We start from the raw sequence: 288,358 nt of genomic DNA on the forward strand, positions 1-288,358 counted from the left end.
AACAGCTTGTTCTATAAGATAAAACCTGTTTGGAGAAACAGTGGATGAAAGGCACTGTCTCTTTGACAGTATTCAAATACTTTGTTTCAGTTGCCTATTTCAAGTGTTTTCCTTTTCCTGATAAAATTATATATCTGTTTTTTGTGAGGAAAAGGCATATTAGAAATCTCTATACTCCTATTCATATGTTTGTGCTGAAATTTCTTCAGGAAATACCAGGAGGTAATGCTTTCTACTATTACCTGTCTTTACTTCTGGTAAATTTTCAGCAAATGTTTCTAATTGCTATTGTAATGTGTATGACTTTATTTAAGGGACACCTTTGTCCTTAAAATACATGGATAAGTTATATAATTATAGTTAGTGAAAATTTAGAAATAGGTCAGCAGTATACTACAAACTGGATCCTATTAGTAATGGCTTACCTATTGGCTATTTATCAGAGAATAACTTATTTTTGGTGTAAGTTGTATGGTGATTATTGCATATTTGATAATCAGGAGTAGTAACCAGACAAAATTTATGGATAAGCATGTGATTGTTTTTAATCCATCTAATTTTGTTTTAGGAAAAGGAAACCATTTAAAATTGGTGTATATGCACATGGATATTTCTTTTAGCCAATGACTAAGCTCTTTGTTACATAATTATAAAGCATGACCTGAATCATATTAGTGGTCATATTACCTTCATCATGCTTTTCATAATTTTCCCCATAATTACATGCATCATTTCTTTAATGGTATCTTGTTTGGTTATATAAACAAAAATAATTGAATTTCAATATAAAAACTAATGTAATATGATAAATTTGATTATAATATAGGCAAGTAATTTATATATAAAAGTCAGATACTTTACATGATATTCCTGCTGTTCTAACTTCATAGAGTTTGTGTCTCCTGGATTTGCAAATACAAACTCTCGTGGGTCAGAAAAGTAATATTTTAGCCTTTCGTATATAGAATAAGTTTCAAACTATGGGAAGCATGGGTACAACAGCTTAACATAGGGTTTCAAACAGGGTTGAACCAGCCAGCACCTCAGATTTTTATTTTATGAATTTAGACATAAATATGATAGCTAAAGCGGTTACTATGTAGGTGCCTCACATCACAGATTAAAGTAATATAACATTACATTACATTTCACAGCACTAGAAACCTCCATTATGCTCTGTATTTTATTTTCTGCATATATCTTAGTATATTGAATAACTGATACTTCTGTTTGAGATAGTGCTGTAGGTGGTAATGTAATTCTATTTTTGCAGCGTATATGAACAGATCCAATAGCAATCAACTGATTTTTGACCCAGCTTCCCAAATATGGCAGATGACTAACCCATGATTCCTGGCTGGTACCATACAAAATGAAATCCTAGGTGAGTTTGCAGTTTAAGCTGACTCTTAGGTTTGACAAAGCTTTCTCTTCTGAGGAATTTAGATTGGCATCCTTTCAGGGGGGAGAGAGGGAAAGTCCATGCTGAATTTTGTTCATTAGAAGCTTTTTGTTTTGGTTGCATGGGAATGGTGCTTTCATTTACAAATTAGCAAAGAAAAGGTAAGACTGTGTGTGTTGGTTTTATTAGTTCATGATCTGGAAATGTATCATAAAATCATAAGAATTTACTGTGATTTTTAAAATGTTCTTTCATACCAAAGCAAGAGCCTTTAAAAAAAAAAAGATGCTTTTTATTATGAATAAAATGATTGACTACATAGAATAGTATTTTCAGTAATGGTGAAATAGTTTGAAAGAAAATCCAGTGGGTTTAAGGATTTTAATTTAGAGTACAAGACTGGTTATGATAAGTGAGTAGTATCAAAATAAACATTTGCCTTCGAACTTTGGTATGGAGCTGGCAAATTAAAATATAATAGGCACATCAGTGATACCTTCCTTAAATATTTGAAATCAATATAACGGTTGTCATCGAGCTAATAACCGCAGATATTATTTGCCTAAAACATGATAGTAAGTAAGCATTTTAAACTGAAGCTGTAATTTCATCCTAATATGAATAGCTCTACTCTCTAGATAAGTGTTATGGATTATATATAGATTGTGAATTTAGTTAAAAATTTTTTAAGAGAACAAAGTATAAAGAAAAAGTTCTAGATAAAATACATCTTTTCCCAAAAGTGACTGTAAAATATTAACACTGAAATATTATCTGGTTCATATCCCCCCCAAAAAATTGTTCCTGTAAAACTAGCCATTCTAGAAATCACTGCAGAATCATCATCCGGGCTTTCATTGTTAAACTGATAATAGTTTACACGTTTGCTTGTTTTCTCTCTTACCTACTTAATATATAAATGGCCATTCTCTCTCTCTCTCTCTCTCTTTTTTTTTTTTTTTAATTTTTCCCAGACCTGCTAGTTGGTACATTCGGGAAAAAAAAAAAAAAAAAAAATGAAGAGTTGATTCCCCAAGTTTCAGGGCCTGAAAAAAGTTTTGGAAAAGTATAAAAGATAACGTGTAACTACTCCCCAAAGCTCGTAATTGGTAGCTGCTGTAGCAGGAGATGTGTGTTGACAGTGTCTCAGAGAACTTATTCTCACAGCTGTTTATTCAGATAGCATGGGGCGCGTTCATTTACATAATAAATTTTTTTTTAAGCAGCAAGGTTGAGTCAGACGGAGCAGGGCTCCTTTCAATTGTTGCATTTAAACCAATAAGGTTAGAACAAGAGAATAGCTGTGGTTTGCGTTGCAAAAACAAAAAAAGCCCCGAGGCTCCACGGGCAGACCTACAAGGCTGCGCAAACAAATCGAGGGATGAGATTCTGCTGTTTCTTTGTCTAGGGTTCTCAGATGCTATCTGCTGCTGCTGTTTGGTGGGGAAAGAGCGCAGGGCTCAAAGCGGTTCCTAAACAGAACGGTGGGAGCTGATGGCTCCGAGTTTGGGGCGAGGTAGAAACTCTCCAGTGCCACTTCCGACTTTAAGCCTTCCTGTTGCCGTCCACTGTGGCGGTTTGCTTTCTGGGGAACGCGTTTTCGCTCAGTCGCTCGGCAGCCCGAGCCTGCAGCAGCGGCCAGGCGGCTGTCCCCGCGGCCGGGCTTCCCCCTCCCGAGGCGCCCCGCTCCCAGCAGCGCCGGGCTCCGCTGGGAGCTCCTAAAAGCCCTCACGCGTCCTTACCCAGGAGCCAAACTGCATAAGGAATGGAGGTCTGCTAAACCAGAAAATTCGAAGGAGCCCATTAAACTGGTGGATGCAGCGGATGTAAGCGCTGTAAGTACGAGCTGACTGTTTGAAAAATTGTAGCGACTGACAACAGCTGTCCTGTGGGCAGAGCTCAAGATAACAGGAGCGCTTTTAGTATTGTTTGGATTTGTTTTAAATAAAAACATGAGGGCACGGGCACGGTTATGACACTTTGTACGTAGTGCTTGACCAGCCACAGGGTGCCATCATAAAAGTATAGTTCTTAACCCCCAAATTAGCTGAGCGATTAGCATCATTAAGAGATAATTACAAATTAATTGTTAGCAATTACTGTTGTTGTGATCGATATAAATATAACACAGGGCTATATTCTTGTAGGGAGATTACTTCATATCTCTCCTGGATTGCACAAACCTCCAATATTGTTGTGATATTGAATAAAGCAATAAAGGCGTGTAAATAATGTGCATTGCAACACAGATAACTTTTCCTCTGCACCTTTGGTTGATAGGAGAAAATGAGGAAGGAATTAACATTTTGAAAGGACAACAGGTAACAAAAATCAATTGATACCACTTTTTAAGGGAGGAAATCCTTTGGCTTCAATAAACAAATTTCCCAAACATTATATTAAACAGATTCATCTTCAAAAGGTGAAATAATAAACATTTGCTAAATTAATATGCTTTTCAATTATTGACACTTTATATGACTTGAATGGACCTGGAAATTTAAGAACAAGATTCTTAAACTTTTGAATGACCATTTAAAGTATTTGTCATTTAAAATCAGTATATTGCTAATGACTCATGGGTTTATGTTTCTTGGGAGGAGTTTTTGAACACATTTAAGTAGCTTTTGCAGGAATTCAATAAATTCAGACCTGTCATTGAATTTAGACAAGTGTTTTTATGTTGCATTTCTTAAAATGACAAGGGGAACAAAAAGTCAGCAGTTAAGCCCAAAGTGTAGTTTTATGGGGTTTGGGTGGGGTTTTTTTTGTTTGTTTTTTTGTTTTTTTAATGTGTCTTTGAGAGTAGGTCTTGTTTTAGGCTTCTGTGAGTTTTTTCACCCACCGTTTGGAGGTTGGAGGACATGTATTCATGAATAGTCATGCTTTTTTGCATTATCAAATATTTGATACTTGACTTTCTTGCTGCTTGAGTTCTCCTAAGGCCCAGAGTGTTCAGTAAATGAGCAAACAGCCATGGGTTTTCAATCCTGAAAATTCTTCGCGGTGACAGACAGAGAAGCCTAATTGAGCCACTGTTCAGTTTTAGAGTGCCAAAAGGAAGTCAACTGCTATGTGAGTTTCATAGACATGATAAATGATTTTCTCAAAAGAAAATTTCCATTTGAATGCGAAAATTCATATTAGAATACATTGGGAAAAGCAGAAACAATTGCAGCGAGAATAAAATCCCTTCCATTTAATCAGATAGCAAAAGTATTTCATTCAACATTTTGAACGAATGCTAATTTTGGATGAAAACAAATCTTTTAAAACTATAGTGGCACCAGTGTCGTTTAAATGCTTGTTTTTGTTTTCACGGGGACTCGATTTTTGTCATTTTCTTCAAACGAGAAAGTTTGAAATATAACATCTTACGTTGAAATCAGTAATAGTATTGGAGCATTCATTTTAGAGAGTCTTTGATAAAGAAGGAAATAAGTGTTAGCATTTAAAAGACATCTACCTCTTCCTAGAACTTCATTTCGATTTTAGGTTCAGGTTTTTATTACAGCATTGACACCATAGTAAGAAATACTGGTTGAGGAAAATTTTAGCAGGAATATATTCTAATTAAAAAGCAGATTTATGCCTAAGGCTCAGTCTTATAAAATACATTCTGATTAGAAAATTGCCATTGTCTTTCAAATTTGGGAGTCCTCAGGTTGATCTGTGGTTGGGCAAAACCAGCTTGCCTGCCAACTCTATTTATTTAGATAAGTTCAGTACTTTCACTTTGAAAATTTCTTTTTAGTTTTGGGGGAAAAAAGTTTTAAATTATAGTCATTTTATAAAAATTGCTTCTAGCAAGCAAAAAAGCCTATGGAAAACCCATAATTTAGACAAGTACCTACATTTTATTTGCTCTGTGCTGCTGAGATTTAGAATCTCTTTCCATTTACAGTTTACTTTTCACAGAACATTATTAACTTTTTGGCTTCATACATGATCTTCTGTCAGATGCTTTTGATTTGTAATTTAGCAAAGTATAATAAACAGTGCAAAAGTCATGAATTTTGCTCGGCATCCTGAGCTCTGTGGTAGGGAAAATGTGATAAAATGTGTACCTTAAGTCTTGTTTGATGATCTCTCAAAGCAAGTTTGCCTTCTGGAAATAATTTCTGGGGTTGAAGAGCATGGTATTAACAGATTTAATGTGGCTATTCAATGGATTGGCGAAGTACTATGTGAGGTTTAACAAAATGAGAGAGACAAATTGAACATCAACAAAAGTTCCATCTGTGAAGAATTAGAAATTTAATTAGAAAAAAGGCAAACTTAAAAGACCTCATTAACTAATCAGAAGTCAAAGTTACTAGTTTAGAATTCTTGAATTTAAATTCTACGAAGTTCTGCTATCTTTTTTTTTTTCTCTTTGTATTTTTGCAATTCTCAGTATGCTGCTGTGGGTATTCTATACAAAGAGTTTTAAAAAGCATTAAAATGAAGTGACTCCATTGTAATAGAAGATGACTATTTGTGATGTTATGGGAAATATTTTTGTACTCATAGGAACATTTGAATTAAAAATACCAGATTAGAAGAAGACAAGAAACATATTAAGTTTATGGATGTGAAGCAGAAAATGTGAGCTTAATGAATGTCTAATAGCATTTTTCTGAAAACCATGAAATAATTTTTTTTCTCTTTTTGAATGTGAATATGGCTAGCTAATGATTTTTGAAACACCTTTTGCTTTTAGACCTTTAAAACACAGAAACTTCCTAAGATAGTGTCAAACATAAGAGAAAATCAGCACCAATCAGAAATAGGTGTTCTTTTCAGATAAGTCATTATTAAGAGTATGTTTCCTTACTGGACTGTAATCTTGTACTACACATAAAAAACTAAAAGCATGTGAAGTGTAGCATTTTGTAAACTGTAACTAATTTTGCTCACATCTGTGTCTAATTGTTGTCTGCATTCGCATTCTTGAGAGTAGATTTATTTTTCCTGGACCACGATGTGGATTCAGCTGACCAGCCTAAGTGAGGATTAGTTGTTTTAAAGTTATTTTGATTAAAGAGTCATTTTTAAATACAGTAACACACAACACATGGTTTAAATAATCCTGGAGACACAAAAGAATATATCTGAAGTATACTTAATGAAATGAAGATCATGGATATGGGCTTTCAAAAATTGTAGTGTATGAAAGTACAGTAGAGATTGAGGTCAGCGTTAAAAAAAATGTTGTTGTGCAAATGCATTTTTTTCAGTGAGAAAACATGTTAGAATAATTCTTTTTTTTTTTAAGCTTTATTTTGAAGTTTGACCAAAGACCTTATTTTGAAGTTCATTTTTAAGTTTGACTTTGAGGTTTAATTAATGATAGGCTAAGCCACAAATATAAGTATAATCAAACTTTCAAAGTATACAATGAAACTAAAATTATATTTCCAACATTATACTATCTAGCCAATGTTAAAATAGGAATGCATTTTAACGTTTAACAGAAAGTGTGTTTTACATACTCCTTCCCATAATTGGGCCAAGAGAGTTCTTAAAACTGAGTTAGTTCTCACCTATAATTTATTCCAGGTGTATAAAAGCAGGAAAAGGGGGGGAAAAAGGAAATTTATCCTTGAGGTAGATTGCTGTAGTTTCTAAAGGAAAACGCTTAATCTTGCGTGAGAACATTAAGCAAAAACTGCGGACGCCTGCTATCACAAAATGACATATCTACAGGCATTAAAATTGCATTTTCACTTAATACTCAGGCGTCTCTTAATTATTTTTCGTCCTGCACATATTCTAGAAACACAGACCTAGAAATTTCACAGAGCCTTACACCAAGATATTTAGACTCTAACCATGTGCTGTTCTTGCCAGAAAGGTAGAATTTCTTAATTTCATAAATCATAATTAAAAATAACAGGACTCAATAGCAGATACTCGGTTGGATCACTTTAATGCCATTTGAGATGCTTCGGTTCTCATCTTTGTTCTGTAGCCCTAATTGATGTCAGTTCAGGTTGAATGAAAATGCACATCAAAGATTTGGAGTTCTGAGCCATTTTAAGCATTTTTCAGAATGCTCTTTCCTGGGAGACGTTAGCCTGAGCTTGCAAACCAGCAGCCCACCCTCACCTGAGCTTCTCACCTGCTGGTAGCTTGCGCTGCCTCTGGAGGAAGGGCAGGGACTAGCAAAACCTGCACTTTAACTTAGTTGATTCATCTGGAGACAAAAGGCACCAAAACGCTGGCTAACTGGGACATTGACTTGATGATTAAGCCATCCATTCTCTTTGTTGGTTTAAACGACAGAAAATTAAGCGGAAAGCTAACTGCTTTTTCTGTTTCAGCAGGCAGTGGCAAATAAGCATTCAATGATTTTTTTTTTCTCAAACTTGCATGAGTAAATGAGCACATCGCTCAATGATGTGATTTGGGGGTCTGAAAACTTGCCTTTGCCAATTTTGGTCAGTCCAGCATCACCCGAAAGTCGCCCAGAAGCCGTTTCAGTAAATGTTAAATGGCAAATAGTAAATATAGGAGAAAACCATCATGATAAGGATAAGAAACTGTCAGGAGTCAGAAGGGTGGGCGGGAACTCTGTTTCAGCTGGTGATAGCAGAAGATGAAAGATCTTCTGAGGATGCTGGAGGATTAATTCTTGAACTGCTGTGAAACACACTCATTTTGCTAATAGCTATATATTTTTTTTTCCCCCAAGCACCTTCCAAGCTGCCTGGGCAAGGCTGCTTTGCATGTTGATTGGGGGAGGGGTAATCCCGTTTGCAGCTGTCATAGGCCAGTGATGAATCACTATCCCGTCATTTGGCTGCCTTCCCCCCTGACAAGGGGAGGAGGAGGGTAGACCTGCAGGAGGAAACAACAGTGGAGACCTCAACTTAAAGACAATATGCCTTTCACTGCTGCAGTATCCTCCTTTTTCTCTTTTGGTTAAAAGAGAGCATTGTCGTTTTCAGCCATGTGCTCTGTATAATTAAGAGCTGACAGTGAAGCAGAGTTAACAACAGCTTCTAATTTCTTACCCCTGATCACAGGTGCAAACATCTCAAACCAGTTCAGATGTTGCTGTTTCCTCAAATTGCAGGTAAGGATATTTGACATTTTTGGAGATTACCTTTCTGTGACCCATATCTATTTTTGTCTAGTATTTCTTCATTATTTCTATTAATAGCAACAGCCTCTGTTGGAAATTACTTAACAATTTGTGTGTGTGTGCGCTTGTAAAAAATTTTAAGTATGTAGAAAGGGAATAGGAGCCTGGGTTTGAAAATGATTATGGGCTATAGTTTCTGGTGTTAGGTAAACTGTGAATGTGTAATGTGAATTAGGAGAGAAAAGTTGGATTGTAAGCCATTTCTAGTTTGGATTTAGAAGATTTGGGGAAGTAAAAACTCACTTTAGAAGTTACATGGTTCATATTAAGCTGGTTTAAAAACTATTTACAGTAAGTTGAAGTGCAGCCTTTACATTAAAATAACTAGCTTTTATTGATCTGGTTGGGCGGGCAGAAACAGTTTTCACGTCAGTGGAACATTAATACCACCCTTTTTTTTTTTTTTAAGAAAAACACAGAAGTTTAAAATAAAGCGAATGGGCCTTAGATTTGAAAAAAAAATTGCAGAAGGGTATCTAGGTGTGTTTTGAGTCACTTGAAATAAGCCCCCTCCTTTCTATTAATAGAATATTAAATATAAATGGCTAATCCTGCAACTGTGCCCATGAGGAGTGGTTTCTATACCATAATCTTATAGAATAAGTAACTACTGAGTCTGAGAACTTCGATGGGGGAGGATTTAACTGTTTTTATAAAACGGTAAGAATGCAAAATTGCAGCATTGAAGTAGAATTGTTGTTTCCCTGAATAAGTGACAGCTGAGGTATTCCAAGTGCTAATGCTCGCAGGGGCTCACTGTATGTTGGCCCTATCCCTTTTCAATTGGGCACGCTGAATGTAATCCACAAAGCAAACAAGTTAGCCGACATCATAATGTTTTAATGCTGCATTTGTTTCAAGGGAAACAGAGGAACAATTAAGCAGTTTGCCAGAGTAAACACATGCATCAGGACTATCTCTTTCCCTGTCACTACACTATAAGCTTCAAGTGTTTTATTTGGTTTGGAGACCCATTAAATTACAATTGGGTGGTAAATTGTTAAGAGAGAACCTAGTGCTAATTTATTAGATGGAACAGATTCCATAGAAAAGTGATTTTTTTTCCTATTATACCCGTTTACGTATTTATCTTTTACAAAAATAATGCTTTTTTTTAATAGAAAAAGAAAAGTATGACTGCATTTTTTTTCCTTTGAAAATTAAAATAGATGCAATTGTGTCATTGTGATTTAATGAGCTGGGTAAGAAAAAAAAAGATTTTCAAAGTGTCATGTGAATGTTTGGTTGGGTATGTAAGGCAAATGACACCTTTGAGCACCACATGTTATGAAAGCATGACTGAAGTTAAAATGTAAGATGAACTATCTGGAGTCTAAGAAAATAGATACAAAGGGACTTTTGTGTGCATGGGTTTCAGAGGTGTCAAGTCGTTAGCACATTAAATAGTAGTGTTATGAATTTGGTACATCTGTCACACGGAAGGCTTCTTGTCTTTAGGTCTATGGAAATGCAGGATCTAACCAGCCCGCATAGCCGTCTGAGTGGTAGTAGTGAACCCCCCAGTGGTCCCAAACTCGATAACTCTCATAGAAATAGTAATTCCATGACTCCCAATGGCACCGAAGGTGAGTGTCTGCCTTCTCCCTGTTTACCTTGCGCCTTGTTTCTTCGTCAGTATATGCTTTGTAATTAGGTGGTTATGATTTCAGTCGTCAAACCCATGAAGCTACCGTTCTAGTTCCCCTTTACGTAATTTGGCTTGTGAATCGGTATTCATCCTCAGGAGGTGCAGAGGACTAAATTATTATAACACAGGCTGGTTTTATTTGGCACAAGTGCATATGTATGTATTTATACATATGATATGCATGTGTGCACAACATTTCTAACCTTTGAGTGTTTTTTAGCTCCTTGTTGATCATTCTCCAGAGCACAGTATCAATTTGCATTGTTTTACTCTTTGAGCAATGAAAATTTGGAAATATTTCCTTTATTTTATTTTCCCTCTTGTTACTAAATACAGTAAAATTTGCTTAACTGTAACATTGGACTGGATTGTTTCTAAATACCAGTCAAATTGTGTGCCTGATGTTCTTGTGGCTGTGACCATTAAAATATAAATAAGTAAAAGAAAACAAACTTGTTTACAAATATACAGCCTCATTTAGGAGATACATGAAATTTATTTACTTAAAGATTAAATAGTACACATTAAACATAGTACTGTTACAATTATCTTGTATAATGATACATAAGAATATGTAAATTTTATGCAGATATCTATTTTAGTCCATATACTCCTAAGTCTAAACATGTAAGCAAGGCTATCCCTATGTATTGTTAGCTGTTATGCACATTTCTTTAGGTACTATGTGTAATATTAGAACTTCAGCATATGGAAAGATATGTTACATATTATATTGTATTTATTTCTAATTTAGCCTATTGAAAAATTTCTTCACAGATATTTGTGCTTACTCCTTACTAAGCCTCAGGGCATAAATTTCACTAGAAGTTCAAGGAATTATCCATGTTAGACTCCTATCCATAAAACCCTTAACCATCATTTTCCAATCACCATGGTGATCTTGTATCGCAGTTCTTAAAAAATAAACAAAACTCAATGCCATATAATTGTTTGCAATATTCCAATGTGTACTGGTGAGGCCTCTTGAAATTAATAATATTATGAAATAGTGGATAATAGGAAAAATATAAAGTAAGTTGTTTCTGATATTAGACATCTTCATTTTTATACTGACAGTGATTATTTTTAACATGTAAATAGTCTGTTTTTACTCTTTGAGTAACTACATTCATTACCAGTGTTTATGAAAAATGGTCACTGTCATTTTCTACCAAAGTAGAAACTTTGATCTAGCAAAAAGAAAAAAAAAAAATCTTTGGATAAGGTGGCTTCTCATATGAAACTCTTTCCATTTCGATAGGTGATCAAAAAGAAATTGGAATGGTTTTTAGGAAAGCAATTCTGGTATCTAAGTAGATTTTATAGAGCCAATAAAAAAAAATCAAGGAGTCCTTTATTCCCTCCTTTGGAATCTGGCTTCAGGTAGAAGCCTGGCTGCTGCCCTGTGTCGGGGGCGTGTGCAGTTCCCTGGCTGATGGGCCCTGTGCCAGTGTTCTCACGCAGGTAGCTGCTGACAGGAGGGTCGGAGGGGGCCATGGGTGCAAACCTTCTGTAGTCATTCTCCTCACTGAGAAGTCCAAAAAAGAAAATCATTTAAAGGAACTTAAAAATAAAGAAGACTGGTTAAGTCATTTTCGCACTAAGCATACATTTTGCATGGAACCGTAATATACAGGAGTAGCAGTAATTACAAAATAATAATAGTTGATTTATGTATGAAGAAATGAAATGGGGATAAGGCAGTTTCATTCTGTCATCATTTCCTGGCAAATCGTCTCCTACAGAGTAAGAACCACATAATATGGAAACAGACTATGTGTTGGGGATTGCCTCCTAGGAAGGCCTTGTGTGAATGATGTGTGGCTTGTTTTTTAAAGGCATGTGAAGTGGTTGGATTATTTCTAAAAGTTTACATTTAATGGCTTGTTGTCAGGTCCATATTCAAGAATATGTATCTTATATAATTTTTGCATAACCAAAATAGTTCAAAAGAATACAATATATTAGATAACTGTGGAATCTGCTCAGCCAGGCAATCTGGCAAATAGAAACTACTTACTTATCAAAAAAAAAATAATCTCAGGTCTTGGGAATGAATTTTTCAGACAAATGCAGTTACTCATCTCACTTTATTCGTAGCCATCATTCCTGGGTGTACTTTGCAAGGGTTATGGTAGAGAGGGAAGTTAGAAGATATCAATATAAATTATCAAAGGGTGAAGGGAAATTTGGTCAAGACGTTGGGTATACCCAGTTTCATTTTAGTACATAGTTTAGAAATATGGATCCAGATTTCCTTCATGATCCACATTACATGCCTTTTTAGATACAAATTATATAAGAAAGTTCTGGGTTATTATTAAGTTTGTGAATCAATTCATCATGCTGCTTACATGTTCCATAATGTGTTTATTTCACTGCCCTCAGTCACCACTAGAGGAGTGAAGCTTAAAATTAGTGAACTTACAGTGTCTGGCAAGCCTCCCTGGGATATAGTCATTATAGATTTTCCTCGTACTTCTTTGAAAATCTTATTGATTTCGAAACCAGCACTGTTCACCCATGAATTAGAATGCAAAACAAGAAATTCATTAAAATTTAAGAGTGTGTTTAAAATAGCCATCATCTCCCCAAACTCCATAACAAGTATCTCTATCTATATATGCCATGATTTATTTATTTTTTAAAAGATTTTATTTATTTATTTGACAGAGAGAGAGATCACAAGTAGGCAGGGAGGCAGGCAGAGAGAAAGAGGGAAAAGTAGGCCCCCCGCTGAGCGGAGAACCCAATGCAGGGCTCGATCCCAGGACCCTGAGATCATGACCTGAGCCAAAGGCAGAGGCTTAACCCACTGAGCCACCCAGGTGCCCCGCCATGATTTATATTTAGTTGACTCTACTTCAGCTTCGTTGAAATGAGCTTCCTTAACGAGGTCAACAAAACTTCCATTTAGTTTACACAGTTGTTGGCTTTGCCCGCGTTTCTATAGGTTCTCTTCTCTCTCTCAGCCATTTTTTTACTTCCTGCCACCACTTGTCCCTATAATGAGGCTAAGAAAACATGAAAATCTCCTGTATCAAAAACCATAACTTCATCTGAAGAACAAACAAGAAGGGAATGGAATGGAGAGGCAGAGAATATTAAGTTTCTTCTTAAGTCTGCTGCCAAATTATCATAAGACTCAATGTTTGTAGGTTCGGTATTCACAGACTAGTGCCTATTTTCATGGTTCATCTAAGGGATAAAGACAGAAAGACCCTGAGCTCCAGTCTCCAATACTGTGCTTTTTAATTTCCTAGATGAAATGTTCTTCAGTTAGAATAGCTGTTTGAATGTTTCATATTTCAAAAATTTCAGCCACTCGTGTTTTATATTCTAGTCCAACCTCTCTGAATCGTTATTGTAGTTAACTGTTGGTTTCACACACTATAAATTCTTTGAGATAGAAAGCATAGATAGGTAAAAATACAAAATAGTAGCATGCATGAATGTTTGCGTTGCAATGAAAAAGGCACTGGTAGAAGTGATATGTTTCCAAATGAATTAATAAATATTTTAGTTACTATTAAACACTTAAGGCTTGCTTTGGAGGAGACTAATGGGTAGTTATGAAAACAGCAATTGTGGCTTTCTTTTAACCGTTTTGCCTATTTTGAGGGGAGGTAGGTAGTCTTCCAAGACAGGATAGAATAGAAACTTCTTATTAGAGAGATTGTAAAATCATAATTTTTAAGACCTTCTTAAGCTTCTTGCTGGTGTTGCTTCCCTAGATCCATATTAAAGCGCCGAATCTGAGAGGATTTCTAATGTGTGGATTTATGTTCAAGCCTCTGTTCGGTCGAGTATGTGTGTTGATGTCTGTGTTGTGTAAGTGTGAGAAGTAGTTGGGAAACCTTCCTAGGAAGGACTCAGTGTTATAGCAGTGACAGGATTTTTATTTACGTACCTGATTAAGGCCTTGTTTGAAAAGCAGTGATTCTTTCCATCTTTGTTTTTTTCTGGTTGTCTTATGTCTATGGGAGCCTAAGATTGGTCAGTTCATATATTGCTGGTTTGAGTGTTTGTTTTTGGTTGTCTGGGGATAAGGAGTAGGGAAGGGCAAAAAAAGAGGTGTGGGCAAGTGGAACTAAGAGCTCTAATTCTACGTTTTCTCTATTATAAATTTAGATCCAAACTCAGAAAGAAGCTTAAACTTGTCTTACAGCAGATGAATTTGCATTTAAGTGACATAAAACCAGATGTAGTTGGAATCCTCACTACAAATAGGGTTTCAGGAATTCTGATGGTAATTCAAATAGTAATTTTGGATTGGTATATCAGATTTCCACGATGATAAGAGATACAATCTTGAATTAGGTGGCTAAATTTTCTGCATTTTAAAATTTATTTAATTTTGTATTGCATATTTTAAGATGATAGGTTAATTCAATTTTACAAATTTATATTATCAAGCTATTTTAAGGTTTTATCATTTCTACAAAGCTTAGGACACTAACAAATTATCTGAATTTGTTTTTCTCACTGTAATGTGAATTTAGTAAAATACAGCTATATCCAACTAGAGTATTTTTGAGAAAACCTTATTTACAAGAAATATGTAAACTGGAGTGAATGTGTATAAAATTATGGTTTGAGGCTGCTTTTTAAAGGCTATATTTGTATATTTGTGGTCAAATATTCTGTTGTCAATAGAAACATGATAATCTAATTTTATTATTGTTTACATTCTGCACATGATTTACTTTCTGGAAGATTAGGAGACATTGTGAGTAAAAGGATTTCTAACTGACATCTTTTAAGTTTGCCCGTAGCCACATAATTGGTCTCTTATAAATCGTTGTTAAGCAAAGGCCATGAAAGGATAAAGGAAATATTTTTCAGATTCGATGTTTGCCTATATATTGTGTATAAGAAGAGTTTCCACATGCCTGTTACTAATTAATAATAATAATGGCTAATGTTTATAAATAACTTATTGTTAGTCATAATGCTGACCATTCTCCATGATTTATTTCATTAATCGTCAGAAAATTCCTGACCTACCAGCATAACGGTTAAGAGGCTGGATCTGAATACCAGCTCCACTATTTATTAGCTGTGTTAGCTTCCGTTCGACTCAGTCTCCTCATCTGTAAAGTGAGGATAATAGCAGAACTTATCCCGGGCTGGCTGTGAGGAGGATAAATAAAACCAACAGCACACTTGGAATTTACTAAGTGCTCTGTATCTATCAACTCCTTTACCGTGGCTAGAAAATAGGCAGTTCAACAGTGCTATTGCTGTTTTTTACACACTGAAAATTGAGTCTTAGAAACTTCAATGCCAAGTTTAAAGGCACAGACTTTGTAATTGGCACCACTAATATCTGATTTAGTATTTGAGTCAAGTTCTGTCTGAGTACAGACCCTGGGTTTTAAAATCACCATATTCGGGGCACCTGGGTGGCTCAGTCGGTTAAGCGTTTGCCTTCAGCTCGGGTCATGATCCCAGGGTCCTGGGTTCGAGCCCCATGTCAGGCTTCCCACTCAGTGGGGGGTCTGCTTTTCCTTCTGTCCCTTTCCTCCCACTTGTGTTCTGTCTCTCTCAAATAAATAAAATCTTTAAAAAAAAAAAATCACCGTATTCGTCTTTGGAGAGAATATGTGATTCCCATCACCTATCTTTTCTGATACTTTTATACTAAACACTGGTGCCTTCACTGCCACATGGATGCCTTCGTAACTGGAGAACACCATTCCCTAGCAAACGCCAGAGCTGTAAAAGGACCTATGGCAGAGGTTTTGATGATGAAATGACTTCATTATGAGGACACGTCCCCAGGGCAGTTATACTCTGGTCTTTAAGTTCTCATGTGCGTGAGCGTATGAGATTTCTTCCTGGTGTCACCCGTGCATAACATATTGTATCAATAGGTTGAGTTTTAAGGGATTGTCTCTTACTAGTTTTCAAAGCCTTAGACTTAATTATAATTCCATCAGCTGTCTGTCTCTGTTAGGCTTCTCTGGGATCAAACAGAGATGGGAAGTCCTCTCTGCTTTTCATTATAATAGTCATTATTATATGCACATTTGGATTGGAGCAGTGTTACTGTGAAATTTAAAAAAGCAGTTCTAGTTTTGCTACTGCTCAGGGTCACAATTTTCTATGTCAGAAAGTATGGGTGGGTGGGTGATAAATTTGGTCACATTTCCCTTGACTTAGAGAACCAGGTTGTATTGCCCAAGTAGAACTCAGAGAAGCAGCTTCAGTAGCATTTTTGGGGGGCCCCACAGAAACAGCAGTTCCCGAAGCCAGGGTTTGGGAGCATGTGTGCTGTTGTCTAGGAGTGGCAAGTTGCTGTGCAGACAGTATGAGTGGAGGGAAACAAACAGGAGGTGTAGGAAGTGAATTCCGAGGATAAAGGGGTGGTGGGTATGCGTAGGGCCTTGCAGGTGGGCAGATATACTAGAATTTATTATAAATAGCTTTCATAGTAAGAATAGGAACTCCAGTGCTTATTGCCTGAAACTAGGCTCACAGTTTCTGGAGAGCCAGAGCCAGGCTTAGATAAACTCATGACTCTCTGGAAACCATCTACACCTAACTCCCAATGCCTACTAGTTCAGAGAATCCCATTTCTCTGACCTCCCTTCCCTAGCTGGACCAGAAGTTTGGTATGATCAGAAATCTCTATCTCCTTTAGAACGTCCTGTCTTCTGGGAAGCATTTCTGGTTCCCTCCAGGGAGATGTGTGAATCTTTAGTGAGTGCTAGTATTTGGCTAATTCTTAATCCTTCACTCACAGATTCTTTGCCTGAAGTAATTCCTAATTTGTTACGATGGCCAAGGGCACCCAGGAGTGAGCTGTATATAGATAAAGAGGTGTGTCTCTGTGTGTCCACTTTGCTGACTTGGAGTAAAGTCCAAGAGTGACTCATTTTCCGTTTTTGGCTCCAAATATACAATATAATAGGAAAAAATACATAATTACAAATTTTCCATTCTTACGTAGGCAAAGTTATCTGACGCATTGCTGTCTTCAGCGACTGCTAAATAATCAAGGATCTGTACTGAGAACTTAAGTTTTAGGACCCCTTTTACAAGTGAAATCTTGTTATGTTTACAGTAATTTGTTGGTTTGGCTGGCTTTTTAAATTTCACTTCGTGCCTACAATATCTCATTACACCAAAAAAAGGTAGATGAACTCTACCAAACACATCCCCAGGTGATATGTTTCTGTACGCCGCTTAAGGTAAATTGGAAACTTTTCTTTTACATACAATGCATCAAAATCTAAAATGCTTACCTATTTTATCATTGCCTCTGTTACTGTTCAGGGCAATTGTGAGTGGAAAGAATACTTATTAACAAGCTAAGGACTTTTGGAAATGAATCGACTAAGTTCTTACTGTTTATGGAGCACATCTTTCTACCCTCTGCATACCATATTTTATCCGCATTTTATGCACCTCATTTTAAAGAGTGTAAACAGCATAGTAACTGTTTTGGAGAAGAGATTCTCATGTGAGAATGATTTCAAAACCCACATTCTTTACACCCGAAACGTGGATTCCCCCATAGCCAAATAACTTGGTTCTTACTGACATAATTTATCTGCCTTAAATTTTTATGTTACCGTGTCTAAGCACATGCTTCAGTGAAGGAAGTGCAACATGTATTTGTATGTGTGTTTTGCTTAGCAGAGTCTCTAGGTTCCCTAAAGGCAAGGATAGACCTGTTCACTACTGTGTCCTCAGCGTCTAGCGGAAGTCTTGGCAGCGATTAAGCAGTCAACAAATATTTATTGAATGAATGCCCCAGATGACTAAGCAAATAATGCAGGCGAGTGATTACAAGAGAAGAGAACCATTCATTTTATTTAAAGGCACTAACAGATCCAGTGAGTATCTAAAGCCTGTTTTTAAAATTTTGAAAAGGATGATTTCACAGACCAATTTATATTATCGTTATATAGGTCATCCTTCCAGAGAACATCCACCGTCAACGTGGCTGCTGATTTTGAATTTGATCTATATAACTGATTTGCATTTGACCTGTACTAATTAATTAATTTACTCATGGAAACTGCTCCTATAGTATTTAGGAATAATGAAGCAACTTCCCCATAGTCCGAGAAATGACTGAATTATATAAAGATCAGGCGGTTAGTACACTTAGGTTTAGTATCCTTACAAGATGGTAAGGAGTCATGACTGGAGGTAAACATTCTAAAAGACAAAAAATTTCAAGAATAAGGATATGTACATACTATAGTGTAAAAGTCTGTATGTATGTATCTATAAAAATAGAACATAATATCACACTGTATATTCAGCATTGCACTGTTCATTCATTCAAGGAATATGTGGTGATTTGTGTCTAGAAATTTACCAGATATCAAATTGCCAAGGAGAAGTTTATAGTCTACTGTGATTTGCAGACCTATAATCAGATGACCACTATACTTTATAACAAGGGCTATATTATGCAGAGAGGTGGGGACCTAATTATGACTGGGGTGATCGAGGATGGTTTCTGCACACAGGTAATACTTAAATTGGGTCTTGAAAAAGAAGTGGAAAAACACTGGGTGTCAAGCCAGGAAGGAAGAAAGAACATGAATTGCAGAGCTGTGGCAAAGATAACCCTAATCTCGGGGGTATTGTGTGTGTGTGTGTGTGTGTGTGTGATGTTTGGAGAGGGACATGTGCAGAGTCAAAAACAACGGGGCTAAGACAGTGGCCCAAAGCAGATGAGGAAAGGCCTTATGTATGAGGTTCAGGAGTTTGGATTCAATCCCGTGGGAGCTGAACAACCTAGAGGTTCACAACCAGGAGAGTGAGATGGTAGAGTTTGTGTTTCAAAAATTGACTCCAGTGGTCCTCTGCAGCTGTATTCAAGGGATGGTGGGTGGTGAGAAAAGATTCCAGGTGAAAAGCTACGAGGACATTTTTGTCTGAAGTCATGTACTTAACTTACACGTTATTTGAGTACAAATTTACATCCGATGCTTGCCTTAAAGAAAGTGGAGAAGGCATAATATTAAAAATATAGAAAGGCAGTATTGCATGATGGGGAGAATGTGGATTTTGCAGTCAGGCTAACCCTGGCTAAAAAAAAATTGCTGGTTAGCTATTTACTAACAATGTAACATGTGGGTTTTGAGAGGGGCTCTGCCATACACCAGTTAGCTAGTGTGGTGCTGAATGATTACTTAACTCCTCTGCCTCTGCTTCCTGGTCTGTAAAATGAAGATAAAAACAGCACCTACCTGTAGGGTTGCAAGGATGGTTACATGAATTGGTATAAAGCACTTTGAAGACACTGTGACTCCTAGGAAGTGATTAATTATTATTATTATTACTGGGATCATCATCATCGATGATCTCTGAACCTTGTTTTTTCTCCATTATGAAATGGAGGTTGCAGTGTTATCGTGGTATTATGGCAATGTCTATTTAAGATCCTGAGCATCGTGGTGCTTGGGTGCTGCAGTCAGTGGAACGTCTGACTGTTGGTTTCAGCTCAGGTCGTGATCTGGGATAGAGCCCTGCGTTGAGCTCAGTGCTCCGCAGGGAGTCTGGCTGAAGATTCTCTTTTCTCCCTCCCTGTCCTTCTCCTCCTGCTCTTTTTCTCTCTCAAATAAGTCTTAAAGGAAATAAAATAAAATAAAATACTAAGCAAACTTCCTAGCATCTACTACACACTCAAAAAACAGAAGCTGTTATTAAGTAGTTTAGAAATATCATATTTTAAAAATCTACTGGGACTGGCTATTGTGTCTCCATGGATATTGGATATTTTCTCCTCCTCTGAGGTCCTTCACACTGTCTAACGGCTGTTACAGTTACCCTGAGTACCTGGGCTGCTCAGCAAGTACTTGCTCAGTTAATACATAATAAGGATAGGGTACTGGGTACTCCTGCAGATTGGTGAAGAATGGGAAAACATGGGGGAAAAGCATGATCTGAGATGTAAATTTGGTAGGTTGATTATGTTTTAGGCAAGTAAACCATTTTTCCAGATTGATATGATTGAGGTTCTGAGTCCGAGCCAGCTCATCTGCTTCCAATCTTCATACACTAGTTTATTTTACCATCCGCTAATTTGCAACATACACTGATACAGTTTTATTCAGTGCCCTGGTATTCTGGGACTTTTCCTATGGCTGTTCGGTTTGCTGATTGTTCAGATTTCCATCAGAGCAATGATTACGGATGATAAAGCCCTAGTTAAACAATATTTGAGTTTTCACTTTTTAAAGTTTTCATGGAAGATGGCAATCAAGAAAAAAAAAATTGAAACTAGCTATGTGACCTTAGGCTAGTTTTTAGATACCTTTAAGCTGCAGTTTCCTCATCTTTTAAAATGTGACTGTTGTAATAAATATTTCATAAATTCACCATGAGGAACAAAGGAACAACTGCTTATAAAATACTTAACACAATGCTCAACATTATAGTAGGTGCTCAGTAAACATAAACTTCTATTTAAATTATTCCTTTTCCATTCTAAAATTCTAGTTAAATATCACCTATGTCATAAATTGAGAATATTACTACCTTAATTTTTAATATTAGAGCAACCTTTTCATACCATTGTGTCATGCTTCCATTATTATAACAAACTAGTTACATCAAAATAGTTAGATCCCACTTTGAAATCGAAACTGTAGGTATCTGTTAAAAGTCATTACATGACACATTTAAAGTTTGTATATTGAGTTATGTATACATCTTAATTAACAGAAAGAAGAATCAGAAACACACATGAACTCTAGTTAAAGATGTAAATGGTGAAGTGTTGAGGGACTATATATTGTTTATGCAACTTATTTTGAAATGTGTAAAAAATAAGATGGTTTTGTAAGAAGTAGATAGGGAAAAGTAAATATGGTAATGTTAATTATGAGATTTAGGTGGTTGGTTTATGGCTATTCACCATATACTTATTTTTTTTAAGATTTTTCTTATTTATTTGATAGAGTGAGTGAGCAAGAGAACAAGAGCAGGGGGAGAGGGAGAAGCAGACTTCCTGCCCAGCAGGGAGCAGGAGGACATGGGGCTGGATCCTGGGATCCTGGGACAGATGCTTAGCTGACTAAGCCACCCAGGTACCCCTTAACTTTTCTATATGTATGAAAAATGTTATAATAAAATATTGGTGAAAAAAGTGAACCTACAATCCTTAACGTATCTTAGGAGGGAAACATTAACAAAAAACAATATTTATTGTTTTGTTTTGTTTTGTCTTATTTTTGTACAAAGAACTATTCCAGAATCTAGCAGTAATACAAAAAAGTATATGACACGACTGCTGCCTTAAGGAAGTCACAGTCTGGTTGGGGGAGACAAGACTTTTTGAAAACTGAGACCAAATTCAAAGCTCCCACTTAATGTCAGTTGAGTTATGAAGGTGGAATTTTCCATGTGTGGCTGAGAGATCCCTGGGAGCTGTAGAGCTGGTATTGAGTTCTGCAAATGCTTTTGTGTAAAAAGCTTTGTCTGTAGGATGAGGAAATTAACAGGCCACGTGTATGTTTAACTCTTTTTCACAGGGGGACATTCTGTTATCTTCATTAAAATACACGTTCTCATGTCTGAAAATTCACAGTAGGTTTTTTGTCATTATGCGCTTTCTCAATCAGCAGATTAAAAGTCTGTCATTCGTATTCCGAAATATTTCGGTGTTAGAAAGAGGGCTTCATTCTCAAGAAGGTTAGAAGCCACTGATCCAAACAAAAGCGCTCTCAGAGTTTGGAAAAAGAGCTCTTCAGCTTGCTGAGGTCTGGCCAGGCTTCAAGAAGAAGATGGAATCTGAGCTGAGTGTTGGGAAATGGGTAGAATTTGAATAGGTTGAGAAGAGGTGGAATGCATTGGAAATGAGGGACCAATCTGGACAAAGGTAGGATAGTTTGGGAGACTGTGAGGAGACTGGTTTAGCTAAAGAAGGAATTGATAGTAGATAAGGGTGGAAGGACCAGCTGGAGCCAAACTGTGGAGGACTCTGAATATTAGATTGAGGAATTTGGACTTCATCCTGGAGCCAGTAGAGAAGCCACGCAATACTTTGAGTAAGGGCTTGATAGGGTGAAAGTGTTTTAGGTATTAATCTGCAGCAATTTTAAGGAAAGCCTGGAATGGGGGAGAGGTGAACAGTCCTACAGAGGCTCATGTCGTCTGCCCAAATTTTATGGGTCAGGGATCTGAGCTTGAGTGGCAAGGAGGAGAGTCTCAGAAAAGGAAAGTGAAGTCTCAAGAGACCTTTCAAAGGAGCCGTCCGTCATCATTTACCATGCGGCATTTCTTTTACTAAAAAGGGTCAATTCTGCAGAAGCTATTGCACGGTGCTTCTCCAGTAGACTGCACAGGCTACACTTCTGTGAATAACAGGTTCTGAGATTGACTGACCGTTCTTACGGGCCTTGTATACACTCAGGTTCTAGTCTCTACATGTTGCTTGGTTTTTCATAGGGTTGTCTAAGGTGTGACATTTTGAAAAACTGATATTTTTCTACCCTCTTTTAGGCAAAAGAGCATGGGTGGCTCGAACTATAAAATTTTGGAGGGATAATAATCCTACACCAGGGCCAACATGCACTTATTAAGGAATGCCTCATTTTCCAAATGGGAACTACCCGAAGCAACACATTTCCTTCATGGACATACACATTTTTAGATAAGAAATGCTTAAGTGGCTGCTTACAATATTTATTAATTTAATACTATGTCTTTAAAAAGTGTCACATAAAATGTATAAATTTAGGAATATTGCTGTTTTCCACTTTCTTATTTCATGTAATCATTTTATTCATTCTTCATTTTATTCATTCTCTTCACGTAGGTGTTTGGTATCCCTTGATGCCACTTCCACCATTTGACACAATTTTCAAAAACCTACATTTGCACTTCTGCCTCAGGGTTTGAGAATGAGTACTCATTAAATCCATGAGTGATATTGTCATTGAATCCAAACAGTAACATAATATTATGGTGGTTATGCTTTTATTTTGTCCCACAAGTTTATATTTGTTATCTAAACAACATAGTCTTGTGCAGTGTAGCTTTTAAAAGTTCTTTTTAAGGTCTGCATATTAGCAGTAGCTAATATTTGCCTTTGAATGGTTATGCCCCATGCATTATTATTATTATTATTATTATTTTTAATGATTTTATTTATTTGACAGACAGAGATCACAAGTAGGCAGAGAGGCAGGCAGAGAGAGTGAGAGAAGGAAGCAGGCTCCCTGCTAAGCCGAGAGCCCGATGTGGGGCTCGATCCCAGGACCCTGGGATCATGACCTGAGCTGAAGGCAGAGGCTTTAACCCACTGAGTCACCCAGGTGCCCCCCCATGCATTATTATTATTATTTTTTAAAGATTTTATTTATTTATTTGACAGAGATAGAGAGCACAAGTAGGCAGAGCAGCAAGCAGAAGGAAAAGGAGAAGCAGGCTCTCCACTGAGCAAGGAGCCTGATCTGGGTCTTGATCCCAGGACCCTGGGATCATGACCTGAGCTGAAGCCAGCTGCCTAACCAACTGAGCCACCCCGGTGCCCTTCCCATGCATTATCATTAAAGCCATGTAATTTACCTCACTTTTGAAGGATCCAGCCCTGTTCCTCTTTTAACAAACAAATATTCCAATGGCAGACACTATTTTATGTTAATGTGTCTTCTCCATTATTTTGTTCAAAATAATGTAACAACATGTCTTAGGAGAGAGGCTTTACAAGAACCTGCACATAAATTGCTGATGATAATTTGGGAGGAATAAAATGTCATCTTACTTTTGAGAATATATAGTATTATTGTTAATTGCTCTGTGCAATGTGCCTAGCAGTATAAAGTCAGATGTAAGTCAGTTGTACATTTTTACCTTTACTTATTCTCTCAATGAATATTGAGTTTCAACTATGTGTCAGGTGTTTTGCTAAGTTCCGTAGGGATATAAAAATAAGTAGTTCCTACTGTAAAGAAATTTATAATGTATTAAAATGGATAAGACTGAAATGTAAAATGAGGTAGAATAGGATGTATTTTCTAAAGGAGGCACAAACTTAGATTTAGTACCTCAAGAAAAGGAAAATCAGTCCTGAGTAGTAGATCAAGCAAGACTTAGCAAAGCAGTTGCAACTTCGATTGAACCTTGAAGGAACTGTGGGATTTAGTCAGATGGAAATTTTGTTAAAGGGAAAGGCGTTAGCAAAACCATGGGTTTGGGGATGTATTAAGCATCTCAGTAGGCCAATTTGGTTTAAATATTGAATATATACAGTCATGTTTCATGATCTGCAAAATGGGATAATAGTTTCACAAAGAAAAGTTAGGACAATTAGATGTGACCGTGTATTTTGTAATACTTTTATGATCTTGTAAGTTACTAGTTATTATACAAATAGGAAGTAAAGCCAAAAAAAAACAAAAACAAAAACAAAAAAAAACCAACCAAACAAACATCTTGGTGTTAGAGTGTATAAGGGGGCTTAAAAACATGATCAAGGGATGTAACTTGATAGCTTAATTAAGGAGAACATGGAGAGCTGAAAACCTCAGAGCAACGAGTGACTCACTCAAATCTAAGCTATGGAGAGAGATCGGCATCTGCTTAAAGTAGAACGGCCAATTGCCAACTTTTACAAGAGAAGAGATATTAAGTAATTGGGATAGTGGCTGTGAAGTTAGAAAAAAGATGGTTGGGAAAGATTACAGTGGTAGAAGTTGTAGACCTGGCAGTAGGGTGGGGGGGAGGGGATCTGGGAGAACATGGGATGAAAAGGAAACTTTCCATCTAAGTGACATGACCATTACAGAGGAATGAAATGAAAATTTTATGTTTGAGTAGGTTGAGTTCCACGCTGATCGAGGCAAGAGCCTTGTGTAAGTGGGATGTGGGGATTGATTCCCGTGAAAAAGATGAGCTGGTCGCTAGAGATTTGGGAGTCCTCACGTGAAGATGATTTTTTAAACCTCTGGCAAGGAAAGACTAGAGAAACATTCAGACAGGTAAGAATAGCATAGAATTAAAAAACCACAGAATAAGCAGAGGGAAGAAAATCCAGAGAAGGAGATAGATCTAAGGGGGAGGGGGGAAATGTTGCCGTGTTGTATTGGTCAATGATAAGAGAATCAGAGGAAGGCCCATTCTGTAAAAGAATTAAGGAAAACCAGGACTGGGAAAAGTATGATGTGGGCAGTTAGGAAAGTCCTTTTAGTAAAATAGCAGCTATAAAGGGATGATGGAAAAGACTGAAGAGAGAATAGATGTTCTAGATTTCAAGGCAAATTTTTAGGAAACTCAGTGATGAAAGAAGGGAGAAAAGTATCATGGTTGAAGGAAGACTTAAAAATTTAGGGAAACCTGCTCTTTAAATTAGCATATCCATGACACAAAATGTTACAGTGAGTTTCAGGTGTACAACATAGTGATTTGACAAGTCTCCATGTTACGCTATGCTCACCACAGGTGTTGCTACCATCTGTCACAATACAGCATGATTATAATACCATTGACTGTATTCCCTGTGCTGGGCTTTTTATTCCTTTGACTCATTTATTCCACAACGGGAAGCCTTTATTACCTAATCACCTTCATTCGTTTTGTACATGCCCCTACCTCCCTCCCCTCTGGCAGCCATCAATTCGTTCTCTGCATTTACAGGTCTGTTTCAGCTTTTTGTTTGTTTGTTCCTTTGTTTTGTTTTTTAGATTCCACATATAAGTGAAATCGTATGGTATTTGCCTTTCTATGTCTGACTTATTTCACTTAGCATAATACTCCGAGTCCATCCGTGTCGTCGCAAATGGCAAGATCTCATCTTTTTTTTTTAATGGCTGAGTAATGTGTGTGTGTGTTGTCCCACAAGTTCGTATTATCTGTACAGCATAGTCTTATGCAGTATAGCTTTTAAAAGGGTTCTTTTAAGGCTTATCTATAGCAGTAGCTAATATTTACCTTAGAGCGGTTGTGCCCCTTGCATTATTATTCAAATCCATGTAATTTACCTCTCTTTTGAAGGCTCCAAGCAGGGTCCTCTTTTAATAAACAGAATTCCAATGGTAGACACTATTTTATGTTAATGTGTCTTCTCCAGAGACTACTTTGTTCAGAACAACGTACCACATGTGTCCTGTAAAAGAGAACAAGAACCTGCACGAGTAAATATGTGTATATGTTAGATATGTATATATGTACATATGTATACGTATGTCTGTATACACACATATCACATCTCCTGTATTCATCTATCCATGGACACTTGGGTTGCTTCCATATCTTGACTATTATAAATAATGCTGCACTAATCACAGGGGTACCATGTATCTTTTCAAATTAGTGTTTTTGTTTCCTTTGCATAAATACCCACATGTGGAATTATTGGACCATATGGTATTTCTATTTTTAACTTTTTGAGGAACACCCATACTGTTTTCCACAGTGGCTACACCAATTTACATCCCTACGAACACTGCATGAGGGTTCCCTTTTTCTCCATATCCTTGCCAACACTTGTTATTTGTCTTTGATTCTAGCCATTCTGAGAGGCACAAGGTGATACCTGAGACCTGTCTTTGTCAGTAGAAGGAAAGTAGCCTCTTGAGATGGGATTATTGAGGATTCTGGGAGATCAAATAATGAAGTTTTGTTGCAAAGGAGATATGTCAGTGGCACCAAGAATAAAGGTTTAAGAGGTCAAATCCTATTACAGGAAAGGAAACCTCCTTTGAGATTAACCAGTAGGAAACTGGGAGAGGTTGCAGGAAGATCATTGAAAGATTTAATGTAGCTTCAACATTCTTTATAAGATAGTTGGTTAGGGCATGCGCTAAAGAGAATGGGGAATGAGGTGAGGATTGGGGCTTGAGGAAAGTGGAAAAGACTCCATAGAAACTGTCTCAGGCACAAAAAATGGAAAAGGGAGATTGTCGAGTAACAAGATGACTCACAAGAACATGGAAAGCATAAATTTAACAAATTTGGTCAGCATGCATATTGTGGCCTCCTCTCCCATGCTCAACCATCCAGAATAGCAGTTGAAGAGTGAACAGCAAGGGCTTGCCAATGCTAGGATTAGAGCTGGCAACAGAGATGCTTGGAAAAACAAGATGACCTGGGACTCTAAGGTGGAAGCTCTGGGTTGCAGACAGGGCCAGTGAAGTTGGAAAGACACAATGTTCTGAGGAGCAACTCCAGTATAAGTGAGCGAATGAAAGAAGTAAAAGGTGGCGTTTCTTGGAGGTGATACAATTCTAGGCAGTGGTGTAGCTGAATCATTTAATAACCAAAAGGGAATGAAGGCAAATCTCCTTAAAATATAAGAGATGAAGGAATCAGAGGTTAGTAGAGGTGTAGTGAACTGGGTTTTTGATGCTCTTGATCATTATAATGGGAAACAAAATAGAAAGGAAGACCAAGTGCATGCCAAGCGAAGATAAGCTATGCTATTACAGTGTGAAAAAAAAAAAAAGTTACAAAATTAGCTTAGATATTGCTGGGGGAGGATCTGCTGCTCACCTGGGCTCATGTCTTCACTGTGTAATCCTGAGCAGATTCTTCATAACACAAAGGCTGCCTCCTACTCCAGCAGGCAAAGCTATCCTTTGGTAGTGAACTCCCCTTAACTGCTCTCTTAATTTATGGTAAAAAATTAACCAAATGGATTTAACATGTGACTCCTCTAATCAACCCATCGTCTTTCTGGAGACTATTTATATAGCCACAACATTCAAAGTATAACCAGAAGTTGCTTGACGAGCACAGAATCATGCTGTAATGGGTTCATTGGATGATCTTGATAGCAATGTCACCAAGCTCCAGTGGTCTGATAGATGTCTCCACTTAAATTCATGGTCAAGGAATACCAACTTATCTTTTCCGTGAGCCAGTTACAGTATATTCCCCCTAAACAGTACTAGAGAGAGAAGCCCATGTTTTCTTCTGGAAACCTTGATGTCCATTGCCATGTACATCATGATCCTCCTGCTAGTCTGTTTCTTCAGATACTGTCTACACAGATCATAGTGATGGAAGTACAGTAGTACTCCCTTATCTGCAGTTTTGCTTTCCTTGGTTCTACCAACCGTGGTCTAAAAGCAGACAATCCTTCTGACCTATCATCAGAAGGTCTCTAATGGCCTAACACTATGTCACATGCCTATGTCCTTTTCCTCACTTCACCTCATCCTGTAAGCATTTGATCATCTTGCATCATCAGAAGGAGGGTGAGTTCAGTAAAATAAAATATTTTGAGAGACCATATTCACATAACTTTTATTACAGTATATTAAATTTTAATATTTTATTGTTAATCTTACTGTGCCTAATTTATAAATTAAACTTTATCATGGGTTCATACATATAGGAAAAAGCATAGTATGTGTAAGATTTGGTGTTATCCATGCTTTTGGCATCCACTGGGGGACTTGGAACATAGCCTCCACAGAGGAAGGGGGATTTCCATGTAAGTTTTCTTATATAATCGCAATTAATTCTACGTACTTAAGTTACATTCAAGTTACCTTGATTTGATTTTGGCCATCCTGAGTAAAATGGCCTCATGTTGGATCTTAGGTGAGTCGCTTGACTTTATCTTTTAAATTTACTTTCCAAAGAATAAGCTTAACTTTAAAGTTTATAATAGATTTTATCCCATAAAACTTTGATTTCTCTTAATTGATGATACAATGACTATAAAAGTAGGGCCTTTGGACTGGGTTAATTATTTGTAAACCACTGGACAGTGCTCCATGATTTCTAAGCATTTCTCTTTTTCTTATCCTTGCATGAGTAGGTTAGCCCCATTTAACAGATGGGGAAGCTGAGACACACAGAAATTGAGTAACGTTTCCAGGTTTGTACTGTAAATAGCAAAGCTAGATTGAAACTCCGTTGATAATTCTGAAGCTGGTGCTTTTAACAATCTGTATTTGCTATTGCTCCCTGGTACTACTACCCAGGAGAAAGGCATTCAGTGTAGCAGAATCCTGCCACTACTAATGATGATGATAAATACAGTTTCCGCTCCTACTTTATGCCAGGTACTTTGTACACATTTTTATGAATCCTTCCTGTATTCCTGTAATCTAGCTATCATTTAAAAAACTTTGTAAGTGAGATAATTAAGGTTGGAGATCAAATAACTTTTATAAAGGCATATAGCAGATAACTGGAGTCTTTGACTCTGGAACCAAGGCTCCAAGGCATTGATGGATGGGAGTTTGTGGCACCTCTGGAGAGTGGCAGGTTACCCTGTATAGTGTGGGCCTACAGTACATGGCTGAGCAAAAGAGCTGGGGTGGGGGTTGTGGAGACTGAAAAGGCAAAGGAGAGTTTCTAAATATTTTTAGAGATGAGTAGGTGCTTAAAGTATCAGATGGAAGATTGAAGATTTGGAATGGTAAAGAGAGACTCTTGAGTGAGGACAGAAGAGAATAAAAGTTCTGTTTTCTAATAGACTGAAATCCTGCAATAAGAGAAAAAGTACAGTGGAGATAAAAGAATTGTGTACTTATTTATTTGTTTATTTTTAAAGATTTATTTACTTATTTTAGAACAAGCGAAAGAAAGAGCATGTGCACAAATGTTTGGAGGGTCAGAGGGAGAGGGAGAGAATCCTCAAGCAGACTCCCTGCTGAGTGTTAAGCCTGACTTGGGGCTTGATCCCAGGACTCTGAGATCATAACCTGAACTGAAACCAAGAGTCAGCTGCTTAACTGAGCCACCCAAGGACCCTGAGAAATGTATAGTTATTTAGAAGAGAATAGATGCTTCATAGATTTTCCTTTTCAGATAGGTGGCTTAGATGGGATCATTGTTCTCAGATTATAGCAGTACCTTAAATCTCTAAGACTGGGGAAAAAAAAAATTCAGGATGTGGTGCTTGAAACTCGAAGGCTTGGAGAGGTGCTCTATGACATCATCTATAGCATATTTATAAATGTGATAGTGCTTGGTAGGATTGGTAGTTTGGTGGCTGGAGATTAGTCTCGTCTTTTTAACTTTCTGGTGGGTGTATGCTTGGCAACAACAGCGGAAGTGGTCCCTTCTCCTCTGGCTTTGACTCAAACTATTTTACATCACAATAAATCTCCAGGCTCTTTAGCATCAGGTCCCTGGTGATCAAAGTATTCAATTCCAGTACCTGATAAAAATCATGAATATCCTGGTAGTTATTTTATGTGTATCCTCTTCAACAGAGCCTTTTAAAAAATTGGATTCATTAGGAAATGGAATCTTTATTCCTTAGAGAATAGATAGGTATATTTGAACAATGGCAAAAGGCAATGTACTTGGGGCCTAAAAGAAAAAGTATCCTCTTTCTTTCCTTCCTATTTTTAATGGAATTTCAAGTATAATTGAATATGTCTCCTGGGACTGGAAGCTATATTTGATCAAGCTAATAATATGGAGAATAGCTAGGGTAAGTCTTTGGAGTACAAGAGTAGGAGTGGTTTTGGCATAGTTAAGTTTTCACCAAGTAATTTTATAGTCCAATCTACGGAATCATAGATCTTAGATTTGGCAAAGACTTAGAAGTAACCTGGGCTAACATCTTGTACACTAGAAAATTTCTTCTTCACCATTTTCTCAGGCAAGTGGACGTGGAGCTTTTACCTGAGATCTTCCTTTGAGTGCACTAGCCTGGAAATGTTAACACTCTAGAGGAGGGTGTGTACTGCTGGGGTTTTACTTCCTTCTACATCCACAGCGTGTGGCACTGTGCCTCAGTTTCCTTGCTCTGCTGTAGAATAGTGCTCATTATTGGGCATGCTAAGTATTGTCATTTCTTCAAACCTTGGATTTGAAAACATCCAAAATCAATTTCTATTTCTGCCACTTGTGATGTTGGGCAATTTTCCTAATACCTTTGGTTTCCATTTTTGCATGTGAAACAAGAAGGCAATACCCAACCAGCTAAGGACTTTGTGGGCTGTGCTCTGAGACCTACTTGGAGAATTACTTAAAAGAATTAATGATAATGTTTGTAGTCTGATAATAGTAGGCACTTTGCATGACCTCTTCTCCTTGGGCCTGGTTCTCATCTTTGATCGGTATATGGTATTTGATTCTGAGTTCAGATCCCTGTGGTAATCTGACCAGTACAGAGTGTAAAATAGAGCTGTTGCCTTATAGGTACAGGGCACTGTGTGAGTTCTTTCAGGAAGGCTAGGTAGGATGTGGATAACTGGGTAGGATACTTTGGAGCTGTTCACCAGAGGACCTGCTTTCCACAATCTATGGCAGTGTAATGATTATGAAGAGCAAGATCATTAGATTGCCTGGAGGTGTGAAGAGAAAAGGGAAATACAGGCTTATGTCAGAATTTATTAGCATCAACTAAGACTTCTAACAACAGTTATACTATTGTTTGGTCTCCATTAAAACAATCAGTTGGAGTGATTCCCAGTAGGCTCACTGGCTTTATTTTTCAACTTTGTTTAGAAGCAGTCTAAATAATTAATTTTTTGGAAGTGACTATCTGCTGCAACTATTTATAATGTCTGTTTGAAAACTCATTATGCATTAGTAGAAGATTCACGGGTCAAGGAGGGTGAATGTTCTTTGCTTGATGTTTGTAAGAGATTGGCAATGTTGAGAGAAGGAAAAAGCTGCATTTTCTCCATCATTCTTTCCCATTTCAGAATGTACGTACTCATGAGAATCCACCCCAAATATTCTCTTGGTGTAGGACCTTGTTTTGGAAAACAGTTACTGATTTTTAAGTAGCCTCTGAGGTATGACTGCATTTTTTTCTGAAACCCCATTAGTGGGAATGTATAACATCTACAAAGTGGGCCACAAATTCCAATGATAGCACCTCACCAGTTGTTTCTAAGGAAAGCAATAAGGCTATCTCTTCATTAAAACAAAACAAAACTAAACTAAACTAAACTAAATCTAGGGAAAAAGGCAAATGTTCTGTGGTCTGGCTTATTTGCTTAATAGGGTCAATTATACCATCACTATATCAATGGGTTGGGTTGCTATCATGAACCTACAACATAAATCTAAATTTTTTATTGTATAGCCACAAAGGAATTTACTAAAGATCAAAATGTTTTCCACAAACTATCTGCTGTTTGTTTTATTTTGGAATAAAAAAGTTAATTTCTGCCTCATTTACACTTAGTGTGTTTTTATACTAAGCATACATCAGATATGGACATGTTGGCAGCCGGATATGGCTGAGTGGTAATAATTACCCATTAAACTGAGCACTCTGTTCTTTAGCCATATTGGATAACCAAGAGAGTGTGTGTTTGTGTGTGTGTATGGGTGTGTGGGTGTGTGCACACACACATGCATGTTTGTGCCTGTGCCTGTCCTTAAGCATGGTGGAAACCTACCAGCATTATTTCCTACTCTAAGTCTTTTTATTCTACCCTTTGGGCTCTGTTTGGCTAAATGGCTACATAACCAAGGAAACACTCTCACATCCTCATCATGTAAATTTTAAGAGATAAATTATTTGTAAATAAGCAATTCAATTAATATGTAAGGTAATGAGTTTAACTACTTTCAAAGTGTTTCTTTCAAAGGATAGCTTGTTATAATGGGTTGTTTCCTTAGGGATTAAATAGTTAATGTGTATGTTTTTAAAAAAATTCTATTATAAATATTAATCTGAATTACATTCAAATACTAAAAGACTGGTTTTTAAAATGATTTTCTTGTAATTATTTTGAATATAACTTCTCTACCATGCCTTTACAAATAACTATTAATTGGATATATCATATATGTTGTTTATTTTTGTAGTTAAAACAGAGCCAATGAGCAGCAGTGAAATAGTTTCAACAACAGCAGACGGGTCTTTAGACAATTTCTCAGGTTCAGGTAAGGAATAAATATTAGATTTTCACATTAATACAAAACATAGTTTTTCTTAGTTTATTTATATATGCAAGTATATCTCTATGTGTATATGTATGTGTGTATATGCATGTGTGTATGTAGTATAAAATTGTAAATAGCTTTACTCAGAGTCCTGTACCTGCACTTCTCTTGTTTTTATCCAATGTTACAAAGTATTTGCTGAAAATGTTGATATCCTATAAGGAGATAAATTCAAAAAGTGTTTTGTTTTTCATATTTCTTTCTACTAAATTATCTTTGTTAGGTTAATGACTCCTGCCCTTTTTCCCTCATTTGTATGATTTTTTCCAATTATGCAAGTTTAGGTAGGCAAAATTTGGCTTCTGCTAACTCTTTAAGCAGATTTAATCAAACCATCCTCCTAAGTAACTGTCATGTCAACTATAGATCTATATTAAACTTTATAAAGCAGCTTTAAGTTCATTTTTATCTTTTTCACATTAACAAAGTTTGCCTCCAACAAACAAAATATCCAAGTTTCGTGTCTTTGCTAATTAAATTACTGATAAGAAAGTCATTGTGGTAATAAAGTAATGGTGAGGTTGTGATTATATATTTGCCAAATTACCCAGCTTGGACTATTTCAATAAAAAAAAAATTTCTATCATATGTAATTCTTAAAATTTTTAACCTTTTTCTTATCCTCTGCTATGTTTACCAAACCTCTTGAGTGGAAATGCTTATACTTCACAAAAGTTTGTAATTGACTTACTCCAGCTCTCAGATTCTCTTATTTAATACACACCACAACTAAAAGGAATTATATATATTATATAACATGAAATACGAATGCCTAACTTTTATACTAATGATACCAGATGGAAACAAAAAAGGAAATAACAAAAGGGTGTTATACCCATGAGTTCTTTTATAAAACACTTACTAGAATTTGACTTATGCCAGAGAATGTGCTTGCTGCTATTACAAATGCATAGGTATATAGAATGGCCCTGGTTTGGGGCTTAGTAGGGTGAATAAATGACCAGACCATCATATTATGGTTTGCTCTTTCCAGAGGGAAGGCCAAGGATCCCCAAGAAGGGGTCCCCCAGGAAGGGACCCAACAGAGACTGGATTGGGATGGGAGATCAGGAAAGATTTCTTGGAGGAGATGCCTGCTCTCAGCATTAAAATATGAGTAGGAATAAAGCATACATAGACCTGGGGAAGGAGAAGTTGGACAGATAGAACATTCCATGGGAGGAGACCAGGATACAGAGGCATGGAATTTGGAATTGCCAATGGTTCAGCATTCCTGGTGTGCACAGCGTGAGTGGTGATGGCATGCCGGACAGGGTCAGGATAGAGTCTAAAGAGGCATTTGTGTCCCACATGATGTTTGCATTGTATCCTGAGTACAGTGGGAGGCATCAGAGGAAAGGAGTTGCATGATCATATTCACATACAGAATCCTGACTGTAGCAGGAGGGAGGGGGGCTGGAGAACAGAAGTAGAGGGATCAGGTACAGTATCTTCATGTTAGTTTGGGCAAGAAATCATGAAGACCTGAGATAAGGTGCTGGCAGTGTTATGGAAAGATGGTGGATTAAGGTGATTTTGCAAAGTCGAATTTATGGCATAGTAACCAATGAGTACAGGGGGTATGTGAGGCAGAGAGACAGGTTAAGGTGATGGAATGCAAGAGGAGCATGACTGAGAGGGAGAGGCATGTTGAATGGGAGGTAACATCCACCTGAAGATGTTGAAGCTCAGGAATGATCTGGAATGGAAATTTTGGAAGTGTGCGGGGAGTTGAAGGTAGTTGAAGACAGAATCCAGGAAAAATGAATATAGAGAGACAGGCAGGGCATAAAATTAAAACACAGGTTTTTAAGTGGAAAAGAAGGAGGAGAGTTGAGTTGGGAGTGAAGGCAGGAAGAGTTTCATGGAAACCTTGTCTGTAGGATAGATTGGTATACAGCTATTAAAAATAGCTTGGAAAAAATTAAATGGCATGAGCAAATGTTAACTATATGAGGTGAAAAGCAGGTTACAAAGAGTAATATGCTCAGTATAACCCATGGGTTTTCAAACATTTGTGTGTATGCATATGTGTCTTTGTGTATGTGTATAAAAATTAATGGTGGCTTTCTCTGGATGATGGAATATAATTTGAATTTTATTCCTTCTGCCTTTTTTCAAAAATGTTTCACAGTGTATTTGTGTAACAGTCTTATGTTTAAAAAGTAGTAATTTTGAAGTGCAAGTTTAAAGTCACATACTGAAAAGAGGTAAGTTTAAGTATCTCTAGATAATAGTACTGCTTCGCTATTTTTCCTGATACTGAAAACCTTTAGTAAAGGCATTCCTTGTTCTTACTAGTAATCGTAAAGGGACATCTCTTAGCTGCAGTTCCAAAAAGAGTGAACTATACATGGGTATGCATATACACATCTATAGGGAAAAAGAAAACAGAGAATAAAGCTAATATACTAAGATGTTAGCATTTAGAGGATTGTGGTTAAGGATATCTGGGAAGTTTTTCTGCTATCTTTGCAACTTTTCTGCAGTGGCAAGTTACATCAAAATAAAATCTAAATGAGAAACATCAGTGGATTTAGCCTACAGCAGTTGCAGTGGGTGGTACTTTACTCTCCCTCATGCCCACTTGCCCATATGCCCCGTTTCTGTTGTCTTCAATACATTTCCTAGCAGATACATGTGTTCATAAAGTGCAGTGAGTAAATGGATGATTTCACCAATAAGGGAGGAGAAAAATGTCTTTCAAGCACTTAAGTGGTAAAAGGAGAAGAGCAGGTAGTCCATTAGAAAGCGGGACCTAGGGTTGAGGATGACATTTAGAAGGTCAGGGTGGTTTTGGCTGCCAACACAAATTTTATAGAGGTAGGGGTTAAAGGTATAGAGAAAATGGTGATAATTGATGCAGGGAGGTCCCTGCTGGGACAGCAATGGCTTAAATTCAAAACAGAAGCAGATCGCCTTAGAAAAAGAATCACTTTCCCATGGAAACATCAGGAATGACAGGATGGGAATTAATGCAGATGAGTTTGAAGTGGAGGAGGAGTCAATATGTTCAGGGAATTCCTGCCTGATTCCTCTGTTCAAACTCTCCTGTAGCTCCCACATAGCTCTCATATCTGTGGGTAAATGCTAAGTCCTTGCAATAGCCACAAGCCCCATCGGACCTATTGCCTCCCTCCTGCTAGTCCTTCAACATCCCAGACACGTTCCCAGTCAGGACCTTTGCAGTGGCAGTCCTGCTGCCTGGAGCACCTCTCTGTATACCTGCCTGACTCCCTCTCCACCTTCCAGTTTGTGCTCTCATCTCCCCTTCTCTATGAAGCACCCTCAGCCCCCATCTCGACCACCCTACTCAGTGTTGCAAAACTCTCACTGTAGGCTTTCAGCCTCTCTGACTTGCTAAATACAACCTTGTCCCCCCGCCCCCAATAACACAGCCCTTTACAATCCATATCATTTTCTCGTGTATTAAGTTTATGGTTGGTGTTTCAGACTCACCAAAATGTAAGCTTGTGATGGTAGAGATTTGTCTTGTTCATTTGTATCCTTGACACCTGAAAGAGGTGCATATTAGGCACTTAGATATTTGCTATATGAATGAATGAATGAATGAATGAAGGCTTTTACTATTTCCTCTGAAACAACTCAAAGTGAGGATAGTGCTAGGCTTATGAGCTGGAAGAGATGGAGAAGATTGAAATAGATGTCATGAGGAGTTGGGAAGCCTGAGGTTGCTTGGAACGCGAAGGAAGGCTGGCAGTAGAGTCAGAGTCCACACAAGGGTAGAACTATGAATGTGGAGCCTTTATCATAGAGCAGTTTTTCTCTACAAGTGTTTTGCTACCCAGGTCAAAAGATATTTTTCTGCGTGTGTGTGTGTGTGTGTGTGTGTGTGTGTTATTTCTTTTTTTTTTTTTAATTTAATTTAATTTTTTTTCAGTGTTTCAAAATTCATTGTTTATGCACCACACCCAGGGCTCCATGCAATCCACGCCCTCCATAATGCCCACCACCAGGCTCACCCAGCCCCCCACCACCCTTCTTGATCCAGGGTTAAGGATTTTGCAGATCAGGCATGGAAGAATATGGAAGTAAGAGAATTGAGGGTATCGATAAGAGAAGAGTTTAAAATAATGATTCATATAACCTCCTGGGATAAGTATTTAAAAAAAAAAAGATAAGGGATAACAAATTGAGAGAAGATAAGGATGTCAGGGGTCCTGTATCTATGATAAGTTTGGAGAAAAGATTAGATGGAAATAAGGGAAAGAAAATTCTGGCAGAAGAGGATGTTCTTTCCTTAGTCTCAGAGCTCACTGAGGCCTCTACCCCATGCTTCTGTAGTTAGTCCTCCATACCTCCCTTCCTCAGCCTTCATCACTACTTTTAAAGTTTCTTTTCATTGTCTTTCCTCCTGCTAAACCATAGCACTATGAGAACAGAGATTTTGTTTGGCTTGTTCACACTTATCCCGGTGGCCATCGTGGAATTAAGCACGTGGACGCTTGGTTCAGTAAACAAATGAATTGGTTGATGCTGTTGTGGTACAAGACTGTCGAATGTAGCGGGGAAGAAAGGTCCACAATGTGGTCTTGAGCTTGATGGTTGGAGTAGAAGGCCAGAGTTGAGGCCTAGACAGAAGGAGAGAAGGGTTGGACCCATAACCCAGATAACATTGGGACTTGTTAGGGAACAGAGTTAAATATAAAGGTTTTGATAAATGCAAGGCAGTGTGTAGGAGGTGGGTCATTCACGAAATGTTAAAGAATTGTCATAGACCTTAGAGAAGGAAGGGTTTTATGGGAAAGGGGAAAAAAAACAACAACAACAATTTAGAAGCAGCAGCAATGGGGTTATGTTTTTCAGGTCTCCGTAGTATCTGGAATCTGAGAGCGTGAGTAGGCTCTGATTGAAAAAGACATGCAGGAGAAGCAGGTCCTTGGAAAAAGGCTTAGCTGAAGGTGAAAGGATCGTTTGGTGAAGAGACTGGAGCTATAGGGGATCTTGTTTTCCGTAGATTGATTCTCCGTGTTGCACAGTGGAGAGGGATAGAGTGAGCTGGGGAATTAGGTCCAGGTATAGGAAAAATAAAGCTTTTCTCATAATTTTTTTGTTCCTTCTTTCTTTCTGTCTTTCCTTGAGTTAAGATGCAAAAACTATGGCCAGGATTTAGGGTTTATAAGGGAACGAGAAACCAATCTCCAAGCATTTGATTCTGAAATGGTCTTCACTTCTGTAGTCACTACTGTTGCTTCTCCATGATGGCGTAAAAATTCATATCCCAACCATTCTGGGTGTCTCGAGGAAATAGGCAGCAAGAATGAAGAGGAAACAGAGCTGTTCTGACACTGGTAGTAGCTGTCTCCTCCTCTGTGGAATGTGAGGCTCTTAAAACATTAAGGAGGCAATGAGACTCCCTCTTTTCCAGGGAAATCACCAGGTATCCTGGTTTGGGGAGACTAGAGGAAAGCAGCTGATTTTCAAAGGCATGTTGCTGAACTGAAAATGGCAAGGTTGTTTATTATGTTTTTAAAATTTAATGTTCTGGGGGCGCCTGGGTGGCTCAGTGGGTTAAAGCCTCTGCCTTCGGCTCAGGTCATGATCCCAGGGTCCTGGGATTGAGCCCCGCATTGGGCTCTCTGCTCGGCAGGGAGCCTGCTTCTCCCTCTCTCTCTCTGCCTGCCTCTCTGCCTACTCGTGAAATAAATAAATAAAATCTTAAAAAAAAAAATTACAAACTTAAAAAAAAATTAATGTTCTGCCCACTTATTGTTTACCAATGAAAAGTAATATTTTAATGATCTAAATGTTAAGAATAATTGGGATTGAAAATAATGTGTTTAGCAATTGCAAACTGTCTTTGCCTTCTGTTTCTTCCATTTCCACAAAGCTTAAGTTTATTATTAATTTATTACAGGAAGTGCCAGTTGATAATATTGATCATACAATGTTGATGTCTGGGGGTATTTGAAAATTGAAATAGGGGGGCGCCTGGGTGGCTCAGTGGGTTAAAGCCTCTGCCTTTGGCTCAGGTCGTGATCCCAGGGTCGTGGGATCGAGCCCCACATTGGGCTCTCTGCTCAGCAGGGAGCCTGCTTCCCCCGTCTCTCCCTGTCTGCCTGTCTGCCGACTTGTGATCTCTCTCTCTCTCTCTCTCTCTCTCTGTGTGTGTCAAGTAAATAGACAAAATCTTTTAAAAAAAAGAGAGAGAAAAAAGAAAATTAGAAATAGGAACAGGAATGCTTCTAGAGGAGAAAAACAATATCGTGTCTGACGAATAAGGCTTCTGTCTTTTAATTGTTCCTAAAAAGATGTAACTTTGAGGTCTGACCCATTCAACAGTTCTGCATAGGGCACTTACTATATGTGAGTGAGGTAGTGTTCTAGGCAGTGGGAATAGAGCAGTGATGAAGAAGATGAAGTCCCTGCCTTCATGGAGCTTTCATTCTGTGGGAGAGACAGATAATAAAGAGGTAAGTGGTAGTGTAAGGAACTAGGCTATAAAAAAACCACAAAAAACAAAAAACCCAAAGCAGCTCAAATAATACAGTGAGAGTGGATGGGGGTCTCCTGTAGAGGGAAGACGACCTCTCTGAGGGGAAATCATATGAGCAGGGATCTTAGTGAAGTGAGGGAATAAGTTTGGGCTTATGTATGCAAGTGTTTTGTTTATTTTTAAGTTCGGGTTCATTTAAATGTAACAGAAGGATAATGGGGCTTGGAGTTGGAGGCAGTTGTGACATGATCTGTATTTCTTTTGAGAGATCATCACTTGTGTGGAAAATGCTTCATGGGAGAAGAGTAGAGAGGAGGGTATATAGAAATAAAAACAGACCGATGTTGCCCTGGCCCAGGAGAGAGAAGACTGTGTTAGCTCATGTCCTTCTTAGAAGAGCCACTGAGGCAGGCCCAAATGTGTTAGGATTCCACTAGGAGAAAGGAGTGGAGAAGAGTGGGAAGGAGAGCCAGGTTGGGGGGGTGTCCTGACTGCCATCCTCCGGTGGCCACCCCTGTGGCAACTGGAACAGAGGGGTAAAGGAGAGCAGTGAGGTATAGGACTGAAGGGAGAGCTGGCCGAATTTATGATAAAATGGAAAGAGAAGAGTCAAAATGTTTTTTTTTTTTTTTTTTAAGATTTTGTTTATTTATTCGACAGAGATCACAAGTAGGTAGAGAGGCAGGTAGAGAGAGAGGAAGGGAAGCGGGCTCCCCGCTGAGCAGAGAGCCCCATGCGGGGCTCGATCCCAGGACCCTGAGATCATGACCTGAGCCGAAGGCAGAGGCTTAACCCTCTGAGCCTCCCAGGTGCCCCAAGAGTCAAAACATTTAATCTTTGGACCTGCTTATCCAGCTGAGTGAGGTTGACATTCAGATGCGAGTAATAAACTGAAGACCTGCTAGTTTGGGGATTTCTATTGACTTTCTCAGGAGATCCTCAAGCTTGGGTCCCCCGCTCCCTCCCTACAACAAGATTTGGGGAACTTCTTTAGCTTCTATGCTAGAAGTAAGAGAAAGAATGGAACAATAGGAAACAAATGCGCTAAAACAGAGAGAAAGGTATTAGTTGCCCATGTGTTCCCAAAGCGTAATTTGGAATTTACTCTGCCAAAATGACCATCTTATTTACCTTGATGAATAACAAATGATCTGGGTTTATTCTGGTTATTCTGATCTCATGAAATGAAAATTAATCTGAATTCCTAAATTATTACTTAAAAAGTTAAAGGTGTGTTAGGCAATTAGGAGGAGAAGTACTTGAGGTATGAGATGGACGATTCTGACTCCAGAGCCTGTGCTGAGTTACCTCGCTCGCGGCCTCCCGGACACCATTCTTTAATGTGTACACACCTAAACTATGCGTTTGCTCTTAAGGCATCATGGAGCTCCCCTTACGCTCTGTAACAACTCCGATATGCACCATTCTGTTATTCTGTTTGTTTGTAAAAATAAATAAATAAATAAATAAATAAAATAATGCTGAGTATAACCTGTGAAGTTGAGTTGATGATGTTTTCATGGGTCCCAACCCACAATTTGGCAAACAAAACAAAACAAAAACAAAAACAAAACAAAAAAACAGGGATAGAGCTGGAAAAGCATGAAAGGGATTTCTGTGGCTTCCGTCATCGCGTTGCACTGGGTTTTTGTTCTGGTTTTATTTATTTTTTTAACTTATTTTTAACTGTGATTGTCCAGGGAAAGTATTAGTCCTCCCCGGCTACTCTGCTGGGTAAATCTCCTTTGCCCTTGGCCTCTTTCCAGGCTTAGCAAAGCAGAGCAGGAAAGGTTGTCATCGTGGATGACCTGGGCAAGTGGTAGCCCTTGTTGTCCAAGTATTCTCTCACTAATCCCTCCCTTCTATAAATTGCAATATTTAACTAATCCCCTCACGGCTGTTTGTGGGTCGACCTCCCCACATGGGACAGAGAGAACTTGTCTTTGCATGTTTGCGTCTGCGGCATCTTGCCTGGTGCCTGGTACAGAGCAGTGACTCAATGTGGGCCCACAGATTGGGGGGGGAGGGGCACCACCCGAGTTGGCCTGCCTTAGCTTTAATGCAGACCCTGGCTCTGCCAAACTGAGAGCCACATGGGGACGTCTGGCAGCTTGTGTGTAAGAGTTGAGCTCATCTTGAGCTACTTTGCTGTCCTGGGTTAGGCCTCCCTGCTTTACATGGAGAGAATTATTCATCGATTACAATTCTGGTCCAACTCTATCACTCTTCTCCCAAACACAAATGGAGTAGTAAATCTGAGAAATATAAATGTACTGATGTGACATCATGAAAAATGTATACAACTTTGAGTGCATGGAACCTTATGGAAGGATTTTAATATACAGTATAGTTACTGAATAATAGAGCCTGTGAACACCAGGATTATTAGTGGAAGAAAAGATAAACATATCTTACAATTGTACCCAAAGAATATGCTTCTCAGCTAGAGGTAGAGGATAGGAAGAGTCTGGGGTGGGGGGGATATATATATAGATATGGTATCTTTTTAATATATATTTTACATATATGTAATACATAGAAACACATACATATGTGTATATATAAATATATATACTGTGTGTATATATAAATATATTAAGTGTAAATGTGTGTAATATATATGCACATGAAAGAGATAGCTCCTATTTACAATAAATAAAACTGAGAACTACCATTTTAATGCCTTATGTTCACAAAAATGGATTTTTGCTCTAGTTCAGAATGGATGTAAAAGAATGTTTGATAGAGTTTAGTGCATTTTCTGAGACCTACTGAATAAAGTCCATGTGATTGTGAAGGGATGAACTTCTGCTTGAATGCTTGAATAACGTCTTTAAATTAAAAAAAAAAACTTTTTTATGGAATTAACTGAAATTGAGCACATTTAACTGAAAGACGCAGGAACACCGCCTCAGTGCAAGAAAAAACAGGCTTAGTTTGCAACCTGAGAAATTTAAGAGCACTATAGGAATGCATTTTTACTAAAAAATGTTGCTAAAGCAGTACAGGCAAATGAGGCTTGGCCCTATTTGTACTCACCTGAGAGCAGATTAGACGGGGCGGGGGGGGGGGGGGCCGCGGGGCAGTGTGTGTGTGGGGGGGTGTGTTGGGAGGTGTGTGGGGTGGTGCTCTGTAATCCATTCTCAGGTGTGTGTGTTCCAAGCACACACAATAGGCTAGCGACCTTTGGGTCCCGCCCAGCCCTGCAAACTCACCCTCCTCCCACCCCTTCGAGCAGGTCCTTCCGAACAGTAGCCAGGACACCTTGTTCTCCTAAACTGCCGCTGACGGGTATTTCAGATGACAGGGACTACTTTCTAAGAGTTAGTTTAACATTCGAACCCCTTAATCAGTTCTCATAGGTCGTTCAATATATTTTAACTTTCTCTTAGGTTGAGCATATGAAAGTGCCATTTTTTTTTTCCAGGCCAAATATCTGCAACTTCATATGGTCTCTACCTGTAGTTCAAAAATAGACCGATGCTTTAGACGTATTTTGTATTTTGCTGTGATTATCGTGCATTTCTTTTTTTTTTTTTTTTCAGCAATTGGGAGCAGTAGCTTCAGCCCAAGACCAACTCACCAGTTCTCCCCACCACAGATTTATCCTTCCAAGTAAGATGTATTTTCTCTTAATAAATGACTTTTTTGAGTAACCTTTACCTTATTTCAAGTCATGTTTTGTGCCTACATGTTACATCTTAAACTAAAGCTCATTTCCTAGAGACTTCAGTGTGTTTACTCAGATTTATTTGGAGCATCACCTAGAAGAGATACTGAAGCACCTCAGTACTTTGTATATTATATTCGGAAGTTGTACTTAAGGAGATAGTCTTTAACTGCAATTTGTAATATGGCTGTTAATCAGTTACCTTGCATGTTTCCATCTAATGCATGGGCTTTCTATTTTCTGTCATTTCTGACAAATAGCAGACCATACCCACATATTCTCCCTACCCCTTCCTCACAAACTATGGCTGCATATGGGCAAACACAGTTTACCACAGGAATGCAACAAGCGACAGCGTACGCCACCTACCCACAGCCGGGACAGCCATACGGAATTTCCTCATATGGTGAGTAATCCTGTTACCTCAGTAGCGGGATGGAATGGGCAGGCCTGTGTGTGTGCACGTTTCACAGGAGTGGTACCCAAAGACTGTCTGGGGCCACTTTAGAAAGTGTTACCACCTTTTGTGTCTGAATTCTTCATACACTTGTTTTGAATGAGCCTTGTAAGAAGTGGTGGCTACTTATCTTGAGGTCAGCGGTGGCAACTAGATTGCACGGGTCATAAGCCCTCTTGCTCTCATTTTTTTTTTCCATTTATAGCTCAACTTTTAATTTGCCACTTGAGCACTTGGTTCTGGAATCCAAAGTATTTTGGTGCATATTTGCGATAAAACTTCAGTGAATGGAGTCTTTGGGGGTAAAGATTCATTTCCTATTTCTCAGATGCCTACCTATGATTAGGGAAGTACAAACAGAATTCAACAAGCCCTTGCTCTGAACTGAAGGGTGGCAGTGCTTTCACATTTCAGCAGGATCAGCCATTAGGAAAAGTGATCTATATATCACAGCTTGGGCTGCACTTGAAAGAGGCAAAGCAGGGGACATGGAAAGCTCCATCCCTATTTGTTCCTTCCCACCTGGAGATTATCTTTATCTTGGTGTAATTTAACTCAGTTGTTAAGGATCAATACCTGTAAGTTAAAAATAAATCCAGTAAAACCCCAAAGTTTAATTTTAAGAAATTCTAGAATTTCATGATATCTTTTCTTCAATTGAATTACAATTACAATTTTAAGCAAATTGCACTTTGAATAGAAAAAATATGAATTACTAACATTCCCTTAAGGAAAAATAAAATCGAGTGATTAAGAAAAAGTACATGAGAGTTTGGGGGGAAGGACAGGTAGAATAAGTAATTCTGTGTTTATAGCAGTATATTGGAAAAAGTAAGCATTTAAACATTTCATTAATAATTGAAAGGCAAATTACTTTATTCCTTTTTATTCTCTAGCTCTATCCCAACCAATCAACTATATATAAATTTCTTAGAAAATATATGTAAATTAAAATATAAATTATATATGACTTCACTCTCGATAGTTTCACTTCAAAACTATCCAGAACAGAAAGTTCTCTAGGTAGGTATTTTTAAGCCAGTTTTTAGAAATAACCATAAAAAGGACTTGCTAGAATTCTTTTATTTCCATAACTTTTACTCAAGATTTTTGAAAATAATATCAGATACAGATCAAATTTATCTGTAGTTCACTTTTAAACAATTCTTGCCTTAAAAGAGGAAAAAGGATCTCTGATTTGAATTGCATACCTTCAACTCTATAATGTGAGTTGAGGCGGTCCCCAATTTATATTCTCAAAATGGACTGATAAGCTGATTATTTGAAGTGTAATTGTATCTTCCGGCCCAAACAGTACTAAACGACTGTAGCCTTACCAGTGCTGCCCCCGGGAAGCTGCCATTCATTCATGTCACTACCTGGGCTGTCATGCACACAGCTCCTCTCTTGTTCTTTCTTCTCCCCATGGAGTCATGGTAGGGCTCTTTGCCCCTTTCTTGCCTGTGGTCTAGGACTGTTCCCGTTCTGAACCATTAGTAGATGTCCTTGTTGTCTGCAATAAGTGTTCCAGGAGAGGAAGATGAGCAGAGGTTCTGAGATTCCCACCATAACTAGTAGAGGATGGGCATTTTAATGTGATAGGTCAGGAGATGGTTAAGAGCATGGCACTTTGGTCAAGCGCTCTGGCCTCAGGGCTGTCTGTGCTTACAAATCTGTCTGAGTCCTTAGTATTTTCCCCAATCACTTTCTTCTCTTTCTGGGCCTTGAGTACAGAGAGATGCTCCCAGGGCTTCTGGCCAGGCATTCTAGTTTCCTTGGGCCAGTGCTTTGAAAAATTTGACCACCTTCTCCCCTCTGCTTGCTTGTGAAGGAGGAACACATACATTCGGGTTTTTAACGGCTGGTAGTCAAGGTCCAGATGGTCTAAGAAGACTCTCTCCAAGCATTTGTGCCCCCTACTTTTTACTTAGACCCTGTAAGAAAAGATAAGCAAATCTTCTCATGGTGTGAACAATAGATCGGTGGGAAAGCAGAACCCTGCTATTCTCTGGATCTCTGTGGAGCTTAACAGTAAGATGAGTTCGCAGGCTCCTGAGTGGAAGCCTTCGGAAAGGGTGCCGATGAGGGTGTTTTCTGCCTCTTCTTGCTCTTCCTTATCTGTTTTTATCACAAAGATTGAACCTCCAGGCTAAATCCAAAGATGGTACCAGGGAAGACTAAAAGCAGATTAATAGAGTCTCAAATGGAAAGAGAGAAGGGGAAATCCCTGTTGGTGACAAGGAAAGGAAGGGAGTTTCTAGAGCCATCAAACCACCTGCCTTAGGCAGGTGTTTTTCCAGGGGCCATTTATAATAAGTATGGGTTATTCATTGGTTGGGATTGCCTGCACATGGAAAAAACAACAACAACAAAAAACCCACATTTTTTTTTTAAAAAATGTTAAGGTTATGTTAAGACTTAAATGTTAAGGTCATTATGAGGTTATTTAGAGATACTCCAGGAATTGTAATAGGCTCTCTCAGCCAAGAGTCAGATTCTTCCACCGCCTTAGGAAAGTTACCTAATTTCATTCTACTGATGAAATTCCCCTAAAATGGAAATAAACAGTGAGACTACTGTGTATTCTAGATCCCAAAGATACCATTTTTCTTAAGTGCAAAGTAAAATTATTCAAACATGTGAATTCGCTTGGCAGAAATTTTTCTCCCTTCCTTCTGTGGAAATTAAGGACAGTTGTGAACTTTCATGACTGTCTTTAATTATAATCCAGGGCTGAGCCCTACACAGCCCTACTGCCAACCCCAAGTCCTGAAAATCGGATGTCAGCCTGGTGCTTCGGGAATGAGTTGAGGGCCATAAACACATTATTTTTATATGATCATGATGAGAAAGAGAAGTGAACTTTAGGCTACAGTTAGAACAGTAAAATTGGAATAAATTCTTGAAACTACAAGGACAAAAAGGGATCTCCTGGTCAGCTTCCCTTGTTTTATAAAACACTGTGCAACTCTTCATGATTCGGTGTTTTAATATTCTCCTTTCTTTGTGCTTCCTTTCTGGTAGGATCTGGGTATTTGGGAGAAGGTTTTCCCCCTGGCTTGCTTACTTCTGGGCCCAGTATTGCTTCCTCTGACTTCAAAATGAGTCGTGTGCTAACATCAGCTTTGGGCAGAAAGAGTAAGGAAAAAACAGGGGGGAAAATGCTGCAAGGCAAGAGACTAATTAATCTCTTTTCAGAAAAGAGAATTTTGACACTAATCAACATAGTGACTTTTAGAATAATCTAGTTAAAGTTTAATTAAGGCCATCTCTTGACTATGAAAGATGCTCTTTTAATCTCTTATAAAACAAACTACATATAGACATGACAGCATGGAAGTTAAAATTTAAAGAAAATGTAAACCAGAAAAACAGGAAAGGACAATGTGAATAATCAGTCAAATCTGTAATACTCCTCTGTTTTTGTTTTTTTTTAATGGAAGTTCTGGTTTCGGGTATTCTAGTCTATGCCTGTACAGCCTTGATAACTGAGATGACATTGGGAAGCATTTGTGACTCAACAGCTGTGGGAGTGTTTTTGTGTATTGACCAGCTTTGGAGATGAACAGATAGATAAGCTATCACTAACTGATTTAGGTGCATTGTGGGCAGGCATCAAGACTGAAGGTGGATTGTCACAGTCTCAGTCGCCCGGACAGACAGGATTTCTCAGCTACGGCACAAGCTTCGGTACCCCTCAACCCGGACAGGCACCATACAGCTACCAGATGCAAGGTCTGTATACACGCTGACTCTTTTCAACAACCCTGGAGTCCGACAGTGACTTTCTAGACTAGAACCCAGTTGTTCGGTAGAAGTAGTAGATGGGGGCGGAAGGCGAACTGGCCTGAGAGACAAGATAACCTGGTTCTGGTTTGGCTCTTCACTTACTTATTCTCTGGGCCTCCGTTTCCATATTTATGAGATCAAGGGATTAGACCCAATCATCTCTGAAGTTCTTTTCAAAAAGCTCTGAAATGCTCTGTGAAGTTGAAGTTTTCTGCTTTGGCCTCTGTCCATTAAAAAAGGAATGACAAACCCAAAGTCAATGACATGAGAGGCTGGAGAGTGAGAAGTGCTCAAACTGTTGGCATTGGACAGCCTTTCAATAATGCTGTTGTCTTCAATGTAATTATTGTAGCTATACAAGTAGACTGTGTGATAGAAGTGAACTAAACGACCTACCAATGATGGAGAGATCAAATCGACAACCACTCCATGCATCTTGGAGGTACTACTTCTAAGAACCAGTTCCTGGGCTCTAATTTTTAAACTGTGGACAAAACATAATGTAAATGCAAGTCAGATAGAAGAAGAGTTGAATGTTGAACATTGTCAGTACTGTTTTCAGGAATACATAGGCATAAGTGTGATTAGCAGATCATTATCATGCAAATGTGCCTGAAAAATACCTGAAAGTGGGTCTCCTAATTTAAATAGTCTCCTAATTTACTGCAAATCCTTTCAATCACAATCTACCGCTTACTACTAGTGCCACTAATTGAATTAATTCCCTTATCACTGCTTTTTGACTGAAGGTGTTCTTTTTGTATTTTTATCTTTTTAATATCTTTAATCTTATTTTTCATTGTATTAAAATAGTTACTGCAGGTAAATTAGAAAACAGAATCAAAAATAATTAAAGATCTCCTATATTTATTATTACTTTGATATATGTTCTTCTAGATAGGCAGTATGGGACCGTATTGTATAATAGAGTATTGCAACCTGTTATTTTCAGTAACAATAGATTGTGAATACATTGTAAACATCTTTCCACATCAATAAATTCTATTCTACAGCATCATTTTAATGACTGTGCAGTTTCATAGATATATCTTATGTAACTACTCTCCCTTTTATTAGACATCTAGAGCAATACCATGAGTGTTTACATTCTTAATTACTTCCTTTGAATGAATTTAACTGTGAATTACTAAGTAAACTGTTTTAGACTCTTTTAAAGATTTGTTATATATTTACACAAGGAAGGGCTACATATTAGCATGAACACATTGGATAATATCTTTTTAAAAAGTGCCATTTTAGCAGGTACAAGATTTTATTGTTTTCATGTACATTTTTTAATTGAGAAGATAAATCATTTTTTCTTTTCATGGCAGTATTCATCTTTGTCTTATTTCATTTATTAAGATTCTTAAACTTTTGTAATATTTTATAGATAGATCTCCAGCTTATTTTTAAGTGTGCTTTTTTTTTTCCTGTTCAGTAAACTAAAATTTTATGGGACCAGATTCATTAATCTTTTCATATTTGGTTTTGCCTTTGGTATAAAAATACCTGAATTATACAGGCACCAGGGCGGCTCAGTTGGTTAGGTGCCCAGCTCTTGATTTCAGCTTGGGTCATGATCTCAGAGTGGTGAGATATGGAGCCCTGCATTGTGCTGTGTGCTAGGTGTGGAGCCCGCTTAAGATTTTCTCTCTCTCGCTCTCTGCCCCTCCCCCATCCCTCTCTTATACTCTCTCTTAAAGAAAACCTGAATTATAAAGTTTGATATATTTGGTGGCTACAAAATAAAAACCGTCTTACAACAGATAGTATGTGTTATTAGAGGGCTGTTACTGGATCTCTGATTCCAGAACTTTAAAGCTGCCTAGGAAAGAATTAGGTTTCTGCATGTACAACTCAACTAAATTATCAGTTGAATAAAGGAATAAAAGGAAAAGTGATGAAAAGACTTTATTACTGAATGTAATAGTCCTAAGCCTTGTAATGAAACAAATCATAAGACAAACAAGGTCTGTTTGCTGGTAGAGCTTTCATTTGTGAAGGACAGAGTCTCCTGAGCGCTATGAGAGAAGTACATAGGGCACCCTGGTAGGTCCTATTCTCTACTGAGCATCCAGGTCTCCTTGAGGAGAAGGTCCTTGGGTCCTGAAGGGGAGAAGGAAACAGGTGAAGCACTCGAGAGTGAGAGCTACCTCAGTGTGTGTGATTCCTGGGCCCACGCCCATCTTCAGCCTCTTGGCTACCCATCCACAATGCGAAAAGTACAAAATTTCAAGTTAAGTGTTTAGAAACTTATATAGTAGGTCAATAGTAAAACTCATGTTGGTTAAATCAAATAATAATTTCAAGAAATGGGACTTATACTCTCTTTTTTCATCTTCTTCTTTTGTAATACATTACTATTGTACTTTGCTGACTTGTCAGTCCTGGAAGGACTGGGGAAAAAACTGGTCTTGTATCTCAGAGACTTTGAGAAATAATGCCCTTGAAATTTATTTTTATTTTTTCTCTCCTCTCAGATTGAAAGCTTATGCAGCAGAAACAATTCCTAAGGGGACTAACCAGCTATCAGAGTATAAGCATAATGTTAGACTAGAAAGAAGTATGGAAATGGAGGAGAAAAGACAGACAGTTTGGAGAAGGAAAAGCTATTTATGTTAATGAAGTAAGGACACACACAGCATGAAATACAACATTGCTCCTCTACTCATAGATTTCATTGCATCTGGGCATATTGGATATTGCATTAAAACGTTTTTGTGTTTTTGTGCAGCCGTTGTTTAGATGGTCTTTCCAGTGGAATTTCAGAACCCATTTTCCATGCTTAAAATATTATTTTATATGGGTATTTCTATAATGGCACTTGACTCAATTTTAGATTATTAGATATAATACGACTTCCACAGATCAAGCCAGATAATTATATGCTATTAACTTGAAACATGCTTGTGTGATGATGGATAATGATACATAATATGCTATAAACTCCTTATGGCCAGATTTGGATAAATAACATCTGATTAATATGTATTTCACAAATATTAAGTGCATTATGAAAAATGCTTCACTATTATTAAATGATTTTTTATAGCCAGTTGTAGGAGTCCATTGGCCTTTGAGTATCTTCTCAATATATCTTGCTTTAATATAAAAATTTCTATAATGTCTTAAATTATTTTCAAAATTCTCCCAATTCTTTTATCCTTAATGAATAACAGTGATTTTTGTTTATGTCAATCTCATTTTAGAGCTATTAAAAATTCTTAGAATCCTGGAAGAAGCTATATATATTTTAGTGATTTGAGAGTGTTTTACCTAGCTTTTTCTCCCCAAGATCTTTTCACCTTTCAAATATAAGGTACAATAATTAGTTATTCTACTAGAGAAGATTAGCTACTAGAATTTCACAACACTAGAAGAAATAGTCTAGTAATCCAGATGACTCAGACTGAAATGTGGTATGCGTGCTCACTGTGTTATGCTGATTTAAAGAGAATGTACGGCGATCCCTTCTTTGATTCTGGCAGACATGGTAGATCTAGACTAAAACGGCCCGGTGAAATCTTGCTCTCTGGTTAACAGCATAGGTTCTAGAGTCAGACTGCCTGTTGAACAACCCCGCTGTTGCTGTCAGTGGGCCTTCAGCACAGCCCCTGACTTCACACCTGCATTTCCTCACCCTCAGGTGGGAATATTGTCTATTCCCATAGTGGTGGTGTGAGATATAATTGAAATTATCCAGGTAAATCACTCTGACCAACACAGTAAGGACTGCAATGATTGTTTTCATTGTTACCGCTCTCATTGTGGCGGTGATGTGGTTACTATTATTTATTACTGCAATTGTCCAGCTTTTTCAAGTAGTTCCAAATTAGGAAGCACTACCTAAATGTTCCTGTTCCCCAGGAGGAAACAAACATAATATATAAATTTAATATAGACGTAGTATACTAAAGATATGTATATGTGTATATATATACATACATACATATAATGTTATATAATTTATATATATATGTTTGTGTATATGTGTGTGTGTATATATATATGTGTGTGTGTGTGTGTATATATATATATATATATATATATCCAACAAAAAGAATTCCAAGAACCCAGTAACCAGGTAAGCATAGGAAAAAATAAAATCCGGATATAACTAATGTACTGGCAAAAAGAAAAGTCACTATCAGTAAAAGTCAGGCTGTTTGTACATGAGACAAAAACTAAGGGGAGAGACAGGAAGAAAAAGGAACATGAAGAAGAAACCCAGAAGAGAGAAGACACTGTGTTGAAAAGAGTGGGGACAGACATTGGAAAGTGAAAGCAGGGAGACACACAGAAGGGCTGCTGGCAAAATAGGAGCTCAGTTCTGCAGAGGTGGGAGGGAAGGAGGCATGAACCAACTGTTTATGTCTCAATAATCCCTCTATCATCTCTCACTTTGAGCAAGAAGATTAGCAAAAGAAGAGGCAGCAGCCGTAAACAGCGAATTTTTTATTCAGAAATCAAGGTTAAAGGGGCACTTGGGTGGCTCAGTCAGTTAAGTGTCTACCTTCGGCTTAGGTCATGATTCCAGGGTCCTGGGATCAAGGCCCACATCAGGCTCTCTGCTCAATGGGGGGGCCTGCTTCTCCCGCTGCCTCTACCTGCTGCTCCCCCTGCTTGTGCTCTCTCTCTCTGTCAAATAAGTAAATAAAATCTTAAAAAAAATCAAGCTTAAGGAAGAAGATAGGACCATGACAAACTATGCTACCCAGATGGAAAATTCTAGTTCCCATACATCAAAATAACAGTTAATATTTATTCATTATATATACATGTATATATAAATATATTTATATTATATATAATATATAACATTATTCAACAATGATTAATGCCAACGACTATTCTAATTATTTTACACTTGTTGTCTCAATCTTTCTGAAAACCCTGAACAATGACTTTAAAGGATAAAAATCTGAAAATGCCAAAGAATGCCTCAAAATGGAGAATGGTTTAGAACTGTCAGGCCCTCCTCTGTTGTAACGCATCAAAATTATAGTGCCAGTAGGGGAGCCTCTTAGAGAAAACTACAAAAAAAGAAAAAAACCAAAATGTAGTTGCTTACAGTATATACATTCTGAAGCACAGATTTGCTCTTTAACTAACCGAGACATTGCATTACACAACTAGGTATATAAATGTTCAAAAATAACATCTTTAGAAAAAAATTGTTCAGATAATTCATTTCTTTAAAGATTTTAATTACTTTTCAGAGACAGAGAGAGAGGGAGAAGGGTGAAGCAGCAGGAAGAGGGAGAAGCAGAAGACCTACTAAGCAAGGAGCCTGATGTGGGACTCGATCCCAGGACCTGGGATCATGACCTGAGCTGAAGGCAGACACTTAACCGACTGAGCCACCCAAACGTCCCTAGATAATTCATTTCTCAGCACTATTTGTACTTTAACACTTTCATGGTACTTACTGGACGGATTTATTTGGTAATATGTGGGTACGTGCTACTGCCAAGCCTTATGAACTATGTCATTCTTGCTTCCATGTTTGGTCTAGGTGATCTTTCTGGATCCTTCCAGCTTCAGCATTTAGCGCTTCTGTTATGGTAGGCTTCCATGGATCATGCACATACCAGATTGTAAACCAAACAAGGATTGAATTTTTGTTTTATATGCACTGATGCTAATGACCCATGATTTTTTTTTTTTTTTTTTTTTTGACCCATGATGTTAATAACCTCATGGATTGGGAAATTCGGTCGCCTTTGCTTTTGCTGCAGGATTGCTAGAAAATTCTGTTTATCTTTTCTATGTCACTCTTGTACCTCCAGTGGAAGATTAGAAACTTAAGTTTAGCTGAGGAAAGCAAAACGTTTCTGTTTGTAGACAACTGTAGAGTTCACCCTGAGGAAGCGAAAGCCTTGCTTTTAATTTGATACCTTCTTGCTCCCAGGATGAGCCTCAGTATTTCTGGAAGACACTTTGGAATTGTGTGAGGAGGTTTTCCACCACACACCATTGAAAAAGTCTGTGCAAATTAGCTTAATGGATGAGTATGAATGGACGTAGGGGGCCTGGAGACTTCGGGTCAATGATGCAGGTGGTGTAGGGAGTGTTTCCAATGCCGCTGGCCAGTCTGAGGGCACTGAGATGGTGAAACCGGGGTGTTGTGTGTGCCTGTGTGTGTTGGGGGGAGGGGAAGTATGTATGAGTAAGTATGTGTCCATGTAAAAATCCTCCCAGGAGAAACTGCTTCAACGTTTGGCTTACTGACCAATTTCCCAGAATATCTGCTCAGTTTGTCATAAACTAGTTTTATTCATCCTTTTATATACAAGAAGCAATTGACCTGAAACCAAACTGTTATGTTTTTTTAAATGCGTGTTCCAGAGTTGTTGCTCGTAATGCCCTTCCTTTACCCGTGCATTCCATACAGTATAGGCTCAGAGTTCTATCTAGCACAGAAAAGAAGAAACCGCATTCATAATTTGGAGGGTGAGTCACACACAGAAAATGACAGTTTATTTGGCAGTTTATTTAAGGTAAGGAAGTGTAAACATTTTCACACACACAAAAAACTAAAATCAGACTGGTTTAATGAACTGAACCTCAGCTTTGAGGAAAACCCAGTGTTCCATAATAACTTAGTCCTATTGATTCTTGATGGTTACAGGCAGTCATCATCTTTACTCATATTTTCATCTCTGGTATCAGTTATAGAATATGCAAATGTCTGTTAAAGGTGGAGAGGTCAATGCCACAAAGAAGGTTAGAGATTACGATTGAGAACCCTCGCTCTCTCCATTTGGAGAAGTGAATTTGGAATTTAGCATAATAACAATCTTGGTTAGTGTATGATCGTGGTTTGTTCAAAGCAGTCTTCCCCTGTGTTCATGCTCGTCGGAGGAGCTGGTTGGGGGCATCACGGAATGAGAGTGGGAGTATCCAGTGCTTTTCTGAGTGTTTTATTGCCCCCAGAATAGTCGTTGGGGTGCGGGGCATTCCTGTCATTCTGCACCAGGAAGGTGTCAGGATTGGCCGTGATAGATAGGAGGGGCTACCCAGATACACACGCCTGAAAACCGGAGGGCTCTGGAAACTTCGCTTTGTTTATTTTCCTTAGGCTTTATTGCTCTCACTTAGAGAAGAAAATAACACAAATTCTGACTGCCTCTTTGTATATTGTGTTGTTCATTCTGTTAAAGAGATCGGGGTTTAAACCCGTGAGAGAGAAATAAAGGAGGGCAGGGGTTTGTTAAAAGGTATGTGGCAGGGCTCACGATTGTGCAGCTTTCCACACTGCCTTATCTGGGGCTCATTATCCAGTGGAAATGATCTAATAATAACCTAATGAGGGAAACCATCCTTATTTCCTTTGTTCTGCCCGTCCAGGGCTTTTTAAACATATAGCTGAAGTGTTTCCGTGTACGAGTCATTTAGAAGCTCAAAATTGCTTAGTAAAATGTACTTTGAACGTTTTTCATTGCCCATAGAAATGGTATTTTTCGAAAAGAAAAAAATAGCAAACTCCAAACTGCATGGTTTTAAGGAACCTTTTTTCTTTTCTGCTATGATAAAAGCATTTGAGACTTATACTTTCTGACATGAAAGGACATGTTACAGTTAGAATTGCAGAATCACTCTTGCAGCTTGTGCTGGTGTTCAGAATTTCTCCTTAATTTCTTTGCCAGTCCACTCACATTGATATTTTAGTTCATGGCCTTTTTGCATTCTAGGACTTTTTTATGCTTAGGTTGATTTTTTAAAGTAATGTTCCATTTTAGCTCTTTTGGCATCTTGTGTTATTTCAACTAAGGGGTATTGAAAATTGTACCAAATTTTGTTGAAATCCAGCTGTCGCCATAAGTCATCAGTGATCAGTACCCAATTTGTTTTTTATAGGGATTGTTAAAGTATATAGAACTAGATCAAGAAAGGTAAATGCAAAGGCTTTCCAGTTCTTATTGCCTAAGTTAAAAACGCTCTTTGGAATATAAAAACTGTTACCGGGATAAAAAGGAAAGCTTGGTCGCTGAAAATCCTTCTTGTAAGAAAGGGGGAAAACTTTGGTGTTAAATAACCCATCTGGCTTTCAGAGGCTTGTCCCCGGGGAGTTGCGCTAACTTCTGCCACATAGATCGCGCCCGATGATGGACATAGCCCATGGCAAAGAGGCCAGGGAAGGAAAGCAAATGGACTTCTGTGAAAATACACGAGGGGCAAATAGCATCCTGCTTGCCGAGGAAGTGCTAGGAAACACTCTCAGACACGGGGAGTACAGACAGGCCCCAGCAGGTCCCAGCATTCTTAGGTTGGCTGGGATTCTGGTTTTTAATGTGAGTCCTTGTTCTCTGTGAAGTAGACCTTTGACCTACATGTTAGCCTTTTCTTTTCCTAAGCGTTTTGAAGTTCTAGTTGGGCAGTATTCTCCAGGTTAAATCACATACGAAACTTCGATATTTTAAATTATGGAGTGTGTCAATATCAACTATGTTCTTAATGTGCTAACTTTGTAGGGTTTTATTAATCAAGGTTCTGAGAGGTTGGCTTGTTTTTAAACTATAGTTGCTTAGTACCTATAGAATAATGGTGTGGCCCACACAGGGCCTTCTAGCAAGACTGTTTCGTGTTTGTTACGGTTGACGAGACTACCACCCTTCTCTGTAGGAACCCCTGACAGTGACAAGAGGAAAGCAAAATCTTTGTGATCCATGGTCTGTGGGCATCTTTATATAATGTGCTTTTCAAATTACTTGCTAGCCTACAGGAGAGTTATAAGGAAGAAGTCTTTTAGAAATGAGATGGTTTGATGGCAAATGTATTCATTAAATTTTTCAGGTGCCTTTGTCTCTACTGTCTGCGATGTTAGTGTAACCAGAAATTAAGACCACTTTTCAGAATATACAATTCACTTTCAATGTCACTGAATCAGAAAATCTGAACGGTGGGGTATGGCATGGTACAGTGACCTGAAAGTGGAGACAGTGGTCATTCCCTAACTGAGAGTCTTTGTGCACGAGAGAAGGTAGCTTCACCCTGCTTCTTGGCAAAGGAGAAGGATCCCTGCCTCAGCTACCTCACCATCTGATGGTGGAAATAACTAGAGAAAAAATGGGGTGGAAATACCAAAATATAAATGGACTGTAAAAACATAGAATATTATTACATTCTGAATATGAAATTTCTCATATGCAAGCAAGACTCTTAATTTCATTATATACCGACAGGATGCCAATATCTGAGCTAATAGTAGCCTCTTAGGAGGCCCATGTTTGTGTGGTAAGATCAGTGTTCTATTAGGACACCTGTGTGGTATTTATAGGGATGTGACATCCTTGTACCATCTCTGGGATCCAGTGGTACTAAACATCTAAAACCGGTGAGATTTTATGAGCTGTTCAAAATCCATGAAGTTTAATCAGTTTAAAATCTTGTTTGATCATTTAAAAAGCAAAACAAAACAGCACAAAACAGAGGGCACCTGGGTGGCTCAGTCCATTAAGCGGTTGCTTTGGCTCAGGTCATGATCCCAGGATCCTGGAATTGAGCCCCCACATCCGCCTCCCTGCTCAGCGGGGAGTCTGCTTCTTCCTCTACCCCTCCCCCCCAACTCATGCTCTCTCTAGTGCTCTCTCTCAAATAAATAAAACTTAAAAATAAATTTTAAAAATCTTACTTGATTTAAAACTCTAATAGAGTTTCTTTTTGGAGATTCAGAAATATTTTAAATCCTTCCAGAAGGGTGTTTATTCAAGCCTGAATTTAATTTTCTTTAATTTAAATCTAAAGTAGTGTCTGTAATCTAGTGTTTAAAGATAAGCCTTTATACACCATCTAGTTTAAGGAAAAAAAAACACTAAAGTGTGTGTTCTTTAGATAAAATCTGAGAAATAAGCTGTTATTAATTTGTTTCTCCTTTCCCTTTTTTTTTTTTCACTGCTGAACAAATAAGGAAGTTGAAACATGTTTTTCTCTTGTGATGTCTATTGGCTTTCAAGTTGCCCTTCCAAAGTGCCCATAATTACCACCATCATCACCAAAAAAAAAAAAGTGATTAAAAGTCTTCCTCCAGTCCATACACCTGATTTTTAGGACAGGTGTATTATTACTGGGCCCTTTTGTCACTTACCACACAGAACTAAAATTCTCAAGCACCGGTTCTCTCACTTGAGCCTGGATGAAACCCTTCAAAGGCATGAATCAGCCATGGCTTATCCGTCTCCATGTGAGGCAGGCAGGAGAAATACCACACAGAAATCTAAGGAACAAAGTATAGAAGCAAGACTAGCAAAGAGGCAAATTCCATGGCTTCTGTTAACAAGCTGGGACTCCCAGAAAGTGAAATCCGTGCAGAGATGAGTTGTCAGGGAAAGCTTATTGGAAAGCTAGGACTTGAACCAGGCCTTGAAGGATGATGAGAAACAGACTATTAAGAGGGAAGCATGAGAGGAGAGGAGCAGGAATGAGTCTGATGTGTTTCCAGGATCCCAGGGATCCCGTCCTGAATTAATATAGCGGACTGTGGATGAAGGAGCTTAGGCAGGACCCATCCCAAACTCTCCTCCCCAAACCCCATGTCCCTTCTCCAGGCCCAGTTATATGCACATACATGTCCTTACATGTGTGACAGCTTCCCCCCACCCCCTCTACCCTCTAATGTTTCCTGTGCCACAATATGTTCCTATTGGCATGTTCAATGTCCAGATTCGTGGGTTTTTCAGTTAAAGAATGCCATGTCTTTTCCTGAACTGTTAATCTTTTCTTAAACGATCAAGAAACTTCTTTCATCCACTTTTCGTCTCTCCCACTGCTTTTCTAAGAACGTTTCACTCTCTGATCTTCTCCTTTGGGCACTTTTCCCTCACTGCATGCCAGGAACCCACTACTTGTTTCTTGTATTTTTTGTTTGTTTGGTTTTTTGTTTGGTGAGTTGTATTTTCCTTCCCAAACTGACCTGGTGCTTTCATTCACTTGAGTAGCTTTGTGTCTTAGAGGTGTTCTGAAAGGAAAAATGATCTCAGTGTTCTTTTCTTTTCCCCTCTCTGCCAAAAAAAAGTATTGCTATGATTTTTCACAATAGTGAACTATTTAAGTAGATAAGATTTTTGTCTTAACAGCTGGGTAGGAAGTTTCCTCCACTGCCACCCCGCTTGGAGCGTAACTTAATTCCAAACTGTACCAAGAATTATACTGTGCATTATTGGACCTTCACTTGAACCTATCCCTGTCAAACTCCGTAATTAAGAAATAATGAGTTCTAAGCGGGAATTCTTTCTGCTTTGGCGAATTTTTGTAACGTTCCATTATATAAAATACACAGCATTTTATTATACAATATATTTGCTCTTTTATTTACCTGGAAGTGACTTTTCATGTAAAGTGGTTTGTCTCTAGGAAGGAGAATACTTTTATATTTTTTTGATAAAGAAATTCTGAATATTAAGCCTAGTTCTCTGACCTAAGGTAAAAGTGAAGACTCATGAATCAAACAGAAACTCGCAGTAGATGGATCCTCCAACAGACAAAGGGGGTCTGTTTTCCCTCGTCGCGTCGTGTCCTCTCTCCCCCTCTAGCATCCATGTTCAACCCCGGGGTAGGGCAGCCTTCTCCATGAACGTGCCTCTCCTGCCAGGGCTGCTCAGAATAGGAAGTGGGTTTTGCAGTGACACACTGAAACTTTCTCAGGAGCATTGCGGTGGTTCTGTTGCCGTTGCTTTGTGGCGCTCTGACCTGGTGAAATTCATCGGGTGGCATGGGCACCAGATCTGCGTGGGATCAGCTGTTGCCTTGGAACCCTCTCCTCCCTTTACGAGCTCTCGCATGGCTTAAGGACCCAAACTGCCCCCAAACAGTCTCTGTAAAGCTTCCACTCTAGAAATGCTTGGTCAGTGTGATTCCTTTCTTAGAGGAAAAAAGCAAGCCTGTACTGGTTATATGTTTCTGAAGTGACTACGAAAACACCCACTGAATTGGTATAAAACACAGTCGCAGGTACTTGAGGTGTTTGATAAAGCAGTGGATTTTTAGGTCAAACCCTCCCTCTTCTACTTCAGTGAGATGGTTGGTGATTCCTCTGTCTAATGCGGGGCGTAGATATGTGCCTTTTAACAGACACCTCCCGACAATTGCCTGGCATTTGACTGTAGGTTGGATATGCTAAAAAAAAATTTTTTTTCCAAGATCTTCTCCGACCCCTCTCCCCCACCACCACCCTGGTCCCAGTTGCTTTGAGAGGTAATCTACTGTGGAGATTAGGAACCTAGCCTCTGGGACCAGATGGCCCAGGATACTCTTCATAATCTTTGGTGGTTTGCCCATCTGTAAAGTGGGGTGTAAGTTCTCCTCTCACAGGGCAGTTGGGAGGGCCCAGGGAGCTGTAACGTGGAAACTACTGGCTCAGAGCCAGCACTCAGTAACCTTGAAGTGCTATTAGTTGTTCTTATGTACATCTGTTTTGCTTCTGATGTTTTTCTTAGTCCTGTAGAAAACGAGAGTGAATTTCAGGGCTTCTATAAAGCTATATAGAAAAGGTAAGAGGGTATGAGAGAGCATTGTGTAGACTCTGAAACCAGACGGAGCTGGGTTCAAATTTCACTTTTACCCCATTAAAGCTGTATGATCTTGACCTAACCCTCTGTTTCCTTATTTGCAAAGTGGGAATATTAATACTGCCTATAGTATCAAGCTGTTGGGTTTAGATAAAGTGGAACACACTCCTAGAACATAGTAAGTACTCAGGGATGTTGTCGATCTTTACTGTTACTCTATTTTGTATTCTGGTTATGTTTGTATGGGTTGACTGCAAACATCCAATCCTATAAGCTCTAAGATTTCTTTTTAGCCTGTTGAATAGGGAAGGGACTAATGAGTTAAGTGTAATTATTATTTGAGGCTGGCTCAGTCGGTTGTGTCCGACTCTTGATTTAGACTCAGATCATGATCTCAAGGCCCTGAGATCAAGCTCCGCATGGGCTCTGTGCTCAATGGAGAGTTTGCCTCTCCCATCCCTTCCCACTCTTCATGCAAGTGTGTTCTCTCATAAATTAAATAAAATCTTTTTAAAAAACATGATGAGTATTTAATTTGTATCAATTTTCTAATTAATACTAATTAGCTTAAAATACTGATGAGTAGTCCTAGATGTATATAAATATATATAAATTTGTGTGCCTATTATATAAATTTATACAACAAATTATACACAAACATACAAATGTAAATATATAAATATGTTATACATGTAAATTATATATAAATTTATATAATATAAATATATAATGTATCTAAGTATATATAAATTTATATAATACTATGTATACATTACGGAGGTAGATAGGTAGGTAGGTAGACAGATAGACAGGAGATTCAGTAATCCAAGCTTAGGAGGAAAGAGAAGAGGGGAGTTTGGGGAAGGTGTTTGAGAAGAAAGGTTTCTAGTCCATGCTGAGTTACGAAGTTGATGGGATATTAGTCAGGATACAGTGGGGAGGAAGTAAGAGGTGCAAAAAGCCTCCTTAAGAGAACCACACGTTGCTTCATTTGTGTGAAGTTAGGCTGGAATGTGTATCTGGCTGGGTTGGGTTGAGGTTCCTGGGACGAAACCGGAGAAGTCCGAAAGATAGACTGGAACCAGACCAGGGTCTAATAAATAAGCTCTGGGAAGGAGTTTGAATTTTATCCTGAGGGCAAGAGGAAGCCACTAACGGTTACGTTAAAAACAAAACAAAACAAAACAAGAACGGGAGTGAGAAGATCAGATATGCACATTAGAGAAAATATTCTACCTTTGTGGAAAATGAACTGGAGGGGGCCAGAAGATGGGCAGGAAACCAGGAAAGGAGGCTGTCGCAGAAAGCCAGTGCTGGTGGCCTAGACTGAAAGTTAGCCGCCCTCTTTGCTTAAGTCCTACATGAAGGCAGGTGGTGTGGCCCTACAGATCCAGTGCTGGTGGTGAAAAATGAGTATTGCCTGAGCCTGAGTCCCTAGTGTGTACCCCTCTCCCTGAAGTAACTTAGACCCTTTTGGAAGTTGCATTAAGTCTCCCAGGCCTCAGGAGTGCCATTAAAGCCTGCTGCAGTGTACTAAATGGAATGGAATCTCGGCCAGCCGTCAGCCAGTAAATGACTATAACTTATGTTGAATTCCAGCTAATGTACAGCCTTAGAAGTAGCATTAAGTCTGGAAAGTCACTTGGGTACCATTTCAAGTACTGAACTGTGATTTACTTGGTCGTACCTCAGTGGCCTGTATGTGCCAATATAGCTTCCGTGGCCTTTTCTACTTTGTTCCAGGGAATAACTTAAGGAATGAAAACACCCATTTTAAAAATATATTTTCTATATAGTACTCATTTTCTTGGTGGATAGGGATTGTTGAGGTCAGTATTTATTGTTCAAAAATGTGTAGTATAAATGAAAGTAGCAAGTCATAACCTAGAAATGTGCAGTTTTAAATGAAAATAACAAGTCATAACCCAACGTAATGTTTCCTATTAAATGTATATAGTAAAGTTTAAAAAAGTATTGATATTGCACTCTTATCCAAAAGAAATTTAAATTTTATTTTTACAAGGCATGTTTACGTTATTCAGTGTAAGTTTGCTTTATATATAAAATATCAATATTGATTAATTCACTGATAAATACAGAGTGAGTCACATGCCAATGAGGTCCAGTACTTAAAAAAAACAAAACCGATGTCATCCTGATAAGTCCTGTGAGGTCCCAAACTATGTCTCAGTCATTCTTTTATCCCCATGTAATTACCACCACAAGTCCAGCACTTAATATATCTTTAGAAGTTTGTGATTGTCCCATGCTAATGACAGTAATAGGGGAAGCTTGTCTGAAGCCCCAGTTTTCATGACAGAATAAATATTAATGCGAGAGCTCTTTGCTTATCTGTGATGGGTGTTATGGGAACTTTGAACACTTGGTATTCCTGAAAGTCACAAAGAAAGAAACCTCAAATATGAGGCTATGATAACCAAATTTGAAACTATCTTAGGAAATATTTTCCCTTAATAAAAATAACAAAGGCTTGGATCAGGTTTTCAAAGTTCAGAGATGTCTGATAAATAAGTAGAAAAAGGATTTTAGATATGCAAAGAGATTAAGTCCTATTTATCTAGTTTGGGAAAGTAAGGAGAGAGAAAAGATACAGAAATGCAATGGAGAATTTTAGAAATGTTTACTGAGATAAACAATAACAGCTTCTAAATTGGTGTGCTGTTGGAGATCCGGCACCATGCTTTCCAAAACATTACCTCATTTGATCTGTTGAAGAACCTTACGAAGTAGAGTTTTCACGGATGGGGAAGTTAGATCTTAGAGTGGTTGGGTGATTTGTCCAAAGTCCAAACAGCTTGTAAGTGATGACTGGAAACCCTGTTTTCTGACTCATGAAGTAGTACTTAACTGTTGAGTGGCAAATAAGTAATTGGCGTGGATTAACTCGTGCATCATACCTGAAAGCATCTGTGAAGAGCTAGTTCACACTGAAGACTTTCTCCTTGAACTGCCAACACGTTCATTGGCCATAAAATTTTAATTAAAAGGTTTTTCTGTTTATAGAAGCAACACAGCTTCTGGGTCACAAAGTCTGAAATGTGCCTTGGCTTCAAGAATATTATGTGACCAACGGCTATGCCCTTCCATAGATAATGTTTCTGAGATTTTTGTGCTTTTTAAAAACATTGTATGCTTTCAAAAATATTCCAGATGAAATCATCAAAACATTTTCCTTGTTTTCATTTTTACTCTAGCAAAATAATATGAAAAAATTTTCCATGTAATTAAACATCATTATGATACCATTTCAATGTCTTCATAATATCCCCTTTCCTGAATAACATGTATTAAGGATTTGGGAATGCTTCCTATGTTATTAAAAACAGCACGGAAGAACATCTTTGCTAATGATCTCTTTGTATAAATCCATGCATTTTTTTTCTCACAGCAAATGTCAGGCAATAAAATTGCTGGCTAAGTTATTTAATCATTGACCAAAGAGACCAGCCAGAAAGGTTGTGCGTAAATTCCTGCTTTGTAGCGTATGAATGCTGTGGTTTACACATTTGCCAATCCCTCATATTTTCAAAATCTTTGCTAATGTGATCATCAGAAATAGCATATTATTGGGACACCAGGATGGCTCAGTTGGCTAAGCGTCGGACTCTTGATTTCACCCTCGGTTTAAAATCTCAGGATCCTGGAATCGAGCCCCGCCTCAAGTTCAGCGCTGGGCATGGAACCTGCTAAATATTTCTCCCTGCCACTCACATGCACACACTCTCTCTCAAAAATAAAATGAAATGAAAGTGTTGCTTTGAATAGATTAACAATAAATAGATAAAACAAGAGAGGGGACAGAGATTTGCTTTTATGTTTGTATCCTGCCCAGTGACTACTGTTTATTGTTGAACACATGTAGACATTCAGCAAATAGAATTTACCTAGAGAGCACATGTAATACCTAAAACATTGATCGTGTTCCTCTTTGGTCCTTGTCTTATCAAATACTTTAAGGGCTGCCATTTATTCTTCCATGTAATGAAATAATCAGCTTTTTCAGTAGGCCATTATAGTGACAAGCACAAGTCTGAAAGTATTTGAAAGTAGTTATAGTTTTCGAGCCTGCCAGAACTTTAAAGATCCTTTGATCAGGTCCCATCATTTTTCATTAAGCATATTTAATGTAAAGCCTTGAAAAAATCCTGGTGTGTTTCACAAACCAAAATGGAAAACCCAGTGCCTAATATTTTTTTGGACAAATGTATAATTTTGCCCATAATTTTATATGAGTTACTCATGTCCTCAGAAATTTAAATCTCTCTACTCTTTAATGTTTTGCAATATGGTGGAACTAAAATTGTCAATGATTTTAAGAAAACACCATTTTTGTCGTGGCGGTGGATTCTGGTTTTGAAGAGAAACCAATGCATTTGCAATGAATTTCAACTCTGTGTTTTCTAAATAATGATTTCTTACAGGTACATTATTCTTGCATATTTTTTCAACCATATTTCTTTTCATTTTGTTTCAGGTAGCAGTTTTACAACATCATCAGGATTATATACAGGAAATAATTCACTCACAAATTCCTCTGGATTTAACAGCTCACAGCAGGTAATTTTAAAAGCCAGTTTAACTTGAGAAATTTTTTTTTTAATGCAAGATGATTTTCTTATATAAAGAAAGATCTGTTTATATTCTACTGTGAGTGACATTTTACCTAAGCCTTTTAAAATACATATATTTTTTTTCTTTTAAAATTCACTTTAAAGTCTTCCATGGTGAGCATTTGGTTTTTGGATTTATTTAATTTTACCTGGTCATGGACTAGAAGGCATAGGGAGAGTGTGTCTGATCTTACGTCAAATTTGTTTGCAAGTCTGGGCACTTCATCTGCGTGTACTTGTGTGCCCCTTTGTGAATTCAGAGAAGACCCAGAAACACAAACATAGTTATACTTTGCAAAGGGAGTGATAAGCAGCGACATCCTCTGATGGATTACTCTTGTGTGGTTTGATTTGGTAGGACTACCCATCTTATCCAAGCTTCGGCCAGGGTCAATACGCACAGTATTATAATAGCTCCCCGTATCCAGCCCATTATATGACGAGCAGCAACACCAGCCCGACCACACCGTCCACAAATGCCACTTACCAGCTCCAGGAGCCACCATCTGGCATCACCAGCCAAGCAGTTACAGATCCCGCAGCAGGTAACTATGTGCACTTTATTAATCCTGCAGGCTAGATTTCTGGTGGTTTAGTTGCATTTTTCGACAGTCCTATATTCATGCAGTGGTTTCACAGTTTTGGCAAGTTTTGGCACAGCCTACATGTAAGTCCAACAACAGGATTGTGGCATTAACTTTATTTATTTTTATTTGCTGAAAAATTTCAGTATAAATTATGTAACTTCAAAAGCCCTTGAAACTGAGATTTTAGTTAGTTGTAAATATACTCAATTTTCAAGAGAGACGGTGTTTTGGATACATAATTAGAAATATTGAGCTATAATTATTAACTATAATTATAAATATTTGCCCACGTATTGAATATGAAAATAAATATTACCTCAAATTCAGTGTTTATTATTATTAAATATTTAATGTTTCTCCAAAATAAAAAAAAATCAGAGTTAATAATGGAAAATCATGATTCCTCTGGCTCACCCTTCCCACTCAAGTCCTACTCTGAATTTCATAACTGGGCATGAGAATTTTCATACTTCTGCACAAACCTCTATAGGCCCTTTCCAGTGAAAATCTCTCCATCTCTGGAAATTTTCCTACCAAGTTTTTGACATTTCCTTCCCTCCTTTAGTTTTTTCTCTGAAACTCTTAATATCGTTGGCTTAATTTCCTGAACTGGTCTTTACCTATATTTCTTATATTTTCTCTTGTACGTCTCACCTTTGTCCTATTAAAAATGTAGTCTCTCCTTTCATGGATTATGAAGTGAGCTATTATCCTCAAACAATTGCAGAGTTTGCGACCTTTTGCCTTTTATTTTTAGAGCCAAAGCCTGCTCTTTGCTACAAGCCAGGTTAAAATGGTCTTCCGCTGAAATACACTTCTATCACAATGCGATCATAGTGTGTTAATTCTAGTTGGTTATTTTAAATCATGAAAACGAATTTTATGGAACAGGTGCTAATTTCAATCTTGACTATAGGTTTGTCTTGCAAATATTACCAGATGTCCCCCATAAGAAAAAAAAAATCTCCTTTCAGGTTTTAGTGTTTCACATTTTTTCTTAAATGTAGACGAACACTATTTTGTTCTACAGCAGGAAGTTACATCATTCTTAAACTTGTATTCCAGTGAACTATAAATACTATTTCTGCGCAGCTCAGCTCCAAACATTCTAATCTTTGATATTGTAATCTGTTCCCTTTATTTTTTAAAAACTAGCTTGATATATTTTTTACTCCGTTCACGTGTGTAAATACAGTATTCACAGAATCTAGTATACAAGTCCTTTAGATTTAACATCTATATAATTGCTGTCAAAAATTGGATTTATTATAGAAGCTGTTAGAGAGTTTTCCTCTCCACTTCCATTGATTTCATATAGTGTCATGAGGAAAGATAATGGCTTGTCCCAATCTCAGGGAGATTGTATTCATATGATTCAATAATATATTTATATATCAATAATATTCATATATCAATAATATGATTGTATTCATATGAGCCATCGGGGTCATCCCAACTTCTTGAGGACTAAAAGGAGCTTTGAATTAGAATAGCTATGTGAACAAGTGGAGAAACTCTTCAGGATTTGTGTAATAATAGAATGACAAAAGAAGACCGCAGAGTAATTTTACTTAATTCATCATGACATTTTGATTGGGAAGAGTACAGTACAAAACAAAGTAGTGAAAACTTAATTATTTTTTTTTAAATTAAGGTTGATAAGCTCTTTCTGAAAAATACCAATTTAGTCATATCAGAAAAGTTTGTCTCTGAAACATGCCATTATTTTAAGTGAATTTTATTTATCAAAGGGGTACCAAGTGAAAGAGTGGGGAGGGCTAAGCACAAAGCCATGTCATGTAGGAAACAATGCAAAAGTGATCTTTTCAAAACGTCTATATGATTTTTTTTAAAAGTTTTTTTATTTATTTAGTTGACAGAGAGACACAGCGAGAGAGGGAATGCAAGCTGGGGGAGTGGGAGAGGGAGAAGCAGGTTTCCTGCCAAGCAGGGAGCCCGATGTGGGACTCGATCCCAGGACGCTGGGATCATGACCTGAGCCGAAGGCAGATGCTTAACAACTGAGACACCCAGGCGCCCCTCAAAATGTCTATATGATTTTTAATATTAAATTATTTATTTTAGATTTTATTTGAATCAACGCTTAGTGTTTCAGGTATTCATTTCAATTTCAGTGTATGGCTATAGAACTGGGGAGAAAATAATATTTTTCAAGTTTCTTTTATTTACCACTTCCCACTAAAATAAATGTATGGATCACCCTTCCTTATGAATTAGAAGGTTCAGGGAGTTTCCACATTAAAAAGAAATATAGATTACTTGAGAAATTCAAGGAAGAGTTAGTCTGATTTTAGAGGTTTTGGTTCATTTGTTTATTTACATTTGTAGTATGACTGTGGATTCCGCCTAAGTCTTTTGGTGTTAATTTTCCTTTCTTACTAATTATGTAAGACTGTAGACTGGTCTTTGATGAAAAGGAAGTTTTGAATGATAGAATCCATAAAGTCATTGAAGAATTAGAAAGAATGAATGATTTATAGCATATAACCTAATGTTTTTGTCTTATGATATAAAAAATGGTTAAAATCATGTCTATTTTGTTGAAATAATTTCAGATGTTTTTTCTTTTAGTAGTCTATTAGGTTTAAGGCCATTATATCCTGCATTGGAAAATTAGACTCTAGTTATGATCTGGTCTTCTGTATAGCCAGGTTTCTGCCTTTCAGTTTCAAGGAATTATACAGTACAGAATGAATGCACTGTGTACATATGTGACTTCCTCCCATACTTTATAATATCTGTCCTTGTATTGTTCATGGAATTGTTAGGGCATAATGAATATATAAAGATAATCTTGCAAGGATTTTTCAGGCCATACATATAAGGACTCATTATTTAGTATTATGCATTTTTAAAATTATGAAGAACAGTTAGCTTTTAAGTCTATGGTATTAAGCAGTATCACTTCCAAACATGTATCTCCTCATGAATCTTAAGTTCAAAAATTATTTTAATGTGTTTAAATTAAATATTGAAAACTATAGTCTCCTTTGGGTAGATATGCATAATACATTCAAAATAATATAACTTGAACATGAAAGTTTAATCTTAAAATTTCAATTCATTTTAAAAACTAAAAACAGCAACTTTTTTTATTGAGATATAATTGACATTTAACATTAGATTAGTTTCAGGTGTCAACATGATAGGATATTTGTACGTATTGTGAAATGTTCACTGCAGTAAGTCCAGTTAACATCCACTAGCATATGTAGTTGCAGATTTTTTCCCTTGTAATGAGAACTTTTAAGATCTACTCTTGGCAATTTAAATCCTTTGCATTCATTTTTAAAAATGATGTTGGGGCACCTGGGTGGCTCAGTCAGTTAAGTGTCTGACTCTTGATTTCGGTTCAGGTCACAATCTCAGGGTCACGGGATTCAGCCCTGCATCAGGCTCTATGCTCAATGGGGAGTCTCCTTGAGATTCTCCTTCTCCCTTTGTCTCCCCCACCCCACCCCACCCCACCCCCCCACCACCTCTGCTGTCTCACATGTTCTCTTTCAAATACATAAATAAATCTTTATTTTAAAAAATGAGTTTGTTAGTCATGTTTTGACTATCTTAATAAAATAAAATTTACATCTTCTGGTGGAAATATGTAAGTATTCACTGACCTTGAGAAATACGGTGAGGTTTATCTGGTTATTTAGCAACATTGTAATTTACTTATTGGGCTCCAGGAAATCACACCTATCCTTCAACTAGCAATGCTAGCCTCCCCCTAACCCACTGAAAGCCATCTTGCTTCTAATTTTGGCAGTTATAAATAAAGCTACTATAAATATTTATGCTCAACTTGTTTTGTATAGACATAAGTTTTCAAATCACTTGGGTGGTAAATACCTAGCCGCATGATCACTGAATTGTATTGTAAGAATATGTTTAGTTTTATAAGGAATTGTCAGATTGTCCTCCAAAGTGTACACCATTTTGTGAACCAATAAGCAACGAATGAGAATCCTGTTGTTCACAACCTCGTCAGCATTTGGTGTCGTCAGTATTTCAGATTTTGGCCATTCTAATAGGTATGTAGCAGTATCTAGTTGTTTTAATTTGCATTCCCTTAATGAAATATTATGTTGTGTATGTTTTCATATGCTTGTTTGCTCCATATATCTTCTTTGGTAAGGTGCCTGTTCAAATCTTGTACCCAATTTTAATGAGCTTGTTTTCTTATTATTGAGTTTTAAGAGTTCTTGTATATTTTGGATACAAGTCCTTTATCAGATAAGTTCTTTCTCCTATTCTATGGCTTGTCTTTTTAATTTCCTAACGGTATCTTTCAAAGAGCTTAAGTTTTTAATTTGAATCAAGTCCATTTTAGGCGTTTTTCTCGTTCATGGAATATGCTTTTGGTTTTGTATCTAGAAACTCATTGCCTAGCCCAAGGTCACCTAGTTTTTTTCCTATGGAATCTAAAAGTTTCATAGTTTTGCTATTTCAGTTTAGGTCTCTGATCCTTTTTGAGTTAATTTTTGTGAAAAGTAGAAGTCAGTTTCTAGATTCCTTTTTACTTATTTATTTATTTTTGCATGTGAATGCCCAGTGTTTGTAGCACCATTTGTCGAGAAGCCTATCTTTTGCTCCATTTGCTTTATTACTTCTTTGTCAAAGATCAGTTGGCAAACTTTGTGTGGTTCTATTTCTGGGCTCTCTATTCTCTTTCATTGATCTGTCTATTCTTTTCCTATTACCACATTATCTTGATTATTGTAACTTTGAATAAGTCTTTTAGATGGGAAGTATCACTCTTCTGACTGTGTTCTTCAATATTGTATTGGCTATTCTGGGTCTTTTGCCTTTCCACATAAACTTTAGAGTCAGCTTGTCAGCATCCATCAAATAACTCACTTAGATTTGGTTTAGAATTGCATTGAATCTATAGATCAAGTTGGAAAGAACTGAAAATATTGAATCTTGACAATATTGAATCTTCCTACCCATGTACATGAAATATCTCTCCATTAATTTACTTTTTGATCAGAGTCCTATAGTTTTCCTCATATAGATTTTATACATATTTTTAGATTTATCTTTCTTTTTTGGTGCTAATTAAATCATATAATGTTTTTCATTCAAATTCCAATTGCTCATTGCAGGTATCTAGGAAAGCAATTGACTTTTGTATATTGTATCCTGAAACTTTGCTATGATCACTTACTAGTTCCAGAAGTTTTCATGTTGATTCCTTGGTATTTCTTTTTTTACATAAACAGTTATGTTGTTTTTGAATGAAGACAGATTTATGCCTTTCTTCCTATTCTGAATATCATTTGTTTTCCTTTTCTTATCTTATTGCATCAGCCAGGACTTTGAATACAGTGTTTGAACAGGAGTGGTGAGGAGACATCCTTGTCTTGTTCCCATGATCTTAGTGAGAAAACTTCTGGTTTCTTACCATTAAGTGTGTTGTTAGCTACATGTTCTTTGTAGATATTTTTTTTATCAGCTTGAGGACGTTTTCCTCTGCCCCTAGTTTACTGAGAGTTTGTATCATGAATATGTGTTGGATTGTGTCCAGTGCTTTTTCTGCACTGTTGATATGATCATATGATTTGTCTTCCTTAGCCTGTTGATATGATGAATTACATTATTTGATTTTCAAATGTGGAACCAGCTTTTCTTACCTGGAATAAATCCCACTTGGTTATGGTGTATAAATCTTTTATACATTGTTGGATTCAGTTTTGCTAATATTTTAAGAAACTTTGCATCTATGTTCATGAGATATATTGGCCTGGGGTTTTCATTTCTTATAATGTCTTTGTCTGGTTTTGGTATTAGGGTAAATAGTGACCTCATAGACTAAGTTAGGAAATGTTTTTTCTGCTTCTATTTTCTGGGACAGATTGTAAAAAATTAGTATCATTTATTTCCTAAATATTTGGTAGAATTCACCAGTGAACCCATCTAGGCCTAGTGCTTTCTGTTTTGAAAGGTTAATTATTGATTAAATTTCTTTAGTAGATATAAAACTATTCAGATTATCTATTTCTCTCTGTGTGAGTATATTGTCTTTCAGGGAATGGTTCTTACCATTATAATTGGTGGGCGTAGAATTATTTGTAATGCTTTTTTATTATCCATTTAATGTCTAAGGGATTGCCTGTGATGGCTTTTTCACTTCTGATATTAATGACTTGTGTCTTTTTTTTTTTTTTTTTGGTTAGCCTAGCTGGAGATTTATCAATTTTATTGATCTTTTCAGGAGCCAACTTTCCATTTCATTGATTTTTCTTTATCATTTTCCTATTTTCAATTTCATTGACTTCTCTGATTTTTTATTATTTCTTCTGCTTTATTTTGATTTAACTTGGTCTTCCTTTTCTAGTTTCCTAAAGCTTGAAGCTTAGATTGTTGGTTTTAAATCTTTCTTCCCTGCTAACACATGCAGTAAGTGCTATCAAGTTCCCTCTAAGTATTGTTTTTGTTGTATCCCACAAAATTTAATATTTCTATTTATTTAGGTCAAAATATTTTTATTTCCATTATCATCAAACTCCTCCCCTTTGAAGAGGTATATATTTATAAATGTTTTATTGGAGAAAAATACTAGAAACTTGATATCAGTACAGCATGTATTATTTGTGACAGCTGTCCAATTTTTCATATCTTTCCAATTAAATGGCTTTCTGTTGTTAGAAATGTATTTAGTTTCTGAGAAGAAGAGTATTTCATAGCAAATTCAAATTCCAGGATCTATAAGAGAAAATTTTTATCAGAATCAACTCTTTTTTTTTTTTTTATTCAATTCTAAGTCTTGTAAGACAGTATCACAGTTAAACCCATGGTTACATTAAATTTTAAATGATGGGTTTCATTTTAAATTTCTTTTAAATTTCTTTTTTGAAACAATTCTTTACAAAGTAAATGGTTTTCTTTTATGTTCAAAAACATATAGCAGTAAGGGAAAAAAGGCATTTTAGGATGTTTTCCTTTTTCGATAGTATCTGAATTCACATAGTATCATCTCTTAGCCACTGACATGTGATGAATGCTATTTTCTTATATTAAACTCTAAAAATTTTAAGGCATATTATTAGCAACATAACCAAATACATTTTTTCAAAAAGGTGACAAAAACTATTTAACTACCATTTGAGAATAATTGTCATGAAGGAGTTTTCTAAATTGGCTTTCTTAGAAAAGTACTTAAGCCATTCTTTAAAAATATTTTTTATTGTATGATTTCTCCTTATATGATCAAAATATGAACTTATTTATAATTCATTTACTTTGCTTAAACAATTTGGCTTGAACACATTTTTTGTCAAAAATCTTAGAACATTTCATAATAATTACGACAGCTATCGTAATAATAATACATAGTACAAATGTAGTTGATGTTTTTAGAACTTTACATTACATGTAATCTTACAACATAACCTTGAGGTATAGTACTATTTGTCCCCATTTTACAGATGAGGAAAACGAGGTAGCTCTTAAATGCTCAATAAACTATAAGTATTATTGAGTTAATTGAGAATTTTGAGGCCAAATTTTTGTGGAAGGACTAATCACCTATAACATTGTATTTTTGAAATACTACAAAGCCATCAGAAAGAAAAGAGTAAATAAATGGGAAATAAAATATTTTAGGCGAATGCAAAATAAAACTAGTTATTTGTTCATTAGGAATGAGTTTTGGTATGCATGCTATAGAAAAGTTAGGTTTTCAAAGGATTTGTTCATTTGAATTCTTACCAAAAAGGTAGACGGTTGAAATCTACCTTTTCATGCTCTGACTACATGCAGACGATTTACTGGTTAAGGTGATGTACGGGAATCTTGCCAATATTGAATTTCAAGTGACAGAGGAAAAATCAGTATAAGAGGGAATTCAATATGCATGGGAAACCATTTGTTCCCTCTGCTTCTTTGATCCTTGCCAAGGCACACGAAAGTAGAGCAAAGCGCCTGAAAACCGGGAACATTCTTGTGCAAAGTTGCAGGGGAACTCTGAGCTCTCACAGGAATTCAGTGTGACAGGATGAAAAACTAAACTGCCGGCCGTCTGCCTTATAAATGCAGGAAATTTGGGCCACATCTATATAACCGAACACGGCTACATCTGTCCACTGCAGAAATGATCCTGAGGTTTGCAACAACATGGGTCTTGATTCCTCCGTTTTGCCGAGTGAGCAGTTCTGAAAATCTTTAGGCCATACTTGCTCTTTTTCGCTGATGCCTTGTGGACTTTGGAGAAGTTTGCAATTTGTTCAGCTCAAAAATAAACTCTTTTACTGAAACAGTTTTAACTAACATTCTGGAAACATTTGTCGGCAAAACAAATATTTGTGTCTAAAATAGTCAGGCTATTAAGATGTGAGAAAACAAAACAGATGTTTGTTTGGGGTTGTTGGGTTTGTTTGTCTTGATGGCATTTGCTTTCTTGCTTGCTTGCTTGCTTTTTTTTTTTCCCCACCCCAGAGGAAACACAGTGTTAACCCTAATGAGATTATAAAATTCTTGAAAATAAAGTTCATTTTTTGTTTTATATTGTGAGGAAAGTCATAAAATTGCGTTGCTTTATCTTTGAGTTTTGGACTATGTTTCCAAAAAGTGAAAAATTCAGTGTTTTAGAATTTTCCCATTTTGTGCCTCATTATCTGGTTTGACTAATTTTTTCAGTTTGTTGTCTGGAAGTCAGGATGCTCTATGGAGTCAGTTTTAGTATGTGTGGATTCAAATATGTTATTCTTTCTTCTATTTATACTTAACATATGATTTGTGTATAAATACCCCAAATAAGAAAGCATGTATCATTGAGCTAGTTAAATTCGTTTACTATCCTTCCCGTTTATTACTTTATCTTCTTTGGTAGCTAATTGATTCGTTGTTTCTGTAAAGCATTAAGCATCCTGTGGGACCAACACAGATCAATGTAATAAGTTTCCTTGTTTAAGTCGGAGGACATCAGCATTTACTGATAAATTTTTTTTTCTTTGGAAACGGTTGAGAAAAGAACATACAAAGTTACCTGTGCCTCATTTAATTTGGATTGATTTGTTTAGTGGATAAGTTTTGGGTTGACTTTCATTTATTTTCTGGGGACGGTGTAATTTTATTTATGTATTTTTATTGAAATATTGTTAATACACAATGTTACATGAGTTTCGGGAGTACAACATAGTAAATTGACAGGTCTGTACATTTCGCTGTGCTCCCCACAAATGTAGCTACCATCTGTCACCATACACCACTATCAAAATACCATTGACTATATTCCCTGTGCTATACCTTTCATCTCCGTGATTTATTTGGATTAATTTATAAGTAAAGATTGAATTGATGGCTATCATTTTTAGTCTCAGTTTGATTGCCAAAAATTTAAGTTTAGTGAATTTTTAGTTTACTAAAGAACATATGAAAATGGGACAAAATTATAAAAGTATAGGAGGATTTACAGAGAAGAATAAAATTCCCTTAATCTTTTGTAGCCAGTTTTTTTCAGCTGAGTTCCTTGTATATTTTCCAGGGATACACGTTCCTTATATAAACATATACAAAGCACTTGCCCCGGATACTTTTTTTTTTCCCCACATTCGAGTATGTATACAGTTTCTGTTATTTTTCTTTTTCCTTAAAGAGAATAGAATACATACTGTTTTGTCCCTTACTTTTTTACTTAACAATATACAGAGAAAAATTAATAGGTATTTTTGATATGAATTTTATAAGCAAATATAATAATAGCTGGTTTTTTTGAGTACACACTATGTGCCGGGCATTTTTCTAAGCACTGTTCATGCGTGAACTTAGTTCATTCTCACCCAATTGCAAGAGAGAGGTAGTGTTATCACTATCCCCATTTTACAGATGGATAAGCTAAGGAGAGAGGTCCATGGCAGCATGAGGATTTAACCTCCAGAACTTGACTACAAACTTGAATTCTTAATTAGACAGGCAGGCTGGTTCCAGAAACCACTGTGTCTGAGGTTTCAAATAAGCAAAATAATGGAAATGTAAACAAAGAAGAGGCAGAAACGATCTGGTGTTCATTTTCTTAAATTATTCAAAGAACTCAGCAAAGGCATGTATTAGCAGATATTCAGTTAAATATGTGTTAAATAATTTGAATAGGCTCTATTTGCTTGCAAAATAGTATAGGTCTGAAATTACAGAGAAGTGGTATATAGTATATTTAAGGTATCTTGTAGTATTTCCTTTCCTTTTTTTTTTTTTTTAAAGATTTTACTTATTTATTTGACAGAGAAAGAGAGATCACAAGTAGGCAGAGAGGCAGGCAGAGAGAGAGGGGGAAGCAGTCTCCCTGCTGAGCAGAGAGCCCAATGCGGGGCTTGATTCCAGGACCCTGGGATCATGACCTGAGCCGAAGGCAGAGGCTTAACCCTCTGAGCCACCCAGGCGCCCCAGATTATTTCCTGAATTATAGGATCAGTTTGTAGATATCTTGAATAACCCAACAACCAAATGCATACTTTTCCTGAATGTGCACTCTCCCCACTCCCTCTTTATCCTATTTAATAGTTATCTGTCATGGACTTGCTTAGAGAACAATTTTTCACAACATCTCGACCGTCCCCTATCCTTCCCGGAGGATCTGGTTCTCTACATTTCCAAGTTCTTTTTTCTTTTCTTTTTTTCTTTTTCCACTTGCATCTCATGGTGATGAGCAGTAAGTGTAGCAGTAAGTGCTATTATTTTATCAAGGAAAAGGGAAGCCATCCATCTTAAAGTGTAAGTAGGCATCTTAATCTAGTACAGTAACCTTCTAACACTTTTGAAAATATTTATATGACCCCTCCAGAAACTTTATCAAGTATCTCTTCATAAAATTAAAACTACATTTTCTTCAGTACCAGTAGTTAGGACGGATTTTACTGTTGTTCCCTTTTATGTAAGTGCTGATATTTGAGTATAATTTTCTAATATTTTGCAGTGTGTATGTGCAGTATTCACCTGGGTTATTGATTGACTTGATAATCACGTTATTGATTGACATGATGGATTGATTTAGCAATCACGTCTGCCATTGTTTCTGTGGAGAATAGCTTCTGGGTTCCAAAAACCGATTTAAATATATGTAAAGCAGGGGAACCTGAAAGGCTCAGTTGGTTAAGCACCTGCTCTTGATTTCTGCTCAGGTCATGATCTCAGGGTGGTGGCATCGAGCCCCACCTTGGGCTCAACACTAGGGATAAAGTCTGCTTGGGATTCTTGCTTTCCCTCTGCCCCTCCCCATGTACAACCTGCTCTCAAGCACTCTCTCTTTCAAAACAACAACAACAACAACAAAAACAAAAAACGTAAAACATGGCTGATTTGTAAATTGACAATTCTCTTGTCTCTACAAATCCACCTGAGCAACTTTAGCATGAAGCCGTTGGGCAGTAGGGAATTTTAAAGTTAGAAGGGACCTTACAGGTTCTTTTGCTGAAGACCTTCACTTTCCTGCTTATGAATAAGGAATCTGGAAATAATGACATCTTTCCAAAGCGACATCACCCGTCATTGCTAGCGTCTCTTAATGGCACGCTGGAGTGGCAGCCTTGGAAGGCAGCATGATGTGGTGTGGCCTTTTCCCCACTGCTCTGGGCAGCACTGCTGTCTGCAAAAGATTGGAACAGAGAACCCTTAATGAGTTCGCAAGCAGGATTAGGGAGACAAGTTAGGGAGACAAATTGTTAGGTTTAAAACTATCAGGGTTTTCCTGTACTTGAGGTCTTTCCGGATCCTTTGGTACTAATACCCACCGAGAACTGCACATAATGGACATGCTTCCCAATCATACTAGTCTCGGAACCAGTCTCCACCTACCCCTACCCCCACAGGGGATACCTGTGAACTTGGGGACCACACCACTTCAAGGTATAATTAAGAAAAAGGAGTGGTGGCTAAGGATTTGGGGTTGGGCTAACCTGGATTTGAATTCTGGCTCTATTATTTACTCTGGGCAGGTCACTTAGCACTTCAGCATATCAGTTTTCATTAAATGAGGATAACACTGCTCATGCGTATGGGATGAATGTGAGGATGACGTTATGTAAATGGCCTGCAAAGTGACAGATGCCCACTGGACCCCCAAGTGTTCATTTGTTCCATATGTGCATTTAGCAAACATTTATAAAAGCTATGCCAGGCCTTGTGCCTGGCCCAGGGGATATAGAGGGGACAAAAAGGGCAAGATCCCTGGCAATAGGGAGTCAGTGTGTTTTCTTCCCTCTTGAAGGGAAGAAATGTGGCACATTGTGCATTGTAGTTGTTTCAGACGCTGAAGCCCCCGAAGTGTGGTTGACCAGTTTACTCCACATAGTATGACTTGGAGAGGTTGAAACCAGAGGTTGAAATGTGTGAGGACGGATGATAGAAGTTTCTATGAGGTTGTCCACAGAGTACTGGAGACAATGGCTGTATTCCAGGAGTAAGAAATCTCTCTTGATTTAGTTACTAGACCTTGACTGAAGAATTAATTTACCAGGGAGACCACAATCAGTGATGGTGTGAAAGGGAAGTAATGGTTGTAGAATACAGATAGAGAAGTCAGAACAGTTTTCTAACATTAGTTCAAATAATATTTATTAATCTCTGACTTCTGGTTAATCCTGTAACACTAGTCAACAAGTCCACTTGTGTTTAGTTTATTTTACCCAAGTTTCTATGGGAGAGTTCTATAGCTGGTAACTTAAAGTTGTTAAGATTCCTTTAAGTGTTCTCCTCTTTGATAAAGTAATATTTACTGAAAATATAATATAATATAATATAATATAATATAATATAATATAATGTAATTTATTCAAGACCTTGCTGAGATTTCTGGGGTTTGTTCATTTGTTTGTTTGTCCAAGACAGCAAAAACTCCCACTTAAAATATCTCCCAGTATAACATTGTCATGGTCACACTCTGTGGCATATAATTTTGAAGACTTGATAGCCTATTACTTGGTAGGTCTATAAGAATCCCAAGCAGCTTTTTGAGGACTATCGGTTGACTTTCCCTTCGGCTGTGGCCTTCCGCATGGGAATCTTCCCTGGTTAGGTCCCTTTATTTTCATAAGAGAATATTGTTTCTGTTCTCAACACAGGTAACTTAGTAAAACATACCCGTCCGCACGCAACTAAGCAACCAAGAGGAGCTCCACTTCAGGTGACTTGGAGTATAACATCTTACCTCATTGTTTCTTAACACTCAAGGAGATACTCGCTTCTGTCAGCTACCAGAAGGGCACATAAAGCTTCATTCTTCTAGATATTTTCAGTTTTACCCTTAAAATAAGCAAGGCCCCCCCCCCCTGCCCAGCTCTGCAATCTAAGTGCTGCATTAGCCCTATGAAGTCTGCTGTGGTTTGCCTGAGAAGTAAGAATCATATGAAACCTGTTGTTTCCCTTTACCATGAGGGTATGTTCCTTGCATCACACTAACATCCTCTCAGTAAGCAGTCTTGAGAGGCATTTCTGTCTTGTCTCTGTGCTAGAAATACCTAGGTTTCTATAGAAAAATTGACAGTCTCATTATCTGCATCCCTGAGTCTTAGAATTCTATGTGCCATTGACTGTGGACCTTAGGGCAAGCAGACATGTGCTGACCACTCTGTTTCCTGGTTTTATTTTACCTTTTCCCCTTCAGTATTTTTTTTCTAATGTAGTCATTCGTGTTTTTAAATTTCCACATAGTTATTGTGTACTTATTTCGTGCGTTATCTTAAACCCATTCTGGAGACCGGTAAGATATAAATTATCTGGAAAATACAGTTAAGAACTAAAATGTTTTATTCAATAAGAATAGGAGTGAGAAAATCAATTTACCCCATCTCCTCCATATTCAGGAAGCACTTAGTTTCTAAATTTTCCATTATCACCGTGTTTGTAAATGTCGCCATTTTGGTTAATATGTGCACAAAAACCCACTTCAAGATTCTCATAACTACAGCTTCACAAGAGCACACACCTGCTCATCTTTTCTTCTCTTTGCTCAAAGCCCCAAACTGCCGTGTCTAATAGGCTTGTTATATGTTTCAATCCAGCTAATTTATATAAAAAACACGTTGCCAATTGCAAAATGGCTCCCAAATGTAAGAATTCATTTTCTCTACCACTGACATTATTTTCAACTTGTGCAGTTTATTTTCTTTTCCATCCCTGATGACATTTTAAATGTTCTCCCTTTCAGTATTCTAAGAATGTTCTTTCTGTGGAGTCTCTTTGCTTTCCAGTTTCCCAGTTAATGTTTTCCCTAAAGCGTCTGTTTCAGTACATTTGTTCATCTAATTACATCCCCTGACTCACTTTTAATATTGATAACAGTTATCGAGGAAGCACATTTCTCTTGAGACTTATTCCTTAATCTTGCTATTAAATTTCATTACCCTGTTCCCTAATTGAAGGAAAGGCAGAAAACACAGTATCTTCTCCTTTCAAATATGAGTGAGGGCTTAAAGATGTTCCTCAACATTCCATTAGGTATTCATCGAGCAGCTCTCATTATAAAGTTGTCTTAGGTTCTGAAGGGATACAGAGCACAGGACGGTTCTTCCCTATCCTCAAGGAGCATTTATGTAAATAGCCAAACCTAACAAATGTTAGATTTTTTAAAAATGCCATGCTAGAAGCGGCAAAGTGCTCTGGAAGAATATAAGAACAGAGATTTCTTATATAAAGTATTTGGAAGGAAAAAACTAACGAAAGGAATGAAATTTATCCTCAGCACTGAACGATATAAATGGGTGAGGGACAGAGGGTAGAGATGGGCTGTTTATTCAAGGCTGGAGAAATAGATCCTTTTAAATGAGCTCGTCGGTGGTATCATTCAGATATCCATCAGAATAAACACACTATATATAAATTTCACCGAAGAATGAAATCCTTTTTTGAGCTGACAGATGACTTTGTGATCATCTTTATGAGTAAGATAACTGAGCCCAGAGAGACGACTTTGAACAATTTACTTCCCACCACAACACTAACATGTTGGATAATTCTATAAATGACAAGTTGCCAAGCCTGTTCAGATCAGGTTCTGTAATCCATGCTGCTAAGTCTCGGTTCCAGGCAGCTCCCTCTCTAACCCCAGACCTCCCCAGGCAGGGGCCCATCTGCGACTTTGCCGTCTCTTTGTCCTCACGGCTGCGAAGCAAGGGTTCTGGCTTGGGGAAGTGACATGCTCTCTGAGAAAAGTCAAGACTGGTTCAGTTAGGTGCGTGAAGCCAGAGAAGGCAGATGGAGTGAGAGAAATAATCTCAGAGCCTAGAGGAAGCTGTGTTCAATCCACCTGTCTACTTGTAACCCTAATGTGGCCTCTTCCGGTGAAGGGTAAGGTCTACTCCGAGTTCTGCACTGCATAAAATAAGTTGAATCCAGAAGATGGAATGAGGAACCAATGCGCCCAAGTTCCCCTCCTGTCAGCTCCTCCCAGTATGAGCATGAAGGCACAGGGATAAGTAGTTAACTGTGATACATTCTTTATGAGAATGGTGAAATAAGATTTGCATGAAGGATTATCCATGATCACGTGCAACTTGTGAACCAGGGATGTCCCACATGCTGGGTTGTTCGCTCATTCAACAATGGATGTTTATGGAGCCTCTGGTATATTCCAGGCACTGTTCTAGACACAGGGCACTCGGCAGCACACACAGACTACAAGTCAATGTAAAATGCCTCTGGTTGTCAGAAGTGCTTGGAAGGATGAAGTAGTTTGTAAAATAGATAGAGTTAGGGCAGACAAACTCTTTCAGAAGCATGGTCTGGCAGGGTGACATTTGAGCTGAGACCCGAAATTACTGAGTAGAGCGCCACCTCTGAGTCAGGGGGGTGGGGGGGGAGCGTGTTCTGGGAGAGGAAGCAGCAGTTCCCCAAGCCTGGAGGCAGGACTGTGCTTGGTTGGTGGAGCCGCAACAGGAAGGCCAGTGTCACTGGATCACTCTGGGGTGGAGAGTGGGAGGGGCCTGGGGTAGGGAGGTAAGAAGCTGGATCATAGAAGGCATGTGGGCACAGGGAAGACTTTGGACTTTTTGTTTGTTTTGAATGAGGTGAGAAGTGTTTAAACATAAAAGTGACATGGCGTCATTATATTTAAAATAGAATCTGTCTGCTTGTTGGCCTGAGAATAAGCAAGGGAAGAAGGGGCATGGTGGTCACACGGGAGATGGTTCCAGTGGCCCAAGAAGAGGGAGCTTGGGCAGGCTCAGATGAGAGGGGAGGAGGTGGTGAATGTGGTCAGATTTTAGAGAGATTGGAAAGTAGGGATTGGTGGATTTAATGTGAAAAGTAGTAAAAGAGGAATCATGACACCACAGTTTTGGGCCCAAAGAGCTAAAAAAGGGCATTTGCCACTTATTAATATGGTAGAAATGGCAGGAAGAGAAGGTATTGTTGGAGAAATCAGGATTTCTGTTGAGCACGTGTTAAGTTTGTGGTGCCCTGGCTGTTAGAAATCCAGGGGAAGATGGCAAGTAAGTTGTTCAGTGGATAAGTCTTTTGGATAGAAAAACTCAGGACCTAAATTTGTGACTCATCACAAATGCCATTTAAACCTTACATGTCTGCATGAGTTGACCAGGGCAGCGAGCATAAATGCAAAACACGAGAGGGCCAAGCATGAACATGAGAGGGCCAAGCATGGCGCCTGGCCTTGCAAACAAGAATGATTTGTTTCAAAGATTTTTTTTTTTTTTTTAATTTAAAGCTGTCTATAAAGACCTTTTCAAAGGTTTCCAACTTTGTTGCCCTCTTACTGGGAAATGAAAGTAGCTGAGCGAATGTGTGCATGCACACACATTTCGTTGTCTGTGGTATTGCCTTCTGACACAGAGGAATTCAAGCAGGAAGTTTAGGCCACCACTGGAATTTCTCTAGAGGCTTGACAATAGTAGGAATTTCAGTTTTCAGCTTTGAGGGGGTGTGAGTAGAGAGGCTGGTTCCAGGCAGCCTTCCCCCTGATGGCCTTACAGGAGAAGAGAATCCATTTTACAAAATGTCGTCGGAGGGCAGAGGCGAGTCTGTCGTCAGAGGGCTGGAGGTGAGCCTGAGAAGGAATGTTCTTCAGATTCAGTTATTAGAAGTCACTGTTAGTCCAGGACATCTAAGTGCTCAGTGTGAAAGGCCTACCTGCCCCTTTGCCATTGGATCTTTCACCTAAATTTCCTAATTTTCCTGTGTGGTGAACAGTATGACAATGGCTTGACAATGGCTGGGCATTTGAATTTTTCTTAGCAAGACGGCTTAGCTCATCGCCCAGTGATGAGCTTGCCTGCTGGGGTAACTTGTGATTGTGTCCTCCAGATTCTGTCAACTACAAAGAGCCCTGTAAGAAAGCATCCCCAAGGCCACACACCTAGAGCGGTGCCCAACCTACAGCAGTTTCTTTAGGCTTGGTGCCTGCCTAGAGCCATTCTGCTAGAGACGAGGACACAAAATCACTCCCAAGATATATGCATCCGGTGTTCCTACCAACCCAAGGAGACTCTGACCTATTTTGCATGCCAAGTTACTGTGTTCATGAGAAAAACAGAACCTTGTTTGCATATTCAAAGTGGATATGTATTGATATCATGGTCGCTGGGCTCACTTCCCACCTGGGATGGGGCCTTTAAAAAAGTACATATTAAATTCCTTTTCTATTTATTATCAATTCCAAAAAAATAAGCTCCTTGTTTTGGACCTTGTTCTCCAGTTAGTTTGGCAACATGCTTCACTTATTATTTGTATCATGCTGTTAACGTTTAAGGTTTGCAGCAATGTTGAAGAAGCAATATCACCCAGAGAAGTAAGGTAACAGTCACTTAAATCTCATAGTCATAACGGAGTCACTTACTGGAATCTCATATTAACACACTATTTCCCCAATGAATACAAATATATACTCCCACAAGCCAAATCTGTTTTATAAAGGTTTGTTGAAACACCACCATACTTGTTTATTTTTTAAATTCAATTTATATTTAATTAATTAAAAAAAAAGTATTACTAGTTTCAGAGGTAGAGTTCAGTGATTCATCGTTTGCATATAACACCCAGTGCTCATTACATCATGTGCCCTCTTTAATGCCCATCACCCAGTTATCCCACCTCCCCTCCAGCAACCCTCAGTTTGTTTCCTATGGTTAAGAGTCTCTTATGGTTTGTCTCCCTCTCTGTTTTCATCTTGTTTTATTTTTCCTTCCCTTCCTCTATTCTCTACTGTTTTGTTTCTTAAATTCCACATGAGTGAAATCATATAATTGTCTTTTTCTGACTTATTTCACTTAGATTAACACACTCTAGTTCCATCCACATTGTTGCGCATGGTAAGATTTCCTTTTTCTTTTCTTTTTTTTTTTTTGGTGGCTAAATAATATTCCATTGTATTTTTTATTCATCTGTCAACGGATGTCTGGGCTCTTTCCATAGTTTGGCTATTGTGGACATTGCTGCTATAAGCATTGGGGTGCATGTGCCCCTTCAGATCACTACATTTGTATCTTTAGGGTAAATACTCAGTAGTGTGATTGCTGGGTCGTAGGGTAGCTCTATTTTCAACTTTTTGAGGAACCTCTATGCTGTTTTCCAGAGTGGCTGCACCAGCTTGCATTCCCACCAACAGTGTAGAAGGGTTCCCCTCTCTCCGCGTCCTCGCCAGCATCTGTCATTTCCCGATTTGTTAATTTTAGCCATTCTGACTGGTGTGAGGTGATATCTTATTGTGGTTTTTATTTGTATTTCCCTGATGCTGAGTGATGTGGAGCAATTTCTCATGTGTCTGTTTACCATTTGTCTGTCTTCTTTGGAGAAATGTCTATTCATGTCCCCTGCCCATTTCTTGACTGGATTATTTGTCCTTTGGATGTTGACTTTGATAATTTCTTAATAGATTTTGGGTACTAACTAACCCTTTATCTGATAAAACATCTGCAATTATCTTCTCCCATTCTGTAGTCTGTGCTTTGGTTTTGTCCACTGTTTCCTATGCTGTGCAAAAAGCCTTTCGGCTTGATAAGTCCCAATAGCTCATTTTTGCCTTTGTTTCCCCTGCTTTTGGAGACACCACCACCCTGCTCCTTTATTAATATTTTGTCTGTGGTTGCTTTTCCACTATAATGGCAGAGTTAAGTTACACAAAGCCTAAGGTATTTACTATCTGACCATTAAAAAAAAATTGCTGTCTTTTTCATTAGAGTATAGAGAAGGAAAAAAAAAATATTGTGGGCAAGTCGGCTCCATGCCTCTCTCTGTGTACCTATGTGATCTGTACCTCGCTATCCCACTGGTGGGTTTCAGTGCCCTTTCACCTCACAGTGTAGCCATTTGAGAGAGGGTTTCTGGGAAACTTTCGGTATATGTGGTTTTCCTACTTTGCTCATTGATTACAGAACCCATCTTTGGAGTAAGATGCAATCCCATATTTACCTTAAAGTAATCAAACTCAGCTTTATAGAGTAGGTTTTTTTTTTTTTTTAAACCTCATAGGAAAACCAACTTTAAAAATTATAAACAGAAAGAAACCCAATGGTGGTTTAGGATTTGTTGGGTTGGAGGCATCAAACTTGATGCTTCTACCTCCCTATGGGAAATGTCAGGGTAATCAGAATAACCTTTCCTGATGGAATCAGAATTAATCTCTCTGCATTCTTTCTCTCAATCTTCCTGATTTTGGCTTGATTCATCCCTTTTGAGAGGATTTTTATATATACATATGTTGATTTTGAGAGTCTCAAAGTTTGGGGGTGCTACATGGTCAGTTGCTGACATCTTCACACTCAACCTGTGGAACTGTCTGTATACTTAAAATGTTGAGTCTGAAACATGACAGTACCTGCTTTTAGGAAAGTAAGACACCCTGTTCTTTTTGTCTGAGTCCCCTATAGCAGCAAATGGAGTACAACTAGTGATTGTCATGTATCAGGTTCATTCAATTTAGGTAATCTCTGTAAGGCTATCCCACAAAGCTCTGTACTTCCTCTTGTAATTGGTATTGTCTTAGCGTAGATTCAGGGTCTAGCCAGAGATAGTAGCTTTCCTGGCCTCAACCCAATTATCATTATATATGTGGCAAGAGCTTCCTGTCCACACAGAGTCTGGTTACTTGATTCTGCTTCAGAGGAGTAGTCTATCACCTCTGTTAAACTTAGAAACGAGGAAGGAGAGCTTCCATCCTCCCAAAGCAAAGAGAAGTGCACTTGCAGGAACCCTGTATTCTATTTCCTTTACAACTACCACTGGCATATATCGTCCCAGGAGTGTAAAGTTAGATCAAAAGTTCTCTGCTCCACTTAGAATAAATGTAAATTCTTATCCCTAAATCTTCAAGGAGTCAACCAGGCCAACAGGCTGTGAGTTATATAGTGCAGGACTACATAAAAATAAAAAAAACTTCTGTGAAGGAAAACACAATTTAGGGAAATACCAGCATCATTTGAAGATTTGAGGAGCTATCGAGTGGAAAAGTATCTACAAATATGAAAAAGAGGTTAAAACTTTTATATTTATTAGTAAAGGAGTATAAAGAATTACCAAGGATTTGGATAGTTCATAAAGGGAAGTATAATTTTCAAACCCATATTTGTAAGTATCTCCAATATGTCCTAATTAAAACCACTACTATTCTACACCGAATAAAATAGCAAGGACTTCTTTAAAACAATAATAACCATTATGTGTAATGCTGTGGTAAAATTGACACAATTTAAATTGATACAATCCTTTTGAAAACTATTTGGCAATGTGTATAAGAAAGTAGCTAACATGTCCAAGAATAGTATGAGAAATAAAACCAGATAAGGAATTTGTACTAGGTACGGTAAGCAGTAAACCCTGATGGATTCTGATGGTTGGTGTTGCCATGGTATTTTGTATAGATTAGTCTGAAGGTGACGTAAGAGGGAAAGAATAAAGACTAACAGCTAGAAAGATGTGGTAAATATTGTGTGTCACAGATAATAAAACTTCAAGGCTAAATCATCTAGGCTGTGTCCTCAATTTGACAGACCAGGAGGTTAAAAAACATGGAGGAAATGTCCCTAAGACTCAAGTAGGAGTTATGAACTCAGCTCAGAGAGAGCCAAGAGGAACTAAATGGAATCTTCTGAGTTCCAGTTCTGTTTTCCTTTGCAATATTGAAGGATTTATGGAACTCTTCAGTAATACTTACAAATGTAAGAATGTTAATGATCTTATGTAGATTCTAAAATTTTATGATTGAATATGTAAACATTAATGTTTAAATAAGCTTTAAAAACAAATTTCTCATTTTGAAATATTTTGACTAGCTAGTAGGTATAATTAGGTAATCTTCATAGACTTAATAGAGCAACAGCCAAACTTGAGAAACATTCATTCTTTTGGTCATCATTTTTTTTTTTTTAAATGTGTACTTGGCACTCTGGACTCTCACTGCATTCTCAGAATATAAAATGAACACCACCAGCTTCTCTCCTCTAAGAGCAGGAGTAATGGACATTTGCTCAAAATAACTCAAATTGTTATCCACTATGGACGTAAATGATGGCAAAAATTGTATAACCCTACAACAGAGATAAACATAACTGCAAAACAGGGACTCAGATTTAGATAGAAAATTCATGAAGAACATACGTGAACTTCAGGTGTTCATGGGAATTTCACAGACAGACCAGGGGAGGGGTAGTAAGTATAAAGAAAGAGCATTCTAAAAAAGTAGAATGGCATGTTCAATCTCGTGAAAGAGCATGACATATTCAGAGAACTCAGAAAATTAGGTGTGACTCTCTGAAGTGGAGAGTATGAAGGGGAGAGAGAAGGTGGACTTGGTGGGACTTCTCTTTGTTTCAAGGTAGCTAACATAGTAGAGTGCTAGTGTCATGCACCAGTTCTAACTACCTTTATATGTATATTGGTTTTACTTTTCTCATTTATCCTGATTTTACAGATGATGAAACTGCTCATAGAAAAGGTAATTAACTTATCCAAAGTCATACTTCTCATAAGCAGTGGGATTGTGATTTGAAACATAGCAGTTGAGTCCATAGCTCAGTGTCCTAAAATCCTAAAATCTAGACTGCCCTCCCTATTCTACCCTAGGAGTTTGGAGCATTGAAGAGTTTTAAAGTTTTCTGCCATGTTGGTGTAAATGGTAATTGAAAGGTTGTGGGTAGTAAGCTTGAAAGCCGCCTGTTGCAAGAATCAAGGCAGGGATAATGAGAGCCTGAACTTGGAATAAAAAGTATTCAAAAGGTAAAATCCACAAAACTGAATCTAGATGATGGAGCTAACAAGTAATTTCTGGCTTGAAAAACTGGGTAGATGTTGGTACCATTAAGCAGACTCATTAAGAGAGAAGGAGGCTCTTGCACCTGGAGACAGCTTTAGTTGTGGTGCCCATGGAGTATTCGGGTAGAGAGGGTTAGCAAACACTGAGGTGTTCAGGTCAACAGATCCAGAGGCTTTAGAATCATCAGCCTGGAAGTTATCATCGAAATCCCTCTTACAGATACTATAAACTGCTGAGAGCTTGTAGTGAGATAAGAGAGCCATAGAGAAAATTCTCCTGTACTGCTGCTCAAGATATACTCCACCAACTGGCCACCTATCCACTTTGTTTAGTAATAGTCCATGTAACATGAGGATTTGCTTCAGAATGTAATCAACAGCATCACTGAGCACACTGTGTACTTTAACTTCTGCTTTTAATCTTAGCAAGACTTTTGATGAAGGAAGCATAGCATTAATTAATATCCTGATACAAGCTTCTTATTTTGTTCCAGATCAGTTTGAGTATCACGAATACAGAAACACTAACATTTAAGCTTTGGGTAGAGGAAGAGATCTCTAAAGGGACGGAAGTAATAGTGTGAGTGGGAGGATGAGAAGCAAAAGTGGGAGGATGAGAAGTCAGTTACTCTAATGGAACCCAGTTTAGAAGAGCCAGTGGTCAGCACAGTCACAGCAAAGTGCAATAAGACTAAGAACTAAAATATAATTATTGAATTTGGCCATTATAGGGTCTTCAGTAACAATCCCTGTTTACTCTTCTACCTTCTGCTATCTCATTTTTCTCCTGCTAGTCCACCACCTGAATACTTCTCAATCTATACTTTTGCCATGTGTGCCAAAGACCTCATCAACTCTAAGTCTCCAAGTACTCTGGGATTCAGTCTTCACTTTAGCTTATCTTTTGGCTGATCAGAAGTTATTGATCACTCTCTCCTTCGGGACATACTCTTTCCTCTACAACACACTAACCTTCGTTTTCTTCCTCATGCCCCACCCATTTTTCTCTGCCTGTCCCTCTACATACCCTCCATGTCTTTAATTATACCCATTTCTTTAATTACATTATGTATGGCATCAATTTCCAAACCTAAACCCAGCCCACATTTCTTTCCTCAGCTTCAGAGCAGTCTAGCAGCCTACTGGACATCTTGAATACCACAGACTCTTCAAGTTTTCAGTACGTTCACAGTTGAATGTAAATTCTCATCTACACACCTCCCCATAATCCCTTTTTCCTAAATCCCATGCCTTGTGCCTTATACCTTCACCTTCCCTGTTGTTAAACCACTAACATCAGTGTCATCCTTGACTTCCTGCTTTCTCTTCCTTTCCCTCCCAATGACACTTGTATCTGTAGCTCTCCCTATCTCCACTACCTACATGGGCCACCAATCGCCCACTGAATTATCCTCCTGGCTGGTCTCTGCTTCTCACTCTTGACTTGCCTCCAGCATCTGCACCATTGTGGAGCTAGAACCATCTACCTAAGTTGGAAATTTGATTTCATCCCTCCATTCTTAAATTCTTTGCCTGCCAATCCAGCCTCATCTCTGTATTCTTCCTCTGTAGAATCAGGTCAGATTTTTTTTTTTTCAATTCTTTGACATTCTCTCTTCTCTCCTCTCCTCTTTCTCTCTCTCGTTTTCTCTTTCTCCACCGTCACACATGCTCATGTCCCTGCCTGGAGAACATTTATATTCCATTTTTTTACTGGTAAATTTGTTCTTCATCTTCAGGGCGCTTCTATAATCCTGTAAATCTAAGTTATGTGGACTTGCTCTATGGTCTCCCAGCACTCTACCTTTCTCATGTCATGACCCTTTCTCTATTGTTTTCTAATCTCTTATTTTTTGTTCATAAATCAGTGCCTTCCTCTGAATTTTTAAGCTCCAAAAAGACCATATCTGTATGGTACATCATCATACTTCAAGCTCTTGGTACAGTGCCTGAAATCGTATGGGCATGCAGTCATTGTTTGTTAAATGAAATAAATGCTCTTCTATTTTCACATTCATTATCTCAGTGGGGGTAAAGTTGAATAATTTGGAAAGGATTTTATTGAAACATGAGATTCCAGTGGATTAGAAGATTAAATTATTTGTTGAGTTGTTTTACACTAATAGAAGGAAGGAGAATAGAGTCAGGAAAACTGGTTAGGAGAGTAGAAGTGTTTATTCCCACCTCATAGAACAAGGAGGAAGAGATTTTTTAAAATCTAGCTTGCATCATTTAACTTTTATATTCCTTCTAATAAGTTGAGGCCTATAAGGTGTGTGTGTGTGTGTGTGTGCGCGTGTGTGTGTGTTTTAATATTTAGAGGTATCAGATTGTCCATATTTTAGGGCTTTTTTTCCACCTGGAAAAACTTTAGATAAGATAATTAAGAAGTCTACCTGTATACTTTGCTCATTGAACTTAGTTTCTTTGGGGATAGGTTTATAGAATTGAGTAATAAATTTAATTTTCATTTTTATTAAAAAAAAAAGATGGAATACATTTTTTTAAAGACTTAATTGGGTTTTAACACAGAGATAAAGAAATATACACCAAAAACTAAAGGAATGGGTAATCCATAGGAGAAATCTAGGGTAAGAAAACCTTGGTAAGATGAAACACGTGGAGAAAAAAATTCGCCCTAAACTAGCTGGAAGTCAAAGCAAAAGACATATTATGATAGGATACATTGCTTCACATCGTTTAGCTTCTTCTCAAATATGAACCTCAAAAGGTGGAGAACTCACAACTGAAGATGGACTTTGCAGTCAAATACTTGAAGTACGAGTCAAATTTAGATGCCAGCTATGCCAGTTGCAAAGTAAATGTTGTTTTGACACTGGTAAAGAAATTGGCATGTGTTCTGTCTCAGGTGGTGGCTAACCAGGTTTGTGCAGAGATGTAGTTGCAGAATTTTTAAAGAAGAAGGAGGTCAAGACTTTTTCTTCAAAACGCAACTTTGAATTCTCTGAGCTGCTTAAAAATATGTATTTCTTCAGAGGTCCTAATTCTCTATTAAACATGGAAGGCAGATGCTTGGCTTCGAACATTTTGAGAGGATGCCACAGTCCTCTGCTTCTGTAAGAAAAGGATCCCATGTGGATTTGGAGAATGTTAAACTTTGACCAGCCAGCACTGTGTTTTGATAGTTCTACAAGATGGGTTAGCTCAAAAATGCATCCCATGGAACTACATATGCTGACGTAGTGAAAAGTTGTTTTGGACTTTCTGGCCATAATTAAATAACAAGCTTGTACATTACGATGGTGGTTCCTGGGTACAAGGACCCCATGACTGGTGCATATGAAGAAGTTTGCTGTCTTGTTTTCTATGGCAGAAGACATGCAAAAGTCTCATCCAAAAGTGATAGGAATCTGTTTGGATTTTAAAGTTAAACAGAAGATATAGGGCGGTTCTATGTGGTTTAGAAGTGGAATTTACTCTCTTGAAGTCCATTCCTATCCACCCCACCTCCTAAGGTTTAAGCCTTAAACTTGGAAGTAAAACTGAGACCACATGGTTTGACACATGGCTGGCCTTCTGGATATAGTTAGGGATGATAGTATATTAACATAGGCTACCAGATATTCAGCCATTCTCACTACTTTTCTGTTTGGTGAAATGTAATATCAACATCTCAATAAGAATTATCATTCCTTATACCAACTTGGGAGATTCCAAACTGTATCTAGAAGAGAAATCTGGCAAAGCATTTGGAGAGGTAGAAATTGTCTAATGCATGGACTAGAGAAAAGAAGAAATTATAAGGGGTTTCTGTTCATTTTGGAAGCAGGGTAAGAGTGCCCCCACCCCAACTCTATAGTCACCACTACTCAGCTGTTCCTGTAGCTCGTTAGGGGTGGTTCTTTATTTTGTCGTTTCTGTATAACTGTTTCTGTGATTTCTCTAAGTTACCCAGGTGAGCAATTTTAATGTGCTCTCTGTTTGGGATTTTTGGTTCAGAGACTAAGATACAGTAAGAATCTGTGATGAATGCTCTCAAGGTATGGGTATTGCCCATATGTCTGTTCTTCCTTACCTTGCCACTCCTTTGTTCTCACATAAAATGAGGGTGAAAAGGAGATTTTGAAATTTTCAAAGAAACATCTGCCTTGGGATTTGGTTTTTTCCTGTCCCAGAGCTGATTTTTCTTTTCTTTCTGTGAAACAGAAGCCTTTCATAGGTGGGAGAGTGGCTGATAAGGCACCTGTGTGAACCTCTCTCTTGGTATGGCCAGGTCCTGCTTGTGGAATGAAAGAAAAACACATACGTGGAAATGGGGATGGGTGAGCTTTGTCTCATCATGGAGAACCACAAAGAAAAACTAGGCAGCTTCCTACAACCTCCAATCTTGCACTATCAATTTTTTTTTTCATTTCTGATCACACATTCTTTCAAAAGAATGGATTCTTGGTATTCAGTATCTCATAAATTATTTATCAATGGAGGTAAACGGTAACGAAAGGGAACAGAATGAAATGTGTTTTACTCTTCAAGCTTCTCCCCAAATTAAAACAAGGTTCATCTTGACACCATGGTAATAGAACCAAAAGATGAAAGGCCTTTCTGTATTTCTACAGAGTACAGTACAATCCACAGCCCATCAACACCCATTAAAGACTCAGATTCTGATCGATTGCGCCGAAGTTCAGATGGGAAGTCCCGTGGACGGGGCCGTAGAAACAATAATCCTTCACCTCCCCCGGATTCTGACCTCGAGGTACGTCATTGCCAGTGCCCTGGTAAATAACAAGGTATCTTGGTACTTAAAGGGTGGTTCTAGACATCTGTAATGTAAATGGCCGTCATCAAGATGTCCAAATGCTTTGTAACTGCTTTCTTCTCTGTATCCTAAGTAAAGCATTTTCTTTCTCTTTTCTTTTACTTATAGTTAAAAATAATCATTTCTGTTTTCTCTACCATTTTAATGACATGTAAAGCATCTGGTTATTTCTCTTTAATATAGTAAATTATATCCTTTTGCATGAGGAAAATTCTTTTATACTGTTCTATATTGTTGTCATTTTAATTAAGTGTCATACTAAAAAGACTTACTAAAATCCACTTTGAAAATTAAAGACACACTCATATATATTGAGAAAGGAAAACCTGGGATGTTCTAAACTGAAATGGTAGTCATCTTATGAGACCTGTTTTGGTGGAGTTCAAAAGAAGGAGGGATTAAATAAAACCTTGAAGGGTAGATTTCATAGCCTTGAATCCACTGCAATTAGTTTCTGCGTTTTGCCCAGTGAAATCTGATGGTGGAAAACATGATTATTTTGGCTGAAAAGATGGAAATTTCCCAGCAGAACCCATGTGTATGAGTATATATTGGTATGAGTAGAAAGGGGAAGAAGACAAGTAGGCTTGGGAGGCCTCTATGGTATCTCGAAGATGTTTTTGAAGTGAATTCCTTTAAATCTGATTCCAAATACCCTGAGTGTGTCAAGAGCCTATGTGATGTGTCTGCTTAAGTTGTTAACTGTCTGCAGTCCGAAGAAAACTGGGCAGGAGTCACACATAACCCATGCATGTAATAACAGTCCAAAGGTAACATAAGGTGAATAGTTGATGTGAAGTTTTAGGTTTTAGGTATAGTTTTTTAATACTTGGCTTGATGAAAACCGAACTTAAGATTCACTATTTTAATGCTTCTTAATAAGCAGAAGAGGTAAGAAAAACCTATGAGTTTTAATTCATTGGCCTCTCTCTGTCTCAAGAAGTTATAAACAGACTAATTTTAGCTCATTGTTCATTTTTTCAGAAGAGTAAACTAAGAATCTACTTCAGAAAGAAAGGACATATCTTATTATTTCTTGCCCATGTTTGTATCGATGTCACTAATATAATTATTCTCTTATATCTCACCTGATGCTATACTCTGGAGAAAAGCTAGGGGATGCTCTTTGGAACAGCTGTATTTGAAAAACAGTAAATTCAGGTTTTTCTTCTGTCTTCTATTTTAAGAGTGCTTATTTATGTTGAAGTTCACTGAATAACAGGTTTCTCAACCAAGGCAAAGACGTATTGATTTGGTTCTTCCTTTGTAGAGGGTGTTCATCTGGGACTTGGACGAGACAATCATCGTTTTCCATTCCTTGCTCACTGGGTCCTATGCCAACAGATATGGGAGGGTGAGTACCAAGAGACATCAGTTTTTAATTTCTTTAGAATAAATATGCCTGGAACTGAGTTTTTTGTCCAGATGGGAATGTGGTTTAACTTTAAATAAAAAATCTAAAGTATGAAAGGGGAACATCTTAATTTATTGATATAGTCCAATATATATGTAAGGCAAAAACACATAAATGAACAAAAGGAGTTTTTTTAGGTCCTTAAAAATGAGAAAAAGTTATGCAATTAAATTTATTCTGATTTCAGGCCCTAATGAATAAAAGTGTTTGGATACTGTTCTAGGATGAAATAATAAAATATATAGAGACATAGAACAATTTTTGGTATTTTTTATTTGCACCGTTCTTTTACTTTTATCATTCATAACATATTCAGTGAAGCAAATATTTTACATGTTCTTGTCTTCAGTGATTAGCAGTTTTAGTATTTTACTTTCAAAACACCCATTACGAATGTCTTTATAAATCCCTTTGTCATGAGGCTAAATTACGTGAATGGTATGTAAACTTGGGCCTCTGAATGGCAATTGGACAAATACTGTTGTTACAATACTTACCTTGGTGTGGTATATAAAAAAGAATGTTACAGGGGTGCCTGGGTGTCTCAGTTGTTAGGCATCTGCCTTCAGCTCAGGTCATGATCCCAGGGTCCTGGGACTGAGCCCTGCATCAGGCTCCCTGCTCAGAGGGAAGTCTGCTGCTCCCTCCCCCACTCTCCCTGCTTGTGTTTCTCTCTCACTGTCTCTCTCTCTCTCTCTCTCTCTCTCTGTTAGATGGATGGATGGATAGATAGATAAAAGAGAGGAAGGAAGGAAGGAGAAAGAAAGAAAGACAGAAAGACAGACAGACAGAAAGGATATTACAGACTACCTTCTATGAATAGAAGTTCAGCCTCCATGTTCTGCTTTTGGGCTTCTCAAAAACCCGAGAAATTCTTTTTGATAATTCCTTGGTGGTTTCATAAACTTTTCCTACATAAAAACTGTGTTGTTTAAAGTGGAAATAGGTAATTTCTGAAGTTAACCTGTGAATATGGTATTTTTCAGTTTTTTAATCTTTAAAGAAATCATTTTACAAGTCTAACATCATTGAAGCTATTGGTTCAGAGCCTTAGGAAGTGAATTCTGTCTCTTGGTGACTCCAGGTTTTTATCACAACTAAATGTTAAAATCGATACCCACAAAACGCATCCTCTCAATACAGATTTTATCCAGGCACCTGTTCTTTTGATACATACATATTGAGTGCTGCCATGTGGGTATAGTTTGGCAGTGAAAGTTAAGGAATTATCAGTTGAGCTTCATAATGCAGCTCCTTAACTTAACCCTGAAGCACAAAATGCCCCATCTTATTGTTCGATTTTCTATGAGAAAGAGACAGTGAACAAAAGTACAGTATGATTATTATTAAAAAAAAAATAAAGCCATAGAATCAATCATTCAAAGAAAGTCTCTACTCTGTGGCTAGCACATAATAAAGATTCGATAAATATTAGCTGTGGCATGTTTTGTCTTCCTCCTAATATGAATACGATTACTAGTATTTCTATGAATACTATTACTAGTATTTCCACAAGACTACTACTAAACAAACTAAGGATTAGTAGCTGAAATATCAATGTATCATTAGTAGGAAGAATCCTGAAGATCTTCTTAACTAAACCATTTTAATGTCCCTACAACTAACTCTTAAGGAAGAAAGCATTGAAATGAGCATGCATTTAGAACTCCAGCATTTGAAAACCATCCAGAAAGTGTCGAATCTTTGAAAGCTTTCTCATTAAGGGCCAGATTGATGCAAAGAGAGCTGTCTTGATCAGGGCTCTGTTCACCACTGAAAGGGGCCAACTTTGGGTGAGGTGGTGAGCATCCCCGTGACCTAATGACCTCGTGTCAATCCCAGGCCATAAATCATTGGTTTGTACATGGAATTCACACCTAACCTAGAAACCACTGGCAGCTTAGGGTTTTTCCTTCAGACCCTCAACAATATCTAAACAAAACATTACAAGTACCACAAATTTTATTTTTAAAAGTATCAGCCATCAGTATTTTGAGGTTTCATCAAATAGTATTTTGTTAGTTTGTTTAGTTTTCTCATCCTAGAGCATATGATAAAAAGTTTTATCTCCTATAATTTTCAAAACCAAATGTATATACTCTTTAGTATGGGTGATCTGAAATATTTAAATGTAAGTTAACCATTCATTTATAAGTTGGCAGGGTTTGGGAAGAAAGTAACCTTGGAAGGCATGTTTGGGGAAGGTCTTTTGAGTATGACTTTGAACCAGAGGTCAGAATAAAAGAGGCCGGTTGATAATGTGACCATCGGGGAAAGAGAGTTCTAAGCCGAGAAAGCAGTGAGCACAGAAGCAGGAAACGGTTTGATGTTAGAGGCAAGTGTGGCTGAGCTCAGTGATGAAGATGCAGAGTCAGGATGTGTGGGGGGATGAGGACAAGCACAAGGCATGTCAAGAGGGTTAATCTCATTGCACATCCCAGAAGAATTTACTGAAGGACTTCAAAGGAGGACATGACAAGATCTGATTTAGATTTTCAAATTACTTTGGCTGTGTGTGGAGAACAAGATGGAGAAAGAGGATTGGGGAACTGAAAGGAGGTATTAGGGGTGACCCGATGTACTAGCAGTAGAGATGGAGAGAACTCACTGGCTTCTGGATTCTATTGGAAGTAGAAAAATAGGATTTGTAAAGGACTTGGCTTGTACTGGTGGGCAGTAAGAGAGGGGAGTGAAAAAAACATTCCCAGGTTTTTGTCCTAAGCAGCTGGAAGGCTAGTTGTGTATTTGTTGAGATGAGGAAGACATCTCCTTGGACCAGGCAAAAAGGTGGTTGGAAGGTGAACCTGGGACATGTGGGAATGGACAGGTCTTCAGATGACAGGTTTAGCGTCAGCAGTACACAGCTCTGAATCGGAAGGCCTCAGATGCTCTTAGTATGATTTCATACTAAATGTTTGTGAACACCTCTTTTGCACTGAACACCTGTTGTCTCAATGCCATGAGGCATCCCTTCTAAAGACACATTGCTGAGGATGTTGCATTGTAGCCTGCAGCATGCAAGGAGGCTTGCTTGATGTTCTCTTTTTTAGAGAACTTTGGAGTCGGGAAGAATTTGCTCTCAAATCTGATAATCATGCCTTGTAAAAATAGGTGGTTCAACAAGGATTCTTCCAAACAATAATAATAGCCAGGCTGATCCAAACACCTTGCCTCCCTTTCATTCCTTTCACTAAGGAGAGAAGTCTTAAAGCAGTTGAAGGCCTTTTTTCTCAGAGCATAGTTTTGGTGGTGTCTCTGAGCATTGTTAAGGGAGCATGTGTTTGGGCCTTACTCTACAGGCATATAAAGAAATGAATGCCTGACAATGTGATAGCTGTTCTGTCTCTATGGGAACCAGATACTTGAGAAGTAGCTTAGTCACAGTAGCTTAGGCACCTCAATGAGTAGGCCATTCAGTAAGGGGATACAGGATCTGGTTGATATAATGCAAAATTAGGGCATGTTACAGCAATATGTACAAAAAAGTTTGAGAATGTCCCACCTTCCATGTAATCCTAGCTGTGGGAAGTAGGCATGTTGGGCATTATAAGGAAGTGTTTTATAACAAAGGTGATGGGAACAAAAAGGGTGCTAGGTACTTGACAGGTCTGGCTAGGGAAGAGAAAAGAAAGAACATATTAGCATGAAAATGAAGTCCATGGGTGTGTTACCATAAATTAGATTGTTGTTAATCATGTCTATCCTAGCTTTTTTTGTTTAATGCATTTTTAAAAGTTGCTTTCAAGCTAATCCATATCCCCCAGTTTTGCCGAAGAAAACAAATCTTGATCTTTTTTCCATTGAATGCCCTTGTTAAATTAGACAATATAATCCTGTTGTTAATATCAAATCGTATACTGCGAACTTATATTCCAAGTAAGTATTGGGCTGATGTCCCAAGCCTGGCTCCCTTCTTGTGGGAGGACTCCCCAAGATACCTATAGCCAATGGCTTCATTGTTTCAAGACCTTATTTTTATTGTTGTTTAACACCTATGTCTCATGGATTTGGGCTAGAAATGCTCCTAAAGATATTGAGCCTCACTCCTCATTTTACACAAAAACTTAAACATGAACACTTGAGATAACACAAAATGTAACATTTTTAACTGTAGGCCCTACTTATTAAGAATTTCCTGTGTGCCCAATACTCATTTGGTTCAACATTAGTGCTCTGAAATTGCTATTACCAAGCCCCTTCTACAGATAAGGAAACTCAAAGGGTTAGAGACCAAATGTCTGACATAAATTAAACATTAGTTTTGTTTTAGTGTGATTGAACCTTGGCTATAAAAAAAAACACAAAACAACCAACAAAACACAACCTTGAATCTGGGACATAGTGGCCAGGGAGTAATATGTCCTACGATCTTTAAGTTTATGAAGTACCAATGGGAGATCCACCTATCGTGAGATAGAAAGCATCAGAATTGAATTCATATAGATCTAGACTCAAACCCAAGCTCGGACTTTTCAGTTCTTTGACCCTGAGTAAATTGTTTATTCACACTGACGTCCAGTTTCTTCATCTATAAAATTGGCGACTTGACTTGCCAAATTGTTTTAAGAATTCAATTGTGTCAAATATATTTTGGTAAAGCCAGGAGAAGAAAGATCTAAGTTGTATCCTGAATCAAAAGAGCCCAGCACTATGTCTTACTAATAACAATAACCCTATAATGAAAACAGCATGTGTCACTGATTGATCATGTATCCGCTCTCTAAACATTTGTTTTATAATGCACCAGACTTCTAGAAGGTTGCTAGTCACCAGTGTGAATTTAAATCAACTAAGCCCTCCTTAGTGAGTGTTGACTAATCATTTAGGACATTGAGTAGAGAAAAAATTGACAGCAGTTGAGAGAGCCAATTTCATTCAAACACTCCTGTTAACCGGTATAGGTTGCTGTTCTTACCCTGTTTCAGAGAGAAACACTAAACTCCAACAAAATCTTTTGAGGGATGATCTTCTTCTGGGGTGGCTGGTATAGATGCCGAATTCTTGGCATAGCACCAAAGTAGCAGACACACAATGTCCTCCTTGGATTGTAGAGGATCTGGTTACTTAAACAGAATAATCCCTCTTTTAGGAAGCTCCGAACCGAGGCTGGGAAATATTTATTAGCTGACCCTTTACCAAAAATGAAGGTTTTATGGGCCATATGCCTTCATAACTGCTCACCTCTGCCCCAGGAGTGCAAAACAGCCACAGACAATAGGCAAATGAATAAATGTATCTGTATTCTGGTAAAAGTTTACTTGTAGTTCCTAAATTTGAGTTTCACATAAATTTCATCCATCATGAAGTATTTTTCCTCCATTGGGTTTTAAAAATCAAGACTAAGGGTCTAGACCAGGAATTGACAGACCATATTCCATAGGCCGGATCTGGTTTGTGGCTTGTTTTTGTTGGGCTTTCAAGCTATGAATGTTATTTAAATTTTTAAAGGATAGTGGAAAAGAGAGGAAGAAGAAAGAGAATATGTGTCAGAGACTTCCTATGAACTGCAAAGCTTCATATCTTTGTCTCTCCCTTTAGAGAAAAAACATGCCTGCCTCTACTCTAGATCATGCTCTGAACTTGCTGGTGCTTCATTTTACTCCTGCCCTTGGGACATCAGGACAGTTCAATGATACACACTGTGGCCAACTAGATTGTAAACTCAGTGCAGGTATCATGTGTCTGTGTCTGGGTCCCCACTGAAGCACAAGCCAGCACATGGATTTGTTAGGGTAGGTGCAGCGGCTGTAACAAATAGGCCCGATATGTCATGACAATAGAAATTTGTCTCTTTCTTAGTTAGTGGTCTTGAGTGGATCTTCCAGGCTGCTTGGTTTAGGTAAGGTTTGGTCACACAGATCATGATTGTGCCATCTCACCATCTAGCTCTTAGGATTCTGTGATCACTGTCATCAGCTTTCTAACCCACAGAGTGAAAAAGCAGGAGGAACTAGAACGGAAGGCTACACGAACCAGGCTTAGAAGGGGCACACACTTCTGCTTACATGGCCCAGGGCAAAGGAGGCTGGGAAAGCAGAAATGGCCCAGCTGTGTGTCGGGGAAAAAACAGAGAGTGAGTTTGGGTGGACAGGTGGCCATAGCAACCATGGTTCTCAGTGAAGAACTATTTGATAAATGAGTGAAGCCCAAAACACACTTTCCACCACAGCAGAGCAGCGCCCAAAGACAATGTGACGGGTGTGCAGCAGAGTAACGAGTGGCCAGTTCAATGCCAGAGCATGCTTTCCTGATTTTATTACTTTCTTCTTTGGATATCAATGCTGGGTTAGACCAAAATGAAGAAAAAATTCATGGTTCCAAGCAGAACTTTTAGATACTGTGGAATGACCCAGAATCCAAACTCTCCAAACAAAAAGCTTTTAGTTTTTTGTTTCAAAAAGATAGTGTTTTTGACTGTCAGAGGGCTGTCCAGCTGAAAGATCCTCCTCCATTCATTTCTTTGTCCTTATCTTGACACTTTTTCTCTCCCTTTCACTGCCAGCCCCTTCCTCCTAAGTGGAGGGCGTGAAGTGTATATTCCTGCTACCTTATTGAATGTGGCCTTATTTTCCTGCAGACCTGTGAAAGGGAACACAGTGAATGAGCACAGATCACAGCTTTCCACACACAACACTGGCCTGCCACCACCAGCCTTGGACTTCCCTCATTCTGTGGCCTTAGGATGGCCTCCTTGTTTCTCCGAGTCTCACTTGCTCTGTCTTAATCTCCCCATCTACAAAATGAAAGCAATCGCAGCACTGCTGGGAGAACAGTGTAAACCAACTAGAAAAATACTTAGAGGCATTCCATCAATAAGAGCTCTTGCTGCCTTGGGGATTCTGAGAGGGGAGTGGGCAATCGGAGAGGCAGTATTTTGTTGTTGCAGGTAGCAGAGAGGGAGAGGTGGAAGCAGAAGATAACCATTTAGGGAAGCCATAGGCCAAATGGCTGGAGATCGATCTGTAAAATACATGTAGAGGACCGGATCAGCAGAAGATGAGCAGCACACAATTTATTGAAATGGCAGTAAAAATACCATACCCTTGTTGAGCTTGTAGAGTTTACACACCTATCTCACATTTATTATCCAACTGGTTTCTTCTTTTTTTCCAGTGGGGAAACTGGGTCTCAGAAAAATTAAATGAACAGCTTCAGGGAGCACATCTATTAACTGACAACAGCAGGAACATAATCTAGTCTTGTGATGGGCCCATTGCCCCCAAAGGAGGACGGCAGGGAGCACTGAGTGCCAAGATTTTGTACCATAGGTATAGGGATGCCACCGACAGTGTAAAAACAGCGGAGGGACCTGGTGGAATTACACAATTTGGAAGACTAGCCTGATAGCAGAGTAGATCATCACAGTTCTCCTGGTAGGAAATAATAAAGGCCTAAGAAAATGGCTGTAACACGAGGAAAGAGGGAGATAGGAGAGTGGTTACAGATGAAATCTAGATAGGTCTTTTGATTGGATTAGCTCTTGAGGCTGTTGCTGGCTCTGTGTGGGTCCTTACGTGTCCAGGCCAATTTGGCTGGGTCTGCTCTGGTTTTCTTCTTCTTCCTCCCACTTTGTACCACTTCTTGGCAGTTGTCCTATGTTTGGGATTCACTGGGCTTTCTCCACAATCAAAATTAATCTTTGGAATGGTGAAGTTCTTTTTCTTACTTTCCACGTGGGTATTATTTTCACGATGTTGAAAGGGAGTCTCTTAAGGAGAAAATTAAAGCAGTTGGGTGTCACGTATCTAATCAGTAGAGATGACCTGATTAGCCCCACCACAAGTTTGGGTTTGGTTTTGTTTTGTTCTTTTTTAATCATTCAGTCAGTAGTTCAAGCATGGTTTATTTTTCACGTGTATACACTCTCTCATGATAATCCAGATTATTCCTTAATTGGCTTCAGAACTACACCCAGCTCCTAAAACATTTTATGGCATTTTATGCCAGCTGTTTAGTGATAGGAGCTTCTAAAATTGCAAGAAGTTAATATTCCATTGATGGTATTGATGACTTTAGACAGGTGAAAGAAAACAGTGGAAACTTTGGGTCTCACAGGTTATATAGACCACTTACATAACACTTTCAGTGATATTTTTTTAAAAGAAATAACATTTTTGCATAATTTTTTTCTCCTCTCAGATAAGGAAGTTAATTTTCCTAATCTTCTCTTTAATCCTTCCCTTGTGAGCAGCCAGCATGGGGCCAGGAAAATAGGTCCCTCCTGTACTTAGAGTGCCCATTCCTGTTTTTCAGCTTCTTTTCCCCCAAAACAAAAGATCCTGAATGAGAATTTATTTTAAATGACATCCAGGCCTTGTTTGTGGCTGCAAGCTTAGCATTCTAAATAAGGACTTGTTGACGGGGTCCCAAGCAGGTATTTTTGTGTTTATCTGGATGGTGCTTCCCAAAGCTGTGTTGTCAACTTGAGCGAACTTTACAAGATTTTCCCATTGACCAACAAATCCTCCTAAACCTGTCCACACTGTTATCATCACACCTCACTGGGCCACTACAACGGAGTGATTGCTTGCGAAGGGAGGCTTAGCTGCCCACATAGGATCAGGGCAGACATGGTTTAGGAACCCTATCCTTCGTTCTACAAATTCAAAATCCAAGTACCATATCCTGAAGAACTAGTTGTGCTTTTGAAATAGTTGAACCATCTTCTAGTAACTCTTTCTAGCCTAAGATTGATTCTTTAAACAGCATTTTCTTAAATATGATGTATTCTATTTTTGATCCAAAGCAGAATAGCAATTGCTAGGCGTTTGTGTAGATTTGATCTCATAGATGTAATGGGGCACACGTTCAAAAAAGAGAGGCACAAAAGACATTTAGCATATATTTAAAATGTGCTTATAAATTGAAAATAGAATAGAGAAAAATTTAAAAGTTATATAAATACATGTAAATACACATATATAACATATATATAATGTGTTTCTAACACATTATATATATATATATATATATATATTTTTTTTTTTACTTTCAAAAAAATAAATCCCCAACACCATAGGTACTTTGTAGAACCCAATTACTAATTCAGAATGCTGTGACTATCTAAAATTGGAACAATAGGGGTGCCTGGGTGGCTCGGTTGGTTAAGCATCAGACTCTTGGTTTCAGCTCCGTTCGTGATCTCAGGGTCCTGAGATCAAGCCCCGTAGTGGGCTTGAAGCTCGGTGTGGAGTCAGCTGGAGATTCTCTCCCTCCCTCCTCCCTACGCACTGCTCCTCCCCCTCCCAATAAATACACAAATAAAATCTTTAAAAAAAAATAATATTGGTGGGGCACCTGGGTAGCTCTGTTAAGCAACTGCCTTCGGCTCAGGTCATGATCCTGGAGTCCCAGATCGAGTCCCACATTGGGCTCCCTGCTTGACAGGGAGTCTGCTTCTCCCACTGACCTCTCTCCTCTCAAGCTCTCTCTCTCAAATAATAGATAAAGAAAATCTTTTAAAAAAGTTAAAAAATTGGAACAATGACTTGGGTATTAAAATATTTCTTAAAAGTTTCAACTTTAAAGAATTTAAATCGGACAAACATCTATTGCCTTTTGTGCTTGCTTGGTTTATCTTACCATTATTTTTTCTGCTTTTCAGTTTAGAAAAATAAGATAGTAAAAACGCAAATGTCCCAGGGTATGTCAGTAGGAACCAAAGTTACATTTAAAATAGTAACAGTTTTGGGCTTGGCAGGCTCAGTCAGTAGGGCATGTGATTCTTTTTTTTTTTTTTTTTTTAAGATTTAATTTATTTATTTGACACAGAGAGAGAAATCAGAAGCAGGCAGAGAGGCAGGCAGAGATAGAGGGGGAAGTAGGCTCCCTGCTGAGCAGAGAGCCCGATGCAGGGCTCAATCCCAGGACCCTGGGATCATGACTTGAGCTGAAGGCAGAGGCTTTAACCCACTGAGCCACCCAGGTGCCCCAGGGCATGTGATTCTTGATCTCAGGGTCATGAGTTCAAGCCCCACACTGGGTGCACAGCATACTTAAAAAAATTTTTTTTTAAATAAGAACAATTTTTTTCTGTTAATGCTTTACTGGTATATCTAAGCAAAAAAGAAAACTTGCATCCTTACTAATATTTGGCACTATTTTTTATTGTTCTTATAGTAAAACTGAAATGAGATTGTTATTCTCTTTGGACTATACATGATCTGATGTAATATTTGGCACTTGTGACATTTTTAAGCCAAAACTAAAAATCTAGGGAGGTATCTTTTAATATAATTACATAAAAGGAAGATATTTTTATGGTTAGTTGAATGGCTAGTTTTAAGATTTCTAGAGAAAGATGAAAGTTTTTTATTTTTACACTCAGAGAAACATTCTAGATCCTATTCTAAAAACCCAAGCAGAGATAAATAGGTTTTCCTTAAACTATCTGTTTTGAGGCTTGAAGGACCATGGACGCTCTGAGACACACAGAGAAGTAGAATTTTTGAGACAGTAAATGAAAATGGGTTAAGAAAATCATTTTAAATCAGGCTCAGTTCTGCCGGGGGGGGGTTGTGGGGGGTGATTCATGTTTGACATTAAAAATAGATTAAATTGCCATTTGAAGCTAGGGAGTGAGACTTGAGGATGAGTGCATATGACCCTTCAAATATTTTTTGCAGCACTTACTTAAAAGATAGTTAAGATCAAGTATCATGTACAGAGGCGCCTGGGTGGCTCAGTCAGTTGAGCATCCAAGTCTTGGTTTTGGCTCAGGTCACGATCTCAGGGTGTGAGATTAAACCCCGTATCAGGCTCTGTGCTCAGTAGGGAGACTGCTTAAGATTCTCTCTCCCTCTCCCTCTGCTGCTCCCCCTGTGCACGCACACATGCACTTTCTCAAGTAAATCTTAAAAAAAAAAAAAAAAAAAAAAAAAAAACCCAACCAAATATACAAATAATGGAATTAGCAATGCAGTTGCAACTACAATATTTCTCAACATAAATGGTCAAAAAAAAATCTGAGAAGCATGAACTTCCACCTGGTCACTGGAATAAAGCAAAAGTCATGTAAGAAATTACCCACTGCCTCCCACCAGCGGGAACCTAGAGGAATTCACCGTGACATCCCTATTGGCTAAGGTGCCCTGCTAATACCGTGTGGTCTCCATGCTGGGACTACCCCAAATTTAAGACTCTGTCAAAAGAATTTGTCATAATAGGACGCACTTAGTACCTTATCCTCCTGGCAGTAGTTTAGCTGTGGGTAATGATCACTGAAAACATCCATGAAATAATTCAGAAAATTGTACTAGCAAATGGCACCCTTCTCAAGTTGCACACACAAAATTTCCTATGTTACACAGGCTATAATACCTAAGACACACACCTGATTACCCACCCTTCTCCTGCCTGAGACACTATTTGTTTCCTGGCCTGACACTAACAAGTCATTCATCAGTCTTCCATAATTTCTTAAGCAAATATATTTATAGTATGTATTTGTATATATAATATATTGTATATATGTTATATAGTGTATATATATAGTGTATGTGTGTGTGTATATATATAGAACAAATGTGTATATATAGTATATATTTGTAATTAGTATATATTTGTATAGTATAGTGGTGCTAGCCACAATTCCTGCTTTCACAGAGCTTATAAATTAATAAAGGGGGCTGCTGGGAGAGAAGGGGTAACTCTTCAACAGTAGTCTTTCCCTGGGGCACGACTGTTCTGAAGGAATGCCGCTAGAAATCCACAAAGAGTGAAACCACAAGATCTCCAAAGGAATAACAATATTACAAAAGAAACAAGTCTCCTTGTGTTATTCATGACAGGCATTCTCCTCCAGTAGCGATAATCACTTAACTAGTTAGAAATAGCCAATAATAGGATGTCAGATGATAACACTAGTCTTGTGGATGAAAAAAAAAAAAATCAGGATCCACGGGAGCCGTACAACCAAAACATAAATGCCAGAGGCCCTAAATGAGATGCTTCTAGGGTTACCACTATTCTTAAATTACACTGGGAATTCTCCTTTGCAGCCGATCAGCATTGCAATGTGATACCGTCATTCCTCAGTGCATGAGACGGAGGTCCTGTGGCTTCAATTATAAATGTAGAAGAAGTTCCCCTGGTTTTCTGGAAGCGAACATCCCATGTGATAAAAATTAGGAGAGTTAATACAGGCAAAGCAGTGTCTGACATAGATTCTTGTGTATATTCTAAAGCTCACTTAAGCCTGGGTAAGGATTACCAAGCAAGGCCTAGTGCCTTCTTTTCAATAAACAGTGATAGGCTGAGAAACTCTGCCAGGCTTTTGTAATTTTGACTTTTAAAAGAATTTTTTGACGTTTTAAAATATGGCTTGAGTGTGCTGTAAGTTTTCAAATTAAATAGCCATAGTTTCATCACCAAAATGCAACCAGTCTTATCTTGGTGAGTATTTTTTCTATATTTAAAAAAAAATTATTATACTGACTTCTAAACATATAGAAAAGGAGATGGGATAGTATAATGAAACTCATTGTAACCTTTCTAAACTAACAATGTCAAATCCTAGTGAATCTTACTGTATCTGCCTCTCACCACATCCATCCCCTGCCCTGCTCTGTCCAAAGATTATTTTTGAAAGCAGATCCCAGATATATTATTTCATTTGTGTATATTTCTAGTATGTATTTAAGACTCCATTAAAAGAATTTTTTAGAATAGAGATAGTAGATGGTACCCAGTACTTTAGTTATCTAGCAAATTAATAGTAATTTCTTTGTTATTCAATGAATAATTAACAAGTACATTTCTTTAACTCTTACTCATTTTTATGTTTAGTTGTGATAAAGTACATACCATGTAAACTCTACCTTCTTAGTCATTTTTAAAGCATTTTTTAAAGATTTACTTATTTATTTTGGAGAAAGACAGAGAGGGAGGGGAGAGGGAGAAGAGGGAAAGACTCTCCAGCAGACTCCCTGTTGAGACCAAAGCCCAACTCGGGGCTCAGTGTCACAACCCCGAGATCATGACCTGAGGCAAAACCAAGAGTTAGATGCTTAACCGACTGAACCACCCAGGTGCCCCCTTCATCATTTTTAAGTGTATAGTTCGGTAGTAGTAGATCTGTTCACATTGTTGTACAAGCAGTCTCCATAACTCTTTTCACCTTGCAAAACGGAAAGTCTATACATTAAACACCTCCTCCTACTCTCCTGCCCCTAGCTCCTGGCAACCACCATTCTGCTTTCTGTCTCTATGATTTTAACTACTTCAAATACCCCATACATGTAAAACCATACAGAATTCATCTTTTTCTGAATGACTTATTTCACTTAGCATAATGTCTTCAAGGTTCATTCATGTTGTGTGCAGGTGTCAAAATTCCCTTCCTTTTTAAGGCTGAATAAAATATGCCGTTATAGGGGTATATCCCATTTTGGTTATCCATCTATCACTGGCACTTCTTGAGTTGCTTGTACATTTTAGCCATTGTGAATAAGTTGTATATGAGTGTACAAATAGCTTTTTCTTTTTTTGTATTTTTTTTAACCTGAAACTAATATGTCAACTATACTTCAATTAAAGGTTTTAAAATGCAAATATCTTTAAGACCCAGCTTTTAGTATATACCCAGAAGTAGAATTGCTAGATCACATAATAATTCTATGCCTAATTCTTTGAGAAACTACCATACTATTTTACATAGCTGCTGTACCATCTTATGTTCTCATGAACATTGTAAATATATTCCATTTTCTCCAAATGCTCATCAACACTTGTTATTTTCTGTTTTTTTTTTTTTTTCTCTTCCCCCCTGTTTTGACAGTAGCCATCCTAATGAGTGTGAAGTGGTATCTTACTGTGATTTTGATTCATGTTCCCCTAATTATTAGTGTTATTGAGCATCTTTTCATTTGCTTATTGACTATTCATATGTCTTCTTCGAAGGAATACCTGTTGAGGTCATTTGCCCATTTTTTAAATCAAATTATTTTGTTGTTGCTGAGTTGTAGGAGTTCTTTATATATCCTGAATATTAACCTCTTACCAGATACATGAATTATAAATACTTTCTCCCATCCCATAGGTTGCCTTTTTACTCTGCTAACTGGGTTCTTGGACCCACAGAAGTTTTCAGATATAGTCTAATTTATCTGTTTTTTCTATTATTGCTTCTGCTTTTGGTGTAATATTTAAGAAGTTACTGTCAAACCCAGTGTCATGAAGCTTTTCCTGCAAAAATATTATACTTTCACTCTTAAATTGAGGTCTTTGATCCACTTTGAGTTAATTTTTGTATATGGCATAAGGTAATAATCCATCTTTGTTCTTTTTGCATTTGGATATCCAGTTTCCCCAGTACCCAGTTTTGTTGAAAAGACTACATTTTCTCATTGAATGGTCTTGGTACCCCTGGTGAAAATCATTTGACCATATGCATAAGAGTTTATTTCTGGACCCTGTTATATTCCATTGGTCTGTATCTCTTTCTTTATGTCAGTACCACACTGTTTTGGTTACTGTGGTTTATAATAAGTTTTGAAGCCAGGAAGTATGAGACCCAACTTTGTTCTTTTTCAAGATTGTTTTGGCTATTCAGAGTCCTTGAGACTCCATATGAATTTTATAATGGATTTTTCTATTTTTGCAAAAAAAAAAAAAATTCCGTTGAGAATTTGATGGACATTGCATGAAATCTACATACCACTTTGGGTACTTTTTTTTTTTTTTTAAGATTTAATTTATTTGACAGAGATCACAAGTAGGCAGAGAGGCAGACAGAGAGAAAGAGAGAGGGAAGCAAGCTCCCCGCTGAGCAGAGAGCCCAATGCGGGGCTCGATCCCAGGACCCTAAGATCATGACCTGAGCCGAAGGCAGCAGCTTAACCCACTGAGCCACCTAGGCACCCACACTTCAGGTACTTTTAACATCTTTATATTAGGTCTTCCCATTGAATGTCTCTCCACTTATTTGTGCCTTCTCTGATTTCAGCAACATTTTGGTAGTTTTCAGTGCACAAGCTTTTTGCCTACTTGGCTATGTTTATTTCTAAGTTTAATTTCTTCGGTGCTATTGTAAATTGAATTATTTTCTTAATTTCTTTTCTGGATTATTCATTGTTAGTATATAGAAGTATATAGAAATGAAACAGATTTTTGTGTATGTGTGTGGAATCTTTAGAGTTTTCTACATATAAGATTGTGTCCTTTATAAACAGATAATTTTACTTCTTCCTTTCCCATTTGAATGGTTTTTTCTTTCTTTTTCTTTGTTATCTAACTGCATTGGCTAGGATTTCCAGTATTCCATGAAGCAGAAGTGCAAAAGTGGGGCATTCTTGTCTTTTTCTTGATCATAGAGGAAAAGCATTCAGGCTTTCACCATTGACTGTGCTGTTAACCTGTAGGCTCTCATATATGGTCCTTATTGTACTGAGATGGTTTTCTTCTATCTTCTTTTACTAGTTTGTAAAGTGTTTTCTCCAGTGGTTTTATAATTTTTAACAGTTTACCGTATGTCTCTCAAGTGTCTTTTAATCTATGGAGTCTCACTCAGTCTTTTTTTTTCCCCCTTATCTTGTGCAATTTTGTTGAAGTAACCAGACCATTGGTCCTGTACACTTCCTAGGAGTCTAGATTTTCTTCATTACATCCCCATTGTGTCCCTTTGTCACATATTTCTTGTCCCTTGTACTTCCTACAAATATAGGAGCTAGATCCTTTTATTTATTTATTTTGGGGGGGTAGGGAGGTGAAGACTTCATAGAAGGGTATATCTTTCTAGTAAGAGGTGTATAATGTCTGGTTGCTGTCATTTTTAAAACTTCAGCATTCTGGTTAGACAGCCCCTTTAGCAATCCATTATAGTACGTTCTTACTTATCCTGTATATCCCTTCTTCTTGGCTCAAAGACAGGTGATTAGGAAGGAAGAAACTCAAGAGTTGTGGGGGTGGTGGTTAAAATATAAGTTCATTAATTCAGCTAGTATATGCAGCTCTACTGTCAGAAATAAAATGATTAACAGTTCTTGTTGCAAATACCTAGATTGTAACTATTTCTGGTGAGGCAAAGTTTGGAGGTGAATCTAAACCACTTAATTTTGAGATTTTCTCAAATATCTCTTCTTGAATAGCGCTCCAGTATTACTGAAGATGCTTGATTAAATCTTCCTGGTCACTTCTAGTGAACAGAGAGGTAATCTCAGTGGCTCGTGTTGAGTAATCTGACAAGTGCCACATTTCTTTATTATCTTTTCAGTAGCATGGTGAATTTTAGTTTATCAAACATAGTTTCAAGCCAGTGAACGAATGTGATTAATCTGTAGATGTGTTTGATGTTTGGCAGCTAATTTTAAAGGTAAATCCTACTGTCCTCGAGAAGGCTTGAGTTTAGCCTTAGGCATTTTCTCTGCAGGTGGTTTCCTTGCTAATGGCAGTGTAAGAATAATATTTAACAGAGGTTTATGTATAATGTGTATACAATGTTATCTTGACTTGGAAGTAATTACCTATTTACATTAGGGAAAGAATGCCCGCATCATGGAGTTTTCCTTTTCCCAATAGTCAGTCAGATGATTGATTTCAATCAGAGTTACTATTTGTGGAAGAACTGATACTAGAAGACCCTACTTTTCTTTCTTACTATGGTAGCTAATAATGATATGTCATGTTGATATTCTTAAAGTGCTTCCACAATTTATCCTTTAACCCTACCACAAACAAGAACTCTCTAAGATATTATGTTATTCCTGAAATGCTGGAGTACAGCAGCATTTTGTGAGCACTGAACATTTTCAGGGACTATATACGTTGAAGGTACTACATTTGTAACACACCTCAGTAATTACTGATTATTGCCATACATCACCATAGCCACTTGGTTTTTTTTAACTTGGGCAGGGTCATGATTTTGCCAAGATGTGTTCTCCCAAGTCATTCACTAATTGGCTGTAAACGATGGATTTGGACTATGCTTACCTGCCTGTTCACAAAGTCTGACCTTTTAATAATTAATGGCATAGGCTAAGAGGTATTTGTGACTAACTCAAGATCACACTGCTTGGCTATGAAAGTGACTTTTTTTTTTTTTTTTTTTTTTTTTTTTAAAGAACACCTGTAATTTTCAACTTAATTGGTGTGGTGCCTTGATCCTATCTGAATGACACTACCTCCTACTCAACTTCTCAATCTTCAGTATATGAAACATAATTGCTGGTTTCCTAGGGTTGGGTCATCTCTCCTAGTGATAAGAACCGGCTTTGTACCAAACAGCTTGGTTGCTATTTTTGTGAGAATAAAATGCAGACACTCCTGGGAGTCATAACACGGAGTGTTAAAAGTTTAGCTTCTATGCAAATCAGCTTCACTGATGACTATGCTCTTAAAAACATGGCCATCTCAAAAATATTGGCATGGGGAATTTATGGTTACCCTTATCATTAAATAGCCTGAACTTCACATCCAATTTGAATTTAGAATGTTAATGATCTTTTTGTAGTGGAATGTGGAGTCCCATGTCTGGATTGACCTACAGCTATTGGTGTAGTAGTGATAGGAATGGTAGAAATAACACCACCACTACCAGGAATAGTAACACCAGCAGCAGCTTCCTGCTTGCCAGGCACTATGTTCAGAATTTTAAATTACCAAATTTAACCTTTGGTACTCACCAGTTTTATTCCCATTTTATTGAGGAAGGACCTAAGGTTCAGAGGTGAAGTAACTGACCTTGACCACCACGCAGCTAGTCAATGACAAAGTTCAGAATCCCAGTCTCAACTCTGTGACTGCAAAGCTTGTGGTATGACCATTATGCGAGTGCATTTCTGATGCTCTTCCGTACTTTTGTGCAAGAGTTTTTTGCCCACAGGTTATGAACACAATTATTTTAGAAGAAACTCCTTTAATTTCTGTGTCATGTCATGAAAGAGTTGCCCTGAGAATGCCTTGTGTTAGACCTAGTTAGTATTAGTCAGGAGGTGAGCTGGGTGACTACATCGTAAGCACTGTGGACAAGGCAATTTCAATACCAGCCATCCTAAGAGAGCTCCTTGACGGACACGTAGAAGCCAATGGAACAGCCTTGCAGGAGGAACAGTGTCTTCATCTGGCTGAATCTCAGTAACACCAAATTTCTAAATTGCGATGATTGCATATTTAATGGCCCTGGTAATTTATCAAATGCCATAGCTCATCTTTGAAAACAGGGTGACAAGAGGCCGTATCCTAGTCTTCTGAAATCCTAATACCCGCATGTATTTACAGACACTCTTTTCCTTTATTCAGAACAGATCATAGATTTTCAACAAGTGAATTCAAGACTAACAGAGACAAATCAATCTAGAGGCTGAATTTAATGGCATTTCAGCCTTTCTGCGTACTAATTTTGCCTAGAATTTCTTTTTTTCTCTTTGGAGCATTTACATGACATGAACATCTAGTATAACAGTGACCAAGCTGAAAAAAAAATCAAAAAACAGAAAAAAATGACAATGGGCCAGGGATGCTGCCGGCGATTTCAGCATAGGATGACAACAACTTGAGTTTCTGTGGGCATTGTGTGTCCCAGAAACAGGAGAAAAAGATCTTGAGGCAGTGAGGTAATTAAAGATCACTTGATAAAGGGTGAAAGCAAAACAGTTGTTTTAGGCCTGGGTCTGTCCTCAGCAGATTTCACTGTTATTTAATTTTTCAGCGAAATGCTGCTTTCTATTCAGTAGACATAATCATCTTTGACTTAACATGCAATAGCCAGGGGTAACCTCACATTGCAACGAGTTCCTTCACTTTCTCTTCATGACTTTAAGCAGACACTTGCAATTTAATATCCTATCAAAATAATTCAGGAGCAGAGTTAAACTTCAGTTTTCTGTGTGTATATGGGATGTTGGATGCTGTTTGTTTTGCTTTAGTAAGAACAACTTGAGAAGAAGGTCTCCGCTCATAGGATGTCCTGGGCATAAGAACTATAGTAAATTGACACTATTTCTTGGTAAACCAGGAAAAAAAGATAAAGGATCTCACTGTATTTTCTCTTTTTGAGCCTCTTCACTGTATTATTCAATTTTTACTAGGGAACTGAATTGCAGAGCACGTAAGAATGTATTTTGTAGAATGTTGTGATGCATACCAATACTGAATTTAAAAAATAAATAATTGCCGGCTGATCTTATGCTAATCTTATCTACCACATGAAGCAGATAAGAAAGGCTTTATAAGCCGCTGTTCTTAGAATGGGCTGCTCTTTCAGCAGGTTCTACAAATTAATCAGGCATTCCTAATATGTTTAATACTATATTATTTAGATAGAATCATTTTAGGACTCAGATGTCTGGGTTTTTGGTTTTCTTTTCCTAAGCTAGGTATCTAGGAATTTTCTTTACCAATATTGAATGCTAACAATGAACTAAAGAACAAATTTAATTTTTTTCATTGTAATTATTTGAAATACTCTATTTATTACTTTTCATTCATTTATTATTCTACCAAACTTTGGGAAATCTCTGTGCCAGGCATATTGTGCTAGATCCCAAGGATATAGAGATAAGGATGCAGAGATCTGGCCCTGCCCTCCTTAGACAAGAGCACATGGTACCCAGCTAAGGTACCCAATGCAGCCAGGCTGAGAAAAGTCAGGGATGAGACTCCTAACTGATGAAGGGGCGATGACCTCATCATACTAATGTGGGTAAACAATTGAAACCAATTGTTTGCCCTGATTTTTTTTAAGGGCTTTGGTAGGAATGTCCATTAGAGCTCCTCCTCTTTTTTTGTTTTTAAATTTCAATTCAATTTAATTAACATATAGTGTATTACTACTTTTAAGGAAAGAATTTAATGATTCATCAGTTGCAAATAATACCCAGTGCTCATTACTTCAAGTGCCCTCCATAATGCCCATCACCCAATTACCTCATCCCCCCCCTTCCCCTCCAGCAACCCTCAGTTTGTTCCTATAGTTAAGAGTCTCTTAGGTTTCCTCCATCTGTTTTCCTCTTATTTTATTTTCTCTTCCCTTTCCCTATGATCATATGTCTTGTTTCTTAAACTCCACATATGAATGAAATCATATGACATTTGTCTTTCTCTGACTGACTTATTTCACTTAACATAATACCCTCTAGTTCCATCCACATTATTGCAAATGATAAGATTTCATTCTTTTTAATGGCTGAGTAATATTCCACTGTGTGTGTGTGTGTGTGTGTGTGTGTGTGTGTGTGTGTGTGTACCACATTTTCTTTACCCATTCGTCAATGAACATCTAAAAGACCCTCCTCTTTCATATAAGGCCTCTGCCTAGTCAACTTTTGAAGAAAAGATTTCAAGAAGAATAGTTTGAAAAACTATAAATTGGTCACATGTTAGGGAGGTATGCAAGAGTCTGACATTTATGGGCCTTTAGTACTTGATGAAGTGTTTGGATGTTTTCTAAAATTGATGGGAGAGTGACATTGTCATGGTGAGAGCCTGAGCATAGAACCCAGGAAACGAGACTATTGCAGATATCCACAGAGGAGGCACATGGCTGGGGCGTGGGGAGGGGGAGTGTTGGAGAGTAGTGAGTACGAGGAACGCATGAATTCCGGATCCAAATGGCAAGATGTCATGATTGATTTGATGTGGGGTAAAGAGAGGCTCTTTAAAAGCATGCCAAGGTTTGGGGCTGGTAGGTTGCCATTCTCCTAAAGAAGGAAAACAGTAGGTTTCCAGAGAAACTATGATGAATCCAATGTGCAGCACACTGAGTTTCAGATCCTGTATGGGACATCCAGCTAGAAATGACCCACAGGTAACTGATATGAGTTGAGATCTAAGATTTAGTAGAAGGGAGCGGGGTGATTGTTGAAGCCATGAGTGTGTTGGGGTCTGTAAGGCAGATCCCAACAGTGAGAAATGGATAAAACAGTCCCAGGGGCCCATATCACTTAAGGAATTGATGATGGGTACTCAGATTCTAGAAAGATACTTCAAAAAATAGCGATGATGTTATAGGCACCTGGAAGGAGAAATGTCAAGAAGATATTGAACAATAGTGACAAGTGCCCCAGAGGGTCAAGTTCTGGGGAAAAAAAAAAAAAAAAAGGAAACATTTGGCCCCAAGGTTTACTTAAATGACATGCTTCTTTGAAGTGGAGGCAAAGTTCTAAATAATTTTTCAAAAGTGATATAACAAAAAAAGGGTTTTATAAAAGCATCCATTTTATAACTGCTGCTCTGGAATTTGTTATTGCAAAGCACAAGAAAAGTAAGATTAAGCCAAAGACGTGGTGATTTTAATGTCTCAGTTTTGGTCTAAAAAATGTGGGTTTTTTCTTCCTTTAAATATGCCAAAATAAGCCATCAAGCTATGACTAATTTATTAACTGTTCACTGTTGGCTTTTGTCACATTTGACTTGTATCAGATACAGTTGAAAAATCCGAAGGTATTAAAAGATTTTTATAAAATAAATTTCACCTCAATATGAGCTCTCCAGGGTAAGCAAACCTGTGAACGCGGTTATCTGTTTGCTCTTCTGCTAGTTTCCTCTTAGGTAAACCACTGCGGGTGAGGCGTCCCGTGCACTCTGCCAGCCAGTCAGCCCTGTAGCAGGAGCAGATCAGAACACTGCTACGACCCCATTTCCCTGTCTCTAAAATCACAAGGGGGTGTACTCCAGAGCTCTTCTTTTCCAACTGTGGGTCCTGATCCATTAGTGGGCCATGAAATGGAAAATTATCAGAGTGCACTCCACGCAGTGGGTCAAGTTTTGTTTTGACAGATTTTCATTTCGGCTCTTTTTTGTGGGAGAGACAGAGGGAGAGAGAAAGAAGGAGAGAGAGAATACTAGATCATCATGGAAAATGTATTTTTGACCATGGATTGTGGTTTTAAAATGTTTGAGAAACTGTATTCTCAACTAGAACCCCTTCCTATTCTAAAAATCCATTGTTCCAGTTCACTGTCAAACTGTTCTTTTGGTGTAGTAAATGGCTCATAACAATACAGAGGAGCGGCAGGTATAAAAATTGTGAAGGAAGGACAGCTAATAACAAAGGAGAAAAACATTAAAAGGTAAATAAGGCCCACATCTGTGTTGTATTTGACCACAAGTCTGAACAAGCCTTTAAAATTTATTAGTATTCCAACTAGCAAGTCATTACTATAATTTATGAAGTAAAGTTAAAGTATGCTATATATTAACAAACAATGGAGTAATTCTTTTGATGGCGGTATAAGTAAGCAACCTTATCAAGGAGAAATCATACTTTTTCCAAAGTAACAATACCATGGCACATAAATTCCAGAATTGGCAATTAAATAAATGTGGTGAGTCTCTTCCACCTGGCCACATAAAAAGATTCATTGACATGGTTATGAGACAAGTCAGTGTATTTTTATTGGCCTGAGCTAGAGGGAGTAAACACCTTAGTCAGGTGTTTTGTTTTAGAAACAGCTGTTTGAACTTCTACTGGTTAGTTCTGCTCTAGGGTATATTTGAGCAATTGCTTTTTCCAGCATACTTTACTGATTTGGAATCTGAGAGAGTGAGCAATTTCCTATAAAACTAAGATTCAGTGAAAGTTTTTCTTTACTCGTGAACTATTTTTAATTCTTCTGCAACCTACAAAATTGCATGGATTTTAAGGTGGTATTAAATAGGGATAATTTATTTTTTTTGAAGATTTTATTTATTTATTTGAGAGCGAAAGAGAGATCATAAGCAGGCAGAGAGGCAGACAAGAAAGAGGGGGTAAACAGGCTCACCGCTGAGAAGAGAGTCTGATGCAGGGCTAGATCCCAGGACCCTGAGATCATGACCTGAGTGAAAGACCGAGGCTTAACCCGCTGAGCCACCCAGGCACCCCAAATAGCAATAATTTAAAGAATACTAAAGAATATGACTCATCGGGGCGCCTGGGTAGCTCAGTGGGTTAAAGCCTCTGCCTTCAGCTCAGGTCATGATCCCAGGGTCCTGGGATCGAGCCCCCCATCTGGCTCTCTGCTCAGCGGGGAACCTGCTTCCTTCTCTCTCTCTGCCTGCCTCTCTGCCTACTTGTGATCTCTATCTGATAAATAAAATCTTAAAAAAAAAAAAAAGAGTATGACTCATCAAACAGGAAATCTGAGGACAGTGTTTTTATTTGTCCTTCCCTACCCAGCTCTTGAACATCAGTTTGCCTCTCCTTCTTTCCTCTCTGCCCTGTTATAAACCCTGGGGTGTTTTTCTTTGCCCCTTTGCCAATCTAACCCCTGACTTTTGGCAACACTGTGTGTAAGGGCCTATTTAGCCAGAGCAGCTCCACCTCGGTTGTTTATGCAGTAAAACTTAAACTGAGCCTGCCCCCCCGCCCCCCCCCCCAGGAACTTATTAGAAGCAAGTCCAGGAAACCAGTAAAATGTGGTTGACCAGTCCCTGATAACAGAGCCCAAATATAATATAAGGGCGGGTCAGGTCAGGTGGCGATAACAGAGCCGGAATGCAGGGATGAGTCGGGCCAGGTGGAGACATCCAGTCAATGGATACTGTCTCCCTAGCTACCAAGGAGTGTGGGCCCCGCCTTTTGGGCGCCAATTCTGACCAAGGTGATAGGCTAGTTCAAATAGCTACTATGGGGTGAATTATAATTCAATTAGCCACCCATGTGTGACCTAGCATGACTGTGCGGCTTTCTCTGTGTGTTGCAATCCCATTGGCCACCTGTGTGTGGCCAGGCTCAACCACATGGCCTTTGCTCTATAAAAGTTAGTCTGTGAGGCTGGGAGAGGTTGTAAGAGGCGGCCCTGAGCGGTGGGTTTGATTCTCCATGCTTGGCGCGAAATAAAGCTTTGCTTGACCTTCGTTTTGTATCAGTCTCACTCCTTTGACCACGGACCTATCACTGTGTTCCCTGCCTCCTCCTCACTATCAGTCAGTGGAAAGAGAAGGCCTAGGCAAGACAGGAATTGAGACCAGCAATGTCATCTTGCTCTATTTCCCCAAACGCTCAGCTGTCCCTCCTTTGGGACTCCTGAAAGATAGACCATTGACTTGGGGGCAGGGTGTGAGCCTTGCTGGTGAAGTGGGAGGTGCAGGGGCGGTGTTGACTCCTTCTCCCTGGCCAGCCGATTGGCCCTGATAGCCAGTAAGTCTCTGCCCCCATCCCTCCATCCCAGGCTCCTGCTCTCTCCAAGGTGTAGGAACAGGTATGGTTGTGCCCAATTAAGAGATGAGAAATTTTTTTTTAATTGCACATGAGAACAAAGTGCTTGTCAGTTAGCCATCTGACTTATTAGATGAGCAAACTAAGGATGAAGGAAGTGAGGACACCAAAGTGAGAGAGAAAAGGTCAAGCCTGGAGCCTAGGTCCTGAGCTCTTCTTCTAGCATGTCCTGCTCTTTCCCAAAGTCCATGAGGAGATGGTACTTGAGGTCAATACTCAAGGGCTTGATAGATTATAAATACGTGGGGAGTAGGGGGCAGGACACAGACAAGTCTTGAGTTTTGGAATGAAGACAGTGTGCTCAGAAGACAATACACAAAGCATACAAGGTTTATGTAGGACAGTGTAGATACACAAGAGAGTACACCAACAAGTAGGTGACATGTGAGGGCATAATTTATCCAGTTACAACTTTCCTAGTTCAACGATGATACAGGTGGATTCTATACTTATTCCAAAGGTCTGCTGAAATAATAAGATAGTATTCAGAAGTCATTGTTTGGAAATATTTAAAATGTCATACCTGTAAAAGCCAATATTGTTGTTAGGATGCTGGTAAAACCTTCAGAAACTCACATTACATCTTTGTGTACTTTACGGACGTTTTTTTCCTTCCTCACTAATTATGCAGGGTCTTCACCATGAACCATGTTGTTTCCTTGATTTGATACAATACCAATACAGTAACACCATAAAAACTGCAAATATTTCTATAGCCCCTGTGCTTATGTCAGTGCCAGTAAATGTCATCAGGATATGGGGTGGATGAGACAGACTGCTCATCACTAGTGTCCAAGGCTTGAAGTTTTGGATGGAAGCCATCGTACATTTCAGAATGCTGGTATTCCCCTTTTTGTATGGGACTGGCTGTTTGATAATGGGATAGTGTCACATGAATGTCAGGATCAGCTCCCCAGGCTGGGCATGGTGCCAGGTGGTCAGAGTGGCCATCACTTCCTACTATGAGTATACTCAAAATTGGCAGACGGTCTGAATAAATAAGAAATAATGATAATTATCATCTGAAATAGAAATAGTATTTATTACCCCTCTGAAATTAATCTACATTGTATCTGTTTTCTGGTATTTGTGGCAATGCTTTTAGATACTCTTAATGGATTGTGGCATAATGTAAACAACATCTTCTCCAGTCACTGAATTTCTTGCTCCTGAAACAGGCGCGTGAAACTAAATTTCCTCTACTTTATATGTCTACGTAACTCTAGGTGTTATATCTTTGTAATAGTTTAAGCAGGAGATTATTTCTTCATTAGGCAAAGTACCAACAGCATTTGGGTCACTTATTAAATAAGTCACTGAAGTTTGCATACTGAAGTTTGGATCACGTAGATCAAAAGCAGCTGGAGCCCCGATCTCCCGATGACTCTCTTACTCTCAGCCCTTCTTGGCACTGATTCCCTCTTACTGTGACCGTGTAGTCCATGAACCTGAAGGATATACTTGACCTGAAAAATTCTTTTTTTAGGATCCACCTACATCAGTTTCCCTTGGACTGCGAATGGAAGAAATGATTTTCAACTTGGCAGACACACATCTGTTTTTCAATGACTTAGAAGTAAGTTCTGATTATTTTATATACACACTTCATGGTGCATGTCTGAAAATTGATAAGTGGCCTTGAAATATCAATGAGATATTGTTTTGTGAATCTATAACTAGAACAATGAGATAAATTAATTATTGATTATATGGTAATATGTTTGCCTTCTTTATTTTGACTGTTGCCTTTCAAGGTTAGATTCCTCATGACCCTTGGTAAGGATTCAAATTTGATGTCAAGAATTTTAAATATTAAACCGTGTTGATATCAGAAGCTACCGATTCCTCAGCTTCATAATTACTGTTGAGATGGGTTCCCTTCTGAATCCCTTAAAGTTGTGATGGTGGCATCCACTGTCCGCATCACACTTTCATCCTATTGGATCCGCTGCTTGTCTTTCTGGCTGGCCTAGTTGTATATCATTTCAGCCAGGTTTCTGCTCTTGGACTTGCTGGGATTTCTTAGGTCAAACTGCTGATGATTTTATTTGCCCGTTACAGTTTTGGGGGGGAAACCTTTGTAAGATGGTTGATTAATTATGTCACGGGCACTGTCAAACATGATGATCTCAATTAGCAGCATTCTTAAGAATAACGAATATTGTTTCTCTTATCTCCATTATGAGAACACACGACTATCACTACGTTTCACTCTCTTCTTAATAGAGACAGTTGTTTATTTAAATCCTGCTGTTAAGCAAGCCTGTGGTAGACCTGCCAACAGGCATTAATCATCAAGTTGTTGTTTGGGTAGATTTTATAAATGTATGTTATTTCAGACAGCAAAAGAATCTGAAAGATTCAAATAGAACTTTTACTGATCAAAGTTAATTGGCGGCAATTGGCCTTTAAATATTTCCTGATGTTTCCCTTTTCAAAATCAAGCAAAACACACCTTATTTAATAGATGAGCCAAAATCATTTGAAAAATGCCAGTGTGTGACAGAACTTAAATGCGGTTTGTTCAACATCTGTCCTGTATTTTGATTTCTTTTCATCTGCAATGAAACTACTCATAGACGAATTGGCAACTTCCAGTGCAATAAAATTATTTAAATGTGCTTCATTTTTTCCCCATTCCTTAGTGAAATATTTATTTTTACACTTAGGGTAAAATACAATTTTTTTTTTTTTTTTTGCATTTTAAAGTGTTTGCTTTTCTTAAGGAAATTACATGTTAGGCATTACTGATTTTTAAGGTAGAAATATTCCAAGTGAGTGACAAGTTCAGAGTTGCCTTTAGGAGAGCTTAATAATCATTCTTATTTTCAAAAGCTGTTTCTGATTTATGGCTGTGATTCGCTTCATAACAACACAAAAAAATTCCATATTTTACTAGTATGTTAAAATTCCTTCCCCAAGTTTCCATTTGTTTCTAATGATTCAGACTAAGCTGATATTTTGTCTTGGGTACAACCTTGTTACTCTTATTGATGTTAATAGGTGTTAATAGCACCCATCAAGAAGAAATTAGCAGTAATTTGCTATTGCTTTTGAATTCTACCTTCTTAAAAATATCAAAGCTCCGTCTATGCAGTGCCAAAACTATGTGGTGAAAAGTGAGAAGTTGGGCAATGTAATAATTCGGCATAATATAGACCGAAAAACTTCCAAACTTGGTTTTGGTATAATATAGTTGGATTTTTATTTATTTAAGGACATTATTCACAGTGAACTATATACGGAGAGTGTCTGGAAATAGTGCTCAGACAAATACATGAAAAATACATATTGAAAGTTCTAGCTTAGGGATGTAGGGGATATAGTTTTTCCATAAGCCCAGATTAAAACAAAAAGAAAAGGAAGAAGTCCGGGGTTCTATGCAGTCATTAAAATATCTGATTCTGTTCTTGGCATAAGGACTCTTCTTTATGTAAAATAGAGAAGGGAATAAACCAAATACAAAAATCAATAGTAGAAACATTATTTAGGCTTACAACCTTACAAAAGTTGATTTTAAGTTACTTTACTCAATAATATAAAGGTATCGGCAAAATGAAATATCCATTTAGCCTCTGCCTTTGAAAATTGTTTACTTGCTCTAGGTTTGCACTATATTTTAAGAATAAATTGGTTCTTATGCTTCTTTCAATCTTTCATTTTATATTTTTCTGATTCAACAAACCTGGGACTGGTCATTGCAAATATTAGTTTCTTTCAAAATAAAAAGCAAAATTATTTCCTGGGAAAAATAAATGTATTGGCATTAGATTCCCAAGAAAACCAAAATTATCTCATCAGGCAGAAATGGTGTGGTAATGCTTGATTTCACACTCTAATAAGCAATGTGCTGCGGTGGGGGGCATGGATATTTTAATATATTTAAATTACATGTTTTTAGCTTTCTAAGATCTCTGATACAAGGAATTTCAAGGAGATTAATGATCTATTGGTTAGCTTGAAGTGTGATTTCTGAACTCCAATTGTTGACATTTGGCCTCATTTTCTTTTAAAATGTTAACTTTTTGCCAGCAACCCCTCTGTATAATTTGGTTAATTCACAGTTCTGGCTTGTAAGAGAGTCTGAATAATGAAGCGCACTATGTGAGAGACTTTCCGGAACACCTCTTGTATTGTCTTGTATTATATGCTTAAAATTGTTATTAGGATATTATTTAGGAAATTTAGGATATCTTTTTGAAATAATTTAGAAATACTGTAATTTTTTTTAAACAAAGTTAATCATTTTTGGTTCTAAAAGTTTTGTCACCTATCGTTTAGTAGTATTTTTTAATAAAAGCAATCACGATTTAAATTAGTTGTGCTGACACTCGGGAGGTAATAAAAAGAAATTTGGGTTTTTTTTGTATCATTAAAAATATTTGACATGTTCAGGAACATGAGTGACAGGGAGACATAATTATCAAAGGAAATAATATCTTCCCCCACCAGAGAAGGATTTAGACTTCAGTTCCATAGCGTACTTCTGCCTTTCCTATTTCTAAGTCTGACTAATGTCCTGCATATCATTTTACCAAAAGGTCTCCACGTGCAGTATGATGATGCTTATATGGAAGTCATTTTTTATGAATGACAGTATGGAACTAGAGGTGGTTTTTCTCCCCCTCAGCTTCTTTAGTAAAGTATGACTCTTTCCGAGTGAATGGAGAAAGGGTTCTTTTTATTGGATTTTTACTGAAAGGCAACTTGCAGAGTGAGGAAAGGCCTTTTTGTGTACGATAATGTTTCAGTTTAACTTGCTGTTGGTCAGTTCTCCTGCTAGATTTGTCCACAGTTATGGCAAATATTACATCAAGATGGAAAGAAGTAAATAAAAATAAGGTGCAAGCTTATGTGGAATTTTCTCTGTCTGTGTGGTGTCAGTATCTTTTCGCTGGCATGGGGGTTGCCATGCTAACTGGTGGTGTCTGCGTGGTTGGCCTCAAGAGGCTCTGCTCTCAGTCCACACTCCCCAGCTGCAGGGATCAGGGTTGGGAAGTGGCAGGAATACTCCCCACCCTTCCGTCTTCCTGTGCAGGTGTTGGACACATCACATTCACCTGGTTAAGTGTGAAGCTACGTTGGAGCATTCTCTTTCTCCTCGTGTGTTGTGGGGACGGTGGGGACAGACCAGAGGATTCCTTCATGTTAGGATTTACATAAATATTTCAGTCCTTTCTTCGGTCTTCAATGTATAGATTCCTGTCCCAGACCTGATTTTTAAGCACCTGCTATTGGTAGCCCCTTGTTTTCACCTTTTCTACTAAGAAAAAGCTTGGGATAGAAGGTTCTGGTGTCAGTAGAGGCTAGCCTGCGTTTGGTGAGTCAGAGGCCATGGAAGGGAGTTGGATAGTTGTCTAAATATTGCCATGGTTTGAAGGAAGGGAGCTGTAGTGATTTTTCTTTTTTCTTTCTTTCTTCTTTTTTCCCCCAAAGATTTTATTATTTAAGTTTTTTTAATTTAAGATTTTATTTATTTATAATCTATTATAATTTATAATTTATTAATTTATTTTATTTAAGATTTTTTTTATTTTATTTATTTATTAGAGAGAGGGAGAGAGAGAAAGAGCAGGGGCAGAGGGAGCGGGAGAAGCAGACTCCCCCACTGAGCAGGGAGCCTGACGTGGGGCTCAATCCCAGGACCCTGAGATCATGACTCGAGCCAAAAGCAGATGCTTAGATGCCCCTGTCATGATTTTCCTTATAAAGCAAAAAAATGTGTTTGCCTCTTGGCTTAATTCAGCCTTTAAAATTCTAGTAGTATTTTGTTACTCCAAACATTGGGTTATCATCTGTTAATTATTTTAATATATGTTGTTTGTAAATTTATTTTTAGCTAGGAAAGAAAAATCTGTCTTCAAAGTATCAGCCTTGCCAAGCTCGGTAGCTTCAATTTCAAGTGACGCGTTCTGCAGCGATCTAATGCTTACGTTTCCAAAAATGTAAAGATTTAAGCTAACTCAGAAGTTGATTTGAGTTGAAAAAATAAGGCACCTAGAAAGTGCCTCATTCGCTATACGTATGAAGAAACTCTCAGGCCCAGAGTCCAGCTTTTCTGCTGGGTGCTGGAAACTGGTTGTCTGCTGCCACAGAAAGGGTTTCGTGGGTGCTTGCAGAAGAGGACATTTCATGAAGGGCTTGAGCTGTTTTCTGTTTCCAGTCCCTTCCACAAGCCAAGAGCACCTATATGAAAATGTGTGCACACATCAATATTATATTCCAAACGTAAACGAACCCATGCACATATACACATACACAAATATGTCACTTGTTGTTTTCAGCTCTGTACATAGGCTTTTGTATACTTATTTTCTCCTTATGAATTAAGCAAACCAGTAGTATCACCTTTTTTAAACTCCTAGTAGCATCTTTCATAACACCCCAAATATTTCCTTCTACCTTTAGACCATTAAATGAATTAAAACGAATTCTTTCTTTTTTTTTTAAGATTTTATTTATTTATTTGTTAGAGAGAGAGAGCACAGGCAGAGTGGGAGGCAGAGGCAGAGGGAGAAGCAGGCTCCCTGCTGAGCAAGGAGCCCGATGTGGGACTCGATCCCAGGATGATGGGATCATGACCTGAGCTGAAGGCAGCTGCTTAACCAGCTGAGCCACCCAGGCATTCCTAGACCAAATTCTTAACCTGTAATCTCAGAATAGAATAGCAATTCCTACTTCCTTCCCCATGGAAGACAATAGAGTTGACTTGGCCTTCCTCTGTTTTAATGTAAGTTGTTTGGCCTTCTCCATTCCCTTAGTTGCCAAGAGTAACAGCAAAACTCTCAGTGTAGAGGGCAAACTACAGTTTTCAAATAACGAATGATTATTAGACATAATAAATGAATACTGAATTTGATGATGTAATTGGTGGCTGAAGAGAAGTAATGTCCATATTTTATTATTATTACTGATGAGTCATTTGAAGTATTCTTCCTGTTTCATCATTTCTTACAAGAAGATTCTGTCATCTTTTATCTAAAATAAGAAAGAGAAATAAAAAAAAATATAGTCAAGGGCTTCTTTAATTCTGAATTTCATCAGAAAGTTAGGAGTCAAACTATACGTAACTGTTTAACATAATAAAAGATACTAACCCTACCATGACAGCCAACATTGTACTTAGCAGTAAAATGAAAGAGGCACGTTGTCATTACAAAAGGAAAAAAATAAAAATGCCCTCTCTCAGCACTATTATTCAGCATTATTTTAGGAATTTGAGGCACAATAAGATGTGAGCTATAACTAATAAAATGAAAGTGATGGAAATGATTGTTTTTTGCAGAAAATTTGATATACATAGAGAACTGAAGGGAACCTACTGGATAGTCTTAGAATTTATAATGTACTTCAAAAAAGTGAACAATTATAAAATTAAATTTAAAAATCTGTAACTTTCTTCTATTATAGCCAGACATGCAAAACTTTTAATTGTAATTTTAAAGTAGCAGGAGTCACTGTAACACCAAAACAAAAAAATCAAAAAGAGGAAAAATAAGGAGTAACCTATGCAAGAAGTATTTGTAAGAAATATATGAATAAAACTTTGACATCTTACTGAGAGATCTAAAGGAAGATTTGAATAAAAGTGTCTTCCTTTCCTTTTCTTTTTTGTAACATGTTCTAATAATTTGTAAAATGGTCCCTAAAGTCCATTTGAAAGGATAAATAGGCAAAAAATAACCAGAAGTTTTTGACAAAAAGTAATAGCATCCCACTCAACCAAATATTAAATATTTTATAATTCTACAATGATATGAAGATTTGTGTTGGCCTAGAGTGGCATTGGACTATCTATGGGGAGAAAAGATCACACAGGCGTAGCCTCAACTTCTAGAAAACTTCTGTATGTTTTAAATTAATCCAAGCAAACTAATGGTGAAGGAATCGATTATTCAACTTGTATGCAGAATCGAGTCAATTAAAGAGTTAAAATGTAAAAGAATAAAAGAGAAAGTATAGATAGATCAAAGAAAGATCTCACATTGCTTACAGGAAGTAAATTTTTGGGTAGCTATTTGATGATAAGCCTCAAGAGCCTAAAAAATTGCACACATTTTATATCCAGACTTTTTACTTTTATCAGAGATAAAGGCAAATGTTTATAATAGTAAACATTTCTGAATTATGAAATTCTGATAATGTTTTGTTTCTTGACCCAGATGCTGGTTACATGAGTATTCCATTCGTGAAATTCATCAAGCTGTATATATATATTTTTCAAAAATGTTCATTTTTAAAAAGTACTGTTTTAAGGAATAGACCCACACATACAATTTGCTGTCAATTCTGTTAAAAAAAAATTATATGTCCTATGTATAATATATTCAACAGCTATTTTTCTAGCAGAGGATCTGACCCAATAGAAGGCACTCAGTAAATATATATTGAATGCAAAATAAATGGTAGAACAAAAAAATATATGGAAAGATACAGCCTAGAATTTTAACATTGATTATATCTGCGACTTGGGGGTTTATTATTTTTATTTGTGCTTCGCTGTATATTCCAAATTTCCTATAAAATATGCTTATTTCTTTTATAATCAGGGTAGGAAACAAATACTATTTTTGAAAACATTAAATAAAAGATAAACTTTTTAATTGATAAAATAAGGAATTAATATGTCAACTCAGTAAGAAAAACTAAGACAGAAATAGCTCAATAGAAGAAATGAGCAAAGAACATTGAGCAGATCATTCGCAAGAGAAAACATTCAAATCGTCCACACACAAAAAGGAAAAATGTTAAGTTTCACTTTTGGTAATTAGAAATGTCAGAGAGTAAGTGTTCAGCCTGTTGCCCATTATATCAGCAAAGATTTTAAATCAGTAAAATGGTCTGCGGTGCAGTAAGATAAAAACTTGTGTACATTACTGATAAGGATATAAATTGGTACAAGTTTTCAAAAAAGCAGTTTGATAATATGTATTCAGTAGCTTAATGTGATTTTTTCTTTTTTTTGGCTTGGTAATTGTACTTTTAGTTTGTATTCTAAGAAAGGAGAGTTGTAGACGGATAACTGATACAGTAGTGATAAGCATTCAATGACCACTTGTCCTAATGCTTTGCATACATTATTCCACTTCATACCCTGAGGTTTCTCTAATAAAAACACCAGAATTATCTCCATCTGATGGAGGAGCTTAGTGAAGCTTGGGGGATTAAACCAAAACTTGCCTAAGCTCATACAGCTACTGAGTGACAGATTCTAATGCAGGACTGGTGCTCTCTAGGAGTCTACTCACCCCACTCTGTATCTCCCCATGGTGGTTTTTTTCTACCTCTTACATACAGAAATGTTTTTAATATCCAAAAATAGATTAATAATGAAATAAATGATAATACCTCTGCATTGAAAATTGGTTTTTTTAAGACTACGTTAAATACAGAGAAAATATTCATGGTCCATTTCAAGTTTAAAAAGTAGGCTCTGTAATACAGTGTAAATGTAATGTTAAAATGTGCAGCGTTATTATCTGAAAAGGCTACATACCATATGATTCCAACCATAGGATATTTTAGAAGAGACAAAACTATGGAGACCGTAAAAAGATCAGTTGGTTGCCATGGATTGGAGGGAGGAAGGGATTAGTAGGTGGAGCTCAGACAATTTTTTAGGTAGCACAACTATTCTGTGTGATGCTACAGTGGTGGATATACAACATTATACATTTGTCAGAATCCATAGAATGTACACCACCAAGAGTAAGCTCTCCCATAAACAATGGACTATGGGCAGTGATGATGTGTCAGTGTAGGTTCATTGATTATTTCAGATGTAACACCCTGATGTAAGATGTCCATAGTAGGGGAAGTTACGCATGCATGCAGCCACGGTGCATATGGAAAATGACTGTCCATTTTGGGGGAAATCTATTACTTCTCTAAGAAATAAAAGTTTATTAATTTTTTTTAAATTATGGCATATTAAAAATACTGGAGGAAAAAAATATTTTTAAAAGCTACCATAATATAACTTCAAGCTGAAAAATGAGTCTGCAAAATAAATCATACTATATGATCCTATTTTAATGTATATGACATTGAAAGATAACCAGAGGTAAATATATTAAAAGTCGCCGGTCTGGACGATGGGATTACAAATGCATTTTCTCTCTGACGCTCCAAAACTGAAATGCTCACAGCATTTTGTAATCTCTTTTATACCTTGTTGCTTCTGTCCTTTATTCAATAGTTAATACATACCTGTCAAGCAACCATTAAGTGTCAGACACAGTTCTAGATGCTGAGAATGTAGTGATGATTGAGTCAAGGTTATTCTCGTGGAATTGCACTCTAGAGGGGAAGAAGGAGATAAAAACTATGTAAATGAAATCATTTCATGTAGAAATAAGTGCTATAAAGAAAAAGAGTAACTGGGTAAGAGTGGATCAGCTAAAGGGGGGCATCTTTAGCTGAGATGTTCAGGAAATGGTATCGCTGAGGAGAGGATATTTGTGAAGAAACCAGGAGGTTGGGAGGGAAGCAGGTGCAACTACAGAAAAACATTCTGGAAAGGGAATGGCAAGTGCAAAGGCCCTAAAGTGGAAGTGTGTTTCACTCCTTCAAGAAATGAACAAAATCTGTGTGGCTACAATAGAGGGAATGGGGGGACAGTGACAAAGTCCAGATCATGAAGGTTCTCATAGACTGTAGTGAAGAAGGTGGATTGTTTTCCTAATTTCAGCAGGAAGCCATTGGAGAATTTTAAACATGACCATGATAGATCAGTGTTCATAGTCTCAAAAGGTCAGTCTGATTATCATTTGAGGAATAAGGCAAGACTGAAACCAATGAAACCAATTAGGAGACTGCTGAACCAGCCAGGGAGCTTTGGGCTAAGACTGTAGCAGTCCTGGACATGGTTAGAAGTTGTAGGATGTACAGTATAACTTGGGGGAAACACTGGCAGGATTTGCAGAAGGGATCAGAAGTGGGAGGAGAAAGAAAGCTGAGTCAAGGATGACCACTTGGTTTTGACCTGAGCAACTAGATGGGGAGTGCATTATCTGAGATGAGAAAGAGTGGGTTTGAGGTGATGAGGGTGTGGAAGGAGTTGTACTCAAGTATCTGGATTGAGCATATTAAGTTTGAGATACATACTCAACATCCAAGTCAAGAGATTACACACACACACACACACACACACACACACACACGTATGTATATAGGTTTGGCTCTCAGAAGAGAGAAGCAAATTTGGAGATACGGTTTTAGAAGTCATAAAAGCATCTTATATGGGAAAGAGTGCCAATTGAGAAGAGGGCCTAAGATTGAGTATTAGACACTCTAATAAGCAGAAGTAAGACCAAGAAAGAAGAACTTTCAAGAGAGAGTGTTAAGGAATAGGTAGTGAAGTAGGTGGAAAAGTATGGGGTGCCACAGAAGTCTAGAGAATAGCATTTTAGGAACAAGGGAATGATGCACTGTGTCAAATCCACCAATGTTGAGTAAGTTGAGAACAGAGAAGTGACTGTTGGATTTGGCAAGAATCTTGGTGGTTAATGGGTCTGATAAGACCATTTCAATGAAGCAGGAAGACAGAAGCCCAATTAGAGTGGTTTGAGGAGAACATGAGGGTTGACAAAGTGAAGACAAGAAGGATTGAGAGTTTCCACAGGAATAGAATACAAAGAGATAGGGTGGTGTGTGTGGTGTGTGTGGTGTGTGGAGGGGATCAGAGGATGAAGGGAGACTGTGTAGTTTTTCAGTGTAAGACACTTAGGCATGTTGGATGTCAGTGGGAATGATTCAGTAGAAAGGAAAAGAAATATGGTATGACAAGGAGAGAGAATAGCGGCAAGAGTGAATTTCTTGGGTAGAAGAGAAGTTGGATGGCATGTGGAACATAAGACAAGAAGAAAGGGAGGGTTGACAGGTCCAGATGCTGCCTGGCAGCTGGGAGTTCGGCAGTGGTAAGAAGAGGCTGTTCTCACTACAACAACACTTAGCGCTCTATTATTACGATTTTCTGTCTACTGTTTTCTGTTCCCTACTAGATAGTCCCTTAAGGGCAGAGACAATGGCTTGGCCACTTGAATCCTAAGCTTCTAACCCAGGAGTTGGTACATAGAAGGCTCTTACTTGTTTCTTAAATGTTTTCCAAAATTTTCAAATTGATAGTCTATAATGAGCACTCCTGCATTTATATTTATTTATTTGAGAGAGAGCACTCATGTAAGCATGGGGTGGGTGGGTGGGGACTGGGGAGAGAGAGATACCCTGAGGTCATGACCTGAGCCACAATCAAGAGTCAGGTGCCTAATCAACCAAGCCACCCAGGTGCTCCAGCACCTCTCCTTTTATAATTTGCCCAAGTTATCTTTTTACAAGTAAATAGTTAATCACAGCCTTAAAAACAATTGAGAGTGTCCAAGATGTTACATTTTGATAGCCTTTTCTTAAAATCCTATTTTCAGAATTCTAATGCCAAAATACAATATACATGGAAGAAGTATGATATAAAATCACATACAGTATGGTTCCAGGTTAAGTTTTAACAAGAAGGGTATTTATGTGAAAAGAAAGATAAAAGATTTTCTATATTAAAAATGTTACGAAAATAATTTCTATAATAAAAAAGACTTATTTCTGAGCAGTGGTATAATCCTACCATGAATTGCCCAGCAAGTTTTATTTTTTATTTTCTTTAATTACTATTTCTTCTAATTAGCAAGTGATTGAATTGTAATCAATGACTCACCTATTCCAACTTGACTCAAAGTCCTGTATTTATGTGGTTTGTTATCTTATAGCGCTAAGGTACCAGCAGTTGAACTTGTGAATTCACTCATTCATGGAGGAATGAATGCCTCTGTACCTCAATTTCCTGTTTGTAAAATCAGATAATGATAGTATGTGGCTCATAGGTCCGTGAGAAGATTCAGTGCTTCTGTACTGCTAAGGGCATAGAACCAGCACTGGCCCACAGGAAGCACTGATGGCGTCTAAGCTGCTATTATCGCTTGTGGGTATCTTCTACATGTCGAGAACCCTGGACAGTAGAGCTACAGAGGAAGAAGAGGGGTGACTCGAGGGGTTAGGGAATGAGATCGTAGATGGGTTGCTGCCAAAATTCCCATGTAGAACTCCAAGAGTAATCCTACCAGAAGCAACAGCAACGTCTGCCAGTGTTTAATTTGCAAATGCAACTCGTTCCAGGCACATCACATCACACGGTACTTCGGCTCGTTCCTCATCCACATCCCCCCACCCACCCCATTCCATGACAGGAGATTCACTGTTAGCAGTTAAATAGCTACTGTATCTGGCTTCCATCACGCTGTGCTGCTCCTTCATAGAAAATGAGGATGCTGGCTTCGTGTCAAGAAGACACGTGTGTCTTTGCTTGTGTGGATAAGTTTTCCGTTCCTTGTCCAATTCCGGCCCTGTGTTCTGAAGGAGGACTCGTGGAGCTTGCTGGTAGCCCGGAGTGTGGAGCAGAGCCTTGCTGGGTGTGGAGTCTCCTGGCCACGCAGAGCAGCCCCTCCCTGGGGGAACCCCCTCACAACAGTGGGCCTGCACTGTTGGGCTCAGGCTGCTGATCCACCCCTGGTCGAGTAGACAGGAAGGCAGCAGGACTTAGGGAAACTCCTCCCATCCGTCAGAAAGCATTGACTTTGATGCTCTCTCAGCCCTGTGAACTCCATCTCAGCATCTCTGGCTTACCTGTGCGGGAAATTGAAGTGAAGTGATTTTTGCCCAGAGCCACTTTGGGAAAGCTGGGGTCGAAGCAGGGGTTTCCTGCCGCAGCTCTCCTTGCGCTAAACCTCGGTAGCTGTGTCTTACAAGCTGACACTTGCTCCTCAGCAACATAGAGGAGGTAGTAGCGTGAGGTCATACAGCAGAGCCCAATAATGGCATTTTCTCTGATGTAGCCTCTGAAAGCTTTGCTTCTCGCCATGTCTTCCAAACGGTAGCTACTCAAACAATCTAAAATCTGTTCTGAGCAAGTTGGGAGAGCAGTGGTAGGTAGATAAACAGAGAGGCAGGCAGTCAGCAGGTGGACAGATGTGTGGTTTTAAATCCCTGCTGTTGAATAGACAGAAATGTTGCTTTTGCAGCCCCTGTATTACAGAGAAAGAGAGCTGATGTGCCGTAAGCATACGCATGCTTCCTCCATTCTGGACAGTCTATGAGGTGTAGAGAAGAAGAGATGAAATATATTTGCAGCCCTCAAGGAGCCTGGGTGCTCTGTGAAGACAGAAAAGCGAAAGCACAGTTATATCACAGAATGTTCTCCCCAGGGATGGGGACACGTAAGGACATAATTAGTTAGAGTCCAAAGGCAAGATGGGTCACTCAGGTTGAGGGAGAGGTGGTGGCAAGGCTGTGAGTGTCAGAGAAATGGCTTCCCAAGAAGGAATCTTTGACATGAGAGGGCATGGCATTTAGCGATCCAGCTGAGTAGGTATGAAGCACAGAGCATGAGTGGCGGTTGTGAGGTCAGAGGGTAGAGAGGGGGACTGGAACCCAGTCATGAAAGGCTCTGTAGACTCTGCTGACACGAATGCCAACGATGAACAGTGATCGTTAAAGAATGTTTAGCAGGACCAAGGATGTGCTTTGCATCATGAGGTCAAAAGTGTCGGTAATCTAAATGAGAAATCTCCAGTTTCCCTGCAGAAACAGAGGACGGGGCCAGATGTGAAAGCTCAGAAACTAGTTTGGAAAAAGTGGGGAATGTATTCAACATAGGGGGTAGGGAAGCAAGAAGGTTACTTTCTGGCTTGAGTAATCAGGTATAAAACCACAGGACAGTTAGTTGGCTTGGGAAGGAAGGTGGCAAATTTGGTTTTGAGGTGTTGGACTTGAAGCGCGGGTTGGACAGACAGATGGAATCCGCACACAGTACCGTGTATGGGTCTGAGGCTTGGAAAAGAGAACTGAGCTGGAAGTCATCTCCCTTGAAAGTGGTTAAGATTTCCCAGGAAGGAAGGTACTGGATAAAAAAGAAAAGTTATCTCAGAGCAGGGGTCCCTCTGTGAAATGTTCGTTCGGAAACACAGGCTCCAAGCGTGTTAGAGATTCCTGATTCGGAAAAATGGAATGAATGACTCACGTAAGGCAAGAGGGGTCCCGCTAGCACCCTCCTGGTTAAGCTGCCCTTGAAACAAAGGGTTTTCCTGGTTTGGCCACGGTCTCTTTATTCTGAAGATGAAGCCACGGGGGGTGGGGGGGAGAGGGTCTGAGGAAAGAGGGGACACTTCAGGGATGGAGAGACTGGAGCTCCTCCCTTGCTTCTGACTCATGTGTGACCTTCACACAGTCAACCTGACCAGCCTCAGAGGTGGCACAGGGACACGGAGCAGTGAGGACCCCCTGGGGGGAGCACCGTCAATAAACAGGAGTACCATCCTTTCTTGAGTAGAAGTACCACTTCACCTTTCCCAGAGCTGGCTGGATGGCTGTCAGTTTATTTAAAAATCCTGTGAAACTGACCTGTTGGTGTCACATATGACAAGCTTTTCATTTAAAGTCTTGATTTTGACAGGTGCTCGCTAATCTTCAGTCTGGGAGTGAGTCACTATTTTGTAAAGTCAGATTTTACTCAGTTACCTTCATAGGAAGTTTCCTTAGTACAGAAAGGAATTTTTCTTTTCTTTTAGGTTGACTAGTTCGGGAGAAAACCTTGTGACTTCAACATCCCCAAAATGTGTCTAAGTTGCAGTCCCTGGAGACTTCTCCCATTTCAGTGCAGTTACAATAGAGCCTCTATGAGAACAGCATTTCTAAGGAAACGCTTTCTAAATCCTGGATTCTTCTCGCTCTTAATTGTGTGCTCTTCCTTTGTGGGACAGGTGGAGGGTCTGGAGCAGGGGAGAGGGTCCTGTTTTCATCCTCATTATTTTGCAAATTTGTTCGCCTCCTCAAAAATAATTGACTAAGATTTATCTCCTGGTATTGGCATTCTGGCATTCTGTCAGAAAGCTCAAGGGAGCTCTTATATCCAAGGTATCTCTTCAGCTAGTGGGAGTTGTTGGTCTTAAACAAATGTCTCCACCCTACTGGACTTGGGAGATAAGATAGCTGTGTCAAGCAAAAAAAAAATCAGTAGCTTGGAAAATTAGCAGTTGAAAGATAGTGTTTTGCAAGTACATAATAAGAACCTGCAGAGAGAGTTATGGTGAAATATGAATATTTTTTCAAGTAGGAATTATAACATTTACTTGTCTTAAAATGTAACAAAAATCACTTGAATTCTAAAGGGCAAAAATGAATATTTCTTTTTTTTAAGACTTTATTTATTTATTAGACAGAGATCACAAGTAGACAGAGAGGCAGGCAGAGAGAGAGGAAAGGAAGCAGGCTCCCTGCTGAGCAGGAGCCTGGGATCATGACCGGAGCCAAAGGCAGAGGCTTTAACCCACTGAGCCACCCAGGCCCCCCTGAATATTTCATTCTACTTATGATCACGTACCTATTAAAATGGTCGTAAGCAGAAGTCACTCCTCATTGGCCGAAGGCCTTACAGAGACTGACAAGAAGGGCTCTCCCCAAATCTAAGAGAATATTGGAAGACTTAATATTTAAGTTGAGGCAAGAAATGAATAGATTTTGTGGAACTATTTTTAGTGATAATGGCAAACAAGATGAAGGTAGTCCCATTCTCAAGGAGCTTAGCATTGTGGAAGACAGAGTCAGAGGGGCATGGAGCGTGGGTGTGCAGAAAGGTGAGGTTGACACTCAAACTACCATCGAAAGATTAACAGGGACCCACAGAGCTGCATGGGGGAGGGCTTTGGAGAAGAGTGGTCTAAGCAGAAGGTGTATCATGAACAACGCTCTGAGTCATAAAAGATATCAGTTGAGGAAAATATAATATTGCCTAAGAATATATATAAATGCCATAAACCCGTCAAAGCAGGTTCTTCACAGTGGCCACTAAAACACTTATTAAACAATGACTGTGCTATGCACCAAACATGATTTTAGATGCTTAAAATAGAACTATAAGGAGAGGGGCACCTGGGTGGCTCTGTCATTAAGCGTCTGCCTTCGGCTCAGGTCATGATCCCAGGGTCCTGGAATTGAGCCCCGCATCGGCCTCCCTGCTCAGCGGGAAGCCTGCCTCTCCCTCTCCCACTCCCCCTGCTTGTGTTCTCTCTCTCACTGTGTCTCTCTGTCTCTCTCCGTCAAAATAAATAAATAAAATCTTAAAAAAAAAAAAAAAAGAATTATAAGGAGAACTGATAGTTGTTGCCCTACAAACACAGACAGTCCAAAAAAAAGATATTGGAAATGATCAGCCATTGTTTGGTTAAAAGGAATATGAAACATATACAACATGGAATATTAGAATAATTTAAAAGACAACACAGATGATTAATATAAAAAGATCTTTATTCCATATTGCTGAATGGAGGAGACAGTAGCTATAACACATGTCTGGTTCGACCTGCTTTTTGGGTGTGTCTCCCCCTCTGACAATGCAAGTCTTGTGAAGACTGTGAGGAACTTTGGACAGTTAAGTCAGTAGAAGGAGGGCAGGAAGGATGAATTTAATGTTACTTCTGAAGGATGGGATTAAAGTTTCTTTCTTCTATACGCTTTTTTAGGTTTGCATGAATTTTCTACATGAGTATGTATTATGATCAGACAAAATAAATGTCTTCTCCTAAAACTGCTTTCTAACACTTCTGTGACCTAAGGCAGCAACATTATCACTTCCCTTCTGGCTTGGTCCTCAATTCTGTCATAACTCAATTCTGTCTGATGATCAGAAGGGTTTCATTCTGTACCATCTGTGTATTCGGTCTGCGTCAAGAGAGAAGTAGGGTCCTGTTTAGAAAATAAATAGGCAGAAAAAGACCCATGAGAAGTTCTCTCTTCCTTCAAAGAGTTTATTATCTACTGGGTTACTTACCTGTTTCAGTCTTCATTCCCAAAATCCAGCAAGTGTATTTTGGGGACGGTTGGAAATCACATGTAATATTGTGCCTAACACGCGGTAGGTTCTCAGTGTTTGTCATTACTGTTATTTCAGACAGGGGGTTACAGAGCATACATCAGGGGTTGGGGGGGAAAACAAAAGGCAACCAAAAGTTTAACAGAGGAATTTTCTTGACCAGGAGAGAAAGGAGAGGGAAGGTGGGCCGCCAGGAAATGAGACACAACTATCGTCTGGTGAACGGGAGCGTAGAAGGCTACGCTTACTGGGACTAGCCTGGCAGAAGCACACAGGGGCGCAGTGGGATGTGAGGGTACGCAGATGGACATGGCATTGGATAGGCAAGGTGAAGGGTCATCATGGAGGCCCTCAGATGCCCAGCTGCCTCAGAATATATTGGTTCCAGCTTGATTACTCTAAAGTACATATTAATCACTATCTAGTTAAAAAGCAGAGACAGAAAAGAAAGTGAAATGTATTGCCTGCTTCCAAGAAACTTACACTCCATGTCAGAAATTATATTTTTGAGTTGAGCAAAACCTACTTTGAGAACAATGTGTCTGAAGGTGAAGGTTGAAAGAAGGACTAGCAGCAGGATAAATTCAGTGTGGCACTCTCATAGCTTTATAAGACTTCTGGTTCCTTCCCTGAGAGAAAATTATAGTGACACTCACCTGCACCCTCTCTCTTTAACTCTGTCAGATTCATCAACCCTCCTGGTGATATCTGTATCTGATTTATTTTTTGTGGGCTTGGTGCCTGGTATATAAATAGGCAGTCGGTCATTAGTAGTTGAATGCATGACAAACTGAATAAAAGAATACAGAATTTGTGTCCTGTAGTTCCACAGTTAACATATAACATATGTAACATAAATCCTCTATTAGTGGTGTATAATGTAGTATTTTCCTAAATAATATAAACAACCAAATTTATAATTAACAACCAAATCTTGATTATCTGTCGTTTTAAATATTCATGGCAAAAGGGGTGGTTTGCTAGGGAATGAGAATGTGAGTAAGGAGGAAATTTTTCCCTAGTTTTCCTTTCAGGCACCCACTCCTTCTCCCCTACCCCCACTGACACCCACTGGTTTGGGGCACACCAGAGCTTCTCAGGGTGGAGGAAATCTATGGTAGAATAGTTCACACCAAAATAATAGAGCTTAAATAATTTACTTTTTTAAAAAATATTTTTATTTATTTATTCGACAGACAGAGATCACAAGTAGGCAGAGAGGCAGGTAGAGAGAGAGGAGGAAGCAGGCTCCCTGCTGAGCAGAGAGCCCAACATGAGGCTCCATCCCAGGACCCTGGGATCATGACCTGAGCCGAAGGCAGAGGCTTTAACCCACTGAGCCACCCAGGCGCCCCAATAATTTACTTTCATTTGAAGTCTTTGTCTTATGAAAGAAGACGCAAAGGGAATGATTTCGGGGTGCAGATTTCAGATGATAATACTTAGAAGAGAGAATTTTTTGAGTAAGAAAGTGCCCTTTCAGAAGTCCTCACTTCTTCATGAGGGGCTGACATGAAAGGGGACACGGAACCTTCCAGTAGCTCACAAAACCCTTTTTTTAAGTGCCTGTATCTGGTTCTGCATATTTCTAGAGTCAGGAATAACAGAAGAAATGAGCTTGCAGAATTTTCATCAACTTATTAACTAAGGATGTTATTCTGAGCTACACATTCTCTTATAGAAAACTGAGGATTTTTTACTATTATAAAATTATCTGGCTGTATGATAGAAGTTAAATTAATAAATTGAGCTCCTTTAAACTCAAGTTTCACTCCCCACCCTTGCAGAAAGGAGTCATCTAAAAAGAAAATGACGTTCAAATATCTCTTTTTTAAAAATTATATTGAGGTGTGGTTTGCAGTTAAATAAAGATGAACTGATAGGCATGGAATAGTGATAAACTAGAACTAATATTTCTTGCAGATATTTAATTTCAGATTAAAAATTTCTCCAGGGGGAAAAAACTCTCTTCAAACATCACCTATTTAATATCACAACTTTAGTTCCTTGTTTTATTTGTGATCACAACAGAAATATCCTGTGTAAATTAAAACTTCCAGTTAAATGCTTTGTGAATAAATTGGTATGGGATTCATTTTCCTCAAATGGCAGTGAGGGCTGTAAGAAAGTGATTGCAGAAAAGGATAAAAGGGCTCCTGGTTGGAATATTTTTCCATGTTTCTGGCAGCAAGTTTGCAGTAAAAAGCATGATTTTTATGAGAATGTGATTATTCACAGCACGATGAGAGTTGGTGTCAGTATGAAAAATTCTTCTTCAGTAGATGCTCTCAGCAGGAATAATAAATCTAAAAGAAAGGCCACAGGAGTCATACAGAACACTGTTGCCAGTGACAAATTATGTTTGCCAAACGATGAGCAAACCCATTGAACACTGAGAAATCAGTTCAGCAGTAAATCAAAGGCTTATTCTTAAAAGTAGTTCTGACTCACCATTCAAAAGGATGACATTTATATTACATGCTGTTTTTTTTTAAGTTTTGAAATATTTTGTATGTTAAGTCTGCCTTGAATCTTTTAAGACATGAAAAATCACATGGCACCATTATAATATTTTTAGGATAAAATTGTATAATGCAGTTTGACGTATTATCAACCACTAATGCTACTGCCCTATTTTGTCTTTGAAGGTCTGCAACATTTTCGCAGGGAACTACACAAATTTGTAAAATGCCATATCTTCCGACAGTAGTTGGATCATAAATGAAGCTATGTATTTGGGCTTATGCCTCTTGTGTATAATACCATGTAGGGGTATAGAATGCACTGAACATAACTTAAACAATAAGAGATGGATTTTATGGCCTTAGATAGAAGGTACTCCCTTAATTTTTTCAAAAGGAAAGAAACGGTGTGCTGATATCATTAGATCACATGTAGTATATGCCAAAATTACCAATTAAATTAACCCATTCATTCAGTGTTGAGCAATTTTAAATAAGTCCATTTTGTTTTTAAAAAGCTTATTTTATTTTCATTTCTTTCTTTTTCTCATCCTAATGTTGGGAGTGTGAATAAAGACAAATATATTTAATCTAATCATGTGGTAAAGAAGGTATTCATGGTGAGAAAGAAGGAACTCCAAGCGGAGTGAAGTTGACATATTTATTAACACTGTACTTACTCACTAAAAAGGAACTGTCTTCATGTAATTCCTTTGGGATTCTTGGAGCAGTGTGCTAAAGTGGTATTATGATGACATCTTATTTGTAAGATTTTAAAAGAAATTAATACGAAAATATGTAAAATTTCAAAACTTTTTTCTTTAGTAACAGTAAGCTTGAGCTTCCTGTAAATTTTTATGTAGTGATCTGATATAATAACTTTGTGTACAAATACATGACTTAGCGCTTCTGTTTATCTTTTGCTTTAATATGCCGTCTTCAGGTATTTTCAGTAAAGATTTTATTCTCTAAATATTTTACGAATATTCCTCTAAACAGAATCAGACTGAAATTGTTAATGTCTTCTTCAACCTTTGTTGAAGCTGTCGTAATTCAAATCTTGAGTTTCAAGTACGAGTACCTAGGTCTCCTAGCAAATGTAAACATGTTACTGGTAAAATCTCTCTCTCATTCTGATAACCTCAACAGGATCTTGTAAAATTACATATATTAAAATACTGTTTTTGTAAGTAAGACACAGGAATTAAAAGCCACGTATGTCTCTGCAAGTTGCACCTTATGACCAAATCTCAAAAACAGATGTTAGAATGCCTCTTACTGGTTTCTGATATTTGAAATTCTGACTTTTTTCCCCATTGGCTGCTACGGCTATGTCCTCTGCCTGTCAGAACAAATAGAGATATTTAGATACTGACTTACACTATACGTTGACGCCTATGTTGTGCTGAGTGGACAATCTAGAGTGAGAACTTAAAGATGAGTTTGTCCAGGTATGTTCTAATTCATTAACTTGCATTTCCCAAAATTGTCAAACAGAATGAGGCCAATTTCAAAAGATTCCTGTGCCTTAGCCATGCACCCTTTTCTTTTGCAAGAAGGTGTTGCAGTGGGAAAGCAAGGGAAACGGGAGGGTCGCAAGGCATGACGGGTCCTGGCCAGCCGTGCGTGGGGCTGTAGGGCTGCGAATGGCACACTCCGTTTGCACTTGGCCGTGCCGCAGGCTTGCATCCAGTCATCGATGGCAAACACAAGGGCACAGTAGCTCATAAGGTCTTCAGCGTGTCTGTTTGAAAGTGCAGTGAGGGCTTTGAGACACCTTTAGAAAACACATTGCGATCATATTATTCCACATCAGTGAGTAGAAAAACATAATACATTGACTGGACGGTCTCCCTGTTACAGAAAGAAATGTACGTAAAAACCTGGCTTTTGCAAAATGACTAACTCGTGGACAAAATTTCTTAACTACAGAGACTGACAAACTCATTCTAATTGTCCGTGAATTAGAAGCAGCATTCTTCACATCTCTGCCATCAGGTCGGTTTGTTTCTGGACCACCTCTTCCCCCTCAACTTCTGAATCGCAGAGGATCTCTAGGATGATCCATTTAACCTTATTTTCCCAGAGAAATTATAAAAATATAGAGGAAGTCAGGAGTTCTGTCTCCAAAAGCCACTCTGAAAATCACTCCCTTATACCTCTGTCCCTCAAATACTGGTCACCCTGTAATGCCATCTGTATAATTTAGACTTTCTGTGAGAGGAAGGATAATGTGGGAAGACCCACAGGGGGCTGTCTCATCCCTCCCCCAACCTTTTTCTTTTTAAAGCACTGCTGATCACTTGTCAAAGCATTCAGACAACTTGTGTGTTTGTCTCTAAAGTACTGGGCATACTTATGTACTCCGTATATAAATATTTTCGTGTAGGGAAATACGAGGAAAACTACTTTCTAGTCACTTGTGGATGTCTAAGGTATTGAGCGAGTATCTATATTGTTCAGTGGGGAGGTGGGCACAGTAGACGTAATTGCTTCATGACAGGAGGGGACGGAGGACCCCCGATCATTTCCTCTGCTTCAGCCAGCTCCAGCTGGTCTCCGTGGGCACACTGATATACAGACAAAATGAAAATAGCTCATTCTCTAGTGACTCTCTTTTTCCTTTCATTTTTACTTTGTAGAGGAAGGTATTGAAACAATTAGTTGGCGGTACGGTGTTAGTTTCCTCATGGTAAATTTGGAAAATGGAGGGAATGGAGCCTCGGTCGGCAGAATTTGGGCTTGTGTAACTCAACTTCTCCAAAGATGTGTTTGTAACATTTTTATATTGTTCCCTTTCATAACAGGCAGTCTACCTCAAAGTCTTCTTAGAGTCTCTGTTTATTCAAAGACTTTAGGTATACTTGGAGTTTATGTTTCTAGTGTCGTGTTCAGAGGTATAGTTCCTGAACGGGCTGGCGATTACATCACTGCTTGGCATAGATAATAAGCCCCATTGTAACTGTCTTAATTCTTTTTATTAATTTTCCTAAACTAACTTGAATGGTATGGGTTTTTTTACATAATTATGGCACAAGTGAAAGGCTTGGAGGAAAAGTACAACCACTACGGTATCAAAGCAGAATAAATATTTGCAGAAAAATTCTGCCATAACTTAATATTTTGCATATGAGCCCCCGTACAAAATCGGAGTTATTCCTGGGGCTTGGTCCAAAAGAACATGTCTGTGGCCCGGCCCTGGAAGGCCAGAGATGATGATGGATCAGAAAAAGGTCAGCTTGAGTTGCAGTGCCAAAAATAATGACAGAAAGGACCAAAAAGGCAGAATAACAGTGCAGCCAGAGTTCTGAGAGGGAATGTGCCTTTGCCACATGGCTATGAGATCGTACCCCATGTGGCTTTCTTCATACTCCCAACACCAGGGCTGGTATTCAGCTGCTCCATGTGTTGGCAATTTTCCCCAGCCATCCATGTGAGCCTTTGAGATCCAGCCTGTAAGCGCTTAGATGTCTACGAGCGGAGGGCCAGTAGTAACTAAAGCTGGCTAATTTTATTTATTTTACTCCTCTGCAAAGCACAGGCCTTGGAACATAAAGGGAAGCCGGGCGAAAGTAAAACTCTGGTCATTTGGTTTGTGGTGTTTATCGGTGAGATGATCATAGAATCCTGTCGTGTAGAAGAGAGGTTCTACACAGGTCTTGCACCTGTGGGCTCAACACTGCGCCTCTGATTGTTGCCATCTGCCTGGCCAGATCCTTCTTCCTGGGCCTCCGGCCTCCTCCTTAGGACGCGCTATGTCAAAGTCATTCTAACACCTGTCCTCTCACCACCCACAGTCATGCTCTGTACCCTCCACCCCTGGCAAAGCCCCAGTGACCACAGTGGCTCTCCTTCCAGGAAGATTTCCCTCTGAAGGGCCAGGCATTGGAAGGCCCACTGTGAGATGCAGGGCTGGGGCCTGTCCTGGAGGACGGAGGACTCCCATCTGAGCTCCAGGCTGGGAGAGAGGGCTGTGGTGACAGACGGTGGGCACAGCAGGAGTGGGGCAGGCAAAGGGGAGGATGTGTTTTGCACCTGAAGTCTCCTGGGCTCCAAACGACTCACAAACCACAGAGGATCTAGATGGCGGCAGCTGTGGGCGTCGTGTGAAATGGGTGAGGGAAGAGACCATGAGTTAGGGGTCAAAGGCAAAGTGTCTTGGCACTTAACCATCTTCATGTTTTGTATCTGTGAAATGGGTTATACCAGTATATACTGATCCACTTTGACCATAAATTGGTGACCCTAATTCAGCTCAACAAGAAGGAGGAATGTCTGTGAGGGAGAGAAACTGTGTGCCTGCCTCCACAAGATCTCCACAGAAGTGTAAGAAATGACTTATTGAGTAGTTTGCCTCCCCTTTGGGGAGGGAGGAATATACTCTTCAAGGGATACCAAGTGTCAAAATAGGACATTTAATCAAGTGCCGTCAATACCTCTTGTATCCCTGGTGCTTTAGGATTTCCGAAAAGGGAGAGGCCAACCTCCAGTTGCTTTAGCAGTAATCTAAATTTGGAAATTAATTGTAAAATTCTCCTCATGAAGGATAATCACAACTTGGCCTAGCACTGGCCCTGACTCTTTCTGAGAATTTGTGTTATGTGAGTGTATATGCAAAATGATGAAATAAACATGTTAATTATATATTTCTCCATCACTGACTTGATACAGAGCCTGTATGCAAAAGTGTTGCTGATTTTGACCTCCCTTTGAAAAGCCATTATCAAAAAATAACTCTTTTTCCCGCCTCTTGATCCCTTGCCAGCTGCCGTAGCAAATTTCAAAACTGTAACTGAGAGGGTAACAAAAACCAGCCCATAAGGGAAGGGGACCTGCTTCCTAACTCCATAGAGTTCCCTGCATGTCTGCAAAAGAAGTCTGGGCTATTTCCTAGAGAGAAAGAGGCTTGCCCAACAACTGCCACCTTCCCCCACCACCTCCTCACCACCACCATAAGTCGCGGTCTGGCGTCCACAGTCTGGGATCAAAAAGCTGTTTTGTTTCAGTTACCACAACTTCACTGACTATGAACCATCTCCAGTCAGAGTCTGCCGTTGATCTCTTGATTGCTTTCATCACAAAAGCACCGAGGATAAACGGTGGGCGGTGCTGTCCCTCCCCAATCTAGCAAAACACAATTGAAGTTTTTCAGACCTGGAAGCTCTTTTAGACTAAATAGAATTCAGCCATTCAGCAGGAGGATGTTCCTTTGAATGCTCCTCAAGGCGGTTGGGAGCATCTACTCCCATTGTAATTCATCACACGTGGAGTTAATTAACTTCTCTGTCTTTCTGACTAAACTGTATGTGCCTTGAGGGCAGGGGCTGAAAACTGGATGCTGCATCCTAAGCCACCACCTTGCGGTCACCTGCGAGCCCTTATAACTCTTCCCGCCTGATGGCTGATCTCCTCCTAGTGCCTCACTCCTGCTTCATCCTCCAGCACACAGAGTTCTCCTGCCTCAGGACCCTTGAACCTGCTCGATCCTTGGCCTGCAGAGAGCCATTCCCCAGACCTCACACAGCATTGCATCATTCCCTTGCCTGCTCCGTTTTTTCTCCTTAGCAGTTATCAGCATCTAACATATTACACATTTTGCATATTTTCTTGTTTGGCCCAACTAGAATGTTAATTCCAAGATGGGAAGGATTTTTGTCTGTTAAATGTTGCATCGTTAGCATCCAGAACATAGTAGCCCCTTAATAAATAAGAGGACACGTGAATGAATAAATGACCTCTTTTCTAAGCTAAGGCACCCGTTAGCCAGCTCAGTTGTGTGTTGAGTGTGGAATCTACCAGGCATCCTGAGAAGCAGTACTCCTCCCCAGATGAGGACCCCAGCCAGATCCCCAGACACAGCAGGGCTACCTGGGGCATCTCCAACCTCAACAGGGCATATTAATGCATAAAACCTGCTAGACCTGGCCGTGGTGGGCCTGAGACATGGGAATGCTAGCCAAAGACTTGGCCTCAGTAATGACTTCAGTGCCTTAAAACCCTGTCGTGGACTTTTTGGTGATTTATTTCAAAAGTACATCTTCAGCATATTCAGTCTTTTTGGAAGAAAAACTTCCTTTCCCATGCCATTCTACACGTTCCGCACTTGTGTATTAAGCAGCAAAATAGGGTTTTTAGGACTATGTCTTGGGGCCTAGAAATATGGGAAGCTTTCATTCTTGTTTTCTGTGTCTGTAGATTCATTCAGTGGGCTTTAAATTTTGTCATGTTGTTTCAGTGAGTCCAGAACTCCTGCTCCCCTCCTTCAATTATCTGATTTTCTGAGTTTAAAACAGATTGAGAAACTAAAACAACAAAGTCCGGAAAGCAAACATGAAAACCTAAAATTAGGCTCTTAAGAAGACAAGCGAAAGATAGTTTCTGAAGAAAAGTGGGGAAGGAGAATGGAGGGAGAATTTCAGATGTCAGGATGCGGGGAACCGCAGTTTCTAATTTGAGAATAGATGCACTTAGAAAGGTTTACACATTCCACATGTATCGAGATACTTCTATATTTTCGTATTCTCCGTTCTTTGAGGAATTAAAAATGTTAATAGGTAAACATCAAGATAGTAATGTAGTTTCTCATCAAAATAAAACCTATTTCCTGAGACATTTTTACCAAGATGTAGAAGCTCACACTAAGACTCAGTGAATAGGCCTTTAGTATGTATCTTATCTACCCAAAGTTTGTGCAGCATAATAGTTTTCTGTCATTAAATGACAGGGACAGTTCTGAAAACATATTGTACTTGGACATTTTCATGGTTTCTAAACTTTCTATTCCTGGGGTGCTAATTAGGCCCTTTAAAAAATGCTCCTGATGGTTGCATCTCTTTTCCTGAAAATCATTCTACAAAACAACTCTCCTGATGAAGAATGACGATTTCTTTGTTGCCAACACACCAGAGTTGATCAGATCTCTGAGAAGTGAGTGGGGTCTGCAGGTAGAAGCTGGAAGTTGTTGACACTCAATTAGAGCTAACCGAGATCCTGAACCGTCCTTCAAAGGCGGGCCTCAGCCCTGGGAACAAAAAGACTTGGATAAAGCTCTGGGAGAAAACAAATACAGGATGTGAGAAGACAATAGCAACAATGGAGTCATTAACAACACTGGAAGATAACTGGCTTCTCTGTTAGTCATGGAGATTTACAACTGCATTCATTGAAGAAAAGCCTCTTAACACCCTGCCTTCCCAAGGAATTCTCCCCACCCCTAGAGTTAACTGAGTAACTTGTAAGTCAGCTTTGGTGTGATTCATCGAATTAAACCCTTTCTTAACAGAGCTTTTCTTCTTGGACTTCCTCACCGTCCACCTCCTGTTTCTCCCCAAAGAGAGAAAATTTCCACTGCGGCGCTCCGGCTTTTTGAGTTTTTCTGGTTTTGTTTTTGTCTTTGGGGGTGGTGGTTTGCAGTACACTTTTTTGGTTTGTCTTGGTTTTCTCATCTGTTTTGTACACTCACCATGCCCCCCCCCCCCAAAGAGTTGTTTACCAACAACATGAAAAATGTATTTCTGACTAGATAAGTGCCAGAAATGTCTACACTCATGATTGAGTCACTCTTTAAACCCGGGATAAGTACCTTGTTGAGGAAACACAACTATCATTCATCTTCTGAAGTATGAGTAAATTAATAACTCTGAGAAGTCCTCCAACATGTTTTCCAGGAATGACCTGTTTTTTAAAACGTTAAATTCATAGTCCACATGTGCGGCCTCCTAGACTTGCTTTCCCTCTTTCTTATCTGAGGTTATGGACCTCAGGAGAGCAGGGGAGGGTTACAAGGTCAAAGTCTTTTCCTCCTTGGAACTTGCTGCTTGCTGGGAGGCGGTTGCCTGGAAAGTAGATGCTTTAGGGAAGAGGTTGGGGGGTCACGATTTTAATTCTGTTAAGCAACAGCTGGTTTGAGTTTCTTTCCCCTTCTATCTCCTGCTCCCTTCCTCACAAATCCGTGGAGAGAAAAAAATTTGTTCAGAAGGAACCCGCAACATAAAAATACACCTTGTATTACTGTGGTGCTTTATGTCTGTTGTCTCTTTTACAAATTGTATGTTGAACACTAGACAAATAGACTAGATTTTACAAAATTATACAGGAAATATAACCAGCGCTTTAGTCAAGAGAAACTTTTAAAATACAGGGTACATACCTGGAAATCTTTTAATAATATTTTTAAACTCAAACTTTAAACCAAAATAAGTACGATGAAGGGCTCTGAGGTGTTCGGAGCCTGTCTGCAGAGAATCATGACTGTAATATTAAAGCACACCAGGTATGCGTGCCTTGTCTATTGGTGGGAGACCTAGTTGTGTGTCTCCAGATTAGTATGCTGTCATTCGTTCAACAAATACCTGTCTGCTCCTTACACAGCTGTGCTCGGGCCTGGGGATATCGCTGCCGTGGGATTTTGGGGCGCTCATATGCAAACAGGTGCATAATCATCAGCTCAGTCTCGCAGAGCTGTATTCCAAAATCACAGCTTCCCATTCTGAACAGTTTACACGTGGTTTGGGGATTTAAAAATCAGGTCTGTTCCCACAACCTCATTCTATAATAAATCCATAAATCCAACACTTAAAAGGAATATATAATAGTGAAACAGTTAAAGAAAAAAAAAGTAAAAAACACCCCATGGTTTGATTGTTTTTATTTGGGTTTTGAAGCCTCCCATGCTTTCTTCCTCCTACACACACACACGCACACACACACACACGCACACACACACACACATAAAGAATAAAACTCACATCTCTCAAATCAATGGCAAACCAGTAACAGATTTTTTCGTCTGGGCTCCTCAGCCCACTGGCCTCAGGCTCTGTTGGTGTGTGGCTCAACAGCAATCAGAGGTCATAATTTCATTGGCAGTTAGCATCAGGTTTAATTTTTCTAGCATGTTACATTTACTGAAATGTCTGGTTTCAGTTATGCCTGGGCACTGACTGAATCCGCTTTGAGCAGCATGATGTCTTCAGGTACCTGAGGTTTATGGAACACATATGCTAATTTTTTTCAATCACTTTCCTTTCTGAACACAAAAATGTGTTCTCTGAAGCTGAATAACGGTAGTCCTAAATGACATTGCTCATTTTTTATGTTAAAAGAGGGATTGGAGTAGGTAAAAATATCAACTTCACAAGACTGACCCCTACTGATTGACATTGTGGAAAAATAGTCCAATTAAAGTTGGGGCTTTTTTAAACAGTTGTGTGTGATTGTTCAAAAAACAACAGCGACAAACAAAAAAAAGAAGATGCTCCTCGAGAATGAACCTGTCTCATTTTAATTGCATTTTAGGAATGTGACCAAGTTCATATAGATGATGTGTCTTCAGATGATAATGGGCAAGACCTAAGGTGAGCATGTTGAAATGTGAAGTGATTTTCTCCAATTTATAGTTTAATGGCTCAGCTAATGAAGATGAACTTTCTGTTTGGTTAACATTGGGCTTTTCTTGCATCTAAATAGCACATATAACTTTGGAACAGATGGCTTTCCTGCTGCAGCCACCAGTGCTAATTTATGCTTGGCAACCGGCGTGCGGGGTGGTGTAGACTGGATGAGAAAATTGGCTTTCCGCTACAGACGGGTAAAAGAGATCTACAATACCTACAAAAATAACGTTGGAGGCAAGTAACTACCCCCAGTATCTTACCAGGTTATTGAAATAGTCTAGGAAAAATTCTCCAAGTACCATACACACTTACACATCATGCTTTTTTTTTTTTTTTTTTAATGTCATAGCTTTTTTAAGAATGGTTTCATCTGACCTGTGATTATTCGGTTGTGATTTAGTGACAGGAATATTGAACTTGAACCAGCCACCCTGGCTAGCCTAATCTAGTCCTGACTCCATTACTTTGTAGTGTGTGGGACCCAGAGTCAGTTTCTTGACCTTTCTGATAGCCATTTGTCCTTCCAAGGAGATGTGAGATTAACCACCTTTGGCTAAAACACTTGAGATGGACTGTAAAGTTCATTCAACTGTGTTTCAAAATGGCTTTAGCTTACAAGGGAATATGTTGTCTTAATAATGAAAAGTTTGGGGGTGTCTTGGTTTCCAGCATGACTAAATCCACATGCTTAAAAAGATGACATCCAGAATCTCCTGCCTAGGCTTTCCTTTGGGTAGGAGTTATTTCGGATCAGTCCCTCCCGTAAGATGTCATAGGTGCCCGACCATTGACAGATCCAAGTTTATATTCTGTGAGTTTAGCACCTTGACTGGGTAGAAAAATACCTTTCCTACAGTACTAAATAAATATGTGTCAAATGGATGCTAATTTGTGAAAAATTATCTGATATGCTATAAAGCTTGAGGATGATATTGGGAGTAGTATTAAATGTTTATTATTTATAAAGTTGGCTAGACACATTGGTAACGAAGGAATTCATGTGCTTTTAAATTCACAGGCCTGCTTGGTCCAGCCAAAAGGGAAGCCTGGCTACAGCTAAGGGCCGAGATTGAAGCCCTGACGGACTCTTGGTTGACACTGGCCCTGAAAGCACTCACGCTCATTCACTCCCGGTAGGCTGTCGCCAGTCCCTCCATGGTGCTTTTGCTGGAAAACAGCCTTTGCTCATATTTGTTCATTTTGGAGATTCATTTTTCATCAGTTTTCTTTTTTCTTTTTTTTTTCTTTTTGGTTCTCACAGGACGAATTGTGTGAATATTTTAGTCACAACTACTCAACTTATCCCAGCGTTGGCGAAAGTCCTGTTATATGGATTAGGGATTGTATTTCCAATAGAAAATATTTACAGTGCAACAAAAATAGGTGAGCTGCTTTCGTTTTGTTTTGTACCTGACACTTTCTCTTCGGGCTAGTAGAAGTGAATGTGTAAAAGAAAATGGGACTTTTTTCATTATACTAGGTGTCAGAAAACTAGAGGGACAATCTAATTTTGTTGTTGGAATTGGCTTTAAACATCAAAAGAAATATAAATCATAGGCCATGCAGCTTAATTCAAAAAATATTACTCTACTGGTTAACATTAAGACCTATGCATTTTAGGGCGCCTAGGTGGCTCCGTTGGTTAAGCAACTGCCTTCAGCTCAGGTCATGACCCTGGAGTCCTGGGACTGGGTCCCACATTGGGCTCCCTGCTCTGCAAGGAGTCTGCTTCTCCCTCCAACCTCTCTCCTCTCATGTTTTCTCTCTCTCAAATAAATAAATAAAACCTTTAAAAAAAATTTAAAAAAAGGCCTATGCATTTTAGCCACTGTCACTTGAGCATCAGTTCTGGATTATTACCTTATTTGTGTTTTAGATAACATCACCAAAAATATCCAATAAGCTAAAACAAATAGTAACATGGAGATTTACAAAGTATAAATGAAACAATTCTAATAGCTTTCTTTAAATTATCATCACCGGAACCGTCTTTTTTTTTTTTTTTTTTTTTGCTTTATTTTAATTCAACATGTATAAACAATCAAGTTCTCATTTTTGTTATAGGGATACCAAAAAAAAATTAAATGTTTGAAAGAAGTAATCATAGTTGGAGAAAGATGACTAATGGGAAATTTGATTCACCATTTAGTGGGGGAAGCAGACATCTAAATAACTGTAATATGACAAGTATGCAAATGAGCAGTTATCACATATTTAGCAGATGTCCAGAACTATATACTAAGCATTTTACATACTAAAATCAATCTTCATAACCTTTCCATTTTACAAATGAGAACACTAAATCTCAGAGACTTAATTGTCCAAGTTAACAGCTGGTAAAGGTAAGGGTCAAGCTAGGTCTGATTCCAGGGTCCAGACTCCTTTCTGTAACCTAGGCAGCTCTCTACCACTAAATGCCTGAATGTGCTCTTGAACGAGGAAACATTCATTCCCACCCAGGAGGAGGCAGAAAGCATAAAGTGAACACTAAAAGGAAGAAATGGCATTTGAGCTGGGTATAGAGGTACACATAAGAGTTAATAGGCAGTTGGGCTAGTGAGAGCAAAGGGACTGAAAGACATCCTGGATCATCGAAGCTGAAGCTGGGAAGGTAGAGACTTAGGTTTAGACATATGTGGCCTTGTTCATCACCCTAATGAGATATTATTTTAGTGAGTCCTGGGGAAGGGGGATGAGGATCCTAGTAGGTGGGAAGAAGATTGTTTCTGGCTGCTCAATCCTGTGTAAAGAAAAAAGGGCAAAAGTAGAATTCTAGTCTCCATCTAACTACACTTGTATACTTTCAATACTTTTTTTTAAAAGCATTTACTAAGTATTTGCTAAAGAATTACTTTTAAAATTATTTGTTCATAGTCTGACTTTCCTATCAGACTGTCATATCCTTGATAACTGAGTCTTTCTGTGTCGCTCATCATTGTGGCTATAGTGCCCAGCACATACTAGGTGCTCAGTAAATGTCTGTTAAATAAAATGGATGAGTAAATGGTTGTTTATTCTGAAGAAGATTGACACAGAGGTTTTTCTTAAATACTGGGTCAGTACTGCCACTTTTAACTGATGGGGAAAATCAGGTGTGATGGGAAAGATAAGAGTTAGATTTTATCAGTATTGAGTGTGAAGGGCCTCTGATATTCACCTAACCCTGTCAAGTTGGAAATAGCTGGAGTTGGAGAATGACTGATGCCTCCTGAGAAGCACTAAGAACAGAATGCTAGAAAATATTTAGAAAGGAATGGGACACCTGGGTGGCTCAGCCAGTTAAGCGTTTGCCTTATTTTTTGGCTCAGGTCATGATCCTAGAGTCCTGGGATAGAGTCCTGCTGAATGGGAGTCAGCTTCTCCCTCTGATCCTCCCCCACACCTCTCTCTTTCTCTCTCTCTCTCTCTCTCTCTCTCAAATAAATAAATAAAATTTTTAAAAAAGAAAAGAAAAGAGACTAAGAGAAAAGAATGTTCCAAATAGAATTCCTGGTAGCCCAATATAACCAGATTTTATATGTTCTCATGTCCGTAAAAATAACTGTTTACATTAAGTCAGATAATTATGTTATCCATAACAATAAAGAGGAATCATACTGTGTTTTATAAACAGGAGTCCATGGTAAACATTTATCAGCACATGAAGAACAATTTCCAAAAAAGTTTATGGAATGGAAGGGATAATGCTTAGCTCCCCAGAAGAAAAGAACAAGTAGTGTATTACATGTCATGAGCATTGAACTTTAATCCCAAAAAATTTAAATAATTTGAAAACATTAGGGTAATAGAAAATTATAACAATTAAGTGTATAATAGGTATTGTTAATGGGTATTTTATGATACTGAACTTTAATTTTTATCAATACAGAATTAAAAATGAGGATTAAAAAAGGTGGTAGAAATTACCTCAAAACCAGAGGTAGAACCACTTTTCTATGGTATTTTTATTTTTATTTTTATTTTTTTTAAAGATTTTATTTATTTATTTGTCAGAGAGAGTGAGCACAGGCAGACAGAGAGGCAGGCAGAGGCAGAGGGAGAGGCAGGCTCCCTGCTGAGCAAGGAGCCCGATGTGGGACTCGATCCCAGGACCCTGGGATCATGACCTGAGCCGAAGGCAGCCGCTTAACCAACTGAGCCACCCAGGCGTCCCTCTATGGTATTTTTAATAAGAAAAGTAAGTGGGGCACCTTGGTGGTGGCCCAATCAGTTAAGTGTCCAACTCAATTTTGGCTCAGGTCATGACCCCAGTGTCCCAGGATCAAGCCCCATATTGGGCTCTGGGCCAGGCATGGAGCCTGTTTAAGATTCTCTCTTTCCCTCTTCTTCTCCTTTGTCTGCCCCCGCCTTGTACTCTCTTGCTCTCAAAAAATAAAAAATAAGAAAAGTACAGATTGAAACTCCTATAGTTTTGCCAATTTTGCCATCAAATGAGATATAATTTGTGAATAGATGCAGAAAACCCAGGAACTTTCCTTTTAGGCAAGTGGCAGTAATTGAAGGAGATAACTGGTATCTCGTTTTTAGCAGGGCTATGATGTTCTTCCAGATAAAATGAATTCATCAAAATGAAAATTTCATGTAGGATCTCTCATTAGCTTCTAAAAGTCAGCTTCAGTTTCTCAGTCTTTATTATGGAAGAATCTATGTGACCCAGACTTTACAGTGAAGCCTATAGAAGATAGGATATAGGTGAGAAATTTTTTTGTCCACCACAGCCTCACCTTTAAATAACATTGAGTTTACCTTCCTTTTCCCATGAAAGGGAAACTTGGCAAAAACACATAAACTTTTCCCTCTAAGGAGGAAAAAACTTTCATGACATCTGAATTTTTGATTGTATATTTTTGCAGTGGAAACTACCCTTTGTATTTGTTTCTTAAAGTGATTTAATATTTCACAGTTTAGTGGGCAACTAAAGAAGCATTGAAATTACATCCTTTGAATAAGGCTGGCCAGATTTCACTCTGTCAGATGCAAACCAGAGATTTTAGTGCAAAATACAAATATAAAGCAGACATTTGTTTAAGCAAACAAGCAATTTGTTCGTGAGTATATCTGATCCTTATTTGAAAGAGATGCTGCCTGCTCATTCATTTACATTTGAAAACTATAAACTATCCCATTGTCCGTTAAAATGGTCCTGTTGGCAGCCCAGGACTTGGAACAGCAGTCTCTTCTCTAAAGGAGCAACAGTGGCTGTGTTAAATGTAGGGATGGGCCCCCAGAGAGCCCAAACCAAGTCTTGACTTGGGAAAGATTAGATAAAGGTATTCTGTTACCTTTATCCCGTTTTTCCTCTAGGAAGGTGCTTTTTTGGACATTAGATGCCTGGGTAGGGCAGGTATGATCTTTCTGGAGTGCCCCAAATTACCTGACATTTATTTCAGAAACAGTTTTACCAGAAGATTCCAAGAAAACACATTAGGTTTGGCGGGGGCTGGGGGCAGTGGTGTTTCATTCAGATAGACTCCCAACTGGAAAACGAACTAATAAAGGGATTCCACTGTTTGATTTCTCCTGCTATAACAAAACCAATTAGTTTCTTTCATTCTTCCCAATAGACTTGGGATCAGATATTACTTTCAGAGTTTGGTATATCGTGAAACATTTTTTAAATAAAGTTCAAAGAGGTTGCCAGAATTGCATGCCTTCATTAAGTCTCAGCTGGTAGGAAAAAAAAGTACTGCTGCAAAACATTACTTTTTTCCCAAATGCTGTACTATAATCGACTAGATCCTGCTTTTTAATAAATGAGCCCTTGAGAAAAGAATATTAAAATTGACAATTTCTCGGTGGCTCAGTTGGTTAAGCCTCTGCCTTCAGCTCAGGTCATGATCCCAGGGTCCTGGGATGGAGCCCCAAATCAGACTCTGCTCAGCAGGAAGCCTGCTTCTCCCTCTGCCCCCCTACCTCCCCACCCCCCTGCTCATGCTCACGTACGCATGCTTTCTCTCTCTCCCTTGCAAAAATAAATTTAAAAAAAATCTTTAAAAAATAAAATTGACAATTTCCAAGGGACAGGTCACCACATGGATAATTTACAATTTGTAATTTACCTTGTTGTTCCAAATTCTACCCAAATGGCATCTATAAGCACTCTTCTCCAGTTTGTACAAGTAGAATAGAGTTGAATCAGAAGCATAAAGGAAGTATTTTGTATAAAAAGTTCAAGCGCTATATAGCACTGAGTTACCCAAACTTTACACTTTTATAATTTACTTTTATGTATTAGGAAAGGAAAGCTGTTTTGAGAGGATAATTCAAAGGTTTGGAAGAAAAGTGGTGTACGTCGTTATAGGAGATGGTGTGGAAGAAGAACAAGGAGCAAAAAAGGTCAGTGTTCCTGGATAGCGCATCTCGTACCATTTAATTTTTTGTCTTCAGAATGCTCATTGCTGGATCATTTAAACAAGTTCCATTTCTCTGAAATAAATTAGAAATGTGTTCAGAACTGTAAGCAATGAAAAAGGACAGTACAATTAAATAAATATGGTCTTTTTGAAGAGTACCGTATGCAAACTCAAACGTCATGGATGGCTGGTCTTCACAGAATGTAGACTTTTGAGCAGAGAGGAAGGTCTCGTGCTGTGGCCGTCATCCAGAACAGAGATAACACATTTGCTGTGCTCATGTGAACATGTCCTATTCTGCCCCATGGCAGACATTGCCAAGTGATTAAAACCTACCTGAGCCTGAATTCAGCCTAAGAACCTTCTAAATATCACCTCAGAAAGACTCTACCAGTTGGTCAGGGCTGGTTTGCCAAACTGTTTGCCGTCGTAGAGTGGAGTGCCTTCTTTGTATCACAAGGTCGACCTCTAGCCTCCCTTGGGAGATTTGGAAAAGAAGCAGGAGGCAGAGCCAACGGCGAGTCCCTTGACTCCCAGTTTGCCCATTAAACACCCTCTCTTTCTTCTGCATCCCTGCAAGTGTCCTTCTGCCATTTCCCTCAGCAAAAGCTTGCTCATTAGTGTATTTTATTGCATTTCAAAAGAGGGGAGGAGAAAGGGACCACATTTCTTCCCTCCGGAACAATTCAGGGTCTTCACAGTCTAGATAGACACAGCCTACCTGGACCATCTTTCTCACCCCAGCATTTGGCATTGCCATCTCTCCAGCCATGCCCAGCAACCCCTCCCAGCCGTCACCTCTGCTTAGTATGTTCTTTTCCCTAATGCGCTACTGTCAGTGTCTTACTTATTTTTCAAAATCCATGCCTACACCACCTCTTCTATTTCCCTTGTTTGTAAGAGTTTAATTATAGTACCCACTCACACTTTAATTGGAGAAGTTGTAAATAGCTTGACTGAGCAGACAGCCCAGGTTTGAATTATAGCTCCACTGCTTACCAGTTCTGTGACTTTGAACAAGCTATAGATCCCTCCTCTTTCTCTTTCCTTATCTATAAATAGCAGTAATAACAGCATCTAGCTCATTGGGCTGTTTTAAGAATTACATTTGTTTAAGATGTAAAACACATAACACTGAGCCTGGTACTTATAAAGTGTGCAAAGAGTGATAGAACTCTCATTAATTATTTGTGGATATGCCTGTTTCAGCAGTAAAAGATGAGCTCAAGAGGTAGGGATCTTATTTTGCTTAGTTTGTCATTTGAGACTTTGTTTTCATTTTTTTTTGTTTTGTTGCTTTGTTTGTTTGTTTGTTTTTTACAACTCCCTAAATCTTAGCACGGTCGTACTCTCTAAATATCTTTTAAATTGAAGAGCATTAAGTATTTTATAAGGTTACCCAATAGAATTATTTTCCCTTCCTTTCCCCACACACTGACTCATAGAAACCACTGTAGATTTCCATGAAGGATGCAACAATTCAGCTCTTCTGGAGTATTCTAGTATATAACAGAAGTGACCCATAAAGTCACCAGAACATAGATTCAGCATTCAGCACGACACGTGACCAGCCTTCTTAGAGAGCCTAAAGATGATTTAATTCACTTTCAGGGTCTCTGAATTCTAATAAAAGCAGAGAAACAGACCCTAATTTTATAAATAATATATTATATTATATTATATTATATATAAATAATACATTATAATATATATAAATAACATATTATGTCACTTATACGCGTTGATACACAATGCTTCCCCAAGTGGGATCGGTGTGGTCGGAAACCCACACACGCTTCAGATCCAATAGAGGTTGATGCAAAGCTGCATTTGCTACATACAACCCCTAGTTCTGACATTCCAACTTTACCAGAGGGCAACCACCATGATCATTAAGTACATCCGTCAGCCCTTTGGCCTATTTCCATAAAGTGAAATTTTCCCCAGACTAAATTAGAATACCTAAAACTCAGCCCCAGTGAGTTAAAGAGGATGTTTAATGGGAATCCAGACTCAAGTCTTCTTCCTGGGAAAAGCCTCTAGAATCCTCCATGCCTTTCCTAGACAGGACCTCCTACTGGCTAGTGGGGTAGACGTGCACACTTTGAACAGATAGAAATGAAGAGTCACATCTCATGCCCCTGCAGCCCAGGGGCAAAGATGTGACTCTGCCCACTCAGCTGGTCATCCTCCCCCTAGTAGTCACCAAAAAGTTGAGCTTCAGGAGAAGGTTGCCAAAATGTGGCTTTCCAGCTTGTGGTAGGCAGAAGGATGCCAGGAATCCTTTGGACCCTAGCAAGGCTTCCGTATGGGTAAGTCACTTCCTAAACCTTTCAGAGAAGCAGGTTTCTTAGATGTTCATCATGAGTGAACATAACATGGAAAAAGTAAAGGAATTCTTGGTTTGATATTAGAACTGGAAGTGGTAATGGTTTAGAGTATTTGTTCTCTTGGCAGAATGGTGAATTTTTTGACTGGAATGAGTATTCTTAGCTTCAGCTCTCTGGTTTGATGTTATGGGTTGAGTATATGTCATAAGGATCCAGTAGTATGTGTTACAAACTCTGCACCTTGAGACTTACTGGTGTGGGGACTCTGACAAAAATGTGAGCAGGAGTTATAAGACTGTTTATGTGTGTGTGTGCAAGGTACAGATTTTTCAGAAAGTTCAGATTCCTGATAATCTCACATAAAATTCAGATGTCATCAATCTGTCATCCACAGTGACCAATTGACCATTCCTTTCTTATATTCTGTCTAACCTTGTTAGGTCAGCTAGTATTTAAATAGCAGTATTCTGTGCATGAGTTAAACAACAGGGATCTAATAATTCACAATAGAAGAGTCTCTTTCTAAGTGGTCTTCTGCAGAGAGATAAGAGAATATTTAACTTAGGGAAAATGCTTAATTTAGGGGGGAAAGAATACTACTTAGCGATATCCCATTTTAAAAACTATATAAAAATTCAAGCTAAAGAAATAAATTAAGAGATGGTTATCCATGCTGTCAAAAGATTAATAATCATAATGGTGAGAAAGAAGAATTATTATCAATGATAAACCCCTTATTATGTTCCACACTCTCTTTTAGGCACCTCGTAGCCATTATCTCATTAAATCTTTATCGTAATTCTATGAGGAATGAGTTCTTCGACCCACTTTATATATGAGAAAACCAAGGTGCAGGAAGGTGAATAATTTGGCCAAGACCACATAACTTAGAAGTAGCCAAACTAGGATTTGAAGCTAATTATATCCATGAGATGGAGCACAAAGTTCCTTTAAATTATAAATTTGATTTACATACCCTAAATATTATTTGATTAAAAAAAAAATTTCACGCTTTTTAAAAAAATTATTAGAATGAAGTGTACAATATTTGCTTCTTTCCTTTTGGGAGGCAGATAGAACTATTTAAGTATTCTCTTCTAAGTTTACATTCATGATTAAAATTTTGAAAAATAAATAATTGCTTCTAATACCATTTGTGAGCATTTTTGATTATTGAATAGTGAACCAGTCAAGTTCTGCAAGTTTGAGCACTAAAATGCTTTGCAAAATCAAAACATTTTGCAGTTTTTCTAAGTCAATTTTAACCATTTAGCTTGTCTCTCCTAGTTTCCTAAGTCCTTTAAAAATCTAATAGAACATTCTTTCTTTTTCCCTGTAGAGATGTCTTTCATCTCTCTAAATAATGTTCTTTTGCTTGAGGTAGTTACTTTTTTCAAGCTCAGAAATGAAACCAGTAAGTATTCTGCCAGTCGTCTGTTTCGTTATGGTCAATTGAAGTCTGTTCTGTCATCTTTGTTCTCTTTGCCAGTATAGTCCTGGGGCTTTCAGTAATTTTATCTAATTCTATAATTCGTATCATTAAAACATAGCCCATCAAAGAGAAAAAGTTGAAAATACCTTTGTTTATTTAAAAGAACAACTTTCTTCCAAAAAGGTTGCATGAAAGAGTTTTCTGCAAGCACCTCTTTGTTCCTAGAAAGACTGCAGAGAATGTGAGACGAGCCATATGGATAACTTTCTCTGACCTGGGTCTTCTGTTGTCAAGATCTGCCAGGCTTTCTTTTTTAGCATAGGATTTCATGTTTCCCTAATACAGCATCCTTTGCGTGACAATGATAGGCATATATATGATTTTTAAAAAGTCAAAATGTAAGTAATAGTCTTCTGCGTACCAGTAGCAGTTTTGGATTCTAGAATAAAAGTGCCCTTGTTTTAGAACTCCACAACTAAACTAAACTTACTTGAAATAGGTTGCTGGTGAACACCAGGGAGAAAGTGGCAGGCATCCATTATTCTGTATAATGGCAAAGGCTTCATCAATAAATGCCCATTTTATGCATGTATGTATGTATGTGTGTGTATTTTTAAATATAGCTGACACACACAGTTACATTAGGTTCGGATGTACAACACAGTTATTCTACAGCTCTATACTGTGCTCCTTACAAGGGTAGCTACCATCTGTCACCATACAACGCTATTACAATACCACTGATTATATCCCCTTGCTGTGCTTTTGATCACCATGACTTACTCATTCCATAACTGGAAGCCAGGACCTACCACTCGCTTCACCTATTCTGCCCATCCCCCCACCCTTATCACCTCTGGCAACCAGTATATTCTCTGAATTTAGGGGCTGTTTCAGCTTTTTTGTTTGTTCGTTTATAGGTTTTGTTTTTTAGATTCTACACAGAAGTGAAATCATACGGCATTTGTCTACTCTGACTTATTGCACTTATACCCTTTAGGTCTGTCCATGTTGCCACAAATGGTAAGATCTCACTTTTTCTGTGGCTGAATTAATATTCATATATATATATAATTATATATAATAATATATAAATTATATATAATTTATATATTATAATATATAATTTTATATATATATGAATATTAATTCAGCCACAGAAAAAGTGAGATCTTACCATATAATTTTATATATATATATATATATATATATATATATATATATATATCACATCTTCTTTATCCATTCAGCTATCAGTGGACACTTAGGTTGCTTCCATATCCTGGCTATTGGAAATAATGCTGCAATAAACTTAAGGATGCAGATACCTTTTGAATTAGTATTTTTATTTTCTTTGGGTATATAGTAGTGGAATTACTGAATCATATGGCATTTTGTATTTTTAATTTTTTTTAAGGAACCTCCATACTGTTTTCCACAGTGGTTGCAGCAATTTACATTCCCACCAACAGTGCATCAGGGTTTCTTCTTCTCTACATTCTCACCAACACTTATTGCTTGTCTTTTTGATACTAGCCATTCTAATTGTTATAAGGTAAGAGATCACTGTGGTTTTCATTTGCATTTCCCTGATGATTAGTGATCTGCTGAGCATCTTTTGCTGTGTCTAATTGTCATCTGTAGGTCCTCTTTGGAAAAATGTATATACAGGTCCTCTGCCTACTTTTTAATCAGATTGTTTGTTTTTCTGGTGTTGGCTTATGTAAGTTCTTTATGTATTTTGGATAGCACCGCCCCTTATCAGATATGTCATTTGCAAATACCTTCTCTCATTCAGGTGGTTCCCTTTTCATTTTGTTGATGGTTCCCTTTGTTATGCAAAAAGCTTTTTTATTTTGGGGTGGTCCAAATAGTTTTTGCTTTTGTGTCCTTTGCCTTAGGAGATATCATCTAGCAAAATGTTGCTAAAGCCCATGTCAGAGAGATTACGGCCTGTTTTTTTCCAGGACTGTGATGGTTTCAGGTCTCACATTCAAGTCGTGCATCTATTTTGAGTTTATTGTTTTATCCGGTGTAAGAAAGCGGTATAGTTTTATTCTTTTATATATAATGGTCCAATCTCCCCACTACCGTTTATTGAAGAGACTGCCTTTTCCCTACTGTATATTCTTGACTCCTTTGTTGTAGATTAATTGACCATATGCATATGGGCTTATTTCTGGGCTATTTTGTTCCATTTATCTGTGTGTGTGTGTTTTTGTGCCAGCACCATATTATTTTGATTACTACAGCTTTTATAGTATACCTTGAAATCTAAGATTGTGATACCTCCAGCTTTGTTTTTCTTTCTCAAGATTGCTTTGGCTGGTCAGGGTCTTTTGTGGCTTCATACAAAGTTTAGTAAGTTTTGTTCTAGTTCTTTTTTGTTTGTTTGAGATTTTATTTATTTATTTATTAGAGAGAGAGTGCATGAGAGAGAGAGAGTAGAGGGAGAGGGAGAAGCAGACTCCCCGCTGATCAGGGAGCCCTGTGTGGGACTCTATCCCAGTACCCTGGGATCATGACCTGAGCTGAAGGCAGATGCTTAACTGACTGAACCACCCAGGCGTCCCCATTTGTTCTTGTTCTGTGAAAAAACACTCTTGGTATTTCAATATTGGTTGCACTGAATCTGTAGATCGCTTGGGGTAGTATAGGAATTTTAACGGTATTGATTCTTTGAATCCATGAGCATAGAATATCTTTTTATTTGTGTCATCTTTAATTTCTTTCATCAATGTTTTACAGTTTTCAGGTATAGTTCACTCATCATCTTGATTAAGTTTACTCCTAGGTATTTTATCCTTTTTGGTGCAATTATAAATAGAATTGTCTTCTTGATTTCTTTTTGCTATCTCATTATGAGTTCTAATACTTTTTTGCATGGGTCTTTAAGGTTTCCTATATATAGTATCATGTCATCTGTAAATAGTGACAGTTTACTTTTTCTTTACCAGTTGGATGGCTTTTATTTCTTATCTCATTGCTACAGCTAGGACTTCTATTTTAGTCTATTTATCTTTTATTTCTAATTTTTTTACATTGAATAAGAGAGAGAAGAATGGATATCTTGTCTTGGTCCTGATCTTAGAGGAAAAGCTCCCAGTCTTTTGTAATGTAGTGTGATGTTTGCTATGGGTTTATCATATATGGCCTTTGTTATATGGAGGTATATTCCCCTGAATCCACTTTGTTGAGTTTTTATCATGAAAGTATGATGCATTTTGTCAGATGCTTTTTCTGCTTCTATTGAGATTGCAAATTGAGATAATTTTTATCCTTGATTTTATTAAGGTGGTGTATCATTTGATTTCCAGAAATTGAAGCATTTTTGCATCCATAGAATAAATCATACTTGATCATGGCGAAAGATCCTTTTAATGTATTGTTGAATGTGATTTGCTAATTTTTACTGAGGATATTTGCATTTGTGTTCATCAGGGATATTGGCCTGTAGTTGTTTTTTTTTATTTTGTTTTGTTTTTCTTTTTCTTTTTGTTTTTAAGTAGTGTCTTTGCCTGGTTTTGGTAACAGGGTAGTGCTTGCTGGTCCTATAGAATGTATTTGGAAATTTTTCTTCCTCTATTGCTAGAAGTACTTTAAGAAGAACAGGTATTAACTCTTCTTTAAATGTTTGATAGTCTACTCACTGTAGCAGCACATAAACTAAAACTGGAACAATAAATGTTTAACAGAATTCACCTATAAATCCGTCTGATCCTGAACATTTATTTGTTGGAAATTTTTGACTCTATTACTGACTCTATTTCATTACTAGTAACTGGTCTGTTTAGATTTTCTGTTTCTTCCTGATTCTTTTTAGATCATACATTTCTAGGAATTCATCCCTTTCTTCTTCATTGTCCAATTTGTTGGCATATGATTTTTCATTGTAGCCTCTAATAATACCTTGTATTTATGGTGTATGTTGTTAGTTTTCTCCTTTCATTTCTGATTTTATGGAAGTCCTCTTTTTTTCCTTGATGAGTCTGACTGAAGGTTTATCAATTTTGTTTAACTTTTCCAAGATCCAGCTCTTGATTTCATTGATCTTTTCTATTTTTTTAAGTCTATTTTACTTATTTCCACTCTGAACTTTATTATTTCCTTCCATCCACACACTGTGTTTTGTAATTCTTCAAGTGTAAGGTTGGATTATTTATTTGAGATTTTCCTTATTTCTTGAAGTAGGCCTGGATCACTATAAATTTCCCTCTTGAAACTGCTTTCACTGGGTCCTAAAGATTTTGGACCTTTGTGTTTTTATTTTCAGTTATCTGTATGTATTTTTTATTTCCTCTTTAATTTCTTTGTTGACCCATTAGCCTCCACATCGTGTTTTTTCCAGTTTTTTTAAATTGATTTTAGTTTTATACCATTGTGGTCTGAAATGATACTTGAAATGATTTTGATATTCTTAAATTTATTTTTTTATTTTTATTTTTTTAAAGATTTTATTTATTTATTTGGCAGAGAAGTCACAAGTAGGCAGAGAGGCAGACAGAGGGGGAGGGGAAAGCAGGATCCCTGTCGAGCAGAGAGCCTGATGCGGGGCTCGATGCCAGGACCCTGAGACCATGACCTGAGCCGATGGCAGAGGCTTAATCCACTGAGCCACCCAGGTGCCCTGATCTTCTAAAATTTATTGAGACTTGTTTTGTGGCCCAGCTTGTGAACTATTCAGGAGAACATATCAAGTACACTTGAAAAGAATTTATATTCTGTGGTTTAACTCCATCTATTAACTCCCATCTATTAACTCCATTGAGTCTAATGTGTCATTCAGAGCCCTGCTGATTTTCTGTCTGGATGATCTACCCATTCATGTAAAGGGGTTGTTAAAGCCCTTTATACTTACTGTATTTCTGTCATTTTTTTCCTTTTCTGTCTGTTAATAGTTGTGTTATGTATTTAGGACTCTAATGTTGGATGCATAGATATTTACAATTATTATATCCTCTTGTTGGATTGATTTCTTTATCACTATGTAATGTCCTTCTTTCTTTTACAGTCTTTGTTTTAAAGTCTATTTTTGTCTGATATAAGCATTGCTACCCCAGCTTTTTTATCTCTGTCCATTTGCATGGAATATCTTTTTCCATCCCTTTACTTTCAACCTGTATGTGTCTTTAGATCTGAAGTGAGTCTCTTGTAGACAACATATAGATGGGTCTTGTTTTTTAATCCATTCCTTCACCCTGTGTCTTTTAATTGGAGCATTTAGACCATTTAAAATAATTATTGATAGGGATGTACTTATTGCTATCTTGTTCATTGATTTCTGGTTGTGTTTGTAGTTCTCTGTTCCTGTGTTCTTCTCTTGCTCTCTTTCTTTGTGATTGATGGATTATTTAATGTTACCTTTGGCTCTCTTTCTCTTTTTTTTCTTATGTATCTCTTACTGGGTTTGGTTTGTCGTTGCCATGAGGTTTATATATACTATCCTAAGCATATAGCAGCCTATATTACATTGATAGTCACTTGAAATCAAACACATAGTAAAAGAACTTCATTTTTACTTCTCTGTTTTAGGTGCATGTTGTCATAGTTTACATCGTTTTATTTTGTGAGTTCCCTTAACTAATTTTATATGTATACTTGGTTTTATTACCTTTGTCTTTAACCTTCATATTAGATTTATAAAGGGCTTTTCTACTACCTTTACTGTATGTTTACTTTTACTTGTGAAATTTTGTCCTTTCATAATTTTCTTCTAATTATAGCCTTTTGCTTCCACTTAAAGATTCTAACATTTCTTACAAGACCAGTCTTGTGGCAATGAATTCCTTTAACTTTTGTTTGTCTGGGAAAGTCTATCTGTCCTTCAACTCTGAGTGATAATCTTGCCCAGTATTCTTGGTTGTAGGTTTTTTTCCTTTTAGCTCTTTGAATAGATCATGCCACTTTCTTCTAGCCTGCCAAGTTTCTGCTTAAAAATTAGCCAATAGCTTTATGGGGTTTCCCTTATATATAACTAATTGCTTCTCTCTTGCTGCTTTTAAAAACTTCTCTTTATCTTTAAACTTTGTCATTTTAATTATTATGTGTCATGGTATAGACTTCATTGGGTTCATTTGTGTGGAATTCTCTGCACCTCTTTAACCTAGATGTCTCTTTCCCCAGATTAGGAAAGTTTTCTGCTGCTTTCTCTCACTCTTTTCTTTCTGGGACCTGCAAATGTTTGTTTGCTTAATGTAGTCTAAGAGATCCTTTAGCCTGTCCTTATTATTTTTTTTTTTTAATTCTTTTTGCTATACAGCTTGGGTGCTTTCCATTACCCTGTCTTCCAGATCACTGATGTCTTCTTCTGCATCCTCTAATCTGCTGCCAATTCCCTCTAGTCTATTTTTCATTTCAGTTATTATATTCTCCAACTTTGATTCTTTGTTATATTTTCTTTTTGTTGAAATTCTCACTGAGTTCATACACTCTTCAGTCCAGTGAGCATCTTTATGACCATTACTTTGAACTCTTTATCAGATAGTTTCCTTATCTCTGTTTCAGTTAGTTTGTGTTCTGAGGTTTTAGCTTGTTCTTTCTTTTGGAACGTAATCCTGTCTCCTCATTTTGCTTGACTTTCTGTGTTTGCTTATATGAATTAAGCACAACAGCAATTTCTCCTAAACTTGAAGGAATGGTCTTGTGTATGGTCATCCTCTATGTAGACTGTGTATGCCTGGTGACTTTGGCTGAGATGCTGGAGCTATGGCTGGCATGGTCTTGGCTACTCAGTGCTGGGGTTGCCCTGGTGCTCTTCGTGCAGAGAGCACCATGGCAGGATAGCTGAAGTGGATGTAAGCCAGTGTATCTCAGAATATTTTATGTAGAAGTGCCATGGCAGGGTGGCTGCAGCCAAGGTAGGCATGGGCCATGGCTTCTCAGGGTGCCCTGGAAAGTCATCTACAACAAAAGTGGTATGGGCCTGGAGTGTTTTGGTTTGCTTTGCACTTGTGTCACCTTGGCAAGATGACTGGAGCTATAGAGAACATGGGTTATTGCCATCAGGTCACCTTTGTGGGACAGTTGGGACTCCAGTGGGCTATGGGCTCACTGAGGGAGTGGGTCAGTTCTACTGCCCAGCCCCTGCTTCTGTCCAGGCTATCAAGGTAGAAAGGAAATATAAAGCATGGCAGTTGCCCACCCCTCCACTGCAGAGAGATTTTTCAGCAGCATTCTCACTGGTAGAGTTCTAGAGCTAGATCCTTTATATCCTAATTGCCCTTTAACCTGCAGCTTTTGTGCCCCAGGACAGACAAATACGTTCAGGGTTTCTTGGTACTATCCCACCCTGCTATGATTCACAGCATTGGAAGTGAGGGTTCATGTCTCTGTTTCTTTTGCCATTCTCTATGTAGTCTGTCTTTGGTTGTGAAGAAGCTGTTCAGTCAGCTTGCAATTCTTCAGAAGCTATTACTAAATAAGTGCCTACTTAGTGTTTTCATGGAGGAGGTGGGTTCAGGGTCTTCCTGCATTGCCATCCATACTAGACAAACAAAAAATGTCCATTTTAAATGTGAACTCCAAAATTTGCTGAAATCCAAGATGAAATGGAGAACCTGATTAATAATGCTCAATTCCAAGCTTATTGAGAAAAATGAAAGCTGCTTTTGTAAAAAAAATAAATAATAATATCTTTAATGAATTTTTTTCTTATAGATTTTGAGATAAGGGGATTACTAACACCAAGTACAGAGAATTTTATTATTCTAAAGCCATTTCACTTAGTTCTTAATGAGAACATTATATATGCCAGCTCTTGAATTGGATTTCATCTTTGTTCTTAAAGAATTCACTTCGGTCTAGAGTAGGACCAGATATGCAAATAATAAAAGAGCAATGCTGTGCAATAAATTTCATGCTGAAGTTTTAGAATAATCTGTCTTCCAAGATCTTTTTACTTATAATTTGGGAAGTATTTGTACATCCATATGCAAATTTTCCTGACATAATATGAAAGCAAAGCTATGTTCGTTTTTCCCCATAGAAATTGTAACTATAAACTTTTTTCTGTACCTGTTTTTTTGTTTGTTTGTTTTTACAATATATTCCGGCAGTCATTCCATATCAGTGCATGGAGTTCTGTATCTCTAATTCTTTTAAATGGCAGCACTGGCATTCTATTACTTGGATGTGCTACACTTCAATGAGTCCCTTGGGGTGAATATTTAGGTGGTTTCCCATATTTACTATTACAAACAGTTCTGTAGTGAATGGTCTTCATGTGATTCATGCATGGGCAAGTGTGTCTGTGGTATAAATTCCTAGAAGTACACTACCTGAGCCAAAGGTTATATCCTTTTGTGGTTTTTAACATTTTATTAATATATTCTTCAGCAAAATTCAGTTTACATGTGAGTGTTCATGCACCCAGCTTTTTTTATGTTAGTAATTTTATGTATATCTAGAAAGAATAAATGCAAAATACTAGATGAGGAGGAAAATTAGAGGGATTTGGAAAGTTGCACATGTGGACAAGAGGAGCAAGAAGGATGTGTCATTTTCCCATTAGGGAATATTTTGGTTCTAATAACCCAAAAATGTGTGCTACTTTCCAAGATATTGGCCTTAGTATCTATTTCTCTCAATATATGCCTAATCTTGATAAACTAATAATATACTCATCAGTTTCAGCTATCTTTTCTGTTTATATTTGTGGTTAGCTCTGTTTTTAGTCCCATGGCTCTCGTTACCTGATGGAGTATCTCCATTTAGGCATCCTAAGTCATCCCATCTGAATGTCAGCTAATAAAGTAACTCAGCTCACCCCTTAAATTTGCCTGGTATTCTCCTCCTCCAACCCATCACCAAGACATATGTTATTGTTTCTTCATGTGGCTCCTATCCATTGTACACATTCCATTTCCACTATCCCTTGGCATAATCTCTCTACTACTGGTCAGCCACACCTCCAGTCCATCCCTCCTGGGTAGATATTCCAAATGCTTCTACCTGGAAAAAGCTCCTTCCTTACTAGTCTTTATTTTGAACATACCGTCCCAGCCCCATCGTGTCACACTAAATGCTCTGTTCATCCCACCTATCAGCCTTATTATATATGATCTCCTGACTTGGAGTCCCATTTCTTCCCATCTAGCTAACCAGCTTTGCCCATTCTTCAAATTCAGTGCAGGCCCAACTTACCCTCTCCAGCTTATAACTGAGCTCTCCTCACTCTGAATGCATCCATTGATTTTTTGTTTTATTGAGATATAATTGGTAGACATCACTATATAAATTTGAGAAGGTGTACAGCATAACAATTTTGGTTACATATATTGTGAAGTGATTACCACAATAAGTAATAGGTTTACTTAACAACTATCATCATAGCTACAAAAAAAAAATGTTTTTTAAAAATGTTTTTCCTTACACTGAGCAGTCTTAGAATCTACTCCTAAATTTCAAACATACTATAAAGCAGTGTTATTTTTCTTACAACTGGTACTTTATATCTTTCATTTACCTTCATCTAATTCCCCCACTCCCTGTGTCTGGTAACCACAAATCTGATCTTTTTTTTTTTTTTTTTTTCCTGTGAGTTTGGGATTTGGGTTTTGGGTTTTTTTTTTAAGATTCTACCTATAAGTGAGATCATACAGTATTTATCTTTCCCTGACTTGTTTTACTTGGTGTAAGGTCTATCAGTGTTGTGAATGTTAAGATTTTCTATCTTATGGTTGAATAATAGTCCATCGTATATAGATGCCACAAATCTTTTATCCATTCATTCATCAATGGACACTTAGGTTGTCTCCATGTCTTGGCTATTATGAATAGTGCTGTAATGAACATAAGGGTACAGATATCTCTTCAACAATGTTTTCGTTTCCTTTAGATATATACCCAGAAGTGGCATTGCTGGATCATAGGGAAGTTCTTTTTTTTTTTTTTTTTTTACATTCCCACCAGCAATATGCAAGGGTTCCCTTTTCTCCACAATCTCACCAGCACTTTACTTCTTGTCCTTTTGATAATGGTTGTTCTCACAGACATGAGATTGTGGTTTTGCAATTCCCAGATTAGTGATGTTGAACATCTTTTCATGTATCTTTTGGCTGTCCATATATCTTCTTTGGAGAAATGTTTATTTAGGTTCCCTGCCCATTTTTAATCAGGTTATTTGTTGTTTCACTACTGATTTGTATCGGTTTGTTATATTTTTTGGATATTAATTCCTTTTCCAATGTATGGTTTGTGAATATTATTTTTCCCCATTCTTTAGATTTCATTCTTTAGTCTTTCCATTTTGTTGACCATTTCTTTTGCTATGCAGAAGTATATTTTCAATGCAATCCACTTGTTTTTTTGCTTGTGCTTTAGGTGTCGTGTCCCAAAAAAAGTCATTATCAAGATCCATGTCAAGGAATTTTTTAATGTTTTCTTCTAGGAGTTTTCTCATTTCTGGTCTTACATTTAAGTCTTTAAATGTTTGCAGCCGATTTTCTCAGGACCATTTATTGAAGAGACTGCCTTTTCTCCACTGAGTATTCTTGGCTCCATTGTCAAATATTATGTGACCATATACATGTGTTTTATTTCTGGGTGGTTGATTCTGTTCCATTGATCTATATGTCTGTTTTTATGCTAGTAATATACTGTTTTTATTACCATAGCTTTATAATATACCTTGATATCAGGAAATGTGATGTTTCCCACTTTCTTTCTCAGGATTGCTCTGTCCATTTGGGGTTATTTGCAATTCCATATAAATTTTACATTTGTTTTTTCTACGTCTCTAAAAAATGCACTGAAATCATGGTAGGGATTGCACTGAATCTGTGGGTGGCTTTGGGTATCATGGACATTTAAGCAGTATTAATTCTTCTAATCCATGAACATGAGATACCTTTCCTTTTGTTATATACTCAGTTTCTTTCATTCATGTCTTATGTTTTTTAGTGTAGCTATTTTCCTTGGTTAAATTAATTCCTAACATTTTTTACAGGTCATTTGGTATTAGTGCATAGAAACACTAGTATAAAAAATACTATTTTTATATGTTAATTTTGTATCCTGCAACTTTACTGAATTTGTTGGTTAGCTACCACTTCTTTTGTATGGAGTCTTTAGGGTTTTCTATATAAAATCATGTCATCTGCAAATAGTTTTTGTCCTTTTTCAATTCTAATGCCTCTTTTTTCTTGCCTGCTGGTTCTTGTCAGTGGGGGCATAGGTCATGCAGATTATTTTATACATCTGTAGTAGATACAATATTCAAGTCAAAGACTTTATTAAACCTAGAAGCAACCTTAAGTCATTTCCCCTAAACCTTCATGTTACAGATAAATAAATTGGGACTCCAGGAAAACTGTCATAATTCAAAATCCTATAACTAATGTCAGAGTTGAGAGTATAACCCGGTTCTTATCCTGGCACCTGCTTTTCTTTTGCCACCTTATCTCTCTGACTTCATATAAGAAATATCTGTTCCAGGTTTAATACTGACATGGAAGAAAATTGTTTTCTTGCACCCAGTTGTGCTGGGAAGCTCTTGTACATTCATGAACTCTTTGCACCAGTATGTGGTGAATTAGGGAAAGTATTTTGTAATATTAGTTCTAATTATTTGTGAACATGAGTTTGAGTTTCTTCTCCCCTGGATTCAGTCTTCTTATAATGACTCACTTAATATTAAATATGCTTTTCTTAAAGTAGAAGCCCAGTAAGTTTTGTGAGACTAGAACTACTGATTCTAACAGAGATCATTAGCCTTCATGTTACAAAATAGTGCTAAAGATGGAGTTGATGTCCTTGTATAGGGATGTTCCCAGAGACTACCTCTTCCCTTTCATATACACCTATGGTTTGCCAGTATTACTGTGGAGCTTTTTGCACTTTGGCTCAAATGAATGACCCCATCATCACTGTCTTGTAGTGAGTTGTGTCTGTAATATACCACAGGCATATTTCATCACTTGAATTTGTTTCAGGGTGCTACTTGATCAGTGGTTCTTAATAATACTCTATAGGAGGAAGAAGCTATTACTGTTTCGGTAAACAAGCCACTCCAGGGCTCTTTGGGAATAACCTCGCCTTTCCAGCTTGTTTTGAGGATGGTTTAAAACAGTTTCTATTACCTGTGCTCTAGGCTGGAATCAACTCCCAGAACTGTAAAGATAAGACACATAACCATTGCAGGACTTTGTTTACTATGGAATTAAATCCCTAATTTTTATCTTAACCATGTACCCAAGAAATTAGTTGGATCCTTTTCAGTTCCCTTTCCAATTTCTCTGCCATTCTACAATACATATGGCTGAGTACACCAATGGCTCTCAAATGTGTTTTGTTATCAATGGGAAACATATCTAACTTCAGATAATCAACATGCAAAAGACTTTGGCTGAACTTACTTTGTAAAAAAAAAAAAAAAAAAGCATCCACTTCTTACAAGTGATATATATTGATATATATTTATGAAGGTAGCTGTCCTGTAAGTTTCTAGATAGCTATCTGAAGAGCCTTAAGCATTCTCTGCCACATCCTCAAATAACAGAGCAATAGAACGACTCTACAGCAACCTTTGTTCAGTTGTTCATGAGAAGCAGCTTTGGGGAAGGACAACAAATCTCTGACACATTAGAGAAAATAAAGCAAATAAGAAAAATACACAAGTTAATTAAAAATAAAAGGATATTAAAATAGATGGTTAAATATACAAGAATGCTGTGTGTGTGTGTGTGTGTATATATATATATATATATAGCATATATATACACATATAGTTGAACACTTGAAAACTTAAAATAGTGAACGATTTTCCTTAAAAATGATGTGTCAAACATGGACTTGAAATTTAATAAAAATGAGCAGGTTGCTAAATGGTGCATACTATTTATATACACAATTTCAAATATGAGCATGCACACATAAAAGATATAGAAAAAGGTTGTCTGGATAGTAGGATTAAAAATGATTTGCTTTTCCCTGTAAAACTGAAGTTCTACAGTACACAGATTTTTATTCTAATAACAGAAAAAAAAGCTTTCTGTGTTAACATTTTTCAGATCTGACCTATAATTTTTCAGTGTCCCTCACTCAATAGAACGTAGGAGGGAGTGTTTGTGTTTCAAGCTATATACTATAGTGCTGATAATTTATACTGCTGGATTAAAAGCCTATTGAGAAGAGTTAGGAGGCATTACAGCCTCTGGGCTTAAGCTTCAGACCTGACCTGATGTGAATCAAGTGTTCACTCCATACCAGCTGTTATTTAAACCTCTCCGCTCCTCCTCCAAGACTCAGTTTTTACATCGGTGACACCATGATGGTAATACATATCGTTCCCTGAAATTATAGAGAGGCTTGAATCTGAGACTCTATATAAAGTGCTTAGGACAGTGCCTGAAAAATACTCCCTAAATTACCGCTATCATTATCATCGATGGCCTGCTTATAGGCCCTGCTCCACGTGGCTCCTGCAGCCAATCATGTCTTTCTCACAGATACAGCCAGTATCTTAACAATGGAATTCTGCTTCCTTCTCTGCCCCCTCACACACGCAGCCTTCAGGTGCTTTTCTGAGTGGTCATCCTTTCATAACATAGCTTAACTGTTACCTCTTCTTACCAGGAATTTCCCCCAGCTTCCCCGGCCAAAGGAACTGGCTCCTACTAGTCCTTTCATAACATGCAGATAAAGGTTCGTGACTGTTGTGCATTTCCACGTCTCACCCACAGACTGCACCATCCCTGCAGATGCGGGAAAGGAGTGAATGAATGCAAAGCAGTCCAGTCTGTTTTTCTAGTCAAAAGTTGACAAGTAGATCATCCTAAAACTTTGGAAAGAGGTCTTCTGGGACTCAATGCTGGACTATTGTTATTGAAAGATAGGGAGTCCAGAAAGGTCAACATTTGATACTGGACTATGCGATATGCTTTTAGTAGATTGCTTGAGACAAAGGCATTGTTAATAACTTAATAGTTTGCATTCTCAGAATACAACAGTTCTGTGATCTACATCAAAAGAGTTACTTGCATCCACTTTTAGGTACAGATAAGCCCCAACCCCCAAAACTCTTACGTTCCTCTGTTTGCTTCCTTGACAAATTCTTCTTTTCGTCTGATTGTAATTCCTTTTGCGCCGTAATTGCAAAGTATAGTCAGGCCCTCACACTATTTCTTTTGTTGCTGTTTTAAAAAGCAGTTTTTCTATGGGCTAAGGAGATTGTTGTCTTCTGAAAAACGAGGATTACCTTTCCTTTATTTGAAAAAAGATTTTGCTGATGTGTAAGTACTTACTATAGAGCTTTGAGCAGTAAGAGTTTATAATCATGTTTTCATCCTTCAGGGATGAGGTAATCTCTCTTCTTTTCCTGTTTTTCTTATCGCTGGCTGATTCAGGTGTTTTACAAAGAGTCTCATCACTTAAACTAGATTTTTAGGCTGATTTTTTTAAACAACTACCAGAAAAACCGTTCGATCGTCATTTAAAGTTTTCCCATATGGTAAAGCCATTATAAGGTCAATGTGAAGAATGCCTAATGGAAGTAAATGAAAAAAAGCTGCTTCTTCCATGAGCAAAATTAAGTTTTGAAAAATGTAAAATGCTACCATCTAAGGAAAACTGCTTAAACTTTTAGCATTATAAATCCACTGGTTCCATATTTTGAAAGGCAACCGTGTTTGACAAAGTTTCCTTCATAGCTATTGTGTTTTATGTACAGTTTGGAATTGGCATTCAAGTCACAGTACAGATCAACTTCAGAGATATCCATCACTTTCTTAAAAGAAGCAGACTCCAGATTATATTTTAAAATGCAGTCCAGTAGTCTTCGGGGAGGATTAAGTTTGAATTTTTGTTTTAAACAGATGTGATGTTAAGCTCTTCCCTGGCAGTTCTCACAATGCTGAGAAAAAGGGATGAGCGTTGTAGCGAATTTCAAAAGCAGGGTTAGGGCTTCGTGCTGGGAGCATGGCCTGTCCTCACCACGTGTCTGCCCCTTTCACAGCACGCCATGCCCTTCTGGAGGATCTCCAGTCACTCGGACCTCATGGCCCTCCATCATGCCTTGGAACTGGAGTACCTGTAACAGCCACCTAGCACTTTGGAACCGCACAACTGCCCTGTGACCAGGAACAAATCCAGCAGGCCTGAGGCCTGTGTCAGCGCTGGAGTACCCAATGTCGCCATTTCACCATGTGGACGCACAGCTGCCGGCGGTCTTCACCTCTGCCCTTGTGGTAAATGAAGGGCCACGCCGACCTCTTCAGACCAGCTGTTGACTCTAGTACTGTGAATCCCATGAGAAGAAGCCATGAGAATGTTCTAGTACAGTGTGATGTGTCTTTGCCACAGTAACTACATGGTTCAAACCTGTGAAGAAAGGACCTGCAGACGCTTCCATTGTTCACATCTTCAATGTGACATAAACGTTAGCTTCTCCAATACAGCAAACTTGATTGCACAACCAAGACTGAAATGTGTTTCCCGAATACCAGTGAGGGGCTCTTCTTGGAAAGAAAGTTTACTTTTTTGGTGTCTCATACCCAGGGTAATCTGTACATCTCTACTTATTTATGAACAGACTTTTTAAAAACAGCTTTAATTGAGGTATGATTCCAGCACCATACAATTCACTCAACCAGACTTTTTTGACATCCAGTAACTGAAGAGACAGTAGCAGCATCATAATAAGCGATTAAAGGCCTTTGCCTCACGACACAGCAAGTACTTTGAATCTTAGCACATTGCAAAGTAGTTGAAAGTATGTCTAATTTAAACGTATAATATGTACATCACTGAGACAATCATGTACAGAGAATTTGGGGTGTAAATTTGTAATAATGGATGATTCTTTTACATATTGTTTAGAAAATGATATTGAAAGGTAGCGATGCCTTGATAGTGAAGTATGAGGCCATGTGTGCAGAAAGTCCTGTGCAGTGCCTTATCGAAGTACTGGGTATAAATATGTAGATAATGGAGTTTTTTTTTATTGTTGTTTTAGATAATGTTGTCAAGACCAAAAGCATGGATGTTAATAGAAATTTGTTTTCCAAATTATTTTTCCCATCAGTTTTTTCTTCTTTTTTTTAATGCTGTTAGGAGGACCTTGGTAAAATACAGCAGTGTCTTAAATAATCTGAAAAAAAAAAAAAAAAAAAAAAAGTCCTCTTACAACCTCACTTTTTCAGTTTCAACACTAATGTATTATATGTAACTACTTGAAAAAAAATGATTATGCAAATGCTTCTTCCCACAGAAAGAATGTAGATGATTCTTAGATATATTTTATTAATAAAATGATTCATGAATTGGAGACTAGCCAAGTTTTGTGTACTCAGATTATAGGGTCTGCATTTTCTTGCTTAGATAAAGGAAGACATTATCACCTAACTGGAAATGAGTGAAACTTTTTGATCGTTCCTTCTGTTTTCCTCCACACCTTTCCCTCAATCCCACCCTCCCTGGAAAGTTCATTGCAGGCAGTGGACATGGCCCAATAATCATCATCAAGGTTATTCCTCACCTGCATTATCTATAAAGCATAAATCTGGGAAATAAAAATTGTCACCTTTGTTATGCCATAAGACAGTCTCTCCAAAAGTGATGCGTTTGGGCACTAGTTTTCATCTAAAACCTTCCATTGTTATGAAATTACTTTTTGGATGAATTTTCTTTAATATTACATTGAGGGGGAAAAAAAACAAAACAAAACACCAGCTTGAACCCAAAGTAGCTAAAGAGCTGCTCTTATCTTTTCCTGAAGTTTCATGTTGCTGCTAAAATTAGTTGTGAGTTTTCCAAATTGCTTAAAAATCAAATTTGGGTACTTTTTTCTTTTTTTGCTTGAAGCAAACAGAAGACAACTTTTTAGCCTTTTCATTTTATGTTTTTGTACTCTGCAGATTGGAAAGCAAAGTTTATCCTGGCTTTACTGTATAAAGGTGTGTTGTGTCCACAATTGTGTACAGAATTTTTCTTCATTAATTTTGTGTTTAAATTAATAAAATTGATTTGTGAAGTACTGTAATCTCCTTGAATACGTTCTCTTATCTCTCATTTATGAGAAATAGGATATTGGTTGCATTAGCATGCTTCTGGTCCAACAAAAGGAGGTGGTATGAAGTAATTGTAGTAATAATGGCTTTATCATTCCTTGAGGAGACTAAACCAGAAGGGTAACATCTGTTTCTTTGATCACTGTAAGAACAGATGAACAGAAGGGCTCTACACTTCCTCTAAAACTATATAAACTGGACCCTCACTCGAATTTACCATAGAACAGAATTCAGCATCAAGGATCTTGGATGACAGAGCATCAATTTAGCCACTCAAATACCATAGGGATAGCAAAATAAAGCAGTTCTATCTAAAAAGAACATCCACAACACTTACCTCTAAAATTTGGCCAGATTAGTCACTGACAGGGAGCTATAAAACAGTACAACTTGCTTCCTCTTGGGATTCAACCTTAGAAACACAACATTCATACACACCAACACATGAAAAATCAAACATGCAGTCGTAGGCCTCATTTATCAGGACCACGATGTTCATTTTTCACAGGTACACACCCAGGCAAGTGGCTTGAGTGATGAAGTGCGTGAGCATGTTTTGACAGCCTGAGAATAAAAAAAATTTGGATAAAGTCTTCAGAGACAGGCAAGGATGGGGAGTGGAAGGATTTTTAAGTCTCAGGTAAAGAAAATAAGGAAAATGGGCAAAATGGAGGTCATATCCTCAAAAGATAATTTTTTAAAGCAACACTTCTAACATGATACTTCCTAATATATGTAAAGGGTTTCCCTTTGACCACTGATTAGAGCCCAAATTTTTCTACTTGGCATTCCCAAGTTTCCAACTATAGTATCTACTTTCTTCCCAACCATAATCTCTCATTACCACTATGAACAAACCTTCAGTGCACATTAACTGGACTCTTTCATGGACCAAACCACCTATAAGCATCCCTGCCTCACCTGTTTTCAGAGCCTTCCCATCAATGACATCCTCCACTCTCAGCGCGGGATTCTTCTTTAGAGCTTCTTTCCCATCATGGCGCACAGCATTAGCCCCCTCTCCTGACCTTCTCCCACTCAATGTCTATAGTCTCATTGGAGTTCATATTGTTCCCTTCCATAAAGATTCTCTGGGCCCCCACTATGGGAGGCATTGTCCTAGGTGCTAAGGAAGGTCCCTGCCCCTGAGGATGGGGTTTTACACTAAAATAGGTAGGAATAGACAAGACATGAAAGAATGAATGAAATACTCAAAACACTCTTGCTGGAAAATTGGGACAGGGAATATAAGTGACAGGGCATATGTGTCCTTGGAAAGGATGGACAGAACCATCATGTATGAACTGAAATCAACTGCAGAGAAATAAGCAACATCCGAAGATCAGGGGCACAGAACACAGGCAAAGGTCCTCGGAGAAGAAGGCTTCTATTTATTGTGTTCTAGGAGTGAAAATCATGCCCATGGGTCCAAGAAGAGATGACTTTGGAAAAGGAGGGAGACCTTGAAGCCTTGAAGTGTTGGCAAGGGATTTGAATATTATTCTAAATGGAATGGGAGACCATTGAGGATTTAAACAAATCTGACACACTCTGACGTAATGACCCTGGCTGCTGGGTGGAGAATGGGATGTCAAAGAGCAAGAAAAGAGGTAGGAAAACAAGTTACTAGCTTAATAGGGCAGAACCAGGTCCTTGACTGCACCAACCATTTATCAAGACACTGCCCGATTCTGGTTTAGTAAAAAAAAAAAAAAAAAACAAGGTAAAAAGAACAGTCCTGCCCCTGACCTCAAGCATTCAGATGGTAATTTGAAGAGGGATGTTACAATGATAAAACAGGCTTCCATGAGCAGTAGGGATGGATGTGAAGTGGGGCTGGCATAGGCAGCATGGGCAGGTAGGGGAACGCTTCCCTCCAGGAACTGACCTCTAAACCAGGGTCTGAAGGCTAGGGTTGGTCTGAGGAGAGGGGAGAGAAGGTGAATATGAAAGAAGCCTTGATTGGACAGAATGTAGCAAGGGAAGGAGAGAAGAAAAGGAAAGCCATGGACTATGGGACTGCTCACCACTGAGTGAGGGTAGACGTGACCAGAAGAGGAGAGGGGCACAGGCTTTACCTGTCCTTCATCTCAGAGTAAACTTCAGGCTTAGTGCGATAGGGACAGAAATTTCGCTCAGGCTCCTGCATTAACATACACAGCCTGGAAACTTTCACTGTGGCCGTGATTCTCTAGGAGACTTAAAATGTTCGGTCTAAGTATTGTTTAGTTGAGCCCCTTTTAATTTACAGATTACAAAACTTGGGTTAAATGCTTTGCCAGGGGTCACAGCCAAATAAGGCAGAGTCACGACCCCAACCAACTCTTGGATACAACACAGAATCATGGAAAGATCAAGAGCTCCAGGGGCAGCAAACATTGGCTTTGCCTCCCTGCTCTATCACTGCATACCAGGGTGAACTTAGAGAGCCCCTCTCAGTTTTCAAGGCATATTCAGTGTCCTGCCCACCCAGTTAGTACAATTTCCTAATGATGTCTTTTTTAAAAAACCTTAGCAAGCACCCTCAATCCCATGTCATCTTTTCAGAGGTTGACTTAAAATTTATCTTCTAATCAGTGTTTGCAAATGTCAATTTTTAGCAATAACTTGCAAAATTTGTATTTAAAAAAGTACTTGAATCTGACATGGGTGTTTCCCAATTCAAATGAATGTAAAGGAGGTCATTTGCTTAACAGAACGTGGAAATGATGCCACAGACATTGTGTGTTCATTTAAGACCTGTGAGAAATTTCCTTGCAGACACTGGAACTTACTCACACAACGTGAAGCTCTGAAAGATTCCACTGGGATGGTCCTGTCCATCCCGTTCAGGAGAGTTTTTTGACAACCCGAAGGGATAGAGTTGGTAAAAGCACTTCTCTCAGTGTCTCAGAATGTTTCCATTTCTCTCTATTCTGTGCAATTATACAAACTGACAGGATAACTTGTGGCAGAAGAAATGAAAGGGTTTGTAATTTAGGAAACCTTTGGCCCCACTGACTGAAAGCAGGTTGTTTGTAAAAAGGAAATCCTGACCTCAGCTAACTGGCAAACTCTGTCAGAAGCAATAGAAGGAAGCGAAGGAGAAAGAACAGCGCCGGGGGTTTTTATTGGCAACAGAAGAAAAACGGATGCCCTGCCAGAGGAAAGCCCTTCGAAGAGAACTCTCCAGTGGGGGAACAAGACATGCCCAGAGTTACTGAGTGTGGGACTGCACAATTGCATGGTGGTTCTGTTCTGGTTTTGTGGGCTGGTTTGACTGGGGGAGTTTTCTGCATGGGGATGATGGCTAGGCTGACAACCCTGAAAGTGGATTTCCTCCAGGCAGCTCAAGTTCGGAGTCCCACTTCTGTTACAAGCACTCCAAGGCCTGTCCCATCTTCTGTCTTGGCTTGACATAAAGCTCCAAGGACCACAGACAATGGAGTGTGTACAAGGTGTAAAAGGAGATAAACTACCTGATGTTTTCCATGTTAGTGCTGTCCATCGACTCACCCCCACTAACTTCCTCCCTCTACGTGCTGTGTGGCAGGACTCATCAGGGACCCCTTGGTAACTCCACAAAAGAAAGGAGTTCTCTGCAAGCTCTAATTTCTTTATGCCAGTAATTTTCAATCAGCTGCCCCTTGAAATCACCTAGGTGCTTTGGCAAATACTAATGTTTGAACCCCACCTCAGAGACTCTGATTTGTCTCGAATAGGGCTTATGGAATAGCCAAGGTAAGAAGTCACTGTTTCGTGACAATCAGGTGTATGTAAGAGTGACCTCCACTGTACTCACCTCCTGGCAGATCCAGGCAATTTGGGAAGTGCATTTTCCAGTTCTTGGTTTTTCCTTTCCAATCCATTCTGATTCCCAGCTGGCCTTGCCTATATTTCTGAACTCCTTACGGCTCCAATTCAATACCTGGGGAGTTCTTACTATGACTAAAAATTCTGCTGGATTTCCGGGGTATCCCCAGAGGGCTGGCCATGTAGTGAGGACACAAGAGATATATGATAAAAAGGCAGACTGTGATGAGAACCTCACTAGATTGTAGAACGCTTGCAATCGGGGTTGGGGGATGGGGAGCGAGGGGAGAGGGGCAAAGGTTGCAAATAATTTTAATTTACGATGGAAGCCCAGAGGGTATACCATGGATGTTGGCTGAGGAGACAGGAGAAGTCACACTGAAGAGCTGATATTTTTGTCGGCCTAAATGGAAAAAAGAAAAGATGCTGATAGGCTCCTAAACTCAGGCCTTCCCTCGATTAATAAGAGAAATATAGTAACCACAGGCTGAAAGACAGTGGGGGGTGACTGCAATAGTCCAGGTGAAATGTAATGAGGGTCTGTCCCATGCCAGCCCTGAAGACAGAAATATGGAACCAATGTAGTAGATGTCCCAGAGGCAGAGCTAGTCATGAGTGGATAAGGTGGGCTTCCACAATCCTTTGACTAACCCCCTCCATTTGGTACCCAACACCAGAAAGGGTCTGGTTGAGAAGGGGTTGGTTCATTCTAAATCTTCTAACTCAGAACTAGGAGGCTTTTCTCTTTGGAACCATCTTTCCACAGATCTTCCTTGACTTATGACATGCTTACACTCCAATAAGCCCATCCTAGGTTGAAATTATTATAAATCTAAAATGCATTTAATAAATGAAATCTGAACATCATAGCTTACTGTTCAGAACACTTATATTAGCTGACAATTGGGCAAAATCATCTAACACAAGCCTATTTTATAATGAAGTATTGAATATCTCAAGTAATTTACTGAACGATATACTGAAGATAAAACACAGAATGGTTATATGCATACAGAATGGTCATAAACATACCAGTTGTTAACCCTCATGATGCATGGCTGACTGAGAGCTGCAGTTTGCCACCATTGCCCAGCATCGTGAGGGAGTATCACACTGTATATCTCTCGCCCAGGAAAAGGTCCAAATTCAAAACTCGAAATACAGTTTCTACTGAATGCATACTGCTTTTGCACCATCACAAAGTTGAAAAATAGTAATTTGAAACATTGTAAATCAGGGACTGTCTGTATGTAGCTGAGTGTGTGTGTGTGTGTGTGTGTGTGTTATAGAACTGTTGAGGGTGTGTGTGTGTGTGTGTTGTAGAACTGTTGAGGGTGTGTGTGTGTGTGTGTGTGTGTGTGTATTATAGAACTGTTGAGGGCAAACAGAACAACCTGGTTTCCCTGATGGATCCAGAAAGTGTAGTAATCAGGCTGAAGCCCTTTGCATGTAATTGAGAAAATATCACTTTTCCATTGCAGATAGGAGAAAGGTATCTGTCTGACTAAAGGAGATTACAAGGAAGTTAAACCCTCCCTATGAAGTCCCTTATTATCCACTTTCTAAAAACATGATCTGGAGGGGGGCGGGGAGGGGATACCCAGGCCAAGTTCAGCAGTACCTGCATGGCTTTTGTAGCATCTCCAGGAGGACATGGGTCCCCACAAATGCTCACCCCTCACACCTCCTATTAAGGGATGCTGCACCCTTTGAGATGAACCAAGCACCCAGGGGCTGTCCCAAGATTCCTAACAGAAAATTCCTTTGACTATGTCCCTTGCACTTTCTTGTTTATAAGCACAGAGGCCGCCCACCTCAGACAAACAGCAAAATGTTGAAGAGAAGGAAATGAAAAGAAATAAAGAGAAGAAACACTGAGACTAAGAATGTGGACAAAATAAGTGAGAAGGTTGGTTGTGTCAACGTGGACAATGAAAAAGACTAAACCACTGAACAGATTCCCCCTGAACTTGCTCTAGCCCTGAAGTGCAGGAGGCCTGGCCAGAAGCCACCCGCTGTCACAGGGATCAAAGTCCCCATGAACTTAAGTCCAGACAACCCCCGGGAAGGAAGAGGAAGGAGGAGGGGGTCGAGCAGGAGGAGGCAATGCTCCCACCACTGGCTCTTCAGAAAGGGCCTCTTTCACCACCTCCCCATGTTCCTGTCTGTACGAACCTCTCACTGAGAAATCACCACAGGCCCCATCACCTAGCCTACTTAGCGGTTCAAAAATACAAAAGGTTTTGCAGAATTTCCATTCTTCCCAAAGTAGTTAAAATGCAAGCAGGGGGGAGAAGGAGTTGATGGAGGAAGCACACGCCCTTACTGGAACAGTCTTGTTTTGAAAAACTTCTGCCCTCTGGGGTTGAAAGCATTTCTTGGCCCAGTGGAATCAAGAGGTGCCATGATAGCTCCAGAAATGCTTCCAGCCCTTGACCTTGATATTTATTTGCAAAGCCTTACAGGAAATCAGTTCTATGTGTTCCATGAAAAACAAAGGAAAATGCAGGAATCAGGAAAAACAACAGACTGCTCCAAACAGCCTTACATGAACAGACTTTAAAGAAAATTAGATGCTCAAAAAAGAGTTCCCTTTGACATGTAATCTCTCAAATTGTACTGAAGACCCACTGTGTGCTCAGGCCTCTGCTAGGTGCTGACAGGTTCTGTGCCTTGAGAGGTGCTGAGGGGATAAAGGTGGTGAGTGGGTGATTTCAGCTTTACCACTGAGGAGCGGGAGGAGCTGAAGGCTTCAGACACAGAGGGAAGAGGGACGTACTGTGGAAAGACTTCTAGCAAAATGTAACATTTAATTTGTATGTGAACAACAGGTAGGAGTTTTACGGATTACAGAAAGAAGGTAGCTGGGAAGAAAGCAAATAGTGTCTAAAACAGTTTCAGAAATTGAGCCTGAAAATTACAATAAAAATTAAGCATGACTTTGGAAGACCTGATAGTCACTTACAACCATTTATGGCATTTTTTTCTACATGTCGTGAGAAATTCACAAAACAGCAAGGGAGATGTGCCATGCACATAAATGCCTAGGATTAAGTTCACCAAGAATTGTAAACTCAAATGATAACAGGGGACAGAAAGCAATATAAATGAGTAATTGATGTAGACCTAGTATAGGGATCCTCTTTTGGTAGTGACAAGATCTCAGAAAAATATTTCTACACTGTAAGAAAAACATCAGAACAAGCAAAAGGCATTCATCCTCAGAGGGGAGGAAGCAGTAGGAAGTGGTAGAGATTGTGTCAGAGGAAAAGTGCATGGCCCTAGAAAGAGGACAGCTGCTTCTCAACTCTGAACAGTTGTTGCCACCTAGGAATGCTGGCTCAGGGTGTCAGGTTTTCCAGTTTTCAACAGAAGCCAGAACCCTGATATTGGGAAAAGTTGGTTGTGGGAATTTTAAACTTTATGAATTATGGATCAAAATTAAATATTGTGTAGGCAGATCAAAACAAGACCATGGCACAGTTTAAAACATTCCAATAATGGGAAATATTTGTCTGGAATGTCTAGGAAGACTTCATGGAGGAATTGTTGATGAAGCTGAGCCTTAGGGAAAGTTATTGGTAGAACTGACAACCTCAGAGAGAAGGCTGAAAGGCAAAAGCGCTCAAGTGACAGAATAACTCATACTTTTGAAAGTCACATAATTCACAGGTCCCAAACTTGGCTATATACCAAAATGAACTTGGAAATTTTTGTTATTGTTTAATGCATACAGAATTTCTGTTTGGACGATGAAAAGTACCTAGAGATGGACAGTGGTGACGGTTGCACAATATCTTAAATGCACTTATTGCCACTGAATTATATACTTAAGAAACTTTAACATAGTAAAAAAAGAAGAGTTTATGTAACCCAAGTCATGTCTTCTTATTATAAACATTAGTCACAGAGTATAGAAAAAGTCATTTTAATAAAGGATTTTTGTTTTCAACCTGTTGTCAAATGAATTTGCAATGAACCAACCAATTCTTCTCATCACTCCCCTCAAACTATTAGGAATTCATCACACTGGGCTCCTACATTTCAACATTGGATATTTCACAGGCAACAACCCCAACTATTTCCATTAGAACGATCCTGGGCTTCAAATGCTTTAATTCTGATTCATTGATCATTTATAGGATTTGGGGGAAGAGCAGCTGAGTTTTGGGTTCCCAGAAAATAAAGTCATGTGAATACCTTTATTTGTGTGTATGTTTGTGTGTAATGTGTGTGTGCATAAATATGTTTAACCATATTGGCTTATTTTACTTAATTTTCTGCTTCTTGATTTTTAAAAATGTTAACTAACTTAGATACCTTCCCACTTCAGTACTTACAGATTTAATTCTTCACTTTCAACAGCTGTCTAGTGCTCTACTACATGCCTCTTCCACTGATAGAAACTGGGGGAGTTTGCTATATTTTTTCCTCTACAAACTATGCTATAATAAATATTCCTTTATATGTATTTATAAATTTGCACAAATATTTCATATAAATTTCTAGATATATATAGTTGCAAGGTCAATAGATGTTACTATTTAAATGCAATAAAATTTGCCCAATTCTGCAAAAAGAAAGATTGCACCAATTTTTATACTTCCACCAAAAGTGTTGTGGAAGCTAAAAGGCTTTTTAGACTCCAAGAACGCTACTTCCAGAAATCCTGATGCAGTAGTTCTGTGGTAGAGTCTAGAAATCAATATTATTCAAAAACTCTATAGGTAACTCTAGTATTTGCCAACTTTTAAACCATTGATCTAAGTACAATATGAACATCAAATTGTATATTAACTAATTGTAACTAAAATGTAAGAACCAAGAAACATTGTTGACAGAAATTGAAGAAGTCCTAAATAAATAGGAGGGTATAATATGTTCATGAATTAGAATACTGGATATTGCAAGGATATCAATTCTCGAATTGATCTGTGTATTAAACATAACCACAATCAAAGAACAAGAAGAGAAAGAGAACACAAGCTGATTTCTTAAAATAGAGCAGGAAGACATACTAGCAGGTGTCAAAACCAATCACAGAGATACAGAAACTAGACAGTATTGTATTGGCACTAGACTAGACCAAAAAAAAAAAAAAAACGTATAAGGAATAGAATATATGCTATCACGGGTGTCAAGGATAAGAGTACAGTACAGCAGAGGAAGAATGGCCTTTTTTTTTTTTTTTTTTTTAAAGAATGACCTTTTTGATAAATGGTGCTGATCAATTGTATTACCTTTTAGGAAAAGAATGACTCTTGGCTCCCTACTTGTCACCATACACAAAAATAAAATCCTAAAAGATTGGAGCTCAGACGTAAAGTAATAAAGATATTAGAAAAATACGTATTAAAAATACATTAGAAAAATACATCTTGATGACCCCCAGGAAAACAGAGGTTTTGTAAGAGGACACAAAAAGCAATAACCATTTCTAAAATAACAAATTGGACTATATTAAGATTGAGATGTTCTGCTCATCAAAACACACCATTAAGAGAATAATAGGGCAAGCCAGAGTGAGAAAAATATTTATAGTATAGATATCTGGCAAAATACTCATAAAGACAATTTATTTTTTTTAACTCCTGTAAATCAATATGGAAAAGATAATAAATCCCAATATAAGAAAATGTGCAAAAGATTTGAACAGACACTTCATATGAAGAGGACATCCAACTGACTGATAAACATAGGAAAAGTTGCTCAACTTCACTGGCTGTCAAAGAAATGCAAATTAATAATGACTGAAGTTTAAAAAAAAAAAAAAGATAATACCAGTATATAGTGCTAGTGGAAGTATAAATAAGTACAGGTTTTTTGTAAAACTGGTTGACACTATCTACTAAATTGAATCATGCCTCACTACTCTGAATTATGGAGGAATATAATCTTGATGCCATTTATTTAGTATTACCTATTGCCTTGAAAAACAATGGTCGGTTTTCACATATATATTTCTTAACCCTCTACGCAGCATTTTAAAGCTTCCTGGAGCAGGAATAATGCCTCATTTCTTATACCACTAGAGTATCTAGTCCATCATACAGTAAATATAAAGAATGATAGGTTGAAGGTGGCACTGATTAACACTGTTGATCAATAAGTCCTTTTATATGTTGCCAAAAAACAGATTCATTTTTCTTTAATATCTTCTACATGTTAAACATGCTAGTGTCTTAGATCTCAATTTTTAAGATCTGCTCTAATTCCATTTCTGGGAACTTACTCAGAAGAATATTGTTCATTATTTATCCACCAGAAGCTGTGCTAATCACTGAGGACAAAACAGGAGCAAAAATAAATACCTGGCTGAAATAATCATGACCAGACCATAAAAATGACTGCTTGGGTTCTGGTGTAAGATGATGATATAAGAGGATACTGAACTCCTTTCCATGGATACACTGAATCTATAGCTATGTATGGAACAACTCCCTCTAACAAAACCTGAAAACTAAGTGAATCCTATGTATCAGGTGAGAGAGAGGGCCCACACTGAAGCAGGTAGGAGAGATGGGCACAATTCTTACCATTAACCTCATCCCTGATATGGCAGCCCACAACTGGGAGAACTCAAAACCCACAACTTTTCCCTCAGCAGCAAATGCTTTAAATCTCACAGCAGGCGCTCCCAACTTTTAACTGCACCCATGGCCCATGGCCATGAGAACCACAGGCCACAACAATCTGAGAAATGGCTTTTCAAGCACTTTTATGTGGACTCACCAGCCCCAGCACTTACTGCAAAGGTGGGGGATCAAGAGGTAGCCAGACTTTCTGTGAAAAAGGCTCATTGGCACATTGGCTACCCCTTAAGTGGCAGGCATCTAATTTAACACAATTCTAGAGGTTTAATGGCTCGCAGGCACTAACTTCATATTCCAGTGACATATTTGACTATCTACTTGCTGTGCTCCATCAGAGGACACCTCTGCATCACATGGCTCTGGTGGCCAGTGAGGCTTACACTTGTGGGGCCCACAGAACTGTAACCAATGGAAAAAGAACTCTTAAATGGCTACCATTCTTAGGGCACACCAAGAAGCAAAAAACCTGGGACCTTGGTCTGTATGTAAAAGAGGACTATTAGGTTATCAGCATAGCTTCAGCTCCAGGTGCAGGCTTCCAACTAAACACAGCTAAGAGCTGACTGGAATCCCTTCCAGAGACCTGAAAGTGTCTATCTTTGCTGTCTTCATAGTCCCTCTCTGCCATGATCCAGAGTGCCAGTATCTCCCAGAGCGGAGCTTTTATATACATCTAGTACCCTGGTTTTTATATCTGGTGCCCCAGTTTTTGTACTGCCCTTTAATTGCCTGGCTTTGGTGGCAAGGGGGAGCTGGTGCTCCTGAGTCCCATGGGACCATGATAGACAGGTCTTGGCTGCCACCCCCAGGGCACTGCACAGAGAGCAGACTAAAAATACCCCTGGTCTTTCTGTGAAAAAGGTCTATCTGCTTGTCCTAGAGCTTTGGCCTGAAGGATGAGCTTCAGATTTGGCACATATCTGGGGGCCAACAGAAGAGCTCTCAAGAAACAGGCTGATGGATGCCATCTTTATACTCTCCCGCTGCCTCACTACAGTTCATTGGTGTCCCCAGAGAGGAGTTTATGCATTCATCGGGAGCCCCACTTTTTGCATCTGCTGCTTAGGGGACACCTCCAGATCACCTGGCTCTGGTGGCCAGAAGAGCATACAGTTGTGGTTCCAAATGACTGTATTATTTGAAAACTTTTAAAGCTGCTGCCTGAGGGTCTGGCTCCAATTGGTCTGAATCTAGGTGCTGACTAAGATCCTCCCCCTTGGGAAACTGATAGGTCTTGGAACACCTTCAACCACTACACTATTTTTTCTTTAATTACTTTAATATAAAAGACAGCAATGTTCCTTATTTCACATAATATTTTTTAAAAGTTTTAAAGTATTTAATAAATATGGGGCACCTTATTGGCTCAGTCAGTTAAGCATCTGCCTTTGGCTTGGGTCATGATCTCAGGGTCCTGGGATCAAGCCCTGCTTCAGGGTCCCTGCTAAGTGGGGAGCTCCCTCTGTCTGCCACTCCCTGCTTGTGCTCTCTCTGTCAAATAAGTAAATAAAATCTTTTAAGAAAGTATTTAATACTTAACGAAAATAAATGTATCGAAGGGTAGAAATGACTACAAAACTAATACTACCAAACACTACCGAGTCAGACAAAGAAAGGAAAATATCATATGATGTTATGTATATGTAGAATTTAAAAAACAAAACAAATAAACAACTGAAAAAGCAGAAACAAACCCATAAATACAAGAGAACAAACTGATTGTTGCCAGAGGAGGGGATGATGGGCAAAATAGGATGAAGGGACATGGCAGGTACAGGCTTCCAGTTATGGAATGAATAAGTTTTGGAAATAAAAACTACAGCATAGTTATGGAATGAATAAGTTTTGGAAATAAAAAGCACAGCATAAAAAGTACAGTCAGTGGTATTATAATAGTGTTGCACAATGAACGATGGTAGCTACACTGTGGCAAGCATAGCATAACATATGCTATGTTATGGCAAGTCATAATGGCAAGTCACCATTATGTACACGTGATACTAATGTAACATTGTGTTTGAGCTATTCCTCAATAAAATAAAAGAGAAAAACACTAGGATTCTTGGACAATTGTAGAGCTTTGAGAGAAACCAAAAGCTAGTACAGGGTTAAATGATGAGGCATAACTCCTACATGAGGCCCCTACTTCATCTGACATAAATAGCTCTTTTATCTAATGCACAAATCCAACAGAAATTGTCAAGGAAAATGAAGAAGCAGAGGAATATGTTTTAAATGAAGGAAGAAGATAAGACCTCAGGGAAAAAAATCTTGAAAGAAATGGACATAAATAATTTACTTGATAAAGAGTACAAAATAATAGTCATAAAGATGCACATCAAATTCAGGAGAAGAATAGATGAACATAGTGAAAACTTTGACAAAGAGCTAGGAAATAAAAGTACCAAATAGAAGTCATAAAACTGAAGAATACAAAAACTGCACTGAAAAACACACTAGAGGGGTTAAGTAGCAGACTAAAGGGAGCAGAAAAAAAGAATTAGTAAACTTGAAGAGAGGGCAATGAACCTCATTACCAGAGAAGCAAAAAATGTTTTAAAAATGAAAAAAGTGAAAGTAGCATAAGGGACTTACAGGACAGCATCAAATAGATTAACATTCACATTATGGGGGTCCCAGAAGAGGAAGAGAGAGATAGAGAAATGGGCAGGAAACATTTGAAGAAGTAATGGTGGAAATTTTCCAAACCTGGGAAAGGAAACAGACATCCAAATGTAGAGAGCCCAGAAATTCCACAGAAGATAAACTCAAAGAAAGCTACACCAAGAAACCTTATACTTAAAATGTCAAAAATTAAGGGAGAGAATTGTGGCACCTGGGTGGTGCAGTCAGTCGAGTGTCTGACTCTTGGTTTCAGCTTAGGTCGTGATCTCAAGGTCGTGGGATCAAGCCCTGCATCAGACTCCACGCTCAGCATGGAATCTGCTTGGGATCCTCAAGACCCTCTCCCTTTCCCCCTCATGCTCTCTCTCTCTCTCTCTGAAGTAAATAAACGAGGCTTTAAAAAAAATAAAGGAAAGAATCTGAAAAGCAGCAAGAGAAAACTTGTTACATACAAGGGGAAACCCCATACAACTACCAGAATTTTCAGCAGAAAATTTGTAGTCCAGAAGAGAGTAGCACCATATATTCAAAGCACTGAAAGAATAAAACTTCCAACCAATAATATTCTACCTCTCAAAGTTATTCAGAACTGAAGGAGAGATAGTTTTCTAGACAAGCAAAAGCTAAATGTATTCATCACAAATAAACCAGGCTTACAAGAAATGTTAAGAAAGTTCTTTACACTGAAAAGAAAGGGTGCTAATAAGCAACAACAACAACAACAAAAACCTATGGAAGTATAGCTCTTGCTGGTAATGGTAAATATATAGTAAAAACAGCACATTAATTACTTCAAAAGCTAGCATAAAGTTTAAAAGACAGAAGTTGAAAAAAAACCTATAATTACAATAATTCATTCAGGGATACACAAGATAAAAATAGGTAAAATGTGACATCAAAAACATACAATGTGGTGGCGGAAAGTAAAAGCAGAGCTTTAGAATGTGTTTATACTTAAGTTACTATCAATTTAATACAGAATGTTATCAGTATAAGTTGTTATATGTAAGAATCATGGTAAGCACAAAACAAAAACTTATATAAGATACACAAAAGAGAAAGAGAATGGAATCTAGACATAGCACTAAAGAAAGTCATCAAACCACAAAGGAAGACAGCAACAGAAGAAATGGACAGAAGAATTACAAAAGAGCCAGAAAACAGTTAACAAACCAAGATGTCAATGAAGACTCTGAACTCACCTCCTCCATGGACACACCGACTCTATACCTATTTATAAAGCAGTTCTTCCTGAAGAAGGACTATAGGGCTGACTAAACAGCTTCTGCACAAGGAACAATAGAGAGACCAGAGAGAAAATGGCAAGAGAAATAGGGACATAGTTATGAAGGGACCCCCCCCCCCACCACTGAAGCTGCCAACTACAGTGGGGAGGGATAATACTGAGAAACTACAAAAAGATTCATCTGCCCTAGGGCACAGACAAAAGCTGTGGTCTAAATGGTCAACTAGAATATAAAGAAACAAGTCCTAGAACCCTCCAAAATGGCAGGGGAGGTGCTAAAACTCTCCATGGGTTGGAGGGGCATGCAAAGTCCACAGTTTATGTTCCCCCTCCACATTGACAGCCCACATGGGAGCAGTGTCTACAAGCTATAGCTAGCATGCTGCCTTGGAGAGCACTGGACCCCTAGCCCACACCAGCCTTGAACATACTAGTATACAGGGAAAAAATAAAACGTTCAATAGAGCAATTAGAATATAAAGGATCCAGTCCTAGAACTCCAGAAAATGGTAGGGGTGCTGCTCAAGCACTTTCTAGGTAAGAGGAGATGAGAAGCACCTTGGTCCACATTCCCCTCCACCTTGATAACTCAGATAGGAAAAGGGTCCAGGTGCCATAGCTGACATGACACCTTGACAAGCCCTGGATCCCTAGCCCATTCCAGCCCCAGACACTCTGGGGCACAGAAAAAAAAATAAAGCTGTGGTTTAAAAGAGTACCTATAATATAAAGGATCCAGCCCTAGAACTACACCAAACAGTGAAGGAGCTGCTGAAACTCACACTGGCTCAGTATGGCTGACAAGCACCATAACTTACATTCCTCCTCAGACTTGATAGCAGGCAGGATTGGGTGCCAGGCACCATAGCTGACCTACTGTCCCAGCGAGCCCAGGGACCCTAGCATATACCAGCCCGGTAATCCCACCGATGTGGCCTCAACATGATAGACACTGGAGCGCCACTTGTGAACACTCATTATAGCTCCAGCTATTTCACTAAAGTAACAAAGGTGCAAAACACCTCAGAACACTCCAGGAAAACATTATCTTCACTCCAGATGACTTGTCAGGGCACCACTGGCACAGAGCGCTTTGACTCTGGTTGCCCTGCCAGGGTGCTCTATGCACAGAATACCCCAAACCACCTGGCCTGTGCTTAACTCAACTCCAAAAGCATGGCCATGGTGCCCTCTCCATTAAATGCCACACGACATACCAGTTTACACACACTTCAGATTTAGCTGTCCTGCCAGAGTGCCCTCTGCATGGAGACCCCTAAGCCTCCCTGGTTTACACTCATTTCACCTGAGATGTAATCTCAGGATGCCTTCCTTTCAGGTAGTACTGGGACCTGGCTAGTTCCCACCTCAGTTTCAGCTGTCCTGCTAGAGAAACTTCTATACAGAGAGCACCAGGATACCCAGCTTTTACACACTTCAACTTCAGCTGTCCTCCAAGGGAACCCCTTGCATGGAGAGCCCTGGGACCACCCCAACCCACACTTGCTTCAGCTTAGACCATACCACCAAGGCAATCACAGCACTGAGTGTTCTGGGACTCACAGCCATGCTAGTCACAACTCCATTTAGCCAGCCCAAGTTAGCAGGGACACACAGTCAACACAGGGGATGACCACACACAATACCATTCCTTTAAGATTAGGAGAAATAGCTGTTCCACTCAATTCATAGAAATAAACATAGAGTCAAGCAAAGTGAGGAAACAGAGGATATGTTCAAAAGGAAATAAGACAAAACCTCAGAAAAAGATCTAAACGGAACGGAGATGACCAATCTACCTGACAAAGAGTGCAATGTAATGGTCATAAAGATGCCAACCAGACTGGAGGGAGAAGTGAATGAACTCAGTGAGAATTTCAACAGAGATAGAAAATATAATAGAACCGATCAGAGTTGAAGAATACAATAAATAAAATGAAATATATATCAAAAGAGCATCCACACTGAACAGCAAAAGAAAAAAGAATTATTAAAAAAAAGAAGAAGAAGAAGATAGGTTAAAGACTTAAAGGATTTCCAGGATAATATCATTTGCATGATAGGGCTCTCAAAAGGAGAAGAAAGACAGACAGGGGCACAAAACTTACTTGAATAAATAATAACTAAAACTTTCCTAATCTGGGGAAGGAAACAGACATCCAGATTCAAGGAGCACAGAGTTCTAAACAGGATAAACCCCATGAGGTCCATAATATGGCAAATAAAAATTAAGATGTCAAAGATTAAAGAAAAAGAATCCTAGAAGAAGCAAGACAAAAGCACCTACTTATATACAAGAGAAACCCCATAAGATTATCAGCTGATTTTTCAGCAGAATTTTGCAGGCCATAAGAAAGTGACATGATATACACAAAGTGCTGAAAGAAAACAAAACAAAACACAGCAAACAAAAACAAAACTACAACTAAGAATATTCTGTGGCGGGGCGCCTGGGTGGCTCAGTGTGTTAAGCCTCTGCTTTCGGCCCAGGTCATGATCTCAGGGTCCTGGGATCAAGCCCCGCATTGGGCTCTCTGCTCAGTGGGGAGCCTGCTTCCCCCTCTCTCTCTGCCTGCCTCTCTGCCTACTTGTCATCTCTCTCTCTCAAATAAATAAATAAAATTAAAAAAAAAAAAGAATATTCTGTGGCACAATATTATCATTCAGAATTAAAGGAGAGAGCGTTTCCCAGACAAACAAAAGTTAAAGGAGTTCACCAGCACTAAACCAACCTTACAAGAAATGTTGAAAGGAATTCATTAAGGGGGGGTGGGGTGAGGGAAGACCACAATTAGAAGTACAAAAATTATGAAAGGACAAAATTTCACAAGCAAGAGTAAACATAAACATAGTAGAGCAATCACTTATAAAATTAGTATGAAGGTTAAAGACAAAAGTAGTAAAATCAACTATAAAAAAATAAGTTAAGGGGACTCACAAAATAAAAATATGTAAACTATGACAACATGTACGTAAAACATAGGAAAATAAATATGAAGGTTTATTTAGTATGTGCTCAGTTTTAAGTGACCATCAACTTAAAAGACAGTTATGTAATTAGGATGTTATATATGAAACTCTTAGTAATTATAAAACAAAACCTGTAATAGATAAACAAAAAGAGAAACAACGCAACAGAAAACACTGAAGAAAGTCCCAAATCACAAAGAAAGAGAGCAAGAGAAAGAGGAACAAAGAACTATAAAAACAATCGGAAATCAATGAACAAAATGTCACTAAATACCTATCAATAACTGCTTAACAATGAATGGTCTAACTACTCCAATCAAGACATAGGTGAAGGAATGGATTAAAAACAAAAAAGCAAACAAACAAACAAAAACAAAAAACAAACAACCAAGACCCATCTATATGCTGCTCACAAGATACTCACTGCAGCCCTAAAGACACACACAAATGGAAAGTAAAGGGATGGAAAAAGATATTCCATGCAAATGAAAACAAAAATGTTGGGGGTAATACTTACATCGGACAAAATAGACTTTAAAACAAAGACTGTAACAAAAGGCAAAAAAGGGCATCACATATTAATAAAAATACCAATTCAACAAGAAGATATAATAATTGTAAATATCTATGCACCCAACACTGGAGCACTTAAATACATAAGCAAATATTAACAGATATAAAGAGAGAAATAGACAGCAATCCAATAATAGTAGGACACGTTAACATCAAACTTATATATATCAATGGATAAGATCATCCAGACAGAAAATCAATGAGGAAATACTGGCTTTGAATGACATATTAGACCAGATGGATTTAACAGATATATGCAGAAGATTCCATCCAAAAACAATAGGATATATATTTCTTTCAAGTGCATGAAACATTCCCCTGGATACATCATGAGTTAGGCTACAAAACAAGACTCTATAAATTTAAGAGGATTGAAATCATATCAAGCATCTTTTCCAACCACAATAGTATGACACTAGAAATCCATTATAATGGGAAAAACACAAACACATGGAGGCTAAACAACATGTCACTAAACAATAAATGGGTCAAGAAAGAAATTAAAATTTAAAATACATGGAAATGAATGAAAATGAAAACACAAATGTCCGAAATCCTGGGACACAGCAAAAGTAGTTTTAAGATGAACGTTAATACAATACAGGCATACCTCAGGGAACAAGAAAAGTCTCGAACAATCTTACCTTACATCAAAAAGAACTAGAAAAAGAACAAAATCCAAAGTTAGGATAAGGAAGAGAAAAATAAAAATCAGAGTGGAAATAAATTAATAGAAAAGTCAATGAAACCAAGAACTGGTCTTTTGAAAAGATAAACAAAGTTGATAAACCTTTAGTTATTCTCACCAAGAATAAAAGAGAGAGGACCCAAACAAATAAAATCAGAAATAAAAAGTGAAGTAACCAGACATTGCAGAAACACAAAGGATTACTAGACACTACTATGAAAAATGATATGCCAACAAGTTGGACAACCTAGAAGAAATGGATAAACTTCTAGAAACATGCAATCTTCCAAAACTGAATCAGGTATAGAAAATCTGAACAGATGGATTATTAGTAACAAAACTGAATTGGTAATCGAGAATCTCCCCAAAAATATCTAGGACAGGATGGATTCACAGGCGATTTCTACCAAACATTTCAAGGTCAGTTAATACCTATTCTCCTCAAACTATTCTAAACAATAGAAGATGGAAATACATTTTATGAGGCTAGCATTACCCTGAGACCAAAATCAAATAAAGACATTGCAAGCAAACACACACACATACACACACACACACTACAAGGCAATATTCCTGATAAACATAGATGCAAAAGTCCTCAACAAAATATTATAAAACAACATTCACTAATACATTAAAAAGGATCATTCACCACAATCCAGTGGAATTTATACAAGGGATGCAAGGATGGCCCAATATCAGCAAACCCATCGATATGATATACCACATTAACAAAATAAAGGAAAAACCATAGAATTATTTCAATAGATATAGAAAAAGCATTTATGATAAAAATTCTCAACAAAGTAGGTTTATAGGAAACATACTTCAACTTCATAAAAGTTATATTATAGCTATAAACCAACAGCTAACATCATACTTAATGGTGAAAGACTGAAAGCTTTTTTTCTAAGATCAGGGACAAGGCAAGGATGTCCACTTCCACCAGTTTTTTTCAACATAGTATTAGAAGTCCTAACCATAGCAATCAGCAAGAAAAATAAATAAAAGGCCTCCAAATTGGTAAGGAAGAAGTAAAATAGCCACTATTTGCAAATGACATGTATTAAATACAGAAAACCCTAAAGACTCACCAAAAAAACCTCTTAAAAGTAATATATGAATTCAGTAAAGTCACAGGACACAAAATTAACACAAAGAAATCTCTTGCATTTCAATACACTAATAATGAAGTAGCAGAAAGAGAAATTAAGGTAAAAAAATTACTCACAATTGTACTACAGAGAATAAAATACCTAGAAATAAACTTAACCAAGAAGGTGAAAGACTTGTACTCTAAAAACAATAAAACACTGATGAAATAAATTGTGAGTTGCACAAACAAGTGAAAAGATATCCTATGCACATGGATTGGAAGAATTAATATTGTTAAAATGTCCACACTACCCAAAGACATCTACAGATTCGTTGCCATCAATAATAAAATATCAATAGAATTTTTCACATCACAGATTCAATGCAATTGCTATCAAAATACCAATAGCATTTTGCACAGAACTAGAACAAATAATACAGAATTTGTATGGAACCACAAAAGACCATGAAAAGCCAAAGTAATCTATAGAAATAGGAACAAACCTGGAAACAGCATGCTCCTTGATTTCAACTGAGTTACAAAATTACAGTAATCAAAACAGTATGGTATCAGAATAAAAATAAACTCATAGATCAATAAGACAGAATTGAAACCTCACACATAAACCTATGCATATATGATCAATTAGTTTATGACAAAGGAGCCAAGAGTATGCAATGAGGAAAGGATACTCCCTTCAATAAATGTTAGGACAACTGGACCGCTACATGCAAAGAATGAAACTGGATCACTACTTTAAATCATACACAAAAATTAACTCAAAATTGACTAAAGATCTGCATATAAGATCTAAAACCATGAAATTCCTAGAAAAAAAAAAAAAGATTGTAAGCTTCTTGACACCACTCTTGAGGATTTTTTAGATTTGACACCAAAAACAAAGGCAACAAAATAAGAAACATGCAGGACTTCATCAAACTAAAGTGCTTCTGCCCAAAGGAAATCATCAACAGAATGAAAAGACAACTTACTGAATGAAAGACAATAAATGAAATCACATCCGATAAAAGAGCTGCTATCAAAAGTTTATAAAGAATTCATACAACTCAATAACAAAAAGCAAACAATCAGGTTTAAAAATGAGTAGAGGTTTTTCCAAAAAAGGTATACAGATTGCTAATAGATACATTAGAAGGTGCTCAACATCACCAATCATTACAGATATATAAATCAAAACCCTATTACCTCATACCTGTTAGAATGGCTAGTATCACAAAGACAAGTAACAGACTTCCTGGGAAGATAATGGAATAGGAGGATCCTAAGCTCACCTCAGTCCATGGACACATCTAATTAACACCCACAACACATAAATCATCCAGAAACAGCCTGAAAACTGGCAGAACATACTCTCCACAGCTGATTGTAGAGAAGAGCCCACATTGAAAATGATAGGAAGGATAGAGACATCGTCAGGAACAAAACAGATATTTGAAACAGACTGTGGGAGTGAGGGACATGGCAACCACACAGAAGGGATAGGAGAAGAACCCACCCAGGCACGCCAGGCACAGGGGCCCCTCACTGAAGAGACAGAACCCCATAGCATTTGGCTTTGAAAACCAGAGGGGCTTAACTACATGAGTTCTTACAATCAGTGGGGCCCAACACCTGGAACTTTAAAAATCAGCACATTCAGCTCTGGGAAAGCCAGGAGGGCAATAGGAAACTGAACCCCCAGCCTCAAAGAGTCAACAAAACAAACAACTTCACAAAGGTACAACATAGAAGTAGCAGTCTGAAAAATGCCTGGAGTATATGGGAAGGAGATTTATTTATTAAACTTGGAACATGAACTGGAGGGAGAGGCAGGAATCTTTGGGAAACTTCTCCAAGAAGAAAAGAATTGGTGGGATCTACTTCCCTTCCCCAACCTCTAGCCTGGATATACACATTCTTGCAGGAATGAGCATGAACACTGCACCCAGCTTGCTAACAATGCACCCTGTCCCGTGCTCTCCTACACTCCAGTCTTCTCTTATGAACCCTTGGCAGGAATTCTCCATAGCTGCTCCAATTCCCCTTCCACAGTGGAGTAGTGCAAACCTTACGAACAGTGCACCCCACCTCCACATTCTCCTGTGGACCCACCCTCAACAGTTCTTCAGAAGGGCTCTAGGTCCCTTCCGGTAGTAAGCCAGCACAAACCTTGCTGACAATGCATGACCCAGGCCTGTGTTCTCCTGTGGATGCACCCACCAAAGCACCCTCAACAGAAGTCCATCCAAAGCAACACCACAAGCATGGTATTGGGCAAACACTCCTAACAGGGGCTGGTACCACTTCAAAGTGACCCATGCCTGGGGAAAGGGGAAGATAACCTTATACACCAGTTCAAATGCAGGATCAGCAGTGTGCTAAAAGAAGACATTTGGTCTGACTGTGGGCCCTGCCCATCAATAAAACCCTTTCACGGGACAACACAGAGAGAGCAACTGCAGTTCAGTGCAATGGCAACTCTAGAAGACCCCAGCTCTGACCCAACTCAACCCCTGGGGAGCCCAAGACAGGCCCATTAACAACATAAAGACTGAACCCTGCCAATGAATGGCAAAGAGAGCCATTGCAGATGACTGGACTAAGAGAAAATGTGGCTCAGGCACAACAGTAGGGTACATGCAACACACATAGGAGACAGCCCTGAAGCACCAGGAATAGGGGAGATTGTACTACATGGCAATACAAGACCTCTTCTTGTATTGTATACTACTTTCAAGAGCAGGAGATATAGCTGACTTTCCTAATACATAAAAACAGATACAGAATTAGACATAATGAGGAGACAGAGGAATATGTCCTGAATGAAAGAACAGAAAAAAAACAATAGCAAGAGAGCTAAACAAAACAGAGATAAGTAATATCCCTGATAGAGAATTTAAAGTAATGGTCATAAAGATACTTACTGGACTTGAGAAAAGAGTGGAGGATCTCAGCAAGATCCTCAACAAAGACATAGAAAACATAAAATAGAACCAATCAGAGATTTAAAAAAAAACTCAACCACTGAAATAAAAAATGAAATTAGAGGGAATAAATAGTACCCTAGAGGAAGTAGAAGAACAGATCAGTAACTTGCAGAACAGAGAAATGGAAAGCAATCAAGCTGAACAGAAGAAAGAAAAAGAACTTAAAAATGAGAACAGATTAAGAGAATTCAGCAACACCATCAAGCATAAAAATATTTGCATAATAGGGATCCCAAAAGGGGAAGAGAGGGAAAGAGGGCAGAAAAATTACTTGAAGAAATAATAGATGAAAACTTCCTTAATTTAAAGGACACAGAAATCCAGATCCAGAGGCACAGAGAGCCCCCAAGAAAATTAACCCAAGGAGTTCCATAACAAGACACACAGTAATTAAAATGACAAAGAATAATAATAAAGAGATAATTTTAAAAGCAGAAAGAGAAAAGAGAACAGTTATATACAAGGGAAACCCCATAAGGTTATCAGCTGATTTTTCAGCAAAAACTGTGAAGCCAGAAGGGAGTGGTATGATATATTCAAAGTGCTAAAAGGAAAAAAATCTACAGCCAAGAATACTCTCTCCAGCAAGGCTATTATTCAAAATTGAAAGAGAGATAGTTTCCCAAAGAAAAATTAAAAGAATTCATGACCGCTAGACTAGCCTTACCAAGAATGTTAAAAGGGACTCTGTGAGTGGAAAGAACATAACAAGGAGTAAGAAAAGTAAGAAGCACAAAAGCAGTAAAATTAAGTATGTCTATTAAAAAAATCAGGTGGGTGGGGGGTATGTTAAATAAGTGTTGGGGATTAAGGAGGCACTTGTCCTGATGAGCACTGGCTGATGTATGGAAGTGTTGAATCACTACATTGTACACCTAAAACTAAAATAACACTGTTTATTAACTAACTGGAACTAAAATTAAAACTTTAAAAAAAGAAAATATATTATACATGTACAATAGAGTATTATTTAGCCATAAAGAATAAAATCTTGGGGTGCCTGGGTGGCTCAGTGGGTTAAAGCCTATGCCTTCAGCTCAGGTCATGATCTCAGGGTCCTGGGATCGAGCCCCACATCGGGCTCTCTGCTCAGCAGGGAGCCTGTTTCCTCCTCTCTCTCTGACGGCCTCTCTGCCTACTTGTGATTTCTGTCTGTCAAATAAATAAATAAAATCTTAAAAAAAAAAAAAAGAATAAAATCTTGCCATCGCAACAAAATGGCTGGACCTTGAGCACATTATGCTAAGTGAAATAAATCAGACAGAGAAAGAAATACCATATGATCTCACTTATCTATGGAATCTAAAAACAGAACAAAACAAACAACCTGAGCTCATAAATACAGAGAATAGGTTGACAGTTGGTGGTTGTCACAGTCAGGGGATAAGGAGGAGGCAAAATGGGTGAAGGGGTCAAAAGGTATAAATTTCCAGTTATAAAATAATTAAGTCATGGGGACTACAGTTAACAATACTGCATTGAACATTTGAAAGTTGCAAAAAGAAGAGTTCTTACAAGTTCTCACCACAAGAGAAACAATTTTTTAACCCCATATGGCATCAATGTTAATCAGATCTATTGTGATGATCATTTGCAATCTACATAAATATGAAATCATGTTGTGCACCTGGAACTAAAATAATGTTACGTGGGATGTATACCTCAATAAAAAAACAAATGTTTGATGACAAATATAAAGGTACTATAAATTATACTTCAATGTGCCAATAAGCAGGGGACATTGTGCCTTTGTGTTCCAGGAAAATCTTCAACCTCCCCCACATCACATTTAGCATACTTTGCATTAGTTAATTGCCTCAAGCTCCCTCTAGCTCCTTAGTTCTATGAGGATTGGAATCATGTGTTTTGTCCATCCCATCTCTAATAGAGAGCACATGTGAGAATTAAGTTTAAAAAATAAATAAATAAATAAAGTGCATCTATTTAGTGAAATAATGTGCAGCCCTTAAAGAAATGATGTAGCGCTATAGTTTAGTGACAGAAAGCTGCCCACAATATATTATTTAGTCCAAGGGAAAAAAAAAATCAAGGCACAGATTGGATGAATATATACCAGTGTATGCAGTGATAATCTATGAATGGTGGAATTTTGAAGGATTTTAACTTCTTGATTATGTCTTTATTTCCTTAAGCTACCAATGAGGAAATGGTATATCTGAATGAAAGCTGGTGCAGCCACTCTGGAAAACTGCATGGAGGCTCCTCTGAAAGTTGAAAATAGAGCTACCCTATGTCCCAGCAATTGCACTACTGGATATTTAACTTAAGATACAAATGTAGTGATATGAAGGGGGCACATGCACCCCAATGTTTATAGCAGCAATGTCCACAATAGCCAAACTATGGAAAGAACCTAGATGTCCATCAACAGATGAATGGATAAAGAAGATGCGGTATATATACATACAATGGAATACTATGCAGCCATCAAAGAAAATGAAATCTTGCCATTTGCAATGACATGAATGGAACTAGAGGGTATTATGCTAAGCGAAATAAGTCAATCAGAGAAAGACAATTATCATATGATCTCTCTGATATGAGGAATTTGAGAGGCAGGGCGAGAAGTCATGGGCGGTAGGAAGGGAAAAAAATGAAACGAGGGGACTGCAGAGGGAGACAAAGCATAAGAGACTCAATCACAGGAAACAAACTGAGGGTTGCTGGGGGTTGGCGGGGAGGGATAGGGTGGCTGGGTTATGGACATTGGGGAGGGTATGTGCTATGGTGAGTGCTGTGAATTGTGTAAGACTGATGTTTCATAGACCTGTACCCTTGAGGCAAATAACACATTATATGTAAATAAATTTAAAAAAAATAAATTAAATAACTTAAAAGCTATTTTAATTTTTTAAATAAATTTTCCTTATTTTTCTAATCACTATGTTTAGCAAGATTTAGCTCAAACACCATGTCTTCAGCAAAGAGGTGATTTCTTCTCTGAAGCTAGGCATTTTGAGAGCCATGCCCTGTTCAAGAGGTGAAGCTTTCCATGATCTCTGCTTTCTCATACATCGTTCCAGTCTGTGGGGTGGAAAAGCACTGGGTCACCCAGGCAAGCCAGTCCCCTGCAACCACAGCCTTGGCTTGAAACCTCTTTGTATCACCAACACCATTTACTTTTCACCATGTAGTCAGTGCATCTCTATTCATGTTGTAGGCCCTGAATAACTATGCTAGATCCTGAACTAGACAAAAGGAATGCATGGAGGAGTGGCTGGCACAGAGTCCAAGCCCTCAAGGAGATCACGAAATCCTTGGAAGATACAAACACACACCCCAACACAACAGTAGGATTATCCACATCCCATCTCCTTGAGGCCACGGTCTTGGCACTGGTGATTGCTAGCTATACCTGGAAGCCAGCATACCAATGACAGTGGACAACATTGACTACTGTTTGGCTTTCCAGCTTATTTAACTGCATTTTAATATTATCCATTAGAAAAAGTACTGGTGGTAGTTTTGAGAAGTACACAAAAATATAAAGAAACAATAAACTTCTGCATGATTTTTCTATATAAGGCATGAGCCCTGTTAATATTTTAACTCGTTTCTTTTTAACCCTTTTATTCTTTCTTCTTACACAGTTGAGATCAAACTGCATATTCAACTTTTTTAAAAAGATCTTATTTACTTGTCAGAGAGAATGAGAGAGAGAGAGAGAGAGCATGCACAATAGGGGGAGTTGCAGGCAGAGGGAGAATCAGGCTCCTCCCTGAGTAAGGAGCCATTTGCAGGACTTGATCCCAGGACCTGCAATCATGACCATGAGCCAAAGGCAGGTGCTTAATCAACTGAGCCACCCAGGCATCCCACATTTTCAACTTTTTATCTCTTTTTTCCTGACAGTTTAGGATTAGTATTTACCCATGTCATTAAACACACTTCCTAAACACCCTTGTTTAGGGGGGCATGATAATTCATTATGAGAGCACATAGTATTTGCCAGATGCTGTACCAAGCACTATAGAAGCTGTAGGAACTAACATTAGGGACTGCTAACCACTTTTCTAAGAGCTGGGTAAGGGGATTGTTTCATTTCATCCTTACAACTTTAGGAGATAACATTCAGAATAAAAAAGAAAAAGGTCCTCAGTTATAAAAATGTAATGCACTTAATCAAAGTCACAGAAGTGGTAAAGGGCAGAACTAGGATAGGAACCTAGAAAATCTGACTCCAAAACCTACCTACCGAACTATTATGTTACTCCCTGCCCTCATCCCCTGAATGGATAGTAATGGCTCATAGTAAGCTGTATGCCAGGCTCTGGTATAAGTTCTTGAGGTCCATGAATTTAATTAATTCCCACTATCATTCTCTTACTGTCCTCTTTTTACAGATGAGAAAGCAGACACTTAGAAAGGATAGATGGTGGGCTTAAGATCACACAGGCAGGGTGTGATGGTCTTGAGTTTGAATCCAGGTCTCTGACTCAGCCCCCAACTTGACTGTTCTTCTCTATGAGGACATAAAACATAGTCTCATTGCCAGGTCCAACGTCATGAAGCTGTTCCCTCCTATAAGTTTTCTGCTGAGAGTTTTATAGTTTTTGCCTTAACATTTAAGTTTTTTTTCTATTTTGAGTTAATTTTTGTATATGGTGTCAGGTAAGGGTCCAGCATCATTCTTTTGCAATGTGGATATCCGTTTTCCCTAGCACCATTTGTTAAAAAAAGACTACTTTCTCCATTGAAAGGTCTCGGAACTCTCCTGAAAGTCACTGGACATGTGAGGGTTTATTTGGGCTCTCTATTCTATTGCATTGGTCACGATTTCTGTCTTCATATTTTGATTATGTTAGCTTTGTATTGAGTTTTGAAATAAGGAAGTGTAAGACTTCCAATTTTGTTCTTTTTTTCCCCCAAGGTTTTGTTTGCTTGTTTATTTTGCAATTTGGGACCCCTTGAGATTCCACATGGATTTTAGGATGGATTTCTCTATTTCTGTAAAAACAACAACAACAACAAATGTTGCTGGGATTTTGAAAGAGTCCACAATAACAACATGCAAATCAATAATTACAACAAAATGCTGTGTTGGGAGCCACTAATCTTCCCCACTAAACTTTAAGGATTCCAAAGGTAATCATTTCATATTTGTAATCCCCTCAGAATGTAGTTTGAATCACGTGCTGGATAGAATTCGATTAATGCCTCTGAATGAATTGGGATTACAGAGCATCGAATACTTCCTCATCTGGTAAGAACCAAGATATTTTAAGAACTGAACAAGACTGAAAAGAAACAGTGTCTTCTTTATGATCAGACTTCTAATTTCTCAGTAAAGTAAGACAAAGTTGAGGCCTGGCTGGTACAAACACATCATAATTTCCATGGTTATATAAGAACTTGGACAGATGCAAAATAAAGTGTGGGGTTTTTTTCCCTACAGTTTAAAACAAGTAGAACCTCTTCCCAATGTCCCCCAGCCCCCAGCCCAGCCAGCTGTAGCTTAATAAAATCTAAAGGTGATACACACACACACACACACACACACACACACGTGTGTGTGCCTATCAGAGGTAAGTGGTTTATTATTTCAGGGGCTGTATTACCGACTGCATGCTTATTGTAAGTGCTCAGAATTGGACATGGTTTATTCCATTTATAGCATTAGTACTATTTTTTAAGTTTAAATAAACTAAACAGATTGAAGAATCGAAGTTCGCATAGTAATGTTGTTATATAATATAAAAGGTATGAAACATAAACCTCTTCCTTCCTTCTGCAGAGTCTAATGAAACTGCCAGTTGTTTATTTTAGCACAAGAAACTCTTGGCCCGCAGAGCACAGGAAAGACAGAAGAAACGCTTGCTTTGATTCTTCTAGAATTAACCCAAGAGGCCTTGTAAACCAAGATAGCAAAAGTGCCCTTATACTGCCAGCCCAAGCACCGTCTCCTTTGCGGCCCCTTCTCTTGGCAAACAAAACTCCTAGAGCTCACAAAGGAATAGTCCAGCATCCAGTGGTGGTGGTGTGCAGGAAGAGAATTCACTTTCATCTAGGCCAGGAAGCCTCAACCTTTTATGGGATATAGACCCCTTTGAAATCTGAAGAAATATGTGAACTCTGACCCCCAACCCCAACTCAAATGCAAACGTACCTGCAAACTTTCACATATGATTTCAGGGGGTTCACAGACTAAACTTCTGATCCATTGCATGTCAGCTTTGTGCTACGTACTGTTTCAGGTGAATTAATCCAATGTTATATACTTTTATCTGCAAGTGATGTTGTTTGGATTAAGGGATATAGGGAGGTATTATAGCATGACACATTTGCTAGTTTATTTTAATGGATTTGCCAGGAAAAGAGCCCCACAGGTATACGACCTGGGGACAGCAAAGAGACTTGCTAAACCACCATACAGTAAAGAATTTGGCCTTGTACCTTTCAAACCACCTGTTCTTAGCAGGATGCAAGGGCTGGGCCGAGGGTAGGATCAGGTAGGATAGCCTCTGGGAGAGATGGAATGCTGGGCCAGATGAACAGAGGTAAAGCAGAGGTCTTTATGGATGTGTGAAATGTTTCCCGTGTTTTGCTTTGATCTCTTGGCCCCACCAAGGCAAGGGGACCAGCATGGGATTCTTCTGTACTCTCACTGCTACCTAAAAAGAAGATAGGTTTTCTGGATTTGTACTAGTGAAAACACAATTTAAAAATTTTGTCCCTGATGTGCACCTGGAGGAGTTACAGGCTTTGAAACTGAAGTCTTATCCCCATTTAAAAGAATAGAGAATAAACGTGCCCTCTTTATCTCCTTATCAGGAGCCTTCCCTTTTCACACAGAGTCAAAGGACTCTCGTTATAGAGCACTAGGGAGAATTCTGGAAAATACTGAAGACATCAGTGGGACCTCACCTCCAGGCTCTAGAGCTCATTGCGCAATTTCTGGGATTCTGCCACTCTTTGCTCTGAAATAATTCAGAAAAAGCTACAAATGTAAATAACAAACATAAATAACAAACATAAATATTGAGTGCAGTACAAGCTGAACTCTGATCTGAAATTCTACCAAGGTGCATGAGGAATAAAACGGTAAGGCAGAAAGGAAGAGACCTGGAGGAAGTAAATCCAACCTCAACAGGAAGAATGAGTTGGCTAGGAGAAAGAGGGAAGCAATGTAGAGACAGATTTGGATCCTGAGAGAACATTGTTTCCTCTCATGACCTGTGGGTCCTCTTCAGCCTCGGTTTTTTTGTCCTTAAAAGGTGATAAAAGTATTTACTTCAGGACAGACTATTCTGGATTAAGAGATATAACAACCAAACAATCATATGTGACCTTATTTGGATCCTGAGGTGAACAAACCAACTGAAAAAGGGACTTCTGAAATAATAAGAAAAATGAAGATGGCTGAATATTAGAGGATACCAAAGGATTATTATGTTAATGCTTTGAAGAAATGTCCCTTTTTTTTTTTTTTTTTTTTTTTTTTTTTAGATATGCATTGACATAGAGGTAATACCATCTGAGTCCTGGAATTTGCTTTACAATCTTAACAACCAGGAAGGGAGGGCAGGAGGGAAGGTGCAAATAGGAGTTCTGATTTCCAAAGGCTTCTTTTTGGCTCCATCCAGCTGTAAAGAGCCAACTCATCCAAACCCTCCCTCTCTAAAACATATTGCCACATTGAAAAACCCAAACATTCTTTTTTTTTTTTTAAGATTTTATTGATTTATTTGACAGAGAGGGAGAGAGAGATCACAAGTAGGCAGAGAGACAGGCAGAGAGAGGGGGAAAGCAGGGTCCCCACTGAGCAGGGAGCCTGATGTGGGGCTCCATGTGGCCCTCCATGTGGGGCTCGATCCCAGGACTCTGAGATCATGACCTGATCCAAAGGCAGAGGCTTTAACCCACTGAGCCACCCAGGTGCCCCAAACCCAAATATTCTTAAAACATCCTTCTATATGAGCCACACAAGATGCTGGCTGCTAGTGGGGGCTACCTATAGGTATTACATATTCTCAAATCAATTGCTTGACATTTTTACGGCATCACAAAATCTACACCTTTGCTCCAGCCTAAATCAACAACAAAAGCATCAGCCAAGACTGCATAGATTACAGGATTCTTGTAAATCAGCAGTTGCTTTTGGGCTCGAGGGGCCTCCAAATTTGACCAGCTGTTCAAAACAGTAAAATCTCATTAGTTCAATGTCCAGCTACTCAACAGTAAGGCTGACTTCAAAGTCACACTCTGCAACCAAAAGAGAATAACCAGGAAACTTTTGTATTTATAAGGTGATTAATAAGCTGGAAACCCGATTTCTTGTCAATAAGGAAAAAAAGAGATAGTATGCTATTTAAAGAAGGTTTTTTTCCCCCTCCTTTTAATTATTCTTCCCCTTCCCTTGTATGAGGAGACACTTTTTTTTTCTAATGGAGAAGAACTGGTAGGACTTTGCTCCCCTACGATTAAGATGGGAAATTAGATGTTAAAAGCCATTAACACAAGCTTGATGTTGACTGTTCTGATGCACTGAAAACTTTCACTTAGTGATTACATTGACTTGGGCTACAGGCTGTGAAAATCTGGCATTGACTTTTATCTCTGTTGACCAGTGTTATGGAACAGTGGGTGCTATTCATTGGTATTTTAGTAAAACCCATTATATACCAGAGATTCTTTCTTAAACACATGCTAGCACTGACATGGTTGGTTGGTAAGTACATTGGATACCAAATCTGGCCCAATATCTAGCACATGGTGAAAAAAGAGGGAAAATCTGTGAGCATGTGTGGGTATATTTATTAATTTGGGGGCATGGTGATGGGGATGCTGAGGGAAGCTAATTACAAAGCTAATTATTCTGATCACTGGCAAGCTAAAGCAAAATAGAGCACTCATGCTGATATTCAACACCAGATGTTTTCACCTTTGTTAATGGTCTACATATACTTAGAGAGTTTGAGAAGTCTTTATGTTCTTATTTGATGTAGGGTCCCTGGGGAACATAATGGTAATCAAGGGCACTGAGAGAAGGCAAGAGGTAGAAGGTGGAGCACTTGACTTTGAACCCTCTACTTCTTCCCAGTGATAAGCTTTTGCGTGGAGCAGGTGTGTCAGTATAACAAAGTCCACTGAATGGGTAAAAAACTCTTGGAGCCAAGATTTGGTGAGAGGGGTCCAGCTGGTACATTAAGGAATGGAAGTCCACACCTGGCTAGACCAATAAATCCTTCCTTAAAAGTGTGCTTGCTGTCATGCGAGCACATGCACAAACCCACTCTTCACATCTTGTCTCTTGAACATGTTGTTTTTATCATCATGTTGCATTCTACCTCTTCCAGAAGCTATTCTGGAAAAGCTCAGCTTTAAAATTAAAGAGGATAAAAGAAATGCCAGTAACCATGTCACTGTCATAATTTCTTTTTAAAGAACCACATTACTCTAGAGCATTTTCATGGTGGGTTTTGAAAAGGAAGCTTAGTGACAATAACAGATTTCTATTCAAAAGGGCACTGCTTCGATAGCCCAGGATTTCACTAAAAAAAGCTTCATGACAGCTAACTTCCATATCAGTGTAAGAATAGGGGTGTTACATAGGAGATGTTCAACAGATGTTAGCTGAATGAATAAATGAAATTAGTCTATTTTACCTGTTGTTTGGTAGCAAGGGAAAGGTATCACCCATGAGATTCACAAGGTTATCTGAGAATGAACTTCACTAAGACTTTACTTTAATCATTTTTATCATGTTTCTCTTGCACCATAAACTCCCATGTTTGCTAAAAATGCTACTCATTTGTCACATGGATGCCAAACACATTTGTCAAAGAGGAGGAAGTCAGAATCCTGCTGGCGTGTTTTGTATTCTTTAAAAACAACACCAAACCAATCACAGAAGGCCACTAAGTATTAAATGGACTATTCCTGTTGAACAATCAGCCCTTGCTGGCGAGTTTTCCAAATTGCCAGAACGGTTTTAGAAACCAGACCAGAGACAATGTTAACGTACAAAACTCTGCCAGATTCTCACACAAGTTTTTAACATCACCCTTCATAGTTTGGTACAGATGAAAGGGTAACTGGAAGTCTGCGGAAAATATGAGTAGTGGGGTCACAGATTTTTCTTTGCTTCTCACGTATCCCTCCATATTCTAGAAGGGAAGGAAATGACTTACGCAATGTTATGATAGTATTAAGTGACCATTGTTTCGATGTTCATGCTAACCACCTAAGGCAGGTCAGGGTGTGGATTCTGGCTTTCCAGTGGAGGGGACCACAAAAGTCATGAGTGTATTTCAGTTCTTTTCTCTTGTGGTATCCAAACTCAATCGAGCAGCAAGCACAAAACACAAAGACTTCCAAAAATCTGAGGCTCTTCTCCTCTAGCCCTATGATGTACTTAACAGGAAAAAGGAAATGAAATTAAATAAAAACAGGTTCCCAAAGACTTTGTAGTTACCAGCCAAATCAAAGTCCAAAAAAAATGTTAACAGCCCACGATTATATCCTTGGTAAAGGATGATCCAAAACATGATCCATCAGGAAAAAGACAGTTTAGTCCAAGATATTCCTTGAAAGGGAATCCCAGTAGTATATGAAGTAGCTTCAACCTTCCTCACAGCAGCAAAGAGCAGCCCCTCTCTCTTACCCGATCTGGTATCGAGTCCACCATGCCAAAAACCTATTACAAAGCCGGCTCCCTGGCCCAGTAAGAGGAGAAGGGCCAGCAGAGTAGGCGGCAACAGCTTTATGTTCCAAATGTGTGCCTGGATCCATGTAAGGAAAATCAAACATTCGGTGACAAAGCTTCATGCAGGCATGCTCCCAGACTGGTGAGGAGCTCCAGAGAAATGAACGGACAGTCTCTCTAGCATGCTTCCTCTACTGTAGCTAATGTCGTATCTTCGCCTGCACACTTAGGCAGAGATATTTATTTGTCCACCTGGATCCTGCTGGTTATTCCCAGCAATCAGCATCTTTGTTTATACTTATTTCTATATGCATGCCTCAGCTTTGCTGCTTCATATGTATAACCTTGTGATGTCCACTGTTCCTCGTGTCTTTTCACCTATTATACACGAATGTTCCTCCATAGCTACATAGATCCAGGTGGACTCATGTAGCACAAAGATTTGCCAATAGGAAGTAGTCCCAGCCCACTTTCCAGATGCTCATTTAGAGCCAGGGAGAATATTTGGAATAAGTTTTTATTTTTTTCAGTTTGTCAAATTAGCAAGAGAACGATAGAAATCTCGCACACACATGCATGCGCACATGCGTGCACACACACACACACAGAGTTTATCTTTGAAGGATTTAGGAATCCCAGGACTGTTGTTCAATTTATTTACTGAAATGAACTAGAAGAACAAAAATCCATTTTAAACAGTTGTACTGTTGGCCCTTGAACAACATGGGCTTGAACACTGGTCCATTTAATTTTTTTTAATAAATACAGTCCAATATGGTGAATTTCCTCTTCCTTATGATTTTAACTTTCTTTTCTCTAGCTTACCTTATTGTAAGAATATAGTATAATACATGTAATATACAAAATATGTGCTCATTGACTGTTTGTTTCAGTAAGGCTTCTGGTCAACAGTAGGTTATTAGGAGGGAAGCTTTTGAGGAGTCAAAAGTTGTACATGGAGTTTTGACTGTATGAGGGTCGGTGCTCCAACTCCCTGCATTGTTTAAGGGTCACCTATACTGACTTATTTAACATTCTCATTAATATAGTTAAGAACTGCCTTCAGATGCTCAGATCCTACATACTTAGCCTTCCTTCCTTTCCTCCTTCCTTCCTCTTCCCTCCCTCCCTTTCCATACTTGACTAGCAACTACTGATATTTATGGAACAAAAATTTTAAGTGCTCTGTTGTAAAGCAGAGTAGCTCTTAGGTTATTGGCCAAGTTTTAACTTGTTCATTCTTTATTCACTCATGCAACTAACACTTATTAAATGCCTATCTGTGCTAGGTGCTTGGCATATGAACCTAAGTCAGAAACTTTACACTCAAGAGACTTAGACCTTACGAAGGAAAATAATGGATATGCATAACCATAAAGCAAGGTAAGAAGAGAAAAGCCCAAGGGAAGTACAGATATAATGCCTGGGCAATTCAGAGGAGTAATTTTAGGCACAGAAAGATCCAGGGAAGCTTCCCAAAAGAAGTCATTTAAGTTGAAGAATGAGCTCACAAAGAAACATATGCAAAGTGTGTATGTATGTATTACCTCAATATTTTAATAATTTGTCTATTTCTCTCAGTTATTACACAGCAAGTTCCTTGAGGGCACGGGGAACTATTTTGTCCACATTTATGGGTTTTTTCCTAATACCTAAGTCAGTACCTGGAATGTGTTCAGTAAATGTTTATTGAATGAACAACTTTATTAATAATTAATTTGGTCATGGGGAGAATTCCAGACAGAGGCCGCAGAGAGCAGCTGATTATAGACAGATTCTTTTGATTCCACTGTTTGGCAAATAGAGACTCTTTCAGCTATGAAAAATAAAGCAATATGTTTCTTGTTCCATTTGAAAGTTTATTTTGATTTGAAACAAACTTCCTTGTCTTCTCCCCAAGTCCTGCTCCATGAATTTGCCGGGTGTGCCCGTATGTGCTGAGAGACAACAGAACTCAGGGTAGACATTTCCTTTTCTCACCCAGGTTCCTAAGCAGCTTCCTGGCTGAGTGGGGGCTTCACTCACAGCCCCTCCAGAATGTGGGAATGTTTCACCATGGCTATACTGAGGATTAACCAAACTCAGGCAAGTGTTTGGAGAGACTTAGATGAAGGTCCCCATAGACCCACAAGGTATTAATGGGATGGAATGTTTAGAAACTCTTGCAGCTTGGCTCGATTTTTCAAACTTGTGGGGCTCTGTGTTGGAGTTATTGCTCTGTTCCCATTTCCAACAGATCAGAGCCCATTACCAGCCATAGCATGGGAAAAGATTGAGGGAAGGGAGAAAGAGAAATAAAGTCTGAAGCCTATATCACTTCCATATCTGTGTGTGAGCCTGTGTGTATGTAAGGGGAGGGTCTTGGAGTGCGCTGGGAAAGGAGCATGGTAAATAACGAAATGAAGAATGTGATCCAAAAATGTTCCAAGTAGAAAGTAGAAAGGCAATCCTTCCCCCCACCATTTCATGGAATACCTGGAGAGGACCAAGTCTTTCTCAGCTCCCTACTCTCCGTGTTGTTTCCTAGAAGTTAAATGATAGAGAAGACCCTTTTATTTTAAAAAGGTACTTACGAGTAAATTCATTTGATTATGTTTGAGAGGTGATTAGAACAGGACGAACCTTGTGATCTCCAAGTCACTCTATTTGAAGATCCTCATTTTGCTTTGCTTGGAACGAAGGACGTTCCCCCGGGAAAGATGTTTGCTTGACCACAGCCCTTAACAAAGGCACAGAATAAGAGCACCTTTACACTCCACCACTTGCATTCCACCTTTGCAATTTAGTGTGTTCATATTTATGACTTACTGGATCTTAACATAAGTCAGACATGTTTGGCCCCATTTCACAAAGAAACAGATTCAAGTTAAAAAGGCTTGTTTCCACGGACCTGCTAATTAATAATAGAGGCACTTTGTAAATATCTCTTCATTTGATTCCTACACCAGCCCTGCAGGAGAAGTGCTCTCCTACCTTATTAGAGATAAAGATTTCTTCGAATTGGAGAAATTAGGTGCTTTCCAAAATATCACAGAATTGGTAAAATGGTGATTCCACTAGGTTACCATGATCACGACAGCACCAACACTATTCTTTAATCACACCTCTATTTATTTGACAGCCAGTGCTTTGAGTGCCTACTATGTGTCAAAAGCTCTTCTAGTCACCTTAGCCAGATCAGCATCTTGTGATGTTGGCACATTCAAAATGGAGGTAAGTGAATGACCTCACTATTCTGTGTTTGTGTACTTGTGTGCACACGTGCATATTCCTACTGAGGCTCTCCTAAGAGTAGCTTGAATGATTTGGAGTGAATTTACCAGAACTTAATTTTACAAGTGGAAACAGCTTCTGTGTTTTCAGTCCTTCAAGCACAGCTCAAGTAGTTGCAGGAGCCACGGCATGGTTTCCCTGCACGGTTTCGCCCGAATCTAATGACTAGATCTTGAAAGACCCACCCCCAGGGCCTTAGAGGCTAAATGTAATTTCTCAACCCACGGTCTTAGTCTCAGACCCTACTGTCAGAGAGAGGATAAATCAATAGCAAGGCAAAAGGTATTCATATTAAATAATACCTATTTATGTCTTGCCCATGGGCCAAAGAATCTGGTGCTCCTGATACAAATTTGAAAATAAAATCGTTAAGAGTAAGTTGTATTGTATAGAAGTGACTAGTTATAAAGTTTTATGCAATTCAATCATCAGCTATCTCTTAGGGAATTTGGAGAGTGTTGTGCTACCATTCAAATATTTCTTTCTCTCAGCCCTGACTTTTTAAATGTTAATTGATTTGCTCCATGAAATGCCCTGTAAAGCAGCCAGATGTTGTAAGAGAATCTTGATAGTATGGGAATTCAGCAGGAGACTTCAGCAGCATAAAATGATCCTCAAATTTCCCCAGCTCTCAACTTAGCAAAAACAAAGGCTCCCACTTTAAGTGGGATTATAAAGAATCTCCTGGATTTCACTGGCAATGTCTAAAGAAAAGAAAAATTGCCCACTACCCAGATCACCAAACACACCAAGAAGGATTTTGTAAACACAGAGGATATTATCCTGAACTAGTAGACAGGAGACCTTGGTTAATTCTTGACTCTGCCATTGCATAGCTATGTGACCCTGAACAAATCATACATTCTCTGGGTTTCACATTCTCAGTTATTAAAATGAATGTTGAACATAAGTGTTTTCCATGAGGAACAAACAGGGTACCATGCAGAGGGGTGCCTCTCTGGCTCAGTGGGAACAAAGTGCTGGGGGAATTACAAGAGCCAGTAACTCTCCCAGGAGAAGTCAGGGAAGGCTTCCCAGAGGAGGTGATATCTGGTCTAGTCTTTGAAAAGTAAGTGGAGTTTGCCGGCTGAAAAGCCAGGGACAGGAATGGGAGGATAGGAGAGGATGGGGTGGCTGTACAGTCCTAAGAGCTATTTGCAGAGACGATCACGAAAGCAGATGGTGTGACAGTGTCTTCAGGGATCAGGGGAAAGCAGTGAGTAACTGTACCAAGGTACACAGGTAAGGCTGTGAGATCAGTTCCATTCAGATTGTAGGCCCTATGCCCTTCACTCAGTTTAGATTTTATCCAGAAGGCAACGAACAGCCAGTGGGAATTTTTACGTGTTTGATTACTTTTGTTTTGCAGCAGGACAAGATTTTTAACAGGAAGAGAACTCTGTTGGCTGTATGCAGGACAATTACATGGGAGAGTAAAGGATGATAAGAGATACCAATGAGGAAGTTACATCAGACATAAGGGTTTGCATTTAATACCTGGAAGATTTTAATGCAGAAGAAATATCTGAATTTAAAGCCCGGCAGAAGAAATTTCTTCAGGAGAATTGGCAAGGCTTCATGACTGGGGAAGAAAAACAAAGACCCATGAACCAAGAGAACTATGGAGTTTCTAATTGGGGAGGATCTACGGTGCCTCCATGGAGATAGGAGTTCTGAAACATGAGCAAACCTCAGAATCATCCAGTTTACTGAAACACAAGATTTCTGGGCCCCATCCGCCAAAGTTTCTGTTCAGTAGCTGTGAGTGGGACTCAAGAGTTGGCATTTCTAACAAGTTCACAGAAGACACTGTGGCCATTCTGAAGAACATGCTTTGAGAACCACGGATGAAGGATTTGAGGAGGTGGAAAGTTAGTTCTTCAGTTAGAGGAAGTAAACTGAGGGGTTATTTTTAAGCATGCATCAATGGAAGAGCCTGTAGGGCATGTCCTATGTTTCTCCATGATTAATCACCCCATCAGATACAAACTCTAAGAGAGCAAGGGTACTGGTTGCTTCATATCTGTACCACCAGTGCCTAGTATGATGCCAAGAACATAGCTGCTGCTCCATAAGGACTTGCTAAATGAACAAAAGAATATTAAATTAATTCAGGTAGGGATTACCGAGAGGCCGTTGGAAACACAGGTCCATGAACTTCGGAGAAGTCTTGGCTCTTCATATGGATTACTCTACACAGACGGGAGGAGGATGATTAGAAATAAGGAGTTCGAATCATTAGAACTGACATTTTTTTCAAATCCTTAAGAAGTCTAGCACAATTATAAGGAATTAATAATACTTGTTATAATACTTACAAGAAATTCTACTGAGTTCATAAACTTTGCAGGTAAGTGAAGATGTGTCCGTGCTTAGACTCTCTCCCAGTTTGAGCAGCAAGTACACACAACCTGCAAGCTTGAAAACTACTTGATCCTAAAATTATGGAAACAATATTGAAGGGGCATGCATGTGGAATATTGAAGGAAGAATTTCGGTACTTAGAGGGAAGCGGGACTAGATGAGCTCTCAGTTCCCTTCTAACCCTAATACATGTCATAATTCTATGAAGTAGGGAATAGGGAACAACAGTGGATACATGTAAAATTGAAACGAGGACTGTGGTACTTGGATGCAGCAGTAGAGCCCAGCAAAATTTATTTCAGAGTGGAACAGACAAGCATAATAAAAATATAAGAAAGAGCTGAGATACTCTAAGGAGAAGAAACACATGTGAGTCAGGGCACTCGTGAAGTGCCGGCCATGACCCCACCCCAACTTGCTAGAAAGAATGGAAGCACCATTTCCGCTCCTAGCCAAGAGCACGCGGCACACAGCATAACAAGCCTATACACTAGGCAACTACTCTTTCTGTCTTCCTTGCCTCATTATTCAGACGTTAACAGATCATTATGAGAAAATAAAGCTCTTGTTTATCAGAAAGTCCTAGACAGTTCTTGTGCTGAGAAGTCACGATTCTAGTTTCAGAGGCATCAAGAAAAGACACATATATTCTAGCCCTGGCACTTACATCTCACGAAGGATTATTTTTAGAAAGAAGGCATATAAATCAGGCAACATTTTGCTGAGAAGTAAATTCTTTTTATCAGTAAAGGAAATTTGTGGCCTGACAGTGACAGAACATGGCCCTCTCAACTTAGAGTATGCTTTTACCTCTGCTACTGGTTTAGAAATACTTTAGAAATACACAAAGGATTAAAAAAAAAAAATGGGAGTGCAGTGCCTTGGGGAGTACCGCTAGTTTAAATAACACATGAAAAGTATTTATGAGCCCTTTTTTATGAGGTGGTCAAAGAAAAGACCATCCAGCATGTAACATAAGACTGGCTGAAGAAGAAAGCATTTCCAAACCACACTGGAGAGTTAAGTATGAATGGAATTTTATTTTAGTCTCTATTGCTTATTTAAATGAATGGTGTTTTCAGATGGGGCCTAAATGATAATGCAGATCAAGGTGAGACTTGCCAGGGAGAAAATATACTAGTCTATTATTCAAAGAATGTTGCTAGGTAATACTGGAATAATCTGAAATATACAGGTTTAGCAAAAGGGGGCTTCTGGAAGGCATCTGTGGTTGTAACATGCCGGACTCCACTCTGAATTCTGTGGGTTGAGCCTTCGCTGCAGTCAGTGCTTTGGAATGACTCCATGTTCAGCAGACTGTGGCTAGGTTGTCCATCGCCACCCATGCCAGGACACTGTACACACAGGACTGCGCCATGTTCTAGCACTCGGTCCCGTCGGCTACAAAATGTACTGTTCTTCCTTTGCTCAACTGTTGAAACTGACCTCTCTAGAGAGTGCATGCCATTCACTTTACTTCACCTAAATGGCCACGGCTCTGAGCTAATCTCCCCACGATCTCCTTTCTGGATCTCTGTGTGACAAAGAGCATGCCCGAGTGTGTGACAGCTGGCAAAGGTTATGGGTTGTGGATGCAGCCATGGAACAGAACAAAAATAACTGGACCCTAGAGGCATTAAACGGAGATCCTTGCCCTCATTAATTTTCTGTCTTATAATGAGCATCTGCCTCGTGAGTTGTATCAGTAACAAATTGTAATGGTAAAGTGTTCCCTCAGGCCACCAGTTGATTGAGTTCCATAGCTGTGTCAGGAGTATTGATGTGTTCAGTCCTCAAATGAATGCTAAATGCTCCTGGCTATTCACTCATTCATTCTAAAAACATTGATTGAGCGCCAACTATATTCCAAGCACCGTGCTAGGCTATAACCTAACTTATGTGATTTTTTTCCACCAAACTCCTTTGGATACTACAAATATAACACAGTGTATTACATCTGAAGTTAGTATTTCGGGATCAGACAAGAAAACCTGCGGTATGGGTCAGGGGGCCCTGGCTGGTTCAGTCAGTACAGCATATGACTCTTGATCTCAGGGTCATGAGATCAAGCCCCACATTGGGCATGGGGCCTACTTAAAAAGAGAAGATCCATTCTTTGTTTAATAATTTGAAAGAGAATCCACTGGATCATTAACATAGCATTCCTCCTCAAAAAGCCCCCGTTTCAAGTTCAGAAACATCAAACATGGTATATATTTTATAAATTTCACATTTTGTAGAGGTATTGTTGAATTAAACTTGGAAAAGGAAATACAGTCTTGGACAGTTTGTCATTTGTGTATCCACCAGATAGCTTCAAAACATTATGAAGGGAAAAGGAAATTAGGTGATAGGAAGTTAGGTTTTCAGGAAATTCAGAAACATCATTAAAGTATGTTTTAGTCCCTTCTTACAGAATCAAATCAGTGTTGTTTACAAATGTTCCTTGAAACATTCACTTTTTTCACTCCTTGCTCATCTACCTTCCTGACACCCCAACTTGGGGTTTGCAGACTAATACAGAGGTGGGCTCCTGATTCTGCCCATTTAGAAGGGATGACATCAGCTAGTGCACAGTGCAGCTTGGCACACACATAACCCCTCCCCTTGGTGCCCATCCTCCACCTCCCTTTCTTTCCCTCTAACCTTTTTGCCAGATGGAAGAGTGGTTTACCAGCAGGAGGGAACTCCATCCTGTGACTGCCTCTACGTGAGACCACTGGAGAGAGAACCAAAAGGTGTCTACCCATCAGCAGCTGTCAAGGCCAACCCGAGGTAAATGATCATGTCTTCATCTGGTGGTGGGGGCTCCTCTCCAGGAGGTAAAGGTAAAGCTTACTTAGCTTCTATTAAGAGTTAATCCACAATACCTCACTTTTCACTCTGGTAAAATTATTTTTTAAATATATCTTGCCAGACCAAATGCAGAGTAAATAAAAACAGGATGTCACCCCCATTTTTTTTCTCCTGCTGTCTTTGACACACCTGGCGGAGGCTGGAGACTTGGTATTTTGTGCAGCAACTCGCTCCCAGTTTACCAGCGCAGGGCCATGTGGTGGAAAGGGCTCTCAACATGATTATGGATTTCCAGCCATATTTGAAAGGCAAGAACTTAGGATTCTTTCTCTCAAATAATCTGTCTTACAGTTCAGCAAACAACAACTGCTGCAAGCGCCTAGTTGTCTGATTTTTTTTTCTCTAAAATAAACAGTGCAATTCCTCAACTATACCTGATTAATTGAAGGTCACTCTATTCGACTTTATGCTCAAATTCTTCTTCTTTTGCCTCCCCAGAGGCAGGAATACTTTTAGTTTTAACGTGAAAAGATACAACAGCTGAATCCAATGCAGCCCCAGTTTCTTCAAGAATATTCTGCATTATCTAATGGTAACTCACTTTATTTAGATTGTTCCAGCAGCTTAGAAGTCATGAGCATGAAATCCTTCCAGTGTTTTCCCAAGAAGCCACTTCAGTACATCCTCTTGGGGAGGTGCTAGGAAATTCTTCACAAAACGATGCTGCCAGCAGTATCAACTGGGTGATCATTGCAACTATGAAGACCACATACTATTGAACTTGGCTCCCTCAACAATGCAGTCTAAAAAATACTTTAACTGATTTATTGAACTCTGTATCTTTTCTTTTTTTCTTTTTTAGTGAAGTACAGTTAACACACAAGGTTACATTAGTTTTAGGTGTACAACATAGTGATTCGGCAAGTCTGTACATTAGGCTATGCTCCCCACAAGCGTAGCTACTGTTCGTCGCCATAGAATACCATTCCAATACCACTGACTACATTCCCTATGCCGTTCCTTTCAGCCCTGTAAATTACTCATTCCCTAATCGGAAGCCTGTCCTTCCCATTCCCCTTCACCCATGTCCCTCCTCTCCATCACCCATCAGTTTTAAAACAATATTTTTAGTAGTTTTTCATCTTGAGGATATCCCACAACCAAGAGTGAATTCCAGTCCACACTCATAGCTGTTGGTCAGCCATGTTCCACTCCTGCCCCATCCTCTGCGTGTTCAATGTAAGGACCATGCCAGGTGCTGGTATATTTTGGCTGCATGGACGGCATGCACTGCAGCACCCAGGGTCCTCTGAAAACAGAACCACCTCTGTTTGCTACCAACAGGAGATTAATCAAGATTCTCCTCTGCCTTGGGCTTCACATCTGCCAGTGTATAAAATGCTACAGTAGCCTGTGGACTTTACTGTAAGAAATTTTAGACAAGAGCCACGAAGTCCTTAATCCAACACGGAGTATCAACTTTGGATCTGGTACTGTTCTAGCTTCTAGAGCCATTCCTCTTACAGAAGCTGCATTCCACAGCCTTACATTTATAAACATTTCATCGAGATCATTTCACACAGACTGAACAGAGGTTGGCATATCTGAAAAGACGTTCGCTTGTCTGGAGCCAGCCACTGCCATCATATACTGGGCTCTATTAGTGATACCTGTTGACTTACGTGGGATCAGGAGAAATCACGTAGGAAGCCATCCCTCGGTTTCAGAGACATGTGGAAGTAACATATCCATTGGCCGGGGCTGGGTTGTACTGGAAATAAGAAACCTGAAGTTTGAGTCAAGTCACGCAGAACACTGGAGAGTTTCCTTCTGAACGAGGCACAGAACTGCATAATGCAATCTCTCCACATGGCCTCTCTATACTTCCATCTACACACACACACCCTCCCCCCAAGACATCTGCCCTAGCGTGGACACACAGGCTAGGGAGTGGGGATTAGCATGATAGTTACATTTACATGTATCCCTTAAATGACAGGAGCTTGGAACTGATGGGAAATGATTTTAGCTAAATTTCATCTCCCATTCTGGGGAAATGAAGAATAATATGAGAAACCCTAATTTATAAAGAGACTCTCAGTCCCATTGGCCTGAGTTCAAATTCCCCCCCCCTTTTTTTTAAAGAATTTATTTATTTTTCTGACAGAGGAAGAGAACAAGCAGGGGTAGCAGCAGGCAGAGGGAGAGGCAGGCTTCCCGCTGAGCAGGGAGCCTGATGCAGAGCTCGATCTCAGGACCCTGGGATCATGACCTGAGCCGAAGACAGATGCTTAATGACTGAGCCACCCAGGCACCCCCTGAGTTCTAATTCTAACTACAGTGCTTATCACCTGACTGTCCTCAGCAAGCTCCTTAATGGGAGTCTCAGTTCTTCCACCCATGACGTGAAGGTTCTGCTGCCTGTGCCCTCGTGGTCTTTGGAGGGTGAAGATAAAGTGCCCATCAGAGTGCCCAATACAAAATAGAGACCAAACAGTGCTAGAAATCTGCTTCTTTCTCCCTTGATATAGCATACATTTCTGCCTTCATTTATGATTGGGAAGAAACACAGCAGATCCAGATCAGAGTTCTGTGGTTTTACGGCAATATGAAAATCTCTATATAATCATTCAACCCATTTGCTTATGCTACTATCTCTTGGTAATGTTCCATGTGAAAGACACTGTCTCAAGAAGGACAACAGTCATCAAGATCTTTAATATTGCCTCATGCTTAATCTGAAATCTGTAGTTTTTAAGTGAAGCCTAGAGTCAATTGCCTACCAAGAACACTTGAAGAAAAAAATTTTTTTGCCCTTCCTAAGTATGTCCAATTTTTTTTTAAAAGGCAGGATTCCAATCTCACAGTCAGAAAATGTGGTGTTTAGGGTGGCAGTTATAATACTGTGACTATATTTCTCAAACCATAAATTGACATGTGGTCTGACAAGCATAAAGTGTACTTCTGGAGACAGTGGGATAGAATATTTGAAATCAGAACTGGAAAATTTGGGACATATGAAGGCTATAAATAGTGGGCAGAGACTGGGCTGGTTCCAAAGGAGACCTGATTCCTACTAAGAACCACATAATTAGCCAGCCCCCATTTGTTATACATATAAATACCCATCCATAAGAAAGGCAATTTAAACCAGAATGGTAAACAAGACAAGCCTGTGCCAGACGGCTGCCTGGCACACACAGTCTCTGTTCCCAGAGCTCTGCACAGGATAAGGCTGCCCAGAGAAACAGACTCTATAGCTGGGAAAGAAAAGTGTAAGACCCAAACCTACACAAAGCAGTGTATTCGTTGACTTGAAATGGTCATCTTCTGTTGTCCTCCAGGAGGCAGGTAGAATGATTTTGCACAGGAAGTTTTAACCCGTCCATGCCTTTTCCCAGGGGGAGGAGCCACTTTGGGCTCAGACCCATTAGGCAGTTACTCCCCCTAGGTAGGCTGACCAAACAATGCTGGGGTTGGAGAAAGACACAGGAGACCTGGGGCAGAGTAAAAGCAGGGAGCATGCACTGCACAGAGCTATCAGAGGGAAGTTACGCTTCTTTATGACTTTTACACTGTACTTTAGGAGACGGACAGAGCCCCTCTCTGCAAAATATAATAAGGACCTCAATAGGAGACTAACTGCTCCAACACAAAGTGGCCATGGACAAGATGTGTGGGGCATAAGTTCATCAGAATCATGACAGATATGGTCTATGATGATGAGAGTGACTCATGACTGGTACATACCGGACACGCTGCTAAGAGCCTTTGCAGAGATCCTCTTTTCATCTCAACAACCCCAATTATCATCTCACCTTTTACAAGTAAGGACATTGGGGCTGAAAACTGGCAGAGAAAACTGCCCGGGTTCACACAACCTCTAATAAATTGTACTGTCTAAATACATAATTCCCAACAACACATCATAGCAAGAGAAACATATTTCAGGAAGGAGCATAACAGAGACTATTCTCCTAGACTTCTGATTCCTCATAGCAAAAGTTCAGAATCACAGAGGAACACTTTGAAAATTATAGGTGCTTGGGCCCCAACATACAATTTCTGATTCAGAGGGCTTGGACCTCTGTATTTGGAAGAAGATTCCTGCCCTGCCCTGGTGATTCTTATACACACTTCCTTTTTTGAAGATTTATTTATTTTAGAGAGAAAGAGAGTTCAAGCAGGAGGGTCAGAAGGAGAGAGAGAGAAGATCTCAAGCAGACTCCACACTGAGCACAGAGCCTACCATTGGTCTCGAGCTCATGACCCTGAGATCACACCTGAGCCAAAAACAAGAGTTGGACACTCAACCGACTGTGCCACCCAGATGGGGCCATGCACACTTCCTATTAAGAACTTCTTGACAAACCCTGTTGTATCTGGTTGAGTTTCTACTTATTGCTTAGTGAGGAGGGATTCAAAAATCAGCATTTAATATTACCAATAAGCATTTGCTGTCTACCCAATATAAATCCACCACAGATGAACATGAAGTAATGGCTAAATAGCTCTAGGTCCAGGGTGGTGGTTCAGGCATTCTCTAACCACCTCTCAGGATTTTGTAGTCATTGATGTCTACTCTGGGTGACACATTCTTAACTACTGCAAGAAGCCAAAGTCGGATTAAGCCAAATCCATGTTCAAGAGATGGCCAAGTTATGAAAACCTGGAGGGAGAGGCAACAGCAAGAGGTGTAGGTGTAGCAATGCAAGCTCGACTCAAGTGGCTTTTGATAAATGGAATGTGTCGATTTTAAAGTATGGAAGACATATTGGACTATAAGTAAAAAATCCCCAAAAGATCAATCCTTACAAAATGCTCAAAATAGGAGGGCAGAAAGGATGAAGAAAATAGACCAGTCCATTTCTGAAATCTTTGAAAATTTTTCAGTGCTGCCATCATGGAGTTGTGTACAAAAAAGAAATGGGACCAAAATATCCAGGTTCATATTTCTGTATAAGCCAAGTCTCAGAGGTTATCCATTGTTTATCGTCTTAAATGTGCAATAGAACAATGGAATTAAACATGTTACACTGCACTCTCGGCTTGATGATAGAAAAGAACAGGATGCCAAGGGCAATTTATTTTCCCAACTGGTCTCTACTACTCAGTGACTTAGGCAAAAGATTTAACTCCCCTGCCTTGATTTCTCAATCTGAAAATTTGGGTAGAGAGGAAGAAGGGAAATATTGGTAGAAGAGAGACACCACATTTGTACTATACTTACGCTCTAATTGCAAACTACCCACAGTTATGTACATTCTGTTTTATGTGCTTTATAAGAGTCAGATGTGGAATTCCCTGTGGTGGTGGTTGTTTTAACTCTCTAGAAACTTGAAGAGAAGTTAGAACTAAAAAGAAACTAAAGAAATAGGACTTAAGAATTAAATGTTTTGAATATTTTCCTTCCTAATTTGCTTTGCAGAAAAATGGAACACAGACTATCATCAGTGGGGGGCTTTCAAGTGAATCACAATCACATGCGTGTGCAAAACCATCGGTGAAGTCTATATGTGCAATTAAATGCCTAATTATGCTTAAAGAGCCCCTGCATTCTTTAGTCCCTGGCTATACCCTCAGGAAAACACACTGCGGCCTTCTGTCTTGAGTACGAGCTCTTTAAAGTGTTTAAATGCCATGAAAGTGCAACTGTGTGCCCAATTAGGGGTGCAATTGCTGGGTCAAAGCATGAAACTCAGCCTATCCTTTGCCACACTGGGTTAAGTCTCCAGATTCTAGTTACCAACCCAAAGGGCAGTATTAATCAGATTCCTCTGTCATCCTGGGGCTGGGTGAGAAGTATTGGATGCTCTATCCTTTGCCAGTTTTAGAGACGGTACAAGGGGAAAGAAAAGTCAAACTTTGGTGCTTCTTTTGTTTACTTCCTCAACTAAGTGATTGAAAATTATCCTTGGACACTGCTCTGCTGCTTGGCGTCAGGTACTGTGGGAAATGAGGAGAAAGGATAGGAACTCCTTAATTCGATCTTAGTACTAATCCTGATCATGCCCTTTTTCAGTCCACTGAAGACAAATTGTGGATTACCAAGATGGACTTGCTACTAGGGAACTATAGCGTGTGTCCTGAGAAGGTCTTAATAAGGATTTAAAATATTCTTTAATTCGGAAGTCACAGATAAATCTCGTTCATCAAAAGATCTTATATTGGTTGGATATCCGCCTCCCTAGTTCCAACTGTCTTCCACAGATTTTCAAGTAATTGCCAAATCAGGTCATGGCCAGTGTGGAGATGGGCTAGATGAGAAAGCCCAGAGCCAGGGATTAGATAGCCACACTCTATAGGGTGGCTAAGAAGAGCGGGTCTCACTGGCAGAGAAAATATGCTGGGTAGACATGTGTGGAGGGGTATGGAGAGCAGGCAGGTGGAGGATAACCTGTGTCAAGCTACATATAATAGCCATAGGAGAGAGATTTCACAGGCAGAACTTCAAGTCCAAAGGAAGCCATTGGAATAACGGGATTTGAGTCAGAGGAAGAAGAAATATAAGGAATCAAAGAAAAGAAAGAAACCAGAGAACTCAATGCTGGATCAAAATATGAGGACAGGGTCTGGTCAAGAGAAACAAGACAAGAGGCCAGGTACTGAAACTTTTCACTTAGAAACCTTTGACTAAACACAGTATGTGTCATGTGGTGATTATAGCAGTCAGAATTGACAATACAACAGTAAACCAGTTGATAAAAGTAACGGTCTGGAGGACATCTGGCAAGGGGCTTGGGATACTGAACACATAGCTTTGGACTCAGGAATCCTTTAGCTACCTTTACAGATCCCAAAGTCTGGGATAATACGGAATGGTTTCAGCTAGAGGCATCCAAGTGCCACTGAATCAGGGCTCCAGCAAGATCCTGATTTTTTGGTATATGTTTATTGTTTCTTTTTATTTATCCAGGCTGCTGCTGTTCTACATTCCCAGTCTTGTTTTTAAAAAGAAAAAGAAAAAAAAAACTGTCTTAGCATGCCTTACCTCCTTCCTAGTTGGCTTAAGAGCAAAAATTCCAGCTGTTGGTATTTCATGCCTCATCATGAAATAGAACCTGACCTCTCACTGGCAAAGTTGTCCCTCGTTGTATGTGGGCACACAGAGCTCTCCCGGCCTGTCCCACAATCCTCCCCCTTGCTTATGCCTAAAGAGCTCTGTGTGACTGAGCCATGAGCAAAACAGTTGAAGTGGTGGGAGGCCAGACCCAGTCTCAAAGAGAAATGCAGTGGCTATGCCTCAACATAAATAACACAGATGCAGTGATAAGGGAAAACTAAATAATTATTTAGAATTTATTCTTTTCATCAAAAATAAGCAATATTGATAGATATTAGTAATAATATGGCAGGGATCAAAGATACTGTCTCCCCTCTGATACTTGGAATTGTGCATGACAAATAGTCCATCTAAGGGGCAGGCTAGATAGTAGCTTGGGTGGAAATCAGTGAAGTGCTAGGGTAAACCTTTTTTGGCAGAGATCCTCTTGGTCATAATTTTGATGTATTAGTGGCTCTAACATATCCATATGATTTTCCCCAACTATAAGCAATGAGTCATGATCATTATGTGGCTTCCACTACCCTGGAGAAAACCCAGAGCTGGCAGAACCCCATACAGCTGAAGCTTCATTAGCCTAGCGGGAAATCTGTCCCATGATATATACAAGCTTCTGGACTTATCTTTGGTCACTAATAGGCAGCCAACAGCATTGATGCTGCCCCCAACATGTCAGCGGCCTTACACCAGGCACCATTCCTTCAGGTTCTCATTCTTTCTCCCTTGTATTACTCAGAGGTTTTCTGCTGATCTCCCAACTTGCAGTATCTCCTCTTCCTCATAGACACATGAGCTAGAGTAATATTCTAAAAAACAGACTCTGTTCATGCTACCCACTTGTCTGACAACCTCAAGGACTCATCCTTACCAAATATAACATATAACAATATAACATTTGGTGGCATAGGTAAGCGTCTGACTCTTGGTTTCGGCTCAGGTCATGATCTCAGGGTCTTGAGATGGAGCCCTGTGTTAGGTGCTTAGCATGAAGTCTACTTAAGAGTCTCCCTTTCTCCCTCCCTCTGCCCTTCCCCCCGACTCTCTCTCTCTCTCTCTCTCTCTCAAATAAATAAATAAATAAATCTTTAAAAAGAAAAAAAAAACAATTATAGCTGCCACTTACTGACTACTGGGTTTCAGTACTTCGTCTTGATTATTGTCATTCTCACAATAATATCAGGTGGGGTTGCCCCCCTTCAGTCATTCAATAAATAAACATGAACGAATCCTCACTGAAGTAATCAATGAGAAAACCGAAGATCGAGAGTTTGAGCAATCTTTCCCAAGTGACTCATAAGAGGTCATCTTAGTATTCACATGCAGATTTATCCAGTTTGAATTCTGGGGGTCTCTCTACTCTCCCAGGCTGCCCCATTAAAAAAAAAAAATGAAAACTCTAATTGGCATTCAAGCCCTTCCAGAATTGGGACAAGACAGATGTCTCCAATTGGATCTCTCCTACCCATCCTTTGTTTTGGTCAAAACAAATTCCATGCAGGTCCTTGGAAATACCCAGCCCCATCCTATGTTTGAGATTTCTGTTCTGGGCCTATGTCTTGGGATGCTTCTCTCCCACGTAAATTCCACCCACTAATCCCAGGCTTCCTCAAAAGCACAGCTGTACCACTAGCAAACCAGCTAGAGGTGACTTCTCCTTCCTCTGAACCCCCAAACAGCTTTGGGACTCCCTCTTGTGGATTTTGTCATGGAATGGGACAAACTCAGAAATCAGATGAACCAAAGTTCAATTCTTCACCCTATTTAGTCCTTAAACTCTAGGACCTCTGTCTCCCTGCACCATAGGCTTGTTTTCAGAATTCAGTTACATAACAAATACAGAAATGCTCAACATAGCCTGCCAAGGAGCAAATTTTCAAATGCCTACTATTATCATTAAAATGATTTGTATTCATGCATTACCCAGTCTTTTGATCTTAAGCTCCTTGAAGAGGGTGGACAACCTTACTCAGTCCTTTTAATGGTACGTGGAAATGTCTGATGAAGGAATGAGACACAATGTTGTTTCCAATCTATTTTCAAAACCCATCAGTCTACAACTGATATCAAAGCTCCATATAATAATAAAACAAAATTACAGCAAGAATTTAATGAGGCAAATACCTATATGCTTCTGGGTTATGGTTTTGTCTACTTGGATGAGTAGGATCCGGAGTCTATAATGCTACAGCTGCAGTTAAAGGAGAGAAAAAAAGTACTCAAAATGCACTTTCCATTCCCCATACAGGAAGCAGCACTCCTAATGCTTGGGGAGAACAGCACCGTAGCAGAAGTATCATTACAGTAGCAGTAGGAAGAGCTGCCAACATTTATCAAGCACTTAAGTACTGACACTAGTTTAAATGCTTCACATGTGTTAACTCATTAACTTTTACAACAACCAATATAAAGTGCTTCTATTCTTTCCACATTTTTAGATGAGGAAACTAAGGCATAGCAAAATTAAGTAATTCTTAAGGTCTCACTTGAGATGGTAAAACAGGGATTCAAACCAGAGCTCATGCATCCTATATATCATGACAAATAGCAACGGTCGGGATGTGAAGCTGTTTTCCCCCATAGTAAGAATATCTATCCTGGCAAACCTCAGAAACTGTTCCTGTACCTGATCCACCACGTACTAGACTAATAGGTTGCCTCCTTTAGGACACCCAAATGCTGTTAGAACCTGATCTTATAGAGGGGGGTGAAAGAGCAGTGACATTAGAGATTAACATCTATCTTTAAAAGCCCATAACTTTGCATTTACATAGGTAGTTTCAAGTACAGGATTTCTGTTGGTAAAATGACTCACATGGTACAACTTAAGAGTATAGGTAAAGACCCATAAAGACCCTGGTCAGCAAGCTCTCTGATGAGGTCATGGTATGTAAGGAAGCCAGTACAAACTGAGGCAAAAAGAATAAGGAGAAGCAGCCTCACTCCTAGATTTGTTCCTTCAGGAAAATGAATACACGAAATTTGATGAAAATATTTTTAAAATCCCACGTAGCTTTAGTCATTGACTATCCACAGTTTGGGTAATGGGGTCATTTGATGTTGAGGAGTTAATATTGAAATTGGTGCCTAAGCTAGTTAAACAAAGTAAGAGCCCTTCCTGATGGAAACTAGGAGGAAAAAAAAAGTAGTCCCGTGTCAATGAATCCCAGAACGGCTGTGACCATTCAACAGGATTCCCCTCATATAAGCGACCCCATTCCTGAAGGGCCAGGGGCTACCATGCTCTTAAACATGAAGCTGATCGATTGCAGAAGAAGGAATTTTACAAAACCTGAGGTTGTGACATCCTGGACCATGACAAATCCCTGTTCTGTTTCACTAAATATGTCAAGGAAAAGGGAGCATTTGACTGCAGGATGATATATCCCCTAGAGTAGGGCCATGGTGTTGAGTGCCTGGCTGGCATCTAAGCATGCAGAAGAAAGGCATGGAGCTGACAGTTTCACTTACTAAGTTAGATCAACTCCTGGACAAGCTTTGTTTCATTCAGTTGACCCTAGAACATGCGTTCTCAATAGGGGCAGTAAAGGAAGCAACAATTGTTTCTTGGGGCATGACAAAAAACTTACTTTTCGTATAAACCACAGATATGTACGAAGTACCTAAACTTACATGTATGTACATGTAATATGTGGTATGAAAATTCCATAGTGAAGGGAACCACTAGGGAAAAAATAAACCTCTTTGTGAGAGAGGGACAGGAATGAGCCCACTTTTGGAACACCAGGAGAAAGATGCGTAAGAAAATCAGAAAAGATTGTTGGTGTTGGTGACAGCAGTTGGAAGACAGGAGAGACGATATTCCCCAATCTTCAGTTTCTGCCCAAACCCACCCACAGTCTTTGAGGACATGACTGGAGTCTATATCCAGCTTGTTCCTTTAGTATGGTTTGGTTAATCCAGCCATCATCAATTAACCTAATGAACAAAACTCCTTTGTACTAATAAGGATAAGTCCAAAATTCAGCTACTCCCTGCAACTTAGGGAAAAGATGATGAGGCCTCAGAAGAAAATAAACCTGATGACACCTTGACCTTGGATTTCTAGCCTCAAGAACTGTGGGAAAAGTTAGTTTCTGTTGTTTAAGTCACACAGTCTGTGATACTTTGTCATGGTGGCCCCAGCAGACAGATATACCTACTATGGTGTACATGGTAGGTATCACTTCATTACCAGTGCTCATTTGTACCTGGGCCTCCTCTCCTGGGCACAAGAGGACCACTTCCTCAAATCTAAACAATTAATTGTAAGCAGAAGGGACATTATCATATTTCTGAGCCCAAGCATTAAATTGCTCGGTCAAAACACATATAGTGCTTGTCCATGCCGTGGTGATCAGAGAACATGTGGAAAGGCAGCTGCCAGAAGACACAAATAGCCCAGAATTCTAAACCAGCACCTCCCTGGAGAACTGGCCTGGCTCTGCAAGGAATATCATGTAAAAGAGAAATAAAGCTTTCTTCTGTTAAGCCACTGAGATTTCTAATGTTATTTTTTTACACAGCAGGACTTAGCCTAGCCTTACTGATGTACCCACCCCACATAAATCTGGGAGAAGGTAGTCCTGGGGTGTCTCTTTGTGGGCCAGCTATGAAATAAGAAGTCTCTCCTCCAACAAAATCATGAGAAAATGAAAAACTGACAATGAAATGAAGAGTTCAGATGAAGGGGCTAATCCATGTGGCACCTTTACAAACCAGAGATGAAGGAAAAGAGGCAATGTTTCTCTGTGCTTTCCAAGTTAGGCTGGAAGACAATCTTGAGGGTATGAGCAGTTGGGGGCAAAAGAGTTCATGTTTTGGCATAAGGCAGGATGTCAATGGGTCCTATTGTGACATTAAGGAAATGTCCTTCAAGACCTTCTCTGGTTCCAGTCTCACCAGAAAGGCTCTTTGATTCTGAGAGTTTGATTTCCTGGATAGTCAACAAGAATATCTATTCCCACAAAAATATAAACCACCATAGAAAACTATAAATAGCTTTCCCTGTCCGTTTCAGTTAAGTAAAATTCTGACAATACCTCAAGACTTCATGACACCAAGGTGCACTGATTACTGAAGTTCCAAACCTCCATGAAGAAACCCAGCTGCCAGAAGCCACCAATGTTATCCATTTTAACCTCACAAGAGAGGGAAGAGATTCCCTTAACTTGATGGAATTCACTAAACGTATCCTCTTTTCACAGATACATTTTACTCATTTCTCAGTCCCTTTACTACTCACGAGTCCTCTAACCAAGGCTATGATTAACTTTCCCAGAATAAGATCAAGCTGCCTAGGCCACACTGAGCTAATCACTCATCCAGCAATTTATCTTCTGCTCTTAAACCCTGATTTCTGTCTCCTGTGGAAACCTAGCAAGGGTGTGTGTAAGTTGAGTCTTGTCAAAAGGTGCTCGGGGCCAAGAGGTCAGGAGAGGCACCTGACTTCCAAGCAAGCACTCCACTTGTCAGGACACATGACTTCCACGGGCTCTCATCTGCTACCAGACAGTTCTTAGAAGAAGAGCTCAGGTCTGCCCAGAGGAGGCCCTTTTCTTTAATTCACACCAAGGTCTTTGTGAGCTGGCAACGGCTCTGACCTGCATCACACACCCCTTTTCCAACTCCCCATTTCCCTCAGAGCTCCATCTATGTTATTATGCACATACTTCACAGCAGACAGTCCCTTTAACAGGGCTGCCCCATTACCACTGTTAAGGCATCATTCCTACGAGTGGGTTTTCCCTGGCATCTGATGGACAGACACCATACCCACATTGTTACTTAATTCTGTGGTTCTCAACAGTGCCACCCAAAAGGACGATCTGGAAATTTGTGGTGGCAGCTTTTTGGGCTCTCGCAATAGTCAGAAGCACTACTGGCTCCAGTGAACAAGGGTAATGGATGCCAGCCATCACACAATGTCTGGGGTAGTCCCATACAACAGATCATTGTCCCTCATCCTGCATGATTTTCAGATGTCCTACCTAATTTCACAGAGATGAAAAACTTTCATACATTCGTACAGATACTAACAAAATGCTTGCCACATGCTAACCATGCTTTCAAGAGTTCTGGGTGAATGAAATTCTCTGCTCTCTGGCACTTATAAAAACCGATTTTAATTGTCTGAGCCTGGAACCTAACTCAATTTTACATACAAACAGAAAGCACTTTTGTCCTCTCTTAAGATACCTTATGTTTCCTGAAATGCAACCACCATGCAAATCAAGAGAAAATTATAATTCATTTTGTTCCAAGTCCACCCGGATTTATTCACTGCATCAGAAAACCACATCACTAATTGCATGACTCCTCATGATATCTAAGCCACCAGGACAACTGGTCTACCCCGTCCACAGCTGTAGCTGAGCCGTTGACAGGGACTCTGACGAGGCCAACATTTGACTCCTTTATTATAGTCTCTCACACAACCATGTCCAAACATTTACAATCAGAAAGAAGTGGGTTTTTTTATTATTATAAATTGTTATACTTTAGTTTTAGCTACATTCTACTTAGGGTATTACACTGCTGCTGCTGCTGTTGTTGTTGTTGTTGCTGAATGTGTGGTTGGTTATATTATCAATGAATCCCATTCCAAGATGAAAAAATTAATGTGTTAAAAAAAAAAGGAGGTGCCTTTCTTATAAAGAGGGGGCACTGCCTCTGAGAAGGCATTGATTCATAATCATTTAAATATTCAACCTTCCAGCCTCCAGTGAAAACTCTCTTCCCCAACAGTTTTCCAAAGAAAGCCTCAAATTCCCCCCTTCTAAAACAGTCCCCATTAAGTCTAATGAATTTGAGGAACACTTCCTCAAGAAACCAGGTCCAATGAAAAGTCTTACCACATAAGGTAGAAAAATATGTATGGTTATTTCCAGTGAAATTAAGGAAAACAAATTGAATTCCACACACATTAGTAACTAACTTGAAGTAAGATTCTGAAAACCCCATATACTCTACTTCGGTGCAATAAATGCTTCACAAAAAATTAATAAAGTAATCATTGACTAGTCATTGGTTAAAGTGAAAAGCACAACTCTAAAGCCATTTGGAAAGATATCTGTACTTAATACAAACATGTGATCAACAATATACATCTCAACAAAGAGTGAATGTCAAGCAAGACATGAAGCAAGATCTAAGACAGGGCTTAGAGAGGAGAAGACCAAGTGAGAGGGAAGGCATTTAGGCATTCTGACAGAAAGAAGCAAGGCAGTGCTGTGTACGTATTAGCTGTCTGACTGTGGAGGAGTTTCTTTTCTTATCAATCAGTCACAGTTCCACTGGAAATGCAGATCCAGTAGGAAATGTAGATTAAGAGATTCACTGCAAGAAATTGGCTGAAACAATGATGGGACCTGGCTAGGCAAGTCTGAAATTCATTGGGCAAGACAAAAGCCAGGCAACCTGGAAGTCTTGCTCATGGGCTATCACTCTCTCCACACGCAGAATCTCTCCTTTGACGAGGCCTCAGCTCTGCTCTTAGAGCCTTTGGACGGATTGAATTAGACAACCACCTCCCAGACTATCTAGAATAATCTGCCTTAATAAAGTCAACTGGTTATGGGCTTTAGTCACATCCACAAAACACCTTCACAACAATACCCAGATTAATGTTTGATTGAATAATGGGGACTTAACCTTGCCAAGCTGACATACCAAAAGACCATCACAAACCACCCCTTGTGAACTTAGCACCTATCCCTATCTCTTAAAGTCATACTTAGGGGTGCCTGGGTGACTCAGTCAGTTAAGCTTCCAACTCTTGGTTTCGGCTCAGGTCATGATTTCAGGGTTGTGAAATCAAGTCCCACATCAGGCTCCACGCAATGAGCGTGGAAGCCTGCTTGAGATTCTCTCTCTCCTTCTGCCCCTCCCCCATGCTCAGGCACTCTCTCTTTCTAAAAATAAATAAATCCTTTTAAAAAATAAATGAAGTCATACTTGATCTCCAAATAAAGAGGAAAACAGTCATACCTCTGCCTACCATGATGTAACTATACTTCATATAACTGACAACACATTAGCCCTTTTCCAAAAAGGGAATGCAAAGTTCTTGGCTGAAGTTCACACTTCTCCAATGACATCCTGTTACTTAAATACTGTGCAATAACGTTCACTATTAATAAACTTTATGTTAGATGGTAAGGAGGCAAGAAAAAGTAAAAACAAGAATACTTATTTAGTATGTATACAAACATATGAACAACAAAATAAGAAATACTTATAGCTCTTACCAACTATAGTATTCTCAGCTGTGAAATGAGAATGGCAGGGACCATTCACATGTTGCTAAAGGAATTATGTGATGTGATAGGTTACATGCACTATAATCTGAATATCAGCACCTTCATCAGTATTATTACTGGACAGGCACCTGTAATGGTGTTAAGCTGAGGACTGTAATTCAGAAGAGGGCAACGGTAAGTCTGCAATGTAGGAGTGAAAAAGGAAATAAGAAGTAGCTACTTCTGGGGGGTGGGTGGGTGGATACTACAGAAATAAAACCATAGTGAAACATGCCAGGTTCTAGGATGGAAGGACTAAATATTGAAAATTTCTAAATTATTTTCATAGTGTGTACAATAGAGAAGCAGCCTTCCCCTTCAGGAACAAAAGTATCTTTCGATAAGCAAAATACCTGTGTAACCTCTTCAACTGTAAATAATAAAGCCTCTTTCCTCTTCCTCTCCACCCAGTCCCCTCTCCATACCACCTACCTAGGAAGAAATCCAGATTAAAACAAAGGAGGGTGAAGGGGTATTAGTGACTTCCCAGCATGATGACTTTAACAATCTGGAGGACTGGACAGAAAAGACAGTCACCCAAAGAAACAGACAGACATTCAGACAGAGCGTGAGATGGGGGGAGACAAGAGATAGCAGACACGAAGGATCCTGGGGACAGCACAGCTGGGCACAGCAGGACAGGCAGTGAGTTCTTGGAGACAGGAAGAGCTGACGGGGTTTTAACTGCACCTGCCAGAGCCTCATTAAAGTACTCCCTGAGAATGGGTTTACTGTATTCTATATAAATTACAACCCAATAAAGTTGATCTTAAAAAGTTATCTGTGTTATGATCTAAATTTTTATTTTTATTTTTTTCTAAATTTTTGTAAGACACAATACATTCCAAAAATCTGGAAAGAGCTGTCAAACCATTAGCAGCAGATATTTCTCAGTAGTAGGAAAACAAGCGATGCTTATTTTCAGCAGTCTTGTATTTTCTACTTCCTCCAATAAGTGTGATTATTTTTTCAAGTAAAATCTTCCTGGAAAAGAGCATTTTTCACCAAGCTCATGCTCAGTTCCACATAGTGCTGACCACTTAAAACCGTTACTAACAATTTTATATTAATATCCATTCCTGTGGAATTCTCCATCCATTGTTTCAAGGCTATGCTGGTTCTAGTTGTTTTGTTTTCAGAACATCTGTTTGCCTTTGAACTGTAAAAGCAAATAAAGTGAATGAATAAGTATCAATAATAGCTCGTGCTTGCCTTGAGGTGGAAAGGGCAACAAAGGGAAAGACTCAAGACTCAGATTTCCAGGCAGCTCTGCTAAAGAATTCACTGTGTGGCCTTTGGTGAGACACTTCCCCTCCAGGCCACAGCTTCTTCAGCTATAAAACAGGGGCCGTGAACAAGAGCATCTCTAAGGGCCCATCTCGGATAGACATCCCGCCATTTTATGGGTCCCTTCGGGGAGGAAAAGAAAGCAAAGCAGAGATGCATTGCTGAGTCATCATATCCCAGCATCGTGATAGAAATCACACCTCGGGCATCCCCCTTTTCTCTGTATTTCTCTATTTCATCTTACATACTCAGCCTTCTTGCTCTTGCCAATCATGTAGCCGTAAAACTTGTTTTTCGCTCCCAACACTTGAGCTACCCTGGCTGTTCCTCAGATAGCTCAATCCTGTCTGGTATCTGATTTTGCTCTGGCAGTCACTGGGGGTCTACATAGTTCCTCCGCTCAACTCCAGCTCATTCCAGCGAAACTTCACACCCTCTCCTTTGTTGAAAGCTTAGCCTGAGCCTCCCTATGGCCGTCCTTCTGCTCTTAACCCAGGCATGGGGGCCAGCATCCACTCTGGTCCCATTTGAACTCTCACAAAATGACACTGGCATTTAACAAAACTCCGTGTGAGTGCAGGGCAGGGGAGCGGGGGTGGAGGGCCTGAAACCCTAATATAATCAGACTCATTTTAAGATCTACAGTCATTTGTCCTTGGCTCAGTTTTCCCAGAAATGACTGGCATAGGAAGCTTTCTCAAAGGGCGGCTGGCTCAAGGTTTGCTTGGCGAGTCGGAGGGGACCACTTCAGCTTCAGTCTCAACTGCCAAGTCTGTATTCCCTGCTGACCCAGTTGGGATTTTAAGTTTCCATCGAGACCACCTGCCTGGTGTTAATTAGTTATGGTTTCTTATTTTATAGGCAAACTTGTTTTAACGTCCATGAAACTGGCACAGTGTCTTGGGCTTCTCCCCTAGTTCTACTGTACAAGCAGAATTCTTAGCTGTCCCAGCTATTCAGACTTGAATAACATGATGCAGCCAGGATGGCAAAATATGCAGCAAAAATCTGAGGATGGAAATTGCAAAATCCAAGTAAATCCCAAATCATAGTTTTTCTCCTGTTCATTGTTTTTCAAAAATTTGAACTTATGATTTGGGAAATACTTTCCTTTCCCCCATTCCACACATGTGCCTTCAACTTCCTAGTGAGATATATAGCAAGAAAACCTTGCAGTGAAACACAAACCTATTGTTTTTAATGCCACTCTAGACATCTCTGTTGTTTTTACCTATTTGTGACATATTTACCCAGTGCCAATTATGAAATCAAATCAACTGGTTTCCTCTTTACCAAGAACTGGGGGGAGAGAATGATATTTTTTTTATATGTCTAGGCTTTCCTTTAGCATGAAAAAATCAAAGTTTAAGGGTTGCTTTCCTTCACTAGTATGAGCATGCTCTCAGAAGACATGTTCTGACCAGGTAACTTTCAGAAATTTACTCTAAATTTTTTTGATTCATGGTATGTAAGTAAACATAGGCACATTAGAATGGTGGATACAGACTATAGTAAAAAAGACTTGCCAATGACACATAAATGAAGTGAGCCAAGAACTTTGGAAGGTGTAAGAATACCTTTTTTTTTCCCTCCCCGGGGTCAAAAATGAACATTGCATCTGAGGACAAATCAGGAGTCACTGACTGTCAAAGAAGAACTTGTGTCTGTAGGTATTTTGATTTTAAATCCATTAATTTTCACATAATTTTGGACCAACATTAAATAGAAAAATATTAACTCATATTGTTGTCATTTTACATTTACTTGGGTTGCCTGTCATAAAGATTTCCTTATGATTAAGAAAATGTCCATTTCAAGAAGTGACAAGGAGAGCCATCTTCACAGAAGGGTTGCTGTTTTTCATGTGCCTCAGATGACCTGATTTTATGTTCTACTGTGCCAATAACTAAATCCAGGGCTAAAGTGGCTAGAAAGAGAGGGTATGGAGTTACCTTTTTTTAAAGATTTTATTTATTTATTTGAGAGACAGAGCATGAGAGGGGAGAGGTCAGAGGGAGAAGCAGACTCACTGCCAAGCAGGGAGCCCAATGTGGGACTCGATCCCAGGACTCCAGGATCATGACCTGAGCCAAAGGCAGTTGCTTAACCAGCTGAGCCACCCAGGTGTCCTGGAGTTACTTTTCTGTCATAATTAAATGGGTAATTTTCTGGGTGCTAAGTATTAAATGGTTCTAGGAAATGATGAATAGCACCAGCCTCAGGAATTAGACGGATTCCATTTCTCCAATGGCTCTCTTTTGGATCTGCAAATAATCTGGGGTTAGCTGGGAACAGGAAAAATGAATCACCCAGAACACATAGCTTCCCCCTAAACACATAGCAGTCGGTGCCTCTGGGTGAAGGAAGGAAGGAGGTTGTATCGTGTAGGTTAGATCACTCTATTAGAAACAGATTGGAAAAATGCTAGCTTGGTGACAGCTGATAAATACATATTATCTAAAAGTAAATGTTCTTTTGTTTTGAATATAAATGAACTATTGAAGTGCAATTCCTGAGTAACCTTCTGGAAGGTAAAAAAAACGGACATGTCCTAGATAATAATCTATATATGTTTCTATATATTATGCATGTGCATGTAGATTATAAGTTATATATATTATGCCTATTAATAAACTGTGCATTCTCCTAAAGGTACTAATCAACTGTGCCAAACAATGATTCACACTGTGCTCCAACGAGTGATATATACCGGTTGGGTAGAGTGGCGATAATTCCCAGCAAAGCAGCAGTTTCCAACCTGTCAAAATCTACACTCATCCCTTTAATAGAATTTTCTAAAGCAGAGTTGGTAAGATTAGAGAAGAAAACAGCTACTCAGCTCAAGTGGTACTATGCACCTTCAGTTAATCAATATGCTCTTCAAGGACAGACGTATTTGCTTACTTTTACAGTGAACGATTACACGTTGTGCGACCACATGCCAGGTACAATTGTCCGACACTTGATCCATTTTTTGATCCATTTTTTGCTGCTCCTGCTGCTCTGGCCTGAATTCTTTTTCTTTCTGAGAACTGAAATTTTCCTTTTATAAAGGTCCCTTGTCTTTGCAATAATCTTCATTCTGCTGTCATTTTCCCTCTTCAATCACTTTATTCTCTGATCCACTGACCTCAAATCCTATTTTTTTTTAACTTCGTAATTTCTACTTCCGTCAAATATCAAAGGCCGATGTTTGAATCTGTCCTTTACATAACAAAAGTGCTATATTTTATGTTTGGCTGCTAGTCATTTCCCTATTGAATCAAAAAATGTCAGATTTGTTACTAACAAGAAAAAACATTCTTTACAAGGATGTTACTTTCACGTTTTGAATCATTAAGTAGCCCATTTCATACTTTGCTTGAAAATATGAGGTAAGTAGTTAATTTGTCATAAATAAGCTACTATCTGATTTAAACTCAACTTGTATTTCAAAACTTTCAGAATAAAAATGTCATACTCCCTTATGAGTCTGCCTTAAATTCTTTTATATTTGAAAGAGAGAGAGAGAGAGAGAAACACGTATGTAGGGGAAGGAGGGGCAGAGGGAGAGAGAGAATCTTAAGGAGGCTCTATGCCCAGCACTGAGCCTGGGCTCAACCTCACAACCCTGAGATCATGACCTGAACCGAAATCAAGAGTCGGATGCCTAGCCAACTCAGCCACCTAGATGCCCTGCCTTAGATTATTTTCAAGTGGGATGGGTGGACGAAGAGATAGATAGAAGTTCCTTTGGAAATACAGATTAAGGAGAGGAAGCAAGATGGTGGAGGAATAGGAAACTGAAATAGCATTAGGTCCCAGGAGTTCAGCTAGATATTTATCAAACCAATCCAAACACCTACAAACTCAACAGGAGATAGAAGAAGAGCAGCAATTCTAGGAACAGAAAATTGACCACTTTCTGTAAGGTAGGACGTGCGCAGAAGTGAATCCAAAGTGACGGGAAGATAAACCGAAAGGGCAAGTGGTGGAGCAGCGGGTCACAAAAACAGAACTTTTAGAAGTCTGCTTCAATGAGGGACGTCACTCCAGGGGCTAAGCAGGGGTGGAGCCCTCACAGGGACAGTGTGATCTCAGGAACCGCAGGGTCACAGAAAGACCCAGGGTGTCTGAGTGTGGCAGAGCTGCCAGATATTGGAGCGGGGAAGCTGGCTGCAGAGACGGAGCCGAGGAGTGAGCTCTCAGGTCAGGGTTACCTTCAACCATGATCTGAGGCATGGTAGTGGCCGTTCCAGCACGGCCCCCACAAGGGGCAGATCCAGAGAGACCATCTCCTTCCTCCTCAGGAGGAGCAGCTCGGGAGTGCACAGCAGGAATCTGCTGGGTTTGGAGACTCCAAATGGGGCTGTGCGCCAGAGACGGAAACACTCGGTCACAGGCCAGGTGAGCACGGAGCGAGACCAGACACCAGGAAGCCGGGAGGGATTGACTACTTTTCTCTGCAGGCTCACTGAGGAGTGGGACCCTGAGCTCTCAGCTCCCCCTGGGCTAGAGATTGGGGGCCGCCATTTTCATTCCCATCCTCCAAAGATGTACGGAAAGCATTCAGGGAACAAAAGCTACTGAAAGCAAAACTGAGCAGATTACTTAGCCAAGCCCCTGGCAAGAGCAGTGCAATTCTGCCTCAGGCAAAGACATATGAGAATCACTGAAACAGACCCCTGCCCCAGAAGATCAGCAAGAACATCCAACCAAGACCAAGGTCACGGATCAATGAGAAATTCAAAACTTCAGAACTATGGGAATACAGCACATAGAATTCATGGCTTTTTTCCCATGATTCCTTAGCCTTGCAAAGTTAATTTTTTTTATTTTTATTTTTCTCTTATTCTATTTTTTTAACTTTTCCTCTTTCTTCTTTTAACATTTTTAACTATTTTTTCTTATCAATATCTTTCAAAAAATTTTAAATTATCATTGTTATAGTCATATTTTATCCCTTCATTTTATTTCACCTTATTTTTTGTATATATATAGGTTTTTCTTCTTTAAAATTTTGGGATATAATTTCTTCTAATAGATCAAAATATATATATATATATAAATCTAGCTCCAGCCTGATCACATTTGCTCTTTTTTTTTCTTCTTTTTTTCTTTTCTTTTCTTTTTTTCTTCTTTTTCCAACCAACTTGTCTTGCCAATTCTTTTTTTTACGATCTTTTAAAATTTATATCTTAACAGTCATATTCCAACCCTTCATCGTGTTTACCCTTATTTTTGTGTGTGTGTATATATATATATATATATATATATATATATATAAGTTTTTCTTTCTTTAAAATTTTGGGAGTTAGTTTCTTCTAAGAGACCAGAACACACAAAAATCAAGTGGATGGCTCTGTTCTATTTCACCACTCTGATATATAACATATTTTTATTTTTTATTTTTTCCCCCATTTCTTCTCCCCCCAGTTTTGGGTCTCTTCTGATTTGGTTAGCATATATTTGGGGGGGTCTTTGCCACCCCTTTAGTATTTTGTTCTCTCATTCAACTATTCTTATCTGGATTAAAATGACAAGATGGAAAAATTCACCACAAAGAAAAAGAACAAGAGGCGGTACCAACAGCTAAGGACTTAATCAATATAGACATTTGTAATATGTCAGAGTTAGAGTTCAGAATGACAATTACCAAGGTGCTAGCTGAGCTTGAAAAAGGCATGGAAGATATTAGAGAATCCCTTTCTGGAGAAATAAAATCCCTTCCTGGAGAAATAAAAGAACTAAAATCTAACCAAGTTGAAATTTAAAAAGCTATTAATGAGGTGCAATCAATAATGGAGGCTCTTACTGCTACGATCAATGAAACAGAAGAGAGAATTAATGATATAGAAGACTAAATGATGGAGAATAAAGAAGCTGAGCAAAAGAGACACAAAAAACTACCGGACCATGAGGGGAGAATTTGAGAGATAAGCAATACCATTAGATGAATCGATATTAGAATAATTGGGATCCCAGAAGAAGAAGAAAGACAGAGATGGGCAGAAGGTATATTAGAGCAAATTATAGCAGACAATTCCCCTAATATGGCAAAGAGAAGAAGCATCAGAATCCAGGAGACACAGGGAGCCCTCCTCAAAATCAATAAAAATAGGTCCACACCCTGTCAACCAATAGTAAAACTTACAAGCGTTAATGACAAAGAGAAAATCCTGAAAGCAGCTTGGGACAAGAGGTCTGTTACATACGATGGTAGAAATACTAGATTGGCAGCAGACCTATCCATAGAGACCTGGTAGGCCAGAAAGGACTGGCATGATATATTCAGAGCACTAAATAAGAAAAATATGCAGCCAAGAATACTATATCCAGTTAGGCTATCATTGAAAATAGAAGGAGAGATAAAAAGCTTCCAGGACAAACAAAAGCTGAAAGAATTTGCAAACACCAAACCAGCCCTACAGGAAATATTGAAAGGAGTCCTTTAAGCAAAGAGAGAGCCTAAAAGTAACAGACCAGAAAGGAACAGAGACAATATACAGTAACAGTCACCTTACAGGCAATACAATGGCACTAAATTCATATCTTTCAATAGTTACCCTGAATATAAATGGGCTAAATGCCCCAAAAGACACAGGGTAACAGAATGGATTAAAAAACAAGACCCATTGATATGCTGTCTATAAGAAATTCATTTTAGACCCAAAGACACCTCCAGATTGAAAGTGAGGGGGTAGAAAACAATTTATCACGCTAATGGACACCTAAAGAAAGCTGGGGTGGCAATCCTTATATCAGATCAATTAGATTTTAAGCCAAAGACTATAACAAGAGATGAGGAAGGACACTATCATACTTAAAGGATCTGTCCAACAAAAAGATCTAAAATATCTATGCCCCAAACATGGGAGCAGCCAACTATATAAACCAATGAATAACAAAATCAAAGAAACACATTGGCAATAATACAGTAATAGTAGGGAATTTTAACACCTCCCCCACTGAAATGGACAGATCATCTAAGCAAAATATCAAAAAGGAAATAAAGGCTTTAAATGACACACTGGACCAGATGGACTTCACAGATATATTCAGAACATTCCATCCCAAAGCAACAGAATACACATTCTTCTCTAGTGCACATGGAATATTCTCCAGAATAGATCACATCCTGGGTCACAAATCAGTTCTCAACCAGTACCAAAAATTGGGATCATTCCCTGCCTATTGTCAGACCACAATGCTCTGAAGCTAGAACTCAATCACAAGAGGAAAGTTGGAAACAACTCAAATACATGGAGACTAAAGAGCATCCTACTAAAGAATGAATGGGTCAACCAGAAAATTGAAGAAGAATTGAAAAAAATCATGGAAACAAATGAAAATGAAAACACAACAGTTCAAAATCTTTGGGACACAGTAAAGGCAGTCCTGAGAGGAAAATATATAGCAATACAAGCCTTTCTCAAGAAACAAGAAAGGTTTCAAAAACACAACATAACCTGACACCTCAAGGAGCTGGGGAAAGAACAACAAAGAAAGCCTAAACCCAGCAGGAGAAGAAAATCATAAAGATCAGAGCAAAAATCAATGAAATAGAAACCAAAACACAGGAGAACAAATCAATGAAACTAGGAGATGGTTCTTTGAAAGAATTAATAAGAGTGATAAACCCCTGGCCAGACTTATCAAAAAGAAAAGAGAATGGAGCCAAATTAATAAAATCATGAATGAAGGAGGAGAGATAACAACCAATAGCAAAGAAATACAAACAATTATAAGAACATATTATGAGCAACTATACGCCACCAAATTTGACAATCTGGAAGAAATGGATGCATTCCTAGAGACATATAAACTACCAAAACTGAACCAGAAAGAAACAGAAAGCCTGAACAAAGCCATAACCAGTAAGGAGATTGAAGCAGTCATCAAAAATCTCCCGTCAAACAAGAGCCCAGGGCCAGAAGTCTTCCTAGAGGAATTCTACCAAACATTTGAAAAAGAATTAATACCTATTCTCCTGAAACTCTTCCAAAAAATAGAAATGGAAGGGAAATTTCCAAACTCATTTTATGAGGACAGCATTACTTTGATCCCAAAACCAAAGACTCCAACAAAAAGGGGAATTACAGACCAATATCCTTGATAAACACAGATGCAAAAATTCTTATCAAAATACTAGCCAATAGGATTCAACAGTACATTAAAAGGATTATTCACCACGACCAAGTGGGATTTATTCCTGGGCTACAAGGTTGGTTCAACATCCACAAATCAATCAATGTGATACAATACATTAATAAAAGAAAGAAAAAGAACCTTATGATTCTCTCAATAGATGCTGAAAAAGCATTTGACAAAGTACAGCATCCTTTCTTGATCAAAAACTCTTCAAGGTGTAGGGATAGAGGATACATACCTCAATACCATCAAAGCCATCTATGAAAAACCCACCACGAATATCATTCTCAATGGAGAAAAACAGAGTTTTTCCACTAAGGGCAGGAACATGGCAGGGAAGTCCATTATCACCACTGCTATTCACCATAGTACTGGAAGTCCTAGCTTCGGCAATCAGACAACAAAAAGAAATAAAAGGCATCTGAATCGGCAAAGAAGTCGTCAAGTTCTCACTCTTTGCAAATGAGATGATACTTTATATGGAAAATCCAAAAGACTCCAGTCCAAAACTGCTAGAACTCATACAGGAATTCAGTAAAGTTTCAGGATGTAAAATCAATGCACAGAAATCAGTTGCATTTCTATACACCAAGAGCAAGACAGAAGAAAGAGAAATTAAGGAGTCAATCCCATTTACAATTGCACCCAAAACCATAAAATAGCTTGGAATAAACCAAACCAAAGGGGCAAAGAACCTGTACTCAGAAAACTATAAAGTACTCATGAAAGAAATTGAGGAAGACATAAAGAAATGGAAAAACGTTCCATGCTCCTGGATTGGAAGAACAAATATCGTGAAAATGTCTATGCTACCTAAAGCTATCTACACATTTAATGCAATCCCTATCAAAATCCCACCCATTTTTTTTCAAAAAAATGGAACAAAGAATCCTAAAATTTGTTTGGAACCAGAAAAGACCCCAAATAGCCAGAGGAATGTTAAAAAAGAAAGCCAAAGTTGTAGCATCACAATTTCAGACTTCAAGCTTATTACAAAGCTGTAATCATCAAGACAGTAAGGTACTGGCACAAAAACAGACACATAGATCAATGGAACAGAATAGAGAGCCCAGAAATAGACCCTCAACTCTATGGTCAACTAATCTTAGACAAAGCAGGAAAGAATATCCAATGGAAAAAAGACAGTCTCTTCAACAAATGTTGGGAGAGTTGGACAACCACATGCAGAAAAATGAAACTGGACCATTTCCTTACACCACACATAAAAACAGACTCAAATAGATGAAAGACCTCAATGTGAGACAGGAATCTATCAAAATCCTTGAGGAGAACTCAGGCAGCAACCTCTTTGACCTCAGCCACAGCAACTTCTTCCTAGAAACATAGCCAAAGGCAAGGGAAGCAAGGACAAAAATGAACTATTGGGACTTCATCAAGATCAAAAGCTTTTGCACAGCAAAGGAAACAGTCAACAAAACCAAAAGAAAACTGACAGAATGGGAGAAGATATTCACAAATGACATATCAGATAAAGGGCTAGTGTCCAAAATCTATAAAGAACTTATCTATCTCAACACTCAAAGAACAAATAGTCCAATCAAGAAATGGGCAGAACACATGAACAGACATTTCTGCAAAGAAGACATCCAAATGGCCAACAGACACATGAAAAAGTGCTTAACATCACTCAGCATCAGGGAAATACAAATCAAAACCACAATGAGATACTACCTCACATCAGTCAGAATGGCTAAAATTAACAAGTCAGGAAATGACAGATGTTGGCAAGGATGCAGAGAAATGGGAACCTTCCTACACTGTTGGTGGGAATGCAAGCTGGTACAGCCACTCTTGAAAACAGCATGGAGGTTCCTCAGAAAGTTGAAAATAGAGCTACCCTACAACCTAGCAATCACACTACTGGGTATTTACCCTAAAGATACAAATGCAGTGATCCGAAGGGGCATGTGTACCTGAATGTTTATAGCAGCAATGTCCATAATAGCCAAACTGTGAAAAGAACCTAGATGTCCATCAACAGATGAATGGATAAAGAAGATGTGATTACACACACACACACACACACACACACACACACACACACAATGGAATACTATGCAGCCATCAAAAGAAAGGAAATCTTGCAATGACATGGATGGAACTAGAGGGTATTATCCTGAGTGAAATAAGTCAATCAGAGAAAGACAATTATCATATGATCTCCCTGATATGAGGAATTTGAGAGTCAGGGTGGGGTGTTGTGGGAGATAGGGAAGGAAAAAATGAGACAAGATGGGACTGGGGAGGGAGACAAACCATAAAAGACTCTTAATCTCACAAAATAAACTGAAGTTTGCTGCAGGGTAGGGATATGGTGGTTGGGTTATGGACATTGGGGAGGATATGTGCTATGGTGAGTGCTCTGAAATGTGTAAGCCTGATGATTCACAGACCTGTACCATGGGGCAAATAATACATTATATGTTAATAAAAATAATTTTAAAAAAGGAAATATAGATTAAAGCAAAAAAGAAAGATAGCAGATTCAATAAACAGAAGGGATATCAGAAAATTACAGGAGCTATGTGAATAAGTTATTCAACATTAATTGAATATTGCTAAAGAAGGAAGAGGAAGCTAGAAGAACACACTAATTAAGTGCGGGTAGTTATTGGTTAAAAGGGGGAGAATCGGGGTGCCTGGGTGGCTCAGTGGGTTAAAGCCTCTGCCTTCGGCTCGGGTCATGGTCCCAGGGTCCTGGGATTGAGCCCCGCATGGGGCTCTCTGCTCAGCAGAGAGCCTGCTTCCTCCTCTGTCTCTCTGCCTACTTGTGATCTCTGTCTGTCCAATAAAAAAAAAAAAAAAAAAATTTTAAAAAGGGGGAGAATCATGGCATCCATATTTTTCACTTTCGGGGGGGGGAGATAGAGGGGAGACACTCATTGTTATAGAGAGCAATTCTCTCTTAGCCACAAAGAGACCAGTCAGCTGGAATCAGCAACAAGTAGCATTAAAAAGCCAACCAGCTGCAGAACTCCATGGTAGTAGTTGACCTGAGAACTCCAAGTATCTGGAAAGGAACTGTAACTAGGACCCAAACTGGACACTAAGAGTGATTACACAGGCAGAAAGAAAAAATAAACCAAGTCGTACCTTGACATTTGTGTGTCTTTCATCCTTGGTCTGGATCTATGTAGTATCCAGGTTTCTAATTATAATAAATGGTTAAATATTTAAAATCTGTTAATGGAGAATTCCATTTTTATACCAAAATGGGAACTGATTAGATGCTCTCTTAAGTCCCTTATCTGGCCACAGCTGAGGGAATCCTAGCCTTTTTTGCTCACGCATTCTAAGCCATGGCACCGTACTTATAGAAGTAACCACCTTAATTACGGCTAAAATGTTTAGGGGGGGTTTAACAGTCTTCCACTGAGCTAGCTTTAAGAGACAGCAAATTTTGCAGACAGACATATAAAAGAAGGAATAAACTTAGTCCATTATGTGAACAGTAGAAGATAATGTACTTCAACTTTATAGTTTGGGATTGAACTATTTATCCACTATCAAAGGAGTCTTTGAATTAAGAAATGGCCATGATCACTTTTTATCCATTATAGGTTCTCTAAGTAAATCTCCCTGGTGATTAAGAATGCACATGATCAAAATAGCTTCTCCACAAGGCCTGAAAACAAACAAACCTACAGGGAACCTGAAGCTCTGAACACCTGTCTCCAAGAACAGGGTCAACAGAGATAACCAGGATCTCAGAATGTATGTTGAAGTTAAACAGATACTTTTCTTGGGGCACCTGGGTGGCTCAGTGGGTTAAGCCGCTGCCTTTGGCTCAGGTCATGATCTCAGAGTCCTGGGATCGAGCCCCGCATCAGGCTCTCTGCTCAGCAGGGAGCCTGCTTCCCCCTCTCTCTCTGCCTGCCTCTCTGCCTACTTGTGATCTCTGTGTGTCAAATAAATAAATAAAATCGTTAAAAAAAAAAGATACTTTTCTTTAAATTTAAATGAAGCAAAGATTTGCAATTTTGTCAATTTCATTACAGACTGACCAAATTTTCTACGAAACACACATATGCCTTTTCAAAATAGAGAAGAGTAAAAGCAGAGGAATTTTTTTTTTAATACCAAAGAAAAGTCTAAAACAACATACATCAAATATTTCTGAAGGCTACTCAGGAAAGCAAAATGTCTTGACTGACTGTTCCCCAGCTGACATGCACAACCCTCCTCCTACCCTTCCCGCCTTTCCCTTTGTTCCTGCTTTCACTTACTCATTCACAGAGTTGCTTTAAAAAAATTCAACACCGTTCACAGGATTTAGGGTGAAAAACACGGGTCACAGCAAAAGCTAATTCTTCTAAGGTGTGTGGTAGAATTTATATAGTTTATTTATCTGTGTATAGGGAAAACAAAAAAAAAACATAATCAAATCGTGATTCATCAGAAAGTTATCTAAATTATGGCATATTGAACACATGAAGAGACCTGAGCAACCTAAATTCCCTCTTATTAATTGGCACCCATATCACATAGATTCAGTCTAACAGACAAAGTTTGAAATTTATTTTCATTGCATGGTCTTTCATTAAGGAAACCTTAAAAATGTTTGTACACTCAACAAAAACAATTCAACCCATGTAGGATTTTTTACTATCTTTTTAAGTAGTACCTTTGTCAAGGGATTGATTTTAATATTCATGTCTCCCTCTGTGAAGCATAAAACAAATTCAATTTCTTATACGTTTTCTTGGTTAAAAACAAAACCTTAGTTTTAATAAGCTTTAATAGTAGTCAAGCAATTTTCCAGGAACTTGACTCAAATGCTCTGCCTAATACACACCATCCAAGTGATTGTATCTGTAAAAACCCAGGTACTGTGCTTTATGAGTAACAGATTGATGGAGATTTCTATGAAATCTAAAGCAATTTCATAAAAGTCACCATTGTTTGGGATTTAGCATGGTTTTATGCTTTTCCTTGATTAATCCTCCCGTGGGTGGGATTTATCTTTCTATTTGAAAGATATGGCAGAATATTGGATTGGTCATCAATTCATTGCCAAAGTAGTTACATGGTTTTCCCAATGAGGTTAGAACAAAAGGATTTGGGAATTTCTAGAATTGGCAGAAATGGAAAGAATCCAGACCAAATTTGAATTCAGCTCAAGGAATAAAAATGGGGTTGGATGTTATTTTGAAATCTCTGTGTATATGTGTTTGCCAGGTACTCTTCTTGGCAGCTGCAAAATCTCTCAAAAAGTAGCCCAAACTCAATTAAAGACCAGTTACTCCAAACTTATCCTTTTAAATCTTTATAATAAAAATGGGTACATTCTCCAATATTATTGACAGAAAAGCAAAATAACTGAAACCAGGTAAAAGGTTGAGATTAATTTCTTTCTTTGGAGAAATAGAAAAAGACTTTCTATCTGGCATCAGCTCAGGTAGTTAATACCAGGTGTGTACACACACACACACACACACACACATACACATGCGTGCACGCGCGTGCGCGCATACACACACGCACACACACACAGAGTTATGGTTATTTTGCCATCTTTTTCTCAACTAAGTTGCTCCCACAAGTGAATAGCCCTGTGATGTCAGAGTGACTCCCGACATTACAGATGTGGTGACTTCATTAGCTTTATAGACCATTTTAGAAGGAAAAAGACTTATTTTTCTGAAGAGAGAAAGCGCTGTGGAGGAAGGCAGATGTGCCCTGCGCAGATCTCTGGGCGACACGGAGCTCCACTGAGCACCTGCCAGCACTCTCAGTGAGGGCTACAAAGATGTCAGACAGGTTCCCCCACTGCTCCCAGCTGGACGAGAAGGCAAATGGATATACACTTGTCACGCAAGAAGCGCCGGAATAAAGGAACAGGTGGGATTTCTTAGGATCCCTGTGAAAGGAAAAGCGGTCGAATGGGTAGATGGGTGTGGCAAGCGACGAAGCCAAGCCTTGAAGGATGAGTAGAGCTCTTCAGCTAGACAGGAAGTCAAAGGATAAGGAAGACAAAAGTCAGGAGGAGAGCAAGGCACAGAGAGTGAGGCGCTCCATGTCACCTCTGCAGGACACTGGAGGCAAGGGGAAGCTACAGGACCGTGAGGCTCATGAGGCTTGCTGAGCCAGGAGCAAGCCAGACCGCTGTCTCTGACCCAGGAGACTTGGGTCTTCTGCCAGCATCCAGGAAACTGGGGGAGGTACCTTTGTTAACTTCTAAGTAGGGCAAGATCGCACACCACTCGCTGTTCTTGCTGGATGGGCAGGGATTCCATCAAGCGAGACAGGAAACAAAGGAGAAGGAAATGGAAATTTAGGGAAAAGTGGAGGAGTTTGGTTTTGCTCTCGTTGAATTTGAAGTGGTTGTTGGAGGCAAGGAATTGGCAGCACAGGTCTGCATTTCAGGAGGAGTCCCTTATCAATAAGTAAGTAAGTAAGTAAATAAATAAATAAATAAAAGAAAAAGAAAATAGTAGAAGTCTTTCTACCTCAGGAGGTTATGAAACTGAAGGAGAAAACTCACACAGAGTGCCTCTTAAAGATCCCAGTGCACAGAGAAGTCAGTGACGGGCAGCAGAGTGGAACATTTTCACTAATCAGATCCCTATCCAATTTTGAGATCTGTAGTCTCTTTGAAGACAGGTCTCAGAGGACAATTTTGAAACATACAATGCGGGGTTCCAAACAAGCCTATTTCAGGCCCTTCTGTGGCTCCGAATCACAAAGGAAGATTCTGGTGAGACCCTGGTCCACTGTCCCCTAGAGAGAATGCAACTGTTTGATAACTCTTATATGAAAACAAGAATCTATGGGATGTGGGATATAAGCCTCTGGAGACCCACAGACCGGGCAACCTGATTGGGGCACAAAAATGGACCACTTATGGAAAGGGGTCCTCCTGGGACCCAAGGCTGAGATTTAGGGCCGTTAGAGACATCTGGGAAAACAATCACGGACACGCTGCCTAACCATCCAGTAGAAGCAAGACTGTGACAACTCTCCCGAACCACAACTTATTTATAACTCATCACAAAGTGATCTCCCTGCCTGTTGATGGCCCAGGCGACTTGTTCTTAGCTTTCTGCCTTCCTACTGACTCCTTTTTTTCTCATTACCCTAACAGATGGAAGAAGATTCCCCACAGAGCTGTCGTTCTCTGATGGGAGCAGGAGATAGGAAACACACGTCATCCAATTTTATTACCTCTAACAAAATCGCTAAAGGATAAACTTATTGCCTATAATGAGCTCTCTGGAAATAAGCTTGTGGGTTTATTTTGCTTATAAACAACCACTCTGGTTCTTATTTCTATAATAAATAGGAATATAATGAGTTAAACAATACTATAATTTCACCCATTTTCACTTGCTCTCAGTTCAAAAGAAACAACAATATGCTCACGGTGATTTGCTTACCTTACTTACCTAGCGGAGAATTGCTCAGGATTGTATCCTTCTCCCTTGAAGTAAGTTCAAGGATATGAAAATGACACATGTCATCGCTAATTCCTGGGATATCAGAGAGAAAAATATACAAAAGCCTTAATGAACAGATGAAGAAAGCAAACTGGGAACTGACATTTCTGGCTAGGGAATAGGACAACCAACAGAAAGGCTAGTGGGCCGAACCTCACAGACGGAAAATACTAAAAGCTTCACCCAGAGTCAACAAATGCCAAGTTCTGAGGAGAGGTGTCTTAGGGGACAGATCTGTTAGCCATCAGCAGGCACGTTTCATCTCCCCGCTCCTGGAGGGCGAGTTAAAGAAGGCTTTGTGTACCTGCTTTCCAACAGAAGCTGGAGCTGGGAGGCACAGGAAGGCCGGCTCCTGCCCTCAGGCCCTGGGACAGATAACACACACACACACACACACACACACACACACACACACACACAATGTGTATAAAGACACACACAACACAGTCTTCAAATGCTTCCTTTCAGGCTACTTCCCCACCTTTCAGACTCACTGAAATAAAGCTTGAATCAACTACGGGTCAGAAAGACAGACTTTTTCTTGTATTGAACACTGCTTTTCCTGTCTGGCCAAGTTGAAATGGCTCGATAGCCTCTCCAAAAGCCACGGGCCTTGCTTTAAGGAGTATAGCGTGCTGAAAGACCTTTTAAAAATTAGTCTGACAGCTAAGCCCCTTCACAGCATGCCCGGTTCGCTCAAGGCCTTTCAGTGTCATCCAAAACAACGGAACATCCACCTGAGGCCCCTATGAGCAGGCGCTCTACAAGGCCACCAGCTTTCTCCGCGAGAGAGTAATGACCAGGACGGAGAAGGTAAGCAGCGGGGACTGTTCTAGTATCCTGTGTAGGCACCACTGAACTCACTTTCAGGCGACGATAAGCAGTTCTAATCACCACACTGCAGGAAAAATGCTACTGACGTTGAAAAGGTACAGCAGAGGGCAGACCGAATGACTCAGAGCTTCCAGACGAGGCCCATATGTTGACCTCACTCTCCTGTTGCAAATCAATAGCAGTAAAGGCTCCAAGAGGAACCTCCTAGAGCCTTTGCTTACAAATCTCAGCATGGGGTAGAAATGGTCCTTCCTGAGCTCCTGGTCGTGTAGGGAAATTTTTTTAACACCTGGTCCTAAAACCCATTCAAGCTAACCCACGTGTCAGTCAAAATCCAATCTTAATGTAGCGTTGAAACAATGCTTTCTGCTTCCTACTGTTCTTCTTCACTCTTTATATGGGAACGTAAGAAGTAAAATAGTTACCAAATGTTGCAAAGCCGGAAACAGACCCTGAAACCAAGACAGAAGCAGAGCAACCTGGACTGTTCCTCTATTGTATTTTAGCTATGCTGTTTACTAACACTGCACTTGAATCGGTTACTTTCTTCTTCCCACGTTTCCAAGGCAACCAGTTCATGGGGTTGAGGGGTGGAGGCAGAGGCAAGAAAAAGTTTTTTAAGTGATGCATACCATGAAGTCAACCTGAATGAATTTAATTTGCGGTGGCGGTGTGACAATACTGAAAGGGTGTACTCAGAGCCCTTTTTTATTTTTTCTGACTGAGTAATTTGAGGAGGGTTTCTTCATAATGGTGCCTTTTTCACACAGCAGGCACTTCTGAATCCCACCTGTAAATCAGGGATGTCTACAGGGATTTGTCGGTCTTTTTCCTCCCCATCTCTTTTATCTCTACCTCTTTTTCAGTTATTTGTGAAAATAAAATAGTCCCCCTAATTCTTTCATGTGAAAGAAGATTGGGTTGTTATGCCCCGAAAGTGGCACATTAATTTTGATCAATTTGCTCACTGAAATTCAATCTCGAAGATATTTTCCCCACATTCTACTTTAAAAAGAAAAACATCCATCTGAAATTCTTGGTCTATAAGCTACGATGCTAATGTTGCTCTAAATTAAGATTTAGCATTTACTTCATGCTCCTAGCCCAGAGAGAAACAGCTATATACAAAGATGAATTAGGCTACATACATTGTTTGATTTCCTTCAATTCCCTTGATTTCCTTAAACAATTATTTCTCCAACTAAATATGAAGTATTTGACTATTAACACAAATGCACATTATAAAGCTACCCTGTTGTATCAGCCTGCTTTGGGACTAATTCTGTGTTTTGTCTCAAGCAAATTTTCAATTAAAGTTGTTAAATGTTTTGACTTTAGATTACAGAATCAAGCTGTTTAAAAAGCATGTGTACTTACACAAATCCCATAATAATATTTGCAATGGAAACAAATGTCTAGCTATGTTGGATTGGTTAATAAACTGGGACATATCCATACAACAGAATACCATCCAGTCACCAAGACCAATAATGTAGACCGAAGTGATGTTCAGTGACATGGAAAGAAAATACCAGACAAGAGAATACCAACAGTGCAGAGGAATATGTAAAATATTCAATTTCCACTAAAAACAAAAAGCAACAACAAAAGTAACAGGTGTCCTCACACAAGCATCTGATAAAACAGTTGAAAGAATTTATCAGAATAATAGTAGTTGGTACAGCTCAGTGATTTGGAGAATGATTTTAACTTGTTTGTTCTTTGCTTGCACCTTCCCATGCCCATTCCCAAATTTTATAAAGAATGTGCTGCATTTATTTTATTTTTTTAAAAGATTTTATTTATTTATTTGACAGAGAGAGAGATAGCAAGAGAAAGAATACATGCAGGGGGAGTGGGGGAGTGGGGGAGTGGGAAGCAGACTTCCTGCTGAGCCCCCATGCGGGGGTTGATCCCAGGACCCTGGGATCGTGACCTGAGAGGAAGGCAGACACTTAAATGACTGAGCCACCCGGGCTCCCTGAATGTGCTGAATTTAAAAATCTGTTATTTTTCAGGACCCCAGGGTGGCTCAGTCAGTTAAGCATCTGCCTTTGGCTCAGGTTTGAGTCCTGCATCAGGCTCCCTGCTCAGCCCAGAGCTTGCTTCCATCTCTATTTGCTTCTCCCTCTGCTTATCCTCCCCCTTCACTTGCTCTCTAAAAAAAAAAAAAAAAAAAAAAAAAGATAAAGTAAAAATCTGTTATTTTTCAATAGTAATTTTTTTGTTATTATTATTATTTAGCAGAGGCAAGGAGAATCCTGAAATACTGGCAAGAGGTGCATTCACATACAATGTAAGGACAGGACAGCCAACGCAGCTGTATTTAACAAAACCTCAAAAGGTTAGAAAGGAGTTAAAATGTGTGGCAAACCATGGTATGTGCTGAGTTGACAGGAAATTGGTTGTGTTACTTGTGAGACAATTTGATTACTGGAGACCTACTGCTCCCCTCATTTTTTCTCTTCTCAGATGTCTGCAGGACATCCCTTGGACGGCTTTCTGGGACTAGGGTCCAGAAACTGCTAGCACAGAGTGCCATGAATGTATCATGGTCTTAACTTTATAGAAATGCTGGTTGCAATTATCTGTGATGACCATTTTGGTAAAGTTTTATGTGTCTTAGGCATGCTGTAAATTTCATTGTCAAAAAGCTATAGTTATAATAAAATAAGCACTCAAATATTTATGGACTAAATTAGTTACTTCTCAAAATGTCCTTTTTGAAGAGAAAGAACACTACTTACAAAACATTTAGAAAGAACAAGAAAAACAGGGGGAAAAGAATGAGGGAAGAGAGGGAGGAGAAGGAATAAAAATATTTAAAAAAAGAAAAAAGAAAATAAGATAAATAAGACAATCAAGTGTGAGATTAGCATACCATGATGCCCTACACGCTTGATAAAAATGAGCCAGAAATTTGTATTTAAGCTTCTTAAATACAGTGCCACCAGTGCCACTAATAAAACACAATAATTATGTAATTCATAATATTTCTAAGATAAAGACAAGTTAGAATCACAGGAGAAGCCAAAGGATACTTTATCCTGTGAATCCCTAATGAGAACAACTATGTGATGTAATGAGCAAAATTTTCAACAATATCCCCTTCAGGACATTCAAGTCTATGGAGCCATTTCCTACAATGATTCACAGTGTTGGCTGAAATGGACATCCCAATTCACAGTTTATTTAAGTAACTCAGAAGGTGGAGAAGTGACCACAGTGGTCCAGGTTCACAGGTCAATGATTTTGCTTAATCCTAAAATAATTTTTTATATGTAGGAATGTACAAACTGCGTATCTTTTTAAATACTCCATTATGAATTCTGCCAACCAAACCTTGAAAAAGCAGAGTGCTGCGGTAAACTTGATACAATAGTTCCTGATACCAATATTTGCAGCTGGAAGCACATTTGTATATTTTCACAGTTAGTGTACTCAATGAAAGGTTGCTATCCTTCTCCATTCATTTACTCAAGCAATGAGTTAAAAAATTCAACAAACATGTACTAGAAGCTTCTTATTTCCTGGAGGTTTGTTCACGTGCTAGGAAAACAGAGGTGACCAAGGCAGGCTTAACCACTATGGTCCTCAAGGAGGCCACCATTCAATCTAGAACAGGGTTTCTCAACTGTAGCTCTATACAGTTGGGGCTGGATAACTCTATGTTGGGGCTGTCCTGTGCATCCTGGGGGGGTTGACACATCCCTGACCACTATCTACCATGTACCAGTAGCAACTTTACCAGTTGTGACAAGCAAAAGTGTCTCCAGATATTGATAAATGTCTCCTGCAAACCCAGTGATGAAAGAGAATTGAGCACAAGAAACTACAATGAATCCATTCTGAGAGAGGAAGTAGGGGGTACTGAGAGAATGTAAAGAAGAGGATTATCCCAGTCTGGGGGCCCACAAAGGCCTTCTTGAGGAAGTGAAGTGTAAAAGTTATAGGAAACAGAGGTCTAAAAAAAGGGTACTCCCCAGAGAAGTGAACTGGGGACCACAGACTGGGCCAGTCTCTTCCTCAAAATGCTATTTGCATCCACTCGAGCACACAGTCCACCCAGGACCGAGAGCATCCTGTAAAAGGCACTGAAAAGGCCATCAGAAAACATCAGCCACGCACACCTTTGAGAATAATGAACTTCCTAACGTCCTTCCAAGAGAAAATGATCACAAAATGCCCTTCCTGCAAATGATGGAATCAAATTTCACTATAGACTTGTTAGCTCCAGCCAGTTAAATGTTGGAACTAATGAATGAACAGATTGTACTGTAGGGAGCTAAACATTCATTAAGAGAGGTATGTTTTGACTTAAGAAACATAGCGTGAAATAGAACTTTTTGCAAAGACAATTATGCCAATTAAAATCAAGCACATCCATTGACCAGCTTGGCGTCATTTTTAACCACCACCTTCTACTTGATCAAAACCAAAATGGTACCAAAGAGGATTTGTTGAGTACCTGGGATTTAATGGACACTTCCTATCTATTACCTTCAATTCTCACAACAACCCTATAGATGAGACATTCCCAAACCTTAATGTGTACCTGAATCACCTCTGGAACTTGATAGACTTAATGCAGATCCAAATTGAGCAGGGCTTGGGTAGGGACTGAGAATTTAACATTTCTAACTAGTTCCCAGGTGAGGCTGATGCTGCTGGTCCTGAACCACAGACCCTGAGTAGCAAGAGTGTAGAGGACTCTTATGTAGAATGTAAGACTCTTCATAGGACTCTGCATAAGAGTCACCTAAGTGGTAAATTCAAATGCATGTTCCTGAGCCCTAATCTCAGAAAGGGTAATGCAGAAGGTCTTCAGTAGAGTCTAGAATTCCCCTGAGAACATGTGCTCCAGGTCATTCTGATCCAGGAGTCTAATGGGCTGTGGAGTCCAACAGGCCTGGATTAAAATCCTGGCTCTATCACTTTCCAGCTGTAGAAAACCTTGAGGAAATTACTTAACTTCTCTGAGCTTGTTTCCCCCATCTGCAAAATAAAAAAATACCTCACTGGAATGTACAGATGATTAAATAAGATTATCTATGTAAAATGTCTAGCATATTACAGGCATTCAGAAAGTGACAGGTACTGTAATGATACTGAAGTGAAGAGGATTCTCATTGGTTAGAAAGTAGAGAGGTTAAATAACTTATCCAAGCCAGCTTACTAAGCAAGATTTGAATCTAGCTAGACCTAACTCCAACACCGTATTCACTTCAGTGCACCAGATCACATGTACCAAGTTTACACATTTCATCTGCATTTATGGAAATCACCCAAATCATTCCTCCCTCTCCCCCCATCCTGCTAGTTCTGCTAGCTTCTTCCCCTGCAACCTTCCCCTCCCCATCCCCACCAACTCTTTGGATTTTGTTCCCAAGACTTGATCTTCAGAGTTTTCTGGGGACCTTCAGATTCTCCTGCCCTTGACCTCCTGAGCCAAGGTCTGCCTCCCAGCCTGCTTACCCAGTTCAAGAGAGGGCTTACATATGCAGAAAAAGAGGACAGATAGATGACCAATGAAATCTAATTGTAAAGAGGTGTACCAGTATTTTTTGGACCTTAGTATGATGGGGGGGGGTTCTATATATCCTGCCTTTTACCACCCTTTGATCCCCAAAAGTTATTCTATTTTTTAATGAATAACTCTTGAGAAAATGCCAATCTTAGCTATAAAATATCTGGAAGAAAAGAGTCCAAATAGAATTATTTACCTACTCTGATACACATGGGAGGAATACAAGATATATTATAGAGGTAACACAATCCCATAAAATACGCAACAAGAAAAGCCACGGACTTACATTACTACTGCTCTGGCTGAAAAGATATTTCATGAGAGATCGAGACACTTCAAAATGCTGGGAAAAACTCAAGATCCTAAATAAGCAAATTGTTTTAGCATTTCTGTTCCAAGCAATAACATTCAATGACTGCATGGAGATTATTTTCAATAGAGATTTTATGGGAAAACTATAACTGGAAGTAAAAGGAATATTCTAGCCATAAACATGACGTATCTCTTGTTGCACATGTTGGTGATGACATTGAATGAGATCTCTGAGCAAAATAAGAGTTATGATGTGTGGTGTCGGCGTAATAAAATGAGACTTTTCCCTCTCAAAGGTCAATTCTTGAGCTTCATAAAGATGTACAGAATTTCATAGCCTGAAAACTATGTTAAGGGGACACTGAAAACCAGATGGCAAAAAGGTTTTGAAAAGTTAAACAGGGCCGATGTCCCTGCTTTAATTCATTGCAGCACAAATCAGTGTTTTTAAACTAGCTTTTCTCTCCCACAGTCTTTTTTTTTTTTTTTAATGTCCATAGATGTGAATTCTCTTGAAGAATGTGTCTATACAGAAAAAACACATGGAGAGTTGAACTGTCATCTTAAATTGCCAGAATCCATCATTCTGTTTCTTCTTTAGTAGGTACAAATTTATAAGGCTACTCACATTATTTAAATAGCTTTTAGCCTCCATTTTTCTTTCCCTATGCTAAGACAAAATGTATGACATAGGATAGAAAAAATGGAGTAGACAGAGGTCAGTTGAATTGAAATAAGATGTCTTCTCAGCTAGGAGAGGTCCATGGTTAACTTTGGGCTTTACAAGCACACTGCCTGCTTTGAATCCCAAATCTGTTATTTACAAGGTATGTGACCTGGGACAAGTTACTTAACCTCTCTAAGCCTGTTTTCTGATGTGTAAAGTGAGGGTAATAACAATCCCCCCTAGCAGGGTTGCTGTAGTCATTAAAACATGTGAGAGACTTGGCAAGATATCTAGTTCACAGAATCTTTTTTTTAAAGATATATACATAACCACCTTACTGAGGTAATTCAGCCCTTTGAGGCATACACTCCAGTGTCTTTTAGTATGTTCATATATTCAGAGTTATTCAACCATCACCACAATCAATTCTAAAACACTGTCATCAAAAAGAGCTGTCTCTGTTAGCAATCACTCTGTATTTACCAACAATCCTCTCCCCTAGCCCCTCTCTCCCATCCACCATCTTGCAGCCCTAGGCAAAAACTAGTCTAATTTCTATCTCTATACATTCACCTATTCTGGACCTTTTATATAAATGGAATCATATAATATGTGGTCTTTTGTGACTGGTTTCTTGCACTTAAAATAATGTTTTCCAAGTTCATCCAATTTGTAGTATATATGAGTACTTTATTCCTTTATATTGAGAAATGATACTCCATTGTGCGCATGTACATTTCCTCTCCCAATTTATCAGTTAACTGAAATTGAAGTTGTTTCCAGTTTTGGGCTATTATAATGCCTTTCTGAATATTTACCACATTCTCACCAACATTTTTTTATTCTAGATATCCTAGTGGGAATGAAGGGTTGTCTCACTGTGGTTTTGATTTGAATTTCCATGATGGGGGGATGGGTAGAGCATCTTCACATTCTTATTAGCCACCTGTATATCTTGTGTGGGGAAATGTCTGTTTGGATCCTTCACCTAATTTTAGTCTTTCACTCTTGAGTTTTGTAAGAGTTCTTTATGTAGTCTGGATACCAAACCAGATGCACAAAAAGAAGAAAACAAAGCCAGTATCTCTTATGAATATAGATGTCAAAATTCTTAACAAAAGCCTAGCAAACTAGATCCAGGAATAAAGAATTATACATCATGATCAAGTGGGATTCACCCCATGAATGCAAGTTTTGTTTAACATTTGAAGGTCAATCTATATAACATGCCATATCAGTAAAATAAAGGACAAACCATATGATCCTGCAGAAAAAAAGAACTTGACAAAATCCAATATTCCAACACTCAAACTAGGAATCTAAGGAAACTTCCTCAACCTGATAAAGGACATCTACAAAAGAAACCTCCACAGCAAATCTAATACTTAATGGTAAAAGACTGAGTGATTAATCTCTAATACTAGGAGCAAGACAAAGATATCCATTTTTACCACTTCTAGTCAACATTGTACTAGAGTTCTAGCCAGGGTAATTAGATCAGGAAATGAAATAAAAGGCATCCAATTTGGAAAGAAAGCAGTAAAATTCTGTCTTTGCAGAGGACATAATCTTAAACATAGAAAAATCTTAAGGGATTCACTAAAAACCTTTTAAATTGAATGAGTTCAGCAAGATTGCAAAGTAAAAAAAAAAATTATATACAAAAATCAATTATATTTCTTTATACTAACAATGCACAATTCAAAAATAAAATTAAGAAAATATTTACAGTAGTATCAAAAAGATACATAGGAATAAATTTAAGAAAAGAAATGTAAAACATTCTGAAAACAGCAAAAAAAAATCATTGAAAGAAATTTAAAGACTCAAATAGAAATACATCTCCTTTTCATGATTTGGAAGACTTCAGACTGTTAAAGTGGCAGTACTCCCTGAATGGATGTAGGATTTGGTAAGGATTTGATACAATCCCTATCAAAACCCCAGCTGACTTCTTGATGGAAATTGGTGAGATGATTCTAGGATTCATATGGAAATGTGAGGGACCCAGAATAGCAAAAAGCCTTGGAGAAGCTTCCTGATTTCAAAAACTACTATGAAGCTACAGAATTCAGTATATGTGCTGCTGAAGCGAGAACGAAGCTACAGAATTCAAGGGCGGTGTGGTGCTAGTATAAGGACAAACATATTGACCAATGGAATAGAATGGAGAATTCAGAAATATGCTCTGAAACTGAGGGTCAATTGATCTTGACAAAAGTGCCAAAACAATTCAATGGGGTAAAGAGTGTTCTGTCCAACAAATTGTGCTGAAACAACTGGTTATTTGCATGCAAAAGTATGAAGTTGGACTGCATCGCACACCATATGCAAAAATTTAAAAATAAACAACAGACCAAAATGTAAGAACTACAGCTATAAAATTCTGAGACACAAATGAGCTCTTCCAATTTTGTTCCACTTTCAGCCACTCTGCCCATACCACTTGCTTTCCTCATCAACCACACACATAAGTTTATCTTCTACTAACTTGACACTAGGTGCCTTAAGGTCAGGGATTGTGGTATTTTTCACTGTGATTTATTTACTCAGCCCTGTGCTTACCACTCAGCAGACAGTTTGAATGACTGAATGAATGAACGTATATGCAGTAGTTGAAACAAACTCTTTATCCTGGGAATCCCAATCCCCATCCAATTCAATGATATGCCAACATACAAGGTTTATTCAGTAGAGTTGAAAGATGGGCCCAAGCCCCGTTCTGCCACATTCTACACCACTTGTCCCCAGCCCAGCAGCCTGGTCCTAAAATGAGAACACGGATTCTATTTCCAGTGCTGTCATTTCAGAGAATCCTAAGCAATACACTGCACAACTTTTTTTTTGGTTGAAAAATAGTTCTTTGTGGTTTGTTCACGGGTTCCTTAGCTGATTTCAATGTTTGTTTCCGTCATTCCCATGCCATCTTTCCACTACTTTCCATGAGATTTCTCTCAAAATCCACAGAATAACCACATTTCTTGGGAGGACGTTTTGAGAACCATTGACTGTTTTCCTTTCATGACAAACACGCTCCTCTTTCTCTTCTCCCTATCCTCCTCACCTGAACATCCATGTAAAACATCTTAATAACTGCATTTGCTTAATGGAACCCCATAGGTAGCTAGTTACAAAATAAGCGGCAAATCATTCCCATGGATTTTATATCTCTGCAGCGACGGGGACCCCTCGGACGTTCTCGGAAATCCCCCCAAGCTGCCAAACCCATTCAAGGAGTCCTTGAAGGATGGTAGAGTTTGGGGGCCCATTTCTCCCAAGGAAACTAATCTACAAGTGAGAACGCTTTTAGCTTTTTGGCATATCTAAATTCTTACTCAAGAGTGTGAACGGAGTCACCAGGTCAGTGAGGCTCCCTAGCTTACACCTCTGAAGATATATAGCACTCACCTACCTGTGAGTGCCTCTGGGGAGGACGCCAGGGCAAGTCACCCTGCGGTGGTGACAAGGCAAAGATTTACAGCCCGCGCCGTGACGCAGTCAATAGGGAGCCAGTTGGCCGGGACACCGACTCAGCCCTGGCAGGCGTTGCTGTCGTTATTCCTTTGACAGTTTATGATTTGGCACATTTGCTCACTTTTGGCAGCAGTGCAAAGAGCATATCGATCTCCAAACGCCACTTTGGCTGTTGAAGGAAAAAGGTCAGTCTCCCCTACCCTTCTTCTCTCCCACATTTCTTCTTCATCCTGGATATTTGCAAGGTTCAGTTTTGTTTTGTTTTGTTTTTCACGCAAGGAACTCCTCCTACAAGGAGCTTTTGAAAACATAAATCCTCTCTTGTTCACACTGAAGTGATCTATCACAGGGAAATACCTGAAAGGAAGGTAGAAGGAGGCAGGTAACTTCTTAAGAAGGGTGAGCTGTTCTTGGGGCCGGAGGTTGCCATCCGCTTTGGGCTGCCGCAACTGGGGCTTATTAATTACCTCACAGGGGAAGGCATTTCCCTTTCAACGAGTATTTTATGGTTCTGGATTGATTCGCAGAGATTGCCAAGCCAATATTAACTGGCCATACCAGCATGGAAGGTATAGGTCTCCTTTCCAACGTGCATATAGAAAAATATTTCTGAATCACTAATTATTAATCTGGTGTCATTGGCAAGTCAGCCTCCTCTACTAGGCTGCTATTTCTTTGCAATCAGGATACTTTCTGTAAGTTCATTGTCTCTCTTGGTACCTGTCACAGAAGCAGAGGGCACTCAAAATCGTCGTAGAATAAGTAAATTTCTAAAAATTATTTAGAATAGCAATAAAGTTTTCAAAATTTGGGGGGACTATCAGCCCTTCACAAGAGTCACTTCTAAAATAACCACAAATGAACCGCTGGAAGTTACTGGAAATCAAATGCATCCACCAGCATTTAAACAGAAAGCCCTTGACACTGGAGGCACTGGAAGGAGCCTGACCTCATTCTTCCCAATAAGTATAAGCCCCAGGAAGAAATTCCATGAGTTCGCCCTTCTGGACCCAAGTTTCAAGATTTTATTTATCTATGACAGAGAGAGACACAGAGAGAGAGGGAACAGAAGCAGGGGTAGTGGGAGAGGAAGAAGCAGGCTTCCCGCTGAGCAGGGAGCCTGATATAGGGCTCAATCCCAGGACTCCGGGATCATGACCTGAGCCGAAAGCAAACGGCTTAAGGACTGAGCCACCCAGACGCTCCTGGACACTAGTTTAAAAAAACAGGGGCGCCTGGGTGGCTCAGGGGTTAAGCGTCTGCCTTCGGCTCAGGTCATGATCTCAGGGTCCTGAGATCAAGTCCCATATCGGGCTCCCTGCTCAGCAGAGAGCCTGCTTCCCCACTCTCTGCCTGCCTCTCTGCCTACTTATGATCTCTCTGACAAATAAATAAATAAAATCTTTATAAAAATAATAAAAAAAAACTATGCACTCACCAGCTAGCGTGTACAATTAGTTATGTGTCCATTTTACATATTCTTAAAGGCCTTCACTGTTTTTTATTTTATTTTAGAAAATGCAACAATTGAAAAAGGAGAAGAGAATCTAACAAAATTTACTGCTCAGGTAGGCCTAATTCTGAAATCATTAGTTTCAATAAGCTCGCCTACCGTTCTTAGCCCCTGAACAGAACTTCTTGGGACAGTGAAAGGCGAGACGGGTGTGATCGCCTCCACCTGCCTGCCCCCAAGTGGAAAAGAGTAAATAAACACGGTAAGCAAGACTCCACGTTGCCCTAGCTGTTATTAGAAATCATGTGTTAATCGATAGATCATTTTCTTTGAAAGTTTATGTTTGCTGCACCTAGTAAAGTAGAACGAATAGTAGTCAAGTAAAATAAGCTATGGCCTGTGCATGACATATGTTAGAATTCAACACCATTTTTCGTATTCATTGTCACCAGCTTAAACATGTATTGCCAAAGAGCCATTCTTTGAGACTAAGCCAGCTGACAGCTATAAGGTGTGTTTGCAAGGGCTTTCATGATTTACTTGCAACACGTGCTGAATACACACCACCCCTCCCCCCACCCCACATTTCCTGGCCTTTAGTGCAAGAGAAAGGAACTCCACTAAAATGAAAAATCAATCATTTTCGAGGCAAAAAGTAACTTTCTTTGAGACCATAAAGAAGCGCCGCTCAGCACTCCAGTGTGATGAAAAATCATTGTTCGGAATCAATGGCCATCTTTGTGGAGAATTATAGAAGCTTTGTAACTTGTTAATAGACCTGAAAGTCTACAGAAGTTTAAACTCCCCCTAATCACCTTTCCCATAAACCTATGGAAATTACTAGCATGCCATTACTTTTCTCGGGTGTTCCTGGGCTTCTTGAGAATCACACATTCACATTCTTTCAGCTCCTACAGATTTTATCCTCTCTGGAACATCAGAAATACTTACCGGGTTTACAGAAATGTGTGTGTGGGTCCCACAGGGAGAAGTGAATTCAGGAGGTCTGGTGTGAGGCCCTGTCTATAATCTATATTTTTTGGAGGTGATGGATAATCGCGTGTGCCCCAAAGGTTTAGAATCCTGACAAACGTTGTGATCAGAAGTTCAGCAAAATTTACCCTGAGGTATTCCAACATCCAAGAAAAAAATGTAAGCGCCATTCCATTAACTATTAATGGTAGCTAGGATTTATCACGTCAGAAGTAGGGTCAGGAAGCCAATCTGAGTTCACCCAGACGACACATGGTACAGTTAGTTTTTCTGAATACGATCAGCCTCTTTCTCTCCCTTTAAAGCCCTTCACAGTACTCTTCTCCAGCCAAATAAATCCGACTCCAAAGCCTCAAAGAGGAGTAGAGCCCCTTAATTACGTTGTACTGAGAAAAAGGAGGTTACAGCAAAACCTGATTTAAAAAATAAACTTTTTTAGGGCGCCTGGGTGGCTCAGTCGTTAAGCATCTTCCTTTGGCTCAGGTCGGTCCTGGGATGGAGCCCTGCATCGGGCTCCCTGCTCAGCAGGAAGCCTGCTTCTCTCTTTCCTGCTTCCCCTGTTTGTGTTCCCTCTCTCGCTCGCTGTCTCTCTCTGGCAAACAAATAAATAAACTCTTTTAAAAATAAAATTTTTTTTAACATTTTTATCCTAAAGTTACACTCCAAAACCATTGCCAGAATAATCTTGAATTCTCTCTCCCACCCTCCTCCTTTCTCCCTTTTGACAGTTTGCACTAATCCTTTAAAACTGTGACTTCTGAAAGCTCTCCCGCTGAGGCAAACGGCTTATGGCGACGGTTATGGCAGCCTGCTCACCATCGTTACCTGAACCCAGGCCCCTTTGGCATTTTGCATACTCTGTATGGTATGCCTTCCAGTAAAACACAAGAGGGGCCTATCAGAGGCAGGAAGTTTAAGAGTGCATGGATAACTAAGCAGTGGGCAGCTGTGAACTCCAAAAGAGAACAATTAAGAAACAGCAAAAGTACAAAAGGTACAAATTTGCAGTTATAAGATAAACAGGACCTGAGAATGTAAGGTATAGCAGGGTGACTGTTGCTAACAATATCGGACTGTATATTTGAAAGCAAAGGGAAAGAGATCTTAAAAGTTCTCATCACAAGCAAAACTAATGATAGCATGTGAGGTGACGGATGTTAGCAAGACTTACTATGATCACTTCACAATACACACATATATTGAATTCTTACATTATACAACTAAAACTAATACAAAATTCTATGTCAACTGGATCTCATTAAAAAAAAAGATGGTAGAAACACATAACCAAATTAAGGAGTTAAAATAATAAAAAATTAAAGAGTATAACTAAGAAGAGTTTTGATTTCCTATCAAGGAATGTGTCTAGAGAAATATGGCAAGAAGTAATGATATAGTGAAGGAATGCAAAGCATTAACCAAAGAATTAGAGCTATGGTAAACAAAACGTGAAGTTGAAGGATCAAGCTACATAATAATATAAGAATAAGCTAGGCCCAACGTCCTAAGGAAATATTTATTGCTGAACTTATTCTATTCCTGTTTTGGCTCTCCTTGTCAATAGCAGGGACCAAGTTTCATTCATAGAAACTTGTGTAGAGCCTAGTACAGAGCCTAGTCCATAGGCTGGTGGGTGGGTGAAGGCACACATGAATGAATCACTGATAGATGAATTACTGATGGAGGGCTCAGTTGTACTGCTTTTTTAGTATATAGACTTCTTGCTTGCTGACATGACTTAATGATTTGTTTTAAAGGACATGGTATCATTCAAAATTACATTGCCGCCTTGCTTATTCCCCTGACAACCATTTCTTTGTATCTCTGAAACAGAAAAATTGTGTATGTCTGTGTGTGTGTGTGTTTTACTGGAAAACCATATATTCCTTATCATCTTCCCCCCAAAATCACATTTATGTTCAATTATACAACATCAAACTTCTCAGCATTTATGAATATTGTCCAAAGTCTAGGAAAATAAGATATTAGCAATATCATAAATAAAATCCTGACCATTCAAATATAGTCAAATCTATGTCAGTTTCACAAATGGATTCAAATTACTAATACATGTTTGCATGTGGTCTTTCAAGTACACAATAAAATGTTAGTGTAAATACCATGGTAATTTAAATAAATACTATTAGTTTAGATTCTGGATTATGTTATAAAATCAATAAGAATTTGTTGAGCTGACTAAAATTATAAAATAGAGATGCATGCACAGAAATTGTCAATGTAGAAATGTTAATATCTGCTTTTAACACAAAGTGAAATGTAAATTCCTTTATCCCAAAGATGTATCATCAAATTAATTTGAGTAGAGATTCAATGTTTTGCACACCACCTTGGCTGAGTATTCTATTCCAGGACTGAAAGTATTAATTTTAGTTTTAACGTCCCTATGATTCAGGAGCTATGTCCTTGAACAAATAACTAGATATGCTAGAATATTACTATGATAGTCCCCTACGAAGTTAGGGTTATCTTTGACCTAATGTGATTAAATGACACTCTTCGTTTTCAGGTCCACAATAATACACTACTCTAAATCATAACAGGCTCCCCCATTTGGAGCCCTAGGTTCTATTACTACTCATGTTCAAATGGAAAACTTCCCTTGTTCTGAACCTTTGCTCACCAAGCATTCTTTGGATATGATGTGGCTTTCCTTATACATCAGTCTACTCGCTAACAAATTCTAAGTTACAATAACAATTGAAACTGTCACATAGACCAGAATGTCGATATCTGCATAATTCTGACTGATAGGTATTTGAGTAGGTGTGACAGTTATCGTTTTAATCGTCCATTAGTGAATTGGCATTTGGCTTTTCAAAAAATAGATGACTTTCTCATTTGCCTTTGTTCATCTTGCCGTGAAACCACCTGGAGTGAGGATCATCTTGCAGCAAGTGATACTGACATTGTTCCTTGTGGGCTGACACATATGGTGCCAGTGGCAGGAGCAATTAAGGACATGGGTAAAAATTAGGTGGCTGGGGGAAAGCAAAATAGGAGCAATTAAGTTGTTGGAAGACACTCCCATCAGGAAACAATGAAAAACAGTATGGTACCCCATTAATTCTCTCCCCATTCTGAAGAACCCAGGAGAGCTGACTCCAAATCAAATTCCAAAATCAATCTAAAAACAAAACAAAACTGGTTCTCTAAGACTTTCTCAATGACTCCTCTTCACAGTCATTTCTCTGCTTTGGTTTATCCATACCAAAGCTTGCTTTCAAGTCTTACCACAGCAGTGCAGGGAAGGACAAATTCTCCTCTACCCTCTTAGCGACCCTCTCTAGCTGGGCCTAAGAATTAAACTGACAAAAGACAGATTAACAGGAGGAAAGCATACACGTTTTATTAAATTCTTACACATACATGAGAGCTTTCATGAGAGAGCGAAGACCTGAAGAAGTGACCAGAGCAGGAAGTAGTCACCTTTTAGAGGAAAAAGCAATACCATTGTGAAGAATTGACAAGTCAAAGGGGTTGGGCTGGGGATAGTCCATGACAAGGAAGTGACTAGGAGACATGTGGGATAGGGACCACTAGTGAAGACAAGGGTTATGTCAGTAAATGTATAGATCCATTTCAGCATCCATTCCCTGTTGCTGGGGATAAGGATGTTCTCTTCCTGGTATGGGGTGGGGTGGGGGAGGGTGATGCCTTTCTTATCAGAAAATGTATGGCCTGTTTCTAGGTAGAAAAGGGTAGGTCACAGAGCTCTTCCTACATTGGTGGCTCCTGAACATCTGTGTTTCTGCTCAAAATATTCAACATGCCAAAGTGGCATGTTTGGGGTGGCGTGTCCTGAACTTCAGTAGCAGTAAATACGTTATTTAGATCGATTGACAGCTCCCTTAGCTCTAGTTTACATACTGTCAGATGCCCTCGAAAACACAATCACTACCTCTATTTAATAAAAGGCTGGAAAAACATTCTTTACATCAGTCAAAAGGGGCCATCTCTTCTCGGGATGGAGAAAGACGGAGCAACTTTGCAGAAATACTGGCCAGCATTTCCATTCACCAAAATCAGCTCCTGATAATCTAAAATGAATTCCTAATACTTCAAACACTGTCCCACTTAAATATAATTGCATTATCAAAACAGTCGCCTCAGCCAAAAATAATTTAGATTGTTATCCATGCTTCTGATCTTCTCCACCAAGAAGACAACCGACTAATATTACTCCTACACAGTCTCTTTCCTAGGTTGCTGGAGCGAGGGACTGCCAGATGGCAGGAAGAATGGGATACTGATCATAATCATAATTACAGAGGCTAACATTTATTAAATGCCTACTACTTACCAGCATTATTCTAATTACCATACATGAATCATTTTGTTCTTAATGTCACCTAATAAGTTGTGTTCTATTATTTTTTCCTCCATTTTACAAAAGAAGAAACAGAGGGAAAAGAAAGGTTAGATGACTCGTGCCAGATCACAGCAAGGTAAGTGGTGAAGGTAGGATTTGAAGCTAGGTGGCTTAAAAGTTTGTACTCTTAATTATTGTGCTACACATACTAAAATTTTTAAAAAAAGGGGGGAGGGGAGTTTAAAAGGGAAGGAAAGGGACGGAAACCCTAATCCTCCTTCTTCTGGCTCCTGTGACTTTGGACAAGTCCTTCAGTTCTCTAGGCTTCTGCTGTTCTATGTCTGGTTCTACCAAGAGCAGTATTTGCATCACCTGGGAGCTTATTAGAACCCCAGAATCATAACCTGCACGTTAACAAGATCTCAAGGTGATTTATATGTTCGCTAAATTTTGAGAAACATGGCTCTAGGTCTTATCAGTGAACTTTGAAAGATGGCCCGGGTGATATTAGCTATCTCTTTCAACTTAAAGTTCTATGTACACGTACATGTGACTTCAAATACACAGTGTTTAACGTGTTCATACATGCTCAAAATCAAATGCTGCATGGTATCCATAGTCGGGAGAGATAATTTGCAAATCCATCAGAGTTTCTTGATTCACAGCTTGTCAGGGTTGGATTACATGTTGTGTGTTGATTGAAGCTACTAATTTTAAAACAAGTGAAAATGTATTTGAAGTTCCAAGTTTAAATTTCACGTTGATGGTTTTTCACAGAGACTTAGATTCAACTAACATTTCAAAGTTGAAGACAACTGTAATTCACTCAAAAGTAGAACTTAAGTAACTGTCTCCAGAAGGAGTGGTAGCAAAATGTTGACTCATTCCTGAATGGTGTTTTTCTAAAGAAGACTTTAATTGGTATTCCCATCTTTCAGTAAAATATACAATCAATGCCCCGTTTTTTCTTTCTTCAACCCATTAATCACATATGTTTTTCCATTTTGCATTAATGACAATTAACTTCTGGAAGTTATCGAATTTTAAAAATGACCATGAGGAAATAAACAACTAGGCGATACCATCACTATCCATTCTGATATTTTAATAAGTAGATGTATTTTAATTATTTATGATATTTTGTAACATGCCGGTAAATGCTTTCTAATGCTTTTTGTAAAGGCAGTCAAGTCTTGATAATTTTATATCTGACTATCATTCTTTACTATTAGATTGTTCACTGGAAATGTAAGATGATACTGCTGATAGGATTATAAAAATTAGATTTGGGGATTAGGGAAGTTTGAGCCATTGCATGGCTACAATTTCTGTAATTAATTATTCCATAAAGAACTTCCTTTGTTATTTGCTGATGTCACTGCTTTTGCATTGCTCCTTGGAATGACTTTTGTGAACATGGTGATCATCAGTAAAAACCAAGGGCCTATTTTTATGTCTGTCCAAAAACAGTTCATTTGAAAGAAATGCTAACTCTTGATCTATCGGTGACCACTTACTTATGTGACTTTGGAGAAATATTTTCAATTTTCTAGGTTCTTGTTAATCAAAATTTATCCAGTTCTCAGTTCTTGCTGGTGTCTGGCCCTGAGTCCCTAAATCAGTGAATGCCCCACCTGAGAAGACCTGGCCTTCCTAATTCCACATTCAACCATAAAAAGCCCCGTGATTAGGGAATTCCTCCACATTCTTCGTTGTCCCTGGTTTGTACTCCTCCACTCATTACTGGACTCTGCCTCTTTGGATTAACGTACTTGCATGACCTGCCCATTGTTACGTTCATTTTCTCCCCTGGGCATTGCCTACCTAATCAGCCTTTTCAGCCACATAAACTCCTCTAGGCTCCTGCTTTGTGTATGGGAGAAGGATCAGACAGAAAATAACCTACGGATTATCATCATTTATTCTCTACTGTCTTTGTTCCTTTGGCCTCTATAGCAGAATACCACATACTGTATGGCTTATAAAAAACAGAAATCTATTTCTCATCATTCTGGATCCTGACAAGCCCAAGACCAAAGAACCATGAGATTTGGTGTCTAGAGGTTTTCTGGTTCATAAACAGTGATTTTCTCACTGTATCTTCACTTGATGGAAAGAGTGAGGGATCTGTCTGGACTCTCTTTTATAAGAGCACTAATCTCATTCATGAAGGACCCATTCTCAGACCCCATTACCAGACGAAGGCCCTACCTCCTAACACCATGACACTGCAGATTAGGTTTCAATATATGTATTGATGGGGGCTGGGGGGAGGCACAGACTTTCAATCTATAGCATTTATGTTCTAGTATAAGATATCTAAAACTTTATACCAATAAGTAAATATAAGATACAAAAGACCACAAAAGGGAGACTCATAAGCATTTATTAATTAGTACTTTAAATTTAAATTAATTAAAATTAAATAAAATTCAAAATTGAGTTTCTTGGTTGCCCTAGCAACATTTCAAGTGCTTAATTACCCTATGTTGCTAGTGTCTACCATATTGGTCAGAACAGAGAGAACATTTGCATCATTGAGATGAGTTCTACACTGAACAGTAGTGCTCTAGATATTTTATATAACTTTTTCATTCTTTCCTAATAGCAACTTTGTAAGATAGGGCATTATCCTGACATTTATAGATGAGGACTCAGAGATTCAGAGGGACTTAGGAGGCTCACCCAGTTATCAAATGAAAAAGCCAAAGAATGGAATCAGAATTTAAGTCATTCATACTCAAGATTTAAATATAGAACTGTCTGACTCTAACTTTCTACTACACTAGATTCTAGACTCCTGACTGCTATCATATGAACATGCATCTTAAGATATAATTTTGTAGTTAATTATCTATTTCTTTTGGTTTTATATATGAGACCAGAAAAGAAAATGATTTCAAGGCCCAAATACTGGTAATTGAAAAAGTACTGATTTCACAATATTGTTTCCATTAGTGCTACATTTCCTCTTACTTGGACCTAGTTTGATGATAAAGTGGTAGGCAAAATAAGAGAAAAGGAATTAATATTTACTGAGTCTTATGCTAAGCATTGTGTTGGTTTTGGAATGCTGTGAAGTAGGTATTATCCTCATTTTGTAAATAAGGAAACGAATATATATATGTATATAGATCTATGTAGATCTGTATTTATTAACCAATTCAATATTAACTAAATCAATACATATTAACCAAATATATGTTAACCAAATCAATATATATTAACCAATATACAAGCCCAATGTGAAATTCTTTAAAAAAGTAATTACACTAAATCTTGACTTAACTCCCCATGATATGGGAATCATCTTCTTGATTTATTTCCTCATTTATGAAAATGAGGAAATAAATGAAGTTCTTACATTTACACAGCTAGAGGGTAAGTGGCCAACCAGAGATTTGGTCTCTGGTCTGAAGGACTTCAAAATTCATACTTTTTCTACAACTTCACTCCTGAAGGAAGTGGAGCTAGGACCATAACTCTAACTAGATTGATTGATTGATTGATTGACTTTTTAAGATTATTTATTTATTTTTTATTTATTTGAGAGTGAGAGAGCATGACTGGTGGGGAGGGGCATGGCAGAGAGAGAGGGAGAAGTAGGCTCCTCACAGAGCAAGAAGTCTGATGGGGGCTCAATACTAAGACCCTGGATCATGACCTGAGCTGAAGGCAGACACTAACCTACCTAGCCACCCAAGCACCCCCCCAGCTAGATTTCCAATTTGAAGACAACTGATTTCCAGGTGAAATCGGTATATACACAGGTCAACCAGAACACTGGAAAAGCTTCCAAAGGACCTTTAAGATTCAGTGCCTCTTCTTGGAGCTTAAAGTATGATGGGGAAATTAATTTTTAAAAGGAAAAAAAGAAAGGAAAAAACTACCAACACCAAAGTAGTATCTCACGGTATATAAGAAGTCGATGAACTTACATAATTTCTGAGTTACAAAATTTTTAATGAAATGTGATATTGTTTCTAAGTACAAAGAGAATTTGAATGAGGCCAAGGAAAAATGCCTGGAAAAGCGCATAGTCTGCTAACGAGTAGAAAAACTTATAATTACCATATCAAGAGAGTATTTAAAAAGAAAGTCTCTGATTATGTGCAATTATTCTGTAAAATGTAATGTAGATACTTCTAAAATTGTTTGAAATATTTCTCTTATGTAATTAAGGAATTTATCTTATAACTTTGTTTAAGTCCTTTCTAAGTCCTTTCAGATATTTAAAATACTGGTAACCATCCACCCAGGGCCTGATTAAATTATTACAAATTCTAAATTAATCTGATTTAAGGAGATTTGAAGTTCAATTTTTCATTAGCTAGCTCTTCACAGACATCTCTGAACATTAACACTTGAAGTCCTTGAGATTTATCAACACATTGCAATGTTTGATTAGGCTACCTTCTGATCTCCAGCCAAGTTAATCCTGAAATGAAACGAACACAAAGAAACCAAGAAAATAAAATCATCTTCAAAATGCTTAAGAAAATGTGTGCTAGGACACAGAGATGTTCTGAATGTCCTGTGTTGTCAATAAATTGAAGAAATGGACCGATCAAATGTAGAACTACTAGATCAGAATAAACAAAATATTATCATGCTATTGAGTTACATATATGCCAGATGATTAAGATATTTCCCTCTTCTAATTACAATTCATTTTAAATTTAATTTTGAAGCCTTATGCTGCTCTCTAATTGTTTCATCTGTTTTTGGTTTAGCTTAAGTAGATTATAAGTTCCTTAAAGTATTACGCTTTATACTCATGTTTCTCTATAATACCTTGCACAGTGCTGAGTAAATAACAGATTAGGAATGACAAATAAGTCTTATTTCCTACCTCCACATTAGCGGCAGTGTCTGCCTGGGGAAGCACACTGAGAAAGTTTATGAATTCACCATTAGACTCCACCAAGAGAGACTGCAGGTGACTGATTGGTAATGTCTGCTCTGAGGTTAAGGGAAGGAGGTAGCAGCATGAAAGCCATCTATTTTTCCAACTCACTAGTAGGCATTCTTTAAACGTGTTAAATGAATTAAAATGTAAACAGGAAGAAAAGGATGATGCCAGCTAAAGTTTCCTATTGAGTGTTCATTCACATTCAATAAAAATTATACCATATGTAAGTTCATTATTAAGCATGGAATCAATAAACTTTGACGTTCAAAGGAAAAGCAACTAGCTTAAAATATCGTGGGAGATACCTTGTGTTCCTATCAGATCTTTTCTTTCAGATCTTGTATTTAAAGCTAACTCACTTAAAATCTTCACACCTCTATTAGGAAATGGCAAAGCCAAGGATTCTCAGAACTAAATATGTACACACAAAAGTGAACACATTGAGGTTGGATCAAGGGGTAAGCACTTCTGCAAATGGGCACAGGGTAGCATCACCACACTAAAGGCTAGCCCAATGGTACTGCTTTCAAAGAGCAGAGGTTGTGATGAAATTAATATTTACTGGGATGTCGGGGTCCTGAGATCAAGTCCCACATCAGGCTCCTTGCTCAGCAGGGAGCCTGCTTCTGTCTCGCCTCTGCCTGCTTGTGTGTGGCTCGCTCTCTCTCTCTGACAGATAAATAAATAAATAAAATCTTTTTAAAAAAGAGAGAGATTAATGTTTACTAGCCTCAAATATCCTTTGGAGTCCTTCTTGCCTCAGTGGCTGGTAGCAGTTCTAGTAATTACATACAACACCCCCCACCCCTCACCACACACATACACACACACACACACACACACACACACACACACACACTGCACACATTTCCCCTGACTTGTATACCTCTAAGCCATAGTTATATGAACAGCCTATCTCTATGATCTATAGAAGTTTCAAGGAAAGTCAATTTTCCCATTATCAGTAGCTCTTTGAATATCCTATTTAATGATAAGATAAAGGTGGCACTAGATTTTGTTGTTGTTTTTATTTTGCCTAATGGAAGAGGGGAATGCAGGACTTAGTATTCGAGGCAACCCTTCACCAAGAACAGCTTAGCAAAAATATTTATTCATCCAGTAGCATCTTTCAAATAAAGGAAATTTTTTAGAGATCAGAATTTTACATTTCCATCCCCTTCAATATCTCACAAAAACCCTAATACTTAACATAAGCGGTAAAGGATTCTATCTAGTAAGGTATATTTAAATTCAAATAGGAGGTAGAAGCAAGTAGGGGTTCATGATCCTAGTGATAGTGGTATGAAACTCTTACAGTGTTTAGGCTAAACAATACAGAAAGTTAAAAAAAAAAAAAGCATGGATGTGTCCTACAGAAAATGAGTTAAAAACATGAGTTTGGTTCTAGTTGCCCATCCGTAACACCTGCTACCTGACACTGTGAAGTCGACCCCAAGCGAGGTGGGTGGCCAAAAGAATCCACAAGGCCATTGGGTTTGACCCCAATTATCTTTTATTGTAAATAAGCCATATGTCAAATTCCAGGATAAATTGGAAACATTTGATCTATCTCCTTCTTCTAGATTAATTTTAAAGATTCATTTTCTATTCTCAGAGATCCTTTATCTGAGTTGCTTTGCTCTTTTATGTTTTAAAGAAAAGACACCTTATGTTTGCTTTCGTAGACTCAAGAGGATTCCATCTTTAAGAATGCTTTTGGCAGAGGGGAATGTAACAGTCAGAACATAATTGAGAGAAATATGGCAGGAAATGAGCATATTCAAAATTTAAGATATGACCAATACCATCCACTGAATTTCTTCATAGGAATTTATGTTTACTAAGGAGAAAACATTCATTACCATGCTAAACAGAGATGAATGCTTTAACAAATCTCCTCATTTCCCCAGGCAAATCATTGCTATATCCATGCAAACCAACACAAATAAACATATCACACATGAAAAATAATAGTCCTATGAGCCTTTGAGGTATATATGGAACAATGCTTCCTTGAGACAGACTATTAAACCACTGAAAAGATCCTGATTTATTCAAAAATGAAAATAATATTAATGTAAGCCAATGTGACCTCCAACCAAATAGATTCTGCATGAGTGAGTTGGGACAATGTGATTTTCATAAAACAATTTGGCATTAAAACTAAACAGCAGGGCAAGATAGAATCCACATTGCCCACCCCCCTACCTAATACTCAACGGTCCTGAACAACTTAATATATACTTCTGAATTTTGCACACAAATAATCTGTTGGAGAAAGAAGTACTGTAGAAGTCAGCTTTTTCCTCAAATTAATCAGAACGAAATGAGATGTTATAGAAGTCTCATTTTGACTGGTTTTGTCTATTTAGTAAATCACCCTTGAAGTTAGATAATATATCGGAACAAAGTGTTTATTCTGTTTTCCTTCTTTTCTTTCTTTTTTCTTCTTTTGAAAGATTCTTCCATGGGTGTTTGCCTGCCAGATTAATTGTTCCTGAAGCTGGGGATATAGCCACTTTCGTGCTCACTCGTATATGACCAGGGCTCCGGTTCTAAAATCAGAGTCATTGTTTCCACCCCACAGACAACACAAACAATAGCTTCAAGCAATGGAAAGATGAAACAGAGCTGAAAAGGGGAAGAGCAAGAAAAGCAATAAAGGGCTGAGTGAAGGAAAGAAGATCTTCCTGTGATGGAAAGAAAACAGCATCCATCTCTAGTCCTGTTTGACCTTGCTTGCTACTAAATTTTGAATTTTTTGTAATGATACTGAAGAAGCGACGAGAGGTAACTGGTAAGGTAATGACCTCAAATGCCCCTCAGGCTGCTCTCAGGTCTCATCCTCATATCCAGTGAGCTTCCCTTCTCTCTGTCCCCTGCCCCTTTCCCTCACATGACCCCAAGGCTCCCTCTTGCAATTCAGTTTCTCCCTCCAGCACCATCCCTTATCCTTTCTAAACCTGTAAAAGAACTCGGTTGTATGTTGAGAAAACAACTAAGAAAGAAAATGTAGAAACATTAACTTAACCTACAAAAAATACACACACACACACACACACACACACATAGGGTCTAATGAACTTTCCACCTTTCCACAATAAAGCATTAATAAGAACGGAGTGAGATCCTCATGGTATCAGTGATCATGAATGATGTATTCATTACCAATAAGTGTGAGTATCACATCGATGATCCATCTATCTATACACCTAATTACAATATTAAATAGTCAGTGTGTATGATTAATTTATTTTCCTAAACAAGTATACATTTTTACTAAGAACTTGTTTCAAGGCAGTTTTTAATAAGAGTCTCTTGTTACACGAATATATAGCTTTAGCTATATGAGAAGTTTATCACACTCCTTAGACTAATCCTTAAAAAAGAAAAAAAAAAACATTCAAAATATTGACTGTTCCTAAGATAACAAACTGACCATCCTCAGGAGATTAAAAAAGACAAAGGATCTCTAGACTCCGACTAATTCATTCAGCCAAACTTTGGTTTTTAAATATAATCTGAATTATATCATGGATGAAAGGCTGTTCTCTGGAACTTCAGGGGCATCACAAACTCTGGTGACAAAGTCAGTACCATCTCTGCCTCCATCATCAATGCAGGAGCTCAGAGAAGAAAGTCAAAAGATGGGCGTTCTAAACCGGGTGGGACAATCTAAACCGGGTGGCAGTATGAGACACATCATGATCGTTGATGAACTCACTCCCCATCCTGGACCCAAACCAGACTATTCAAGGGAACCTCACATGCCCCCACCCCCAACTAAGTTAGAAATTACTGCTCACCCAGGTACCTGTCTGTGACACTACAGCAATGCTACCAGGTATCGGATGGGATATTGGACAAGTCCCTCCACTTTCTGGGTCACTTTTTATGCAGACAAGAAATGAAGATCCTGAATATCCCAATTCTAAAGAGATATCCCTCAATAGAAATGAGGACAATGAGCCAAAATATTTTTTTAAATGGAAGCTGGTATTTAGAATCAACTTGATCAATATCTGAATATCCAATCTTTAGAATACTGATGATCTTTGTTGCTGTCATTATTTCTAATTTTCTTTTATAGTTGTATATTTACCTTACCCTGAGAGGAAAAGAGGTTAAAAAATGAAAGTTATCATTCCACTATTATAATAGAAATGTTATAATAGAAATACAATATTTAGTGTGGAAGAAAAGTTGAAGCTAAATGTCCTAAAATGAGGTTTGGAGATTTAGTATTCCCCTTCTCTGAATTTTTACCTCATCTATCTGAGGACACTTAAAATTGTATTTGTACATATTGCATTTCTTAAGTGATCAAAGCACATATCAGGCATGATTTAATTAATAATTTTGACTTCCTCATAAAAGAAAAGAGTACATTTCTATATATTACAGTTTAAAAAAGAAGAAAAGAAAATTGAATGATTAGAATAACAAATAATAGTTTCCAGAATAATACATTCCTTCAGCTGCCCATGTTTCCCTATAAACAAATGTGTTCAAATCTATAGAGTTACTTATAAACAAAGGAAATGATTAGAACCTGAGGGTTCTATTCTATTTTAACTCGAGCTTCAAGGTAAAACTTTTCCTTCTCTCTGATGAGGGACATATGTCATAATAGTATCTTTCAAAATCTATTTTTAAATGTTAGTGAGTCTATAAAAAAAATTCTAAATCTTATACCTTTTTCATTGCTCTTTTCTTTCACCTCTAAGAAAAAAAAGACCAAGTCCCCTATCCACTATGACATAGCTATTTTCACCTTAGTTCAAAACACAAATGTACTTGCAGAGTGCCATGGTGCTCTGAGCAGTGATCCAGGTATCACGTAAGTTCCAGAGGTCGGATCACTTAATCAGAGAGAAAAACTGTAAGGAGTTGATTTTGAATGGAGCACTGGGTGTAAGAAATACTATGGTGGAAAAACAGAGGGAAAAGTAGGCTGGAGCCAAAGCATGAAAGAACACAGTCTGTGAAAACGGGAAAATTTGTGAGACACAGGAGAATTGTCAAAGGTGTATGTATGTGCGGTTTCGTTGTGGCTGTTTGCCCAGCAGAAGCATGATTAGATCTGGGAGAATGGGTTGGTCATCCACATGCAGGAGGAAATAAAGTAGGAGAGACTGGTGGTAGGGAGGACAGCTGAGAAATAATGAAGGCACAATCTAAGACAATAGGGGCCTAAATGGGGAAGAAGGGAACCAGAGTGAAACCACTCATGGAAACATAATTGTCTGAACTTGACTGTGGTTTAGATGTGGTGGTAGAGGAGGCACTGAAACTAACACCTTGGCTTTGGGTCTGAGGGAGCAGATAAAAGAGAATACCTTAGCTGAGAGAGAGGGTTTTGGTGAAGAAATGGATTTGGGAACGACTGAAGTGTTTCAATAAAATACATTGAACTTGAGGTCTCCCAGGGCATTCTGGTGTAGATGTGCAGAAGGAACCTGGAAATGCATTATCTGGAGTTCAGAAGAGAGATCGAAACCAGAAATGCCAGCCAAAGTCCTACAACTGACTGAAATGAGTTAATGGTGAAATATTAGAGAAATATGAGAAGAAAGGAGGGTTGGGAAATTAAAGATAGAGTGGATTTCCCGGTAATCAGACACTTTGAACTCAATCTACCCCAAAGCCCACTGATCCTTCTTTCTTCTTCCCCACCAATTTAATTATCCTTCTTCACCCTCAAATGGATCCTTCTTCTGCCACCACTTATGTTGGCCTCATTATTTATATTCTCAGCCAAGAAAGAACTCTTGTAAGTCACCCTTAGCTTTCCCTTTCCTTAAATCTTATAGATCTTAAATCTTAAATCTTATAGATTCTCCTTGGAAATCTCTTCCATGTAGCATTCTTTTTGCCAATCAGTTCATGGGTTTGAGGTCCTCCTTATGTCTGACCTAAGTACCTCCCTGCTCTAGTTCATTCTCCAAATTATCTCTGAAAAGTATCTAAGAGATCAAATTGACGACATCCCCACCTCTATGTTAAAACCTCTGCTGGCCATCTTTGCACAGAATGACATTAATATCTGCATATGGCTTTACAATGCCCATGTCTACCTATTGAAATGTTGATGGACAGGGACCCTTGGGTGGCTCAGTGGGTTAAGCATCCAACTCTTGGCTTTGGCTCAGATCAGGATCTTCAGGGTCGTGAGATCAGGTCCCACATCAGACTTGTGGAGCTTGCTGGAGATTCTCTTCTCCTTCTGTCCCTCCTCTCCCTTAAATAAAATAAATAAAGTCTTTTAAAAAAATCCTGATGGACAAAGGTCAGCTCTTCGAGGCTTTTCCTATTTGGGCCCTTCCTGAGCACCCTCTGCAGAGTTCCATATGGAACAGAGTAACAATTTTTGTGCTATCTGCTCTATTGCCAGCCGCTGTGAAGGATTAATGAAAGAGGCTAAGGAATCATGAGTGCTCGAGAACGATCAACAAACGGGATTTGGGGGCCCTTGAGAATAATGGTGAGAGGTGAAAGAGACTGGGCAATGGGTAACTCAGTATGATAAAGGCCAGAGTCCTCAAGGTGGCTCCAAAGGCTTGATGACCCAACCTCAGCCCACCTCTTCAGACTCATCTCAAACCATTCCCTTTGCTCTCTGCAGTCAGGTCTCATGGACCTTCTTACAAGACAGCCAATGTCTCCTTTTATGTTCTGCTCCCTCTGACAGAATCACTTTTGCTTGCCTCTGACCTGCTGCCCTAGAGCTAATCTATATTGCCATGTCATTCACACAGGGACCAGGGCCTGACTCCCACACTAGGTCAGCTGTGCTTCATACATTCTCCTTGAGCCCTGGAATTTTCCTTTATACACACACATCATTTTGGCACATCTTAACGGCTAATAAAGAATTAATCATATCTAGATCATTGTTGTAGTTATTAAAAACATGACTAATGATTTTATTCTGAAATGCAATTCTTAAAAGCCCAAAGAGGGACAGAACAACATATTATCTACGACCAAGTAAAGCTTTCAGAAGGTAAGAGCCGATTCTCAAATGTGTGCTCCTTTACAGACGCAAAACTCCATGTCATTTTTATAAATAGTCAAGACCTGTCACTCAGTGTCAACATTTAGAAATTAAATATGTTTTTTATGACCATGGACCACTTGTGCGTGCATAGGCAGAGGTGATCATGTGAAAGTCACAACCAGTTGAATCCAAGGGAACACAGATAAAGATGAGTGAACAACCTAGACTGCCAACTCACCAGAGCAGGGGGCATAAGCTCCCTCTTTTCTGTGGCCCTATCACAGCAGACCTGCAACAAATACTTCTTAAATGGAAGAAGGGTCTCCTTGAGTAATGAGTATGATTTAGTCTTTAGTAGACGAGAAGTATGGAAAAAAGTGTGCTATCATTACATAGTGTACACTTCCCAGGATGAGGATGAACAGTGGTGATCAAGCCAGAGTCTGGAAACAGGAGTGGGGAGAGGGAAGATTTCAATAGTAGGGAGAAGCACTGTTGAACCGGTTAAGAATAAGACAGGAAAAGCTCGAACTATGTTTAAGTGGGAACCTGAGGTTGAATTTGGAATGTGGGTCTCAGCCTCCCCACCCCCTTTCTTTTTTTAACCCAGATGTAGACAGAGGCTTCCAGTTCTCAGCAGTGGAATGAGTGTGCTGTACACATGCCCCTAACATCAGGAGATCCTCAAGATACTATTTACGCAGCAGTTAGTTCATTTTCACCCCAGAGAATAGCTAATGAAATGAAGGATTGCCAAGATTACTTGGCAGAACTATTACCACCAAAATCTTCCAACGTAACCGGTTGAGCATGGCTCATTTTCTGAAAAGTGCCATTGAGTTGGTGTCTAGCAGGAGCTTAACATCTATTAGGTCTTTAGACATGCCTGAGTGAAAGGTGCTATATACTAAAATTATTGAGTTTCACCATATGCTCCCAGTTGCTCACAGAGGTGAGGAACAGCTGGTTTATCTTTGAAAGGCAAAAACTCAAGTCCCCTGAACTAACAGCTTTCAGAAATTATATTCGCCAGTTGTAGAATTCATTTCTGATTCTTATTCATAGTAGCCATTCATTCTAAGATATTTATTTATCCGCACATACCTATTTCATTCTCTTAATTGCATTTAAATTCTTTGTGGGGGGGGACGGTTATAAAACACATCCTTGTTACATAAGGGAGGCATATACATACAGTTTGATGGCATACTAATTTATCAATATCCAGAATTATTATAAAGAAGCTGTTTGAAAGCAGCAGAAGAGTACCAAAGTTTCATTCATTCATGAAATGATTGATTGCATATACTCCGTAGAAATGGATTCATATTTCTGAATACATGTTACTTTATATCCCTCAAAGAGAAAAATACATTTGCACTCAATATGCATTTATAGGCTAATATGACACAGGTGTGGTGATATTAGAAAAGAGAAAGCCAACTATAAGGAAGAAAAATAAAAGCTTTGCTAGGGAAGAAACTCAGATTTCAGAATGGAGCTGCGGATTTGGAAGTCAGAAAATTGCCAAACGTGAAAGATGTTTTTCATATCACAGGGAAGCTCAGTCAACCAAAAATCTCACCAGCAAAGGTCTTGGTAAGGCGCATTATAGGACAAAATCAAGTTTAGGACAACTGAAATGTTGATTTAAGCAACCGAGACCCCTAAGATAGCCTGCACAGGACCTGCTACCCAGCATGGAGCTAACAAGAAAAAGACCAGGTGGAGGAGCAACGAAAAGTATTCCAACACCCGCCCCCCCACACCCCCCACACCCCCCACACCCCTTACACCCCCTGCTGAGTTCCGTGTTGCTGCTGGGCTAGGTGACATGCAGCTGTTGCTGAAGAAGCATTCAGCCCTGACACACAGTTTTAAATGTGTCAATCTTGATGGAGAGCACTCCTTTTCTAGACCATCACGTTTATGCACATTCTTATTACCAACGCTACTTCACGTTAACTTTTAAAACTGATTTCTTAAGTTCTTAAGATATTTTCATTCCTAATCCACTTTGGAGATGAAGGAGGGAAATGAAAAAATAAATGGTGCTAGACATTAAATTTTAAAAATTGACCAAGAGAACTTTTTTGGGACACAGCTTAGAAACAACACATATCAAAGTACCTGTTACTGGAAAGCATCGTGTTTGGGAATGCCGGAGAGAAATTTTTTAATTAGAAACAACTGCGTCCTTTGGAATGGACCATCTGAGAATTTAAAGGTAAAGACAATCAGGAATCCGTGTATTTGAAATACACCCTGACAGCCAAGTTAAAAGCTGAATAATGATAATGGTGATGATGATAATAATTCACCTGCTAGCATTTACTGAACACTTAAGGGCCAAACACCGTGGCTTTAAATAGATCATCCAAATGAAGGGACAATCTCATTTACGTGGATTTTCTATTTAATCATCATCACAAACCCACCAGGTAGATACCCTAAGATATTTGTTTGGAGAATTTAGCTAAGTGGTTAGACCGTGAAGCTCATGGAGGCAGGAGAGAGACTGTGCTGGTATCGGGTTCAGCCCTAACTAACACGCAGCCTCAGGCAAGTCATTAACTTCTCTGTGATTCTGTAAGTGATCCTCATCACCAAAATAGGAATGTTCATGAAAATTAATTGCAATAATATATGTAAAACATCTCAAAGAGTCCTGATTTATACTAAATGCCCCCAATGGGTAACTGTTCTGATTATCCCCATTTTAAAGATGAATAAACTGAGGCCAAGAAGTTTGGAAACTTGCAAAAGCCACACAGCTAATAAGTGGCACATCTAGAATTTGAATTCCAGCAGTATGACTTCAGAGCCCAACCTCTTAGCCATATGCCATCATGGACACATAATTTTGAATATCATTTACAAAGAAAGAATTTTTCATTTGGGTTTTATAGGAGGTACATGTGTTATAATTATTCATAAATTCCTATCCATAGTTACATATGGATATATAATTATGATCCATATTTAGGATGGAATCATTGCTTTGATTCAATTAGTCATAGAGCCTAGTTAGAATCTTAACCCATTCTTAGTTCATACTAATACTTTCCATTACCCCATATTTAAGTCCTTTATTTTAAAAACACATTGCTTTTGGGGCACCTGGGTGGCTCAGTCTGTTAAGCAGCTGTGTTAGGCTGGGCCGTGATCCCAGCGTCCTGGGGTCAGCCACCTGCTCAGCAGGGAGTCTGCTTCCCCCCCCCATCCCCCTCCCCTGCCCTCCCCCCTGCTCTCTTTCTCTAATAAATAAATAAACCTTTAAAAAACAAAAACACATTGCTTTTTTCCCAAGACAAAATTAAGAAGAAAAGATTGTACGAATATGAATTTGTAAATCATAAGAAACAGGTTTTTAAGTGTTTTTAAGATAAAACTTTAAAATCATAAATCTAATTCAAATCTGCATCCTTTTAAAATTTCAAATCTTACCAAACATTGAACATTTCATGAAAACCAATCCTAAGGACATTTAAGGAATTTAATAAGGATAGCATGAATTTTCAAACACTTTCTTTTCTTTGGCTTATTTTTTTAACCACTAGGTGCTACGGAGTCTCAAATGAACTTAAAATCACTACAATGTTCTCGGTATCTTTTTAACATACCCAAAGACCACGGGCCTTTAGATATTTGGATGCTTTACAATATACCACAAGGCAGAGAAGTTATGGCTTCCCTAGCATTTGAGAACTTCAACTGTAAGAAAATAAGTAACAAATGAAAATGCAGAATCACTGCTCAGGGCTAACTAGATACCTGATGGAAGTACAGGTCATCCCAAGGCAGGCACAAGCTGGTTAATGAATGACGTCTGGACCAGCCACCCACAGATTTGCTCCCTCTTGGAGCAAATGCTTATACCGCTCCAGCCTGCTGATTCTGACCTCAACCCCATGGTCAAAAATAGGTTCAACCTAGGTGAATCTTCAGGAAATTATGCTGAGAAAAAAAAAAAAATCCTGAAAAGTTAAATACTGAATCATTCTATTTATATAACATTTTGAAATAACAAAATTTTATTAAGAGGGAACAGATTAGTGATTAAAGTTGTCCCCCCTTCCCAGGGAAGCAGTGTGGATATAAAAGAATGACAGTGGGGATGCTTGATGATGGAAATGTTCAGCTTGACTGTGGTGTTGGAGATGCAAACCTACACGGGATAAATTACATGGAACTAAACACACACCCCACCACCACCGCACATGAGCACATGAGTATAAGTAAAATGGGAGAGCTGAATTAAGATTGGTAGAGTGTTCAATGTCCATAGCCTGGGTTTTACAAAATGTTGCCACTGGGGGAAATGGGACAAAGTATTCATGAGATCTCTTATCTCTTACAGCCGCAAGTAAACCTGCACTAACTCATAACAGTTCTATTGAAATTTAAAAACAAACAAGGTCTGCAATGGCAGAAAATTAAAGTGAGGGGCACCTGGGTGGCCCAGTGGGTTAGCATTCAGCTCTTGGTGTGGGCTCAAGGTCATGATCTCTGGGTCCTGAGATCCAGCTCAGTGGGGAATCTGCTTAAGTCTCTCTCCCCCTCTTCCTCTGCCCCTCTCCACCACTCTCTCTCTCTCAAATAAATAAATAAATCTTAAAAAAGAAAGGAAGGAAGAAGGAAGGAAGAAACTGAACAGGAAAAGCACTAAAGAAAGGAAACCCCAGGGCTACCGGTCTCTCCCCCCAACCCCACACCCCTGTACTCCCCTCACACTCCCCCACCCCCAGTCAGACCCAGGTTGCTCAACCCCTGTTTCTGGACGTGGGGACATTTGGCCTTCTGCCCAACCTTCCAATCCCCACAACCTCCCCCCACCGATTTTTTTTTAAGTTTTTAAGTTTATTTGATGGACAGAGATCACAAGTAGGCAGAGAGGCAGGCAGAGAGAGAGAGAGAGAGAGAGAGAGGAGGAAGCAGGCTCCCCGCTGAGCAGAGAGCCCAATGCGGGGCTCGATCCCAGGACCCTGGGATCATGACCTGAGCCAAAGGCAGAGGCTTAAACCCACTGAGCCACCCAGGCACCCCTCCCCCACCGGTGTTTTTTTTTTTTTAATTTTTAAAAAGATTTTATTTATTTATTTGACAGACAGAGATCACAACTAGGCAGAGAGGTGGTCAGAGAGAGAGGAGGAAGCAGGCTCCCTGCCTAGCAGAGAGCCCAATTCGGGGCTCAACCCCAGGACCCTGGGATCATGACCTGAGCTGAAGGCAGAGGCTTTAACCCACTGAGCCACCCAGACTCCCCCCCTCACCGATGTTTTAAACCCCCAGATTCCCCACCTCCGTGCCCACCTCAGGTGGAGGAACAACCATAACCCCCACAGTCCGCAGAGCCTGACCAGAGCCACTGATCTGCAAGCACCTGGTCCTGAACCAGGTCTTGAATCCCCAGCAGCCTGAGATGAGCTTTCCTCATGTAAAATGTGGACACTGGGCGCCTGGGTGGCTCAGTGGGTTAAGCCTCTGCCTTTGGCTCAGGTCATGATCTCAGGGTTCTGGGATCAAGTCCCGCATCGGGCTCTCTGCTCAGCAGGGAGCCTGCTTCCCCTCTCTCTCTGCCTGTCTCTCTGCCTACCTCTCTGCCTACTTGTGATCTCTCTCTCTCTCTTTCTCTCTGTCAATAAATAAATAAAATCTTTTAAAAAATAAAATAAAATGCGGACACTCGGGGCTGTTGTGCGGATTAGCAGCAATAGATTTAAAGCCCCTAGAAGTGGCAGTTCTACAATTCTCAGCAATAAGCACACGTATCCACATCCGTGTGTGAAGACTCTTTCTGTGGATCTTCGTGCAAGATTCGGGCATCGCAGTAGAGCCTAGATCAGGGCCTGGGTTGGTAACTCAGAGCAGAAGCCCCAAGGAAGTTCTGCGCGTCTGTCCTGGGATGAGACGGCAGCGGAGAATCGACAGGATGCGTTCCATAGAAAGTGAGCCAAAGCAGAGGGAGGTGCACGGGAAAAGGCAGGGGTCACAAACGGAGAATGGCGTGGTCATTCACAGAGTGTGCTGGTGAGGACAGAGGGTACAAACTCAAAGAAGAACCGCCCCCTGTTTTCAGAAGGGTTTGGAGCGGGATGGGGGAGAGGTAGAAAAATCTACAAATACTGTCAGTTTAAAAGGGCTGAGATGGAAGCAGATAGGGCACATAAAAGCAGCAGAGAAACACAGCGGAATCAGACCAGAGAGAGCTAGGAAGACGTCCTGGAAGAGGTGTTTGAACTGAATTCCAAAGGACTAAGAGGCCGGCCAAGTTACTAGAAGTGGGGCTAGGGGTGGGGAAGCAGGAAGAGGTCAGGGCACAGCACGTGGAGGGCACTGAGGTGTGCAGTGTCCTGATGTGTGGAAATAAGTGTATGCACAGGCAAGTTATGGGCACCTGTAGGTGAGGACTTTGTCTCTTTATCTCTGTAAACCTGTGAGTGAGGGAGAAAATCATTGAAGAATTTTGAGCAAAGGAGTGAGAGGGTCTGACACAGTAGAGCAGGATTGCTCGGGATGCTGAGCTGAGAAGAGACTGGAGCAGGATAAGGATGGAGGCTGGAGGAGCTGAGGAGAAGGTTCCCGGACCTCGGGGGGGCAGGGAGTAGCTTGGCTCTGGGTGGGAAGAGGGGTGGTGGGGAGAAGTGGTCAGATTCTGGGTTACGTAGAAAGCAGAGCCAACATAATTTGGTAATGATTAGATGTAGGGCATGGGGAAAAGAGGAGTCAACAATGACTTACAAGATTGCAAACTAAGTGACTGGAAGAATGGAGTCACCATTTCCTGAGAGAATGGGCGTGGTGCTGGCAAAGCCTCTCCGGGTCACCTGCAAGCCACCGGCAAGCTGCAAAGCTTAAGTAGCAAAAAAAATCCAATTCAGATTGTCCACTGCAAATATCAGGGCTCTTTCCCTCTTGTCCTGCTGTGTCCATTACAATACGTTATAGAGGTCAGAGTAAGCAGTTCTGACTGGAGCATTAAGACAGACTTCAAGAAAGGTGTGGTGTCTGAGCAAGGGATGGAGCAGGGAGGCCGCGGGGCCATTTTGAGATGAACAATAGCAAGAGCAAAGGTCAGGGGACCTGAAGGTGTTTGCTGTGTCTTTTCATGTGTACTCAACTGCACATAAGGTATGTACAGGCTATACTGTGGGAGAGAAACCTACAAAGATATATCACATAATGGAAGATACTGAATGCCATGGTTGAGAGCAGTAATTTAATCATTTGGGCAATAAAAAGATGTTGACAGCAAGCAGTAAGAAGAGAGATGGCTTGGATTACGATTTAAGAAGATAATTTTAATATCAGTAAAAATGATGATTTGGGGAAGCAAGAGATTAGAATCTAACACCAATGGAATAATCCAAACTTTCATTACAGTAATGGTGTAAAAACAGAAAAGGTGTAATTTAGGAAACATTTGATAGTGACACTGACAGTACTTTGGATCAATTGGATGAGAGTGAGGGTGGGCGACATGTCAAAAGGATCCAGCTTATCTAGTATTAAGATTGATGTAATTAACAAAGATGAGGAATGCAGGGAAAGAAGAAAGTTTAGCTGGGAAAATAAAATGGAAGGATAAATTGGAGGTAGGTACCACTGAGTTTAAGGAGTCTGAATGCATAACCACATGCAGATTTTTTTTTTTAAATAGCCTTCAATAATCAGTAGACAAATTGGGTTAGAAATCTGGATTTGGGAGTCATGAACATAGATATGATATCAGAAGATTTGGATTTAAATGAGATGGCCCAGGAGAAAACGTTGTCTAACAGAATGATCAGGGATGGAACCTTGCCTTTGAGGGGCAGATAGGAGAGAAGGAGCCAGGAGAATCTCGAAAGGGCAGGGAGACCAGGGGGTAAAAGGAGGGGGCCAACAGTGTTGGGTTCAATATAAAGTCAATTAACAGGAGAGAAAAGAAACTGCAACAACATTTGATCATAGGAAGTGCCTGGTAACCTTCGGGAGAGCAGTTTTTCTAGAGTGGTTGAAGAAAGCAGAATTTCACGGAAGAAGTAACAACTTAGAAATACAGCCTCATCTCATAAGGAGTCTGGACATCCAAGAAATCGGAAATGACTCCAGCATGCCAAGAAAAGGGTTTCCTTGTGGCTGTTTCTTTGTTCGTTTTGTTTGGTTTTAGTCTTTGTTCTTTTTAAGACATGAGGACACAAGATGTTTATAAACAGAAGTAAAGGATAAGCCAGGGGGAGAGGGAAAGAGTGCAAATACAAGAGAGAAAAGGGAAAGGTGATGGGGCTGGGGAATACAAGACATTGGGAAAAGTCACCTTGGAGAGCGGGGTCACGAGCACTCTAGGCAGCAAGTGAGGTTTCAGAGAGAATGGGGAGAAGAAGAGGAGGAAAGACATCCTGGGGGAATAGCAGAGGCGAAGAAGAACCAAGCTGGGTCCATTCCGTGTTTACGCTGAAAGAAAGACTATTTAAGCTCTGATGGTTTGAGGGGATGTCCTGGTAGATGGTGAGTCATTGGGGTAACATAGGAAGGCACTGAACGGAACAGTCACAAAATCACTTTTTATCTAGATCCATCGCCAGAGATCGGGAACAGGAGCGGCTGAGATTTCTTCCCGGCGTGAGGCTCCTGGCGAAACGGGAACTGCACATCTGCTTTGACTCCCTTCAAACTCACCATGATTTAAAATGAAAAGCTTATACAGTATTTACTTGAAGGGCCAAAGTCAGATGGAAAATTTTTCCATTATAAAATTCCAGCCAAGCCAGAAGAAATCAAAGCCCCGAGGAGAATCATAAAGGCCAGTCCAGGCCCAACAATAAAACTGGGATAAATTGGGGATGTGGTTCCTAGTTTAATTTGTATGTCCATGCTTCTGCAACAAATAATTTGAGAAGGAAAAAGCAGGTCTTTCCTTGAAAGAAAGTACAAGAGGTGTTCCTTTCAAGCCAGTCAACATCAGGTTAATGTGCCCAGGAAACCCGATTTGCTTTATTTTAGAGTAGAACTTGTTATGAGCTAAATGCAGAGTGGTGGGTTTATGGATTCATTGACACAAGTAACATCTCCAGGAAAACCACCATTCTCCCTCCAGAATGATACATTGGTCTTCAGAAATTTGTGCACCCACTGTGTGTGGGGTTTTGTTTGGTTTTGTTTCTTGAAGGATAGTTGACACATAACATTACCTTAGTTTCAAGTGTAAAATGTAGTGATTCGGCAAGTCTATACATTACACCTTGCTGGGTTCCCCATAAGTGTAGCTGCCATCAGTCACCATACAACTCTATCCCAGTACCATTGACTGTATCCCCAGTGCTTGAGCTCTTGCCCCCATGACCTACTCATTCCATAACTGGAAGCGTATACCTTCCATTCCCCTTTACTCATTTTGCCCATCCCCCCCCCACCCCTGCACCCATCAGTTTGCTGTTCTCTATTTCTGCTTTCTGTTTGTTCGTTTGATTGTTCATTTGGTTTGGCTTTTAGATCCCATGTGTTTGGTAAATAAGCTGTAACTAACTTTGTGCATTTGAAATCCCATTTTGCCTCCTGGAACAAAGTCTGTGCTGTTTTTCTTGGGGAGCCCTAGTTCACTGCTTCCTGTTCTGTTATATGCTGAAGTGATTGAGGGGTGGGTTCGTCCAGGATTGTTTTTGCAATGCCAGACCATGGTTTTATTTAAGACCTACTTACCTCTGACCTATTCTACTGACACCTAATACTTTATCTTCTAACCACAAGGAAGGAGCTGTTCTTCATGAAACTTTTTCAACTCACCATCCCTGGATCTACCATTGCCTTTTTTTTTTTTTTTTTTTTTGGCATCTTCATGGAACTTGCCTATTATCTCTTAAGGCATTTCTCGCTCAATGTTTTGTACAGTAGCAATTTGTACCCTTGGGATAGACCCCTCAGTGCCCTCCTACAAGATCTGGACACAGAGGTGGGGAGCCCTTAGTCACCTTGGCATTCCCTGGAGCTGCTGGCCCCTTTATAATCAATCAGTACCGAAGTGATGAAAATAGGAAAGAAAGCAGGGTCATGGTAGACAGTGTGAGCTCACCATCAAGTAGTGCGCTAATAATTGTACGCTTCCTGCCAGTCATATCCCATGAATTGTTCTGTTTGTTTTTCCAAATATAGAACAGAAGGTCCTGTATGAAACAGGTCTAGAATGCTGGTCTATGTGACCCAAATGAGATCACGTAAAACCTTGCTTCATCTGGTGCCAAGCCATCTGACCAGCTCGTATCATTATTAAAAGGCTTCAGTCACAATACAGAGACTTAACTTTCACAAGGAGAAGTGCGGCCAGGAGAAGGCATTCTTTCCTGCTAAAGCAACCAACTGCAGCACTGCTGAGAGTCTAAGATGGCATGGGAAGTTGTTGTGTGAGGAGCTTCTTTTTTTAAAATGGCATTT

The 288,358-nt window shown here is 38.8% G+C and overlaps 1 protein-coding gene across 3 annotated transcripts; it reads left to right on the plus strand.

The window, feature by feature from the left end:
* Positions 1–8,200: 8,200 nt before the first annotated feature.
* On the plus strand, positions 8,201–174,508 carry EYA1 (EYA transcriptional coactivator and phosphatase 1). Of its 3 annotated transcripts, none has more exons than XM_080802030.1 (17): positions 8,201–8,462; positions 9,990–10,117; positions 32,884–32,961; positions 43,024–43,093; positions 43,409–43,554; positions 47,203–47,340; positions 64,399–64,481; positions 64,893–65,079; positions 91,905–92,044; positions 93,378–93,461; positions 119,144–119,233; positions 147,328–147,386; positions 147,499–147,659; positions 148,444–148,558; positions 148,687–148,808; positions 153,661–153,761; positions 172,491–174,508. In XM_080802030.1, the coding sequence occupies exons 2-17, from the start codon at positions 9,994–9,996 to the stop codon at positions 172,569–172,571; spliced, it is 1,779 nt and encodes a 592-aa protein (XP_080658156.1). In that variant the 5' UTR covers positions 8,201–8,462; positions 9,990–9,993; the 3' UTR covers positions 172,572–174,508. The 3 variants fall into 3 exon arrangements, with proteins under 3 accessions (XP_080658156.1, XP_080658157.1, XP_080658158.1); XM_080802031.1 differs by having other exon boundaries at positions 8,208–8,462; positions 47,218–47,340; XM_080802032.1 differs by having other exon boundaries at positions 8,231–8,462; positions 43,476–43,554.
* Positions 174,509–288,358: the final 113,850 nt, after the last annotated feature.

This window comes from Martes martes, assembly GCF_963455335.1.
Source record: "Martes martes genome assembly, chromosome: 4".
NCBI classification, from domain to species: domain Eukaryota; kingdom Metazoa; phylum Chordata; class Mammalia; order Carnivora; family Mustelidae; genus Martes; species Martes martes.

What these genes read in the sequence shown, in the direction of transcription:
- EYA1 (XM_080802030.1), top strand. Translation starts at nt 9,994, where the DNA reads ATGGAAATGCAGGATCTAACCAGCCCGCATAGCCGTCTGAGTGGTAGT. An exon ending in CCACAGATTTATCCTTCCAA is followed by an intron (nt 43,094 to 43,408) that starts GTAAGATGTATT and finishes TCTGACAAATAG; the next exon opens with CAGACCATACCCACATATTC. An exon ending in CCCCGGATTCTGACCTCGAG is followed by an intron (nt 92,045 to 93,377) that starts GTACGTCATTGC and finishes CTTCCTTTGTAG; the next exon opens with AGGGTGTTCATCTGGGACTT.